Source organism: Melospiza georgiana, chromosome 21 (genome assembly GCF_028018845.1).
Source record: "Melospiza georgiana isolate bMelGeo1 chromosome 21, bMelGeo1.pri, whole genome shotgun sequence".
Lineage (NCBI taxonomy): Eukaryota > Metazoa > Chordata > Aves > Passeriformes > Passerellidae > Melospiza > Melospiza georgiana.
This window is the reverse complement of record NC_080450.1, coordinates 7,913,645-8,202,002: the sequence shown is the minus strand read 5'-3', so window position 1 is coordinate 8,202,002 and position 288,358 is coordinate 7,913,645. Positions and strand designations below refer to the sequence as shown.

The 288,358-nt window shown below is 48.0% G+C and overlaps 1 protein-coding gene and 1 long non-coding RNA gene across 4 annotated transcripts; one reads left to right on the top strand and one right to left on the bottom strand.

Annotated features, from left to right (window-relative positions):
* The first annotated feature begins 83,631 nt into the window (after positions 1-83,631).
* LOC131092361 (uncharacterized) lies at positions 83,632-85,400 on the top strand. The gene is made up of 3 exons (XR_009115486.1): positions 83,632-83,893; positions 84,228-84,339; positions 85,176-85,400. It is a non-coding gene; the product is annotated as an uncharacterized LOC131092361 (long non-coding RNA).
* Positions 85,401-99,268: 13,868 nt separating this feature from the next.
* Positions 99,269-211,783, bottom strand: SEPTIN9 (septin 9). Of its 3 annotated transcripts, none has more exons than XM_058038966.1 (11): positions 211,694-211,783; positions 159,141-159,800; positions 118,282-118,473; positions 114,334-114,462; positions 113,853-113,934; positions 113,105-113,242; positions 107,152-107,269; positions 104,833-104,928; positions 103,562-103,658; positions 102,080-102,131; positions 99,269-101,304 (listed from the first exon to the last, which is right to left on the bottom strand). In XM_058038966.1, exons 1-11 carry the CDS (start codon positions 211,713-211,715, stop codon positions 101,169-101,171), a joined length of 1,722 nt encoding a protein of 573 aa, XP_057894949.1. In that variant the 5' UTR covers positions 211,716-211,783; the 3' UTR covers positions 99,269-101,168. The 3 variants fall into 3 exon arrangements, with proteins under 3 accessions (XP_057894949.1, XP_057894948.1, XP_057894947.1); XM_058038965.1 differs by lacking the exon at positions 211,694-211,783 and adding an exon at positions 211,233-211,311; XM_058038964.1 differs by lacking the exon at positions 211,694-211,783 and adding an exon at positions 177,132-177,193.
* Positions 211,784-288,358: the final 76,575 nt, after the last annotated feature.

The following is a 288,358-nucleotide window of genomic DNA, read 5'->3' as shown; positions in this document are numbered from 1 at the left end:
TACATTATATTATATTATATTATATTATATTATATTATATTATATTATATTATATTATATTATATTATATTATATTATATTATATTATATTATATTATATTATATTATATTATATTATATTATGCTACACTAAAACTATACTAAAGAAATAGAGAAAGGATAAAGACAGAAGGCTTAACAAGAATGAATAATAAAAATCTCCTTCCAGGGTCCTGACACAGCTGGACTGTGATTGGTCATTAAGTAAAAACAATTCACATGAAACCAATCAAACATTCACCTGGTGGTAAACAATCTCCAGACCACATTCCAAAGCAGCAAAAACAGGGCGAAGCAATCAGATAATTATTATTTTCATTTTTCTCTGAGGCTTCTCATCTTCCCAGGAAAAGAAATCCTCGGGAAGGGATTTTTCAGAAAATATCATGGTGACACCCCACGTTGGTGAACACGGGGTGTTATCAACCACCAGGCTGCTTGGGGTTTTTGTGACATGCTCAGACTCAAACCTTCTTAGCAATAAGATCACAGAGAAGCCTTTCTATTATCAGGTTATGAACAGGCCCAGGAGCTGATAGGAACAGGCAGCAATTCATTCCCAGCTTCTTCCTGCGTTTCTCATTGATCTGACTTCCAGCCTTCCTTGTTAAATGAAAAGCTGTGGCTCAGAAATAAACACTTCATAGCCCTCAAAGGGGAGAGGCAGTGGTGTGGAGCAGAGCCACCACCAGAGCCTGGTGTGTTTGGCTTAGACAAGTCAGGTTTTTGTGAGTGTTGCTGCTGTAGCTGACCCCCAAACCAGCCCCTGGCCAGCACCTGCTCTGCCTGAGCCACCTCTTGTCACTGACATCTTTTATGAAAAATCCTTTCCTTAGGATTTTTCCTCCTGAGAAGCTGGGAGGCCTCAGGAACAAAATGTAAACAATGATTATCTGCTGCTGTGGAATGCAACAGGTGCATCTGTGATTGGCTCATGTGGTTGTTTCTAATTAATGGCCAATCACAGTCATCTGGCTTGGACTCTCTGTCTGAACCACAAGCCTTTGTTATCATTCTTTCTTTTTCTATTCTTAGCTAGCCTTCTGATGAAATCCTTTCTTCTATTCTTTTAGTATAGTTTTAATGTAATATATATCACAAAATAATAAATCAAGCCTTCTGAAACATGGAGTCAGATCCTCATCTCTTCCCTCATCCTAAGACCCCTGTGAACACTGTCACAACCTCTGAGCCCTTTCCTGCCACAGAGCTCCATGAGGAGAGACACCAAGAGCCTCAAATAGCAAATTTTTATGGTGCTTCGTTGAAATGTAAATCATTTTGCAAAATAACAAATCTGGGAGCTGCTCTGTTCCAGGAGAGGTTTGGAACAGAGCATCCTCTCCCACAGGGAGCTTTACCCATTTATTTGGAAGGCAAAGCACACAGAGGGACAGGAAGTGCCAAAGGGAAATGCAAAGAGTGCAAAGCAAATCCAGACAGACACCAAACCTGGGCTGGGCTGTGACATCTGACACGGGTGTTACATCCTGGCTGCTCTCCTGGAAAAAAACACACCTGAAAGGAGCCTTCCAGGGGCTGCCTCGGTTTCTCAGTGCCCTCTGCACCTGCAGGTCCATGCAGAGAGGGGCACAAACACTCACCCACTCTCTCACAGCTGTTGGGATATTGGGACACAAGACACATGATGGACTGAGGACCTGGTTAGCATAAGAGATTTGATAACAGGATGCCTTGGCAAGAGCAAACAGAACTTTGAGAATTGAATCAAGATTGCAAGGAGATCAAATCAGAGGGGTTTACTGGGAAAAATAAAATTACATCAGACTTCTGCAAGCAAGAGATGTTAAAAATGTATAAATTTGTTTATGTGATGATTAACCCAATGACTGTAGTAAAACATTACTAGTCTTCCTAGAATAAGTATAGAAGCAGCTGTACTGCAGAATAAATTTGTATTCTTTGACCACCTCAAAGTCTTCCCCATTTCTCTTCATCACCAATACACAGCATTTCAGGGCAAGGGGAGAATGAAGCAGAGAATTCCTGGGTGCAGGACCAGCCCAGAGGAAAGGAAGGTGCCCTCCCTGCCCACAGCAGGCTGCCCAGATGTTGCATCTATTTATTATAGTTAATAATAAATAGATAATAATCTATTTATTATTAACTATAACAAATAGTTTATTTAGTGTCTTATTAGTCGCTGTTTGCACTGGGTGATTTGAAATTAGCTGGGGTGGACTCAAACAGCCCGAGAGACACGGTTCTTACACCCAGACACTCAAGACTGTCCCAGCTGCTCTCAGCTCTGCTGGGAAAGGTCCCTGTGTGTCCAGAGGGCTCCCAGCTCTCCAGGACAGGAGCCACCTTCATTCTGATTATTCCTACCAATGCAATCCTAATTCTAGGCTACTGGAGAAATCAGAATTAACATGAAGTGAGAGGCAGACATGGCTCAACCACTTTTTCCATGCAGAATTCGACCTCCCCACACAAACACCAGTGCACACAGAGCCACCAACACAAACCCTGCTCCCTCCGAAGGACCCAGAACCAGCACAGCACACACATCATTTGCTCAGCTGCTGGCATGTGGCACTGCAGCCTGTTAGGAGCCCTGCACATGCTCTACCACTTGGAGCTTATCATTTAATTAAAAACAACACAGAGGTTTGGGGGACCAAGGCAGTGATGCTCACTGAGCTCTCTCCCGTCTCCCTCCATCTCTGTGTGCCTGCCAAGTGCAGGTGTATAACACTGTAACCTTGCTTCCCAGCACACAAGTGCCATAAACCATCAATAAATTTTACTGACTTTCCCCTGACCTTCACGAGGGCTGGACGAGGCCCATCTCACAGCAGAGATGGAGCTGTAAATATTTTATCTGTGCAGTAAACACAGCAGCAGCTCACTCATGTCCCGGGGACGGCTCCGCCGGCGCTCCCGCTGCGCCGAGATGGAGATTTAGATTTATCTGCTGCTTCAGGAAGAACCTGGCCACAAAGGCAGAGCAGCTCACAGAAAGCAGCTCATCCTTATTCCCAGCAGTTTCATGTCACCAGCAGCCTCATTACAGAGCCATTCCCAGCTCCCTGGGAAAGGCAGGGAACGGGAGCCAGGCTGGCAGCGAGGCTCAAGTGCTAAATGCTCCTTCAGCAAGGAAAAACCCTGAGCCAGGAAAACCCTAAACCATGCTGGAGTTTGACAACATGAGATGCTGTGGGGTTTATTCCTTTGCAAACTGTGAAAAATGTGTATTTTATGATTGGCTTTTCGCAAATATTAAAATGAATTTTATATGTGTTGTGCTAGAAAGTAATGCTGTATTAATTCTCTTAAGTAGTGTGGTAAATATAGTTTTAGGTTATAACAAAATGTTAAAATAGAAACTATGCTATGTAATATATTTTTTTCTAAAGAAAGGACTCGCACTGAGATAGCAGCCACAGAACACCTCAGTCTTTCAGAGAAAGAGAATTTACTGCTCCATTATCAGGAGAAATGAACTTCTTCCTGCCTCACTCACCCTGAAGATGCCATCAGGATTAAGTGGAAGAAGTTGACACTGCCCAGACAGAATCCTGTATTTGAATGGAATTTATGCATCATGTATGAGGTGTATGAATAAACAACAGACTATTATTTTTAAGGGTTAATCCTCTGTTAACGTGTGTCCTTTTTTGGGCTTAGTTTGCCCAGAAAAAGGTCCCTGGACTGTCCATAACTCTTTGTTTCTATTGTCTCATATTGTCCTAATTCTAATTGTCCAAATTATTATTACTCTAATTGTATTACTATTTTTACAACCATTTCATTACTATTAAACTTTTAAAATTTTAAAATTAAGTGATTGGCGTTTTTGACACAAACCACGGTGTTAACGTTTGATGGGAGAGTTCTGAGAGGAGTGGCAGATTTGTCTTTACAAACAAGCTGTGGGTCTGCTGGTAGATAAAACCAGCACTGGGAGATCAAAGAAATAATGGGAAGGATTCCACCGATTGATTAATGAAAAAAGATATTTGCTTTTACAAATAAACTTTAGGTTTGCTGATAAATGAAATTTGGCATTGAAAGAGGAAAGAAACAATGGGGGGAACCCCTAAATTCTGTAAGAATTAAAAATTAAAAGGTGGTGTTGTAAATTAGAGGGACATCTTTGGGATCAGGAATTTCAGGAAGTCTGAACCTCTCAAGTATCTCAGCGTTTGGGGAAAGAGAGAAGGGAAACGTGCCAAATTGGGATAAAAAGGAGGCTGTGTCCTCTAAAAATTTGAGAGACTGCAGGGGAATGTCCCATAGCCTCTCCCTTTATTCAAATAAAGTAAAAGGACTCCTCTGCCTCCTTTTTGGACATAAACCTCTGGTGTGTGTGGATTAATTTTCCTACCAGTTCAGAGGTGAAAACCAATTCACACTTCCCCCAGCCATGGAGATTTCTCCCAAGCCCAAGAGTACTCACCCCCAGCCAGGTTTCTCAGTGCTGCAGGCCAGCACAGGCTGACCCATCACCAGCAGGAGGATGGGCTGTTCTAACCCTGCTTTGGGGATAACTGCAGGTGCAGCAGCTGCAGCCTGCACTGCTGCCATGCACAGCTGCTCCCGTGCTGCTGGCAATCACAGTGATGCTGCAGGACACAACCTCGGCCCCCAAACTGTCCCCAGGACAGCTCCTGGGCTCTGGGATGCTGTTGGATGGGGATCCCCAGCACCTGTAACAGCAAAATGGGGTGCTGTGGTCCCACAGTGCACTCTGAGCTCCTGCAGTGGCCAAGCCCTGCTTAGCCCTGAGGATCCCAGCAGCTAGAGTCACCCACCTGCAGTGAGCAGCCCTAGAGGAAACCCTGACTTCCAAGGGATTTTTGTTAAGGAAACAAAAAAGAAAAACCTCCTTTCTGCCAAGCCCAAGGGGTGTGGAGGGCGAGGAAGAGGAGGGCAGTGAGCCTGATACCAACCAACTCCCCTGAAAGGGTGAAAAGCAGCTCACATGGACACAATCCATCTCCTTGCACCTCACTCAGGGTTTAAATCTGTTTCATTTTAAACCCTCCCAAAGACAGGCTCCTTTGAGGTATCCCCACTTTTCTGGGTCCCCAGTTGAGCAACATGGTGCCCAGACTGCTGAGTGACCCCTCAAAAAGCCCAAACCTCCTCAACATCTTTGTTCTCCCTCATCACCAGTGCACAGACTGCTGAGTAATCCCTCAAAAAGCCCAAAGCTCCTCAAGATCTTTGTTCTCCCTCCTCACCCTGTGCCCCCTGAGCCTCTGGCACACCACCCACCCTCAGCACTCTCACCCCAGCCCGGCTGCTCTGTTACCCTGCAATATTTCTTAAGGCAAAACCACATCCACAAGGCAATCCCCAAGGATGCCTCCCTTTGTTTTGCAGCACGAGCTGCCAGGAGACAAGCACTGAAATGCCTGCTGCTATAATTGAGCCAGGAACAAGCCAGCCTCTGAGGCTTTCACTGACAGCCTCCTCCTCTCTGGCTTCCCCAGCTCCATCCTCCTGCTGCTGGCAGGGATGGCACTGCTGGGATGGCAGGGTAGGATGGGCTCCCATCTCTCCTGTCTGTCCTCAGATGTCCCTCCTGATCCTGCTGGCTGCATCTGGTCCTAAATCTTCAGCTTTCTCCCCAAGTGAAAGAGCCCAGCTTGCCCGGGCATGGCCTGCTGCTTTGGATCATCCTCATCCTCTCCCTGTGGAAAGGAGGAAGCAGAAACTCTCCTGCTGATAGAATCTCCCTGCAGCACCTTCAGAGGTCAGGGACAGCCCAACCTGTCCTGCAGCAGCTTGGTTTGGGTGGTTTGCCCCACTGAGACCCCTCTGTGAGCACACACACAAAGGCACAGGCTGCTTAGTTTATAATTAAAGGATATTGAATTAAGAGCATTAAGATACCACCTGCCTTACCTCCATAAATACTTTTTTTTTCCTCCCTACTTGCTGGGAAGGCTTTAAAAACATCTGCTGCTCAGTTTGCAAAGGGTTACCTCCAGAGAGTAAAGGGTTCGTTTTGTCTGGCAAAGGCTCCCAAGCAGCACCACCACCCCCCTCCCGATTTATTTCTGCAATTGTAATTAAGGCCCTGACAAAGTGGTTTAGCTGCCTGAGTCTTTTGTTCAATTTATTGATTAGCTATTTCTCAGAAGTTCATTACCATCCAGAGGCTGGGAATTGGGAATTGGGTCTATGTGGTTTTTCAAGGCTTCATCTCTGCTTCAGATGATTAAATGCAGCCACAACACATCCATCCTGCATTGAACAGCTCTGCCCAAGGTCAAACATTCATGCAAAACAGGAGTGCATATCTGCATGTCTAAATATCATCTGCATGAATTTCCAAGTGGATGTTTTTAAAGCCTTCCCAGCAAGGAGGGAAAAAAAAAGTATTTATGGAGGTAAGGCAGGTCGTATCTTAATGCTCTTAATACAATATCCTTTAATTATAAACTAATGTATTAAAAAAATATCTCAAGATCCACTCCCTCAAAGGAGTGAATGGGGGAGGAGGGAAATTGCTGTTGGCACAAATTGGCAGCTCCTGCTCAAGAGCAGAGCTGACAGGGTGGACAATCCTGTGAGGCAAAAACACTGAGGAAATTCTGCATCCCACCATCATCCATCTCATACTGGGGGAAACAAAAGGCTCCAGTACACAATGCTGTCCATCAGCAATCTTCATTAAGTTCACTATTTATCACAAGCACAACATTCCACACCCCCCCACCCAACCTGCTGTCTTTTCCCTGAAAGATTTTCTAGGCAAATGAGATGCAGCAGGTTTCATCCAGATTTCCATAGAGCATTTGTCATTAGCTAAGCTTGAGAAGACAGGATTTAGTAGAATCTGTGACATGGGTGAAAGTCTCTGAAGCAACTGAAGGGCAAAGCACAAGGAGGAAGGAAATTATTGATGGAGAAACCAAATAACTCTTCTTATTCAATGTTTTTTAGTGTTTTGACCACAAAATTAAAATAAAGGAAAAGTGCAGAGGGGCCCAGAGCAGCAGAGAGCTGGAAGGGACACAGGTCAGAGCTGGATAAATGCCCAGGTGGTCAAGCAGGCCAATGGCACCTTGTGCCAGATCTCAGGTGGTCTCACAAGACCAGGGCAGGGGCTGTCCCACTGTGCTGGTGCTGGTGAGGCCACACCTCAGATTTTGGCTTGTTTTGGGTCCCAGCAAGAAGGACACTGAGAGATTGGAGTGTTGAGTTTGTGAGGTCCCCAGGATGAGGTGAGAGAGGAGGAATCTGACTCCATGTTGTCAGAAGACTGGTATATTATATTATATTATATTATATTATATTATATTATATTATATTATATTATATTATATTATATTATATTATATTATATTATATTATATTATATTATATTATATTATATTATATTATATTATATTATATTATATTATATTATATTATATTATATTATATTATTATATGGTATTGTGTTATACTAAAACTATACTAAAGAAAGAGAAAGGATACAGACAGAAGGCTTAACAAGAATGAATAATAAAAAACTCGTGACTGACTCCTCAGAGTCCAACACAGCTGGCTGTGATTGGTCATTAAGTAAAAACAATTCACATGGAACCAATCAAACAATCTCCAGCCACATTCCAAAGCAGCAAAACAGGGAGAAGCAAATGAGATAATATTGTTTTTTTCCCCAAAGCTTCTCGTCTTCCCAAGAGAAGCAATCCTGGTGAAGGGATTTTTCAGAAAATATGGCAGTGACACTGGAGTGTGTCCAGAGAAGAGAATGGAGCTGGAGAAGGGGCTGGAGCACAAGTTTCAAGACTGTGCTGCCTTTCCTGAGCCTCCTGTCCCCATGGAACACAATCTCCCTCCTCCTCCTCCTCCTCCAGGACTTGCTCTCCCATCTCCCAGGGTCAAAACCAGACACAGAGAGGATGCACTGGGGATAAACAGGAATTTCTGCTTCTAACTAGGGATTTCGCCAGTTGGAAAACCAATGTGGTGCCTGGAGGCATCATTTAGCATTTCCAGGAGAGAAAGGTACATCTGGCAACTCTCATCCCTTCTGTCCACGGAAGTCACGCTAGGAGAGCAACAGTCTGTGAAGGAGGGAGGGAGGGAGATTAAAGCAGTTTAAATGACAGAAGAAACTGCTAATGAATGTACTGAGGGTGTAAATCTTTGGGTGACGAGCTAAGGAGCAGTGCTGAGTGCCATGAGATGGACATGGAGATAATACAGCTCCAGCGCAGAAAATAAATACACAGCTGGACCCTGCACATCTCTGCTCTGCAGTGAGAGGGAAGCACAGCAGCCTCTGCCATTTGGATACATTAATGAGATATTTTTCTGGAACATTCAGAAGTTTGAGCCTGGCACACATCTGGGACAAAGTTTTAAACCATTTTGGGTGTGCAGCACCATCCAGCTCTTTAGCACCTGATACAGGCTCCATTTTCTGTGTGTTAACAGGCGAGGTTCCTGCTGTGGAGTTCCCTCAATATCTGCTCTGCCTTTCACAGATCTGTGATAAGGTGAGAGGCACTGAAAATAAAACTAAACAAGCCAGCTCAATCACTTCACCAGGAGAGAAGGGGAAATAGTAAAAACTCTTTAAAAAGTTGATAAAGAAACAACTCATCTCAACACTCTGCTCTTTGAAACTGTGCTCTCCCTTTTCCAAGCCTGTCCCAGTGCAAGAAACCTTTAAGAAAAATAATTTTCAGCTCAAGGACAGGAGATAAGTAGTTTGCTCAGTTCCTTAAAAAAAAAAAAAACTTTGTTTTTTTTCCCTGACAATTGAATTTCTCTAAAATAAACACCATTTATATTCAGACAAGACCATTTCCTGCTCCACTTTTGAGTCAGCACCTGTGTGTGTGGCACTGCAGTTATTTCCTCAGTGACACACTTGTCACCAGGGCTGCCCTGTCTTGGGTGCCAGCTGGAGCACCAAGCAAGGCTTTATGCAGGGACAGGGTGCTGGTTATGGGTAATGAGTAAGGATAAAACAGGGGAGGGCAGGATTCTCCCCTCTACCTCCTGCATCCTCCTTTCTGAAGATTTTTGTCTCCAATTTTCTCCCCTTGCCTTGGGGTCCCTTTCAAGGGATGTAATTGATATAGTCACTGAAAATAATGGAATTTATAGCCCAGGCTCAACACTATAAATTCAGCTATTACATTCCTGATGGGAAAATGAAGAACAAAATGAATTGAGACAGAATATTTGTCTTAATAATTGTCTCTTTTCTGTGCCGTATGTGTTTAATATGTCTGTGCCGATATATGTGTGAATATATACATGCACACACAGAGAAATGTACTTATAAAAGAGGTTTTTAATTTGATTTTTGAGGCGTTTGTGTTTTTTTTAAATTATTAAATGACCACATCAGCACATCCCATGGTCAGGCAAGCACAGTAAGAAGCTGTAACAGAGCAACAAGGCGAATGTCCGTCCTGGAGCTGTTTGATGGGGGAAGAGCTGAACTTTGCATTATCCAGACACCCCAGAACCAGCCCATTTCTCTGCACTGCAAATCCTACACGGCCTCTTCTTGGGGTTTTTGGCTGTTTTTCAGATTTATTTCATTTTTAGCCGGGAAATTCAGAGCTGAGCCAGCACTTCTCTGCCCAAAGCCATTGCCCTGAGCCTCTGATAAGGAACCTTCCCTCTTCTCCACTCCTCCCTTCCATCCTGCTCCAACTTAGGAAGTTTTGGGTTGGGTTATCCCAAACTTATCCCATCCCACTGCAAATTCACCACCACCACCACAAAAAAGTGCATGTCCAGGCGGTGATCATTTGTCATTTAGATAGAGTCTATGATATGAACCATGGCAAACACTGTAATGACTAATTTCAAACATTTATTACAACACTTGAGAGACTTGAAAGCTCTCCCTCCTCTTGATTTTAATAAATGCAGTCTTGAAGCAGCCGCTTATCAAAGTGACACAAATTGTGTGGTAAATAGATTATGGCACAGCTGAAATACTGGAAAATGAGATCAGAAATGCTCCTATCTCCCATTTAAGGCTTTGTAAGATGCTCCGATCGAGCGGATTCCAGAAAAGTGGCACGGGCAGAGCTGGTGGAAGTGGGAAGGAGCCAAAATGCCAGGGGATCAATGCAGGGCCAGCAGGCTGCTTATCACCCCCTGATTTGCATATGTACAATTTCTTGCACATTAAGGAGTTTGTACACCAAAGGCAAGAGATACCAACAGGCCTTGAAGTCAACGTTTCAGTGCCAAAGCAAGATAGAAGAGCTGCTTCATGTGGGAAGGAGTTATCACAGCAGCAGCCAGACTTCCTCACGCTGTTCCCTGCTCATTGTCTTCATGGAATAAACAGAACTCTCATCAGGACTTGCCACGGTACTGAAAAGGGAAATATTTTGACTTGTTGTTGTCAAATTGCTGCAGATTTCTGCGTGCAGATAAATGAAAAGCTGAGTTGGTATTTGTTTTCATAAAGTTCTGAGAAACCGAGATGAGAGATTTGCTTTTGGAATATGCTTTGACCAAGAAAATTGGTGAAAGTCTGGAAAAGGGTTGTTTTGTTTTAAAAAAAAGCATTCCCAAAGGGCACAGAGAAGGGAAGTGTAACTAGACACATTCTTCAACCAGCCACACAGCGACTCTGCAAAGACAGCTGGTAAAGGAACATAAACACAAGAGACAGGAAAATTACCTCAGAAATGTAAGAACTTTCTCACCAAAATAGGATTCATTTATAGAATCAGCTGCTGCCAATTGTTTTTAGGGTTCAAAGAGGAAAAAAAAAAAGCCATTGGGCACCTGGTATTATGAGATTTCTCATTCAAAAGCAAACACTGTGGGTCAGATTATTTTTATATTTAGAGCTCTCTTCTACTGAAGCCACCAGGACAGATTGAGGGGAAATGGAGGGAAATGGGAAAGAGGGAATGAGGGAAATTGAGAGGGAAATGGACCCAGTTTGAGTGAAATGGGAAATGCCAGAATTTAGGGGCTCAGCTCAATTCAAGGTGAGTGGCAGAGTTACCCTTGAGGTTACAGACCCTTCATCCCAACCCAAGGCTGTTTGAAGCTAAATTCTGAAGATCCCTCTGGTCACTGGCCACCAGCAGTGGCACCTGGGCTCCTAATCCAGTATCTAACCTGGACATTTTAAATCTGATGGAGAGAACACCCCCCCACACACACTGTGCTAATTTTGGAGGCTCTTTTCCTAAATCCCTTGGGCAATGCATCTTTGCCTCTTTATGGCTCGTTCCTTTGAAAAGATGCTGCCTAAGAATAAGGCTGCAAGTTTTGAATATGAAAAGCAGGAATATTCCCCATCAGATATTCTTTTGCTTTATTCATATGATTGAAACTCCTGCTATGGTTCTTGCAAATCCAAGGAAATGTGTTTACAGTCTCATCAAGTGAAAAGAATTGGATTCCCACGTTGCGGTTCAGGGGATTTTCTGGGGTTTCCATCAAACACAGCAACTCTGGCAGCACAAGGGGACTTTAATAAGTGCTGTATTGCAGTTTCTCATTAGAATACACAATTAAAACCAGAAGAGGAAGAAAACACACATCCTTTCTACCTCCCTTCTGGATTTCAGGAGAAACTCCAGAAATCTGGGGAGTGGAGAGAAACAGATTTATCCTAACTAGCCAAAGTGCTCACATGTATTTATTTTGTCCTTGATGCTGGGGAACTTCCATCCCCAGCCCTGAAACACTGGGGATGTGTTTGAGGGCTGGGGATGGAAGCTTGTTGTGCACACCAAGGTGGAGGAGATGCTGGCAGAGGAGATGGGAGCTCTGCAGCAGCACCACTGCACCGCCACTGTCATGACTGTGTCCTCACTGCCATCCCTGCTCTGTCATTGCCATTGCCACCCTGTCACTGCCATCCCTGCACCCTCACTGCCATCCCTGCACCCTCACTGCTATCCCTGCACTGTCACTGCCATCACTGTACCCTCACTGCTGTCACTGCTCTGTCACTGCCATCCCTGCTCTGTCACTGCCATCCCTGCTCTGTCACCGCCATCCCTGCTCTGTCACTGCTGTCACTGCTCTGTCACTGCCATCCCTGCACCCTCACTGCCATCCCTGCTGTCATTGCCATTGCCACCCTGTCACTGCCATCCCTGCACCCTCACTGCCATCCCTGCACTGTCACTGCTGTCACTGCCCTGTCACTGCCATCCCTGCTCTGTCATTGCCATTGCCACCCTATCACTGCCATCCCTGCACCCTCACTGCTGTTCCTGCCCTGTCACTGCCATCCCTGCACCCTCACTGCCGTCCCTGCACCCTCACTGCCGTCCCTGCACCCTCACTGCCATCCCTGCACCCTCACTGCCATCCCTGCTCTGTCACTGCCATCCCTGCACTGTCACTGCCATCCCTGTTCTGTCACTGCCATCCCTGCACCCTCACTGCCATCCCTGCACTGTCACTGCCGTTCCTGCTCTGTCACTGCCATCCCCACAGGACAGGGCAGTTTAAAATGCAGCTAGTAGGGTTTAACCAGAGGCAGCCTGATTTTTCCTCTGTGCCCAATTCCTCTGGCCAGCAAATGTAAATTTCTCATTTCTAAAGAGTGCCCCAAATGAGATAGCACACATGTTCAGTGGGATGGCTTGGAAAAATACAAAACCCTAGAACCAAACAGGGACCAGCCTGGCACTATAAACATCCCATGAAGATGCTGACATCTCTATGCAGGGACAGGGTGCTGGTTATGGGTAATGAGTAAGGATAAAACAGGGGAGGGCAGGATTCTCCCCTCTACCTCCTGCATCCTCCCTTCTGAAGATTTTTGTCTCCAGTTTTCTCCCCTTGCCTTGGGGTCCCTTTGAAGGCTTTTGCCTCCAGTTGTCTTAAGCAGAGCAGTGGGAATCTCTTATTCTCCTCCCAGTACAGCACTGGGGGCTCTTGTTCTCCCCAGCCAGGAGCCACCCTGGGCTTTCCAGCCCTGACATCCATGCTTGGGGTCCCACAGTCTTAGAGGAAGTTTCCATGCTCAGACAAGGGGAGCTCAGCCCCCCCATCAGTGACATCCCCCAAACACACCCCATTACTCTGGCAGTGTCCCTCTCTCTCTGCTTTACAGCCTGTGAGCACATCCAGGGGTGTTTTTGTGACAGACACCCACAGCCATTGTTGTGTGACAGAGCAGCAGCTCTCAGACAAGTGTAACAGCCCCAAATGTGCTTTCAGTGGCTTTCATCTCCAAACCTCCAGCTGCCTTTAGGTGGCAGGAAGCTGTCACCCCTTTGGTGCAGGGAGAGGAGCACCAGGAAGGGCAGAGCAGAGCTCCCCATGCAGCTCCCTCCCTCCTGCTTTCCACTTTCACCCTCCTCAAGTCATAAACAGCAGCAGCATTTTTGACAGGTGTTTCAAGCCCTTGCTGTGCTGATTTTTACCCATTTAAGGAGCTGCTGGCAACAATTCCCCCAGAGCAGATTCACACATGGGGGGAGTTTGTGACCCACTCCCCAGTGCTGTTGTTGTGCCCAGCCCATGGCAGGGTGGGCTCTGAGCGCAGGCAGCAGCCCTGGCAGAAGAAAAGACGCTGGGATAAGGAGAGAAATGCTCACACTGAGATGTAGCCATGGCAACATAGTTCTGCAGAGCAGGAGGCATATCTGCCAAGGCTCAGAGATTTGCCATTTGATCGCATGGATTTCCATGCTCTGGATGCGATCACATCACACAAAATCCAGGTCAGGCTTGATGCCTTGAATAATTCTTTACCCTCAGGGGCACAGAACTGATGTAGGAAGCTGCGTCTCATGGAGGATAGGGTAGGATTAAATAGATTATCTTTTTGGCCCAAAAAAAAAAAGAAAAAAAAAAGAAAAAAGAAAAAAAAAAGGTGAGCTGTGCAAATGAAGAGATGCCCAGTTCTGCTTTTATTGCCCAGGAGGGAGTGGGGAAGAGGCAGAACCTCAGAGCTGGGCATGGAATCTGTGCTTCCTGGGGAGGAGACAAAGCAAAACGCTCTAGAAGCAGGGTAGAATCCTTCTGGCTAAAACTCCCATCCCCTCCTCCTCTTCCGAAGAAAGGAGTAACCGCATTTCCAAACTCACAGCAGCCCCAGCACCAGCTTTCAGCTTTTCAGGGCTGCTTCTGAACCATTTGTCATACCAGGGGTTCAGAGCTTCCCCTGGCCCCACGGATGTGATAAGCAGTGCCCACCCAGCAGCAATCCTGCTCTGGGGAGCCAGCTCCTCTCCCTGTACCCCTCTGCAAGCACAGGGACCAGCAGGGAGCAGAGCCATGAGCTGCCAGAGGAACCGCCTGCACCTGCACGTGTTGGGGGCAAGAAGAATGTGGAACCCTGAGGGGCAAAGGCAAAGAGAAAGAGAGAAACCACAGACCCTTCAGGGCTTCAGGGGATTTGAGGCACAGCCTGGATTGCAAATATTTTCCCTGGGGTTCTGCCACTGAAGCAGAGCTGCAAGACTGGCAAGGGCTGTGTTTGCTCTGATCTGTGCCTGTGTAAATCAGGAAAGCCAGGGCTGAAGCCCAGGGAGAAGAGGCAGCTTGAGAGCAAACAGCACAGAGGAAGATGTGCCAAGTGTCCTGATCTGAGTAGGAACTGCTGCAAATTCCACATTCCTCTCTGGGTCAGTGGGGAGGGGACATGGGGAAGGAAGAGGCAGAGTTCCATGTCTGCTCACCCTCCTTTATTTCAAGTCCCATTGCTCTCCCTCCTTTAGTCCATGTCCCACTGCTCACCTTCCTTTAGTCCATGTCCCACTGCTCTCCTGCTTTAGTCCATGTCCCACTGCTCACCTTCCTTTAGTCCATGTCCCACTGCTCTCCTGCTTTAGTGGATGTCCCACTGGTCACCTTCCTTTAATCCATGTCCCACTGCTCATCTGCTTTAGTTCCTATCCCACTGCTCTCCCTGCTTTAGTCCATGTCCTACTGCTCTACCTCCTTTAATTCCTGTCCCACTGCTCTCCCTGCTTTGCTCTGATGCAGTCTCCATCACCTGACCTGGGACAGCACAAGCCAAGGCTCCCTGGAGCTGTTTCACCCCAGCCTAACCATGTGTGCATTCAGATCTTCACATCTGGGAGGGAGGCAGGAGTCTCAATGGAGTCAGAACTCAGCTGTGTTTAAAAAATAAAGAAAAAAAGAAAAAGAAAGGAAGGGGAAAAATAGATTCACATTTGGAGTCTATTTTTCCCTTTTGTACTAGCAAACCTGAAGCCCCTAGAAATCTAGAGTTCTTCACCTGGCATCTTTTTAAAGAGTGTTCCTTTCCCTCAGTAGCTGCAGGGCTTTAACCTTTTGAAAACAACAGGTTCTGAGACCTTGAAAAGGAAAGCCAGCAAGGCAGAACTCATCCTCCATTAGAGCAGAAGCAGGGAGGGAGGGGGGATTTATGCCAATGATCCAGTCTTTTGGAGAAGTTTAATTCACTCCCTTGTCAGGTCCTTTCTGCCTTGCCCTCCCAGCTCCCTCTGAAGCAGCCTTCCTGTCCCTTGCTTTTCACCTCTGCAGGCCTGAGCATGAGATAAACATGCCCTAATTATTTTCCTCTTGCACAGCTGAGCCCTGCAGCCCTTCATTTCCTTACCTGAATGCTCTCACTTTGAGTGGGTTTTACACCACAAAGCCTCTCAGGTGCATTTGTTGTGCAGCACAACTCGGGTGTCACACAAGCAACACAAACCCCTCTTTTAAAGGACATGAATTATTGGGGCCTTCTTACAGTCTGGGAGCCAAAAAGGCTGTGGGAAGGGAGAAATAAGGTCACAGAGCCTCTTGCCTTCAGACAAACAGCACAGGCACTGCTCTGGCTGATAGAGATTAAAAATTGCCTTCGTTTTTGTGCTCGGTTCTGCAGAGGGTCACCAAGAGCTTGGTGACATTGCAGCTGCCAGAAGATAAACAGAATGTGCTCCATTCCAGCAAGGATCTCATGGTGGGGTTCTGCAGAGGCCAGGGAGCAGTGGGAAGGGGCAGTGTCCCTCCTGTCCCCAGGGGTGGCACCGGGAGAGGTTCTGAGCACAGGCTGGCGGGGGTGTTGGTGCTTTTGCTGCACTCACTGCACCTTTCCCAGAACACTTTTACACCTGCGGGGCTCCAAAGCCACCCAGGACAAGTGCTGCCTCCTTGCACCCAAAACCAGGTGTGGAAGGGGCTAGGAAGGGCCAGGGAGGTTCAGCAGCCATCCAAACCTTGCTTCATTAAGCTGAAGTGTGGGAGCAAAAACCATCACCATATCCACTTGGATACAGGTCTTTGAAATGCTTCTAATGTCATGTGTTGGGGAAGATGAAACAGAAAAGCCTTACAAATATGATTGCCTGGCAAAAGACTTGGAGAATAGAGAAACTATAAGCAAGATTGAAATAAAAGCAAGCTTTGAGATCCCTCAGTTACTGAACCACTGGAAAACAATGGTGTGGCTGGCTGAAGGTGATCCCCTTTTGATGGAACAACACCCTCTGCTCGCAGACAGCTCCAAGAGCAGACCCTGCCAGCTTGGCAGAAGGGGCCCAAAGAGGAGTTTTTAGGGTTTAAAATGTAGCACAGTATGGTACTGTAGTGATTCTTATAGGCTGTATGTAAATGCTGTAGGATTTGTATCTTGTACTAGATTGGTTAGTGAGAATCAGAATATTCAACACAGAGGATTTATGGTGTTGCAAAGGGAACTTCACTCTCTTACCCCTCTTACCCCTTTTACCCTCTCATCCTCTCTCCCCCTCTCTTCTCTTAGCCTGCTCTGAGCTGTGTTTTGCAGCTCCCAGCAGGGCCCTGCACCCAGGCCCTTTGCAATAAACCCCAAATTCCACAACCAGAAGAAGATTTATTGTATTGTAACAGGAACCTTGCCCTCTGATCCTCTCTTTTACTCTCTCATTCTCTCTTTACCATGCTCTTGCCTTCTCTCTCTTCCTCTTTGGGCCTGCTCTGAGCTGTGGCTGGCAGCTCCCAGCAGGGCCCTGCACCCAGGCCCTTTGCAATGAACCCCAAGTTCCAGTCCTGGCTGCAGAGATCTCTCATCTCCATCCATCCCCACCATCCCACCCCTGACACTCTCCTACAGTCATGGAATCATGGAATGGTTTGTGTGGGAAGGGACTGTAAATATCTCATTCCACGTGGGCAGGGACACCTTCCACTATCCCAGGATGCTCCAACCCAGCCTTGGACACTTCCAGGGATGGGGCTGCACACCTGCATCAGCACCAGGTACAGAGCACAAAAGGACAGGAGACACTAATGAGCACAAAGTAACCATTTTCCAAATTTTCCTGACCCCCATGAGCCCCCTGTGTGGCAGGGAACTGCCTTACTTGTTTTCCACCACACAGGAACATGGAAACCTCTCCCATTGATGCCCCAAGTCCCCCCTGTGACAAGGTGGCTCCTCCATCAGGCCAAGGAAGAGCCCCCAAAACTCATGGAAGCTGCCAAATTCCTGCATTAGTGATGCCAACAAAAGCAATCTCACTCCAGAGATGCTGCCAACAGATGAAGTCTGTGACACAGACCAAGCGACAGAGGCCACCAGGATTTGTGGCCACCAGGTACCACAGCCATGTCCTCCAGCAGGGAGGTGTAGAGCTGTGCTGGCAGGATGCTTGGGGTGCCAGGAGCTCCCCACTGCTGGAGGAGCTGCTCAGAGCACTCTGTAGGAATTTACTGCCCCACAGCCCAGCCTGGCTTTTCCCACTCCCCATCCCATAACACAGCAGTGTGGGAAGCTGGCAGCCCCCAGTTCTGCTTCCAGAGCTCACTTTCCACAGCCTGTTCCTCCCAATTCCATGTGGATTTTGCAGTGTGGCTTGTAAGATCAAAAAGGTTGGCTGGGCTTTGCCCCAGCCCCCCTCTCTGCTTTGAACTTCTAATTATTTTGCTAATTCTGAGCCTAGTGCTAAGATGCTCTGAGCACACCTAAAACCTTCCCCACAAAAATCAAGCTGCAAAACGTCTCCCAGGATCCAATCCCCAGTGAGAAATACTCTAACCTTTCCCAATAACCACGAGCAGAGCTTGTCTAGTCATTTGCAATTAAGCTCCTGAGCTAATGAAGCTGCTTTGAAAAAAAAAATAGAAAAAGGAAAAGAAAAAAAAATCCCCAACAACCTCAGGTCAGTCTAATTAAGAAATGTTGTACCTTGCAGTCCCAGTGTATCTTGTGGCTCACAGCTGTGCATGCTTTCAGCTTTGACAGCAGAAAAGGTGTGATTATTTATTTATTACATGAATGCAGGGAAGCTTCAGGAGCAGGAGACGCCTGTGCTGTGAGGCAGCTGAAGTAGAGAGAAAAGAAATGACATTCAGCTGGAACCTGTAATTATAAGAGGGGATGTTGACCATAGAAAAATGCAATTGTGTAATGAATACTTATGCATTAGCTTTTCTTTGAGATTAAAAGTACACAATCGAATCAAGGCCAAAGTGGAGCTTGCCCTCAAGGAAAGGCAGTTTGGAAGACAAATGTAATTATGCCACTGTCATTTGCAATGCTGCAGAAAGTGGCTGAGGAAACTTCATGGAAAAAAGTCTTAAGGGAAAAAAAAACAAACCTATTTAGAAAGAATTCTGCTCCTGATTTGAGTCTCTCTCTTGCCTCAACAAGAGAATGGATCTTTCCTGCACATACACAGGATGCCCCCAGCCAGCATCTGCTCCCAGCACACGTTGCTGATCTTGGATCTGCAAACAACCATCTTCCCTCTGCTTTCCCTGTGACGGAGTAACATTTGCACAGCAAGAACCAGATCTGATCTGTAAGAGCAAAATTTTAATTAAGTGCCTCGCCAGAAAAAAGAATAAAAAAACAAACCTAATTTTAGGAACTGGTCCAGCATGCTATTATTTGCTCTCATTCTCCTTTCCCTCTGCACTGCATTGGCCCAGAGTCCTGCCTGCACTGCATGACAGGGTCCCCAAAATTCCCAAGCATCCATCAAGGCAGTGCTGTGTGTCACTGGTGCCTGAAACACTGATTCTCTGAGCCTGGTTGCTCTCTGCTCCACAAGAAGGAATGACAAGGTGTTAAGCAGCAGAAGTTGCAGTTAAGCCCATCTTTCTTTTTTAGCCAATTAGATAATTTTTACTATCTGCAGAAGACTCCAGGGTTAGAGGGGAGCTGCCAGCACTGCTCAGGCACAGCTCATCTTGATTGGTTTTTAAAATCCTGCTTGATTGGTTTTTAAAATTCTGCTTGTCAGCTGGTGAGAAGAGACACCATCCAAAGTGACCCCACACTGCTGAGAAACCCAGTGAATAATCCCCATGGCTGAATGGAGCCTGTGCACAGAGCCTGCCCACCCAAACAGCACCAAAAGAACCCCAAAAACCCCCAAAACCAAACCACACATCCAAAATCAAAACCCTTCAGTCTTTTCTGGATGGTATCACAGATTATCCGTGGCCATAGGGAACAGATGGGGTCACAGCTGCAGCTTTCAGGTAAAGCCCAGATCCTCACCCAAGGCTGAATTTGATGAGCCCCCACTGCCTGGCTGAGCAAGGGATCCAGCACAGCTGGGGCAGTGTCCAGTTCCAGTGATCCTGCCCCAAAAAGGTGCCCTGGAACAACACAGCCCTGGAATAACAGAGCCTGGATCAACAGCCCCAGAGCAAACTGTGCTGTGGACTGACCATCGAGATGCACTCAGTCCAACCGGGAGGAAAAACCTCTTCTGATAATCACAGCCTTCATCCCTGAGCCATCCTGCAGCCCAAGAGCTCAGCAAAACCCCAAAATCAGTGGAGGTGCACAAAGGGACTCGAGGGGGAGGGAGGGAGGGGAGAAATGACAGGGAGAAGACAGACTCCTCAAACCAGCACACAGGGATTGAGGGATGGAAGGGAAAGTGGAATTTAGACAGAAGAGATGCAGCCAAGTGTGGGAAAAAGGAGGGAAGAGTGGGGGAAATAAAAGATCTCAAGAGCATCCACTTAAGCTTTGAATTGCCTGGCTTTGTCTCTGCCTCACACAATGGAAACGTACAGTAGCAACAGACAGATTCTGAGAGCTGGTTTGCTTCTCATCTGCAATTCCAAACACCCTGTCAGGAACAAATATTTGAAAAGACATCTATCCAACCATTAATGTATCTAGTGGGGCAATTTTTTTTTTTTTCTGAAAGAAAAATAATTCTGCATTCATCACAAAGATGATCACGCAGAGAGATGCCAACAGAAGCACTGGAGGGATAAGCAAAGTTTCAGGTCTTTCTTTAGGGCTGAAGACAGCTCACTATTGAGCTGAGAAGGTGCAGCTGGTTAAGTATTTGCAGTACAGGGAAAGGGAAAAAAAATAATCAGACAGCTGTATTTTTAACTGATCATGTGCTTGCTTCTGTTTCATAAGATTTATTCCCTCATTAATCACTGCTCTCCCTTCATTCATGTTAAATATAAAAATGATTAGGAAAGATCCTCATCATGGTTAAAAAAATAATTAGCTGCTACATCATGTTGCACACATTCAGACAGAAAGGAGTGATTAAATTAGGAATATTAAAACCCCATTAATCTGTGTTCAACTTAAGCTCTGCTTGTTCATCTCACTGTGGCACTTATTATTTCTGACACTGAAAGATATTTGAATTACTAGCTGAAACAAGGTCACTATCAGAAAGATGTCAGGTCAGCAATTAGTCAAAGGTGGGAGAAGCTACCAGAACTGAGCTGTGCTTGACATGCCACAGACGTGTGGAGAGCCTCCCCTTGCCAGGGTCCCCCGGATGAGCAGGTCAGCACCAGGACCCCAAGGGCTCCCAGGTGTGGATCAGCCCTGACAAATCCTCCCTGCAGCTCCTGAGGCTGCCCCAAATCACTGTCCAGGACTTTGGGAGGAGTTGGGCAAAGGGCACAGCCTGGAACCCCCTCCCAGAGCTGAGCAGCTGCCCAGGGCTGGCCAGGTGTCCTGGGCTGTGAGATAAGTGTGTGTTCTATTTGTTATCTGTTAGATAACAGTTCTCTGCTGTTCATTGGGCAGTTTTCTTTATATCTTCCACAACCAACCCTCCCTCCAGGAGATCTCTGCTGCTCATGGGTCATTAATTATTAATTATCTTCTGTCCATGGCCACTGAGTGTCCCTGCAGGGCTGATCCAATCCCAGCATCCCATGGGGAGATGCTCCGCCCAGGGGAGGAGCCAAGCATTCCTGCCTGGATCCAATCTGAGCCTGGCACAGCACAGCAGCCTTTGCCCCCTGCATTGCCAGAGGAGCAGCTTTCTGCTGCCCTGCATGGCCAGAGGGAGCCCAGGCCCATCTGCAGCAGCCCTGGAGCTGCAGAGGAAAACTCCCCCCTTGTGCAGGATCCCTGCTGCAGCAGAGCCACAGCTGGCACTGCAGGAGGGCTGAGCCCCCATGGGATGGGGCTGGGACACCTCCCTGGCACACAGGGGGCAGGGCATGGTCTGACTCTGGCAGTGGTTTGTTTTCCTTTTTGTACTATTACATTTGTATTTTAAAATTTTCCTATTAAAAAACTGTTATTTCTATTCCCACATCTTTGCCTGAGAGCCCCTTAATTTAAAAACTATAATAATTCAGAAAGAAATAATTTACATTTTCCATTTCAAGGGAAGCTCCTGCCCTCCTTACAGAGACCTCTCTTTTCAAACCAAGACACCAGAGCTCCCCAGAGGCAAATGCCAACCTCAGCACAGGGCTCAAGGACAGAGTCAGGGCAAGAGGCGATGCCAGAATAGAGCTTTGACCTAACCCAGAGCAGCACCACAAGCAGCCTCATTCCCACCCATGGGCAGCAGCATCTCTTGGTCACCCAGCACACTCTGAGGTGTTTTCTCCCTTTCAAGAATCTAAAACCTCACTTCTGTTTTGGCCCACAAAGCAAAGCAGCAAGTCCAGCATGAGAAAGATCATGACAGGTGCAACAGAATATCATTGTCACTGCTAGAAATTAAGGGAGGGAGTATTTTTAAGCTAAGAATGATTTATTGCTCAGATTAACATCAGTCTCAGAGGCTGTGAGGTTTTAGAGGAGGAAGCAGTTGGCCATAGCTCAAGAGTCACAAGTTTACTCATTACAAGGCAATATAGAACTTTCTAAACCAACAGACAGCTGTCACAGGGTTTATTTTACTTTATTAATCCGCCACCTTTACTTAGTTCTACTGCACCATGGATACTTTTATCCAATGGGCTTCTAACTCACAGGCACACATTGGCTTCTGTTATAACTTCTAAACTCTTGGTTTATTCCATCCAACCACACCCTTACATTATAAACCCTTCACCATCAAATCAATGCAATTTCTCATTTATTTAAGGCATATTCTTACTTACAACTACAGCAATATAAGTTTATTGTTTTTCTACTTAATATCTGTGTATTACATTTTTACATCAATCTAAGCTTCTTGTAACACTGCACATCAAATCCTTCAGTGTCTGTGGAAGTTTCTGTTTTTCCAATTCCCACAACAGAAAAATCCAGAAAAAAAATCTTTTCTCTGGGGGAACGTGTGCAATCACAGGAGCATTTGGTGGCAATGAGAGAAGATAGGCAAGGATCCATGTGTTTCATGGACTTGGATAGTGGTCTGGAGGGAAGGGAGTAGCACAGAGCTGCATTCTCCACATTGTGATCACCATTTGCCTGTGGCTGCGTGTGACAGTGTTCACAGGGGTCTGAGGATTAGGCAAGAGACAAGGATCTGACTCCATGTTCCAGAAGGCTTGATTTATTATTTTATTATATGCATTATATTAAAACGATACTAAAAGAATAGAAGAAAGGATTTCATCAGAAGGCTGGCTAAGAATAGAAAAAGAAGGAATGAATAACAAAGGCTTGTGAGTGACTGAGACAGTCTGGACATCTGGACTGTGATTGGCCATTAATTAGAAACAAGCACATGAGACCAATCCCAGATGCACCTGTTGCATTCCACAGCAGCAGATAATCATTGTTTACATTTTGTTCCTGAGGCCTCTGAGCTTCTCAGGAGGAAAAATCCAGAGTGAGGGGCTCCAGTGCTTCCAGTTTCCCATTCCAAGAGCAAAGAACCATGTTCTAACCAAGACAGGGCAGCCCACATCTACCCCATTACTATAATTCCCAATTTATCTTCAAACTCAAGAATAATTTATTTATATTTTTAATAGAACTGCCAGCTAAACTTTCTGGAGAGCCCCGGAATTGTTGTGTAGGAACCTTTAGGCTACAACAGGAGGTCTTTGTTCCTGCTGCAGGCCCTGTTCACCATTTCCAGCATGCTGGGCAGAACCCTTTGAGATTTGTCCCTGGGAGCCAGGCATTAGCTGCCACCACGCAGATTAGGGAGGATGCAAGCATAGGAGGACAAAAAGAAAGCTGACAAGGCAGTCACATCTTACAGATGAGTTCCTGGGCTGTTTTTTTCCAGTCACAGGTGGACTCAGTGCTTGGTGGATGATACCTTTGATATGTTTGCTATGCTTGCCCTCATTAAGGGGAAAATAAAAAAAAAGCAGCAGCACATGAGACATTTTCATCCCCAGATCTCCCAAAGCCTTTCCTAAGCACAGTGCTGCAGTATACAAACTATTTACTCTGTACTTCATTCAGCACTGACAAAACCACCTCTGAGCCTCTTTAGAAAGGAAACAGATAATAAATCAGCTAACAAGCCTGCACTCTAATTGACAACACAGGAAGGAGGGAAAGATGCAGCATCTCCCCGTAACCGCAGGAGGAACTTGAGGGAAGCAGGAGATAATTAATCGAGTTGGGATTTCACCAAGATCCCCTGGTCTTATGAAAAATGCCATAAGCCATTTAATGACCACAGGTGAGGGGAATCTTTGGTTTACATCTCATTTGGAGCTGAGCACACGGAATATAAAGAGAGTCAATGCCACCCCCAAGCCCCGCACGAATTATGCTCTCCACTTTTCCATTTGCCTTTGGATGTCCCACAGAGCTCCCTCCACGGGCTGTGGGACCTCTTTTTGAATGAGGTGAACAGGACTGCTCCTTGTGACCACTCCAGGAACTGCTCAGGGGGAAAATTACCTGAATGTGGATCTCTCTGCCATTTTGCTGCTACTTCATTTCAGAAGAATGCAGCTGTGATGGAGGGGGGGAAAGGAGTTAAGGCAGCAAAAACGCCTTTGCTAAAATATTATTTTATTTTTTTATTTTGCTAAAATATTTATTATCAATTTATTGATAATAAATTATTTATTATCAATAATTTTTAAATTATTGATAATAAAAATATTATTTATTATCAGTAGTTCAGGAGGTGCTTTGTTTAGGCAGCAGCCAGGACACAGCAGCAAGACACCCTGACTTGAACCACAAGGGGTGGACTTTCAGCTGGACAAAACAGCAGAACATTGTTAGCCCTGAGGGTGAGCAGAGCTTTGACTTCTCCAAGGGAAGAACTGAGCCAGCAAAACACTTCCAAACCCCTCCTACAAATAATAGCACTGCACCTTGGGGCAGCCAAGGGTTCAACAGGCAAGAGCTGCTCATTTTAACTTCGTTTGAAATTACTTTGAGGCTCATCTACATGAAAAAAAATATATATGGCTCTTACACACCCACAGCAATTCTTAATCACCAGCATCAGGGAGTTTTATTTAAGAATTGAGGAAAACCATGGGAAAGTCTGGGAACTCCCATGAAATCAGTGCCTGGTGGGCTGGGTGGCCAGCAGAAGTGACTTGGTGACTGAATTTATTGTGCCAGCCTGTCCCCTCCCTTTGACCAATGAAATCTTGCTGACAGAGTCACAGCTATGCTTAGAAATTGAAATTATACTGGTATTTTATCCTCAATGCTGTTTGGAGGTGAGAGAATGGGACAGAGTGACTTTGCAGGGCTCTTCATTCTTGTGGGACCTCTGTATTTGGCAATTTGGGTGCAGTGTTGTGTGCACAATGTTGCTTCTTTTGCATGATTAATTTAAAAAAAAAATATCCTGAAGACTAACAATTGAAAAAACTAAGAACACATCCAAAACCAGAAGTCATTTTGGCCACCAAGAAGCAGGCAAGCACTCCCCTGCCTCAGGTACTGTGGAATTAAGACGCTCATAAATCCTTGCCCAGCAAGCCCTGGAGAAATAAAAGAGGCTTTAAATATAATCTATCCTAGCACTTCATAGAGCAAGGGGAGCAGCAGAACAGAGGGTAAGCTGAGAGGAAAGGACAAACATAATTGCTGGTGTCAAACAGAGGAAATTGCAGGTAAATACCAGCTGGATAAAACTCCAGAAACTGCCCCAAAACCCGAGGTGGCTCCACGTGGGGTGAAGGAGGCCCAGGGGTCAACCAGAGCTGTAAAAGGCTCTGCTAAATGCATGATAGCTTGTTAATCAGGGCTGTGCCATGGAGACTGCAGTGCTGGGTGGGTTTTTATACAAATTTGACACTTAAAAATGGTGTGAGGAAATGCAGAGGTGGCCAGCTCAGCACCATGAGTAGCATCTGCAGGAGCTCTTCCATGGTGCCACATGTTTGGCACTTGTGTCCCATGGCAGGGACCTGGAGGAGGATGGGATCAAAATGACAGGTCAGGCAGGGAGGAACTGGACTTACAAAAGGAAAAATAACTATTTGTCTTGGTTTGGAAAGACAGGAGTCTGCTAAGGAAGGCAGGAGCCTCCCCTGAAATGGAGAATGTAAACCCTCCCCACCCCTCTGAATTGCTATAAATTTTAAATTAAGGAGCTCTCAGGCAAAAATATGGGAGCAGGAATAACAGTTCTTTAATAAGGAAGAAAATTTTAAAATAATAAAATAAACAATGCAGTAAACTAAAGCAACACTGCCAGAGTCAGAACCCAACCTGACACCCTGTGGGTCAGGGTGTTGGCAGCAGTCCCATTGGAATTGTGGCTCAGCCCTCCTGCAGTGTCAGGGGTGGTTCTGCTGGAGCAGGGATCCTGTAGAGAAGGATGGATTCTTCCTCTGAAGATCCAGGGGAAGAGGCAGCTGCTGTTCCTCTGGGGAATCCAGTGGAGAAGCTGTGCTGGTGTTCCAGAATCTCCAGATTCTATCCAGGTAGGAATGCTTGGCTCCTCCCTCTGGGCTCCCATCTCCCAATGGGATGCTGTAGTTCTTATCAGCCATGCAGGGACATTCAATAGCTGTTTTCAGCAGATGTCCCCTCCTGAGGGAGGAGTGATTGTGGTCACTCAGAGAGATAAGGCAAACTGCCCACTTGACAAAGGTAATCTGCCATACAGATGTTGACAGAATACATCTTGCATTGCAATCTGGAACACTATTCTATTGAATGAAGTGATGCATAGATTCTAATATTTTCAGAAGGTAAATGGTGAGTTTATTAAAAATGACACATTCTTTTTAATAGACAGGTACGATAGAAGGGAACTTGATTGGTCTCCAACTAACATTCCTCACACCATTGGTTAATTAGGAATAACATCTTTCTTGTAAACATCTTAAAATTAACAAGTTTAAAACACTAGCTGCAGGGTTGTTTTAATTCTTTTTCTGAGCTTTCTCAAAACTTCCCAGAAGAAATATCTGGGAAAGTTTATCTGACTTTCTTCTGTGACCAGTTCTCAATATCCTCAACTAAGGATACAGAGAACTGGTCAGAGAAAATGGTCTAAAAATGGTCTAAAAAAACCTAAAAACTGGTCTAAAAAATCTAAAATTTTTTTTAAAAAATCCACAAAGAGGTCATCCTTTTGCTTCCCAGGTCTGTACCAGCAGTGGTGTTTCTCGTGGCCTCTGGGCAGCATCACCCTCTCAGCAGCCCAGAAAGGGCATTTCAGGGTAGGGAAGGGCAATCCAAGAGCAGCCACCTCCAGGAACTTTGTGTTTCCAGGGAAACAGTTGGCTTGGTAATGGGAGCATCATTCTGGGGTTATTTTCTGCTCCTCCCTGGCTTTGTGTCTCCACAGCCTCAGGTAACTGAATCAAGCCCCAGGTCACAAACCATGGGATAGAAAACAAAATGCAGCAGAGCCAACACAGAGCAAGCAGAAGGTGAGGGTGCCCAGCAGTGCCAAGGCACCAGGGAAAGGTTTTGTCTTTAACACCTGGAGAATTGCCCAACATTGCTCTTGAATGAACCCTCATTAATCAATAAATAAAACCAGGCTGTGAACGACCAAGCCACCAAGTCAGATTCATGCTTTTCTTCTCTTGCTTTGATAATTGAAACAAAATAAAATATACTGATAATATTAACTATAGAAACAACAATAATAGTAATGAAAAGGAAGGGGAGAGGAATAAGACCCAAGAGAAACAAGTGATGCACAATACAGTTGCTCAGCACCCCTGAATAATGTCCAGCCTATCCCTGAGCAGCAACTGGGGGCTCCCAGCCAACTCCCCCAGTTTGTGCACTGGGCTTCGTGGGCTTTCCACGGCCTGGAATTTCCCTTTGGCCACTTTGGGTCAGTTGTCCTGGCCATGTCCCTCCCAGCTTTTTGTGCAACTCCTGATAAGTTCTTGAATTGGGGTAAGCACTACTGGGCAAGAACTAAAACATCAGTATGTTATCAACACTATTCTCATGCTAAATTCAAAACACAGCACTGCACCAGCTAAGAAGAAAATCAACTTTATCCCTGTTGAAACCAGGACAAACATGATCAAGAAGTAACCCCAAACAATATAAAATAAAAATCAAACCAAATTATCTGAGAAGGCAAGAAAATCAATGGTTTCTGATGCATTCCCTGGTGGAGAGCATCTCCCAGTTACCATGACACACCCAGAGGGAAGCTAATCCTCCAGGGGATCCCTTCCAAAGCAACCTCCATGCTCTGTGCTGCTGGCCTCACTCCCAGCACAGGGACTGAGTGGGGAGAGCAATGCAGTCAGAAACTTTCAATTTTAGTGATTCTGAAAGTGCCAGTCTGGGTGTTGTTTAACCTGTAGTGGCTTTTCATGTCACTCAAGGTCTGGGGGATTTCCAGACCATTTCAGTTGAGGCTTCTCTAAGCAAAGAAGAGATGGAAAGTTTTACAAATTCATCTTGTCACTCCTACACGTGTGGGTGAAGGAGCCCAGAGGGATTTTTTGGTCCATTTTAGACCCAAACCACCCCAACCAGCCCCTGCAGGGAGGAGCTGGCTGTGACCCCACACAGCAGCAGGGTTGAGTCATCCACTGTCCCCAGCTGTTTCCAGGTCACCAAATAGCTCCAGTTTCCTTAGAAGGGAGGAGCAGAAGACAGGCAGGGATGTAGGAGGAAATTTGCGGTTTTGTTATTACCTTTCAGTTATGTAAAATGATTTTTCATGGGTTATTCCAGAGCCATCAGTGAAGTGGCTCTGACCACAAGGAGCTGCACCAGAGGGGTTATCACAGCCATCCTTTCCATTTTGGGGGCATCTCAGGGTTACCAAAGCAGCAAAGCTTTGGTGTTTCCATGCCCCAGGCCCAGCCCAGAGAGCTCAGCTCTCTGGAGGGGAGTGACCACATCCTGGCCTGCAGAGCCTGGGTGCCACCAGAGCTGTGACAACAGGAAAGGAACCTGGGCACGAGGCCAGGTCACCCCAGCACCACGGGGTGGGATGGGGCAGGGAAAGTTAGAACCACAGAATGGGGCTGGAAGGGACCTTTAGAGCTCCTCCAGTCCCGCCCCCTGCCATGGGCAGGGACACCTTCTGTCAGAACCCAGGACATTGCTCTGGCTGCCCTGGAGGGCTCCAGACCTTGGCAGGGGGCTCAGAGACCTTGGCACAGAGTAAAAAACACCTGTGCCTTTGATTTTAACCCATGGAAACAATCCCCAACTTTGTGGGAAGAGTTACAAGTGTCAAGGGTTTGAGTAGAATGACAGTGAATTTGTCACAGGGTGAAAAAGTAGAATTTTGTGGATTTAGAATGGGGGTTCAAGAGGCAAGATGGAGGAATCTGGGCATGTCCTGTCCTTCTTCTCCTCCTTCTTCTCCTTCTTCTCCTTCTTCTCCTTCTCCTTCTCCTTCTCCTTCTCCTTCTCCTTCTCCTTCTCCTTCTCCTTCTCCTTCTCCTTCTCCTTCTCCTTCTCCTTCTCCTTCTCCTTCTCTCCTTCTACTTCTACTTCTACTTCTACTTCTACTTCTACTTCTACTTCTACTTCTACTTCTACTTCTATTTCTTGTCCTCCATCTTCTGCTGTGATGGTGGCACTTCTGGATTGGTTTAGGGTAGAGACAGACTGTCTAACATAGGTGATAGGTATTGGAAAATTACTGTAAATAAAGTACACATAGTTCTTGGTATAAAAAGCCAACACCACCCCAAGGGCAGGGACTGTGCCACAACCTGACCTGCTGGACAGATCTCAGCAAGTCAGAGAAAGAATGGAACGGATAACAGAAAATAAACAACCTTGAAAAGCAGAACTGAGGAATCCTGACTTCTTCTTCGAGTGCAGGGCTGGGAAAAAAGAGACTTATTAATACCTTGGGAGCCATTCCAACCACAGAAACCCGAGAGGAACCTTCCACCTTCAAGAGCCCTGTCCAACCTGGCCCTGAATGTTTCCAGGGATGGGGCATCCACAGCTCCTCTGGGCACCCTGTGCCAATGGTTTGAAGGGACCTTTCTGGCTCCTTTCAGCCCCAGCAGGGACAGGCTCAGGGCTCTGCTCACCAGCCCTGGCTCTTTGTGCCATCACACAGGAACTTTGTGCTGCTGACATGGCTCAGGTCCCTCCCTGGTCTCCCACTGGGGTCCCAGCAAAGCCCAAACTGTGCTAATCTGCCCTACCATGACAGCAAAGGCATTCCTCCTTCCTGATGCTTTTTATTACCCAACAGGTGGAAACCCATTTTTTTGGAAATTGAATTACAGTTTCTTGAATATTACGAGAAGGAGTTATTCCCTTGGCTGAGCTGCACTAATAACACCCCTGGCAGGGAGGGAACAGACTGAATTTTGTCGTGGTGGCTTTCAGCCCTGGAGTTGGGACCCAGAGGGCTGATCTGCTCCTCCAGCTGTTCCAGGAGCACCCAGAGAGGAGGCACCTGGCCCTGGGAAAGTGTCTGGTTTTTGGAGGCAAGAAAGAAACTGGAGGACAATTTTGAACCAGTGGCATCATCTCACTGTCACCCAAAGACTGACTGCAAAAGCAACTTTTAAAGAAGCAAGCAAACAAAAAGAAAACCCCACTTTATGGTCTCAATATAATTTTGATTTCTGCCAAGGGAAACTGATCTGCCTTTACTTGTTTACAGAAACTTTTATCACTCAAATGGGTGGTGTAAAAAGATATTCCTTGCAACAAGGACCAAAAATCCCCAAACATACAGATATTTGTCCTAACCCAAATCACCTCCCAGAATTTCAACTTGATCTCCAGGATCTGTCATCTGACAGAGGGGGACACTCTGTCTTGGCAATTTGGCCATTTGGACAGAGGTATTTATCCTTCCTTTTTTTTAGCTTTTTTTTTTTTTTTTCCCCAAGGCCCAAATTTTTTAAATCATGACTTTTATTAAACTCCAGCATGGTGCAGATCACAGCCATAATTCTTTTTCCCCCACCTTCCCACCACAAATCCATTCAAAGTGAGTGACATTTGCAAAGTGTATTTTCACGGCCCTCCGTAATCCCTTCAGAATATTAAGACTGCATTACTTTGTCTTTGGTTACATTAACTTCAATTTTCCTTATGAGTAAGTATTTGGCTAAAAATTAATATAGTGAAGTTGAAAAGAATCTTATGATAGGAAAAAGACTAATTTCATCTCTGGCTGCTCAGATACCAGAGTACACTGGGGTTAATGTAATTAACTTACAATTTTAGCCTAGGTTGTGTACATACACTGAATCTCCCTGCTGGAAACAAGATTAGATTTTATTACACTATATATCCTGGTTATCTTCACCATGCCTCCAATATTACTTCCCTCAATGACTTCAAGGCTCTCTGCTGCAATGAAAATGCAGAACCATCTGGTATTGAGCCCATGCAGTTTATTTAAGGATTTAATTAAATGCTCTAAATGGAGAGCTTCTTTGAATTAACATTTTAAATGTGACTTATTGCAGGTTTAATATTGTCTTAATGCCAACCTGGGAAACTCCATAGCCAAGTTGTTGACGTTTAAATTGAATTCATTTGGGTGGCTCCAGGGGGACTCATTAATTAATCTAAACAACTAATGGGGATTGGTTCTGACTTTTGATGAAGATTATTTACAGAGACAATTTGCAGTGAATAAAGAGTCACAGTAGGCAAATGTTTAATTGAATTTGAAAAAAAAAAAAAAAAGGACATTTCATTGTGTTCAATATCAAGGATGCATCTTGTGAGTAAGCTTTGAAATACCAAGAAAGGGACGATTGCTTGAAGCTTCCAACTGCACACTAATAACAAAGAGAATGGGTAATTACATTTGCCTCTGTAATTTGCAGCTTGTAAGAGGACAACAGGTCTGTCTGGCTTACAGTACACAGAGAAAGACCCTAACAGGAAATATTCTGTTTTATGAAGACCAAGTTGCCCCACTCACTTTTACTCACATACCAGAAAATGGCATTTTCCAACCAATCACTGCTGGAAAAACAGAGTCAACTCCTCTCACTTACATTCGCAATAACCCAGAACAACTGCAATGAGCTCAGCGGAGCTGCTTTAATTTACAACAGCTTAACCTATAACACCCAATCTTCTTTTATTCTCTGATTATATCAACTTTGGAATCAGTTATTTGCACCTCTGAGCACCAACAGCTCCTCATGTGGTTCTTCAGTCAGCCACAGGACCAAAGCAGTACCTGCTTCCCTGGGTAGCTGCTCTCATTAAAGCAAATTTCCCTCAGCATTTTTCCACTGTTGTCATCGTTATCCCATCTCATCTGGAAGTTTCCAGTACTGCCAGAGGTTTCCAGCAAAGCAGAAAACCCACAGTGGACTGAATGCTGTCCTGGGGAAACACAGCTCCTGCCCCACCACCCCAGCTCCTGGGGGCGACAACACCAATAAAACTTGTGATATAAATATACATTACAATACTGGCTTTTCACAGATATTAAAATGGATTTTATATGTGTGGTGTTGAAGTAACTTTGTTATAAAGATACAGTTTTTATTTCTGTTGCTAAATAAGCTTAGACATAGTAGAGAAATAGCGGATATAAGTGTGCTGGTGTTAAAATGCCTCCTTGGATGGGATAACATCCAATGAACACAGGATGAGGACACCTGTACAGATCTGCCAACCATCAGCACTCACTGTCTGAAGACACTGTGGGCTGGGGCCAAAAACTGAGGGTGATAATAAAAAAGGACTAAAACCCCAGCCAAGGAATACACATGGTCTAAAAAGGCAGACCCAAGGAGGAACCATGCTAAGCAGTTCCTGGAACGTGTAAACTAGTTTGGGGGAAAGTTTACTATTTTATTTATTTATATTTATAATTTTTAAAATATTTACTATTATATTTATATTGTTTATGAATATGTAACAGGATGATGCAATAGAAATGGTCTATAAAGGGTGTTTCCAAAATAGCTGGTGTGCTCTTGGCTGAGTGTCAAGACACACTGGCTGTAACATCTTTGCTTTATGGTCTTCATCTCCTATTGTCTTTATTAAACTTTTAAATTTTTACAGGAGAATGAACCATGCTTTTTCACACCTGTGATTGCAGGCATTTGGAATTTTGTAGCTGAGTGTTTAACACAAAGCTGGTGTGTTACTGGTGAGCATCACAGGTGAGCAGAGCAGAGCAAGGAGTGAGACCAGGGCAGATCATGAGGGAAGGTGTCAGCAGTAGGTTGGGGCTCTCCTGCCCAGCACAGCCTCTCCTGTGTGATTTCTGCTCTTGCATCTCATGGATTGTCCTTAACCTAAAGCCACATTGATTTAAGACTTAAAAGCACAGCACTGAAAGGCAGGAAAGGTGAAGGACAGGAGAAGAAGGGATTGAGAAGAAAATGCAGCATCAAACACCACAAGTGCTACAATTTTATATGTGGTCCGTAACCACACAGAGAAGTTTGATGGAGAAATTACCCAGCCCCTGGAAAGAATTATCTGAGCTTCAAATCACAGAGTTGGGTGTTGGATCCCTGGTCACTGAGAATTTCAGACTTTCTGTGCTGCCAGGCACTGACCCCCAAGAGAACACTGCATTGACCTGAGGCTGTGGAGAAGCTTCCAAAATGGAATGACAGAACTGGGATTGTGGGTGTGGAGTTTGAATAGAAGTGTGTGATATCACAGGGTGGGAAACTTAGAGTCTAAGGGTTTAGAATATAGTAAATATATATAAAACAAGATGGAGGTTTTAGGGTGGAGGCTGGTCCTTCTTCTTCACCTTCTCCTCCATGGGTTTGGGTGGTTTTGTGTAATTGGATAAAAAAGTTCTCATTGCGGGCCATGAGTGGTTGATTATTGGGTTAAAAGTAAAAATAATTGAAGTGTCATTTCTTAATTTATCCTTAAAAGGCCTTGTAGACAGAGAGATAGGGCTCAATTTTTAGTTTGTTAGAGTGAAGTGCTGTAGAACTCAGGGTTTGCAAGATTGTAGCATAGATAAGAGCTAAACATCTGAGTCCAAACAAGAAATTCCATCTTGAGCATTTAATCCCAACCTTAGCTGAAAAGAAGCAAAAGAACCAAAACTGGGGGACACACAGCCACCAAAGCTGTGGAGCAGGGCTTGGGGCAGCACTGACTCTGCCTCTCCCACAAAGTGTAGCAGTAACTCGGGAGACTCACGTACCTTGGTCTGCTTAATCCATGAAGGATTAAAGGACATGAAGCCATGAGGGACCTCAGCAGTGGCCAGGACTCTCAGGGAGCCTCATTCATACCCAACAGGCCTCGTCTCACAGCAGGCAACTGGAGGCTTTTAGCAGGTTGTGGGCACTGAACTCTACTGACTTTATCACCCCCAAGAGTCAATCCAATGTTTTGAGCTCCACTGTCCAGTGTCTAGCTGCAACAACCAACTGAAAAATAGAATCACCTTGGTTGGGAAGGACCTCTGAGGCCTTCAAGTCCAACTGTTGGCCCAAAGCTGCTCAGTCCATCGCTGAACTGTTTCCCCAAGCGCTCCTGCCCCACACCAGCACTGCCCAGTGGGTTAAGCCACTCCTGAAGGCTCTTCATGGGGCTCAAACCACATAAAACCATCGTGGACATGCTTCAGCTCAGGAGAGGCAGAGCCCAGTGCCAAGAAGGGTTTTCCAAGGCAAAACCATCATTTCCCCCTCTGTGCTGCCTGATCCCGGGGCTGCCCATTCCCTGTCAGAATCACATTTTATTCCCAATAATACCCCAACCCTATCTTGCCTGAATCCAGGAGGTTCCAAACTTCTTTTCTTCCCGAGGCTGGACACGTTTTGCATGCTAATTTGGGAGGCAATTGAGGGGGAGGGCACATTAAGGAACTGCACGTAGCCATTAAGGCAGGGAGACTAAAGCATCCTGCCTGGCTCAGCACGGCTGGAGACTGTCTAGAGCATTGCCAGCTGCTCTCAGATACCTACAGAGGAGCTCTTTTATGCAAACACCTCCACTAACAGCTTTTGTGGATCTGACAGACAGAGTGGTTAAAAATTAGGCATTCGGTGGGTATCCAGTGGAGAGACATTGTACAGCACATCTGAAGAGGGGAGTCGCACTCAGAAAGGGAAATTCTGAATTGTCTGAAGGGGAAAGGCTGCTCAGGCAGGCGGGATGGATCCCCGTGGCAAATCAAGCTGTGCTGTGAGTATCACCCATGTCAGCCCTCCCCATCCTCCCAGGGATCCAGCTCCATAGATGTGCATTCACAGACAGAAGGCAGTCACATCTTCCCCAAAAAAAGGAACCAAGGCAGATATTCACTGCAATGGAGGGATATGATATTTTCCCCATCAACTCTCAGAATTTCCTACAGAACCTCTCCTGTATTTTTATTTTTTTTTAATCACAGACTCGCTCAGGGCTCTCTCAAGCATGGAGGGATATGGTACTTCCCCCATCAACCCTCAAAATTTCCTACAGAACCTCTTCTGTATTTTTATTTTTTTTTAATCACAGACAGGCTCAGAGCTCTCTCAAGGTGGTGTAGCTGTTTAATGTATTTTATTTTCCCCAGGATTGCTTGCTCTCTCGGTGTGAAGAGTGTCATTTATTTTGGGAAACCTGATATCAAGTGGGCGAGCGGTGGAATTATTCATGAGGACACCATGAGGAGGGAGGTTACCTCCTTCACCCCCACGGGAGGCCAAGAGCTCAGCCATTGTTCCAGGCTCAGAATGAAAAGGCAAAAGTTTGTGCCCCCTTGAACCTGGGCAAGGCATTAGGAGCTGAAATTATAGGGAAAGGCACAGCTGGTCCATCACTGGAGGAGGGAGGGGAGCTCTGGCAATGCTTGAGGCTCCTTCCAGCCCTGTGCAGCTGAGGCTGGGGTAAAAATCAGGCACACACTGCAATATCCTTTGGGTTTGAGCATCCACGAGGGGTTTGCTTGGTCTGCAGGGCCGTGTCCTGCTTTCAATGTCTGCCCTTCCTTCCCAAAGCAACCATTTTACCCCTGGGCATTGAGGTTTTTCCTCATGCTGGTGTGACTTGAAGTAATGCCTGCCTTTTAAAGCTTCTCTTAGATGTGATGCTATTTCTCCATTTCTTCTACTTTCCTATTTTTCTACTTCCTCCAGGTCTGCACCTGCCTGTGCAAAAGACACACCACACTTGTACCAATAAACCACGTTTGACACACACAGGACAGGGGCCAAAGCCTCAATGAACAAATTCTCTCTCCAAGGTTTTTAGGGGAACAGTCCTTCAGCAGCACTGACTCACCTCAAATCTTCCAAATTTAATTTGGGAGCCTTTAACCCCCCATTTCTGCCCTGAAACAGAAGGACCATGAAGGCAGAACCACCTGCCCAGTGCAGACTGCAAGGGGGTCACTGCAGCAAAGGAAAAATTCTCTGAGCAAGAATGGTGGGGATGAGAACGTATTTTTCTGTTTTGATGTTTGTTCTGTTTTGTTTTTAAACCAAAATCCTGCAGCTGCCCCTTATTTGAGTAATGATTTCTGATATTCACTGCATTTTCTTTTGAACCATCTTGTTGCTGTAGGGAACACCAGATGCTCTGGCTGTGCTGCTGTTGCCTAGGGACAGCCTTCAGATATCTTGTTTGATTTTTCTGCCTCATTTATCATCAAATCAAAATCTCTTATCCAAACTTCCACGGGCTCCTGTGGGCTTTGGTACCAACAATTAACAGCATTTGCTGAGGGGTAACCACACTGTTCCTGTCCAGGCTGGGAATGAAATAGATGGGATGGAGAACTGAGAGATTAGGGACTGACATTTAGATCATAAAATATGCATTGAAATAATATACATCTGTATTTTGTATTTTAGATGTATAAACCCATCAAGCATATATATGCACATAAAAACTCCTTAAAACCCCTGAAACCTCCCCAAGTGACACTGTGAGATGCCTTGGGAGTGCAGTTTATTTTAATTGGAGGCTGCTCAGACACAAATGCATGGGTAGAGACAAACTTTGACAGAAGAGGTAAAGGGCCTGCTAAGGAAAAGGGACTGATTTAAAGCAGCAAACTAAATTTGGAAGTGAGGTGATAGAAACTGGCACATGAAAATTCATTTTCTTTCTTACTCCCATTTACACTCCTCTGTTATAAGTAAGGTTATTTTCAGAAAAAGAAAAGTTCAAGTTGTCATGTTTGAAATGTTAGATGGCAAAGCCATCCCCTTTGTCCCTGTTTGGATTAAAATGTGTCTTTCCACATCCCACATGGAATAGAAACAGTAAAACCAGAACATTTAAACAAATATTTGAGAGGAGGGTTTATTTGTTTTTAAATATTTCTCCTTCTCCAGACAGGACCCATAGACCACACAGAATGTCATAAAACACCATTTCTTTTCTCCTTCTTCAAAAAATTGAGCAGCGTGTTACCAAAGGGGATTTGGGTGACTTGAGGAGAACAGGAAAGATTTCCACTCCCAAAAACTAGACCATATATCTATTTCCATATATTGAACCAGAGCTGTAGAAAGAGCCTGTCACAAGGTATGATCTTAAATCCAAGTTTCAAACAAAACTGAAACCTGTTTTGGACACATGACAAAAACACCACTTGCTCTGGCTGCCTCCAGATCATCCCAATAATGGTAAAGGTTTGTTTTTCTCAACCAGGGCAAGCTTTGAAAGCAGAAGGCATCAATGAAATCATTAGGATGCACAATTTTGGAATAAACAGAGCTAAAATTCTGGCCTTCTGTCTCTCACCAAGACTTTGGTATTAAATCCATAGGCAGAGTCTTCCATATCATGGAAAAATATATTTAAAGAGCCTGGATTTGTGTTATTCCTAAATTTGATATCTGCTTGTGTGCCTGTGTAGTGTAAATATTGTTGGAACAAAGAGGGTTTCAGCTTTGTGCTCAGAGTTTCTGGTAACTCAAGTGAGGGTGAGAGCAGGAATGATGAAATAAAAGTTTCCAGTTTCTCAACACTGATTTGGGTGTACAACAAAAGACATTCAGCCTGTTCTTGGGGGACTGAGTGGTTGGAAACTCACAGAAAAAGCTTTAAAAAATAGAATAAAATTAAAAGAGTTTCCTGTCTTAATTTCCTCTTTAAAAAGAAGACTGAAAAATGTGAGATATCTGCCACTTCCTGCAACAAGAAGTGGGACAATTTTTCCAAAAACTTTTCAAGTCTGACATTTTATCAAAATTGGAGCAGCTGTTAACAGCTGAGGACTGAACTCTTCCTTCTCACCCCTATTGTGCCAATATCTCTGTTTCAGAGCTGCAGACACAAAGAGCTGTTTTCTCCAAAAAAACCCACAACTGACAACCCTGTCTAGTGAGTCAGTGGACTCAAAAAAAGAAAAAAACTGAATGGTCTCAAAAAATGAGTAAATGAACAATTACAGAAAGGTCACATCAAGCCCACAAATGGCCCTTGGAATTCGCCAGTGTTTGTCATTCACAAGAAAACTTCTGATTCCTGGAGATGCCTCCAAAACTTGAGAAAGATCAACGAAATGAATGAAGATGTGAGAAATGGGTTTGTTAAGGATTCCCAAAACCTAACAGAAAGCTCACACAGCCTTGTACATCTGCATGCAAACTCTGAGATAAGGTGTGCTGGCTTAGGAAGGCCATGGAATAGAGATGACATTGATGACATTGTGGAGAGAGAGATTGAACTGAACAAACTTCAAAATATGGCTTTGCAAAAAGAGCAGATATTTTAGAGAATTAGAACTGTGAGAGACGCATTGTAGCAGGACCATGTGGGGAAAAAAATAGAGGTGATTGGTGTTAGAAGTAATAACAGCATTGTGGGGCAAAAGCTCATAGGCTGAAAAATATTTTTAATGTGTTGTAACCAGGAAATAGGTTGGCTTCTGATGGAATGGCATTAAGTTTTACATCTCTTAAGTCTCGTTCTTCATCAAGACTGATAATGGAATAAAATCTTTTAAAATGCCTCTCAGTTGCCCCATCTCTGTAAAAAAATCTGGGAAAAATACAGCTTTAAAATAATAATAATTAATAAAATTTATTAATAATATTATTTTAAATTATTATTTAATATTATTTTAAAGCTGGGAATAATCCAGCTTTAAAATAATAATAAAATAATAATAAGAAATAATTTACCTGAGCTCCTGAATTATTGAGGTGCTTTAGAGTGATCCCACTTGGCAGAAATAATTCCTCAAGATATTGGTAGCCCCCCTGGTCCTCGTGGACTCAGTGGTGACAGAATAAACACCCTAAAAAAGCATCAGCTGGTGAATTGTTGTGTGATTGCTGGTGCTTGAGGATAACTCAGGACTTTGGCCATTTGATTCTTCATTTTGTCTTGGAAAATATCAACGAACCGCTACAGAGTGAGTCCAGCTCCCTCAGAAATTGTGTGATGATTATTGTTAGTTGTTATTGTTTGACATGTTCCTCAGGCAGAGCAAGGGGAGCTGCTGAGAGAACATGAGGTAGGTTTTAAAAAATAATTTTAAAAATGCATCACAAATATTGTTTCTACAGTGTGCACTAATTTTTGTTCACTGTGGCTCTGTTTGGACATCCTTCCCTAGGCACCTCTAGATGTTGGGTTTGCTCAGGGGTTTTCCCCTTGATCTCCTGGCAAATAAAGTTTAATAGGATGGAAGACATCTGCTGGCTTTGTGCATTCAGGATACCCAACAGTGAGAGAATTCCTGTGTGCCAAGTGTGAGAAACGCCAATCACTTGCTTTTAAAATTTTAAAATTTTAATAGTATTAAAATGGTTATAAAAATAGCAATGTAATTAGAGTAATAATAATTTGAACAATTGAGATTAGGACAATATGAGACAATAAGAAATAAGAGTTACAGATGGTCCAGGTACCTTTTTCTGGGCAAAATAAGCCCAAAAAAGGACACATATTAACAGAGGATTAACCATTAAAAACAATAACTTGTTGCATATTCACACATGTCATATATGATGCATAAATTCCATTAAAACACAGGATTTTGTCTGGTCAGTGTCAACTTCTTCCTCTGAATCCTGGCGGCGGCGTCCTGCCCCAGTGAGGTGGGAAGAAGTTCAGAAGTTCATTTCTCCTGAAAATGGGTTGGTTCATTACTATGGCAGCACCTGAGCTCCAAAAAAGATGTGAAGAAGTGACTCTCCACCACTGGGCAGTGAAGAAGGAGTGGATGGACAGAACTTTGGGGGAGGCTAAAGGGTTAAAAGGTGAAACTTCAATTGTGTGGATGAGCACATGGTGGGAAAGATACTTTGCTCCTGGTGGCGTGTTTATTTTCTCTATTCAGTCTTCTGTTGTATTTTTGATAAGGTTTTAATAAACCTTTCTAAATTTTTGGAAGTGAGTAGCATCTCTCACAATGGGACAGGGACCACAAATTCTCTTTCCATGTCCTTCAGCAGCACTGACTCACCTCAACTCTTCCAAATTTAATTCAAGGGCCATCAACCTCCCATTTCTGGAAAACTCTGAGTCAGATGCGGGGAGTGTAAAAGATGGGGCTGGCTCTGCTGTCCCTGGGCCTAAAATTCAGAATTGAATTCACATAAGAGCTGCTCAGACCAGGTCTGTGGTATTTTCTTGAGTAACCCAATTATCACCCACTCCCTTTTCATCCTTCTCTGCTGAACCAGCCAGGGTGGATTAAGGGAAAAAGGAGATGCAGAGCAAAAAGTCATCAGCGTTTGTTTCTGGAGAAGACAGCTGAAAGCTGGGAAGGCAGAATGAGAAAGAGACACAAAGCATTCCAAGACAAATGCCCATTACCCAGCACAATGTGCTGCTGCTTTCTTAGCAACCCGCGTCACTTGAATTAATTTTCCGAAAGAAAACAGACTGTCTCAACAGCAGCCTGATGGTCTCAGCAATTCGCTTTACAATTACTCACTAAACTACCTTGATTTAATTATTCAAGAAGAATCTCACTGCCACTGATAACTACTTAATTAAAAACACAACTTTAGAGCAATAAGAGAGTCACATTATATTGCGTTTGAAATAGATTTCTTGCTGTAAACATGCGCAGTTCATTTTAACCGCCTTAATGCGCCGATATATTCGGAGTCCCAAGGATTTTAAGAATGGCTCGAGCGCCAGTCATCATCCAGGGGGCTGCAAACAACACTCATGAGCTTGTTCTTGCTTGGAGCAATTCCACTCAGATCAAATTAAGAAAAGCAGCGCTGCGACAGAGATGGTGTAGAGCATAAAACTTGATGCTCGGAAAAGTCAGGAGCTGAGAAATGAGAACAAATTCTTATCTTGCTCTGCTGTTCCTGTTGGAAATTATACATATTCTAATTTTTATTTTTTTAAACTAATTTTAGGTAGGGGTTTTGTTCATTGGCCAGGGGGAAGGGAGTGGAAGTCCCTTTTTAAAAGATTCTTTTCCCTGGAGGAGGCTTGATGAGTTTTACATCTACAGATTGGGGTGGCAGAGAAGATCCACAGGACATAAGGGACCATTAACGAATATCAACCCCAAGATCCCCCCTGGTGGGTCAGAAACACCTGGTCTGGGGGAAGATCGATAAGAGAACCACAAATGAGAACCTAATTAGCATCTGAGGACCTAATTAGCATCGGAGGCGAAGGGATCAATAACCAATAGGCAACCAAATACTGAGAATTGTGTAACTTGGGACCAACGAATATTGAACCAATGAATTTCTCTGGGTTTTGTCTGTATGAGTATCTGGGAAATCTAGTAAAGAACCGGGCATGATGGAATTATTTTCTCTGCAGAACCCAGGCTATGTGTGGATAAAATGATTTCCGTTGCATGTCCTGGGCAGAACAACATCCTGCGCAGAATAAAAGTAATGCCTTAATTCTCTGACACTAAAAAATGTTGCTGGAGAGTTTTTGTTTTCCCACGACAACTCAGTGACATTCCCAAGCACTCCCACTGTGCTCTCCTGCCCTCTTAGGGCTGTGAGATCTCCACAGGTGAAGGTGCAAAACCAAAAACCAACAGAAAACCTTGACTGGCATCACCCTCTCCATTCCCACCAGCAGAAAAGGACCTGCCATGGTCCTTGATGGGGCAAATGAGGGTGATTTGACCCTGTCCCCACTCTGTGACCTGACCCTGAGAGTCCCCAGGATTGTCTCCAATAGCTTGGGTGCACAGAGGGGACATCCAGCCCTTCCCATGTCAGCTGGTGGGAGCAGCTCACATCCTCCAGATGGGAGGTCTCTGCCTGAGAGCAATTCCCATCTTTTTTTATGAATTTAGCATTTTAATGGGTATCAAGTATGGCTATCATTAGGTACTTGCAAGAGTCAAGAGCAGCCTTTGAAAATTTGGTGCTTTTTAACCTGTGACAGAAGGGGTTGTGAATTAATTGGCTCCATTTCCATTGGGACAGAGATGGAAAACACTTTGGGGAAAGGAGCTGCCTGTGTCCAGAGGGACCAGGGGCAAGCAGGGATGGCTGCAGACACCAGCCTGACTCATGAGGAATTTCCTGAGACCACCAGCTGGATTTAGGCTCTGCCAGGTGATGTAGGAAAGGCACCGAAATCACCAGCATTCCATCTCCTATTTAATTATTTAAAACCCTCTCTCCTTCTCCCTAACCAAGAGGCAGAAACTCCTTTGGTTTTAATGCATTTTCAGTACAGCTGAAACTATAGATGTATTTATATATGAAAAAAAAAATTAAATGACTGCCTTCTTGAATATTATCTCCCCGTTTATTGTGTGCCCTCTCTCCCCTTCTCTTCCCAGAGAGACCAACCATCACATGAAAATGCTTTTCATCATCTGCAAAATTTGATGCCCAAAATAGCCCCATGGTTGCCCTAGCAACAAGCATTTATTCCCCCTCCCCCCTGCATCCCCCCCTTTGCATATTGCTGCATATTTCTATCATCTCTTTCCAGGCACAGTTCATAAACACGGCTGCATAATAAAGAATGTTATCACCAATGACTTACAGCCCAGCTGCTGCAAATAAGATATGAAGTGGCAAGGAAATACAATTTCATGCAGCTAGGACAACAGATTGATTGGGTGCCCTTCAAATTTGATGCCACTTCTTTAAGTCTGTCCAAATTCAAAAAAAAAAGAAGAAAAAAAAGAGAGGAAAAAAAAGTTAGTTTCCCCACCTCCCCATCTTTCCATGGTAGCAACAGACAATAAAAGTGGGAGATAATTCACTAGGACACTCATTATGTCTGCAGCAACCTTGCCCTGAGAGATTGACAATTTAAAGAGACGTGCTTCTTTTCCCTGCCACCTCCTCTACTTTTCCCCCAGCTGCCCTTCTTCATCAAAAGTCTCATTCCTCCAGTTTGGTTGCCTGTTTAATTCAATTAGCTCCCCTTTCAAATTATTATTTCTGTTCAGATTACGAGCCAGAAGGTTGTTACTGATAGAGACAAGCAGCCCCCTTAATTTCATTACCATCATCTCCAAAATTTTGTCCTTGTTTTTATTTAGTTTTGGTAGCACAAGAGGAAAACCCTCTGTCCCACAGCAATCCCATCAAAGAGCACCCCATCAAGGACAAAAAGAGGTGGGCTTATAAATTCTTCCTCACTGCTGTTGGTTCTGATGGGTTCACTTTCAAGGCTGTGGAATTCTGCTTTGGAGGCTGATGTGGATGTGCAGGGAACACTTTTTGATCTGCAGTGAGAGGAATGGTGCTGATGGAGCTGGGTGCTGCTGCTCCCAGGAGAGAGAACATCTCTGGGTGCAGACAACTCCCCATGCAGGGTTTGTGTCCCACATTCACCTCTCCTTTCTGTCCCCTGCCTCCCCTCTCCTTCACTGACAGCGTTTTATGGAATTCTTCTTCACCCCTGGGTGTGAAGACTGTGGTGCCTGTCCTTCCTTTCCTTCCTTTCCTTCCTTTCCTTCCTTTCCTTCCTTTCCTTCCTTTCCTTCCTTTCCTTCCTTTCCTTCCTTTCCTTCCTTTCCTTCCTTCCTTCCTTCCTTCCTTCCTTCCTTCCTTCCTTCCTTCCTTCCTTCCTTCCTTCCTTCCTTCCTTCCTTCCTTCCTTCCTTCCTTCCTTCCTTCCTTCCTTCCTTCCTTCCTTCCTTCCTTCCTTCCTTCCTTCCTTCCTTCCTTCCTTCCTCTCTCTTTTACACTGGTCCCAGACCCTGCAATTCTAGGGTGAAAACCAAGACTCAAGGTGTGGCACAGAGACCTCTCTGCTTGGAAATGTGCAGCCAAAGAAAATCTGGTTTGTTCCCACCTAGCAAAGAGAAGAGAGAGCCCCATCATATGTGCTGTGCAGCCTCTGGCTCCAAATTATCTCTAGGATTAGTTAACGCTAATCAATCTCCATCAATCAAATAAACCACAGAGGAGGAAATTGCTCCTTGCAGAAGCTGCTCTCTTGGTGCTCAACAGCAGCACCAACTGCTCCCAAATGCTCCCAGAGAGCCTTGGAGTCCCTCACGTGTATTTGGGGACAGCACAGGGGCTGAAGGGAGCATTTCTTACAGTCAGGCTGACCTGCAAGCAGCTCTGAGCACAGAGATATGGAGATGCTCCTTCATCTTTTCATGGATTTTTATTTTCTTTTTCCACAGAAAGGGTGGTGGGCAGGGAAGTGATGGAGTCACCTTCCTTGGAAGTTTTCAAAACCCACATGGATGTGGCACTTGAGGCCACGGCTTAGTGGTGAATGTGGTGGTGGCACAGGGTTGGCAGCTGGACTTGATGATTTTAATTCATTAAATTAAATGTCCAGCTTTAATGATTCTGTGACTGTCACAGACATCTTTTATGAAAAATCCTTCCTTAGGATTTTTCCTCCTGAGAAGCTGAGAAGCCTCAGGAACAAAATGTAAACATTGATTATCTGCTGCTGTGGAATGCAACAGGTGCATCTGGGATTGGTCTCATGTGGTTGTTTCTAATTAATGGCCAATCACACTCAGCTGGCTCGGACTCTCTGTCTGAGACCAAAGGCTTTGTTATCATTCTTCAATTTTCTATTATTAGCCAGCCTTCTGATGAAATCCTTTCTTGTACTCTTTTAGCATAGTTTTAATATAATATATATCATAAAATAATAAATCAGCCTTCTGAAACATGGAGTCACATCCTCATCTCTTCCCTCATCCTCAGACCCCTGTGAACACCATCACATGTGACTCTCTGCCCGTATCCAGTGCAGGATCCCATTGCCTCTCAGTTCCCCCACTCCCATCAGGACATGGCAATGATGAGTCTAGAACAAGGTTTCAAACACAACCAGCTCTGATTTGTGCAGTGAACTGGATCTGACTCCTGGCAGCTTGCACTCACTGGCCCTCAGGATGTTGTGATGCTTAAATGGGTAGGACATTTGCCAACTCTTCAGATGGAAAGCAGCTCAGAACGGGATTATTACTATTATTAAAATGAGAGATGAGGTTTTAAACCCAAAACTGCAGATCAGGAAAGTTAAAACTGTTTTCCATCCTGAAAAATATTCATTGATGGAAGAGTGGAGTCAGCACCAAAGCAGCACTCATGGGGGAGGGTGCTCAGACATGCCACTGGAGGAGAGCACAGCAAAGCTGGTGGATTTTTGTATCTCTCAAAGCAGAGATGAAGAAGAGCAGAAAATGTGTAATATGGGAAGGAAAGATTTTTACAGACTAATTTCTACCACCTCCTTTGAGGCGTGAGCAGTCCTTTAATCTGAGAAGGGTCATTTCTGTGTCATTTCTCTGCCCTAAGTGGAGGCCAAGTTCAAGAGAACTGTGTTTCTTTTAATTTCCTTTGGATACAAGTACTCGGATCCAGACACCCATTTATCTTTCCCGACTCAAGTAAATAAATTGAAAAAAACCCAACTTAGCGTGTCCTATAAAAACCCCATAATACAGCGAGATCCAACATCACTTTTTTTTTTACACCTAAAACCTTAAACCCTTCTGACACCATAAAACACCGGCGTCCCCCATCCCATGATTGTTTCCCATAATCTAGGGGAACATTAAAGAGAGAAAAATCGCGCTGGAAAAATGACATCTTATCTATTTCCTCCCTTCCTGCCGCCACTCCGTGCTTTTGTCGCTCAGGTCAGACACCTGCTCCCCACATTACGGTCTGAGGAGGTGATAAATGCTCCTCGGGTGATTACAGCGGCAGAATTCACCGGGTGTCAATCTGGAACAGGCATCTCGGCTCGGTTGCCATTCTTTGTCCTGCCAACAAGCCCTAAAAGCAGAGGAGAAAGGCAAAAAAAGAAGGGGATTGACAGTTTTTCTCTCCCTGGAGGGGAGAGCCACTGCAGGGATGTTACAGGGGTCAGAGGGGGATGCTGCAACCAGCACCACTCCTAAAACTTCTTTGAGAATGGGGGATAAGGAGAATAATTTCCATAAGTTTGCCAAATCACAACCTAACCTGGCACAGCCCAGTTTAATCATCCATGCACCTGCAACAGGCAGGCAGGATTGTTGAGATTGTTGAGATTTCCCACCTCGGGACTGCATCACATCCTCATTTAGGGAGACCCCAGCAGGGTTGGACAGGTCAAGGAAGAAGAACTTGGTTTGGTTTTTCCCTGTCCATCTGTTCCAGATCTGTTCCAGACTGCAAAGCAAGATGTATTATTAGGAGGCTTTAATAGATCTACTTTGGGTAGTAAAAGAGCCCAGCCAGGGTTATACTTCAGGTGAACCCAAAATGGTCCCAAAATGCACAACTGGTCATTGGGTCTCTCACTTTTATAAGTTCTGCTGCATTTGCATATTGGAGTTAATTAGCTTTAGCCCATCAAGTCCCATCCTTCTTGTTTTTCCTGTTTGTGCTCTTGGGCCTGAGATTTGGATCATTTGTCCTTGGTGCCCAGCTGGAGCAAGAATTGTTTTGTCTCCCTGCTCTGTGCACAGAGCTCACATCCCCTCATGTGAACCCAGACCCACACACTGAAGCAGCACAGAACCTGAAAAATATAATAGCCAAACCCTGAGGCATCAACCTGAGAAGTGGCTCTGCCCCAGATGTCACCGTCACTGTCACCAGGTGCTGCCAACACACAGATGGGACCAAATTCCCTTTCCTGCATGGAGGAGGTCACCTCTGGATGATTGGCAAGGCACAAGGTGTGGGAGAAGCTCCCATTTACCCCTTCTATGCCCTCTGATCATCCCCTGGCCATCACCCAGAGGGGCAGGACAGCCCTTCCCCAGTACCACGGGCGCCTGAAAACCACATTCAAAGCTTACAGGCAGAGAGGGAATGGCAAATTTTCATAACCATTTTGATTCCTGCTAACTGAAGCCAGTGTAAATCTCTGTTTTTTATGAATCTCACTTACATTTCGTGCCTGACTTGTGCATAAAACTTCCCCAGATTTATACAAGCCAACTCCATAAGTCATCCCCTTCCCAATCGGGCCCTATATCTTGATGACCTTTTAGAAACCAATGACTGCTTTCCTGTTGTTATCCATAATTGGAAAAGCACTAGAGATAAGAAAATTTATGGCAATGAGTGATCTACCTGCAAGAGACAATAAAGAACACTGGGTGGTGAAAGAAGGGGAAGGAAAAATCCCACACACGCAGGCGTGGGGAGCGCGCAGATGCACACACAGCTCTGCCTGAACTTCCCCTGCTTTCACTGAAAATCCCTCTCCTTGAGCCCTCAATGCCTCTGACCCTGCAGCCTCCACCCTACAGGACAGGTGCACCCTGGAATTTTTTGGAATTTACTTGCAAATCTTTTGCTTTAAGGTGAATGAAGCATCACATAGGAGTGGGTTCACTCCCTGAGTGGATAATCTTGTCCACACAATCATTTCTAAATTACACTTAAATTATTTTTATTTTTAAATTAATAACATTTACCTGTGATCCTCAATACAGATATTTTTTGTCTAATTACACAATACTAGTTAAACTCATGGGGAAGAAGGTGAAGAAGAATGTGAAGGACCAGCTTCCGCCCTAAAACCTCCATCTTGCTTTATATATTTTAAAACCTTAAACTCTAAGTTTTCCACCCTGTGATATTACACACTTCTATTCAAACTACACACCTATAATACCAGTTCTTTAATTTAATTTTGGAAACTTTCTCCACAGCCTCAGGTCAATGCAGTGTTCTCCTGGGGGTCAGTGCCTGTCAGCACAGAAAGTCTGAAATTCTCAGGAACCACCATCCCTCTAGGAAAGCAGCCCAGGAGTGCAGTGCTCACACTGCTGTGGGTGTAACACACAGGGGGGTGAGCAGGGCAGCTTACTTTGGGGTTGATCACAGAGACATTAATCCCCTCACCACCATCCCCAGCAATGCCTGCCAGCAGGAATCATTCCACACCAGCACCCCTGAACTGCTCCTGGGCACCACAAACCAAACCCCATTCCCAGAGTGAATTTTGGTTTGTTTTGAAGCAAAGGCTGAAGTTCACCTGCTGCCACATCCCTTCTATGGCCCTGCACAAACAGATTGGGGTGTAGCACTGCTGGGTGTAGGAAATGGGAGTTCTCTGTGAGGCACAGGTCCTAATCTTGGTTGCTCCCAAGAAATCCAGGACACTCAAGAAAGAAAACACTTCCAGTCACATCCCCTTTCCAGTCAGAGTGACCCAGGTGACCTTCTTGTCTCTAGGAACCAGAGGGTCTGAAATGAAAAGGAGATTTTCATTGCCAAGGGTGAGAGAGCAGCCACCAGCAGTACTGAGGGGGCTGAGCGTGGAGGGGAACTCCAAGGTTTACAAGGCAGAAGGATGAAAATCTGCAAATAGGCAAATAATTCATCCAGCCTTACTCTAAAAGTTGCCTTCAATTCTCCTGCAAGAGCAGGAGACTCCTATGAGAGGCAGCCAGGGGCACTGCAGGGAAAAAAAATCCCCAAATTATCCCTGGATCAGCTGTAGTACCCATCCAGGCAGCCTTCAGGAAATCATTGTTGAAGATGGCAATGCAAGATGTTTTCCATTACCATCTGTATGGCAGATTACCTTTGTCAAGTGGGCAGTTTGCCTTATCTCTCTCTTTGAGTGACCACAATCACTCCTCCCTCGGGAGGGGACATCTGCTGATAACAGCTATTGAATGTCCCTGCATGGCTGGTAAGAACTACAGCATCCCATTGGGAGATGTGAGCCCAGAGGGAAGAGCCAAGCATTCCTACCTGGATAGAATCTGGAGATTCTGGAACACCAGCACAGCTTCTCCACTGTATTCCCCAGAGGAGCAGCAGCTGCCTCTTCCCCTGGATCTTCAGAGGAAGAATACATCCTTCTCTACAGGATCCCTGCTCCAGCAGAACCACCCCTGACACTGCAGGAGGGCTGAGCCACAATTCCAATGGGACTGCTGCCAACACCCTGACCCACAGGGTGTCAGGCTGGGTTCTGACTCTGTCAGGGTTGGTTTGGTTTACTACTTTGTCATTTTATCCTTTTATTTTTAATTCCCTATTAAAGAGCTGTTATTTCCTGCTCCCATATCTTTGCGTGAGAGCCCCTTAATTTAAAATGTATAGCAATTTGGAGGGGTGGGGAGGGTTTACATTTTCCATTTCAGGGGAGTCTCCTGCCTTCCTTAGCAGACTCCTCTCTTTCCAAACCAAGACAATCATCCAGCCCTTTCTGTTCTCCCCATCTTCTACTGAAAAGTGGTGGTGCAGGGGCAATGCTCAGTCCGTGTCAGGACAGCATTTTCAGCTGCCATAAAGCAGTTTAAAATGTGGCTTTGCAAAGCTCTGCTGTCACTTGAGACACACAGATGCAATGACCTGCACCCACTCTGATTGCCATACAAGTGTTTGTGCTGCCCCAGCCTAAAATGGATTCTGGCCACAGCTCAGCTTTCTTATTTGCAGTCAGGAGGATTACACAGAACTATCTGTAATAATTAACTCCCGAGAGAGAAGTTAAAGTGAAAACAGTAAGAGCAAGCAGCTCAGAACCAGAAAAAAAAAACCCCAACAAAACAACAGATGACAAATTCCTGGCAGGGGCTGGGATGAGAAGAGGCAAAGAGAAAGGAGGAGAAGTCATTGAGGAAATCCTGGCAGGTTTCCCCTACCAGCCCTTGCAAATAAAGATCTCTGCAGCTCCACTGAAGGTCGACAGGTCTGTGCAGTCCAAGGCTTCTCCAATTTGCAGTTTTGAACTGGCTCCCAGTGAGCTCTGCCCTTTTTTGAGGTTTTTTTTGGGGGGGGATGAGGTGGTGGCAGCTTGGGGCTGAACATCCCTCCCTTTCTGGGGTCTCCTCCAGCTGCTCTCCTCTAGCCCTGCAGAATTCAGTCTGTGCCGAGGACATCTGTATTTTTGGATTATTCATTATGAATTGATTAGTTCATCCCACAGTCACCCTGATCATATTCTGCCTATGTACTAACATCTCAATGAATGAGCAGTCAAGTAGAAAATGAATGCATTAGTGCCTGATTGTATTACTAAGCTCTTGTATATGCTAACGAATGCAGCAGGGCTTAATTCAGCCCAATAACAAACAGGTAGTTGCAGAGTTAAGCAGCACAAGTGTCCAAATAAGAGTAAAACATAAAAAAACCCCACCCCTCTTAATATCTTTTTTTGTTTAACATTCAAATTAGCTTTGGACACGAGTGCTTGTTTGTGGAGAATTCTTTTGTCTGGGTATAGAGACATTTTCCTGCTAGGATTTTCACAATCATGACACTGAATCAGCCACTTTCGTCTCTGGCAGGGTAGAATTGATTACAAACCACATAGTTAATTAAAAAAACAGCTTGCATTCAGACCTGCTTTTTAGCAGAAACTAAGCTCAGAAAATTATTTTTTGTAAGCCCACTGGAATTGCTATTTGCAGTAAAATATGCCAGATGAAGTTCTCTGCTGGGAACAGTGAAATGAAACTGGTTTTTTCCCTTCCTTTTATTTTTATTTTATATCATACTCTGTATGAGATAATTTCCTATTTCTACCCACAGCAGCTACAATTGTACATAGAGAAAATAGAGAAAAGAAAAGCTCAGAGAAAGCACAAAAGCAACCAGGTACATTTTTCTGAGCAGGTTGGCCAGGCAGGAACTTTGTCCTTGCCCATTGACTTACTGCATGGTGCAGAGAATAGCAGCTCCCTGGATCACAATCTGTTCATCAAAACTTTATGAGTAATAGACGAAAAAGTCTGGAAAATTTCCACACAGGCTCAGGTTTGGCTGCCTGGCTCAGAGCAAGCAGCACAGCTGCAGACATGCAGAGCCCTGCAGTCCGAGCACACCCAGTGCTGTGGCTTTTGTGGGGGCACAGAGCACACAGATCTACTCATGCTCCCCAAATTTACAAGGATATTTACTTTCCATAAGGATTTCTATACAGGCTTAGATGCTGCAAACAACCAGCATCCTAACAGGTCCACATTATCCCTTCTACCAGCTGGTTACCATTATAATGTAATAGGGATAGTAGTAAAAAAAAAAATTAAAAAAAATTCTTCCTTCTCAGCAAGAAAAGAATCACCTAAACCACAAAAGACTCTATAGCAGCTGTCAGAACAAGGCCTGGACAGCATCTCCCTCCACAAAAGGGTGGGCACTGACCCCTCCAGAGCCCACGGAGGTGAAATTCAGAAGAGCAGCAGCTGTGGCCAACATGACCTGAATGCAGCAGGGTGACTCAGCTGTGAGACTGCATTTCTTAGGGAGCCCTGCTGGCTTAGGGGCTGGCACAAAAAGCCCTAAAAATATCCCTCCTGGACTGTGGTCCTCTTGACTTTGTTCCTAGAAGGGACAGTGTGATGGTGTTCACAGGGGTCTTAGGATGAGGGAACAGATGAGGATCTGACTCCATGTTTCAGAAGGCTTGATTTATTATTTTATTATATATATTATATTAAAACTATACTAAAAGAATAGAATAAAGGATTTCATCAGAAGGCTAGCTAAGGATAGAAAAATAATGGAATGATAACAAAAGCTTGGGTCAGACAGAGAGTCCAATCCAGCTGAGTGTGATTGGCCATTAATTGGAAACAACCACATGAGACCAATCCCAGATGCACCTGTTGCATTCCACAGCAGCAGATAATCATTGTTTACATTTTGTTTTTGAGGCTTCTCTGCTTCTCAGGAGAAAAGAATCTTAAGGAAAGGATTTTTCATAAAATGTGTCTGTGACAGGACAGCAGAAGGCATCAGGGTTGCAGAGAGAGACAGGCCCTGGGCAGGGCTGGCTGCCCCATCAGGAGGTTTTTGGACCTGACACAAACCAAAGCTGTCAGTGGTGCTGGGCAGCCCTGGGACAGCAGCACTGACCCTGGGCATCCCTATCCCCTGCTCCTTGCCCCAGAACCAGGCATGGCAGGAGCCACACGAACATGGCATGTCCCTGATCTGACCCACATCCCTCCTGAGGGACTCCCCCAGCAGGGAATTTGGCTGCTCCTTTTGATGCCTTGTGAAGGCTGAACTAGAGCAGAGGCTAGACAAAGCTAAAGAATAAAGCAGGGATTTATTTAAAGGATCTCCTCCATGGATCCACCTTGGGCAGCACAAGAGCCCAGCCAGGGCTGCACCCAAGATGAACCAAAATGATCCCAGAATGCACAACCGGGCACGGGGTCTCTCACTGGGATCAGTTCTGCTCCATTTGCATCTTGCAGTTCATTGTCCCATTCCAGCTTTAGCCCATCCAGTCCCATCCTTGTTTTTCTCTCTCCAGCCCACGGTGTTTGTGCTCCTGGGCTGAGATTTGGATCATTTGTCCTTGGTGCCCAGCTGGAGCAGGAATTGTTTTGTCTCCCTGCTCTGTGCACAGAGCTCACCATCCCCTAATGTGAAGCTCAGAATTACACAACTAAAGCAGCACAGAATCTGAAAAATACGAAAGACAAAACCTGAGGCATCACTTTGACTCAGCAATGGGCAGCTCCTCCCAATGTCAGCCGAGGGAGATTTTCACTTCCCCTCTCTGATGAGCCTTGGCTGTGTGAAGGTGGCCAGACCCTGTGGCAGAGACCTGTCCTCCCACGGGCAGTGGGAGATTGTGGAACTGAGCACTCAAATTCACTGAGCAGAGCCTAAATTAGAGCCTGCCAGAAGTGCCTGTAACAACCTGAGTGCAGAAAACTGACTCATCCCTGTGTTTTCCCCAAGCACAGACTGTGGCTGTTTGGCAATAGACCAAATAAAATGACAGTATAAACTGCCAGATCCCAGCAAATCTCTTCTTTTGCTGCCTCTCTTTTTTCACTTCCAAGAGGCAGAGTTGGGTTTGTTGCTATCCCATAGAGAAGCCTCATTCTCAGGTCTAAATTTGGCTCTCCCATCTTCTCAGTAGGCAAAGTGACAGAGGGATTGGTCTCATAGATTGAAAAGAATTTCTCCAAGAATCAGTCAATCGCAGAGATGCATTTGGGGTCTCTTCAGCCAGCAGGGAGACAAATGGGCTTTGAATCCTGGCTGTGGGGAGCATGGTTAAGGACTGCTGAGGTTTTGGTGGGAGGTCCCATCACCACCCTGTGAAAAATGCACATTTTATGATTGGCTTTTTGCAAATATTAAAATGAATATTATGTATGTTATGTTAGAAAGTGATGCTGTATTAATTTTCTTAAGTAGTGTGTTAAATATAGTTTTAGGTTATAACAAAATGTTAAAATAGAAACTATGCTATGTAGGATACTTTTTTTTCTAAAGGAAGGACTCACACTGAGATAGCAGCCACAGAACAGCTAAATCTTTCAGAGAACGAGAATTTATTGCTCCTTTATCAGAAGAAATGAACTTCTTCCCACCTCGCTCAGCCATGAAGATGCTGTCAGGATTTGGAGGAAGAAGTTGACACTGACCAGACAGAATCCTGTGTGTGAATGGAATTTATGCATCATGTATGAAGTGTATGAATGTGCAACAGATTATCAGTTTTAAGGGTTAATCCTCTGTTAACGTGGGTCCTTTTCCAGGCTTATGCTGCCCAGAAAAAGGTTACCCAGACTGTTGGTAACTCTTTGTTTCTATTGTCTCATATTGTCCTAATCAAAATCATCCAAATTTGTATTACTCTAATTATATTGCTATTTTTACAACCATTTTATTACTATTCAACTTTTAAAATTTTAAAAACAAGTGATTGGTGTTTTTCACAACCCCATGGGCTGCACCCAGCTTGAAGGGAAGCTTTAGCCATTGATGCACTCCACAGGTGAGAGCCCTCACACAGGCACAAGGGAGCAAAGGCTGCCAGAAATGCTGCATTCACCAGCCTTTCTCTGTGTGGGGAAGAGATGTGCAGGCTTAAAAAATACATGGTAACAGTCTGATGTGAGTGCAGATGGAAGCTGCTGGGAGAGCTCTGTGGGAGCAGCAGGAGTGGCCACGTTCAGACTTCCCTGAGGATTCCCAGAAATAAAATGGAAAGGGTTAACCCCAGAGAAGCACTCTAGAGGGGCTGCCTTCTCAGGGCCTGGGGCAGAACTGGTCCTGGAACAGGGGGTTAGCTCAGGCCAGCAGGAGAGTCAGGCACACCCCTGCTCCCTGCAGCATCTGTTAGTCCAGCAGAGATCCTGGGTTTGTAGTTCAGGCGTGTTTCCACTAAGAACCACAGTGAGACCATTCACTGCTCTCATACAGCCCACCAAAGAGCCATTTGTGATAATGACCAGCCTTGGTTTCATCTTGGAAATCTTTAATAGACTTCTGTATATTATTGAAGTTTTAATAGAGCTAGGAGGAAACCGGAAAAAATACCACAGACTATATCAAGATGCTGGTTTTGTTTTCTGTATTCTGAATAAACCACAATTTAATTTTTTTGACAATATTTTTTATATTCCCCTCAGAGAAATTTGTATTTATTATTTCAGATTTTCCACCTCATCTTTTCTTTTATTCCTTCACTTTCCCCCCCACCCCGCCTCGTTCTACAGCCACAGAAGGAAAAGAATAAAATAAATAGGAAAAAGAAGCAGTGATGGCCCCATTGCCAACCTTCCAGGAGTATCTGCTCTTCAGAAATCAGACCTTTTGCTCTCTCCCAAGGGCAGGGAGCTGGAGGAGGCAGCATGCACCAGCCCTGGGCAGGGAGCAGGATGCAGCTCATGAGGTGTGTGACAGGGAAGGTGTTGGGAGACCCAGGACATTGCTCTGGCTGCCCTGGGTGATTCAAAACCCAGGCAAGGGGCTCAGAGACCTTGGCAGGGAGTAAAAAACAACTGTGCCTTCAATTTTAACCCATGGAAACAATTACCGACGTTGCGTGAAGGGTTACAACCCACAAGAGTTTGAGTAGAATAACTGTTAATTTGTCACAGGCTGAAAATGTAGAATTTAGGGGTTTAGAATGGGGGTCCAAGAGGCAAGATGGAGGAATCTGGGTGTGTTCTCTTGTTCTTGTTCTTGTTCTTGTTCTTGTTCTTCTTCTTCTTCTTCTTGTTCTTCTTCTTCTTCTTCTCCTTCTCCTTCTTCTTCTGCTGTGATGGTGACACTTCTGGATTGGTTTAGGATAGAGACAGACTGTCTAACATAGGTGATAGGTATTGGAAAATTATTGTAAATAAAGCACACGTAGTTGTTAGTATAAAAAGCCAACACCACCCCAAGGGCAGGGACTGTGCCACAACCCGACCTGCTGGACAGATCTCAGCAGGTCAGAGAAAGAATGGAATGGATAAGAGATAATAAATAGCCTTGAAAACCGGAACAGACGACTCTCGACTTCTTTAATCATGGGGCTGGGAAAAAAAAGACTTTTTAATACCTTGGGGTCATCTCAACCACAGAAACCCAAGAGAAAGTGACAACTTTTGAAGGGACACGACTGGGACAATCATCTGGTCTTTCCAAAGTTGGACACATGCTGGAAGAGGGTCCCCAAACTGTTCATTTGCCTTCCCTGGAGAGAGGCCATTCTCTCTTCCTTGTTAAATGGGAATCTCCAGGCCCCTGTGAAGGAAAGAGACAAGGAAAGGAAGATGGGACCCTCCTCGACATAATCAGACAAGGGGAGTAATGGTTTACCCATCTCAGAAACATTTTGCTCACCCAGAGACAAACAGAACCTGCCTGGTAACTCTATAGTCCCAAGACTTGTCCTGGACAAACAGGATAAGCTTCTCCATAGAAATTATCTCCTTGACATTAGCTGGGTGTTCCTGAGCCAGAGGAACAAACTCCCTGGAGAGCAGGGATAAAACCTCTCCAACTGCCAGGTTATCAAATGTTTATGGTAATCAAAGGGAGATGGTGATTATATTTGACCCCAGTGGGTGAGCACAAGTATCAGGCAACCTGGGCACAAGTACTCATGATTATGAGCTCCTGGACTAATAAAGGCAATTAGATATAAACAGAGGCATCAGTAGCAAATGAAAGTAGGACCTCTGTTCCCAAACACAACTCTGGCACTGGAGTGTTTTGATCTATCCAAGCAAAACTGCTTCAGATAAACAAATTTGATGAGCACATGCTTTACTCAACATGTGCAACTGAGGAGCTCTCCAGTTTTACCTCATGTCTCCCAGAGAGAGGAGGAGTTTTGAGGTTTTACTCTTGGAAGTGTAACTGCCTTGGAGGAGAACCTCACAGAGATTAGAACTTTTATATTACACTATAATATAAATATAAATAACACTTATAAATATAAAATAGCAGTTTATAATGTAAGGAAAGTCCTGCCTTGCTTCACCAGGAAATGAAGTACACAAGCAAACTGTCCTGCAAAATCTGCAGGAATTGTCCAAGCAGTTCAGAAAAGGGACACAGGGCTGAGCAAAGTCAGACAAACAGACCTGCAGACACATGCTTTGTATTAACAGACAAAAAAAGAAAAGAAAAGGAAAAAAACCCACCCAAGACATCATGGCCTAAGAAACAAAACAATCCCCAACACTATTTCAATCAGGAAAAAACATCTCTGCAAGTGTCCACACACATCCAGCCCTGGGGGTGTTATTAATTGGAACAATAGACCCCACTGTAGAGATCTTTAGCTCATTTTCTAATATTTCCAATCCCTACATATTCAGTTATATCCAGAAGTGGATCTAAAAAATCCCCTGCCTTACCTCAGCATTGCTCAGAGTAGGAAGGCCACGTGTGTTACTCCAGGGCTTACCTAAATACCGTTCAAAAACAGGAAAACAGGTCTAAATTATTTAATTTTTTTGTTATCAGTCATGTTTAGTCTTCAGAGTTACTTTTTATTTCCTCAGTAGGAGCTCATGTCTTTGGAAGAGCTTTCACAGAGCTGGAAGGAGCACAGGGTGGGAAATGCCTGCTCTGGATTTTGTACCAACACTTGGAGCAAATCACTTTGCTGAGGCAAGAGCTGGAAAGCAGGAGAGAGGCAAAGTGAGAGGATAATCTGATTTGCCCAACAAGATCAACTCACTTCAGCCAAAAGAAAGAATTGAGACCTATTATTCTGGGCAGCAAGGAGGGTTAAACCCAAAATGGCCACAGACGGGTGTCCAACACATGGACCTGCCTCACACACCTCCCAGGGGTGCTCCTGATGCTGCCACCACACAGGACCATGTACCCCACAAAGCACACAGCCAGCCCACTGCTGAGGGAGCCAAAGGAGCCCTTGCTCCAGGTCTCACATCCCCTGGAGGCAGCACAGAGGCCACACAGGCCTGGCCAGACAACAGGAGCCCAGAAAGTGATGGATGCACCATATTGGACTGTTGCTGCTGTTACCTGTGCCCAAAGCAGGGTCTGAGGCAGCTCAGCTGCCCTCAAACTCCTTTCCCCATGGTGCTCCCAACACTCACAGCCAAACCACTGGGGTGGCCAGGGAATAGGCAGGGAGGAACTCGTCCAGAATTTGACCCCATGTCCCGGGGTGACTTTGTGATGCTGAATTAGATCCCCATTAATCTGTTTAGCCCAGAAATAAGTTTTGCACCTGTAAGATTGGTTCTGAGAATGAAGAGGGGAAGAAGAAGCAGCAGTTTGTTTTCAGAAGCTGCACTTGCTTCTCCACATTCCTGCTGCTGGACTGTTGTCTGCAGATAGACGGACAGCAGGACAGAGCTCTCCTTTGCTTTTAGTTAGTTTTTGGCTAGCTGAGGCAGATAAGTTCCCTGGACTGTGGGTTTTATTTTCCTTGGAACTGTTTAAACCTGCTCTGGACTGAACACCCAGAAAAACACAGGGAGCTCACACCTGTGGCCCACTGGGCCAGGCCTGGAGGGCCTGATAAGAGACTGAGTGAGCCAAGCTGCAGCCCACAAAGGGGACCTTCTGAGCTTGTCATCTCTTCAGATTGGCAAGAGGTTTTATTGTTTAATATTGGTGAATGCTCTGCCTGTTAAATTAACAGGTTTTTTGCTTTTCTCCAAGGAAATATTTTCCCAAACCACTTGGGCGAGGGGCCGCTTAAATCTGCTCTCTAAAGGAACCCCTGTGGAGGCTTTCTCCCAAATTTGCCCTAAACCAGGACACTTCAGCTTGCACAGCAGCCACTTCCCAGGCCTCCAGCATCTTGCTGAGCAGACTGAAATCCTTCAAAATGCTTTCTGCCTCTCCTTGGACAAAACCAAAACCAACAGAGGCTGGGAGCCAGGAAGAAGAAGCCAAAGCATGAACTGTGGAGAAGAGGACACGGGTTGTTGGTGTTCTTCTGGCTTGTTGTTTTTATGGTTTTTTCTTCTTTTTGAGGAGCTGTAGTGTCATCTTGTTTTATTTGCTGGCACTGCAGGCTGCTGGCAGGATGACTTGGTTGCCAGGGAAACCACTGGGGAAGTGCAGAGGGGCTGCTGCCCGCATCTGGGCACCAGAGCCAGGCTGCCAGCGAGGGCCCCACTGCCTGCAGCCCTGCCAGGCTGCTGGGGAAGATGAAACAGGAAGGCCTTATCAATATGATTGTCTGGCAAAAGATTTTGAGAATATAGAAACTATAAGCGAGATTGAAATGAAAGCAAGCTTTGAGATACCTCAGTTACTGAACAACTGGAAAACAATGGTGTGGCCAGCTGAAGGTGATCCCCTTTCGATGGAACAACACCCTCTGCTTGCAGACAGGCCCAAGGGTCAGAGCAGACCCTACAGCTTGGCAGAAGGGGCCCAAAGAGGAGTTTTTAGGGTTTAAAATGTAACACAGTATGGTGATGTAGTGATTCTTATAGGTTGTATGTAAATGCTATAGGGTTTGTATCTTGTACTAGATTGGTCAGTGAGAATTAGAATATTCAACACAGAAGATTTATTGTATTGTAACGGGAACCTTGCTCACTTATTTTCTATGCTCTTACCTCTTGCCTCTTGTCTCTTAGCTCTTGCCTTTTACTCTCTTACCCTTTTACTCCCTTAGCCTTTTATCCTCTCTCCCCCTCTCTTCTCTGGAGCCTGCTCTGAGCTGTGTTTGGCAGCTCCCAGCAGGGCCCTGCACCCAGGCCCTTTGCAATAAACCCCAAGTTCCAGATCTGGCTGCAGAGATCTCTCATCTCCATCAATCCTGACCATCCTACCCCCCATCAATCCTACACCAGGCCAGCTTGCAAGGACAGAAACAGCAGCCAGCCCAGCACTGCTCCCACAGTGCCCAGATCAGGGGCTGGTCTCAGCCCCCAGAGCCAGGGAGTGAGCCCTGCATGAGGGTCAGGATGTACAGCAAGCCCTCACCCACCAGCAAGGACAGGGTTAGCCCAGTGCCTCAGGCAGGCTCTATTTTTATTATTTTTTATTTTTAAATCGCTGCCATTAGGAGGATTGTTATGGTTGGCAATTTGCAATAATCAATTTGAAACCACAGTTTGATTAGTTAATGCACTTTCTGCTGCTCTCTGCTCTTAATTTGATTGGGAGGAGAGAGGGGGGAGGATTTTGTTTCCTGGTTTGTGCATGCGGTGACACATCCCTGCTCCTGTGGGTCTGTAGCATGTCCCAGACAGGGGCAGGACAAGCTGAGAGTCCCCTGCCTTCTCCAGGATCCTTCTCCACATCCCCTCAGGCTCAGCCTCTCCTTTCTGCCTCCCCAGCTCCACACAAAGGGCTGCGGGCACGTGGGAGGGCAAGGCAGCTCTGGAGCAAAAGGAAAGCTGAGCATCAGCTCCAGAAATATCTGTAATACATGAGAATATCCAAAATAAACTCCAGGCAGGCACTGCTCTTCACACTTGCCTGTAATGTATGATTATCCTGAAGGTTCTCACTTCAGTGCCCACACATTATTCCCACCAACAGCAGAGAGAGTAACAACACTGGAGGAGCATTTACAGGAAGGAAGAGAAGGAAATGCATTTTCCTCTTCCTTTCATGATCTATCCAGACTCCAAACATCTTGTAAAATCCACATTTTTCTATGGAACTTGCCCAGCTTGTTAAAGCAACGCAGGAATCATCAACCAGCTCTTTTAGAAGCTGACACAGGTGTGTCCATGCTAATACACATCTCCTCTCCAGGGCATCCCATGGCTTTGCTGGTATTCCACACCAAGGCTGGCTCCACCACAAGCCCCAAACTCCAGCAGGATGATGCTAATGCTGAATATCCAGCAGCCAACACCCAGCCTCCCAGTCTGGAGGACTGGGAGAAAATCCCAATCTGGATTGGGAAAATTGGAGAAATTGGAAAAATCCCAATCTGGAGGTGAAAAGCACCCAACACCTTGACTCCAAGGCTCACCTGGGCAGCCCCAACCCTCCCAGCTTCAGGAAGAGCTCTGACAGCCACTTTGGAAAGGCTTTTCCACCTTAAAAATGACAGCGTTGTGACACAACAGATCTTTACCAACCCCTCCAAACCTCCAAAGTCACTTCTGAAAAAAGAGTGATTCCTGTTTTAGAAGAAAAATGAAGTACAGACCAAACTCCTTTGGACCTGCATGTCCCAAATTGTAGAGGGGATGACCACAGAACGAGCAGGGGAAACTCCAGTGCTGTGAGGGTGTCACAGAGGCTGAGCCTGTGTTCAGCAGTCACAAACCCCAGACCAGCCTTGGTGAACAGAGTGGTTAGCAGAGAACCAGGGGGAATATTTCCATCCATTGCCTTATATTACATCCCCACCAAGGTGACTCAGGCATTGCCAGAGCCCAGAGAATCCCAAATTGCTCCTCTCTGTAACTTCCACGGAGTCAGCTGGGGCCACCCAGCTCAGAGCTATTTTCTGCCTCTGTCACTCATTCTGTCTGTCAGAGCTCTTCACTGCTGCTCCTTCCTTTCCCTTCCTGCTCACACTATTCCCAAACTAGGCAGCTTCCTCCACCCACTTCTCCCCATCCCCAAATCTGTGTTTGATGATCTGTTCCCATCTCCTCAGCTATTCTCAGCACCATGTACCAAAGATACACCAAGCAGAGAGGCTGTGACGCTCCACTCTGCTGCCCTAAGTGAGAAAGTTTATCTCTGTGCCATTAAAGGGAGAGGAAAAACCCAACAAATCCATTTTGTAAAAGCCTTTCTACAACCCACCTGCTCACTGTAGCATTCACATTCTCTGAAAAATCCCTTCACCCAGGATTTTCTCCTGGGAAGCTGAGAAGCCTCAGAGAAAAAGGAAAGCAATTCTCATCTCATTTGCTTCTCCTGTATTGTGCTCATGTGGAATGTGTTTAGAGATTGTTTACCCACAGGTGATTGTTTCATTGGATTCTGGTGTGAGTTGTTTTGATTCTTTGCCCAGTCAGTGCCAAGCTGTGTCAGGACTCTAGACAGAGTCACCAGTTTTCATTATTATCTTTATAGCATTCAGTAAGTATCCTTTCTGTATTCTTTAGTATAGTTTAGTATAGTATTCTTCAATATAATATAGTATTATAAAATAATAAATTAGCATTCTGAGAACATGGAGTCAGATTCATCATTCCTTCCTGCCAAGGGAGTCCCTGTGAATACAAAAGCTCACAGAGCATCCTTGGGAGAAATCTGGATTGTTGTGACTGACATTACCTGGTGCAGTAATTAGAAGCTGTATTTACAGCCTTGCTACCATTTTAATGCTGTTTTGCATCTGTTGTGCTCTCACTTAGAGAGGAAATGTAGTGGGGAACATCTGTTTCCTTCTGCTGGCTCCGGCGGCGTCCCTGGCCAGCGATTTCCCCTCTGTCATTATTTCAATTACCACGGCAGGGACGTCTCCCTGCAGCAACAGGTGCCAGTCCCTGGCCAGATCTGCCAGCAGAGTGGAGGTCTGAGGTGATCCTGTGGCATTCCCATTCTCTGAACAGAGAGAGACATCATTTTCTCTCCCTGGATTTTTTCTGGAGAAGCACAGAGAGAAGAAGAGAAAACAATTCTTATCTCTACACTCTACTCCTGTTGTTTTTGCACATGTGCAATGTGTTAGGAAGATTGTTTACCTGAAGTGATTTGTCAGTTGGATTCTGCTGAGGATTGTTTTGTTTCCTTGGCCAATGGGGTCAAAGCTGTGTCCTGGCTGTCTCAGACAGTCACGAGTTTTTGTTTAGTGTCCTTTTAGAATCTTTTGTAGAGTATAGTATCTCTTTAGTTATAGTTATAATATTATAGTTATAATATATTGTTATATATTATTATATAATATAGTATTAATGTAATATAGTATAGTTTTAATAAAGCAGTTTTTTGTATAATATAGTATGGTATCTCTTTAGTATAGTTATCATAGTAATAATGTTTAGTATAATAGTATTTATGTAATATAGTATAATAATATTTAGTGCAGTATAATAGTATTGATGTACTATAGTATCATTTTAATAAAGCAATTTTTTGTGTAGTACAGTATCTCTTTAGAATAGTTATAGTATTAATGTAATACAGTATAGTTTTGATAAAGCAATTTTTTGTATAGTATCTCTTTAGTACAGTTATAATAGTATTAATGTACAGTATAATAGTATTTAGTATAGTATAATAGTATTAATGTAATAGTATAGTTCTAATAAAGCAATTTTTGTATAGTATAGTATCTCTTTAGTATAGTTATAGTATTAATGTATAGTATAATAGTATTTAGTATCATAATATTAATGTAATATAGTAGACTAATAGTATAGTATAATAGTATTAATGTAATATAGTATAGTTTTAATAAAGCAATTTTTTGTATAGTCTAGTATCTCTTTAGTAAAGTTATAATATAGTATGAATGTAATATAGTATAGTTTAATAAAGCAATTGTTCAACCTTCTGAGCCAATGGAGTCAGATGCCAATCATTCCCAGATGTTGGGGTCCCCCTGGATTTGACAGTGACCCCACTGTCAGTTTGGCTCAAGGCACCCCCAGGACCCCTCTCAGCCCAGGGTCAGTGCTCCCTTTCCCTCCAAACCCCAACCATTAGTGTTTGGTCACCTCACAAAAAGGGATGAAGATAAAGCAGAGACATTTAACTCCTTCACCTTTCTCTTTATCCCCCCCCAGGATGCCTGGAGCCCCAGGCTGGAGGATCCTGACTCAGGGAGTGATAAGATAAAAGTTAGCTTTGAAATTGTACAGGATTTGCTGCATTTGAGACAATGGGGCTGATAAAATCCATCCCAGGGGACAGAAGGAGCCCTCTCATAGTTATCAATCCATGGTCCTGGGAACCCAGAGCAGTCCCAGTCAACTGGAAGCTGGCAAATGTCTTTCCAATTTTCAAAAAGGGCAAGAATGAAAACCCTGGTAATTATAGGCCTGTCAGTCTCACATCAGTGCCTGGTGAAATTATGGAGAAGATCATTCCAGGAGTTATTGAAAAACACTTGAAAGACAATTCAGTCAGTGGACAAAACCAAGGTTGATGAAGGGGCAGTCAGGCCTGACACTCCCTGAATATCCTTTTATTACAAAATTACCCTCCCAGGGGGCAGAGGGAGCCTGTGGGTGTGGGTTTTGGGGATTTTAGCAGAGCTCCCGGTGCTGTTTCTTACAGTATCTTTCTGGACAAGGTGTCCAGCAGGCAGCTAGACCTGTACCAAACAGCTGGTGAAGGGTCAGGCTCCACCAGCAAATGGGACAACATCTGGCCGGGGCCAGTGAGGACTGTTCTCAATTTTGGAGCCCTTCTCTTGTGTTTTATCAGTTACCTGGACAGAGGAGTTCAACACAAACTAAGCAAATTTTCCAACAGAGTTATATCAGGAGGTCCAGTTAATTCCCTTGAAGGCAGAGGAGAGACTTTATGGCTTTATGGAGAGATCTTGCTATAGCAGAGCTCTGGGCAATCAGGAATTGAATTAAATTTAACAGTTTCCCCATTCTGCACCTGGGATGTGCAAACCCAGCTGTAGGTATGGGATGAGGGACAGAGGCTGGAAAAGCTGCTTAAAGCTGCATCAGAGGAAGGTCATATTGGCTATGCTGAAAGAACTTTTCACTGAGAGGGTGATCAGGCACTGGAATTGCTCCCCAGGGAGGTGGCCATGGCCCCAGCCTGCCAGAGCTCAAACACAGCCTGTACAACACTCCTGGATACATGGTTCAGCTTCAAGGTTGTCCTGTTTGGACTCTGATCCTCACAAGGCCCTTTCCAAGTCAGGATATTCCAGAATCCTCTGCTCCCACCCAGTTTAGAAGCGCATTGGCAATTCCTCCATGACACCCTGGATGAGCAGTGCCAGCAGTGTCATTGCATGGCACTGAAGGAGGGGCTTTCAGACAGCAAATCACTGCTGAATTGGTTATTCCTGGACACATTTATCTCTGTTTTCAAATCACTCAATCCCTCCGGACCCTCACCCAAGCCAATGCGACCACCAACAGCTTGAGCACAGCCAGCCTGTGCCACAGAGATCCTCCAGCAGCACCACAGGCCTCCAGCTGCCCCTTGCACCCCCAGAGCCTGCAAACACCCAAGGAGGCTCTGCTGGAAAGCACAGCCCTGAAAAACCACACCCAGCCATGTCTGTACTGTGGCTCTCAATCCATAATCCCATTTTCCTGTCTCATTCCCAGTGTTCCACCTGAGGAATGTGTGAAGCTCAGTCACAGAGCTGCCAGAGCTGTCACAAAGGAGCCAGGCTGTTGTCTGACCTGCCTTCCAAGGGGAAAACTGCAGACCAGGGAAGGGAAATGGCTGATTCCTGTCTTGACCAAGCTCACCCAGCAGGTTTCCAGCAGCCTCAGAGGTGAAAACCAAGGTCTCCCAACCCTGGCCAAGCCCAGAGCTCAGCTCCATAGTGCTCCAGGTAGCTGAGCTGGAGGCTAATGCTGTGCCCTTTATCTTCCCATCCTCATCTCTGCACTCCCCTAGCCTAGTGCAGGAATTTGTCTGGATTAGAAAAATGATGTAAATGCAGCCAAAAAAAAGCATTTTGGATCCCTGCACTGACCCAGGTGTGGACACAGTCCTCCTCCTCCTGGCTTCAGCTATTCCAGGCAGCACTGAACCAAGCTAAAGCAGCACCAGAGCTCCTGCTTGCTCAGGCTGGAGCTGTGTGCTCTCACTGGGACTGGTTTTACCAAAGCTGGGCTCAGACAGGCTGGGGAGGGCACAGGAGGAGGCAGCTTGGGCTTGCAGGCCCAGCAGGGAGGAGGTACCAGATCATAAAAGGTTACCTGGGTCTCAAGGATGAGCCTTAGATCCTGTTTGGAAAACCAGGTGATTTCCAGCAATGGCTCTGCTCCTCCCTCACTCCTGACAGCGTTGCAGCAACAATGGGGTGAGGAAATCTGCCTGCACAGGACTCTGTGGGCAGGTCAGGTATGGAAGCAGATGTGAGGAGACCATCCTGCAGCTGTAGGATCTGCTTCCCACCAGCACTATGTAGCCAGACTGTCTTGGTTTGGAAAGACAGGAGTCTGCTAAGGAAGGCAGGAGCCTCCCTTGAAATGGAAAATGTAAACCCTCTCCACCCTTCCCAATTGCTATAAATTTTAAATTAAGGAGCTCTCAGGCAAAAATATGGGAGCAGGAAATAACAGTTCCTTAATAGGGAAAAGGAAAAAAATAAAAGGATAAAATAAACAATGCAGTAACTAAAACAACACTGACAGAGTCAGAACACAACCTGACACCCTGTGGGTCAGGGTGTTGGCAGCAGTCCCATTGGAATTGTGGCTCAGCCCTCCTGCAGTGTCAGGGCTGGTTCTGCTGGAGCAGGGATCCTGTAGAGAAGGATGAATTCTTCCTCTGAAGATCCAGGGGAAGAAGAGGCAGCTGCTGTTCCTCTGGGGAATCCAGTGGAGAAGCTGTGCTGGTGTTCCAGAATCTCCAGATTCTATCCAGGTAGGAATGCTTGGCTCCTCCCTCTGGGCTCACATCTCCCAATGGGATGCTGCAGTTCTTATCAGCCATGCAGGGACATTCAATAGCTGTTATCAGCAGATGTCCCCTCCCGAGGGAGGAGTGATTGTGGTCACTCAGAGAGAGAGATAAGGCAAACTGCCCACTTGACAAAGGTAATCTGCCATACAGATGGTAATGGAAAACATCTTGCATTGCAATCTTCAACACCAGACCCTCTCCTGGTTTAGACTCCTTGCCCTGATCTGTCCTGCCCAGTCAAACCGAGCTGTTCCAGGCTGGTGCTGCCTCCCCATCTCTTCACATCAGCACTGAGCACCACAGCCTCCCCAGGGCAGGGCAGGGCTCTCCAGGCAATTCCATACCACAAACCCCTGTTAGCAAACAGCAGCAGCTGGAAAATGCGTCAGGAAAACCACTGGTTTAAGGAGAGCCAGGGTTATGCAGGTTTTTTGTGCATTAAAGCCAGCAGAAGGTTCTTAGCTTATTTAGGTCAATTAACTACAGCTTTCAAATTAAGTTCTCATCTCGTTTTACAGACAGGCTGTAAGCAAAGCGTAAAAAAAGGGTCAGCTGAGGAGAGCAGAGCCCAGGCTTTCCACACAAGTAATTTAAACCCAAAGGGCAGAAACAGAATTGAGATCAAGGGAGAGCACAGAGACCACCTAAACAACGTCTGCTGCTTCCCCCACTTGTTCCTCCTGTGCTCTGTGCCCCAAACCCGAGCCAGAAGAAGGTGGAAGGAGAGGCTGCACCAAGAGCTGAGCAGGGGAGCCATTTGTGGCACACACCAGCACATTTCAGTGTTCTCCCAGAGCCAGCAATGACGGCCCATATTCTGGAGTGCCATCTACTGGCATTTTTATCTCCTTGCTGTAAATTAAAGCCAACCCTGGTGCTAGAAGGGCGCTCAGGCTGCAGTCAAGCACTTGAAAAATGCCAGAATCCAGATAACCCCAGGCCAGTCCCCTTGTACAGGTGCATCACAACACACAGTGGGATAATAAGATCATGGAGCACTTTGTATCCTGCAGGAAAAAGCCCCTTTCGTACACCAGATGGATGGTGCTCTCTTAATGAGCAGCTATTCAATATTTTTCTTTATCCTCATCCTTCAATATGTAGTCCTGTGTCCTGGGCATGGCATGCTATTGAAGGCCTGGGCTAAATAATGAGCTATTAATTTTCTCCTGTGCTTTCACAGCATTTATTATCACAGTATCTGAGTGGTTTGCAAACATTAATTTGCCTGAGAGCAGCCCTGCAAGAGAGTGGAATTATTCTTGTGCAGATGGAGAACTGAGGCACAGCCAGTTGAAAACCAGAAGGGTACCCTGGGCTTGGGTGATCCAGCTGAGATAGAGAAAGGACCCATTTCTCAGAGCTGTACAAGTCAAAGCTTTTCTGGGCACCACATCCACAACCTCTGTTGTGGGAAATCCATGACTCCTGTACACCTGACCAATATGATCAAGCAGAAGTAATTTATTTTTTACATTACACAAATATTTATGGATTCTACAAACTGCTAAGTACACATTTCTTGACTGGTGCTTTTGTCTTGTTCATTCATTTTCTGCTTGTATTTCTATGATTGGTTACAATTCAGGTGTTTCACAGTCCTCTTATTTACTTCTTGCAGTCTTGGTATTCGATTTTTCAGCCTCTTCTTTCTTAATTTAGCACAATTTATGTTCTAATAGTCTTGATGAATTCCTGATGCTTTGATAACAAATTTAGAAGCAGGTTGGCTGGTGCACACTATGGCTCAGCCCTTGCAAATATACATTGCAACAAAGCTCCACCTTTGGCTGTGAGCCCCCAGCTTTCCCCACACCACCTGGCACCTGACCTGGGAGCCCAGCAGCTCTGGGGTTCATCTGAGATGAAACTTCTCCACATTTTGTGTGACACTGCTGCAGCCCAGAAGCTCCAGAGAGACCCAGTCCCCAGAACCTTTGTTGAAGATTGCAATGCAAGAGGTTTTCCATTACCATCTGCATGGCAGATTACCTTTGTCAAGTGGGCAGTTTGCCTTATCTCTCTCTCTTTGAGTGACCACAATCACTCCTCCCTCAGGAGGGGACACTGCTGATAACAGCTATTGAATGTCCCTGCATGGCTGATAAGAACTACAGCATCCCATTGGGAGATGGGAGCCCAGAGGGAGGAGCCAAGCATTCCTACCTGGATAGAATCTGGAGATTCTGGAACACCAGCACAGCTTCTCCACTGGATTCCCCAGAGGAGCAGCAGCTGCCTCTTCTTCCCCTGGATCTTCAGAGGAAGAATACATCCTTCTCTACAGGATCCCTGCTCCAGCAGAACCACCCCTGACACTGCAGGAGGGCTGAGCCACAATTCCAATGGGACTGCTGCCAACATCCTGACCCACAGGGTGTCAGGCTGGGTTCTGACTCTGTCAGTGTTGTTCTGGTGTACTGCATTGTTTATTTTATCCTTTTTTTTTCCTTTTCCCTATTAAAGAACTGTTATTTCCTGCTCCCATATCTTTGCCTGAGAGCCCCTTAATTTAAAATTTATAGCAATTGGGAGGGGTGGGGAGGGTTTACATTTTCCATTTCAGGGGAGTCTCCTGCCTTCCTTAGCAGACTCCTGTCTTTCCAAACCAACACAACCTTCTACAAAAAACCTGCATAACCCTGCCTTTTCTTAAACCTGCTGTGGAGCAGAGTGGTTTTCCAGGAGCAGCACATCCCTCTGGGATGGACATCTCTGAGCACAGCCTAAATAATCCCTTCAGCCTGGGGCAGCCAAATTTTACACTGTGGATCCCCCCCAGAGACCATCTCTTCTCCATAACACAGCCCACCACAAAACATTCCCTCACACACCTCTGGCAAGCTGAAAATTTGGGTAAGAAGACCAGAAATCACTGCAAAAATGTGCCAAAGGAAGAGAGGGCAGGAGAAACACAGAGTGGAGCCCTGACACCAAACAATAATGGTCTCTGTTGATAATATCCCATAAATACAGCACTAGAGGAGACAGCAAAAACCTCAGCCATATTTCCTGTCCAGCAGGAAAAATGGGTTATCCCACCCCTAAATGCAGTGAGCAGCATGACCCAGCCCACGTGAGCACTTATAGCAACCTCACACTGAGAGAATGGTGCCAGGGCACGTGGCCAGGCTGTCACAGCAGCTCTCCAGGCTTCAGAAGGTGTAAAAGAGATCCAGAACATCACAGGAGAGAGGATGAGTCCCTTCTTTGACACACCAGCCAGGCTGCAGCCACCACAGCCAGCAGGAGAGGAAGAGCTCAGGCTGTGGCTGAGTGTGGAGCTCAGACCCTGCTGCTTCACATCCCCACGTTTTGGTGGAGACAGAGCTTCAATTCCCCTGCTCCAGGGCTGGTGAATCTCATCATGGCAGAACCAGCCTTTCACCCTGTGCTGACAGGTTTTCCAGCCCCTGGTCACTAATTTCATTTCACCCAGAAGAATCCCAAGACCATTTTGGTGACCAGAAGTCAGTGTTTTATACTGTATTTCGAGAAGAAAGAACTAATCACATCATGACTATTTTCTTTTTACTTTTCATCCTTTCCAGTTCCTTAGCCCTCCTAAGATCTTATTTGCATTTTTGATCAGACCCATACACCAAGAGAAAGGCCTCAGGGAGGTGGTTGTAACAGTGCCCAGGTCCTTTTCCTGGGCTGAATCAATTAATTTACACCCCTGGGAATAAAATGGATTTTTCCTGCCAACGTATACACTTACTCCCTGCTTTCATTGGTAAGAGAAGGGGAGACTGAGGCTTTGAAATGCAAAGTTGATTGTGCAAATCATAATTTCCAGCAGCAAAAGCTTCCCCCTGGTGCTGTGATCCCAGGTGAGGCAGCATCTCACCTGTGAGGGAAGGAGCTCCAGGAGTCACCCAGGCTCCTTGTTTCTTTGATTTGGGTTTTTTTGGGGTTTGGTTTTTTTGTGGTTTTTTTCTTGGGGTTTTTTTGAGTGCACAATCTGTCCTTAGGAATGGGTTTTGTGATGGCTCATTGAGTGATCTCAGAGTGCGAAAAATCCCAACATTTTCAGCTTGCCAGAGGTGTGTGAGGGAATGTTTTGTGGTGGGCTGTGTTCTCGGGAAGAGATGGTCTCTGCGAGGATCCACAGTGTAAATTTGGCTGCCCCAGGCTGAAGGGATTGACACATCAAACTGCAGGAAAGAGCTGCCAAAGGCAAAGGCCAGCAAGAACAATTCCCCAAAACCTCACCAGGCTGGAGCCAGCAGAGTCCCACCATGGTCAGCTTTGTCTCTGGTAACCATAATTAGCTTTGTCTCTAGTAACCATGGTTAGCTTTATTTCTGGTTGCAGGATGTTTCAGGATTTCTGTGATTCACCACCAAGGTGTTGGAACCCAAGACATTCCTCTGACTGCCATGGAGGCTCAGAGACCTTGGCACAGAGTCAAAAACACCCGTGCCTTTGATTTTAACCCATGGAAACTTTGTGTGAAGAGTTACAGCCCACAAGAGTATGAATAGAATGACAGTGAATTTGTCACAGGGTGAAAATGTAGAATTTTGGGGATTTAGAATGGGAGTTCAAGAGGTAAGATGGAGGAATCTGGGCGTGTCCTGTCCTTCTCATCCTCCTCCTCCTCCTTGTCCTCCTCCTTGTCCTCCTCGTTGTCCTCGTCGTCCTCGTCCTTCTTCTTCTTCTTCTTCTTCTTCTTGTCCCCCATCTTCTGCTGTGATGGTGGCACTGCTGGATTGGTTTAGAGTCTGTCTAACATAGGTGATAGGTATTGGAAAATTATTGCAAATAAAGCACATGTAGTTCTTTGTATAAAAGGCCAACACCACCCCAAGGGCAGGGACTGTGCCACAACCTGACCTGCTGGACAGATCTCAGCAGGTCAGAAAGAGAATGTGATAGATAAAAAAGAATAAACAACCTTGAGAATGAGAAACCAAGGAATTCTGTATTCTTCTTCAGTCTCAGGGCTGAGAAAAAGAAACTTTCTAGCACCTCAGGGTCATCTTGACACCAGATACCTCATCACCAAGGCAGAAGAATTTTCTGTGTTAAGGGATGGGAGAGCCACAGGCTGCGGCCCTGTGTGTGTGCCTCAGTTTCCCACTCCAGACCGAGGAATGATCCCTGTCACAGACACATTTTCTGAAAAATCCTTTCCTTGGGATTTTTCCTCCTGAGAAGCTGAGAGGCCTCAGGAACAAAATGTAAACAATGATTATCTGCTGCTGTGGAATGCAACAGGTGCATCTGTGATTGGTCTCATGTGCTTGTTTCTAATTAATGGCCAATCACAGTCCAGATGTCCAGACTGTCTCAGTCACTCACAAGCCTTTGTTATTCATTTATTTTTCTATCCTTAGCCAGCCTTCTGATGAAATCCTTTCTTGTATTCTTTTAGTATAGTTTTAATATAATATATATCATAAAATAATAAATCAGCCTTCTGAAACATGGAGTCAGATCCTCGTCTATTCCCTCATCCTGGGACCCCTGTGAGCACCACCACAGATCCCAACCACCCTTTAAGGGCCTGTGATGCCTCTGGGCACAGAGAATCCTTCTCCACAGCCAGCTCAGGCCTCAAGTGGAACAACTTCAAAAATCAAGTTCTTCTCCTCAGAACAACTCCGTGCACAACCCCTAGGTTGAACTCTGTAGAAAATACTTAATTAATCTCTCTTGCTGCTGCCTAATTCTCTCTTCAACATGTGGCTGTCACTTCCCTGTCATCACAGCTGATTTACAATGGGGTTTAATTAAATCCTCCGTACATTATTCAGCATTCTCTGAAGACAACACCAAAGCAGCCAAGGGTATTTAAAATGTCACCTGCTGAGACGTATCATCTCCTCCTAAATAAATATGACAGTGATCAAACTTTGGCTAATTACAGTGACTTCGTTATTTGTTTGTATGTTTTAATATTTAATTGCTTTCGTGTTCATCCAATTACAAAGCAACAGCAAATAGAAATTAACTTTTTATCAGCGTGTTCCCAGCCCAGCTAATCAGCACTTCAAAGGCCAGACACAATAGGAGGCCATCCAACCTGAGAGTGCTTTACAATATATTCTCTGCTGAATGGACCGTTCTATTAAATTAAGGGAGAATTGTGTTTGTCAGGGCACTCCCAGCTCCCACCCGGGTTCCCTTTATGTGCCCATTTACGGCCTCCTTGCAGCATCCTTGCAGCAGGACTGTAAATTTTTTGTATCGCTGCTGGGGCTGTTAGCACTGGAGGTGACAGTGGGTGGCTCCATGTCAGCAGAAAATCCTGGGAAATCGCTTCCCTTGGGAAGAACATGCACATCTTGCTCTCTGGCATGTGGGGAGCAGAGGCAGCATCACACAAAGTGTCCTGAGTGAAGGTACAGAGGAGCTGAACCTCACCTTTTCCCCCAAAGTCTAAATTTCCCCCCCAAAATCTGAATTTTTTCCCCAAAAAAATCTGAATTTTCCCTCCAAAATCTAAATTTCCCCCCAAAATCTGAATTTTCCCGCCAAACTCTGAATTTTCCCCAAATCTAAATTTTCCACCAAAATCTGATTTTCCCCCCAAAATCTGAATTTTCCCCCAAATCTGAAATTTTCCTCGCAAAATCTGTATTTTTTCCACCCAAAGTTCTGAATTTTCTCCCCAAAATCTTAATTTTTCTCCCCAAAATCTAAATTTCCCCCTAAAAATCTAATTTTTTCCCCAAAATCTGAATTTTTCCACCCAAAATCTGAATTCACCCCCAAAATCTGAATTTTCCCCCCTTAAATCTGAATTTCCCTCCAAAAATCTAAATTTCCCCCCAAAATCTCAACTTCCCCCCAAATATGAAATTTTACCCCCAAAATCTGAATTTTCCCCCCAAAATCTGAACTTTTCCCTCCGAAATCTGAATTTTTCCCCAAAATCTGAATTTTTCCCCTCAAAATCTGATTTTCCCCCCAAAATCTCAACTTTCCCCAATATCTGAGTTTTTCCCCCAAAAAAAATCTGTATTTCCCTCACCAAAATCTGAATTTTCCCACCAAAATCTGAATTTTCCCTGAAAATATGAATTTTCCCCCCAAATACTGAATTTTCCCCCTAAAATCTGAACTTCCCCCCCAAAATCTGACGTTTTCCCCAAAAATCTCAATTTTCCCCCCAAAATCTCAATTTTCCAGTGCAGCCACCACAGACGCCAGAGCTCTCCCAAGCCAGGGGGCTGCAATAATTTTAATTTCGCCCCCATTCCATTGTTCCTGTTGAAATTAAGCTCAGCTCAGCAATGAGAAGAGCTCCATGAACTCCCATCATTGCTGGGTCTGGGACTCCCCCACCCATTGTAGGAAGAGCCTGGGGATCCAGAGCTGATAGAAACCAAATAATTCCTGCCAGTGGCAAGCAGCAAACCATTTATATTGTCAGAAACCCGATGAAGAAAACAAAAGGTTAAGTGTAGCTGCTGTCCCCCTACAAATCTCCCAGCAGAAGAGGGAGCTGAGTGCAGACAGAGTGATTTAAGGGCACAGAAAACAGATAAATAGCTCAGATGCCAAACAGCAGAGGAGAAACAGCACCAGACAAGCACAGGCATAAATGAGATGCATTAAAGGATTGCTCTGCATTGCCCTAGTCCTGATTTTTTTTTGCTTTGCCCCATTTTTACTGCTCCAAAAAAAACCAGATTTTTGGCCACCACAGTGAAATTTAGACTAAGAATTGGTCCATCAATTAACGTGATTTTTGATGTTTGAATATTTAAAATGAGGTTGTGCTTTACTGTAATGATAATAAAGCACAACCTCATTTTAAGTATTCAAATATCAAATACTTAAGGAAAAAAAGTTAACTCTAACCTTATGCATCCATAAATCTGGGCCAGGCAGAGGTGTCTCACTTTGAAGCACACACAGATTTTGGTGTTACAGCCCAAACATGCCTTGCTGGGTTTTGGGGTTTATCAGAAGCCTTTTTTCCTTTGTGCACACAAAGAAAATAAAGAAAAACACTTGCACAGTTGAAAATGGGACAAACTGGGAGGTTTCTTGCCCCACACGGTGCTGTTTCTGAGAGGGTTGTACCCAACAAATTTTAATTTTAAATTTATTTCTTTTTGTGATCAATAATAATAAAAAATCAATTTAAAAAAAAATTAACTTTAATTCTTATTGCTTTTTTAATTACTATTAATAAAAATTTTTTATACTCTTTTAAAATTCTAAACCTACCTTCCTCCTAATCCTGTCTTCCTACCTCACAATAAAAAAAAATAAATAAATAACCAACACTAAAACTCACCACACTCATCAACACATTAATTTAAAAAATCTCAACATTAAAAAAATCTTAAATTAAGAAACCAAAACCTTAACAAAATTAACAAACTACACCCTCCAAACAGCAAATGGAAACCTTCAAGAGCCCAGAGCAGCCACAGATTTTGGGAGATGCCACAGCCCCTCTCACACCTTAATTCTTGCTGTTTATCCAAACCTATTGCAGCAGGACCTCACATGTAAAAAAATAATTCTTAGAAAATCTATTTTTTTCCAAATTCCACTGCAGCAGCAGCAAAACTCTGCTGCTGCAGTGGAATTTGTTCCTCCAAACCTCTGTCCCTGGAGCACCAGGAGATCTGGCAACCACAGAAGCTCCAACTTTCTGCAAAGAATGCGGTGACAACCTCACATTGTTAATAAAAAATAAAAAGTATTCTGAGGGAAAAAATAAAGTACTTTTACTAGATGGATATATTTTTTCTTTAAAGCATACAAAAACAACCTCTGTTTTTTCCCCAGAGAAACAACTCTGTGTTTAATTTTAGGCTTCTCTCATAAAATATTAAACGGACAAAGAAATCTGTTTGAAATACTTTGATTTTATTGAAATTAAATATTTAATTTGACTCAAAATATTGTCTCAGATTTTTTTTTTTTTTTAACCTTTGAGAGTGGTTTCATTTGAGAAATCAAGACTTGCGGAGGTTTTTTCATGCAAACAGGAGATCTGCTTTCTGCTATCTCCAATAAGGACTCATTGATTTAATTTCTCTCCACCACACTTACATGGCTCATTTAAAAATACAGAAATATTGCTCCCACCCCAAGGATGAAGCTGAAATAAATTTTATGGGATCCTTTGAAACAGCTGAGCCATGGTGAGGGAGAAATTTGAGGTGGGGAGGAAGAAAACTGAGAAGAAATGGAGAAATATGCATGTGAAAAAAACCAGGTATTTCCCACTTTGATGAAAAATTTGAGCACTCTGATTTCTATGCACAAAGACTTCAGCAAAGCTGACTGGCATGAGACAGGGAAGGAAATAAAACCCCACCAAACTCCCAGGCAGGAAGAGCAGAAAAGTAACTTTTAAAGTTACTTTTAAGTTTAGAATGGGAGGAACTGCTCTAAGGGATTAAAAATATTTAATTCCAGAGATATAGACCTTTCAATGAGGAAATTAGAAGAAAATATCCTGATTTTCCTGGTCCAAAGCATTGCTCTCATCCTGCAAATGGGGTAGAGGCTTCAAATTCTACTGGTACCAGTGTGGGGATTTATATTGAAAAAATCCATCAGCAGAGCCCTGGTTTGAATCATTTCAATATCCTTTGCCCCGAGGGGGAAAAAAAACGTTGGAGAAAGTCCTGAAATCATGTTTATATCGCTTCCAACATGCAATTTATTTTCCTCCCTCAGCTTGGAGGGAATTTGTATCCTGCAGCTCAAGCTGACTGCATCTGTCCAAAATCTGAATTTTCCCTCCAAAATCTGCAGCCAAAGCACAAAGCCCAGGCTCAGCTCCCAAACCCAGCCTGGACCAAATCAAAGGGTTCAGATGGCACAGCCTGTTCACCCTGGGACTTGCTGATGTTTGGAATTATGATTTACCGGCCGTGTCTGGGCCAAAAATGCTGCTGCTGCTGCTGCTGCTGCTGCTACTACTACTACTACTACTACTACTACTACTACTACTACTACTACTACTACTACTACTACTACTACTACTACTACTACTACTACTATTATTATTATTATTATTATTATTATTATTATTATTATTTCTTCTTCTTCTGTATTGACATCTTTAATGCAGGTTGGCAAACACATCTTCTGCTAAGTTTTCCTGCTTAGTTTATGCTTTTTCCAGCTGGGCCAAAAATGCATTTTTGTCTAGGCCGAAAATGCTGCTGCTGCTATTATTATTATTATTATTATTATTATTATTATTATTATTATTATTATTATTATTATTATTATTATTATTAACGTTAACGTTAACGTTAACGTTAACGTTAACGTTAACGTTAACATTAACATTATTTATGTATCGACATCTTTAATGTTTTCCAAGATGGCAAACGCATCTCCTGCTCACTTTTCCTGCTTAGTTTCTGCATTTTTTAGCTCTGTGATGAATGGGGTGGCTGGGTGCTGGGCATGCCTCCAGATTTCTGAAGCTGTCACATCCTTAGGACTCAAGCAATAACTCTGTGCTGGGGACAGCACAAAGAATCCACTCTCCCCACAGCTCCCCATTTCTCTGCTCCCAGCTTCTCATTACACTGCTCTTAAATTTTAGTTTGGTCATTTCATAGAAAAAAGTAAATCCCAGAGTCAGAAAATTACAGGAGAATTTGAACTTTCCTTCCCTAAAGCCAGGCTGGACAGGGCTTGGAGCAGCCTGGTTTATTGGAAGGAGCCCTGCCCACTGCAGAAGTTTGGAACTAAATGACCTCCAAGGTTCCTCCCAGCCCAAACCTTTCTCTGATCCATGGAGAATCAAGTTTCTAACCATGACTGCTCAGGACTTTTTCCAAAAAGCAACACTGCGAGCTGAAAATTGAGGAGAAAATAAAGAAAAATAGAATTATGATAGTGGAGGGGGGTGGGGGAAACCCCAAAAGGACACTCCACAAATTAAATGGCAGGAGTTGTTTTGGTCAGCACCACTGAAATTCTTGGCATGGGTGTGCCTGAGGGATTATCCAGGACATTTCAGGTGGGCACTAGGGTTTGATAACTGTTGGAAATGCAGTGGGAAGGAACAACCCAAGGCAGGATGGAACTGACACACTGAAAATGGGGCTGTGGAGAAAAGCCCCAGTAGTGTCCATCTCACACATGAAATGTAGAAACTCATTTTTAGTTGCTCCTGCTGTGTTTCCATCCCCCTTTTCAGCCTCTTCAGGTTAAAAAGGTGTGAAAAGCATCAAAAGCCCAGTGAAATTCCTGTCTTAGGTTGGAAATGGGGGTGTGTGTTCTCTCACCATCTGTCAGAGCTGGGGCAGTTTTCTGCTGTTCCTGGGGCAGTTTTTCCTTTATCTCTCCCACAGCCAACCCTCCCTCCAGGAGATCTCTGCTGTCCATGGCCACTGAGTCTCCCTGCAGGGCTGATCCAATCCCAGCATCCCATGGGGAGATGCTCCGCCCAGGGGAGGAGCCAAGCATTCCTGCCTGGATCCAATCTGAGCCTGGCACAGCACAGCAGCCTTTGCCCCCTGCATTGCCAGAGGAGCAGCTTTCTGCTGCCCTGCATGGCCAGAGGGAGCCCAGGCCCATCTGCAGCAGCCCTGGAGCTGCAGAGGAAAACTCCCCCCTTGTGCAGGATCCCTGCTGCAGCAGAGCCACAGCTGGCACTGCAGGAGGGCTGAGCCCCCATGGGATGGGGCTGGGACACCTCCCTGACACACAGGGGGCAGGGCATGTTCTCACTCTGTTTGTTTTCCTTTTTGTACTATTGCATTTTTATTTTTAATTTTCCTGGTACAGAACTGTTATTTCTATTCCCATTTCTTTGCCTGAGAGCCCCTTAATTTCAAAATTATAATAACTCAGAGGGAGGGGGTTTACATTTACCATTTCAAGGAAGCCTCCTGCCTTCCTTAGCAGACACCTGTCTGTAAAACCAAGACAATTCCTCAGGATCTTTCTGCCTTCCACGTGTGGGGATCCTCCTGCTGCACACAGCTCCAGAAATCGCTGCCCCAGCCCATCCCTCACCTGCCCCCTGCTTCAGAAAAGGGAATCTCTGAATCTCTGATCCCTTCAGCTCCTGGCAGGCTCAGAGCTGCCCCAGTGTCTCCATGGGAGATCCATCAGGTGTTCTGCGATGAGCCAAGCTTCTGGATAAAGACACAGATGTGATGGATCACTGGAAGAAACTGAGACACAAGTTGTGGGTGAGACCTGGCACATCCTGGGAGATGTGAATGACCCCTGGGGATATTCCAGAACCATCTGGACACCATCCTGTGCCTGGGATGCCCCTGCTGGACCAGGGAGGTGGGACCAGATGATTCCAACTGGAGTCTCTTCCAACCTGACCCATTGTGGATTTGGATCTCAGCACCAACTGCACACAAGGAAAAGCTCAAAGGGGGAACCAAGATTGTTGGGCAGCACCCAGCCCCTCCAGCATCAGGCTCCGATGGTGCCCTGTGACATTCCAAAGCTTTTGCAGAAGGAAATGCTCCCAGAAAACCCCAGACAGGAACAGATTGACTTCCAACACACACAAAATTATATTTAAAAAAGGAAAAAAAAAAATCAAAGCCAGCAGCTTGCACACAAGCCCTGCATTTGCAATTCTGATTCTCTAATACGAACCAGCTCCCAGCTGGGGGAGGGGTAGACAGGAAATATTACAGCAACATTATTTTGTTACACTAATTACCAATAATGGCACATACTAGACTACCAACCACAGCCAATTCATTTTGAAAGCTATATAATAATGTTTAGGATAAGGAATTAATTTTTATAGCCACTGAAGCAGATTTACTTGTACTGTAATGCTGATTTATTACAAATTAAATTTCTTAACTCCAGAAGTTTCCTTGGAGAGTCTCAGCAGGACCTGGGGAGGGACATACCAGGCAAGGGGGGAATTTTGGCAGCATTAAGGTTCAGGTCAAGGTGCCCAGACCATTATTAACCCTTCAGCACACCAGCCCATTTGGATGTACCCACCTCCATGGGCTGATTCAGCCCCACAGTGTGCATACAACAACCCCCTGGATGATTTTTCTCAAGTCAACTGATTGTGAAAGGGTGGGGTTTAAGTAATTTTTTTTTTTATTGCATCATTTACAAAGGTAAAATTTCAGTACTACAAGGATCTGTTGTTTTCTTTTTTTTTTTTTTTCCTCAGCGTAGAGAATTCCATAAAAGATTCATAAAGTGAAAACTTTGAAGTACAGTCAAGAAGATCTACTCATTAATTTACAAAAACATCCCTGGCGTCAATTATTGACTGTGAAGAGGTTCAGATTGTCTCCTCCACTTCCATGCAGGAGCTGCTGGCTCAGACTTTGTACAGAGCTGAGGGCAAGGCTGGGCCTGGGCACAAAACCAAAGAGGGAGAGTCCTCAGCAGGGCTTCAGACAGGGACTGAATTGATCATTTCTTGTGGTATTTGCAGGGGTCCCCAGGACGAGGTGAGAGATGAGTGAATCTGATTCCATGCTCTTGGAAGGCTAATTTATTATACTATGCTATATTATATTATATTATATTATATTATATTATATTATATTATATTATATTATATTATATTATATTATATTATATTATATTATATTATATTATATTATATTATATTATATTATATTATACTATATTATATTATATTATATTATATTATATTATATTATATTATATTATACTATATTATATTATATTATATTATATTATATTATATTATATTATATTATATTATATTATATTATGCTATATTAAAACTATACTAAAGAATAGAGAAAGGATACATCAGAAGGCTTAACAAGAATTATTATGAAAACTCGTGACTGACTACTCAGAGTCTGACACAGCGGATGTTGATTGGTCATTAAGTAAAAACAATTTCCAGCCACATTCCAAAGCAGCAAAACAGGGAGAAGCAAATGAGATAATATTGTTTTTTCTCTAAGGCTTCTCATCTTCCCAAGGGAAGAAATCCAGGCGAAGGGATTTTTCAGAAAATATGAGAGTGACAATTTCTGACTGAAATAATTTATGAAATGATTGGGATAGCTTCTGTTTTTTCACTCCTGCTCATCAGCACCCATTAATAGAGCCATGACTGTCTGGATAGGAGGTCTCCAGGGCCTTCTCCTGCAGGTACATTAGCTGGGCTGGTCTTGGAAGAGTTTCCCTCCAGCTCTGGAGATGGGTGGGTGGATGAGGACAGGAACCCAGGGGATGGCTGGGCTGAGCTCTGCATCCCCAGACAGAGGTGATGCATCCGTTCTGCCTCCAGGGAAGGAGCCACCACTGTTCCCTGAGTGCGTGGGATGCTCAAAGCAAACACAGGGAGCAGATGGTGGAACAGAGGCTTGGGGTTTGGGATTCATCTCTTTTGGGTTTGCAGGGAATTTTGGGGTGTCAGGGGACATATATGGCCAGAGAAGGAGCTACACATCTGCATGGACCTCACCAGGGGACTTCTGATGGCACCCAGCCCTGGGACCTTCATCACTGAGAAAACCCAATGGAAAATGTTCCTGCTATCCAGCCAGCCCTGAAAAATACTCAAAACACCCAGAGATGGGCACCCACCAGGGAGCCTCTCAGGGCACTGGTCAAGGACTAAACTGTGGGCAGCTCCTCCTCTTCTGCACCTCGGAAAAGGGCCCCAGCCTGCCAATCCAGCTCTTGGCATTGCTGCTCCTTTAAAAGGAGCCACTTGTTCGGCCTAAGCCTCCCAAAGGCTCCAGTGACAACTGGCAAGGCAGTTGGCTCCAAGGGGGGCTTGCAGTGGTTTCTAAACATCCTCTGTGCACCATCTGATGTGTGCAGGCACCAAACAAAACCCACTCGAATTCCTTAGCAGGGGGAACAAGGCAGCTGGAGCTGCTCCAATTCCATCCTGGAATGGAACTGGAAGCAGCTCCTGGCGCGCAGACGCGAAATCCCTGAAAGGATTTGTCTGATGCCGTTGCCACCTTTGGTATTGCAGGGTTGTTTTAGGTTTGTTTTGTTTTTTAATGATGCTTCTGGAGATCCCACCGCTCTGAGTTTCATCCTGGGAGAGAGATGCAGAGGGAGGAGAGTCATTAGCTCATCCCTAATGACAAGGAGAGAGGAGGGTTTTCCTATGCTAATCCTGCCCAGGCTGATCCCCCACCGATGATGCTTCCCTGTGCTCCAGGATAAATGAGACTTGCCTAATTCTTTCCCCGCTGCAAATAAACAGCCGGGGAGCCTGCACCATGCGGCTGGCACTGCCTTATCCATCACCCGTCCCGACTGTAGGTAGCGGTGATTACAGCTCATTATGGGCAATTACCTCCGCGGAGCTCGTAGGTGTTTTCCCCCTAGAACTTTCAGCAGCTCCAGAGCTCTTTGAAGGTTTCTCTGTGAAGAACTGTAGGAAATCCCTCCCTCTCTGCCCAGTAGTCAGATCTCCCTTCCAAAAGCCCGAGCCATCAGACATCACAGTGCAATCATGAAAAAAAACTGGGAAAAAATCACCAGCCCCGTGTGCCCAAAGGATGGGTGATGCACCAGGTCTGTCCTCTGGGCACAGCTGGTCAGTGGGGACACATACACTCAAAAGGACTTTTCTTTTTCTCTTTTGCTCCTCAGAAAGCTTCTCCCATGAGCAAGCTTCCCCTCTCCCCTCCTCCAAACCCACAATGTAATTCCCACAAAAAAACCCCACGCACAACAGCAAAGCACATGTACAGTGGGTGCCCTTCCTGCATACAAAGTACCACGGCAGCGGGCCGAGGGATGGACCCTTTGAGAAATTCATATGCCAGCCTTCCCACTATAGCAATTTCATTCTGTCTTTGTAATTGTCTGATATTACATTGTTCCCTGCCAGAAGATTAATTAGCTAGTCTTACCCTCCAACATACCATCCCTCTGCAACCCTCAAGGAAGCTGGAGCGGTGCCAAGACGCAGGGATTTGCTATTCTGGCTGGCAGCTGCTACTGTCGCTGCAGGAAAAAAAAAAAAAAAAAAAAAAAAAAAAAAAAAAAAGAAAAAAAAGAAAAGCCTCCTTTTGTCCCCAAGCAGCAATTGCTGTGCCAACTGACCCCGTCCCTCCCAATGCCACCACCAACGAGGCGGCCAAGGCTCAATGCCATGGGGCGGCAGTGCAATAAAATGAAAGAGTGGCAGGAAGCGGAAATTAAAGATTAAATAAAAATCAAGCACAAACCCCCCACCCCCCCACAGCCAACGCCCCACAGCCCAAGCCCCTGCCTGGTGTTAATGCTCACATTGGCTGAGCATGGCTGCGCTGTGGCCATGAGGTATGAGGGACACACTGTGGGAATGTCCCCAAAACCACTGAGACAAACCAAACCTGGCAGCTTTCCCTCATCCAGCTCTGCGGTCCTCACACACACACACTCTGGATCTCTCCATCTCACCCTAAATATGGTGCCCAGGCAGGTGGGAGCTGTGTGGGTGTGAGCACAGCACACCTTGGTCACCATCCCCATGAGCTGTGGGGGCACAAGGTTTTCCCTCTTTGTGGAGGGGAGGAGAGCTCAAAGTCTGGGAGGTAAAAACCTGAAAAATATAGTCACCCATCTAAACTGATGCACACCAAAACCAACTGACAAACCCATCATCTTTCCTTCCAGGCAGTCCTCAAAAAGTTCTGTTCTGCTAAGGTCACCCCAGCTGTTGATATTTGCTGGCTGATTTCCTGGTTTTCCCCATCAGCCCACAGGGCTCTCCAGCCGTATCCCACCAGGGCTGCAGCACAGTGTAGCAAGGTGTTTTCAGCAGAGGAGGCACCACAAACACCAACAAGTTGTGTTTAAGGTAAAAAATGAAGAAAAGGAGAGGAGGACCCCTGCAACACCAACTGACACAACTATGAGCAGTGAGAGACGTGAACCCTGTACAACCCAACGGGATTTGGTCCCCAAAACCACCGATACAGACAAAACCCAGCAGCTTTTCCTCATCCAGCTCAAAAGGAGGCCAATTTGTGATTAAATTTGTTTTTAAATTTGGGCATCTGTTGCAGGAGATCACGCTTCCTCCTCAGCCCAGCTGCCTGGCAACTGGCACAGGGACAGGGAGCTGCATTTGCTGGGCACCATTGGCAGCCACCCATTCCCATTCCCATTCCCATTCCCATTCCCATTCCCATTCCCATTCCCATTTCCATTCCCATTCCCATTCCCATTCCCGTTTCCATTCCCATTCCCATTCCCATTCCCATTCCCATTCCCATTCCCGTTTCCATTCCCATTCCTGTTCCTATTCCCATTCAATTCCCATTCCTGTTCCCATTCCCATTCCCATTCCCATTCCCATTCCCATTCCCATTCCCATTCCCGTTCCCGTTCCCATTCCCATTCCCATTCCCATTCCCATTCCCGTTTCCATTCCCATTCCCATTCCTGTTTCCATTCCCATTCTGTTCCCATTCCCGTTCAATTCCCATTCCTGTTCCCGTTCCCATTCCCATTCCCATTCCCATTCCCGTTTCCATTCCCATTCCTGTTCCCATTCCCATTCAATTCCCATTCCTGTTCCCGTTCCCGTTCCCATTCCCATTCCTGTTCCTGTTCCTGTTCCCGTTCCCATTCCCATTCCCATTCCCATTCCCATCCCTGTTCCCATTCCCGTTCAATTCCCATTCCTGTTCCCGTTCCCATTCCCATTCCATGCCAAACGAGCCCATGTTGTCACAGGGGCTAATTAAGCTCCTGCACTAAGACAGCAGCTCCAGCCTGTCTCAGCACCCGCCCTGAGCTGGCAGCCCCCCTCGCCGGGTGCTACGGAAACGGGAATTAAGCGCTGATGAATGCAGTATTAATTAATTAAGAGAAGATGCACACGAAGGGGGCGGGAGGCAGGGGGTCTTTGCGCTGCGGAAGCACCCAAGGAGGGGCCGCTGTAAATTTGGTTTTTATTGTTTTGGCTTGGGAGAAGGCACCAGTGGGGACCTGCACGCCCAGGCAGTGGGAGTGTGACCCGCTGGCACCAGACCTGCCCGTCCTCCATCGCCAAGGAAAGGAGGAAATCCCAAAAAAATGACAGGGGAGGGAAGAGGCACCCGCGGCTCCACGCCGCCATCTTCTCCCACTGCGGACGCCGAATGCAAAATCAATTTTGCACACTCTGAAATGGCTGTTCAGGAAAGGTTTTTTTGCTCTGGAGAGGTTAATGGGGAAGCTCAAGCCAGCTGATGCTGGGGGGATGGATGCTACCTTTCAGTTTGCATATTGAGATTGTTTACACACGATTAGCTAATATATTAAGCTTCTTAAAGGAAAAAAAAAGGTAAAGCTCAGGGTTTAGTTTTGATTTGCATTCTTCATCCACTCTCTCCTTCACAATACACCACCTGGAGAACAGCAAGGACTTGGCCATCCCTGCCAACAGCTGGCTTTTGGAGAAGGGTAACAAATGGTTAAAATTCCACCAAAGGTTGCAGTGTCCAGGTGATTCAGCACATCCTCAGGTAAGTGCTGGTCCCCATCCCATGAACTGGGGCAGCTCAGCCTGCTCAGAGGTGAGTTTTGGGTGTGTGCTCAGCAGCCTGGGGTGGTCAAACCCTGATCCCCATGGCAAGGACAAGATCCCTGTGGGAAGCCAGCTCTGCCAGTGGCAGTGGGGTGCCAGGACAGGGGAGTGAGGGCTGCGGAGCCCACATGCCATTGGAGGTGCTCAGCACTGCAGCTTTTCCTCTGCACGGCTGCTCCTGGGGGCTGTGTGTGGTTTCAAGTCTCTTTTCTGTGTCAAGGCTGGAGAAAAACACCCTGGAGATAACCAGGGCTTTGTTTCATCACCAGCAGGGCAGAGAAACTCAGCTGCAGACCCAGCTGGCACTTCCCTGGGCTAACAGGACAGAGACCATCATTCCCTGATCCAGAGACCTTCTGGGCATCTCCAGGACACCCCTGCCAGGTATTCAAATACAGACTTGGCTGTTTTCTCACTCTCCTGGCAGCACAAACCACAGGTGTGGCTCTGCTTCCAGCAGCCCCATGGATCCACCCCTGCCTCCAAGGTCATGCCAGTGTTTAACTGGTTTCACTCACAATTTCTCCATGAAAAACTTCTTCCTGAACCATCTCAGCAGGGTGACTGGTTGGGAAATATTTTAGGAGTATTTAAAAAAATTATTTTAATTTACTAATTTAAAACGTAGTATTTTAAACATCAGGCTGCCTGCTCAGAACCTTGTGCTGCTCCTCCAACCCCGAGCCTGTGCTGCAGACTCTATTCCTGCATCCCTGCTTTTTGGGATCCTCAAATAAAACACCCTGGTGCAGTTCCAAAGCTCTCCCAACTCACCATCCTTCTCCTCTGATGTGGTTTTGAAACCACACTTCTCCTTTGCACCATTTTTTCCTGCTGCAGGTGTAATCCCTCCTTCCACAGCAGCCACCACAGGCAGAGCTCAGCTGCTCTTCTCTCCCCTCACGTTCCTCCCCAGCTCTCACCACCCAGGGTGTGTTATTTATACAACATCTCTAAGCGTTGGCTTCTTCAACACAATTTTTCCTTTAATTACTTGCATTAAAAATAAAAATGCCAAGCTATGTGAACAACTGCTCTCATTACAGTATCAGTCCTCCAGCTAATTAATATCTGTTAGCTTTGGCTTATGCACCAGGATGCCTAAATCCAAAATACACAAGGCTGCCAAGTTACTTTGCAAACAGGAGCACTTGCCTTGAAGAAAGGTTCACGTGATCCAACTTCTCCTGTGCAACATCCCCATAACCTTTACTTTCAAGGTCTTACAGAAGGAAAGCTCTTCCAGCTCAAAAAGAGATTGCAGTGAAACCAAAGGGGAGACCCGGAGGAAAGCAAAGAGATGAGAAACAGATCTCCAGAAGAAAGAGAAACACCATCTTTGTTCCTGAGAGGAATGATTTGTCTTTACAAACAAGCTGTGGGTCTGCTGGTAGATAAAACCAGCACTGAGAGGTGAAAGAAACAATGGGAAGGATTCCACTGATTGATGAATGGAAAAAAGATGTTTGCCTTTACAAATAAACTGCAGGTTTGCTGATAAATGAGATTGGGTATTGAAAGATGAAAGAAACAATGGGAAAAACCCCTAAATGCCATAAGAATTAAAAATGAAAAGGGAGGGTTATACATTAGAGGGGAATCTCTGGTATCAGGAATTTCAGGAAGTCTGAACCTCTCAAGCAGTTCAGCCAATGGGGAAAGAGAAAAGGGAAATTGGGGTAAAAAGGAGGCTGTGTCCTCCAAAATTTAGAGAGATCCCAGGGGAATGCCCCATGGCCTCTCCCTTTATTCAAATGAAGGAAAAGAATTCTTCTGCCTCCCTTTTGGACATAAGCCTCTGGTGTTTGTGGATTAATTTCCCTGCCATCCCCACTCTGTTGTACTCACCCAGGCCACATGGGAAGGACTGAGTCTGAGGCAAAACCTCCCAGCAGCTCCCAAGCCTCTCCCAGAGCACACAAACACATCTGCAGCCCAGGGAGAAGGAAAAGGAGCTGAGTACAACCGAGCTCAATCACAGCAGCAACTTTCTAACCTAAAAATAGGTTCGAATAGAAACTGTTGTAAAATAGTTAATGATTGTTAAGCATGTATTGTTAGTACTGTTAGCCACAAGGGTTTGAAGAGAATGATAGTAAATTTATCCCAGGGTGAAAATGTGGAATTTTGGGGGTTTAGAATGGGGGTTCAAGAGGCAAGATGGAGGAATCTGAGCATGTCCTGTCCTTCTCCTTCTTTCTTCTTCTTCTTCTTGTCCTCCATCTTCTGCTGTGTGTACATTATTTACAATAACTTCCCAATACCTATCACCTATGTTAGACAGCGAACTTCTACTCTAAACCAATCTAAAAGTGCCAACATCACCCAGAACATGGAGGCCAGGAAGAAGAAAGAAGGACAGGGCACACCCAAATTCCTCCATCTTGGGACCCCGAGCCCCCATTCTAAATACCCCAAAAATCTATTTTTCACCCTGTGACAAAATTATTCTACTTAAACATTCTCGACTTGTAATTCTTCATGTAAAGGCTGGTAATTTTTCATATAAAGGTTGATTTTTTTCCAAGGGCTAAACCAAAGGCACAGGGGTCTTGGGCTCTGTGCCAAGGTCTCTGAGCCCCCCGGGCAGGGGCTGGAGCCCTTCAGGGCAGCCAGAGGAATTTCCTGGGTTCCAACACCCCATGTCAACGCATCCAGCACAGCCCAAGGCAACAGGGATGGAGCTGATTAAAAACGGAAAAGCCTTGTGTAAACTTAATGCATAATTAACCTGAGCAACGCACAGGAGACATTATTGAGGTCAGGCAAGCATTAGAGCCACAAAAACAACTCTGCCAGCAGAGGAGGGATGAGAACATCCTCTGTTAAATTATTTGAACACTCCTCTAATGCAAAAGATAAAACCTGCTGCATCCTAACAGGGACAAGCCTCTCCTGCAGGCAGATTATAGCAGGTTTCCTAGCTCCTACTCCAAAACATTGGGTGGGAGAGGCCAGGAAGGAGAGCCTGAGGTGGACAAGCCCTTCTGGGATTTTCTGTCCATGTCAGGTCTCCAGCAGAAATACCATCTCAAGCGCTTTCAATCCCAACCCTGACCAAGGAAGAGAAAAGGAGATAAAACTCCAGATTCCACGGTTAAACCCTTAGCCCATGAGGGGGACAGGCACACCAACAAGGAGATGGGCCACACATGGGAAGGCAGCTCAAAGGGGGAAATTGGTGACAGCCCAGGGAGCCCAGAGAGCTGCAGTGGTTGTGGCAGTCAGGGCAGGTCCTTGGCAGCCCCCACAAAATCCAGATTTCCATTTGTTCTCTCTAATGTTTGGAGTCTGCACTTCCACTGCAGGGAATAAAGGCCTGGAGCAACCTGGTCCTTCAAACTGGCAAAAGTCCTGCAAAAGCAGGACATATTTCATCCTTGTTTCCTTCATCCTCTTGCACAGGGGCTCCCATTACACTTAAAGAGGGTTTGTGGCACGGCTGTCATCCAGACATGCATTGTAAATTCCATGGGTGAGCCTTCATAAGCACAGCACCCATGAATCTGTTGTATTGAAAGGGAAAACTGACTACAGGACTTTTGGGATGCAGCTCCCTCACCTGTCAAGGAACAAGATGAAACAGAGGTGCTATAATTCACTCCTGACACTTGCAACCCCTGGAAAAGCCATTCCCACCTAAGGGGAGGTGAGGCCACACTCTGCCCCCTCTCTGTGTCCCCATGCAGCAGGGACTGCCACCAGCCTGCCCAGCATGTGGGGCTGAAAATTGTCATAGACATCTTTTATGAAAAAGCCTTTCCTCGGGATTTTTCCTCCTGAGAAGCTGAGAGGCCTCAGGAACAAAATGTAAACAATGATTATCTGCTGCTGTGGAATGCAACAGGTGCATCTGGGATTGGCTCATGTGGTTGTTTCTAATTAATGGCCAATCACAATCAGCTGTCTGGACTGTCTCGGTCAGTCACAAGCCTTTGTTATCATTCTTTCTTTTTCTATTCTTAGCCAGCCTTCTGATGAAATCCTTTCTTCTATTCTTTTAGTATAGTTTTAATATAATATATATCATAAAATAATAAATCAAGCCTTCTTGAAACATGGAGTCAGATCCTCATCTCTTCCCTCATCCTCAGACCCCTGTGAACACTGTCACAGAAAATGAAACAACTCTCATTTGCTTTCTGCTGCTTTCCAAATGACATCTTGCACACTTGCTGGAGGTGCCACTGTCACCAGGTCACCGTGAACATCTGATTGCCTGGAGGGAGACAGACTCACTTTTTAAAGGAGGGCTAACAGTGCAAAGACACTTGATGACACTTTCCCTTGTTCACATGGAGGAAAAAACCTTGCAATCTCAGGTCTATTGCATGGCACAGAAATGTCATGAATCTGAGAATCTGGAAGCAAGCAAAGGCAAAGAGAAAGAGCAGTATTTTATATTTTGAGTGTGGCTCAAGGTGGCCTCATCCAGGAGGATTCATTTCCCAGAGCTCAGCTTTACTAACTCCCCATGGGGTGGTGCCACCCAGCCCTGCCAGGCCCTCACCAGCTTGCTCCAGGATGGTTTCAGCCCATTTAACACATATTTAAGAGCTGAAATCCTCTTTCAGTCTCCAGTTATTTTCTTGGTTCCAGCTCTGCTGGGGGATCCTTTGGACAAAACTTTAGGAGGGGCTAAATGGTTAAAAGGCATAATATCCATTGTGTGGATGAGCATATGATGGGGAAAATCATCTGCTCCCATCATATTTTCTCTATTCAATCTTCTGTTGCATTTTTGATATGGTTTTAATAAACATTTTACATTTTTTGGAAGTGAGCATCATTTCTCACACCCCCAAACACAACACTTGCTCTCCTTAGAACCCACAGCCTCTGCAAATGAAGGGCCAGGTTCCTCCAGCTCCCAGCCATGCTGCTGCTCCTCTTCCAGAGGATTTTACCCCCAAATCTTCGGCAAAACCTCGAGCTTGGCCCATCCAGCCTGTCAGCTACCACACAGGGGGAGCTGGGCCAGGATCTCTCCTTTCTGTGAAACAGAATCACTGCTCAAGCAAACTCCCATCAAAAGGGAACCTGCCAATCCACTGGGTTCCCTCCTCGCAGGGTCTTAAACTCACCAAGATCAAGGGCTCTTGCTTTGCTCACCCCTGAAAAGCAGGAGGAAGCTGCAGATATACTACGAGCACTTAGGAGGAAAAACATTACAGCATCTAAAGGTACTTTAAATGATTTAGATACAAACTTGCCTGTAATAAGACATCTATTTTGGTTAATCTCTTAGTTGCAAATCTTGAAACTCTTGAACCTGCCTCAGGCTACTGTCAGCAGCACTTCATTTAACACTGCTTATTGGGAATAACTGCTATTTCCCACTGTAACCTCCAAACCTCTTAAAGTCTCTCTTATTGCTCTGCCCAAATATACTTGCCTTCAGGATACAGAGGGTTTTTTCTTGCTAAGAACTGTTAAGATGATTTGAACAAGCTGAATCAGAGGAGACTGTTTCTCAGGCAAAGCAGCCAAAACTCAAAACGCCAGCCCTGCGATGTTTTGGGAGTGATTCTTCTTTTTTATTATTTTTGAGCGTTTACTCGGGTTATGAAATCCAACAGCTGCACTTTGATCACTCTTCACAAGCAAAGGAGAGAAGGGATGGAGGGGTGTGTGTTCATCCTACAGGAACATCACCTGGGGGAGGGATCTCCATCCCAGCTCAGCAGGTTTGATTTTCAACACAACCTTGGACACATCCAGCACTGACCAGACGGGAGCCACAGCTCCAGCCCCAACAAATCTGGGTGTCTTGGTTTGGAAAGCCAGGAGTCTGCTAAGGAAGGCAGGAGCCTCCGCTGAAATGGAGAATGTAAACCTTCTCCCTCTGAATTGCTATAAATTTTAAATTAAGGGGCTCTCAGGCAAAAATATGGGAACAGGAAATAACAGCTCTTTTATAGGGAAAGGAAAAAAAAATAAAAGGACAAAATAAACAATGCAGTACACTAGAACAACACTGACAGAGTCAGAGCCCAACCTGACACCCTGTGGGTCAGGGTGTTGGCAGCAGTCCCATTGGAATTGTGGCTCAGCCCTCCTGCAGTGTCAGGGCTGGTTCTGCTGGAGCAGGGATCCTGTAGAGAAGGATGTATTCTGCCTCTGAAGATCCAGTGGAAGGAGAGGCAGCTGCTGCTCCTCTGGGGAATCCAGTGGAGAAGCTGTGCTGGTGTTCCAGAATCTCCAGATTCTATCCAGGTAGGAATGCTTGGCTCCTCCCTCTGGGCTCACATCTCCCAATGGGATGCTGTAGTTCTTATCAGCCATGCAGGGACATTCAATAGCTGTTATCAGCTGATGTCCCCTCAAAGAGAGTGATAAGGCAAACTGCCCACTTGACAAAGGTAATCTGCCATACAGATGGTAATGGAAAACATCTTGCATTGCAATCTTCAACACTGGGAATTACAGCAGTCCTAGGGCAGGGGTGAGGCTCCTCCCTGTCCTGCAGGCACACCGAGGGGTGGTGACTCCACCACTGCCCTGAGCAGGCCATTCCAGAGCTTTTTCTTAATTTTGGCCTCTGCAGCTTTCCAGGGTGCCAAAGTTGAGTGTGGTGCCAGTTTGGCCCTGCAATCAGCAGGCTGGTTCTGGTTTGGCAGAGCTGGATTAACTGGTGGCCTCATCCCTGCTAAACCAGGGTGAATGTATAGAGCAGACAGGCTGTTATTTATCACAGCTTATATACACATATTTCACACTGGTTTGGGGTTTTATTTCTGTCAAGGCTTTTGTGTGAAACCTGGTGCAGATGGATGTGAGAGTGAATCTCTAAACCCCCAGAGCTGTGATCCCTTAATGCTGGGCACTTTCTCAAGCATATTGCTGGGAATAGAAACTGATCCCAAGTCAGGCCTATGTCAGGGATGAGCTCTGTCCCTTTTCTCATTTGCTTCTCCTGTGTTTTGTTGCTTTGAAATGTGGTTGGTGATTGTTTATCCAACATGTGAATTATTTTAACTTAATGACCAATCACTGTCTAGCTGTGTTGGGACTCTAGAAGCAGTCACGAGTTTTTTAATATTATCTTGTTAAGCCTTCTGTCTACATCCTTTCTCTGTTCTTTAGTATAGTTTTAGTATAGCATTCTTTTATATAATATAGAATCATAAAATAATAAATCATTAATTATTATATATATAATATGTTATATAAATTATATATTATATATAATTTATACGTACATATATAAATTATAAATATATATAATATAATATATAATATATAATATATAATATATAATATATAATATATAATATATAATATATAATATATAATATATAATATATAATATATAATATATAATATATAATATATAATATATAATATATAATATATAATATATAATATATAAAAATATATAATTTCTATAAATATATAATTATAAATTATATCTATATATTCATAGATCATCAAATAATAAATTAGCCTTCTAATAACATGGAGTCAGGCTCATCATCTCCTCCCTTTGTTGGGGGACCACCCCAAAAATACCAGAGCTGACAGCAGCAAAAAGCCCCATTTTAAGCAGATTTCTCCTGTAGATGAAGCATTGAGAGTGTGGTGTGCTCTGATAAACATCAGAGCTACCAGACTGAGGTAGGAGAGGTCCAAGCCCAGAGCTTCCAAACTGTAACATTTGTATTGTTTTAATTTTTAAATGGCATTGAAAATGGAATAAAAGGGTTTAAAATGTTTTTTAGTTCACAGAATCACAGAATAGTGAGGTTGGAAGAGACCTCTAAGATCACTGAGTCCAACCTCTGCCCTAACACAACAATTAGACTATAGCACCAAGTGCCATATCCAGTCTTTTTTTTTATTTATTTTTGGGTTAGAAAAGGGCTTAAATTGATAAACTGGTGTTTTGTGTGAGGAAAAAAAGGGCTTTTTGGAGCACAGTGATGTGCTTGTCTTTTTTGAAGGGTTGTGGTTTTCTTTTATTGATGGCTGGAATTGAAAAGGTGAATTGAGGAGCATCTTCTGGATGCAGTGGAATGTTGAAAAACCAATCTTTGAAGTTGATGATAACAAGATGTTAATTTCTTGGAATTATTGGAAGAGAAGGAAGGACTGATTTAGGTTGATGTTGCTGATCTCTGGGTCAGGAAAGGGCTTTATCTGAAAAAAAACAGGTACAGCCACCAGCACAACCCCAAATCTGCCCCTTCTTCCTCCATGAAGTGCTCAGAAAAGGAAACATCCAACACCCATGGCCTCTCTTTTCCTCCACAGGGCTCAATTTGGGATTGGTGTCAGTGGAAAAAAAAAAATAAAATGAAGCCATTGCTGCCAGCCCAGAGGGTGCCAGCAGCGCAGGGGGCATTTTTAGGGCACCTCCAAAGTGTCATCCCTGTCCCTCAGAGCATCCCTAAATCCTTTTAGTGGGACAGGTGGTCATTAGAGATGCTCCTTCCAAATCCTTTGTGTCTTCATCCATCAGGCAGCTCTCCCCTTCCATCCTGGAGAGTTTCAGAAGTAATTTGCAGATATCTCAGCTTGCCCCGTAATTTTGTTCCTTATTAAATATTGCTAATGACAGGGTTTTAGACTCTCAGCCATATATTCACTTTCTGTTCCAGTATAAATTTTAATCTGTCTTCCCTCTTCCTTCTAGACGAGTCTTTAAAAAAAAATTACTGGAATAAAAAGGAAAGCACCAAGTAATTGAAAAGAGCTGCTAAAAGCAGAAAGGAAGGAAAGCTAAGGAAAGTTATAATGATTGAAAAGTTCAATAAAATCAGAGGAAAGCAGGAAAAATTCAGATTTTTAATGAAATGGATGGCAAGGTGTCACTGGTTCGTGGCAGCAGGTCCTGGAAGTTGAGCTCTGTTTTCCCAGCCCAGGTCAGGCTCCCACCTCCATGGGCCATTTCAAAACCATCACTACAAAACCATCACTACAAAACCATCACTCCCCTTCCCTTGTTTAAACCTGAACTGCATTTTCTCCATTCTCCATTCACCCTCAAGCTAAACCTTTTCATCTGGTGCTTTCAAAGCCTAACCAATAAAATGTTGAAACCAATAAAACTCTTTGTGGGGGAAAGTTTCCTGAAGAAAGCAAGCAAAGAAAGTGTTTTACCAAAAGCTACAGGCAGAAAACGGGAGGCTGGAGTTGAAAAGCTCATGCAGATGAATCTTGAACGGTCTATTCTCACCCTCATAATGAGCACATACATGATTAATGAAAATATTTATCCTCATAACCCACTGCAGCGAGTTAATATTTAATCCAAAATCCACGTGCAAGCCCAAGCTCTCCTGGTTCCTCACCCACCTTCTTGTTTCCTTGGAAATCTCTGAACTCTGCCAACTGCCCTGGGATTTGGCTCCTTGGGGCTGGCTTTCCCTGGCTTTCTGCATAAGTCCCACACCTTTTGATCCCCAAAAGCTCTGCCACCTGGGACCTACAAGGTTTCTCAGATAATCCCGTGGAGCTGCTGCTTTGTAACGCGCCTCACTTTGATATTCAAGGCAAAGCTGGACAGCCCACACATGAAAAGACATCCTTCCCTTTCTTCCCAGCCTTAATTCCATCTGCAAATTAAACATTTCGAGGCAGATATTTATAGAGGAGTGCCCTGATCCTCCCGGGAGGGCCCTGGAGTCTCCAATGTGTAATTTTGCTTTAGGAATATGATTTTAATTTTGACTTTTTTACTGAGGCTGGTGGTAAGGGGGGTGCTGGAGGTGGGGCTGCCCCACATGGGTGATGCAGTGTGGGGTGCCTGGATGTATCCAGATGCTCCAGGCTCTTTCTGCTTCCCCATCCTTGTCCTCTGCAAAGCTCTTTCAGGACATTAAAATGTTTCAGGACATTCCAGGGCCTTCAAAGGTGACAGTTTTTACTTTTGAAAGAATGGGATCTGTAAACTTTGCCAGCAAGAGCTTTCAGCTCTGACCTACAAAAAAAAAACCCAAACCAAAGAAACCTCCTTTAAAAACGGTGCACAGATTGAAAGAAACCTCCTTTAAAAATGGTGCACAGATTGGAAGAAACCTCCTTTAAAAACGGTGCACAGATTGGAAGAGCTGCCCAGCCCTGGGTCCTGCTGGCCCTTTGGAGCTCTCACAGAATCATCCATCCCCCTTGTATCCCAGTCGTCCATCCCATATTTTCACTGTGGGCAACCCCCAACCCCTAAAAAAACCACAAAAAGGGAATATTTTGATTTATGTCATTTATATAGATATGTCCTAGAGCAGAGGATGAAGGACTTTTATTTTGTTTCCCAGTTAAATATTTTCATTTTATCTTCTTGTTAAGAGTAACTCAGTGCTATTCTTTTGCCCAGCATCACTCACTTAAACATCATCCTGATGGGAAGAGGGAAACTTGCAGGAAAGATGGTTTCAGTTGTAATAAGAAGGGGAGACTTTAGCACATTTCTGCTCTGCTATTTCTCATGATATTTTATATTCCAGTCACCCAGGTTTCCCTAACAATGATTTCTATTATTAATTGTGGAAAAGCACTTTTTACCTATACTTCCAGGAAGTTATTACATGTAAGGAGTATTTAACCAGTCTCTAGTGGTAGAATTCATTGCAAGAAATGACCTATACAAATGGTTTTCTTATTGGAAATGTCTTTAAGCTCCAGTAAACTTTTGGAGTCCCTGGGAAGCTGGTAATGTGACTTTGAAGGAAGTATGACTTATGAAATTGCAGTTTTTAGCTTAGCTGGGTAATGTTAATGAGAAAATATCATGGGCTGCAGGTGGAAGTCTCCTGAATCCCATAAGTTAGGAGTAAATGATTCTGTTTTCCTAAATGAAGCAGCTCTGTGCAGTGCTGCTGCTAAATCAGGCTGATGGTGAGAATTATTTATTAATTTGTGAAGGTCCAGAGAGAAGCTCAGGCAAATAAATACAAACTAACCTGCGTGAAAGAGGTACAAAATTGAGTTTGCTGTGGGCATGGAAGAAAAGGGTTTGTGAGAAAAGGGTTGGGACCTTGTGTGAGGGAGGATCTGGGGGTGCAGGGACAAATCCTCACTGTGGCAGGGACAAGCCACAATGAGGATGATCAAACCCCCCCAAGCTTTCAGCTGCAGTGCAGCAGCTTCTCTGTAATTAAAGCTGGAGCTCTGCAGCCCTGCCTGTGCCTGCTGCAGCCCAGCAAGAGCATCAAAGGCAGATGTGTCCCAGGGGACAGATCCCACACCAGGGAATTCAGGGTTTGCTGCACACCCCAGGGTGTGAGGGATGGCCCAGCAGAGCAGAAGCTCACACTGAGCAGGTGTTGGGGGAGATGAAACAGGGATGCCTTATCAATATGATTGCCTGGCAAAAGATTTTGAGAATATGGAAACTATAAGTGAGATTGAAATGAAAGCAAGCTTTGAGATACCTCAGTTACTGAACAACTGGAAAACAATGGTGTGGCCAGCTGAAAGTGATCCCCTTTTGATGGAACAACACCCTCTGCTTGCAGACAGCTCCAAGGGTCAGAGCAGACCCTACAGCTTGGCAGGAGGGGCCCAAAGAGGAGTTTGTAGGGTTTAAAATGTAACACAGTATGGTAATGTAGTGATTCTTATAGGCTGTATGTAAATGCTATAGGATTTGTATGTTGTGCTAGATTGGTTAGTGAGAATCAGAATATTCAACACAGGGGAAGATTTATTGTATTGTAATGGAAACTTCGTTGTCTTACCTCTTACCTCTTGTCTCTTAGCTCTTGCCTTTTACTCTCTTACCTTTTTACTCTCTCACCCTCTCATCCTCTCTCCCCCTCTCTTCTCTCATTCCTGCCCTGAGCTGTGGCTGGCAGCTCCCAGCAGGGCCCTGCACCCAGGCCCTTTGCAATGAACCCCAAGTTCCAGACCTGGCTGCAGAGATCTCTCATCTCTGTCCATCCCGACCGAGCTACCCCATCAATCCTACAAGCAGGGGATGCCCCATCCCCCTGGGGCTCCTTGTGCCCACTGGTGCCCTGGTTGTGGCAGCACAAATTCACCTTTTGGCGCTCCTCTGGGCTCTGCAGGTACCTCACAGCTCACCTTCCCCTCCTGCCAGCACCTGGCCTCCCACCCTGAGAGGATTTATTCCTCCCTGAGCAGGTCTCCAGTGCTTCAATTAATCAGGGAGATGGACGAGTACAAGCCCATTTACTGTGCACTGTGGGTGAGTGATAAGTCTGTGCCAGAGCCTGGGAAAGCAATCAGGAGAAGGGAGAGAAAGGAAAAGGAGGGAAGAGCAGCATTGTGGGTAAATATGTGCACTTCTGGTGGTGATTACCCTCCAAGTAATTAGTTTTTAAATCAGGCAGACGTTTCGGGAACTGCTCGCTATGAGCTGCTTTAATTATTTATACTCCCTTTTATTCTTATTATTTATAGTCCTCCTCTTTGGATGGAGATGCTCTTTGGAACCTGACCCATCTCCAGCCCTGCAGCCCCCTCCTGCAGGGCTGCCAGGCACCCCCAGAGCCCAGCTGTGCTGGGGGACCCCTCTCCCTGCCAGGGCCAGCAAGGCAAGCAGGGCCCATGCTTGCTGCGGAAAGCTGCTCAGCTCGGTAATTAAACTCTCACTCATCTTCATTTCCCTCATTTGCTCAAGTGAGGCCACTCAGTAAGCCATTAGTGCAAGGTCCTTGCTGCCATCCTGAGGCACATTTCCCTTGGAGGGTGTGGGCAGGGGGGCAGCTCCTTGCCTTGCTCTGCTCTGCCCAAACCATCCCCACCCAGCCCCTCCCAGGTCACTCCTGGGACACTCTGGGGATTTGGGGGGAATTTTGCAATGGCCAGCCCTTCCCCCAGCTGGGATTTTTCCCACAGCACCACACAAGCCCCTGTTCCATCAGAGCATCTGGTGTTGTTGCTCTCCCTTGGCCAAGCCCACCTCTCTGGAGCTTCCCAACATCTGGAAGCCATTCCCTGCACCATTCCCATGAAGGGACCTCTGACCCCTTGAGCTCCTCCTCTGGCCTAAACAAAAGCTGCCCTTACTGCTGAGCTGGGGGATTTTGCCTGATTTCCCCTTTCTCCATCCACAAACCATTTCTCAACCTGTCACCAGGACAGCATCTTCCTGGAGAGCCCTGGAGCATCCTCTGTCCCCATCCATGGACACACTCAGATTCCAGAATCTGCCTGGGAAGCCCTGTGTCACAGACATCTTTTATGAAAAATCCTTTCCTTAGGATTTTTCCTCCTGAGAAGCTGGGAGGCCTCAGGAACAAAGTGTAAACATTGATTATCTGCTGCTGTGGAATGCAACAGGTGCATCTGGGATTGGTATCATGGGTTGTTTGTAATTAATGGCCAATCACAGTCAGCTGTATCAGACTCTGTCCGAGACACAAGCCTTCGTTATCATTCTTTCCTTTTCTATTCTTAGCCAGCCTTCTGATGGAATCCTTTCTTTTATTCTTTTAGTGTAGTTTTAATATAATATAAATCATAAAATAATAAATCACCCTTATGAAACATGGAGTCAGATCCTCATCTCTTCCCTCATCCTCGGATCCCTGTGAACACCATCACAGCCCTGGAGCATTCTCTGTCCCTCCATGGACACACTCGGATTCCAGCATCTGAGCATCCTCTGTCCCATCTCCCTCACATGCTCACACACCAACAATGAGGAAAACAGCAAAAAAAACCCCAAATCCCAGCACAAGAAAAACCACAATATAGGGAAAAACTGCTGTAGGTTCCTCCAGGAGCAAAGCCCAAGGCCTGTGTTTATAGTTACTACAACGTTGATTTTCCCTCCTCCATCCCTAGGAGCTTTTGTTCTGGGTCTTGCTCTGCTTACAGCAGTGAGAACATTTTGATTTTGCTGCTTCTCACCCTGGAATCCTTTGTGAGCTGTGGGGGTGAGGATTTGGGGTGAGGCAAGCACAGAACAGCTCAGGAAATGGGAGGGTATTGATGGGGATGGGTTTGGCGCTGGGGCAAAGGGGTCCCATCACTGATGCCACGTGAGATGAGACAATTCACTGCACCAAAACCCAGATAACAGCAGAAAAGCAGAGTTAAAATGTACATAAGGCTGTCCTGTGCTCTAGAGCCCCTCAGGAACATGACCTGAGTGCTGCCCTGCTGGGTTTGTGTTCATCCTCCCACAGCCACACGATCCCAGAGGGGCTGAGGCTGGAAAGGAGCTCTGAAGTCACTTGCTCCAGCCTAAACAGGGTCACTTAAAGCTCCAGGTGACCTCTGAGTTCAGCTACTCAGGGGGAAAAATACAATAAACACATGAGACAGAGATTAAACCAGAGGGGACAGTGTCCCATCTGTGACATCAGGGACAAATGTGGTTTTCAGGATGGCAAATCTTCACTTCCAAGGGCATCCCAAGGCCAAGCCTGCAGCCATGAAGGGTTTGACGACCACCTGCCTGTGGAGCCAAAGCCACATTGGTGTGAAATTTGAGCTTCTGCCTGCCCCTGAACTAGGGGAAACACACTTCTCCATAAAAATACCAAGAAACACAGTGGGAGCAGCTCCACCATGGAAGCACAGGGATGGGATCCACCTGCCTCTCTCAGGATTGGGCTGGCTCCATCCCAAAGCTCCATCCATCAGCTCCAGCAGTTTGGAGAGTACCTGGGGCAGGAATCTGAAGTGGGATGAGTCAAGGAGGTCAGGAATGTGGGAATCCACAAAATTAGAGGGAAAATCAGAGGGTTTTGGGAAAGCTGCAAAAGGCAGGCCTCAGATACAGCAGAACTGTAAGTAGAACTAAAGCAGCAGCCATGAGATAGGTCAGCAGAAAAATTATTTAAACTGTAGAAAAAGCAAGGGCAAATAGAACAATGGCCTGTGTATTAACACTTGTCTGAGTAGCTCTCTAAGCTGCAGAAAGTTTATCTAGCAAAATATTAGGAAGGTTAAAGCTTAATAATGAAGCTCTGTGTGTCATGTTTTAAGGCTTACAAGCAGGTATTGTATTTGAAATAAGCAAGCATTGTTTAACCAAAGGTACCTGTGCTTATGGTGACTGGATAGAACTACTGTCAATGTGCTTTTGCTTTGTGTGATTGGTCAAAAAACTTATAAAGTGAGTTGTAGCATTGAGTTCTTGGTCTGCTGCCTGGGATGTGAGCTGGTGGCATCTTCCCATTGTCATAACCATGGAATGAGACTGATGCTGGAAAACAAACCAGCTCAAGGCACGTTCCACAGCAGCCCCGTCTGTAAATAACCCCCCTGCTGGTGTCAAGGAATTCTCTTCCACCCTAAACAGGGCAGTTTTGGGGCTGGACTCTCCCATCACCCTCAACCCTATAGCAATGATTACACCAAGGCTGGGAACAGACATTTCCAAACAAGCCTCCTTCTATTTGCATTCGAAACATTTATTTTGGGAAATACATAATAAACACTATTATTTATACAAAAATGGACTAAATTTTCATAATGCTTATAACCCCCAAAAGGCCATTTTTAATAGATCTGGATGAAGGGTTTTTTTATTGTATTATTTTCTTTTTTTTTTTTCCTTCAAAAAAAAAAAAAAAAAAGTCAGGTTACAAAGGAGAAAGCGGCGTGTCTTGCTTGGCCCAGTTTGAGATACCAACTAGAGGAAAAAAAAGTTTAAGATGGCATTTGCAGAAGTGCCTCACACAAGAGGTTTTTTCCTCCCCTTTCAGTCTTTTTCTAACACTTGAAATATATTTTTTTTTTTCAGTTAATACATTTGTTGTTGTTTTTTTGCTAAAATATAGCAAGTCAGCAAGTAGAGAGTTGCTGTTCCCCAACAGCTCCGTGGGGCTGGGATGTGAGTGAAGGGGAGAAGGGATTCTCACAATTCACCCCCCTTTGGCTGCTGGGGGGGTGTGTGGGGAGCCCCAGCAAGGGGAGAGCAACCTCCTCCCTCCTCCTGTGCTGAGCCAGGCTCTGTCCCCCGTGGGCTCTGCAGGTGCCAACAGTGCTAGAGCATGGGACACGCTGCCACTTCAGTGTGTGCCCCCAAAATGGGTGATTTGCAGCAAGTTTTTTTTTCCCTTAGAGACTGGTGGACACCAGAAAGGCAAAGGGGAGCTGGGGAGAGGGGCAGGACTGCAGAGCTTTGCTCCAGGAAACCCTGCTCCTGTGTCACAGTGCTACCTAATGCTTGCAGGGTCTGATTTACACAGAAGGAGAAGGGTCTGGGGGCAGAGCAGGGGGAGCAGCACCCACAAACACCCCCCAGCTCCCCCCACACCTGCAGGGCTCGGTCAGCACATGCACAGACCCCCCTGCACAAGGACCAGCACAACAGGAGCATCTTCCCTGGACACACAGGGGACCCAGGAAATGAAAAGGAATTTACAGCTACCCAAGAGCCTCCTCTGATGTAGGGAAAAGCCCAAGAATCACAAGGGTCACACAGGACAACCCTCTGTCTCCCAGCACTGCTTTGCAGAGACAAAGTTCCACGCTCAGCCCCCTCAGGACAAACACACTCGCAGCCTTCAGAGGACAAGGACCCACCCAACTGAGTGACAAATAAATACACAAGTGTTCCCAGGACATCAGCCACAGCTCTGGCCCGAGGGAGAGGGAATGAGAGTCTCTGTGGAGGTTCACAGCCTTGTGCAGGCTGCAGAGACAGACAAGGCAGAGCCTCCCTCCCCTCTCCCACGCTATTGCAAGGTCACAGTCTAAAAGGCACTTCTCCCAAAGCAGGGCACTCTGCCTGGCCGGGGGTTGGTGACAGGCGAGGTGACACCTCAACACTCCCAGTTTATTGCATGTAGACAGGGTACAGGGGCTGGTTTGGGGGCTGGTGGCTCCCAGAGGGCTGCAGGAGGCAAGGATGGCACTGGCTTGCTCTCTTCATACCACCGTACCTCGCTTCCGAAGGCTCCATCCACCTGGAGGAGCCCTCGCCTTCCATGGACGGAGAGGAGGGGCTGCAAAGGCTCCCAGGGCACCCCAGCCCTGCTGGCCCCACAGATCTGCTCCCCTGGCGTGGCTGTGGGGCCACAGCTGGGGGCAAGTGAGAGCCCAGCCTGCACAGAGGGACGGACCCCGGGCCAGGGACGCCGCTCCGGGGGCTGAGCACAAAACTCATGGCACAAAGCAGGGGGAGAGCGGCCACCCCACTCCACGTCTGGTTATTTGGTCAGTTTACATGGCAGGGGGTCAGGGAGCAGGGCAAGAGGGACAGTGGCAGAGGATTTATATAAAAATAAAGGGGGGAGAGGGGAGAAAGAGCGAGCGTGAGCGAGCGAGGTCCTGGCTGCGGCGAGGGACGGTTACATTTCATTGGCCACCAGCTCCTTGTCAGCCACGCCGTTGGACAGAGAGCTCTGGCCCTCGTTCAGCCTCTTCACCCTGTAGGCTTCAAAGTGGATGTTGCTGGTAATATCCTTGATGTTCTGCATGTGTGTCCTGCAGGGAAGGGAGATGGAGCAATCACACCAGCCCATGTCACCCCAAACACCCCCCGGCCCGATGTCCCCTCCTGCCTTGCTGGTTAATGCAGGTTAATTCCCTCCTTTAGGGCACAGGAGGGAAGTAAAGGCAGTCATTGGCAGCATTATTGGGCAGCAGGAGCTAAAGCTTTCATTTGTGCCTGGGGACACAGACCTGTGGCTGCACAACACCCACCCAGGGAGATCCCCACCCTGCCAGTCCTGGGCTGAGGTTTTGTAGCCCCACACAACTCTGCCAGCAGCAGATCACCTGTGCAGAGTTGGCTTTGCAGCCACACTGGGGAGGAGCCCAATGTCCCCTCTCTAGCAAGCCCAGGGGGCTCAGCCTCCCTCTCCCCCACAGCAGGGACACTTCTTTCAGGAGGGACCAGCCTCACCCAGACCCCACAGTGACACCCCAGTGAAGGGTGATGCCTCTGAACTGGGGGTGAGATCTGGCACTGGTGAGGGACCACTAAGGCCAGAAGCTGCTTGCAGGCAAGCTGGAGCCACACTGCCAGCAATCCTGGAGTGTGTCCTGACCCCTCCACTGCCCCTCTCCCCCTGCACTCAGCCCCCAGGGAGTGGGGCCACCCCTTGCAGTGGGCCGGGAGGGAAGGCAGGGATGGAGGGTGAATGGGTGGAGGGAGGGAGCAGCAGAGCAAAGCAGCAGCTGCCTCAAGCTGTGCTGGGCTGTCCCCTTTCCCTGGAGGCCACCTGGTGACCAAAGGCTCTGGGGACAGGGCACTGACCTGATGAGGAGGTCCCGCAGGTAGGCGAACTCACAGTGTGTTGTGTTCTCCACTGGCAAGAGAGACAGAAACCATCAGTGAGCCCCCATGGCAGCACCTGGGGCAGCAGCAGCACCTGGGGGCTTCCCCAGGGTGTGGGGGGCTCAGGTGGGCTCTGAAAGCCCAGGGTACAAGTGCAGGACTCAGGAGTCCTCTTTGCTGCTGGAAAGCTCAGCCCTGGTGAGGTCTGACAGCACCCACAGCCCTTCCCAGGGTCCCACCAACAAGGAGCTCCCAGCAGCACCCCCAGCACAGCCCCAAAACCCCAAAAAAGACAGGGAGGGGGCTGTGGTGAGCTCTCCACTGAAGTTTCATCTGTAGCTCAGCCATGAGCATCCTGCAGAACCCCAGGCACAGTGTGAGGGCTGTGCAAGGACAGGAACTCCTGCTGCCAAGGGCCTCTGATGGCAGGAGGAGGAGTGCTTGCAATAGGGAAAAACCAAGGGGTGCTGCTCCACCACAATCAGTCTCACAGCTGCTATTTTACCTCTAATTTTATTCAATTTAGAGGAAGAATGCCTTTTTAATTGGTTTTTTTTTATCCCAAAAATCCTGTACATAAAATAGCAGAATCCTTTATGCTGGAGAAGACCTCTAAGATCATTGAGTCTAACTATTAAACATCAGGCAGAAATGGCAAAACACAACCACAACTACTCTGCAAAGGCTGCCTGTGGCCATGGCTGTGTCCTGGGGGTCTCCCTGTGCAGAAGGCAGATGCCTTCACAAGGGGAAGGTGAGGGTTTAATGAATCCCATTGAACTCAGAATGTTCAGGGATACAGCACAAGAGGGCAGCAGAGCTTCAAAATACACCGATTTTCCTGGCAGCTCTGTTAAACCATCCCTCAACACAGGATTCCTATTAAAAAGACTTGTAAATGAGAGGAACCTGTGAAGTGAAGGGGAGGAAGATGAGAGGGGTGGCACTGGAGATGAGCCAGCTGGCTGCCAGAAACCAGCAACAGGGAAATGTGTGAATGTGCTGGAGCCAGGAGCTTTCATCTAGCCTTTAAACCATGATTGTAAAATGGGGGAGGAAAAAAGGGAGATGGAGATGGGAGATAGAAGAGGGAAGAGATCCCACAAGGGCACCAACCAAAGGCATGGTGGAAGGTACAGATGCCAGGGGAAGGTTCTAGCAGGGGCTTGAGACATGGGGATGTCACTGGTGTGCCCTCAAATCCTGCCATCAGGCAATTAGCTGTGCAAGAAGCACAAGGCAGGCCATGAGACCCCCAGGAATGTCCCCTCCAGCACTCAGCAGCCCCCCAAGGCACACAAAGGCCCAGGAATCCAGCACAGGAGCAATGGCCAAGGTGTTTCCAGTCCTCAAAAATGAGGAAAATTATCCTTTTTTGGAGGGACAGGGAAGCAGCACATCCATTTCAATTTCTACTGCTGGTTTTGGACTTTATTAGGGCAGGGAGGTGAGCTCAGGTACCTTCAATGGTGCCCCACTTGGTCTTCCTCCCAAGGATTCTTCTTCCATTCACCTGGTACTCCTGGTCACTGCCCACCACTGCAAATGGGATCATTTCCTGTGCAAAGAGAAAAACAAGGCAGTGATTTCTTCTGAGAACTGCTCAGGAAACCAAACCAGTGAGCAAAGTCCTACATCCTCCTGCTTCCAGGGGGGTTTCATGGGATGAGCTGGTTTGCCCCTGATGTTCCTGAGCAGTGCTGTCTGCCAGGGCCCACAGGCAGCCCAGGACTGGGTACCAGCATCTCCTGCACATGTGCCCAGCCTAAAACCAGCCCAAAGCCAGCCTAGTCCAGTCCCCCATTGGCAGGCACCAGGTACAGCTGAGCAAAGGTATCCCAAAACCTCCCTGGGAATTGCCCCCAGCAACCTGTGGCCAACTCATTTCCTGATCCAAGTTGGTGTCTTTGAACTTCAGAGTCCCTAAAAGCTATTTTTCTTCCACACATTTGTCTAATCCACTTTAATGTGCCAAAAAATTGCTGGCTGATTCCTGCAGTGTGGAATTGCTATCAGCAGGCAGCCTAGAGGTGAAATTCCATCCCAGTGCTGGGAAGGCTGCTGCCCTAGCCAGGGATGGGCAGGCACCCCTGCTCCCTGAGCCTGGGGCAGGGGAAGGGGCCATGGACCCTCTGTGAGGGCACCTGGTGTGGCAGTGTTCACAGGGGTCTGAGGTTGAGGGAAGAGATGAGGATCTGACTCCATGTTCCAGAAGGATTGATTGATTATTTTATGATATATATTATACTAAAACTATACTGAAAGGATTTCATCAGAAGGCTGGCTAAGAACAGCATAGGAAGGAATGATAACAAAGGCAGCTGTCTCAGACTCTCTGTCTGAGCCAGCTGACTGTGATTGGCCATTAATTAGAAACATCCAACATGGGCCAATCAAAAATCTACCTGTTGCATTCCACAGAAGCAGATAATAATTGTTTGTATTTTGTTCCTGAGGCCTCTCAGCTTCTCAGGAGGAAAAATCCTAAGGAAAGGATTTTTCCATAAAAGATGTCTACGACACACCTGGCAGGGTGGAGATGGGGATGGAGCATGGACAGGACACCTTCCCCACCCTCCTTCCACCCCTGCCCTGAGCTCTGGCAGGATCCCTGCTGCAGGGCAGACCCCATGGACAGGGCACAGCAGCTTTGGGAACACAACAGAGCCTTTGGGAAGGGAAGCCCAGGTCATGGCCAGCCCTGGAGCTGCAGGTCTGTCCCAGGCACTGACCCGGAATTTCTCGTTCACCAGCCGATCTTCAGAGTCCTCATCAAACTCCTTCTGGGGGTACACATCGATGCCATTGGCCAGGAGATCAGCCATTATCTAGGAGGGAAGAGCACAGGCATGGGTGAAGGACAGGCAGGCACAGGAGATGCTCCCAAAAGGGTCTCTGAGTGATCCCCACCAGTCCCAGCAGCAGCATCTCCCTCTCCATCCTAAACACAGCCCCCTTTGGGGACAGAGATTTGTGCCACACACCCACCAAGAGCCTGCCCTGCAACCTCTGCAAGAACCTGGTGCCAAAGACACGGCTCAGGCAGAGAGGGAGATGAAGTTACATGAGCTGGATGTTGTTTGGGGATTGGAAAAGACAAACAAGACAAGCCAAGCTGCCTAAGCAAAAGGGAACAGCTGCCAGGCTTGTAACACAAAGGTGAAAAGCTGCTCTCTGCTGTTTGTTTACACTCCTTGGAAATGGAACTTGATCTGGAGGGACAAGGACACAGCTTGGAAGGGCAGACTCCAAGGACTTTGCCTCTGTGCAAGGCCAAGAGATGCTGGAATCTGATTCCTGGGTGGAGGCTCAGCTCACAGGGAGTTTGAAGGATCAACCTTCTCCTACAATGCTGCAAACCCCAACCCAGGCTGGCAGCAGCTCCCAGCACTTCCTATGGCAATAGCTCCACCCCAGTCCTTCAGTGCAGGCTGGCAGAGGAGAGGATCCAGCCCAGGGGATGCCCCCAGCCAAGCCTCTCACCCTCAGCAAACCCCCACACTGAGTTTAGGGCAACAACCCAACAAAGCCAACTCCAGGGAGCACATTCCACTCCCTCAGCACAGCACTGGCACCAACCTGCAGCCAGGCTGGGGCTTCACGTCTCCAAACCCAAAATCTACCACCTCACTGAACCAGGCTACACCCCAGAAGCACACAGGGCTCTGCTTTTGGAAGCACACTGGAATGAATGAGTGGAAAAGGTCCCAGCCTGTGCCCAGCTGGCCTGATTTCCTGTCCTCTCATCTGCTGTGAGCAAACACACCATGTGGTGACATGCTCTCCCTCCATCTGAAAGGATTTGGGAGGTCTGGTTATAATCAGGAAGCAATCAGAGAGAGGGTGAGCTCGTCCTGTGCTGAGCCAGTGCAGAGCAGCAGAGCCAGGCACTGTCCCCATGGTATCAGCAGCCAAGGGTGCCCAGGTGACATCTGAGGCCCCAGACTGACTTTGTAGTGCCAGAGCCAGCCAGTCACCTAGAGACACAGGGATGTGTGCACTGGTGACCTCTGAATGGAGCCAGCAGCCTGCAGAAGCCACCCCAGAGAGCAGATGTGGCACCATGGACTCACCCCTCTGTGTCCCCTCACCTGCCCCTTGCAGAGCTCTGTGCAAACAGCCTGACAAGCCAAGGGAGCCCAGCCTGGGCCACCCCTCAGCTCCATTCCCTGGCAGCCTCTAACCAAGGAAATTGCTTGGAGAGTTTGGAACTGCCCCCAAAACCAGACTGGGTATTTCAGTGTCTGATGCTGCTCATTAAGAACTGGGAAGGAGAGGCTCCCACTGGTGTGGGAAGGTGCAGATCACCCTCTCCTGCAAGGGGGCATGGACCACCCCTGGCTAAGCTGTCCATAACCAGAGGAGTGGCCCCTAAACCCACCCTTTTGGCAAGATTCTCTTTCCCTTTACTTCTCCCAGGTCAGACTCATGGATCAAGGAGCTTGGTGGTTTTTACTTGTGCAGGGAATGCTGAGGCCCTCACACCTGCAGCCACATCCACCACCCACAGAAACGGATTTACAGTCTCTTACCAAACCCCCAAATGGACCACCTCCACCTCTGAGAGCACAGCCCATGCCTTGCTGTGGATTCAGAGAGCCAACCACGGGAATTTCATACTTTGCTTCCCTCCTCACCTCACCCAGCTGAGCTCAGCAAACCCACACGTTTTTACTGGTCCCTGTATCAGTGCACGACGCTGCACAGGGAGGCTTTTCCAGCCCCTACGTGCATCAACCTCCCAAAATAACAGAAACCAGCCCGAAAATAACAACAACAACAACAACAAAGGAGGCAGGAGAAGCAAGCCTACAGCTCCAAACTTATCCTGCACTGACAAAGATCCAAGAGAAACACAAGGAAGTGCTTGGAGAGCAGGCCTACCCTGCGGCCACGCGGGATCGCTCCGAGCTGCAGCCGGAGGAATGCGCTGGGCTCGGGGCCAGGCCCTGCCTGCACAGCCCTGCCAGGAGAGCCACGAGGGGGGCAAGGGGCACCAGGGGATGGGCCAGCCCAGAGGGGAGCCCAGGGAAGGGGCAGCAGCCCCTTACCCGCTGTTTGAAGTAGTCCCTCTCCTCCAGCGTCAGCGTGTCGGCTTTGGCGATCACCGGCACGATGTTGACCACTTTGCTCAGGCGCTTCATGAACTCGATGTCCAACGGCCGCAGCCTGGAAAACAGCAGGAAAAAGGGGATTTGCACTTCTGGAGAACGGCAGGAAAAAGGGGATTTGCTGCTGCAATCCCCTGGCAGGGAGAGGCATTCAAAGAGCAGACAGAGAGGGAATCGTTTCCTTTCAGATAGGACGAGTAAAGAGGGTTTGAAAGCACTTTAAACATTTCCCTTTCAAAGCTGCCGCTATCGGCTGTGAGCCCTCACAAAGCCCCGTGAAGTGGCAGAGGGCTTTTATCTCTGCAGGGCCACAGAGGACTGCAGGAACTTGCCCAGAGCTCCTGGTGTCCTTGGTGGGGCTGGGATGAGAGCAGGGCACTGCAAATCAAATCCTAACCTGCTCCAGCTCTGTCCAAGCTGTCACCAACCGTCCAGGGACAGCACAATGTGCAAATGGCCACAGATGAGACCATCCCTGCTCACATTCCCCCTGTGCTGAGCACCAGTTGCTTGGGACAACTTACTGAGAGTATTTCTACATATCTCAATTAATATCTGCTTCATCATTTGCTCCCAGAGTATTTGGAAGCACCTGTTACACTGGTGGTACAAAAGCAATAAAATGTAAATTAATATTTTGCAAAATATTTATGTTGTTCAAAGTGATATATCCAGATATATATTTTTTTTATCCAGAAAACGATGCTGAAGTTTTATCATATGCCTGCACAGGATTTTGATGTAAGGAGCCTTTAAGTTCTCCATCAATGTCACACAACAATCTGTGATTCATATTGGTCTCTAGATTTCTTTCAAAGGGTCATACAGAAAGGTTGTAAGAAAGGGTTTACATAAAGCAAACCCTAAAGTCTGTGGTTATGCACAAGCTGGGAGTGCCTCTCACATTCATCAGCTGGGATTAAAAAAAGCTCTGGACATTCTCCAGGGGCTCACAGAAGAGATGCTGTTTGTTCCAGAGGGCAAAAATGTCAGAAAATCTCTACAACAAAAGTCTCAGCAGAGGAAAGCTGCAGGGATTGCATAACCCCAGTGATCAGTGCCTTGGGAAATCCCTCCCTGCTGACAGCTCCACTTCCACATCAAGGCTGCAGACAGCAATGAGGGCACCTGGCCATCATCCCCTGCTGCTCCTCAGTCCTCTCTGAAGGTGTTTGAACTGCTGGGGGTCCCAAACCAGGAGAAAACTCTCCTTGGGACACCTCCAGGTGCTGCAGGTCTCCCTTGGTGGCTCTGAAGGAGATGGGGACATGCAGCACAGTTGAGTAGGTGCTGCCTTGAAAAGGAAACCTGGAGGCCCCAGGGTCAAGGATCACCTTTGAAATGAGCCCTCACTGAAGGGCCAAGAGAGCACCCACTGCCAAACCCCTCCATGGTCTCCCTGTGGCCCACAAAGGGCTCAGAGACCCCTGCAGAGCCAGCCACAGGAGTGCAGAGGGGAAGGGACTGATCCTGCCCCTCAGCAGCCACCAGGCAGGGTCCCCATCCCACAGGGACACCTCTGCCTGGCTCCATTCAGCCCCTGAGAGCCACTCAGCTCCAGCTGACTGAAAACAGCAGCTCAGGGGTGCCCCAGAGCAGCCAGCAGTGGTGACCCAGCTGAACCCTGCCCTGGTCATCCCCTCTCCCAGGGATGGAGCCAGGTGGATCCTGTCCTCACACACCAACACACACAGCCCTGAGCACATCATTAGCACAGGGACAAACGAGGTCCTAACACAAACACAGGGTCACAGATCACCCTGGGCCCCAGCAAAGAGAGATTTTGGCTATTAAAGGGAAAAAGGAATAGAAAAAACCCACAAGGAACCCCCCATGGACACATCTAAGCTGACTTGCTGCTGGCAAACATTGTTTGGAGCTCTGCATAATGTATTTCCCAGACCTCCAAGGAAGTAATGCAGCAATGCTCCTTTCCCAGCAGAATTCTTTCCCCTCCTCTCTCTTTGCTATTTTCCAAACAATTTTTCTCCTCTAAAAGCTTCTTCCCCACTGAGCCTGTGTTCCTGCCTCTTTCATCAGCTTTTCCTTTAAAGACCAGGATGCATACAGAGCATGAATCCACAATCAGGCAGACATTAGAGTTTTCAGCAAAATCTACATGTTAAAGGCTCAGTTCCATCCCTCAGATCCCTCACACATCTGGAGGATGCTGAGGATGCCACAGTGCCTGCCCACACCCCTGCTGTGTCCAGCAGCATCCCCCAGGCACAGTGACCTTGTCCATCTGCACCCAGGCACCTCTGACAAAACTTTCTGCTCCCAAAACTCTGTTTTTAGGGTTTTCTGCAAGTTTCTAGATATCCTATCAACTCCTGCTAGGTAGGTAGCTCCCCCAAAATTTTAATTATGTAAAAGGAAGCAAAGCTTTTCACCAAGAACAATGCCTGCCTGCAGCTACACATCACATTCATGTGAAGACACCATGGATTAAGGTGGTGACAAGTGCTGTTTGCTCCAAGCACATCACAGAAGAGAATAGAAGGCTCAAAAAAAAACCCCCAAATCTATTTTCTTCCCCTTCTCCAAATGGTCTCTGATATTATTAACTTACAACAAACACATTTTGGGCTTTGCTGGGAGGGGTGGAGGAGCTCAAAGGGGAGTGGGTGGGCTGGAGCAGGAGGTGCAGTGTTGGGGAAGATGAAACAGGAAAGCCTTATCAATATGATTGCCTGGCAAAAGATTTTGAGAACATAGAAACTGTAAGTGAGATTGAAATGAAAGCAAGCTCTGAGATCCCTCAGTTACTGAACAACTGGAAAACAATGGTGTGGCCAGCTGAAGGTAATCCCCTTTTGATGGAACAACACCCTCTGCTTGCAGGCAGCTCCAAGGGTCAGAGCAGACCCTACAGCTTGGCAGAAGAGGCCCAAAGAGGAGTTTTTAGGGTTTAAAATGTAACACAGTATGGTAATGTAATGATTCTTATAGGCTGTATGGAAATGCTGTAGGATTTGTATCTTGTACTAGATTGGTTAGTGAGAATCAGAATATTCAACACAGAAGAAGATTTATTGTATTGGAATGGGAACCTCACTCTCTTGCCTTTTACTCTCTTACCCTTTTACTCTCTCTCTCTCTCTCATCCTCTCTCCCCCTCTCTTCTCTCATTCCTGCCCTGAGCTGTGGCTGGCAGCTCCCAGCAGGGCCCTGCACCCAGGCCCTTTGCAATGAACGCCAAGTTCCAGTCCTGGCTGCAGAGATCTCTGGTCTCTGTCCATCCCCACCATCCCACCCCCTGATGCTCTGACAGTGCAGCATGGGCTCAAACCACTCCAGGTGCTGCTGGTTGTTCCTTCATCCCCTCCTGCTGTGGGCTTGGAGGAGGCTGTGAGCTGGGCACACCTTGGCAGGGCTGGGCACACACTGTCGTGCCCAGGACACACATTTTGATTTCTGCCACTGTGCACAGACAGGATCTAAGCACAGGCTCATTCCTGCTGCTTCCCCTGAAATGCTGTTACAGGAATCAAAATCCACAGTGAGCTGTGAAGTTATTTCCTTTTGGTTGTGCCCCAGACCAAACTAACAGCAGGAATTTGAGCTGTGTGTTAAGCAAACACCAGTGAGGACCCAGCAGCTGCCCAGCCCAATCACCTGCTCCAGGGAGCTGCTGGGCACCTGAGAGGGGCAGCCAGAGGGGAAAGAGGGAGTGGGTGGCAGTTCCTGAGCCACCAGCCCTGACAGAAGTGCTGATGGGGCCAGGCAGAGTTCCAGAGCCACTCCTGAGCTGAACTGAGCTTTGCAGGGGTCACAGCAGGGATATTTATTGGCTGGCAGGGCCCAGCCTGTGCAGCTGCAGCTGGAAGCCCCAGGCAGCACCAACCTCAGCCTTCATGGGTACATGGGAGTGTTACAGGCTGTGTGTGAACTGCCTGGGCTGCAAAGCCTGTCCTGAGCTCCCTTGTGAGCTCCCTCACGCAGCAGAAACTTCTCTGCTGATTAACCCTGGAGCTGCCTGGATGGGAGGGCCAGACTGAAACTGAGCCAAGCAATCCTCTGCTCCTGCCTCCAGATCTCTGCACCAACTTTGTTGGGTTTTTTTTATCTCTCACTCCTTTTTATCTAGCAAAAAGCTAGCTCTCACCCAGTGCCCTGGCAGGCTTCACCCAGCTGCACAGGGAGTTCTGTGCCATTCCCAGCCATGCCAAGGACCTCAATGCCCTTCCCATACCCTGCTGCAAGGGACCACGGACCTGCTGCCTCAGCCAGGGCACAAACCTGCACCCAGCTGTGTGTGACAACCCCAGGACAAGGCTCCCCCACAGGATCCTCTGCTACAGCACTGTCACAGCAGCTCCACCCTGCAGGAGAGGAGGCCACATCACCCTTTGCTGGGGAAAGCCTGTCCACAATGATGAAAAACATAATTTGGACTTCACAAGAGAGCAGAGAGGAACCCCAATTCCTGCATGAGCTCTCAGAGAAGCAAAATTTCCCATCCCAGTGGGGTTTGTCCCTCAGGTGGCAGGAGGGGACGGGTGAGCCAGTGACAGTGGGGACAGCCCCAGCCAGGCTCTCAGCCTGCAGGGAAAGAGGATCAGCACAGGGCTCAGCAACAACAGCCCCCAACTGCTGGGCTCACTCAGATATTGGAAACACATGTTCACTGGAGAGAAGGAAAAAAAGCAGCTGAAAATCCACACAATTGCTGTTGGCCGGCGGGTGAGAGAAACCAGAGCGCGGCTGGAGAGGCTCCACCAGGGGACACAGAGTGGGGCTCCACATCCCTGCCTGCACTGCCAGGCACCCAGCACACCCCCCCTCTGAGCATCAGACCTGCTCTTTAAGAGTTAAACAGCCAGAGGGGTGAGGAAAAGATGGAGCACAGCTAAAGCTGCAAGTCAGACCTGCCGAGGCAGGGGCTGCAGATCTGGGCTGAGATTAGTGGGACCAACATGTTAGACTGGCCTAAAAATGTCTTTTCCCTTTGGAAGCTTCTCTGTTTTATTGTATTCAACCATAAATGTTTCATCAGCCCCTCTGCTCCTGATCAGTTACACAAGAGGGGCATTTCTGGCCCATGCAGGCATTTTATTCCAGTGAAGGATGCATTTTTGGTCTACCCACTGACAGAAGCAAAACAAAGTCTTTTCTATTGGAATAAATCTCCACATGGGGAAGTGGAAAAGGCTGACATTAATGCAGTGCTGGAGGCTTAAGTTTACTTTTGAAAACAGACCCAAAAACATCCCCAATGCAGACAGAGCCAGAAGTGGAAGGAATTGACACAAATCAAAAAGAAACTTAGTTCTCGTTTTCTGTTGTGATACTTTAAGTCACATTTTTCAAGACATTTTAAGTGCCCCAGATTTTCAGGGTGGGCTGTGTGCCTAGGAGGGGGAAAAAAAGAAAATAGAAAAGGAAAAAAAAATAGAGCAAGATCTGAGCCTTTTGATGTTGTCACTTGAGAAGTGCCAGAGCCAGGAGAACTCTGGGCTGAATAAACAGCATCCCTCTTGCAGACTAGTCAAACAACCTAGAAAATACCCTTATAGGGTGAGGGTGTTCACTGCCTTGGAAGCACAAGGAAAACTGGCTTCTCCCTTTACAAAGAAAAAAAAAAATTAATGTTCTGCTTGCAAAAGTAGCCTCTCCATCCAATTTGAGACCTGGTTCCATCCTTGGTTGAGCAAGCAAAGTGACCAGAGCAAAGGCAGCAGCTCCCAGGAGCTCAGAGAGGATTTCATGGGCCTTCAGAAGAGGAAACACCTCATTTCTCTGGGGTACAGCAGCTCTGCTGTGTTATTGCAAGGCCTCCTGAGGATGGCTTCAAGCTGTCCTGGAGCTCCTCAAGCCCCAAAACCCATGGGAGGATCCTGGGCAGAAGTGCCCTGAGGGCTGAGGGGAGCAGGGACAGCAGGGTACGTACGAGTGGCCCGTGGCTGGGATGAAATAAATACAGCAGTGCACCCTCGTGTCAGGGATCTGCTTCTTCCTGTTGATGTTGATCTCCTCCTGCAGGTACTTCTCATACTGGTCATTGATGAACTTCATGATGGGCTGCCAGCTGCAGAGAGAGGGCAACACAGGGTGGTGTGAGGGACCTGGACCGCTCACTCTGGGATGTTCAGCACCTCCTAAATCACAAACCTCAGGTGTTCACTGCTTAGCAGCTCCACACACTGCTGCAGGAGGGGATTTACTGGCTGCTTTAGACAAGCAAGTGCCTAAAAATTGCTCCCTTCTCTCCTCCTAGACCTGGCTGTGGAGCAGCACAGCCCTGGCTCCTTGCAGGGGGCCACACCACAGGAGCAAGAGCAGAATCAAAGCCCACAAGCCCAGCCCAGCTGGTGGTGGGGACAAGGTCAGAGCCAGACACTGTGCCAGGGATGCCAGGCGGAGTTCAGCCTCCAGAGCCACATGAGCAGAGTCTGGGGACTGGCCCTGCTGGCACACAGCTGCTCCCAGGCACAAACAAAGGTTGTCTCATGCCTGGAACAGCAGGATGTTTGTGGCTCTCACAGGGAGCATGGCACTGCTCTGCCACCACAACAACCTCCCTCCTGCTGCCCACGGAGCAGGGGGGCACAGCACCAGGCTCCAGCCCTGGGCACGGGCTCAGGGGGTGCTGGGGGTGCCCTGGCCTCCCCCTGACCCAGGGCAGAGGGGCAGCTCACCAGTTCTCGTTGTTGATGTGGTCCCCAAAGCCCGGCGTGTCGATGACCGTCAGCTTCATGCGCACTCCCTTCTCCTCAATCTCTGCAAGAGAGCAAAGCTGCTGTGTGAGGGCAGTGCTGAGGGATGCTCTGGCCAAACCCACCCTCCCAAAATCAGTGCAGGGCTGGAGCTTGCTCCCAGGGGAGAAATGCACCTTCACAGCTCCTCAGAGGCACAAATCAGCCATCCAAAGGGATCCAGCCCCATATCCACCCTGAAATGCCACTCCCACAGCCCCTTCCAACACAATTAACTCAGTGCTGATGAATAAATAAAAACCAGATGTTTTCTCAGCCCTGCAAGCATCTATGGATGGCAAAAGCCCATTTAGAAAGATAAGAGTGGAGGTTTATGGAGGTTCAAAACTCTGTGAATCCCCAGAGACACAAGGCAGAGCAGGACCTAAAGCCAAAGCAGCAGGTGGGACCTGCAGGGCCTCACCATGAGTGATGGATTTGATTTCAATGGTCTTGGGGATCCTCTCCTCAGCAGTTGGCTGTACAGATTTCCGGCTGATCTTGGATTTGAAGAGAGTGTTGATTAACGTGGACTTCCCCAAGCCACTCTGACCTGGAAGAGAGCAGGATAACCCAGAGTCAGCACTCCCTGCTCTGGCAGGGGCCAGGGGATGGGGCTGCTGACAGACCCAGCCTGCACCAGATGGGATGGAGGGAAGGAGGGAGGGATGAGGAGCAGCTGCTCCCCTGCAGCTCCCCCAGGCCAAGGAGCTCCAGGCCAGCCCAGCCAGGAGGATGCTGCAGGTAGCAAAGCCCCTCCCTGGCTCCAAAGCAGCAAACCAAGAGCTCGTTCCCTGCATCCAGGCAAAACCCCAGCAACCCCAAGGACAGGCAGACAGTGCTGGGGATGTTTGAAAGGCTGTGGTGATGCTGAGCAGGGCATGGGGACCAGAGAACCCCAGGAAAACCATCCCAAGTGTGCCTTTACTCTCCTGCAGTCTGCTCTGCCCAGTTCCACAGGGAGGGCAGTGGAGCAGCTTGGCAAGCCTTTATCTGGACAGGACTAACAGCAGCAACGATCCTGCAAACCTCAGGCCTGCTGCATCTGCTGCTGCTTCCCTGACAGACTGTGCTGCAATCACCCAGCTGGCTGCACAGACACAGGTCCATGCCAGGAGCTTCTCTGAATCCCACAAACAACAGCCCAAGAAGCACATGAGATTCCACAACTTTAGAAAAACAGCTTTTAGAAAAGCATTTTCATGCTTGATATCCCAGAGCTGACGCTGACCTGTGTGGAAAGGACAGCAGCAGCTCCTGACTCTCCAGGAAAAGCTGTCCCATGAGCTTGGAGAACAATTTTTCCAGAGTGCAGAAAACAGAATTAACTCTTCAAAACCCAGGGAGCAGAAAAAAATTAACTCCTCAAAAGCCAGGGCCCCCTGCAAACACTGCAGAGATCTTGCACACACCACAGGGACCCAATGGCCCCATTCTGCCAAGATGTTACAGCCAACTATCATGGCATTGTCACCAGCATGTTCCTTGTCCCACAGAGTGTCCCTGAGCAGAGTCAGCAAGGGTTTCACCCACATCCTTCAGGGTCTTGGACCATCCAGGCTGCCGAAGTCCATGGCAGGACCAACCAGCATCACCTCCTGGCATCACCTCACTCCCTGATCAAACAGCAATTTTACAGCTGAGTTTGCAACATCACCAATGGCTGCAATCCAGCACATAAAAACTCCCCTTGACTGTCACTGTCACTGCTGGGCAGTAAGAAACACATGGCCCAGGCTGGGGGAACTGCTCCCAGTCCTCTGCTGCCTAAAACCACAGGGCAAAGCACTACCAGGCCTGGAGCTGGGCATGCAGAGCCAAAACAGAGCTCTCACTGCACCACTGCTCACCATTAAATGGGAGAGGGAAAGAGGGGAAGTGACACACTGGGGACAGGTGAAATCAGGGTGACACACTGGGGACAGGTGAAATCAGGGTGACACACTGCCAGAGTGGGTCTCTTTGTGTCTGCCCAAGCTGCTGCAGCTGCACTGCTGGAAAGGGACCAGAGGTGAGAGCCACCAGCAGCCAGGATGTGATGCCCCATTGGCACCACAGGCACAGGGTGACCTCACTGAGCCACACTGGGGTGCAGCTGGGGACCCTAAGGCTGTGACACAGGCAGCTGAGCACAGGGCAGAGCTCCCTTCCACCAGCCCTGGTGTGCAGCCCACTGCCTTTCCCACAGCTGGAATCCAGTGGGAAAATCACAGCTGAGCCTGGCCACCTCTGCTCTCCTTCCAGCTGCTCTGCACAGAAAACTGAATGCAAAATTTGTGCTTTGGGGTTGGGATTTTTAAAAGTTCAGACATTCCTCTTCATCTCTGCAACTTCAGAGGACAAGGGACTAAGCTGACCACAGCCTGCAGCCCCCTCTCAGCTCTGGCTGGGATTGAGAAACCCTTTTGAATGGGGACCTTGCTACAGTGGGGTTTTCACAAAGCCCCACCACAGGGACATAGTGAGGAGTGACCACAATGGCAGTGATGCTCAGTCCCCAACTCCCTCCTGTAAGGCAGAGATTGGATCAATTCCAGCTCAAGGACTCACAGTTTAGGCTGGATGGGTGTGATGGAGCTAAATCCATCCCTAGGAGGCACAGCAGGATGAGGGCTGGCTGCTGCCCCGGCCCCGAGGTGCTGCTCCTCCTGCATCTTCTGGGAGGGCCAGAGCTCCACTTGTTTATGCTGCCCTGAATTCCCAGCCTGTAAACAGCCAGCCCAGCTCCTGCCAAGGGCAGAACAATGTTTTCCAGGCACGCTGCAGCACAGGCCTCCATACCACACACAGTGCTGCCAAGGCAGAGCTGCTCCTGAACATCCCTCCCCATCTGCACAGCACACTGCTGAGATGCTGAGGCAGCACAGCCTGCTCCTGGAGGGATGGGAGCCTCCTCCAGCAGGAAAATGGGAGCTCAGCACAGGTAATCTCTCTTTCAGGCTCCCAGGACCAGTGCAGTGATTCCTCTGTTTGCAGCAGAGGTGTTTCTTAACACACCTCCCAAGAACTGGTTCTAGTTTTTTGGAAGCTTTCTCCACGGCCTCAGGTCAATTGTAGTGCTCTTTTGAGGGTCTGGGCCTTTTAACACAGAAAGTCTAAAATTCCCAGCATGCAGGGTTCTGACAGTCATGCACTGACCAGCCTTGCTGTGATCACCCAGCCCAGGGAACCTTCCCTGCAGAGGGAATGAAAGTATCACAAGGGAAAGGCTGAGCACCCACAGAGCTTGCTGAAATCTTTAACAGAAATAGCAAAAACTCTGGATCAGACCCCTCCACAACCCCAGGCAGACCTCCAGGATGTCCATCACACCTGCAGCCTTACACAGCTCCTCCCAAGAGGACAAGGGATGGTGAGGCCCCATCACCACACCATGGTCACTGCCTGGGATTTACTCCCCTCATGCCCCTGCAGCTCCCCTGGCAGACACAGGCAGGGAGAGCTGCCACCTAACCAGCCCAGCCCCAGGGAGCACAAGCTCACACAAGGGCTCCATAGCACCAGGTCAGATATTAAAAGCTGGAAAAGAGCAGAAAAGCCTCATTTCTTTTCCCTTTTCCCCTTGGCTGGTGTCCCACAGTGCCTGCCCAGATCTCCAGCATTTTGCAGGTCAGTGGCTGTGCCATCCCTGGTTTTGGGGGCTTGGGAGCTGCAGGAGCACAGACCCTGAAGCTGCAGCCAGAGCAGCAGTGATGCAGCCAGTGTCATTAGCCCAGGAGAGCTAACAAGCAGGAGCTTGTGGGCAGCAAGATTTGGGCACACAAGCCTCCAGCCCTCCCTCCTTGCATGTGGACACTCCCTGGGACACCATGCAGGTCCCCAAAGAAGCCAAATGACAGAGCTATGCAAACCCCTCCTGCTGCTCTTTATTTCCATCATAAATCACTGCTTTTGGCATTTCTTCCCTGGTACTTGTAGCAGGGCTGCCTGAATACAAAAAAAAAAAAAAAAAAAAATCCCAAACAGGAATTTTACCCAAATTGCTGGAGGTACCAGCAGGGATGAGAGTTCTGGAATAGCAGCAGCAGTGGAGCCCCTTGAGCCCTTAAATCTGCCTCTGACAGCTCAAACCAGGGCAGGACTTCCAGGAGAGCTGTCCAGGGAGCTCTTGTGAGCCCTGACGAGGCTCCTTCCTCCGAAAGCCCCTCGAGGTGCTTTCCTCTGGGATGTGCTATGGACAATGCACCCCAAGATGCAGGAGGATGAGGACCACGTCACATAGACAGCTTTAACCCCAGCTGACCCCAGGCTAGCTCCTTGAGAGCAGGGTTTGCTGACTGCCAAGGCAGAGCCCCCAGCGCTGCTCCTGAGGAGGCTCCAAAGGGGACAAACATTGTGGCGGCACAACGACAGCACGGGGGGAACAACTCACCCACAACCATGATGTTGAACTCGAAGCCCTGTTTCATGGCTTTCCTCCTCAGCTGCTCCAGGATGGCATCGATGCCCACGTAGCCGAAGTCGGCAGCCGGCTTGTCCGGCCGCGCCGGCGCCGCCTGCCTGGGGCCGGCATCGCGCGCAGCGTCCGTCATGGCGGGAGCGGGGCTGGGAACGGCCTCTGCACCTGGGGGGACACACAGCCTGCTCACACATGCTGCTCCTGCTCACACATGCTGCTCCTGCTGCCTCAGCTTCTACATTTTAGAGCTTTTGTATTTTTCAGATTCTCTGTTGATTTAGTGTGTGGGTCTGGGCTTCATATGAGGGGATGGTGAGCTCTGTGCACAGAGCAGAGAGACAAAACAATTCCTGCTCCAGCTGGGGACCAAGGACAAATGATCCAGATCTCAGCCCAAGAGCACAAACAACATGGGTTGAAGAGAGAAAACCAAGAAGGATGGGACTTCATCAGCTAAAGCTGTAATTGGACAATTAACTCCAATATGCAAATGGACCAGAATGTATAACCCCAACCCTAACGCTAACCCCATGGCCAGTCATCTGTCGCAGACATCTTTCATGAAAATCCTTTCCTTAGGATTTTTCCTCCTGAGAAGCTGAGAGGCCTCAGGAACAAAATGTAAACGTTGATTATCTGCTGCTGTGGAATGCAACAGGTGCATCTGTGATTGGCCAATGTTAGATGTTTCTAATTAATGGCAAATCACAGCCCAGCTGGCTCAGACACAGATTCCAAGCCACAAACCTTTGTTATCATTCTTTGCTATTCTATTCTTAGCCAGCCTTCTGATCAAATCCTTTCTTTTATTCTTTTAGTGTAGTTTCAATGTAATATATATGACAAAATAATAAATCAAGCCTTCTGAGACATGGAGGCTGACTCTTTGTCTCTTCCCTGATCCAAGAACCCCTGTGAACACTGTCACAGTCATCCATTTTGGGTTCATCTGGGGTGTAGCCCTGGCTGGGTCTTGTACTGCCCAAAGTGGATCCATTAAAACCTTCCAATAAATCCCTACTTTATTCTTTAGCTCTGTCTAGCCTCTGTCCTAGGTCAGCCTTCACAAGGAATCACAGGAGCTGCATCCAAAGCAGGAGTAAAGCACGTGCAGAGACTCACGGTACCAGCAGGCTGGGTGGGAGGAGGAGTGTGGGATTTTCCTCCACAATAATTACATTAAATTTGGGAATTTTTCTCTCTGTTTACTGTTTTCACTTGATCCCTGCCCACTCCACCAAAGCTGGCACAGCAAAGGGATGCTGCTGTGGGGGTGTGAGCAGGACCCAGCACCCAGAAAATCCTCACTCCATGTCTGGGAGTGACAAATGCTTTTTACCCTGTGCCCAGGCAATGCTGTTAAAGTCTGGCAGACCTACACATCCCACTCCTCCACAGCCCTGTGCACACTGCTGGTGTGACCAGCTCAGCCACGTTCTGGGGGGAGCTGGCTGGCTCTGCAGACACAGGCAGACCTTGGCATGCACTGCCACGTGCCCTCCTCGAGCTGCAGCTGACGCAGATCAGAGCCTGCCGGCCCTGGCTTGTGGAAAACCCAACACATTTGCATCAAGACAAGCTGTGCCAGACAACACCCACACAGCCACGGAGCTCCTGTGCTCTCGCTCTCATTCTGTCCATATCTGCTCAGAAAGCCAAAGCCTTCAGCTTCCCTCTGAGACAGGCTGCCTGTCTCCTCTACAAGATGCTCCAGCCTAACAAAGTCCTTCAGGAGAAGCAAATTTAACACTACTGCCTCAGCCAACAGCTTTTTAAGAAAAACCAGGGGATTATCTATTCCTTGGCAGGAGCGTTGGCTGCTGGGAAGGACAAAGCGCCCCATTTCCCCCGGGGGATGTGGCCTTGTCCCCTGCCAGCCCCAGCTGCTCTGCATCACTCACGGCAAATATCCCAAAGGCAGAGTGAGCACAAGATCAGCCCAGTCCCCTGCAAGCTCCTGGAGGCATCAGCCCCATGCAGGCACAGAGAGGGAGGTTTTTAGGAAAACACACTTCTAAGAGCCCTCCCCACCCCAGGCTGCTGCTGCTCACTGCCTGGGTCCTGCAGCCACCAGCCTAAATGAATATTATGTTGTTGCTCAATGTTTTGCAATGATTATTTATTATTCTTTAATCATTTATTATTATGAATGAAAACATTATTATTTGCAAAGTCCTCACCCCTCCAGACAGCAATAGAGCTCTCAGCTCATCTCACACCATGTATTCCTGGCCTTTGATGATGTGCTGCCTGCTTTTCTCTCCCTCCCTCTCTCTGTAGGAGAGTGGCTGGGCCAAAGGGGCTCCTCCAAACACAAGCCCATCATCCCTTTTCCTCTGGCCATCTCAGACTGGACCCTGCTGGGGTCTGTGAGGTGGAACCACACTCTTCCTGCAAGCACAGCACACTTCCACATGCTTAATATAGGCCAAGCAAAAAAAAAAAAAAAAAAAAAAAAAAAAAAAAAAAAAGAAAGAAAAAACAAACCTAGAAATAATCCCAAAGACTGTTGGGTCACTTTGAACACTTTTTTCCAACCCTCAGTCCCAGCTGAGCATTACTCACAGAGCTTCTAGACAGCAAAAATGCTGTCCCTGAGAGGCATGGGAGCATCCCAATCCTCCTGGGAACCCTGCACAGCTGGAACTGCACTGCCATGGGAGCAGGAACCCTGCACAGCTGGAACTGCACTACCATGGGAGCAGGAACCCTGCACAGCTGGAACTGCACTGCCATGGGAGCAGGAACCTGCACAGCTGGAACTGCACTGCCATGGGAGCAGGAACCCTGCACAGCTGGAACTGCACTGCCATGGGAGCAGGAATCCTGCACAGCTGGAACTGCACTGCCATGGGAGCAGGAACCCAGCACAGCTGGAACTGCACTGCCATGGGAGCAGGAACCCTGCACAGCTGGAGCTGCACTGCCATGGGAGCAGGAATCCTGCACAGCTGGAACTGCACTGCCACACTGCCCCTCACAAAGTCACCCAGCCCAGTGTGCCCAAGGCCTCACTACAAATCCCAAATTAGCCCCATTCCAAAATGGCAAGGCCAAAAGTAGCAAAAAAAAAAAAAAAAAAATCCCTGCAAAACATTAAAAATAACCCCAGCAAAATGACAAGTTAATCATGTGGAAAATATGCTGCCACCAGCAGCAACACTGGGTTATGCAATGGGTTCAACTCCTCCAGGCACCACTTGTGTGCACAGGACAGCCCCAAGGATGGGACAGCAAACTGGGACATTGGGCAGGTAAGGTGCAGAGAAACGAAGAAATTAAATAGAGCAGAAAGCCACCCTCCACTTGATAAAAGCCAGGAGCATCTCCAGCACCTCAAGGAGCTGTTGGTAGCATGCAGAGGGGGCAGAGGGGCTGACCTGTCCCTGGCAGGGGCATGTGCAGGAAAAGTGTCCCCAGATCAGGGAGCAGACACTCCTCACCAAACTGCCCTCAGGGGGAAGAGAAGGGCTCAGGGCTCACCAGGCTCCAGCCACACCAAAGGCCCAGGAAAAGCAGCACCCCTGGCAGGACAGCCCATGTGCTCCAGCTGATCTGTGGGGAACTGTGATTTAAAGCACCTGGGTCCTGATTAGGATAAAAAACAATATAATCAGTATATTGCAGCTAGGAGTGTCTGCAGGACAGCAGGGATGCAAAGCCACCAACGCCCCAGCAGCGCCAGCAAACTCCCAAGGGAAATGCCACAACTCAAATGTGCAATTTTTTCTTTTTTTCAGCTTCCCAGAACTGAGATGATCTTTTCTTAGCAAGAACTCCAGTGTCACACTCAGCTCCAAGGGGTTGTGCCAGCAGAAGGAGGGTGCAGCCACAGCACAGGGCCAGTCAGTGGCACACAGGGATCAGTCAATGGCACACAGGGATGCTGTGCTGGGTGGCAAGGAGCATTCCCAGGAGACTTGTCTAAAAAATAAAGGTCTTAAAAATAAATTGGACCTGAGCAGTGGATGCCTGGGATGCATCGTGGGCACATCCTGGATTTGTGTGACCTGCTGTGCTCTGAGGGGAGAATGTCAAATCTTTGGTGCTGTCAGAGCCAGCGTCACCAGACTGACCCTTCTGGAGCACTGCAAGGAGGGATGGGTTAACAAACACCCCATTACTTCTGGAGTCCCTAGCAAGAGCAGGACCTGACCTCACATGATTCCCCACTGTCACCTTAACCCAACTGTTGTCCCTCACACAAGGGGCCATCACTTCTCTGATGGGGCAGAGAGCTCAGAGCCTGCAGCTCTCTCCCACTAAAGTGTTCCTGGACAAACATCAAGCACATGGCAACAAGTGCTTGCGCCCTATTGAGACCTTCCCTGCCAGGGAAACCCTGTCCAGGTGGGCTCAGGAGATGTGGAGATGGCCAGGGCAGCGCTGCACCAAGCAGAGACAGAGCCAGAGCTCCAGCTCGGGCACGGCTGACTCAGGACAGCTGCTCCAAAGTTGATTTTGCCAAAGGCTCGGGGCTGTTGCTCTGTAATTGATGCGTGTCAGACACGAGCCAAAGGCAACATCTGTGAAGCAGCAGATGAAAGCCACCCCGCGGGGAGGGAAGCCCCTGGGAGCCCCCCAGGGACCCTCCTGCTCCTCCAGCCAGCTGGATGCTGTGTGCTGTGGGATGGGCTTGGCCAGGGGCTGCTGGAGCTGCTGTGCTGGTGCCACGAGGCTGCCACAGCCCAGGACACTGCGGGCAGGGCAGGCAAGGACAGCCATGGGCTGCCCCAAAACCCCAGAGCCAGGGGCTGCTAATCCTCCCTGAGGGTCTGGACAGGGATCTGCAGGAGACTGGGCTGCACTGCAGACACACAAGGGTTAAAGCACCCTCAAAGAGGCTGAACTGGGAATGCCTCACCCACCCCAGGTCCTGGCTGAAGCCAGCAGCTCCATGCTGTGCTGGTGAGCTGGGAGAGCAGAGCTGGTCACAGACCTGGTGCTCAGTGGCTGCACAGAGGAGCCAGAGAGAAGCCAGGAGGCTGCACCTCTGCCATGGCCTCCCATCAACACATCCAAACCACCTCACACTCTAGGGATGCACACACAATCAATGGCTAAATGGCAACGTGTGTGTGAGGAGCAAATCCAGGACACACCCTTTGGATGCTGGAACACCAAGCACTGGCCACCTTTCAATGATGCTGCAACCAGTTCTGCACAGCTACAAGCACCCAGAAGAGCAGGACACTGTGGATAACTTCCCTTCATCCAAGAGAAGCTGGAAATACCATGGGCTTCCAGACTTGTGGGATGAGTTTGTGCAAACACAGAGAGCAGTGAACAGTGGTGTAACAAGGTGTGAAAGCACAGCCTACCAAGCTGAGTATCCACAGTGTTTTCCAGGAGAAGTGTGAATCACCCTAATCTTTCTTGGAGAGAAAGATTAAGGTGATTCACGCCAGTAGGGTGTCACAGAGACATCTGGAGCTCCAAAGAGAGAATCTCCAGCTCCTGGTTAAGAACAGCTGGCTGTGGGGACTGCAGCACGTGCGGCCTCCAGGGCCTCTCCCCCTGGCACACTGAGCCAGTGACCACAGGCTGTGGAAACGGATCCAGCCTGCGGAGGAGGTGGCAGAGACACAGCTCTCCCTTCCTGGGGGATGGAGGAGTCTCAGCAAAGCCAGGACTGGATGTAATCCCAGCATGGCCCAGGCACTGCTGGTGTTTTTCAGCTGCCACAGGATCCCCTGGTGCTGAAGGTCCCTGCTGGATGTGTGGGTGCCAGGGAATGTGAGGCACAGCTCCCTCCAAAGCAGAGGTGGCTCAGCCTGGCACAAAGAGCCAGTGCCACAGACCCCTGCAGCACCAAACTGTACCTAATTAATAATAATTCCTATTATTCAGCTGCAATCACCAGCACCTGGCTGGCATTGCCAGACCCAAGCTGAGTCTGTCCCTTGCATCCCTGAGAATTGGGCTGCAGTTTCAGGCTGCCACCAGCCCAGGCCCACCTACCAACGAGTTTGTTTCTTTCTCAGCTTGCATTTTCACCTGGGTGCCTACAAACACCACTCAGAAACAGCACAGTGTGCTTAACTCCTCCTCATTAACCAAACCTACCCAAGAGCTGTCAGAGAGGTGGCCAGGTGCCTCCTGAGCACGCAGAATGCTCCAGGCTTGAAGACTTTTATTCATGTGGGGAATAAACCTGTTTCAGAGTTTTTAAAAGTTTTTAAAAGGAGGCAGTGGTTCTTGCTGTGGTGTGAGGGCTTCCACAGGCGACCAGCCCTGAGCCACAAGTCAGGGGCACACACATCACACGCGGGTCGAGCTGTGCCCTCCAGCCACGTGTGCTTCCGTCCTCGCTCACTGTGTGCTTCCCCTCCTGCTCCGGAAACTCAGCAGTCCCCTGCCCTCTGCAGCTCAACCCTCCTGGCTCTTTTATTTACAAGAGATGGGTGCTCCCCATCACTGCTTCCCTTCCTATCTCAAACCCCCCGGCTGCTGCAGGCTCTGCTCAGCGTTTCTGGGCTGGGATGCAGGAGCCCATTCCAGGGGTTGAAGCTCCACAAGTTCAAACTGCTGCCCCTGGCTCCTGGATGTGGGGTGAGGCTGACCACCAGGCTGACCACCACCCTGCCCTGCTTGGACACGTGTGCTCCCCATCACTGCTTCCCTTCCCATCTCAAACCCCCCGGCTGCTGCAGGTTTCTGGGGTTTCTGAGCTGGGATGCAGGAGCCCATCCCAGGGGTCGAAGCTCCACAAGCTCGAACTGCTGCCCCTGGCTCCTGGATGTGGGGTGAGGCTGACCACCAGGCTGACCGCCGCCCTGCCCGGGTTGGACACGTGTGCAGCACAACCCACAGTCTGACATTCTCATTCCTCCAACCACGTGAGACAGCAGCTCTAAACCACTTTAAAAACATGTAAAGAGTTGTTAGGTTGTTTTCCTCCACGTTTAAAAAGGAGGAGATTATCATGAACAACCCCAAGTCTCAACTTGGGCGTGCAGAGATCTCTGGCCATGCTGCCCCACAGATCACCCTCTGTAAGGAGCTTCTTCTGGAGCTGGAGCAAGGCTGACCCCAGAGCAGCCCTCCCTCACTGGGAGCACCCCATTGAGAGGAACCTTCCTGCACTCAGATCTCAGCAGAAGCTGCTCCATCAACAGGCCCCATGTAGCCCACTCAAGTGGCCAGCACAGCCCTTGCTCCCTGAAGACAGGCTCAGGGTGCCTGTGCCCAGAAGGGTCCAAAAACACCCACAAAACTGATTCCATGAGGATGGGATCCACTCACTCCCACCCCTGTCCACCCAGCCTGGACAATGGTACTGAGCCCAGGAGGGACACAGGGACCCTCCCCAGCCCGCAGCCAAGGGACAGCACCCTTCACTCCTATCACCAGTGCTCTACAGAGCTCTGTGCTGTGTAAACAAAGAGCCAGGCAGCGATCCCCAAACTCAGCTTGTCCAGACAGCGCTGTAGAAGGAATGAGCGGGGCCAAGCCCCAGGAATGGGCACCGGGCATGGCCGAGTGTGCCCAGTGTGCCCCGAGCCCCCGGGCTGCACTCGGGACTGATGCCCCCGGCCCACGAGGCACCGACCGCAGCCACGGCAGAAAAAGGAGCAAACCAGAGGGATCCACATCTCGGGGCTGCAGCTCAGCTTTTTTTATTCCCCTTTTTAATTTTTTTCCCGCTCGGTTTTGTTCTTTGACGGGCAGGGTAGAATGGATTTTTATTTAATTTCTTTGTTTGTTTCTGTTGTTGTCTTTCTTTACCAAAGGCAGCTGCGCCCCAGACGCCCCGCGAGCCCTTCAGCGGGGGCAGCAGCCGGAGCAGGGCAGGGGACCAGGGGGTGCCCTCAGGGACAGGGCAGGGGACCAGGGGGTGCCCTCCAGGCAGGGCAGGGTTTGATCTATTGATCTGCAGGGCTCCCGGACAATGCCGGCAGCGCGGCCAGGCGGTGCCGAGCCGCGGCCTCTCCTGAGGGGCACGGCGGCGCCTGAAGGGGCCGAGGCCCGAGCCCCCCGCAGCACCCGCTGCCCTCACCCCGGGCATGCCCTGCCCCGGCCGGGAACCCCCACACTGCCCGCCGAGAGAACCGCGGCACTCACCCCCTGCTCTCTCAAGCCCTTTCCCCGGGATAATTTACCCTCCAAACAAACGTTTCCCCACCACCATAATTCCCCCTGCGCTGCCCCACGGAGCCCCCGCCCCCGGGCAGCGGAGACTCACCCGCGGCGGCGGCGGCGGCTCCGGCAGCCGGTGGCTCCCGCTTCCTCCCGCGCTGTCCTCCGCCTCCTCCCCCATCGCCCTTCCTCCTCCTCCTCCTCCTCCCCCATCACCCTGCCTCCTCCCCCTGCAGCCCGGCCCGGGGGGATGGAGCCTCTCTTCCCGGGAAGTTGCTTCGCCCCCAGGCGGTTTCCATCCCCCCGCCGCTCCGGGCCCGGCCGGGCCCAGAGGGGCCCGCAAGGGGTGAGAGCAACGAGACTTCGGGGGCTCGTCCCACCCCGGCTCCACGCAGGAGATGCGGGGAAACTTCCACGGCAAAGAAACTTCCATGGCAAAGAGAAACTTCCACGGCAAAGAGAGAGGCTGGGGCAAGCGGGACAGCGCCATTCCAAGAGGAGCCCACTTCGACCAGGGTCTCATCCACATCCCCATCCCAGGGAAGCCTTTTGCTGCCCAGCATCCCGAAATTCTCCAGCAGAGCCCCAGGGCAGCCGCGGGTGGGTGTGAGTGCTGCGAGCGTGGGCTCACTTTGCTCTGCAGCTGCATCTCACATCTGGCAGGACAAGATGCCAACCCACCCCCACGGGCATGGCTGCTCTCTAAAATGATGTCAGTGAAGCTGAATGAAGAAATGAGCTGCCTCCACAACTCCTTCCTGCCTTATACCTTGATCAGAGAATGTCCCAGCCCTCTCCCAGCAGCAGGAGGAAGCTGGGCTGCACCACTTGTCCCTGCTTCCTCCAACGCACACCCTGGTGCGGGGTGACGTCCCCTCTCTGATGTCCAGCAGTGCTGTTGGGACTCTCTCCTGTCACAGCCAAGGTGAAGCCAACCTCCCTCTTTTGGGTCTGACACCTTACTTTGCCCTACCCCATGACCTCCGGACTTTCTCCCTGCACTTCCCAGATTCGCATTCCCAAAGAAAGGCCTGCAGGTGATGAAAGGGTTAAGACAGATGTGCACATCTGCACTCTTCAACACCCAAAGGACTCCCGTTCCCACGAACAGCCCCTGCACAGCCTGCAAGCCCAGGGCCAGTACTTGCACTTCCTTTTGGGCCAGCTACCAGCATCACCAGCCTCTGCCACACTCCTGCACTTGATGCCAGCCCTGCCACCTGTGCCAGTGGCACCACAGCCACCCCTGCTCTGTCTCTTGCCCAGGACTAGTACTTGTACTCCCTTTTGGACCTGTCACCGGCCTCTGCCACACTCCTGCACTTAATGCCAGCCCTGCCACCTGTATCAGTGGCACCACATCCACTGCTCTGTCTCCTGCCTGTGCTAGTGTGGCTGTCACCTTCCCTCTCTGTTTCTGCACCACCAGCAGTGGCAAATCTTCCTCCACCCAGCACAGGCCCCTCTACCAGGCTGGCAGCAGCCCTCCCCACCACACTGGGCTGGCAGCACCCCTCCTGTGATGCCCAGCAAGGCTGGCACAGCCTGCTCTGCAAATTATGAGTGCTGAGGAGGGGACAAGACCCACATCCCTCACTTCAGCAAGCACCAAAAATAGCAATTTCTGAGAAACCTTCACCCAGCACCCAGGCAGGAAACCCAGCCTCAATCTGCTTATGCTGCAGCTGCATGCAGATTTCTGCCAGATTACACCACTTTTTATGACTTATTAAAGTTCTAACCCCTATCAATGGGCATTAGTGTTTTAATCTCTCTAATCTCCAGGGAAATCCAATGCTAGATGCCAAACCAGACTTGCCCCAGTAGCAGCTGGGTCTTTTTGCAAGTCACTCCAGCCTTGTTTTAGCTGGTGAAAGGCAGGAAAAGGCTGTGCTGAGCTCACTTAGGTGCTGAGCTTGCACAAAGAGTCAAGGGAGGATCTCAGGTGTGATGGTTTCCTGTCACTGTCATTAAGCTGGCCACATCTGTGGCTGTGCAGAGTTAAGCATCAGCACAGGGGTTCACGTGCCCAAAGTGAGAGCAGCAAAGGGGTGAACACAGCGGGCTCAGCCACGTGAACCAACTCCTCACTCCTCTGAGTTAATTTTTAATTTTTGTCAGATTGAAATCATGGGCATACTTTAGTCTTGCTTGTGAGGGAATAAAAATAAAAAAAGAGCTAGAAATAGGAAAGCTCTCCCCATGGTCACTGAAGCTCTGCAAAGGCATTTCACAGAAACACAAACTGGTTTTCTTGAAAGGGACCTTAAAGAGCACCTCATTCCAATCATGGGCAGGGACACCTTCCCCTGGTCCAACCCAGCCTTGGACACTTCCAGAGATGTGGCAGCCACAGCTTCTCTGCACAACCCCTGCCAGGACCTCACCACCCCCAGGGAAAAAAAAATTAGGGCACATGGGAACTCAACACTGTGTACAAGTTGTTTCCCAGATGAATTAACAAAAAAACATTTTGTTTCAGCTCCTATCTCCTCCTCCCCAGGAGCAGCAGGTGGTGAGCCAGCAGCTCAGAAGGACAACAAAGTGTCATCCTTGGCCTCACAGCGAGTGCAGCAGGGCTTTGGGAGCACTGCTGGTCCCCAGGATGGCTTTGGGGACTTTGGGGTGTGTGCACATAGGAGGCACTCGCAGAGTGACAAACAAACTCCTATAAGAACAAATCCCAGAGTTTGTCTGAGATTTGCTCAGAAGGACAACAGTGTCATCCTTGGCCTCACAGCAAGTGCAGCAGGGCTTTGGGAGCACTGCTGGTCTTGATTCCTGGATGGCTCTTGGGGACTTGGGGGTGTTTGCACACAGGAGGCACTCGCAGTGACAAACTCCTGTAAGAACAAATCCCAGACAAACTCTGGGATTTGTTCTTAGAGGAGCATCTCCATTCCTGAGAAGAGATCAGGGCCCTGCCTGTGCCTCTCCCCCTGCTCATTCCTGGCTCTGAGCACAGGCAGGACCGACAGGCAGAGGAAGGAAGCAGCTCCCAGTGCAGATCAGCTGGAGAGGGATTAAGTGACTCGCCCAGGGTCACACACAAATCTCACAGCAGAGCCAAGAACTGGATCCAAATCCCCTAATTAGGGGCTTTAAAAATCACAAACTCATTGTTCTTCTCTTAGAAAAACCTCATAATCAGAGTTAGGAGCAATTCTAACAAGGCCTATTGCTGTTGTAAGTTGTATCAAGGGATTTGAACTAACTACAGATCCAGCTTTTAGTCTTGCAACTAATCTGAAATGTTGAGGAAGATTCCTGTCTGGCTAACACAATCCAATCTGTCCTGCTTTGTGGGACATCCCTGACAGTGAAAGCAGGTCCCCATGTCACAGCCACACTGTGCAGGGCTGGTAGGACTCACTGGAGAACACTCAGGGGTACACCAACGAGGGTTTCAACAGTCCCTGAGTTTTGGGGACAATCCCAACCCCAGTCCTTTGCAGCAGTGCCCAGCAGTGGGGCTGTCCCCAGCAGCCCTCCTCTGTGCCAGGCAATGCTCTGTCTTCATCCAACCACAAATCCCCAGCTGCGAGGAATAACCAAGATGTGCAAATGAAGGCAGCTTCACCAGCACTACCCAGCCTGTGGGCAGAGCTGCTAACAAATCCCCCTTCATCCCAAGCTGCCCAGCTCCTGAGAAAACATCAAATCCCTTGGGCACAGGCAGAACAAGCAGGACATGTTCTCTCCAGGAATGCTGAATTTCCAATTTTATTGCACCTCAGCAAGTCCCAGTTAAAAGTGCACTGTTAGGGCTTAGGAAATAATTTTAATTCTTTCAATATTGCTGCAATGCTGATTACCTGCCAGTCCCCAGTGACTGTGACAGACAGATGGAAATTCTGCCAGCTATATTTATAATCTCAGATCAATAGCAGAATGAAAATCACATCCAGAGACCTTGGTAGAGCACCATCAACTCAGTGGAAAGCAGCATGACCGAGAAAAGGACACAAGCTTGCAGATCACAAGACCAAAAGTTAATTCTTTTTAGCACTGAAAGAGACACCATCACCTCTAACAGGAACAGAAAGGATCCCTCAGTGCCAGGAATAGCTAAAAATGACCCCAAAGGTTTTGTAAGAGCCTGAGTGCAGATCTGCAATATTGCCACTCAGGGAGGGCTCTGGCAGGTAGCCATCACGGTCCCTTCAGCATGGGCAGGGTAACTCCCACAACATCTCTGAGACCCACAGATCAATTTCCCCCTTCTGGCTGTAGTGAACTCCCAAGTCCATGGATCTTGCAGGTTTTTTTCTTTTGGTGGCTGAGCAGCCCATATCAGACACACCTCTGCAGGTATCCCACCAGCTCCTTCATGAAAGCAGCTCTTTGGTGGCTTAAATCTCCCTGGAGAGAGACAGAGGGGAGTGGAGCAGCAGAACAAGGGGTGCAGGCACTGCCAGGAGCACCCAGAGCCCGCCAGAGCTCAGGGAATCCTGAGGCAGCACAGGGAGCAGCCACCCCTCCATGCCTGGCCCCATCACTGCCCCATGGCTGTTCTGCTGAACCCAGGAGTGCCCCAGCTTCCACCACACCAAAACCCAGAGTCTGCTCCATCTGGACATCTCCAGGCCTGTCCCACTGTCCAGGAAGGAAGGAAGGAATTGTTTCACACGCTGTCACCAACCATCACATGCAGCTGGCACTGTCCTTGGTGTGAGTCACCCTGTCCCTGGGGAGAGGCTGTGCCTCGGTTCCTGGTGTCACATCCCAGCAGTGTCCCTGCAGCAGCCTCCCTCCCTCTGGCACATTCCTCCTGCAGAGGATCTGCAGGCAGGAGATCCTCACTGTGCTTCAGCAATCCAGCATTTTCCAAAAGGGAGCAGGCTCTGCTAGGAAGGCACTCCACAGTCACAAACACTGGAAAAAGAAAGAGCCCCAGGAAGGAAAGAACCCCAAGAAAGAACCCCATTCCTCCCAGATTCCTTTTCCCTCTCAGGGAGCACTGGTTGGAGCACTGCCCTGCTGGTTTGGACAGACCCAGAGCACACTCAGCATCTCTGCCACGGCCTCAGCTCTGAGCACAGGTTTTGCTCAGCAGGGTCAGGTCTGCCTTGGCACCAAAACGCTGCTGCTCAAATCCCTGGGCCAGCTCTGCAGATGGCACAGCCCAACCATGCCCAAGGAAACACACTTGGCTGCTTAGGAGCAATCCTCACCCCTCCTCCTCCTCATCAAGTGCATGATCTGTTCCCCCAGACCCCCCCACAGATTATCACAAAGGACAAATGATCCCCAAAAGGGGTAAAGCAAACTCTGCACCTCACTCCACCAAAGCCCTGTATCCTGCCCTGTGGAGAGAGGGGAGCAGATGGAGCCTACACAGAGCTCACACACCAAGGAGCCCCTCAGACAGCCCCACCACCACCTCTGCTCCTCTCACCACCAGCAGCATGGGCAAAGCAGACCCAGCAGCAGGGGCAAAGGATGAGTTTGGTGAAAATAAATCACCTTTGCAAAGGAAAACAGCAGAGAGTGAAAAAATTGACTGCCTGAGTCACCCCAAACTTGTTCAACTAGTTTAAATCGTTTCACCCCAAAGTGGCATCTCCTCTCTAGATGGGGACATGCCCAGGCAGTGACATCCTTGGGGGTCACAGCAACCCCCTGGCACAAACCAAGCTGCAAAGAAGCTGCTGGGGTGCCCTAACAATCCCTGCAGCCCATGTGCAGGGATACACGTCCCTGCAAGCTGCACATAATGGGCCCTTCTCCATCCTTTGTCTGCTGCCCCTTTAGAAGCCTATAAACGTTCAGAGGTAAAGAAAAAAGAATTTAGGGCATCCTAAGCCTGAAAAGAAGGAAAACTCCATTCAAGCTGCCTGGCTGTCTCCTGCAGCTTAATTAATAACAACCCATCCCCAGCAAGCTGCTGCAGTGCCAGCTGTCTCCTCGCATGGAGGTGCCTTGCCTGGAAGAATAGTGCTTTGTGTTTTGATGGGAAAAGGTCAGGAGGATGGGGGGGAGGAGGAGCAGGGCTGGGAGGGAAATGTGTTGCCTCCTTGCAGTTCCCAACGCTGGGAGTGAGCCCTGCTCGGTGCCCATCTGCTGCTGGCTCAGCTCTGGAAGAGGGTGGCACCCCTCCATCACCTGGGGGTGATCATGTCCTAAAACTCAGCAGGGACAGGGGGGACACAGGGAGAATTCTGTGGGCTGCACTCCCCCCACTGCTGGGAGGCCTGGGCAGCTCCTGGTGCCACTTTGACACCATCCAGGACCCCCTCTGGGGAAATCCCTGCTCTGCTCTTATCAGGAGGCTCCCTGATAACAGCACAGATCAGGCTGCAGGGAGCCAGCACTGTGTCCCCCTGGCAGCGTTTCCAGGCCACCAGAAAGGGACATTTCCTGCTACCATTTGGCTTTTGAATAAACAAACAAACCAAGCCAGGCTCACAGCAGCAGTGGATGGATCCAAGGTGATGCAACAATGCAGCACAGTGAGCGTGACAGTGGTCACAAGGGTTGCAGGATGAAGAGAGAGGCGAGAATGTTGACCTCATGTTCAGAAGGCTTGATTTATTAGTTTTTGATATATATATATATTACATTATGACTATACTAAAAGAAATAGAAGGAAAGTTCTCAGAAGCTAACTAAGCTAAGAATAGAAAAGAATGAATAACAAAGGTCTGTGTCTCAGCAGAGAGCGAGAACAGCTCTGCCGTGAGTGGTCAGTAAATCCAAACATCCACAGGAGACCAATCAAAGATTCACCTGTTGCATTCCACAGCAGCAGATAACCATTGTTTACACTTTTTTGCTGAAACTTCTCAGCTTCAGCAGGAAAAATCCTAACAAAAGGATTTTCATGAAAAGATGTCTGTGACACAGTGAGGAAAAAAGTAAAATACACCCAGGTTTGGTGTGTGAGATGCCCACAGCCACCAGACTGAAATCACCTTCATTTCTTCTTGGCCACAGAGCCTAGCACTGAGTACCAAACCAAGGCACCTCCTCGGATCGTGAGCACCACAGCCAAGGGCTCCTGGGATACCTATGGATGCTCTCTGCCTGGTTATCCAGCCTTCCAGCTCTCCTGGAACAGTGCTGCTCCTGCCCCAGCCCAGTGCCACACTAAGCTGGGCACTGGTGCCCAGGGAGCAGCCCTGATATGGTCTGTGCCCTCCAAGGAGCACACAGGCAGCTCTGTGCTCTGCCAGCTGGCCCGGCCTCTGCTCTCACTGTCCCTTTGGCCCCCTCCTTCTGTCACCCATGTCCCTCTGTGCCATCCAGGCAGCCTGGGGCTGCCCAGCATGGAGACACCTCTGGTGCCAGTGCAGGACTGGGGTGCAAAGTCCCATCCATTTATCTTGGTGAGTAAAGAGAGACTAAAAATGGCAAAGAAAGGCAGTGGGAAACAGCATTTGGGAAGGTCCCTGTCCCACAGACACGTCCCCTAGCCCGGCACCAAGGCTTTGCACTTTATCCCCAGCTGGGCAGGGGAAGGACACAGCCCACAGGGCCCCCACAGTGCTTCCACCCCAGGAAAAGGTCCCTGTTGCTTAGCAAAGGGCCATTCATCACCAGGACTGGGTGGGATGACAAAGGGTTAACCCACTGCAGCTGGGCCAGAAATACCATCCAGGACAAAGAGAGACTTCATGTCACCCACACTGCAGGGAGAAAAAGGGGCCTTAATCCGATTCCCAAAGAAAATGTGGCTTTTACAGCCCCGCCTGAGCAGGGCCCTCCAGCAAGTTCTGCATCTACAGCAAGAGTTAACCCAGTCTGAGCTTGAGAAGGGGCCAGAAAATAGGAAAGGAAATCACTTTTCCACAAGTTTGTGAGAAGGGAGAGCTGGGTGGAGGCGGCTGGAGCCAGGCAGCGTCCCTGCAGCAGGACCACGGGGACATGGATGTGTCAGCCTGGAAAATCTGATGGCCCCAAAGCAACCCCAGGACAGCCAGACCTGGACAGTGGTTTCAGGGCATTCATCAGGGCCTGGAGAAAGCAACACTGCTGATTTCCCACCAGCTGCTAGAGATCACAGTGAGGAACCTGTGAGCACCCCAGCACTGCCTGGCATTTTGGGGATGATAAGGATGAGCCAGCAGAGATTTTCAGAGCATTTTTTCAGAACTCTGCCTTGTCCCCATGAGGACAGGGACCTCAGGGAACAAAGCTGGGAGGCAGACAGCGCTCACACCCTCTAGATGTGCACAAACTCTCTCTGCCTTTGCCTGGGCACACATCCCACAGTGCCACGTCCCTGCCCCAGTCACAGCTGAGTCCCTGTGCCAAGTGGGGTTTGCCAGCCTGGCCCCTCTACCCTGTTACCTTGGAATGCTACATGCCCACTCCCCTCCTGATTTTTGGACAGACACTTCCAGGATGCCACTGAGCTGTACTTGCAAGATTAACTCGTTCATTCCCATTTTGGTGATCATTTCTTAACGAACAAGTTCGCTTTACTGTACCCTACTCCCCAAAGCCTGACAAATTTTGGGGATAAACGAAATAAAGTCCAGTTGAATTCAGCCATGAGATCACAGCACCCAGCAGGCTCAGACCCAGGAGATCCAGCCTTCCCTTTCCCCTGTGCTGGATCAAAGCTCAGACATGTTACCCAAGGAGCAGCAGCTCTGACAGGGCCATAAGGAAATCACAGCATTTAAAACCACAGGCTATAAAAATTCCACCGTGCTCAGAGAAGGGAAATCTGGATTCCCCATGGAGAGGCGTCCAGGAACCGCTGCTGCCGGGTCATTGGCCACCAGGCCATCAGAGCCTGCCACATGTGCATACCTCAGGCTATGGCCAGAGGGGATGTGCTGAGGGGCTCTGGGGTCAAACACATTCAAACCCCACCACAGAGCCACCCATGAGCCCCACAGGCATTTTGATCTCAACATGGGAAGTCATGGATGGCAACAGCATGGGAGAGGTCAGAGCTCCCAGGGATAGCACAGCCCTCCGTGTGCTCCAAACTTCTTTTATTTATCTGTTGTGACAGGTCCTGATCTGCACTCTGGATGCCCTTACAGCAGGGCACACAGCCTGGACAGCTGTGCTCCTCCTGGATGCTGTATCCTGCAGTCTGGAATCACACCTGGACAAGGCAGCAGAGCTTAGGGGTTCACACATAATCACAATTCTTGCTTTTTTGCATTTTTACCTTGTCTCCAAACAAAAGCTCAGCCCAGTGTTGTGTGCACACACAAATGCCCCACTGCCTGGCTCACCTATCTCCCAGGGGAATTTAGTCCACCAACCAACAGTCATTAATTAGCACCAGGAAAGTTGTGGGCAAGGCAGCAGCACTTAGGGGATCACACATAATCACAATTCTTGCTTTTTTTCCCATTTCTACCTTGTCTGAAAACCAAAGCTCAGTGTTGCATGCACACACAAATGCCCCATTGCCTGGCTCACCTATCTCCCAGGGAAATTTAGTCCACCAACCAAGAGTCATTAATCAGCACCAGGAAACTCTCAGCCAGCACACGTCCAAGAGCAGCACAAAATCCCCTCCCACCCCAGAGCTGCAGCACCAGTCTGCTCCCTCCGCCGCACCCACCATCCACAGCAGCAGGGATTCAACAAAATTCAGCAACTTTAACCCAAAACTTGCCTGGTGCTATGGGAGGCTGCTCCTGCACTCCTCTGCTCCGTGTGTTGCTGTGAGCTGACCCTGGGAAGCAGCAGCAGCAAGCCCAGGGTGCTGTGCAGAGCACAAAGCTGCTCAGCTCGTGGATGGCTGGATAGCCGTGGCTCCAAAGCAGGGTTTGGGGGAGAGATGGAATGACCTGCTATTTACAGAAGGGTGGACACAACACCCATGAAATCACCAAGAAATCCAGGATAAACAGCTCAGTGTGAGCTGGGAGTCACAGCACAGGGCAGCAGCACCGGCCCCATTGGAGCCCAGCTGCTGCCCTGGCCCAGATCTGCTCTGGCAGAGCTGAGATCGTCTCAGCCCTGAATACGTCAGCCCAGATCCATCCCGGATGCTCCTTCCCTAAATGAAGTGTGGTCACACTGGGATGGATATAAAAAGCCTTGCCTGAAATCCTCTGGCATAAAGCCTTTCCTGCAGCCCTGGCTGCTTCCAAGGGCTGTTTGACAGGGAGATATTGGGATACAGAGGGGAGAAATTGGGATACAGAGGGAAAGAGCAGTTCCTGGGGGTTCACACTGACACAGCCCTGGCTGCCATGCCCAGCACCCCCATCCTCTGCCAGACTAAGACAAGAGGGAAAAACTCTGTGCTTGGCAAGTCCAGGTGATCCCACTGCATCATCTAAATATCCATGTCACAGCCACTGGGCAAACAGTCAGGCTGCAGAAGACATTCAAGGCTGCAGAAGGGCCATTCAAATTATTAAAAAAAAATAAAGAAAAAGGAAAACAAAAAGTGAGGCTTGGAGCTAGGCTGGTTTGCAGAGCTCCAGGACTGTGACACAGCACAGAAAAACTGTGGGGACACAGTGGCACTGGAGCATGGCATGACCCGGCTGCCACCCCCAGGCCCCAGGGAGCACCGAGCCTCTGTGTCCCCCCTGTCCCAAACCCCACTGCAGGGACCCCCAGCTCTGTTCCCTGAACCCCACTGGGGACCCCCAGCCCCATTCCCCAAACCTCACTGGGGACTCCCAGCCCCATTCCCTGAACCCCACTGTGAACCCCCATCTCTGTTTTCTCAACCCCACTGTGGGGACCCCCAGCCCCATTCCCTGAACCCCACTGGGGACTCCCAGCCCCACTCCCTGAACACTGGGGACCCCCAGCCCCATTCCCCAAACCCCACTGGGGACCCCCAGTCCTATTCCCCGAACCCCACTGGGGACCCCAGCCCCATTCCCTGAACATTGGGGACCCCCAGTCCTATTCCCCAAACCCCACTGGGGACCCCAGCCCCATTCCCTGAACCCCACTGCGGGGACCCCCAGCCCCATTCCCCAAACCCCACTGGGGACCCCCAGCCCCATTCCCTGAACCCCACTGGGGACCCCCAGCCCCTTTCCCCAAACCCCACTGGGGACCCCCAGCCCCATTCCCCAAACCCCACTGGGGACCCCAGCCCCATTCCCTGAACCCCACTGGGGACCCCCAGCCCCATTCCCCAAACCCCACTATTTGGGTTGGGGCAGGATGGGCAAGAGAAAGGGGGAGCAGGAGCTGTTTTTGGGGAGCGTTTCCCACACAGGCACTGAGAGGCACAGAAAAGGGCAGGCACAGGAGCCCTGCACCCACCAGGGCACACAGGGATGCTCAGGAGCTGGGTGTTCATCAGGACCATCAAATACCAGGAAGTTCCTTTTACACATCAGTTCACAGCCAATTTCCAGAGCAGAAACCAAGGAGTGAGGCTGCCCTGGGCTGCCAGGCCTCCCTTACATCACCAGATGTCACAGGAATGCATTTGCCAAAAGCAACCTGAGAGCAGCTCCAGCAGCCCCACATGTGCCAGCCTGGGGAGGCTGAGCAGCCCTTCCCACCTGCTAAAGGCAGAGGCTCTGCTCTGTGACACTCACTGCAGCTCAAAGGTCACAGCCCCAAAGGGGTTTGAGGTTTTCAGTTCTGCAGGATGCAGCTCTCATGTCTGACACCCTCCTGAAGCTGAGAGCAGAGAGTGCTGCTGACTACAGCCTGTTCTTGGGGGCCCAGGTCCCCCCACACCCCACAAGAACTTTGGGAATCTCTCAACCATCAGTGACATTTTTGAACCTGAAGAGAAAGCGTTGAGGGCTTTAGGACCCCACATCCAGAGTTTGGGACCATTCAAGCAAAAGCTGTGATGGAAACTTATTTTCTAGAAACTTATTTTCTAGAAACTTATTTTCTATTACCTGCACAGATGCAAACCACACCTGACCCCTCCAGCTGGGGCAGGGCCCCCAAACTCAGCAGGGACCCCAGCACAGGCAGCACCCTCCCCTTCCCAGGGCTGCTTCTCACCTCAGGGCTGCAGGAGCTGGCTGAGCATGGCCCATCTGCATCAGGGGCCCATTCTGCTGCCCCAGGGAACCCCCACCTCTGGTGCCACCCCGAGTCACCCCCAGGACCTGATGCCACCCCCCTGTCCCACTCTCTGCCTGCTCAGGTGGTGCAGAGGCTCAGCCCAGCACATCCCATCCCACAGGGAGCCTGAGCAGTGGCAGAGCCACCTCCCTCAGCACAGGCCCTGACAAATCATTCCCCTGTGACAACGCCTGCATCACAGCCCTGGGATTTCCCCCCTGCTAAACCACTGCTCTGTTCTTCCCCTCCTTACCCTTCAAACCCCCACACACCATTGCACAGCCACACTCAGCTTCCCCACCCCACAGATCCCCACTGGCACAGCTGTGGAGACCCCAGCACAGCTCTTGCCACAGATTTTTACTCCCTGAGGCTGGGCAGGGCTCAAGCAGAGACTTACTCAGCCAAGGATGATGATGAGGAGGATGATGCACACTGCCCAGCGCCCACGAGAGCCAAGGATGCTTCAGCACCTATTTCAGCTGCTGCCCCACAGAGCCTCCCCCCAACTTCTGAAATTCCCTTCTCAATTCCCTTGGAAAAGGTCTCACAAAGCAGATCCCTCCTGGCTCTCTGCCTCCCTCCCCAGCAGACATGAAAAGCACTCGAGTTTCTCCCCGGGTAAAAGCCTCCAACATCAAAGGCACCACACAAGAGTTGTCTCCCCCCCATTCCTCCCAGGCACCAGTGCTGGGGCTGCCTCCCTTGAAAGCACAGCAACCTCAGTGGTTGAGGCACCAACTGTGCTGAAAACACAGTTTGGATTTTTTTTTTTTGAGTTTTTTTTTTTCTTTCTGTCTTTTTTTTTTTTTTTTTCAGTTTTTAAGTCAGCCACAAACTGGAGAACTTGGGGGGCAAATCTGGGCCAAGCTCTCCTTTGGGGGCAACACAGCCAGCGTGGTCTGGTGGGGTTTTACCCACTGTCTGCTGTGTGGTCACTCCAGAAAAAGGGAGCAAAAATATCCCTCGTGCCAGCCCTGCCTGCTCATTGCCCAACACTAAAGGAAGTGTCCTGAAGCAAAACCACAAACACCCTCCAAGTGAGCAGATTCCCATGGATTTCTCAGCAGCCTCTGCAGCTCCTGTCCCCCCTCTGCAAAACTGAAACAACCTTGGTAGATGGGTATCTACATCTTCACCCTGCTTGGTGAAGCACTTTGATATCACACAGCAAAGCAGGGCAAGGCAGGGGTGTTTACCTTCCTGGAAACAGGGAGCAGCTTTTACACCCAAACCAACAAAATTCCAGGGCAGAGGGAGCAGTTGCAGATGTAGCAGGAACAGACACAGATCCAAAAAAAGAGGAGGACTTAGAAAATAACTTCAAACACCACTGGGATTTCAAAAACTCCTAGGAGCACATGGTTTCTTGGCCTGTTTCAGAGAGTTCCTCATCCCTCCATCCCACACAGCAGTTGTTCCTGCCAGATCACTGCCTGCCCGGGAATGCTGGGTTCATTTTATTGCTGGAGCATGGAAACAAGCCTGGTTTGCAGGGGGGAGGTGGGAGGGCTCTGCTGTTTAACACTTGGCTGTGTTCATGCTGTGATTAATATCACCCAACACACAGATACCAGATGTGCTCGGGGCAGGCTGCAGCGTATCCTAAATTGCACCAAGATGGAATTTTTGGGCAATTTTCAGGGAGTGCTGAGGGCAGGCACTGATGGGAGAGCAGAGATTTACACAGATAGGCAAGAAAAGAGAATTCTGTGGGGTTATGGCACTGGTCATAACCCCTGGGCCAGCTACAGTGCCATGGGCTGTGCTTATTATCAGCACCTTGTCATTTGGGGGGCAATTACTCCAATCCCCATCCATCTGTGGGTCTGATTTCCACATGCTCACAGCAAAAACCACTTCAGTTTTACCCCTGCTTCTGCTGATCTCATGGAACTTTAGCTCCAGGAAGGAATTGCTGGTTCAGGAGCAGCAAACACTGATAAGGTTGGACCTCTCCATGCTGCTTCCCACTGCAAACCCACTCCTAAGCAAATCCATCAGCAGCTTCTCCCCACCCCGATGGGGAGGAGTGCCCTGGGGTCACCTATGTGGGTGTCCCTTTAATTAGAACCAAATCCTGGAGCAGCACTGGAGATTCATTCCAGCTTTGTGGAGGCCACACACTGCCCTGATGGAAGCTGACCTGGAGCAGGGCTGGGTGCAGGGTGATGTGGGGCTCTGCCCCATGGCCTGTCCCTGTCCAGTGTGACACAACCCAACACTTCTCCAGGATGGGGAGCCCCTGGCTGTGCCAAGCAGCCACAGAGCAGCAAAATCCCTCAGGAGCTCCACTGAGGGACCCAACCAGCAAACATGATTTGCTGACCCCTCCAAGTAAGGAGGGGATCTGCTGGAATACCTTCAGCATGTCAGAACTGTGTGATGCCCCAAACCCTCACCATGGAACTTCAGAAACCTCTCTTCTCTGGGCAGGGCTCCCTCCTGCTGATCCCACCCATGGTGAGCTCCAAAAATGAGTTCAGGCCGTGCCTGGACCTGCTGGTTTTCACTTTTCCTCTTTGCCCAGGTTTGGGAGCTGAGCTTTGGGTCATTCTCACCTCCCCCAGACCAGGTCAGCCCCACCCAGAGGTGCCCAGCTGTGCTCCACACCCCATTTCAGTAGCTCTGGGTGCTACTGATGACGTGGCAGCACCAGTGTCACCAGGGCTGTCCCACAGGACACAAACCCGAGAACAAAGAGAGGGTCCAGGGCAGAGAAAACAGTGCTAGTTTGGCTGTGTCTTCTGAAAAGAAGCAACAAACCAGAGCATTTCTACTCCCTGAAACTCCATGGACCTGCTTGCTGCCAGCAGGGAAAATGTGGGAGCCTGTCTGTCTGTCTGTCCTGGCAGGACCTGCAGCCACTCTGGGCGTGAGAAATCCCAAATTCTGCTTCCCACAGGGCAGCCTTTGTGCTTCTGCTGAAATGGTGAGGTCTGCTTGGCACCTAAAGCCTGGTTTGGGGGTTCAGCAGGGCAGGAGGGAGGGACAAGTCTCTGCAGGCTCCCAGCTATGGCTACAGAGGGTTTCACCAAGTGAAGCATCTCTCTGTTCCTCCTCCGTTTTTTCCCACCACGGGCCCGTGCTGTGCATGCAAAACCAGCCCTGAGCTGTGAATTTACACGCAGAAACCAAAAGTAAAAGATCTCCATTATTCACTTCTGTGAGCAAAGGTTAAATCCTACCAAATACATCAGCTTTTGTGGACAGGACGAGCGTTTGGCAGGCAGCAGGAAGGAACAGGAACGTGGGAATTCCTCCTACGACTTGGCAACAGCCTCTTCCCCCAGCACGGGAGCTCTCTGGGGTCTGCTCAGCCTCTGCCAAGCTAAGAAAGCCCCTCATTCAGGCACTCAGCAATCTCACAGGACATCCTGTAGCTCAAGGAGTTGTTTAAATGAGGGCCTGGATGGATTCAAGCTGCCTAATTGTTGGAGAGAGCAATAGGAAATACTCCTTAGAAGATTGCAGAAAATAGATAGATAGATAGATAGATAGATAGATAGATAGATAGATAGATAGATAGATAGATAGATAGATAGATATAGATGATTGATAGATGATTGATAGATAGATAGAAGGATGGATGGATGGATAGATAGATTAGGATTGGATTGATAGAGATAGATAGATAGATAGATAGATAGATAGATAGATAGATAGATAGATAGATGATTGATAGATAGATAGAAGGATGGATGGATGGATAGATAGATTAGGATTGGATTGATAGAGATAGATAGATAGATAGATAGATAGATAGATAGATAGATAGATAGATAGATAGATAGATAGATAATTGATAGATGATTGATAGATAGATAGATAGAAGGATGGATGGATGGATAGATAGATTAGGATTGGATTGATAGAGATAGATAGATAGATAGATAGATAGATAGATAGATAGATAGATAGATAGATAGATAGATAGATTACTCAGTAATCTCACAGGACATCCTGTAGCTCAAGGAGTTGTTTAAATGAGAGGGCCTGGATGGATTCAAGCTGCCTAATTGTTGGAGAGAGCAATAGGAAAGGTGGGGAGGCAGAGCTGGAGCTGTGCTGTCCTGACCTGCTCTTTGGAGAAACACCTCAACACTGAATACAGAGGGTGTCTGCAGCAAATCAGCTGTGCTGAGCTGTCCCACAACCTCTGCCTGCCATGGGCTCCAAGGTGAAAGAAGCCCTGTCAGCATTTCCTGGGGGTCTAAGAGGGGACCCTGCCTCATCCTGCCTCACCCCAGCTGCTGCCATCCTCCCAAGGGCATATCTTGGGGTCTGATGCCCTTCCAGCAACAGGGTGAGGGGGCTGTGCTGGGATCACAGGCACAAGGAGAGCCAAGACATCCATCCTAAAAGGTATTTAGGCACCTAATTCCAGTGAGGCTGTAATACTCCTTAGGAGATTGCAGAAAATAGATAGATAGATAGATAGATAGATAGATAGATAGATAGATAGATAGATAGATAGATAGATAGATAGATGTAAGAACCAATATTTGAGAGATGTTTTGGGGCAGATCTGCACCACAATCACACCAAGTGGGGAAGGAAGCACTCAGCACCCAGGTCTCCAGCACCATCCACCCTGCAGGGCATTACAGGGACTGGGACCAGCACTCAGACCAAGGGCAGTGTCCACACACACATGACAGAAGCATTTGCTGGGGAAGTGGAGAGACCTGAATTAGAAGCTGCTGCAGCAGCTCTCAAAGGAATATCAGGAACCATCACAGGAGTTGCTGGGGCAGCCACCTCCAGGAAATCTGCCTCCCAAACACATCCCAGAGGAACCTGGACAGCCCCACTGCCCCCCAAACACATCCCAGAGGAACCAGGACAGCCCCACTGCCCCCCAAACACATCCCAGAGGAACCAGGACAGCCCCACTGCCTCCCAAACACATCCCAGAGGAACCAGGACAGCCCCACTGCCTCCCAAACACATCCCAGAGGAACCTGGACAGCCCCACTGCCTCCCAAACACATCCCAGAGGAACCTGGACAGCCCCACTGCCCCCTAAACACATCCCAGAGGAACCAGGACAGCCCCACTGCCCCCCAAACACATCCCAGAGGAACCTGGACAGCCCCACTGCCCCCCAGCTCTGCTCAGAGCCTCCTCCCCAGCCCAAGGATCTGAGATAAAGGCAGAGGCTCTGCTCTGTGACACTCACTGCAGCTCAAAGGTCACAGCCCCAAAGAGGTTTGAGGTTTCCAGCTCTGCAGGATGCAGCTCTCATGTCTGACACCCTCCTGAAGCTGAGAGCAGAGAGTGCTGCTGACTACAGCCTGTTCTTGGGGGCCCAGGTCCCCCCACACCCCACGAGAACTCTGGGAATCTCTCAACCATCAGTGACATTTTTGAACCTGAAGAGAAAGCGTTGAGGCCTTTAGGACCCCACATCCAGAGTTTGGGACCATTCAAGCAAAAGCTGTGGTGGAAACTTATTTTCTAGATGAAAAGCAACAGGGAAAAGACTGGATTTATAACATCACTTTACCAAATGCAATTAATTTCTTAATTAGTCAAACTGAACACTCCTAGTTTAGAAGCACCCAGTTAATGCCAGCCCTATTTGCTTTTATTTAGTGTCTTTTATCTGTACTTTTGCTTTGGCTAGGTAAACTCCAAAGGCTGGAGAGTGGAGATTTAGGGAAGTTTATTCAGAATGTTGTAGGTTGGGTATAAAAATAATCTCCCAAACCTCCACATGCAGCAAAGCAGAGTTTGGAGAAGCTTTCCACAGCAGGGCAGTGATTTCTCAGGGAGATGAAGAGGTGACAGCCACCAGACTGACACATCCCCTGTCCGTCTGTCCTGGAGGACACACAGCAGCTGCTATTCCCTGCCTGGCCAGGTAGATGGTGCTCAGCCGGCACCAAGCGCGAATTCCTCCGTGCTGGAAGGGCTCCCATGCTCTAGAGTGGATAATTCAGTGATTTTCACTGAGGAAGGTCCCCAACAAACGGGACCAGCTCAGACCCAGCTCTCTCAGATCTTCACCTTTCACTCTGTGAAAAATGTGTTTGTGATTGGTGTCAATGGAATCAGCAAATCTGCTATGTTGAAAATAGACATAAAGAACAATTTCTGACTGAATAACCAAATAAAGCATCAAAATAAAAGAAGTACAACGTTTTTGTGATTGGTGTCAATTGGCAATGGAATCAGCAAATTCTTGTATCTGCTATGGTGAAAATAGACATAAAGAACAATTTCTGAGTGAATAACCAAATAAAGCATCAAAATAAAAGAAGTGTAGTAAAGTAAAAGAGATGAGGTAGCAAGATGAGTGATGCTTAGAATAAAATAGAAGATGTTTTGGTAAAGCTAAGAGATATTACAACAAAGCACCTAAGTGTTTAAGGATAATAAAAAGCTTAATGACAAAATCATGTAGCAGACACCATTGTAAAACCTCCCTTCAGACAAGGACAGGAAGCCAACGACCACCTAGAAAGATGATGAAATTGCTGATCCCAGCTTATTGATATTTGCTGATTCAAACTAACCAAGCCCTTTAAAATATGCTTTGTAAGCTTAAGAACAGTATATATATTTTGTTGAACTTGTGTGCCATGAGTGGAGCAGTGACTCCCCGGCCAGCCAGCACTGCTTGCTTGCTTTAAAATAAAATTAAATATAAAAATGAAATTCAGTTTAGTTATCGAAATTTTATATCAATTTCAGCCTTGGAGATGGTGGATAAACTGCTACAAACATTTCAGCAGAACCACTGCTTCTCCAACTCCCATCCTCTGCTGCAAACTCACTCTGAAGACATTTCACCCCACAAAACCCAAACACAGCAGAGCCCCGAGGAGCAGGAAGCAATTTCCCGTTTTTTCCCCCATAAATTCAGGGGGATGGGGGTCAGGGGGACCTTTGGGGCCCCTGGTCCTGCAGGAAGCAGCAGGGGGAGGGGGTGGCCAGGCTTTCCATCCCTCACCCCAGGGTCACCCTCCCCAGCCAGGCCGGATGTAGGATGTCTAATATTTCTCCAGTTCTGTTTTAACACTCACACCATCTTGGGAGCAGGAAGCTTAAGCCATTTCCTGCAAGGCATTGCTCTGCCCCTTCAAATATTTCCAGCCTCGGTGCAAACTGTTTTAAAACTGAGCCTGGCAGCTGGGAGTGTGAAACCAGAGGAGGGGCTTGTCCAGGGAAAATTCAGTTTGTGAAACCTATCCAGTCCCTGCTGCTGCAGAGCAGCAAAATAAATATTGCTGTGGACAATAAAAGAGAGCAATTCATCTTGCATGTCTGAAAAATGAGAAGGAAAAGCAGAAACTCCAAACAATGTTCTCTGTGCCTCTCCCAAGGGACACAACACTGGTCCCCAGCAGAAAGCCACAGCCACATCCCCCCCTGTCCCTGCAGCCACGATTTGAAGCTTTCCCAGCTTTGCTCTTTCAGTGCAGCCCAAATCATGGCTTTGGTTTGCTTGCCCCATAAATAATCTGTCCCACACATGGGCTGAAATAGCCCCAAAGAGACCCTTCCCACTCCTCCAAGTGGAGGAGGAGAATAAATGTTCATTCCCTGAAGCGCTGCAGAAGAATTTTGGGCAGTGCCAGGGCAGAGCTGGAAACCCCCCAGAGCCCACAGGGCAGCAGGGCTCAGCCCCACGTCCCCCTCAGCCCTGTTACCTGCTCTCAGTTCTCCAGGTGACACTCAGGGACACAGGGCCCCCTCAGCCCTGCTATCTGCTCTCAGCTCCTCTCCAGGTGACACAAAGGGCCCCCTCAGCCCTGTCCCCACAGCACCCCAAGGCAAAGATGGGGACAGAAGGGTGGCAGCTCACCTCCTGCTGCCGTCCCTGTGCTCCAGCTCACCTGTGAGCTCTGTTATCTCCTCTCAGCTCCTCTCCAGGTGACACTCAGGGACACAGGGCCAGCAAACAAAGCCATGCCCCAAGGGCTCTGCTTCCCTGAGCTCCCACTCCCAGGGCTGCTCCTTCCCAAGACTTTTCTGTCCAGGAACTGAAGGCACGAAGCAGAAAGGAAACCCCAGAGCTCCTCCAGGGCCCTGCAGGAACCCTTCACCTCCCAACCTCAGGGCGTGCACTCCTGGGCTGTAAATAAACTTTTATTTACTACACAAAGTAGGGCAAAGAGGATTGTTTCCCTGAGGAATGGTGGGAGGAACATCAGTGTTACGGCAGGATCTCAGATTTCACAAAGCAGTTCCTGGAGACCTCAGCAGGAGCCACAACACCTCTGCAGTGGCCACATCCCCCCCAGATCCTGACTGCCCTACAAATCCTGACCCTGCCAGCTCAAACAGGGACCTCTCAGGGCACAGATCTGCCCAGCCACCCTGCACCCAGCACTGCCAGGCTTGGAGAGAACAGGGCTGGAGCAAATTCACCTCCTGCATCCCACAGAGCAGCACAGAGGCGAGGCCCAGCCCCTGCAGCTGGACCATGATGGATTCACTGCAGCCTCTGACCATGATGGATTCACTGCTGCCCCCAGGACCACCCACACCCCTCATGTGCTGCCTTATCAAGGTTCCCATCACATCTCAGAGCACTGAACTGCCCAACGCCAGGGCATCATCCTCAGCACTCAACTGCATCCTCTCATCTTCTGCAAGGCCACCAAAAGGGCTGGACAGGGGGTCTCGAGGCCACAGTGACCCCAGGGAGGGCCCCAGCAGGCTGTGAACTTGGCCTCCCACTTCCACCCCATTTATCTGCATGCTGGGATGCAGGAGGAAGCAAGTTCAGCCAGAGTTTGTCTAAACAATTGTGTTTTATCAGAAAAGCTGCTCAGATCTACTCCTCTTTCCCAGGATATATCTGGACAATTCCAAGGTACTCTCCATTCTCCATCCAGCCTGCAGCAGATGGAAGCAGGGGAAGAGGACATGAGGCAAGGAGCATCCAAACCCCCCTGCTCCTCCCTCAGTGCCAGCAGCCTCCAACACCCATCAACCAGAGGCACAAACCATGCCACATCTGCTCCCCACACTCCAAAGGCTGCCTTCCAAATCCTTATTTCCTCTTCAAACTATGGGTTTCTCAAATTTAGGAGTGAGCAAGGTAGACTGGCAGGGTTGCGATAGAGAAAACAGCTGATACAGAAAACACCTGATGCATCCCTTTCCTCCTGGACAGCTCAGGACCCCCCTTAGCAGGGCCACCCCAGTGACCTGGGCAGGGGCTGCTCCCACCCTGCACAATCCCACAGCACCTCTGGAAGCAGGACCAGCTAATTCCTAATCACCAGCTGAACCTGGAAGTGATGCCTCAGGTTTTGGCTTTTATATTTTTCACATTCTGTGCTGCTTCAGTGTGTGGGTCTGGGTTCACATGAGGGGATGGTGAGCTCTGTGCACAGAGCAGGGAGACAAAACAATTCCTGCTCCAGCTGGGGACCAAGGACAAATGACCCAAATCTCAGCCCAGGAGCACAAACACCGTGGGCTGGAGAGAGAAAAACAAGGATGGGACTGGATGGGCTAAAGCTGGAATGGGACAATGAACTGCAAGATGCAAATGGAGCAGAACTGATCACAGTGACAGACCCCATGCCCAGCCGTGCATTTTGGGACCATTTTGGTTCATTTTGAGTGCAGCCCTGGCTGGGCTCTGGTGCTGCCCAAGGTGGATCCATTGAGGAGATCCTTTTCATAAATCCCTGCTTTATTCTGTAACTCTGTCCAGCCTCTGCTCTGGGTAACCCTTCTCAAGGCATCAGAAGAAGAAAGAGCCCAATGCAAGGACTGAAGCTCGGGCATCTTGCCACGTTCACCAGCTCCCTGGTACAAAAGGAGAAGTTGGAAGAGGGATTCCTCCAAGGCAATGAAGGATTGGACAGCAAAGGCAGGGTCTGACAAGGCTCTCCCCCTATACAAACTTTTGCCATCTCCTCAGTGTTTTTCGGGCTCTTGGTCCATGAACTGATTTCCACTACAGACGTGGGGAGTGCCCTGAGTGCATCTCACATGAGATAAGAGCATGAGCCTGCACATTTGTAGCTTCAGAGGCTGAAACCAGGGACTCATCCTGTGCCTCCACGTGCCAGAGCTTCAGACAAGGGTCCAGAGCACACCAACTCCTCAGGGCATCAGCAGAGAACAGCACAAGCTCCCAGACCAGAGCAAATGCCCAGCAGAGTGAGCAGAATTCCCCATCCAGAGCCATAACACACAGGGGAAGCAAACACAGGCAGCCCCAGCTGGGCAGGGCAGCTCCTGTGATGTCCCTCCAGATGTGCCCAGCCCACGTGAGACACACCCAGGTGCATTTGAGCTGGAGTTGAAAGCAGGGCCCTACAATTCAAGACTTGTGAGTTACCACACACAGCTGGGGCTGAGAAAGCTCCTTTCAGGAATGTGGCTGCATTTCTCTTGACAGAGAAAAGCAAAGCACAACTTCCCAAGGATTTTCTGGGATTTACATTCTCTGAACCTCAGAGAAAGAAAAAACCAATTTTTATTTAATTTACTGTAGAAGTAGAATGTATTCACAAGTAGAATACATTGTGGAAAATTGTTTACCTGAAGGAAATTAGTTATTGGATTCTGGTGTGAGTGTTTTGATTCCCTGACCAATTGGATCCATGTGTGTGTGTCAAGGCTTGGCTGACAGTCACGAGATTCTGGGCAGCTGAGTTGAGTGCTTGTGCAGTTTCAGTTTAGATGTAATGTAATATTCTATAGAATAATATAGTATAATAAAGTAATTAATTAGCCTTTTGATATCCATAGAGTCCTCCTTGTCATTTCTCCCTGCCACAGAGGTCACCTGATTTCCTATACAGGAGCTGACACATCATTAACTTTTATCACTGCCCTCCCCTCCTAGGCACCACATCCTTTTGGATTCCCATCTAATCTTATTCTGGGATTTGCTGAGCTTTGCTTTGAAAGGGGGAACCAATGTCTGTCCCACTCCAGGGGCAGCAGGAGAGGAGGAAAGGGGGGAAGGCAGAGCCACCATTAAAAGTTCAAGTTTTATGGATAAGCATCAAAGAAAACTTGACACACACATTTCAGCAACAGAACAATCTGAGCCAAGGTTGGCTGGGGGGCTGTCAGGCACCCATAATAACAAGGGGTTAATGCCCTACCCAGTTCTGTGCTGCTGCAAATCCCTTTTCACTCCATTCCTCTAGGAATAACACAGGAGAACACCTGGTAAGGCCACTTGACTCAGACAAACCCTGGGCATCTTCTCAAGGCTTGAAAAGATAAACACAAATCCAAGGTAATGTTCATATCTGCCAGAGCATCATCAACCTCTGGATTTCAAGGTGCTGAAAAATGCTTCATTTCAGCAATCCTAAATTCCTGTTGGACAAATGGCCTTTGCCATGCAAGAACCAACCTGCAGCTTCCAAACTGCAAACCAAATTGCAATTGGTACAAGTCCACAGAACAAACTGCAATTGGTACAAGCCCAGCAACCCCAAATGCCCACCCTGTCACTCCTGGGCTGGCACAGCAACCTGAGATGGTTTGTTAAAATGATTTGCTTTTCATAAATGCATGAACATCTGCAAAGTTTTGTTGTTTGCAAAATATTTTGGACCAGAGCCTTGGGTCCAGCTTTGTCTCCCAGCATGCCTGGATAAACCAAAATGATTCAAGAGGGTGAAGCACTCATGCATGTGACCCTACAGAAACCCTGGGAACTTCTATGCAGAGACCAGTTCAGAAGATCAATGAGATGAGTGACCCAAATTTAACCAACACACAGCAAAGCAGCTCTCTCCCCACATCCCTCCTTTAAAACCTCTAACAGATGTAAGAAAAACTGGGCTCAAAGAAGTCTGAGCACAGGCTGCAGTCCAAGACCAGCTGCTTTTTCCATTTATAGCCACATTCACTTCAGCTCCACCAAGCATTTTGGACAATGTAGAAGGGTCTCTGTGTCTGCTTGTTTGCTGGAGGAGTGTAAAGAACACAAATGGTTTGCTGTCATCTTATCTTTTCCTGCTCTCAACAGATCGTTTGATCTTCTCAAAACAAAGTTATCTCCCTATAATCTCAATTGAGTCCTCTGACAGAGTTTATGGAGCTGGCACAGCACCCAGCCTATGGTGTCCCTTCAACCACTGGCCAACAGAAACATCTCAGGCAGGGACAGCAGTTTAGAAATAGGTTAAAAGAGAAAGATTTCTTAATTACAGAAGGTTCATCACCACTGCCATCGTTTCCCTCCCCCAGCAGGCAGCAGAGAAGTCACAAAACCAGGGGCCAGGCCTTACTGCAGGAGATCAAAGCAAACTCTTTGTTTTATCTTGGCCAAGATAACGGATTTTATTTGCCTTATCAGCCTGCAGGATGATTAACCTAAATGTGAGAAAGCTGGAGGATCCAAAGGAGCTGATGGGTGGGGAGCACACCACTGCCATGGGCTCCAGACATGCAAATACCACAGGATCAACAGAGAAACTCCTGGTTCCTACAGAGAAACTCTGGTTCCTCAGGCAGGGCTGTGTCTCCTTTTGCCTTTCAGCACCACTTGGATGAACACAGATCCCACAGCAGGCAGGAGCACTCGCCCCTTTCTCAGCCAGCACAGGCACCTCTGTCCTGGGGCTGCCCCAGTTTTCATCACAGAGGGGAGTCACAGAATTCACAGAATTCACAGAATCACTGGGTTGGAAGAAACCTTCAAGAATTCACAGAATTCATAGAATGACAGGGTTGGACGAGACCTTCAAGACCATCAAGTCCAACCCAGACCTGATACAGCCCAAAACACCACCCAAAACCACAGCCCAAAACATAGCCCAAAAACAAGCACAGCCAAAAAACAAACACAGCTCAAGAACACAGCCCCAAACACAATCCAAAAACAAACGCAGCCCAAAACCACACACAGCCTAAAAACATAGCCCAAACACAGCCAAAAACACAGCCCAAAAACACAGCCCAAAAACACAGCTCAAAAACAAACACAGCCCAAAACAAACACAGCCCAAAACAAACACAGCCCAAAACAAACACAGCAAAAAACAAGCACAGCTCAAAAACACATCCCAAAACACAGCCTAAAACACAACCAAAATCACAGCCCAAAACAGCCAAAAACAAACTCTGCCCAAAGCACAGCCCAAAAAACACAGCCCACAACAAACACAGCTCAAAAACACAGCCCAAAAACAGCCCAAAACAGAGCCAAAACCAAACACAGCCCAAAAGACAGCCCAAAAACACACACAGACCAAAACACAGCCCAAAACCAACCAAAAACACAGCCCAAAACCAAAGACGGCCCAAAATGAACTCAGCCCCAAAACACAGCCCAAAAACACAGCCTAAAACACAGCCCAAAATAGCCAAAAACAAACCTTGCCCAAAGCACAGCCCAAGCACAGCCCAAAAACACATCCCAAAACCAGCCAAAACCAAACACAGCCCAAAACACACCCAGCCCAAAACACAGCCCAAAAATGCACACAGACAAAACGCAACAAAAAACATACACAGCCCAAAAACACAGCCCAAAAACAAGCACAGCTCAAAACCACAGCCAAAACACAGCCTAAGACACAGCCCAAAACCACAGCCAGGGTCAGGGCACACACAGGGAGAGGAGGCAGGCAGTGCCCTCCCGTGCACATGGTGTCCTGGATCAGGCAGTGTCCCCATGATAGGACACATTTCTCTCTCCCACACATGCTCCCACTCTTTCCATGTCACTGGGCCTGCAGGTTTAGATTTTTCCAGATGATCTCATTTTTGGCACCTGAGCTCACAAACCGAGACTCAGCGTTTCCCACTCAGCCCCTCCATTTGGAATCCTGGGCTGGAGGAATTTTCCCATTAAAAATAAAAATAATAACAATCAAAAGACTGCTCATAACCTAGCCTGAATCTGTCAGCTGGTTTAAGAGGAAACATTTCCATACAGCTTTAATCTCTTTGTACAGTTAAAAGAGCTGGAAATGGTGACTCACTGCATGTCCACTCAGCCCTGGGCTCTCCATCCCAGGGAGCCTGTCCAAATCCCTAAAACCCCTGCAGCCCCACACTTGGTGTCACCCCAGCAGCACAGGACAGCAGAAAAGTCACCCCAAGGCCTGTGTGGCTTCACTTCTCCATCCCTGGGTGTCCATGGCAGGATGGGGGCTTGAAACTGCAGCTCCCAGCACACAGCAACAGGTGCTTGCTTTCCACAAGGATTTCAGTAGAAGTCAAAGTTTGCTTCTTTCTCTTTTTAAGTATTTTTAAATTGTTTACATTTTAACCCAACTCTGTGGGAATTCCGAAGTCTTTCCATAGTGAAAAGTCTTTCCATGAAGGTTCTAGCTGGGAAAAAAAGAGTAAAAACTGTTGAGTTGCTTCACTCTCCTGATGTTGCCCTGCTTGTTGTGCAGCAAAATAAATGGGGGGACCAAGAGGCACCTGGCACCCTGTGTGGCTGTCCCAAAGACTCCAACAAAGCCAAAAGCAAAGAGATGGTTCAGACTGTTTTGCATTGACTCATGTTGGGACACAGAGGAAGGTCACATCCCTGTTTTAGGCGTTTTTAATTCCCTTGTTATCTACACAAGCTCCAGAGCATCCTTGCCATGAAGGCCCAAGGGGCAGGAGCAGGGGTGGCACAGAGCCTGCCTTGATGGCTGAGTGCTGTCCCAGGGTGCAGAGCAGCTTGTGAGGAGACAGACAGGAGCATCACATCAAACCAGCTTCACCTCTCATGTGGGAGTGCTTCCAATCCACCCCCTGAGATCCCAGAGCTGAGCCACCAACACAAACAGCCCTACACTGGGGCCAGTGTAAAGGAAAGGTAAAGGTAAAGGTAAAGGTAAAGGTAAAGGTAAAGGTAAAGGTAAAGGTAAAGGCCAGCAAAATGGCCTTTCCCACTCTCCAAGCCTGACCACCACAAGTTATAAGGAACAAGAGAAGGCCAAGATGTTCAACCACACAAGCACAATGGCAGAGATGGGAGGCACAGTGCAAGGGGATGCTGTGGCAGGTCACCCATGGCAGATTTGATGTGGCTTTTCCTGAGGATTCACCTGCCCCTCAACCAGCTGAGGATCCCAGGAGATGTCTCCATTGCACAAAAACAAACACAGCCCAAAAAATACAGCCCAAAAGCATAGCCCACAACACAGCCCAAAAACACAGCCAAGACACAACCAAAAACACAGCCCAAAACAGTCCAAGACACAACCAAAACCACAACCAAAAACACAGCCCAAAAACACACACAGCCCAAAACACAGCCCAAAAACATAGCCAAGACACAACCAAAAACACAGCCAAAAACACAGCCCAAAAACATAGCCAAGACACAACAAAAAACACAGCCAAAAACAAACAAAGCTCAAAAACACAGCCCAAAATCAACCAAAAACACACACAGCCCAAAACCAGGTGGATGTCTCTGGATGCAGCCCTGCTGCTCCCACAGTGATTCCCTGCTCCTCTCCTCACAGGGATGAACCAGCAGCTCCTGCCACACTGGCACCACAGCACTGCCCAGACCTGCTCTGCCAGCACAGGGCAGCAACATCCTCCTGTGCCAGCCCCAGCCCAGTGCCCTGGGACTGGGAGGGAGCTGCTGCCCACAGCAGGGGCCTGGGAGAGGTCACCCCCACCCACAGGAGCTCAGATTTGGGTATTCACAGCAAGGACAGCTTCCTACAGTGCCCAAGGCTGTGGATTCAGGAACAGCCCTTCCCCTCACCCTGTTTTCATGGCTATTTTTAATTGTTTGTGCCTCTTTCTGCCCTCTGCATGTCCACCCCTTGCCTGCCCCTGTGCACAGCCCAGCTCACATTGCTCTGGCAGATTCCAACTATAGCAATCCACATCACCTGCTCATCCCATCCCATCCCATCCCATCCCATCCCATCCCATCCCATCCCATCCCATCCCATCCCATCCCATCCCATCCCATCCCATCTCCTTGTCCCAGCTGGGGAGCCCAGCCACACAAAACCTCCATTGACATCTCCACTGGAGATTTTGGGGACACAAAGCCCACCTTTGAGTGACACACCCCACAGGGATGGGTGCTTCTGTCCCATCTCCCTGTCACTCATGGCCCAATTCAATGCCATACCAGCACAAACAAAGCTCCCCAGGGAGTGCAGGAGAGCACAAGGACTCAGAGAGGGAGAACACGGATGGGAAGGAACATTTCTTGCCCCATAAACACCTCCTGCTTTTCTCCCACCTGGAGCAGGCTCAGCCCTCACCACCAGCCCTGCTGCCCTAATGAGGCTCGGCACTGAAATTGCTCCTTTCCTCTGTGGTTTACTGTGATCTGCCAAACTCCCTGGGACTGTTTTTCTCCTCTGACTGGCCTCTTCCTGCACAGCACGCTCTCCCTGCATACCTTCAGCAGCAGGGCAGGCAGCTGAGCCTGACAGCTGGGGAAGGCAGCTCCAGAACAGGAGAGGTCACCCCCACCCAGCGAGGGCAGCTGGAGGCAGCTGCATCCCCTCTCAGCTGTTTGGGCTGTTTTGGCTGGGCACCACAGGTTCCAAGGGTGCCCAGAGCCCCAGGAGCACCTCCTGGTGACCCAAACCCTGGAGCACCTCCCGGTGACCCAAACCTGGAGCAGAAGCTGCCACACGTTGTCCCTGCTGCAGACATCAGAGGGGCAGGGTCATTGCTGAGGTGGTCACAACACAAAGCAGAGACTGCAAGGAGTCTCAGATGGTAAATCTATGATGGAAAATGGTTGAATTTTATATACTTTCTAATTGTTTATTTTTTTATTCTAACTATTGGTTACCATAAATTAGCATAACACTATTTGTGAAAAGTAACTAACTTCATCTCACTTTAAAAATATTTCACCTAGTTGTAAAGTTCTTTATCTTTTTTTAATTCTTCTTTCCTCTCAGTCTCTTCAGTACCAGCCTTAGAGAGAGCTCTTAATTAGCCTCTTCTTACTTCTCAACTTCTTCTCACTCTTTTCACTGACAAGCTCACTATTGGTCTCTTCTGCAGGGCAGGGTTTGCATTTGGGGGAGTCACCCCCACCCAGTGAGGGCAGCTGGAGGCAGCTGCATCCCCTCTCAGCTGTTTGTGCCGGACCAGCCACGGGGTCCAGGGCTGCCCAGAGCCCCAGGAGCACCTCCTGGTGACCCAAACCCTGGAGCACCTCCTGGTGACCCAAACCTGGAGCAGAAGCTGCCACACGTTGTCCCTGCTGCAGACATCAGAGGGGCAGGGTCATTGCTGAGGTGGTCACAACACAAAGCAGAGACTGCAAGTAGTCTCAGATGGTAACTCTTTATGATGGAAAATGGCTGAGTTTTTATATACTTTCTAATTGTTTATAATTTTTTACTCTATTGGTTTCAATAACACTATTAGTGAAAAGTCACAGTAACTTCAGCTAATTTTCTAAAAATATTTCACCTAGTTGTAAAGTTCTTTATCTTTTTTTTAATTCTTCTTTTCTCTCAGTCTCTTTAGTACCAGCCTTAGAGAGAGCTCTTCATTAGCTTCTTTTTACTTCTTTTCACTCTTTTAAGTCTTAGCTCTTCACGCAAAGTTGGTAATTGCTTCCATGGGTTAAAATCAAAGGCTCGGGTGTTTTTGACTCTGTGCCAGGGTCTCTGAGCCCCCTGCCAGGGTCTGGAGCCCTCCAGGGCAGCCAGAGCAATGTCCTGGGTCCCGACACCTTCCAAGGCAAACCATTCTGTGCTGATCCTTGGAGACATTTGGACTGAAAGCCCCTTTTGTCCCAGAGCCAGGGCTGTGCTGCCAGGCAGACTGCAGACAGCTGGGCCCAGGGGTGACACTGTCCCAGCAGCTGTCCCCCCTCTGTCCCTGCCCTGGGCAGCTGGAGCACTCAGCAGCTCAGCTGAATTCTGATTTAAAGCACCAGCCACCCACGGGGCTCAGGGCTGGGGCACTCAGAGCAGCCCAGACCCAGCAGGGTGAGGCTGAGCACCCTCCCATGGGGCAGGATGGACACCACACACAGCAGCTGGGGACAGAGGGGGGCTCACAAAATCCCCATCTTGGGCAGGGGCTCAGAGCTCAGCTGTGCCCAGCTGGAGATGGCCCAACCTGTGAAAAACCCAGCTCAGAAAAGCCATGCCTACATCACACACAGGGTAAGAAAAACCCACTTGAGTGCTGCAGGTTCCACATCAGCTCCCTGCTGACTCCGGGCTTGGTTTTACACCAGCACACACCACAGCCTGATCTCTGCACATCACTGTGACCACAGGAGAGGGGATGGGACCCCTGGTCCAGCTCAGGACCTCCCAGGCCCTGGCTCAGCCACCCCAGCCCATCCCACAGCCCCAGGGTGGGGAGGGAGGGGGTGCCCTCCCCCTGACCACGGGACCCCTCTCATGGGCGAGGGAGAATGGAAAAGTCATTAACAGGTCTGAAAGGAAAATCTCCAAAACATTCTGGGGAATAAATGACAGCTGGGAAGGGAGGGGAGCTGGCTTTAACATGGAATTAATTGAAAACAAGATAGAGCTAATATAAGCCAGGTCTCCAGTTTCATAGTGGCTCTGGTCCATGATGTTATTAGACTTTGTCTCCAAGGTCAAAAACCCTGACTTCTGCTAATGAAGAGGCAGTTCCTGCCCACAGCCACAAACAACAGCACCAAACAATGATATCCCAGCACCACTTCCAGAGCCAGCAGCTCTCCCACACCTCAGAGCCTCTCCAGAGCCCTGTGGGGCTGCACACAGAGCCTGAGCTGGCAGGGCTGGCATTGCCAGCACCCAGGGAGGCACAGTGCAAAGGAGGATGTGGCAGGAGGATGTGCTAGGATCACCCATGGCACATTTGATGTGGCTTTTCCTGAGGATTTGCCTGCCCCTCATCCAGCTGAGGATCCCAGGAGATGTCTCCATGGCACAGGGCAGGTGGGTGTCTCTGGATGAAGCCCCACAGTGACTCCCTGTTCCTCTCCTCACAGGGATGAACCACACTGGCACCACAGCACTGCTCAGACCTGCTCTGCCAGCACTGCCACTTCCTTTTCTCTTTCCTTCTAGAATTTCTTATTGAACTTGACAGCTCTTTCATGCAGGATGAACCCAAGGGGAACAGCTCTGCCTGCGGACACATCTGAGCACAGATCCCTGAGCAGCCTTGAGAGGTGGCACCACAGGAGCTGAAAGAGCAGCACGCAGCTCCTGCCACCTCCTGTGTGACACCTGGGACAGCCACCACCCCAGCCAGGGCTGTACAGGGTAATGACACGTCCTCTGAACAGACAGAGACAGGGTATTGTAAATGCAGGGTCAACCACGAGGGGAGAGAATGGTGCATCTGCCTCCATCTTATCAGAAGGCTAATTTATTACTTTATTATACTATATTATAATAATTATATAGTATAATAAAGTATAATATATTATATATTTATATAATATTATACTATATTATTATATTAAAGAATACTATACTATAATAAAGAATACAGAAAGGATATTTACTAAATGTTAAAAAGATAATAATAAAAACTTGTGACTCTTTCCAGAGCCCCGACACAGCTTGGCCCTGATTGGCCAAAGAGTGAAAACAACTCACACCTGTGGGTAAACAATCTCCAAACACATTCCACATGAGCACAACACAGGAGAAGCAAATGAGATCAGAATTGTTTTCCTTTGCTCTGAGGTCTCTTGCTGCCTTTCAGCTTCCCAGGAGAAAAACCCTGGTTGAAGGAATCATGTTCAGGGAATGTGAATGCCACAACACAGTCCTCCCAGGATTTTCCTGGGAAGCTGTGAGAAACTGTGGGAAACTTAGAGAAAAGCATTAAAACAATTATTATCTCTCTTTCTGTAACCCTTGTTTATAGATATAGCTTTCCAAAGTGTGCTAGTCATAGCTCACCAATAGTGTCAGAGATTTTCACTTTGAGACCAATCAAATCTCACCTTAGCGCGTCTCATTATACAATTTCATCATAAAACAATATTACAACAATAAAAAAACAGAATAACACTATAAAAGCATTAAAACAATTATTATCTCTCTTTCTGTAACCCTTGTTTATAGATATGGTTCTCCAGAGTGTGCTAATCATCGCTCACCAATAGTGTCAGAGGTTTTTACTTTGAGACCAATCAAAGAGACTTGGAGACTCACTTTAGCGAGTCACATTATAAAATTTCATTACAAAATGACATTTGAACAATAAAAGAATGAAATAGCTATATAACATAATAACTACTATTAATTATTATTAATAATCAATAATCAATACAATAATTATTACATTTTAATGTGTGAATAGCAAAATATAATTAATGTGAATAATGTTAATATTAATGTTCTATAATACTAATAATTAATTATTCAACATTAATGGTCTATATCAATGAACTATAATAATTACAATAAATAATATTAAATATTACAAAATCATAATTTAACATTAATATTTTAGTTAGTGTAATAATTATTAATAAATATTAGTTGTTAATATTAAATTATATTATCAGCATAATAACTATTTATTAAAATTAATAATATAATAACAATAAGATTAATAAATATATTAATTTATAAATATATATTTATTAATAAGTATTTAAACATTCAATATATATACATATAAATATTTATATATAAAATATATATGAATTTAAAAGATTTATTAATTTAAAATTTATGGATCTAATAATTATAAAATTTATAAATATAATAATTATTAATTTATAAATATGATAGTGATAGAATTTATAAAGATAATAATTATGACATTTATAAATACAATCATTATAAAATTATAAATTCCCTTCTGATCCACCTCACGAAGCCTTCCGCTCCATCCCTGACCCGTCAGCCCCTGGCACTCACCTTCCTCTCTCTTCGGCGGGCTCTCGGCGGGCAGCCCGTGTGCCTTTGTCTCTGCCAGCTGTGGCAGGGCGGGCATGGCGGGCTCTGAGCCCTCGGCCGCCCTCACGGCCGGGCTCTCGGTGCCCTTTCCGCCCTGGCTGTCCGGGCGGCGCGGCGCGGTGTCCGGCACGGGGCCCGGCTCGGCGCGGCGCTGCGGCGGCTCGGGGATCTTGGAGGGCGGCTCGGGGATCTTGGAGGCCGGCGCCTCCGCCCGCCGCAGCTCCTGGGGCTTGCCCAGGGTGATCTCAGTCCTCCTGGCCGGGCCCTCGGGCGGTTTGTGGCCCACATCGGCTCGTTTGAGGCCGAACCGCGACAGGCCCGAGGTGGAGTTCTCCACCTGCTTGGAGGAGATGTCGATGGAGATTTCTGTTCTTCTGGACACCGGCTCGGGCAGTTTGGGTCCAGAGAGCTCCACTCTCCTCAGAGGGGGCTTGGGGGATCTTTGCACTGTGGGCTCCGCATGGCGGGTGGAGGGCTCCGAGTTCCTGGCGCCGAGTTCCTGAAACTTCTGCGTGGAGCTGGACACGGTGGACCTGAGGAGGGTGTTGGGGGCCCGTCTTTGTGGCGTGGAGGAATTTGAAGACTGATCTACCTCCTCGACCTCAAAGGATCTTTTCAGAGCTGAAAAACATGAAAAGTAGTTGAGGATTTAGTTACCGTCCACCTGAGTGTGTCCAGAGGTGCTTACAGACATTGCACAAGGGTCAAAACTCCATTTCTGCTCCTTCATCCCAGGACTCACAATCCACTTAAGCAGCTGGGGATTAAAGGCCCTGCCTCTTCAGACAAGTTAAAAACCCAGTAATAAAACAAACCAAGGCCAGGAAACTCAGCCCCAGAGCAGAAATTATCCCCACACTCAGAGGGGAGCAGAAGGTCCCACCATGGTATGGCAGAGCAGAGCAGGGTTTGGGTGAAGACAGAGATCCAGCTTCCTTTTCTCTTTCTTTCTTTTAACCTATGCCACAAAAAAAAGCAATGCCAAATTTCCTAAGAACTGATGGTTATACTGTATTTGAACTATAGCTGAATGGCAATCCTCATAACACAATGATTCTATTTAGCATGACATTTGCTGCCAATGCAGCAGTTTATGACCTGCTTCTGCTGTCACTCATGTCTGCTGACCACTCACTTGCAGAAAATTTTAGTTTTAAAATGTTGTAAGGTGAAATCAGTGAAACCAATCATTAAGCAGTAGTTAAAATTTAAGTAACCTTTTCTATCCCACTGAGCTAATGAAGTGCATTTTCTTGCTAACATTTTGCAAAGACTTTAATTTCTTTCTTGCTAGCAGTTAAAACTACTAAAACTCCTTTACACAGAAAAAACTATGAGTTTAAATTAGTGACACACAAAGTGGTCAGCAACAACACCTCGCTTTCCCTCTCACATCCAAAGGATGCACAGATAAACACAGGCTTTCCTGTGAGCACTGCCAGCAAAATGCAAGTTGAGAACAGGAAAACAATCCCAGGAGAGCACCAAATCCAATACAAATGAAGCAAGAAAACCAAAGGTGGCAGCCCTAGAAGCTCATATCCTTAAAAACAAACCTAGAGATCACAAGAACCCAAAGACTGAAATGTTTTGAGCACATGAACTTGAGACCCTGATACAAGGGAAGGGACAACTGATCCCTGCTCCTTTCAGGACCCAGCCAGGTGGAAAGAAAAGGCTGAACTCCACAGAAAGGGAACCACTGCTGGATCCCACTAAGAAGCCACAGGCTGGAAATACTCTCTGATCCCCCTAAGAATCATAGCAGCAGTGAGATTTAACCTTTAAAATCCTGGGCTTGAGACCCCACAGGACATCAGGCTGGAGAGGGGCTGGGAACACAAACCCTGTGAGGAAGCCCTGAGGGAGCTGGGGGTGCTCAGCCTGGAGAAAAGGAGACTCAGGGGTGCCCCCATCACTCTCACAGCTCCTGAAAGGTGCCTGTGCTCAGCTGGGGCTGGGCTCTGTCTGCAGCAGCACTGACACAACCAGAGCACACAGCCTCAAGCTGCAACAAGGGAAATTTAGGTTGGATAGCAGGAAAAAAAATTTCATGGAAAGAGTGATAAAGTTCTGGAATGGCTGCCAAGGGAGGTGGTGGATTCCCCATCCCTGGGTCTTTTTAACAAAGCCTGGACGTGGCACTGGGTGCCAGGGTTTGGGTGAGGGGTTGAGGCTGGACTTGATGATCTTGAATGTCTCTCCCAATCTGGTCATTCTGTGGATTCTGTGAATTCTGTGAATCAGGAATCCAGGGAGAGAACTGGAGCAGAGCCTTGCCTCATCCCAGGAAGTCCTCCCACCCCTGGGGTGGAGCTGGAGAGGATCCACCATGCAGGAAGCATCCATGTCCCAGGGCTGCTCTGCCCCAGGACCCTCCATCCCTCAGACACATCTGTTGGCTGGACAGGAGCCATTGGTCACTGCTGGGTCCAGCTGGTGGCACAGGGAGAGGGGATCATCCCCATGGCAGCCACCCAGCTCTGCTCCAACACCCAGCAGCTGCCACCTCCTCTGTCCTGGCACCAGGGGTTGGCACAGCCATGGGCACCTCCCGTGGCACAGGGAAATCAGAGATGGTGAAGAAAGCAGGGCCCTCAGAGCTGGGGCTCAGCAAGGGGAGACTGCAGGGGTTAAAATGTGAGGATACAGACTTTGGACTGCTTTCCTTTTGGGGGGAATACCCCAATATGAACTCAAATATGAACCCCAGGCTCTTGTAGACATCTTTTATGGAAAATCCTTTCCTTAAGATTTTTCCTCCTGCAAATCTGAGAGGCCTCAGGAAAAGAATGTAAATAATTATTATCTGCTGCTGTAAAATGCAACAGGTGCATCTGTGATTGGTCCATGTTGGTTGTTGCTAATTAATGGCCAATCACAGTCAGCTGGCTTGGACTCTCTGGTCAGTCACAAGATTTTATTATCATTCCATTCTTTCTCCTTTGCTTGCTAGCCTTCTGATGAAATCCTTTCTTCTATTCTTTTAGTATAGTTTTAATATAATAAATCTCATAAAATAATAAATCAGCCTTCTGAAACATGGAGTCAGATCCTCATCCTGGGACCCCTGTGAACACCATCACAGGGTACAGCTGGAGGGATGCACAGAGAGATCCAAGCCCAAGGTCACCCTGATGGGAACAGCACCACAGGAAAGCACCAAAACACAACATTCACCCCACCCTGTAAACCCAGGAACCCAAAGGGCACCTGGTGACAAATGCTCTGTCTTGCATCTCAGAAATATTAAGACATCGGTAGAAGAAAGGATGGAGGCAATAAAGAAAATTAAAAATGCTTTTGCTCAGATTTATCTGGTTTCTGATTTCCGTGGAGCTCTCCCAGGCATGCCATCACCTGCTCACAGGGGTGACAGCTCCTGCAGCACTCCCCACCCTGCAGTCTGCACTTGGCACAGCTCAGGCACTGCAGGTCTGTGTCCAAGGCACAGCTCTCAGCATCCCAGAGTAATTAATTCCAAAAAAGCCCCACACTGAAAAGCTCTTTCCACGTGTTCAAACTCTCAGGTCTCCAACCCTCAGCTGGAGCTCTGACCCTCCAGCACAGATTTTCCACAGTTTCCCCTCTCCATCACACACTTTATCCACAAACAAACATTTTAGCTGTATTTTTTTCCAAACCCCCCACGTTTAAAACAATGCAGCAGCCAAGCCCAGCCTGCATTTTGCTGGAAACAAAGAAAGAGGAAGGGACAACCCGACGGGGAGCCCTTGAGCAAAGCTGGGTGGGCAGGAGCAGCAGAGGACACTGAGGGGTGGAACCACACTTGTGTCCACATCAGGCCCTTCAAACCTGCCTGTCCCTCCTCCAGCCAGCTCAGTCTCCACCTCTTCCCTTCAACAAGCAGCTCTCTGACCTCCTGAGAGCCACAACAGGGTAAATGCTCTCAAGGAACTCAGCAGCAAAGGAAATGCTGAGCAGTGTCTTTCCTGAATGAACATTGCCCTGAGATCCCTCAGTACCAAGAGGTTTGGGGATTTCTTTCTGATCTGCTAATGAGCTTTGGGTACAAACAGCCCTGCTGACCTCCAAGGGCTCCTCACATGAGCCACATCCATCATCCCCACTCCTCTGAGCCCTGCTGCCCCTTCCCAAGGAAATACTGAGTAACCCCATTGCAAGGCTGCCCTACATGGCCCCTTTCCTTTGATTTTAAACCCCACAAAGTGCCCCAAACTCAGGGTAAACCTGCCCAAAGAAATGGTGAGTGTCCCAATAGCAATGCTGACCTCATGGCCCCTTTCCTTTGACTTTAAACCCCACAAGGTGCCCCCAAACCCGGGATAAACCTGCTCAATGAAATGGTGAGTAACCCCATTGCAATGCTGACCTCATGGCCCTTTCCTTTGACTTTAAACCCCACAAAGTGCCCCCAAACTCAGGGTAAACCTGCCCAAAGAAATGGTGAGTATCCCAATAGCAATGCCGACCTACATGGCCCCTTTCCTTTGACTTTAAACCCTACAAAGTGCCCCAAGGCCAGGGTAAACCCCTCCAATGCCACCCATGTGGTCTTTCTGGAGCACAGCCAGCCCCTGTTCTTATCAAAGGGCTGGACTGAATTACAACACCCAAAAATGGCTTTTTTCCAGGTCCTTCTGTTGCAGAAAAGAGAAAAAGGTCAAAGCCCAGACACAAAGGGGTTCAGAAAGCCCCAGGCAGAGCTGCAGCACCACGATTACAGCCTCAGGACAAGCAAGCCCTGCAGATAAATCCTCCCTTGTGCTGCTGTGCTAGGGGCAGGAAGGGGCTGAGGGGCTGGCCAAGAACCTCCACCCCAAAGAGGGGCAGAAATGGCTCAGCACAGGTTCTGACAGCAAAATCATGAGGAGCCCCAGGTCCCAGTGGCATTTCTGAGGACAACTCAGGAGCTTTTCTCACCCCTCTCTCAGGAGCTTTTCTCACCCCTCTCATCTCATGGTTTCACAGGGATTTCAGTGCCCAGCTTGTCCTGCTGGCACATTCCATGAATTCAGCATGGCCTGGAGAAGGTCAGACATCCCAGGCATGAGAAAGGAGGAGTGTGACCATGAGGGTTGGTGTTTCCACCGCTGAGACAGAGCCCACTGCCATGAGCACGATGGCATTGGGAATGTCACCTCCTCATGAGGGACTGAGCGTGGCTGGAGCTCCCCGCTCAGCTCTGCCTCTCTCCTCCTTGCATGACAAGAGAGAAGGACCTCAGGAAGCACAATAGCTTCAAAAAAAAAAAAAAAAAAAAAAAAAAAGAGAGAAAAAACTTATAAATAGTGTGTCCTGCCCCAGAGCCAGGAAAGGAAAGTAAACAGCCTCTGCTCCTCCTCCCAGCTTCCTGCAGGGAAGTGTGTGTATTCCTCACAAAAACAGCAGCTGAGGGTAAGGCAGAGAAAGTTTTGAATTCTCAGCATCCAGGATTCCAAGGTTTAGGGATGCAGCCAGAGGTCTGGTTCAAATCCCAGCAGCTCATGCAACAGCAGAGATGTCACAAGGGTGCTCAGATGCCATGGAGGGATCTGGCTCCTGCACAGGGACTCCACAATGTGGGAAACAGTAAAGGTAAGAAGATTTTTAGAAAGATGGAAAGGTAGGCCTTAGAAACAGTAGAGAAACTTAGGGTTAGCTGTAGTTGTAAAGTCTGAAGGTAGAAAAAGTTACAACAGTATAGTAAGGACATGAAAGAATAGTTTAAGTCTTAGGTTTGGTTAAGATAGAACTCAAGATTAGAGAAAAATATTTTTAGCAAGACAGTAGAAGGTTAAGATAGACCTTAAGATTGGAGAAAAATATGTTTAGCAAGGTATTAAGGTTTTAAGCCTAATAATGAGGTATTGTGTATTGTTAATAGAAAGCATACAAGTAAACATTTTAAGTAAGTAAAGTAAACATTTAAGTAAGTGTATGTGTACTTCTAGTAATTGGTTAGAACAACTGTCTGTAAGCTTTAGCAACATGTTATTGGCTCAAAAGTTTTTAAGATGCTCTGTAACAAAGAAATCTTTGGCTGCTGCTGGCTGCACATGAGCTTTGCCATCCTCCTATTGTCTCAGCCATGTAATGAGGCTGATGCTGCAAATAAAGCTCAAGGAACGTTCCCCAGCAGTCCTGTCCTGTTTGTGAAAGGGAAAAACACACACAAGCAGCACACACACCCCCCAAACACACACAAACCAGCACACACACACACCAAACACACACAAACCAACACACACACCCCCCAAACACACACAAACCAGCACACACACACCAAACACACACACACCAAACACACACAAACACCAAACACACACAACCAGCACACACACACCAAACACACACACACCAAACACACACAAACCAGCACACACAGCCCCAAACACACACAAACCAGCACACACAAACACCAAACACACACAACCAGCACACACACACACACCAAGCACACACAAACCAGCACACACACAAACCAGCACACACACACACACCAAACACACACAAACCAGCACACACACCCCAAACACACACAAACCAGCACACACACACACCAAACACACACAAACCAGCACACACACACACACACACACACACCAAACACACAGCCCAGCACACACAAACCAGCACACACACACACACACCCCAACACAGACAAACCAGCACACACACACCAAACACACACAAACCAGCACACACACACACACACCAAGCACACACACCCCAAGCACACACAAACCAGCACACACACAAACCAGCACACACACACACCAAACACACACAAACCAACACACACAAACACCAAACACACACAAACCAGCACACACACACCAAACACACACACACCAAACACACACACACACACCAACACACACAACCAGCACACACAGCCCCAAACACACACAAACCAGCACACACACACACAAACCAGCACACACACACCCAAACACACACACCAAACACACACAAACCAGCACACACACACCCCCAAACACACACAAACCAGCACACACACACCAAACACACACAAACCAGCACACACACACAAACACACACAATCCAGCACACACACGTCCCAGCTGGAAGCTCTGGAGCACACAGCTAGCTCACTGCCACCACAGCTCACTGCCACCCCAGCCTGGCCCTGGGCACCCCAGGAGCGTCAGCCAGGGAACATTTGCAACATCTGCTCCTCCTCTGCTCCCTTTCTAAACAGAGTATCCCACCAACAGGCCAGGGAGAGGCTTTATACAAGGCAGCATCTATGCACAGAGCTCAGGAGGAGACCAAAATAAACAGCAAGGGATGCTGGCTCCTCTGGGAGCTGCTTCCAGCTCTGTCACAGCCACGGCCCCCAACTGCTTCCCATTAAACATCCTGTGCCCCTCTCGTGGTGCCTGTAACCCAGGGGTTGCATTTGCTTGCTTTGTTAAGCACAGAGAGCTTTCCCTGGGTTTTTGGACACATCAGAGCCCTGTGGGGCCGGGGCAGCGGGCGCCCCGTTATTCCCCAGCACACAATGGCAGCGTTTGAGAGCTCTAAACTGCTACCAGATGGTCACCTCCTGTTCCCAGGCAGGAAAGGGGGGAGGCTGCAGTTCTCATCTTTCAAGGAACCCTTGGAAACCCAACCCAGCATTCACTGCTCACGGCCCCAAAGCTTTCCAGAGGCCTGTCACAGGCAGCAGGGTGCTCGCAGGGCTTTTCTGGCCCAGGCTGAGAGCAAAGAGTGTTTGCCTGAGGAAACCCAGGGAATATTTCTGTGTCTGCTCTGGGGTGCCCTGACCCCCAGGGCAGCACTGACTTTGACCCTCATCCATGGGGAAAGTTTCCTAGACTGCAAGATAGACTGGAATCCACAAAAGTGTGAAATAGATTATAGAGAGCAGTGTAGGTGGATCACTTGGTGAGAAATTGAGGTTTTGGGATTTTTAGTGTGTTGTGGATGGAAGCAAGATGGAGGGCACAGGGTGTCACCCTGGGTTTCTTCTTCATGCTTCTTCTTCCTCCTTCTTCATGGGTTTGGGTGGCATTCTGTAATTGGGTGGGAAAATCCGCATTGTGGGCTCTTTGGGATCAGTTATTGGGTTAAAAGGGAAAATAACCCAGCTGTCAGTTCTTAATTGGATAGTTTGGTCTTAGAAGACCTTGTAACAAGAGATTGTTGGCCATTTTTGTGGTGCTTTTCCAGTGCGCTGAGCCTGGTGTGGACAGGGTGCAAAACTTTAGATAAGATAACAATAAACAAGAACCTGAAGAGCTGCCACCACCCAGAGCAGAGCTGGGTGCATTGGAGTGAGCTAAAGGCTCAGCTATGGGGGCAAGGAGGGTGTTCTGCATGTTCCTATCAGGTATTTCTATTGTGCAGTAAACCTAAAGGTCCCAGAGCAGAAAGGGAAGGGAGCCACAGCAGGACATCTGTACCCCACCCTTAACAAAAAGGGGCTCCCAGCTCCCCTGAGCCCCTCAGTGGGGTCAAAACCATGGGGCTGAGGTGGAAAATCCCTGGCAGCAAAGGTTGCACAAGCTGGCAGGATTTTGTGAGCACGCACAGCTTCAAAACAGCCTGAGAAACTCAGATCCCCTCGTACACCTACAGAAACCAAGGCAGGACACTTTAAAAGCACCTTTCCCAAAGCTTCTGTGATCTAACAAAAGAATGAAGAAAAGAAGTAAGGGTTGCTGGGGCCCCTCCCTGTGCTTGTGCCAGAAGGCTTCACACCTTTCCTTCACCAATAAACCAACCTTGCTGCACTACATATATAAAATAAATAAATTATCTATCTATCTATCTATCTATCTATCTATCTATCTATCTATCTATCTATCTATCTATCCATCCATCCATCCATCCATCCATCCATCCATCTCTCTCTCTCTCTCTCTCTCTCTTTATATATATATATATATTTAGTGACATTCTGCTGTTGTACCCTGACTCTCACGCCATCCTGGGTCAGGTTATGAACAGTTTATGCTCACATAAATCCCTTCTCTGATTTCACAGCCAGCCTTCAAAGGAAGTTGCAGCAGACTGCCTGCTCTGACAGGAATCACATGCACAAGGAAAGGCTGGCAATGTGCTGTCATTATGCAGGGCCTTCCTGAATGGTGTAAACAGTACCAAGAGGTGGAAATTTGGGGATAAATGCAAGTTCAGGGCTCTGACATCAATCAAAGCAGCGTTTCTCTCACTCACAGCAAGGTATAAAACAGCCTGAGGCTGATGCAGCAGACTGCTCCTTTCCCAGAAATGAACATGCAAAAGCAAAGTCACGACTAAGAATAGAAAAAAACAATAAAATCCACACTGAGATTAATACAAAATCCCAGCTTTCCAGTCCCCATAATGCAGTTCTCAAAAGATTTTAGCTTGATTCTCTATTACACTTGGGTCTATATAACCATTAACTCGCAGCAAAATGCTTCCAGCTCAGAGCAGTGTATTTTACATCCCTTATATTCATTTCATACTTGTACAGAAAATTACATAAAACACAGAGTATCCAGCCCAGCAGATTGCATTACTGCCTCTGCCAGAGGCTCACTCCAGCTCCTGTCTCCCGTCTGAGCTCCAGTTTCCTTTCACAGGGGGAGGAGGAAGGAGAGAAATAAATCTTTGCTGTGCCTCCCATGGGGGCTGCAGATTTGGTTTGGTTCACTAATATTTCTAAAATGCCTTGAAATGATTATCCAGAGACAAAAGTATGATGCAGATGGTCGTGCAGAGCCCAGCCTGCCCCGTGCTGGTGCCACAGATGCCAGCCCCAGGTGGCTGAATCCCAGTGCCCAGCAAGGGACATGGAGAGGGGGTGACCAGGGACTGGGTGGTTGAATCAGTCAAGTCTCCATTGGAGAAGATGCTCTGATGGTGGTGCTGTGATATGCTGGTTAAAAAGCTCCAGAAAAGGGGGAAATTGGGGTAAAGGAGGGATCCAGGAGCCATTTAGCCCTGCAGTGCTGCCCTGCTTCTGCTGTCCCTGCTCTCCTGGAGGGGACACCCAGCACTGCAGTGTGAGCTGCTGCCCAAACCTCCTGAGGGCTTTGAAAAATCAAATCCAATCCATCCCATGCAATCCTCCCTGCAGTTCTACTTCCACTGGCCAACATGACACAAAGATTCAGTCCCAACCCCAGTGCTCACCACACTCCTTGTGCCCCAAACCAGTGCAGTGACCAGTGCCATGCCCTCACCACCACCCCAGGGCTGGCAGAGCACCCACCTCACCCTAGCAAGGGTTTTTGTGCTGCTTCTGTCCCAAAACGCCACCTCTCCTGCCAGGCACAGACTGATGTCACAATGTCCCCTGCCCTGCAATCCACAGGAGGATGGCTGTCACTATGATATTTTCTGAAAAATCCCTCTGCCAGGATTTTTTCTCTTGAGAAGCCGAGAAGTCTCAGAAAAGAAAGGTAAAGAATAATTATCTGATTGTTTTGGAATGTAGCTTGGAGATAATTTACTAACTGGTGTATCTTTGATTGGTTTTATGTGAATTGTGTTGACTTAATGACCAATTTTAGTTTAGTTGTGCTGAGACTCTGGTCAGTCACAGGTTTTTATTATCATTCTTTTCTAGCCTTCTGTCTGTATCCTTTCTCTATAGTTTAGTATAGTTTTAGTACATAATTTCTTATAACACATAATAAATATATAATATATAATATATAATATATAATATATAATATATAATATATAATATATAATATATAATATATAATATATAATACATAATATATAATATATAATACATAATACATAATATATAATATATAATATATAATATATAATATATAATATATAATATATAATATAAATAATATATAATATAAATAATATATCTAAAAGAATATAAGTAATATTGCTATGAATCATATAATATAATTTAATGTGATGTAATGTAATGTAATATAATGTAATGTAATGTAATGTAATATAATATAATGTAATATAATATGATATGATATGATATAACGTAATGTAATATGATATGATATGATTGATATAATATAATATAATATAATATAATATAATATAATATAATATAATATAATATAATATAATATAATATAATATAATATAATATTATATAATATAATATTATATTATATTATATTATATTATATTATATTATATTATATTATATTATATTATATTATATTATATTATAATATAATAATATTGTGGTGGTGTTCGCAGGGGTTTCAGGACAAGGGAAGAGATGAGAATTTTGACTTTATGTTTCAGAAGGTTGATTTATTATTTTATGATATATATCATATTAAAAGAAAATTATATATTAAAACTACACTAAAGAATAGAGAACGGATTTTATCAGAAGGTTAGCTAGGAATAGAAAGGAATGGAATGATAATAAAATCTTGTGACTGACCAGAGTCTGAGATAGCTGGACTGTGATTGGCCATTAATTAAGAACAACCACATAAGACCAATCACAGATGCACCTGTTGCATTCCACAGTAGCAGATAATCATTGTTTACATTTCATTTCTGAGGCTTTTCAGCTTCTCAGGAGAAAAGATCTTAGCAAAAGAATTTTTCATAAAGTATGTCCGTGACCATAATATCATATCATATCATAAAATAATAAGTCCGCCTTCTGAAAACATGAAGTCAAATTCTCATCTCTTCCCCCATCCTGAAGGCCTCACAACAGCACAGCTGGCTGGCACTGACTGCGCCCACCCACCCCAAAGTGCCCTGGCCTGGTGCCAGCAGCCCTGGGAGGCTGCAGGGTCACACAGCACCCTTGGCATGTCCCCTCTGGGCACACGAACCAGCCAAGGGCCAGCTTGGGTGGGCACTGTCCCTGTGTGTCCCCAGGAGAGCCAAGGGCTGAGCTGCACCCAGCAGCCTCCCAAAACAATCAGGATAAAAGCCTGAGTCACAGCCATCAGATGAGATGAGAGCTGCTCAGAAGGAGCTGGAACAGCAACAAACCCCTTCCTGCCCAAGAAGAAAAACCCTCCGTGCCACTCTTTTGTTTGTCACCAGCAACAAACCCGTTCTTGCTGTGTGTGGCAGGGAGGGAAGTGAGGAGGGGGCTCCTGCACCCAGGAGGGCTCTGCCCACCTGGCACCAGCACAGCAGCTGGGTGCAGACTGCTGGTGCCACCAGAGGGGTGCCAGGACCAAACCCTGCAGGTGTGAAATGAGAGGTGGCCAGGACACCTCCCCATCCCTGGGAAGGGCATGACAGCCCACAGAGAGCTCCCCTGATGGAGCCTGACCCCCACCAACCAGGCACAGCCCCCCAGGAACTGAACTCAGCCCCACTGACTCATTTTACAGGCTCCAAACAGGCTTAGCCTGGATTTAGGGTCACTTGGCTTGTTGCTGAAGACCAAAGGGGTGCCAAAGTCCACTGCAGCAGGAGATCACAGGGAGGTTGGAGAGGGAAAGAGCCCACATGATATTCTTGCAGAAAGATGCTGCCTTAAATATCAAAGTCAGAAATGTGAATATCTGGAGTGGTTATGGACTCTGAAGTCTCCATTATTATTTTTGGATTTATGACACGTCCCCATACAGGTTTTTGTGGCTGTTGTCTCAGTCCTGGCTCCTGGAAAAAGGGCTGAGCAGTTCCCTGCAAGGAAGGGCAGCAAAGCAGAAATTAAACCAGCACCCAGTGAGGCCATGGGGCACCCGGAGGTGCCAGGTTCATGCCTGGCAGTAATTTAGCCCCAGGTTTGCTGGCTTGTATTGGCCATGGTCACTCAGAGCTCTCAGAGCTGACCCAACACGTCCCAGAGGTGCTCCCCACTCACTGCCCTGCCCCAGCCCACCAAGGGGCAATGAGCAAAGAGCACAGCACTTTAGGGGAATCCCTTACTGAGGGAAAGGTGCTGCCAGGACCTCGGGCACTGGGGAGAGCCAGCACAGAGCTCCAGCCCCCGATTCAGTTCCTCCAGGAACCAGCACTGTGCTTCCAAAACCAAAGCAGCTGCCCTGGCTGGTGCAGAGAGCCATCCCCTCCCTGTCCCTCCCAAGCCAGGCTCCTCTGCAGGGTCTGTGTATGGTCAGCACAGTCTGTGCTCACTCTGCCCAGGGCTGGAGCTCACCTGAGCCAGCCCTGGAGCCTGCCCTGCTGTGACACCCCAGGGACACTGCCCAGTGCCAGGGTGGGACACACAGCCCTGCTGTGACACTGCTCAGTGCCATGGTGGGACACACAGCCCTGCTGTGACACTGCCCAGTGCCACGGTGGGACACACAGCCCTGCTGTGACACCCCAGGGACACTGCTCAGTGCCAGGGTGGGACACACAGCCCTGCTGTGACACTGCCCAGTGCCACGGTGGGACACACAGCCCTGCTGTGACACTGCCCAGTGCCACACTGGGACACACAGCCCAGCCCACCCTGCACAACAGGACTGTAAACAACAACCTCTGGATGATCCTACAGCCAAACCAGGGCCAGAGGCCATCCCAGAGCCCACTTCACACGGACAGAGAGATCATCAATTCTTCCCTTTGCACTCCCTCACAATCTTTTTATTCCCAAAGAATTAGATTTACACAGGGAAAAACCCAGCCCACAGCAGCAGGTACCCAGGGCTGTGACCAGGCAGATGCAGATTTTTGACTCTGTGGCTCGAAGAGCAGTTCTGCAGGGGAAGACACAACTTCTGCTGGGGAAGACACAAAACTTCCCTTCCCACAGGCACCTTCCTCTGGCTCCTTCCTCTCCCACCACAGGAGGATTTGGCAGAAAACTCCCATCCAGCCCACCCTTTTGTCTCAGGTAGAGAAACACAGATGTGGAATGAGAGAGAGAACACTCTGAAGTGGCTGTAAAGCCCAGCTTTGAGGGTATCAGAGGTGATTTGCTGTCTTGCAGGAGCAGCTCTGGCTGTGCCCACACCGAGCTGGCCACAAAGAGCTCCACGAGAATGCAGTCACTGTTTGACTTTTTGTGGACAGCCCAGGAAATCCAACAATTGAGGAGCTTTGCTTCACTCCCAGGGCTGGGATGATCCAAGATGGAAATAGGAAAGATCTTTTTGCGTTTCCTTTTCCAGGCATTGAGCCCTGGCACACCAGGGACTGTTAGTCACACACTCAGCTCCCTGCCTGCAGCTCATCCTGCAAACCCTTGGGCTGGGCTTGGGGGACACACCTTGGACCTGAGAGAGACACACAAAAACAAAGCACATCCCATCTCCAGGCCTTTCCAGCCTGCTGGATTCAAGGCACATCACCCACACTGGCACGTTCCTGCTAATATTAGCCCGGGGTGAGTCCCAGCATGTGCAGCATGCAGCTGCAGCTGCTCCAGGGGCAGCAGGAACGGGGCCCTGCACAGCCCAGGGGTGCAGCACGGCCACGTGTCCCACAGACATCCCAGGCATCTGCTCAAGGAGGTTTTAAGGATGAGTCTGTGAGTTTTGTGCACGTAGAAAAGTCTATTTATAATGCAGAGCCCTCCTGAAAATGAGCGGGGTGATGATTTTTTGGTGGCACCGGGACATAACTTAGCATGAGTTTGTATCTCATTGGGACAAAGTCCGCTGGTGAGATGCTAAAAATACCCTGCACTGGGTGGTGAGAGAAGTGTCTGAAAAGTGTGTAATAATAAGGAAGAGTAAATAAATAAAATGGCCAGAGAAACCCTGTGATCAGCAGTGTCATGTCCTGGCAGGGCTGGAAAATCCCCACCCAGCTCCACAGCACTGCCAAGGCTCACCCACAGCCAGCACACATTCCCAAGGGAGCTGGGCTCTGAGCAATGGGAAAATCAGGGATTAGGAGCCATCCACAAATGCTGTCTCATGGTTTCTGCCAGAGCAAAGCTGCCCCCACACAGAACCCCTGGGAACCCTCCTGCCTCTCCACACACTCACAGCCCCACTCAGCACTTCCAGCAGGCACAGTTTACACCCACTGTGACAATTTGTGTTTCAACATTACAGGGAAACTAATCTGGTGCTGACTGACAGCACTGGCAAAGGCAAGGAGTGCTTGGCATTGGTGCTCTGCACCAGAAACTGCCAGCAAAAACACACCCCAGTCACCCTGGCATGAGGGACTGGAGCAGATCTCCCCTGTCTCACTACCAGGCAGCAGAAACTGAGTGCACAAAGCTCTGGCAGGATGAGGAGTTCCACACTGTGGGGTTATCTTTGTGCAGCATCACAACCAACCAAAGCTGTGAGCAGGAGCATCACCCCTGCACAGTGGGGCACCATTTATGGACACCAGCACTCCCACATCAGCCAGCCTGGCTGGGTCAGGGAGCTCTGGGCTGCAGGGACTGGCACCTCACCAGGTGGGTTCAGCACTGCAGCCTCCCCTTCCTGCAGCTCAGGGTCTGTGCTGAGACCCCGGGGAGCTGAGGGACCCAGAGCCCCCTCAGAGCACAGGTGAGCCTGGGAAGCACTGCTGGAACCACAGCTGAACCAGCCATGCTCCTGAAAACCTGCCAGGATCTATAAACCCAGGGGCAGAGATGTTATTGTCTGTAAATGTTGGCAAACCACAGACCGAGTGGTCTGTGTCCCATTAGAGACAGGGAAGCTTCTGTCAGTCAGACAAGGGGGATTGGAATCACAGAATGGCTTTGGTTGGGAGGGACCTCACAAATCATCTATTCCCAACCCCTCTGCAATGGGCAGAGAACACCTTCCACTAAACAAAGCTGCTCATGGTCCCATCCAGCCTGGCCTTGAACACTTCCAGGGATGGGACAGCCACAGCTCCTCTGGGAACAGTTCCTGGACTTTTCTAGAGCCCTCCTCCTGCAGGACCTGCTGGTCAGTGCAAGATGGGCACTGTGAGCATCCCCATCACAGAACAAGTGCAAGATGGGCACTGTGAGCATCCCCATCTCAGCCCTGGGCATGAGGAAAACACACCCTGCTGCGCTCTGTTTTCTTCTCAAACGCTTCTTTAATCTGGAAATTGAACTGGAATCAAGTACCTGGCGCTGCTTCCCCCTCCCCAGGGGCCCCTGCAGCCTCCCCAGGCTGGCAGCTCCCCAGCCAAGGCTGCAGCTCCCTGCCTGCTGCAACACAGCAGGGACAAGGAGCCAGGCAGGGATCTGGGAGGAAAACAGGCAGGAACAGCCAGGGTGGCTGGGGAGGGCAGGCAGAGTGTGACTGCAGGGAACAAAGAGAGCTGGGGATGCTCTGCTCTTGCTGCTCCGTGGTGTTTTCTTGGCAGATCTCTCCTGCTTGGCCAGGGGCTGCGTGAGGCTGAGGTACCCACCCAGCAGTCGGGAACACTGCATCTCCTGCCCTCCGGGCTGCAGATTAATTGCTGCCTTTTGGGAAGCTGCTGCGCCAGGCTGAGAGCTAATTAAATTGTGAAACAGTAGCCCGGATCCCTGCTCAAGGGCAAGGCCAGACCTTTTGGCTTCAGACACACGGAGCTTTCCCCAGCCTCTCCCTCTGCACTGGCAGGAACTGTTAAGTGCTCCACAGACTGAAAATAAAGGCAGGACGGAGCTGCTGGGTGCCACGGAGGAACACACACAGCCCAAACAGGGCCCACAGCAGAGCCTTTACCGTATCCGAGTGGCGAATTACTCATTCTTCGGAGATTTAAATGCAATTGGGGCAGCAGAGGGAAGCGGTAATTACATCAGCTCGCAGCCCTGCGTGGGGAAGCTCAAGCACAGTCACAAAGGCGCCCTTGAACCCAAAGGGGCGGCGGATTCGGGTCACTCTGTGTCCCAACACTTGTTAGCCCCAATCTGCCCGAGGAACGTGACTTCCCTCAGCCTCCTGCGCTGGGGAGAGCCCAGGGCATGGAAACGGGGAGGTGACCGTGGCTAAACCCTACAGCAGGGACCGCAGGGACCCCAGCTTTGCCACCGGTTTCCTGCCTGACCGGGAAGAGGAACCCCGGCTCTCGGAGCCCCCTCGGCTCCCCAGCAGGAAAACCAGCAGAGCTCTGCTTGCCCAAGGTCAGCCCGGCTTCTCCAGGAGGCGGAGGAGCCTCAGCCTATAGCGCTGCACACGCAGCCCCTGGATAAGCTTTCACCGCGCGGCCCCAACATCTCCGCTATTTCGGATTATTTTTTTTTTTTTTCCTTTTTCTTTTTTTTTTTTTTTTTCCAGAAACCGCTGCACAAAGCTCCGCTTGGGTCGCTGCCAGGACGCGCAGGGATGGATGGAGCCGCTCTTCCAAAACTCTGCTCGGGAGGAAGATGAGCTCCCTTCGAGCCGATCTCTCAACGCCTGCTCCAGGCACGGCCCCCCAGCCCTCCTCTGCCTGTCTCTCACTCCCAGACCCATCTGGCAGCAGCACGCTCCCCGCTGGCTTATCTCGCTTGGAAAAAGCAGAATACCAGGCGAGAGGAGCGGGGGAGAAGCCGTCCCGGTCCGCACGGGCAGATCCTCCAAGGGCGCTGGAGCTCTGCCACGGGACAACAACTGCAGAGCTGCCGCTGCGGGGATTCGGGAAAGTGGGATCGTTATCCACATCCCAGGGCTGGGTTTGCACCCCAAAAGTGGGAATCAACAGAAAGGGCTTTCTTTTCAGACTTCCAGTCTGGTCTGGTGTTTCCAGCTGAAAAAACTACATAAATGAACACGGGAAGGGCAGGAAAGGAGAAACATCCCGTAAGACCCTGCCTTGGCAGATACACCAGCGGCCGCAGCCGCTCCGGACAAAAGGCACCGACAGCCCTGGGGATGCCTCCGTGGGGCATCCCGCTCCTTCCAGCCCTCCCTACCCGCGGGGCGCCACCCCAGCCTGGCCCAGGACCCCACCGGGGCTCCAGCGGGGCGGGGAGGCTGCGGCAGCCGAGCCTGGGGACGCGGAGCCCAGCTCAGCCCTCTCCGCTTTTGGCTCCAGACACACGGAGCTTTCCCCAGCCTCTCCCTCTGCAAACGCAGCAACTCTTAAGTGCTCCACAGACTGAAAATAAAAGCAGGACGGCGTCTCCTCCCGGCTGAACCCCAAAAAGCGGCTGCTCCCTCCGTGGGTCCCCATTTGCAACCCCCGCGCCCCACCCACCTTCGAAGTCGGAGATGATGCCCTCCAGGTGGGCGCTGACGGCCGGGTCGGCCATGGCGGGGCGCGGGGCGCTGCCCCCCGGCTCCGCGGTGCGCGCTGCGGCCGCGCGAATGGCGGAGGGCGAGCGGCTGCGGCCGCCCCCCGCCCCGCCGGGCAGCCAGCCATGCCCCCGGCCCGGCCCAGCCCGGCCCGGCCCGGCACGGCCCCTCGCCGCGCACTGGCTGCTCCCCACGCCCGTCACGCCGCCCCCTCCGCCGCGCCGGCCCCTCCGCGGGGCGGCGGCCGCGACCCCCGCCCCGCCCTGGTGTGCGCCCCGGGTTATACCGCGTCCCCCGGGTTATACCGCTGTGCCCTCCGCTCGGGGAACACGCTGGGCAACCAAGCAGAGCTGCCCCACGGAGGGTTGAGGCGGCCCCACACGGGTGGGTCGCTGCCCCGATGTTCTGGGCACCCCCGGGCTGTGCCCCATCCCCCGGGCCCGCTGCGCCCCTCGGCTCGGAGCCCCAGTGACGGGGAACAGGCTGGGGAACCAAGCAGCGCTGCCCCACGGAGGGAGGCTGGAAGCGGCCCCACACGGGTGGGTCGCTGCCCCGATGTTCTCCGGCGCTGATGGAGCCTTTTCGCTTCTCGGTTTAGCCTTGTTTGGAAAGGGACAAGTCGGCCACGCTCCGTTTTGTGGTTGCTCAAAATCAAACCGGCGCTGCGTTAACAAACCGCTGCCGAATCCAAGCAGCCCCGCTCTGGAAAATCAGCGCTGCAGGAAGGAGCGGAGGGGAGGCAAAACTTGCCCCGATGCTGAGCCCAGCGCTCGGTGCTGCCACGGCTCCCTCCGCTCCAGCCCCAGCCAGCGAGGAAAACGCTCTGGCACCGACACCAGCCCCGTCCGTGACACTGCTGCCCCTTCCCCACCTCTCACACCCTCCCAGGTTGAGCATCTCGCTATCTGATGCTTCTCCCTTTCCGGTGTTGATTCAAATCCTGCCCTCTTGACCCTCTTTTTTATCCTCCCCGCCCTGTGTTTTAATAGCATCATTTTAAAGTGATGATACCCCCTGAAATGTGTCCAGGCACATCAACAGGAAAGGAAAAATGAATGGGTTGGGCTTTCAGTCCACTTGGGGTGAGCCATAAAGGAAAATGATGTAAAACATTAGGACAGTTACTGCAGAAAGTATGAGCTTCACCACAGATGTCACCCTTTTATTTTCACACATTTAAAGTCTGCAAACACCACAGACTCCCCCAGAGTGTAAATGAACCAGAAAATGAAACCAACAGTACCAGTTTCCCAGACTCAACCAGCTCCAGGTTCTCCACACTGTCCAAGGAAAGGCATTACTTGAAACCATGAGAACTGTTTAAATAATCTTGAGAGCACCTTTACAGCAGAGGTATGATATTTTAGGGCAGGTACAGTGGGTTTCCTCTCCTCTGGCAGGCAGCAGTGCTCAGCTCTTTCATTTTTTGCTCTCCTTGTGGTGTCACAAACCACCAGAGCAGCGTGGGGAGGGACAGCTCTGCATCTCTCTGCATCACAAATGCAAACAAAAATGCCTTTCACAGAATCACAGAATCACAGAATTTCAAGGCTGGAAGAGACCTGTAAGATCATCAAGTCCAGCCCATGCAATACAGTGCCTGTAAAACTCCTTGGTGCCATCCTGGCTGAGCACCACCTGCTGTTCTCCATGGCTTGGAGGAGAACAGGAATGGCCATGGACCTGTGGCTCCTGTGGCACTGAGCTCAGCACCCGGGTGCCAGCTCCCTGCTGTCCCCACCGCAGAGGGCTGGCCCGTGTCACTGGCATTGATTTTGGAAAGAAAGTGTCTTTATTCTTCCCCTCCCAAGCAGTCTTATGCGGGTCACACCGGCAATCCATTTCCAGCAGGTAAAAATGTAGCTGTCAATAATTAACTTTGTTACTGAGAGAGAAAAAAGTCCCCCTTTGTTAAAAATCATGGATGACTCGCTGACTGGAAGAACAGAACCTGGATTATTAGCCTTTTACAAAATCTGTTAAACATCCTGACTGCAGCCTCATCACAAAGTTGTAGAATGGGTTTGAGCAGGAAAAAACAAAACAAAACAAAACAAAAACTAAGCAAGACAACCTAAAAATCCTCATTGTAAACAAGGCTTTAAAAGAGCAATACCAGCAATCTGAGGAAGAACCAAGCGCATTTTTTGATGTTCAGAACCTACCCCCTTGCAAATCCCATAAGATTCAACATGACAGCCCCTGCTTGGAGTTTGGTGGCACTCTCTGAGCTGTGGTCACACAGGGATTGGGGTGATGCTGTGATGGGAACTCTGTTTTTGAGGTCAACGGGAGGCAAGAAGAAATAAACCACTAGAAAAAACCTCAAAACCTTCTTGATGGACTGTGGTGGGAGCGTCACAATGACGTCTGGTGGAGCTGGTGAAGGAGCTCAAAGCACTTCAGCAGAAGAGGTTGGGGCAGTTTGGGTCAGTCCCAGCTCCCTGGGTCACTCTGTGTTTCCCAAGCAAAGGCAATTTGGGTTATGTTATCATCCTGGATCTAATAAAAGTTTAGCAAATGGAGCGGCCCAGAGGCGAGCCCCATGAAGTGTGAAATAAAATATCCAGGCTAGAAGTAGGAGTTCCTTTTCATTAAAACCAGCTGGGTCATATTGCACCCATGTGCACCTAAGGCACTAAGAAGGGGGGAAAAAGATGGAAAATTACAGCAACTGAAGAATAACAAGAATATCCAGAGCTCTAACAGTAAATATTTAAAGCAGCAAGGTATGTAAACAGCTCACCTCATAGCACATACCCCAAACTCCTGCTAGAAGAAGAGGAGCAAGCTTTCCTCCAGGGAGATAAGCCCATCCTTCTCTCTTTTGGAGACTCTCTTACCCTTTTATCTCATTGAGCCATATCAGAAGCACAGCTTTACAAGAGCATCAGCCCAGAAAAACCATCCCCAAGCTGCACATAACCAAGCTCCACTTCATCTGGTTTTCTACCTGCATCCTCAACCCAAAAGCTCATATTTAGCCAAATCCTTCTTCTACAAAGGCAGGCAACCCTGGGAAGCTTCTACAAAGGCAGGCAATCCTTCTCCAGAGGGATGGAGAACCTGCCTCCTCCTCTGGAACTGGGTTTTGGTCAGCACAGCACCAGTGTGTGCTGTACTGCTCAGCCAAACACAGTTTGACACAGCCCCTGCTTTGCCTTTTCCAGGTAGATCGAGGAGATTGAGGACCCTGAGACTTCTCCTGATGAAAGATCTCCCACAATGATCACATCACCTACACTGCCTCAGATAAACTAATCAGGGTCTGCTCCCTCTGTCCTTGTGGCAGGGATTTTCTTCAGTCACTTCTCCGCCCTTCCTGCTCCTTCCCCCAGACACATCACAGGTGTTTGTAATTACATTTTAATTTTTATCTGAAAAGAGAAAGAGCTCCCTTTTCAAAAGGAAGAGAGCAGATCACATCTCTTCTATCCCTTGCTGCTCCCCTTGCTCACACAACCAAGGGTCTCACTCACTGTTTTTACTGTACCAGGAGCCTCACCTCAAGCTCCTGCTTTGATAAGACCTTTGGGATCCTCTGCACAGCAACTGCTGCTCAAGATAAAATTCCTGCTCTCCAAAGCACTGGCTGCTGGAGAATTTTAGGTAAATATTTTCCTTGCTGTCTTACATTACAGTAGAAATATTTCTTGTTTCATTATTACACCAGGCCACCACTGACTGCCCAGCCCTTTCTCCTTCACCATCACCCTGCTCTTCAGATGAGCAAGAAACTTCCTGCAAAGTTGTTTTATTGGCCTAGAAGTGATTTCCTGCCCCCAGAAAGGCAGTCTGTAAAATCTGCTGAGCACTCAGTTACAGGTACCAAGCTAAAAATGGATGAAAAGAAGCTTTAACCCTTTTCTCTCTGGGTGCTTTACCCCTGGGCTCAGGGTAAAAGCAGGGATGTTCCTCAAGGGCTTCTCCAGATCTCAGCTCAAACTCCTCCAGAAGCAGCCAGGGCTGGTCAAAGCTTCTAACCTGGCATGGGTGTGGGGGATCACAAAGCAACCAGGCTTAGAAAGGAGATTTCAAGGATAAAAAAAAAAATCATAGGAGAGAAAAAAAAAAATCATAAGAGAAAAAACCACAACCAAACAAGGAGATGGCAGGTATCAGCTTCAGAAGATCCTTCAACAGGCCAAGGCAGAAAAGGGACTTTCCTATCCAAAGCCATTTCAAGCAGCACTCTGCACTTTCCTTGCAGGCTGCTAAGAATGCAGTTTTTCAGGCAGATTTTCCTCCTCCCACAAGTCAAGGTTTTTCTGAAGCTCTTATCAGTCTCACAATCTGCTGCAGTCATGAGCATCAGGCTGGGTTAGATGGGGCCGTGACTCATTGTGGCTACCTGAGCCTTAAAGTATCACCTACACAGAAGTGAGCAATTGTGAAGGCAGCTCTGAAGACCCACAGGATCTTCCCCTTCCTCCTCATATGTTAATTAGAAAACAAAACTCTTTATTGATTATGGCCTCTTCCACCCCATGCTTTGAGGCTTACAGACCAAAATGACCATGTAGGAGCAGCTAAATTTCATTATTATTAACCACTCAATGTTTCTTTGAGAGCACAAACACCTTTCCTTGCTGCTGATCTCAGGTGAAAGCTCCCCAGCCTTTCTGGGAAGGTGCAGGGGATGGGTGGAGGCATCTGCAGTGTGAGACACCAACCCCAGAGTGCTCAGGGCATCACTTCCAGCTCAGCACCAAGGCAGGTGGCAGAACCCAAAAAATTCCTCTGGCAGCCCTAGAAAACTCGAGCCCCTGCCCAAGGAGCTCAGAGACCCTGGCACAGAGCCCAAGAGCCTTTGATTTAACCTTTAGAAAAAACAACTACCAACATTATATGAAGAATTACAGGCCATGAAAGTTTAAATAAAATAATAGTGGGTTTATCACGAAATAAAAAAATAAATTTTTAAAATTTTTAGAATGAAAGTTCAAGAAACAAAATAGAAGAATCTGAGCATGTCCAGCCTTTCTCCTTCTTAGCCCCCACCTTCTGCTGTGATTGCTGGCAATTTTAGATTAGTTTAGAATAAAAGCTCACTGTCTAACATAAGTAATAAGTATTAGAAAGTAATTACAAATATTGTACACACAGTTTTTAGTATAAAAAAATAACATTGCCCCAGAAGCTAGCAAAGTGCCTCTGTCTTGCTGAGCAGACCTCAGCAAGTCAAGAGAAAGAATTTTATAGATAAGAAACAATAAACAACCTTGAGCCCAAAAAATGAAAAGCTCTGACTCCTTCTTCCACCACCGGGCTAAGAAAAGAAACTTTCTAACACATCTGGTCACTCTGAGCAGCAGAAGATCCTGAGCGGCAGAGTCACAGGGAGACACAGATTTACATCACCCCAAGGTGAAGGAATGGTGGAGCTCTTCTCACAAACCAAAAACAAAGGCTGTTACCATCACCTTCCCCTCTGCTCCTTGCAGTGCTGAGTTCCTGCCCCTGCCCCAAACCCACCTGCGAGAGCTGTAGCCATCTCCACGTGACAGCTGGGGAAACTGAGGCACGGGACAGATGTCACTCAGCAGCAGGGAGCTGGCAGGCCATCCCAGCAGGGCAGGGAGCAGTGCTGGGTGCCCCTAAACCTTGGGAATTGCCCCTAACCCTTGGGAAGTGCTGCTTTCCCTGCCTGGGGACAAGGGGACTCCGGAAGGAAAATCAGCCACGGCTCCCATCCCCTGTGCCTGTGGTTTCGTGGGGATGAGGGAACAGCCCAGCCCTGGTGACGCAGGAATTGTCACCAAAAGAGGCTCCAGAGGATCTTCCTGCTTCCCCAGGGTAGGAAACACGGGCAGGACGGACGCTGGTCACACTTCCCTTCCTCCGCACGGAAACCGAGAGCATGGGAAAAGCTAAAATAATTCTAAACAGGGTGGCTAATTTGAGATTTCTGGATAACAAACTCATTTATTTATTTATTTATTTGTTTGTTTGTTTGTTTGTTTATTTATTTATTTATTTATTTATTTATTTATTTATTTTAATGCTGTTGGATCTCATCTTTTAGTGCCACAGAGCGCGTCAGGTAACTTTGAAGAGTGGATAACAGGAAAAAGACAAAATATGGAAGAATGGCAGAAGGGCAGCACTTAAAGGGCTTTTAATAAAGAGTTTGCTCGTGAAAAGAGCCTCAGCACAAAGGACTTCACTGCCCCTGTAGGTCCCAGCATGGCCACAAGCCACCAATGTCACAAAACTAAAGTGAGTAACTCCTAAATTGTATTACATTTGAGACTTTTAGCAGCAAGGCAGAAACGATTAGAGCTCCCTCATGAGCCATCCTGGCTGCCCAGCATCACTCACACCCCACAGAGGGTGGAGAGGGGATGGGGCTTTAGAAACATCACCCACAGATGCACTGCAGGGAAGAGCTGCTCTGGACAAAGATCCCTGTTGCCAAGGGAACAAAAATACCCCAATCCAACCCCAAATATGGTTATGGTATAAATGGATCAGTAAGAGTGGACCTGATAAGATTTTAAAGGGATAAGGTGTAAAGGGACTGATGTGAAATCAAGGGAGCAAAAGGCCAAAGAGGTTTCTGCTGGTAGGAAATTAAAGAAGGCACGAGGAAGGAGAAGGTCCCTGAAGCTTCTCAGATATTCAGTGTACAAACAGGGCACACAGCAAACTTGGTGTTCTGCAGCTGAGGCGCCCCATGGGAGCTGGATGGGTGAGGAACAAGCACAGACAACCACAGCCTCCTCTCCCCCACCAGCAGATGCTCAAGAAGATGAAGATCAAGGCTTGCCTTCCTGTCAGCTTTAACCCCATTAAATCAGCACACAGAGGAGGAACCAGCCTGCTCTTCTCACAACCAGGGATGCACCAGGTGTGGTTCCACAGAGCAGGGCAGGGGCAGCACCAACACCCTGGAAACAGAGCTGGGTCTGTCCTGCTCCCACTGTGCTCATCCCTGATGCTCCCAAACACCTCCCTGGGATTCATGGGGTCACCCAGGGCCAAGGTGGGATTCAAGGCAGGCACCTGATCCCAGGGAGTGCCTGCTGGAAGGATGCTGTGGGTCAGCACCCTCTGGGCTGGGCTGGGGGGCACAGCTCTGCCCCTCCAACCCCCTCCCATGGATCTGAGCCTCATCCCCTCCAAGGAGCAGCCACCCAGCCCCCTGACTGTTGGGATCTTTAGCTGGTCACAGTGACCCCGAGATGTGTTAGAAAGTCTCTTTTCCCAGCCTGGTGCTTGAGGAAGGAGTCAGAGCTCTTCAGTTCTCAGTCTCAAGGTTGTTTATTGCATCTTATCTATAAAAAATTTTCTCCTGCCCTGCTGAGGTCCATCCAGCAGGACAGTTCCAGGCACTCTGCCTGCCCCCAGGGCAGTGTTATGTCTTCATACTAAAAACTACATATACAATGTTTACAATAATTTCCCAATACCTATCACCTATGTTAGACAGTGAGCTTCTACTCTAAACCAATTTGTAAGTGCCAACATCACAGCAGAAGATGGAGGCCAAGAAGAAGAAGAAGGAGAAAGGCTGGACACACCCAGTTCCCTCCATCTTGCCTCCTGAACCCCCATACCAAAAACCCCAAAATCTACTTTTCCACCCTGTGATAAATTCACTATTATTCCACCTAAACTGTTGTAGCTTGCTGATCCTCATATAAGGTTGGTAATTTGCTCCATGGGTCATAATCAAACCCACAGGTGTTTTGGGCTCTGTGCCAGGGTCTCTGAGACTCCTGGCAGGGTCCTGGCCATCCTGGACAGCCAGAGGGATGTTCTGGGTTCCCACATCTGACCTGGTGTCACAGACAACTTTTATGAAAAATCCTTTCCTTAGGATTTTTCCTCCTGACAAGCTGAGAGGCCTCAGGAACAAAGTGTAAACAATGATTATCTGCTGCTGTGGAATGCAACAGGTGCATCTGGGATTGGCCCATGTTGGATGTTTGTAATTAATGGCCAATCACAGTCAGCTGGCTCAGACAGAGAGCCCAAGCCACAAACCTTTGTTATCATTCTTTTATATTCTATTCTTAGTTAGAAACCTTCTGATGAAACCTTTTCTTCTATTCTTTTAGGATAGTTTTAATGTAATATATATCATAAAACAATAAATCAAACCTTCTGAAACATGGAGTCAGATCCTCATCTCCTCCCCACTCCCAAAACCCCTGTGAACACGGTCACAACCTGGAGCTGTGCACACACACACAGCTGGAGTCACTGCAGTGCCAGCAGTTCCATGCCAAGGCAGTGATTGTGGCCACGGTGCTGCCCCCAGGGACATCATCCCAGCCCTCCTGGGTGTCCCCATGGCACTGCACCCCCGTGCCTGGGAGGGCAGTGCCAGGCAAGGGACGCTCAGCTCCCTGGTGTTGGTTAAACAGCAGGGCACGCTTGCAGAGGAAGGAAATGGAAAGAGGATCAGGAACTGCATCTGCCTGAACCCCAGGCAGTGAAAACAAACTCAGTCGCAAGCTCTCGTTCTTCTCAGTTTCAGGTCAGGCTTTTTTAAGCGCCTGGGAGGTGCAATTTAGTATCCAAGCAGAAAACTGACTTAATTACTTTAATTATATTTTTTTAAAAAATAATTATTAATTACTGCTTTTTAGCATTAAAGCCAAACAGGCACAGAACTCAGTGTCTCATGACAGCACAGATGTTTTAATAGAAACAAGAGGCTTCAGGAACTTCAGTGCTCATCCTTAATGAGTTTAACACACACAGGGCTCAGCATGTTTCCTTTGGGAAACCTTCCTGCGTGGTTGGCTCCAGGAGGAACGGCAGTGCCTGGGCCTTGGGGCAGGGAACACCTTTTCACGGGTGGTTACAGGGGGGAGGAGAAGGTGAGGGTCAGTCAGAACACTGAATCCCTGGGAAAGAGGCTGTTTCCAGCACTGTCAGCTTCCCAGCAGCCCCTAACTGGGGAGAATTTGCAGGAATAAATAAACTGGCAGCACTACAAGCACAGTGCACTCCACCTCCAGATGTGAATGTCTCATTTCCACGTGGTGGCCGAGGCAGGGCTGGAATCTCCATCCCAGGAGGCGGGCACAGGCCAGCCCCTCCACACATCCCACACATCCCAGCTGCCCTGGGCACTGTCCCTCACCCCTCCAGTGCTCCCCATCCCTGTCCCACCACCAGACCCCTGTGGACTCTCGGGTTGCTGTTGATGTTCTCTGCCCCAAGATGTGCAGGATGTCTCTGCTTCAGCCCACACAACTGAAGAACGAGTCTGGACTCTTCACTTTTCGGTCCTGAGGTTGTTTATTAATTCTTATCTATAAAATTTTCTTTCTGCCCAGCCGGGATCTGCTCAGCAGGGCAGCCACAGGCACTCTGTGTTGTCCTTTTATACTACAAACTACATATAACATATTTACACTTAATTCCCAATGCCTATCACCTCTGTTCGACAGTGCACTTCTACTCTAAACCAATCCCAAAGTGCCAGCATCACTGCAGAAAATGGAGAACAAGAAGAAGAAGAAAAAGAAAGGCTGGACACGCCCAAGTTCCTCCATCTTGTCCCCATGATCCCCATACCAAAAATCCTAAAATCTACATTTTCACCCTGTGATAATTTAATTATTAGACGATTCAAACCTGTGTGACTTTCAGGTGCTCACACAAAGCTGGTAACTTGCTCCAGGGGTCAAAATCAAATCCCCAGGTGCTCTGGGGACCCTGACAGGGTCCTCAGCAACTCTGGACACCCAGAAGGATGCACTGAGCTCTGTGGGACCAGGGATGAGCTGGGGAATCTTCTCTGGCAGCCCCTGCTGCTCCCTCAGCCACAGCTCGCACCCTTTTCAACCCAAAACTTTCCAGCCATAAATTTACCAGCCTCATGGCAGCAAACTTGCTTTGCTTAGGCTTCTCCCCTGCTTCTCAGAGAGCCATTTCCAGCAGCCCCCGGTTGTTCCTCCCCACTCCTCCGAGATATTCCAGGCACGCAGCAAAATCTGCTGCAGCGCAAAGACCCTAAAACTCTGGAAAGGTTCACAGGCTGCAGGTCAGGCCTCAGGAGCAGCTGGACATCCTGATCTCCTTGCTTACCATCAAATTATTATTATTATTATTATTATTATTATTATTATTATTATTATTATTATTCCTCCTTTCTGACATAAAGCAGTTTGATAAGAACAATTCTCACAGGCTGCAGGTCAGAACTCAGGAGCAGCTGGACCTCCTGATCTCCTTGCTTACCATCAAATTATTATTATTATTATTATTATTATTATTATTATTATTATTATTATTATTATTATTATTGTTCCTCCTTTCTGACATAAAGCAGTTTGATAAGAACAATTCTCACAGGCTGCAGGTCAGGCCTCAGGAGCAGCTGGACATCCTGATCTCCTTGCTTACCATCAAATTATTATTATTATTATTATTATTATTATTATTATTATTATTATTATTATTGTTATTGTTATTGTTATTGTTATTGTTATTGTTATTGTTATTATTATTCCTCCTTTCTGACATAAAGCAGTTTGATAAGAACAATTCTCACAGGCTGCAAGTCAGGCCTCAGGAGCAGCTGGACCTCCTGATCTCCCTGCTTACCATCAAAAGATCAATAAGAATAAGAATAAGAATAAGAATAAGAATAAGAATAAGAATAAGAATAAGAATAAGAATAAGAATAAGAATAAGAATAAGAATAAGAATAAGAATAAGAATAAGAATAAGAATACTTTCTGACATGAAGCAGTTTGATAAGAACAATTCCCAGATGGAGGCACAGCCCCACACCCACTCCTCTTCCTCTGGGCAGCATGGACACGGTGTGGGAGCTCACTGCACAGCAGGAGCAGGACACAAGGGCAGGGGGAGAGGAAGAATGAGCACAATTTTCCTTTCCTTTTACAGGTTTTGGCAGACAGCAGTGAAAGCACCAGAGGGCATGCTGAGGTGTGATCATCCACACAGCACCAGGCACCACTGGTGGCTTCTCTTTGCTCCAGCCCCAGCACACAGGGATGGGGAAGGTGCACAGGAGGACAGGAATTGCTGTCACAGTCCGTGGGGTGTCCCCATGCAGCTGGAAATGGATGCCCTGCAATGGTCTGGCCAGTTTTGGAGGAAACACCCTCAGCTCCACCTCAGCTGCCCGGGGGAGCCTGGCAAGTCTGACATGGGCACACAGAAGTCAGGCAGGATTGGTGCTGTTCAACTGCTCAAGGAGTGCAGATGGGGAAGGGATGCAGCACCCTGGGGAGCAGCTGCCCTCAGCACGAGCAGGCTCTGCCTTGGATGTTACAGCTCATTAAAACATTAAAAGTCTGTCACAGCCCTCTCAGACCTGCACAAAACACACCCAAGGTAACTCCCACTAACCAGAGCCCAGGATAACCCCAGGCATGTCCAAAGCAACTCTCACTAACCAGATCCCAGGATGATACCAGACATATCCAAGATTAATTCCCACTAATCAGATCCCAGAATAACCCCAGACACTTCCAAAGTAAATTTCACTGACCAAATTCCAGGATAATCCCAGACATATCCAAAGATCCTCCTACTAACCAGATCTCAGGATAATACCAGATATATGCAAGGTTAATTCTCACTAACCAGATCCCAGGATAACCCAAGACACATCCAGGGTAAATTTCACTGACCAGATTCCAGGATAATCCCAGACACGTCCAAAGCAACTCCAACTACCAGATCCCAGGAAAATTCCAGACACATTCAAGGTAACTTCCACTATCAGATCCCAGGATAATCCCACACACATCAAAGGTAAATTTTACTAACCAGATTCCAGGATACCCCCAGACATGTCCAAAGAAACTCCCACTAACCAGATCCCAGTACAATCCAAGGTAAATTTCACTAACCTGGTGCCAGGATAACCCCAGACACATCCAGGGTAAATCCCACTATCAGATCCCAGGATAATCCCAGACACATCCAATGCAAATTCCACTAGCCAGATCCCACAATAATACCAGACATATCCAAGGTTAATTCCCACTAACCAGATCCCAGGATAACCCAAGACACATCCAGGGTAAATTTCACTGACCAAATTCCAGGATAATCCCAGACACGTCCAGAGCAACTCCAACTACCAGATCCCAGGATAATTCCAGACATATCCATGGTTAATTCTCATTAGCCAGATCCAGGATAATCCCAGACACATCCAGGGTAAATTCCACTAACCAGATCCAGGATAACCCCAGACACATCCAAGGCAATTCCCATTATCAGATCCCAGGATAATTCCAGACATATCCAAGATTAATTCCCACTAACCAGATCTTGGGATAATCCCAGACACTTCCAAGGTAAATTTCACTGACCAATTTCCAGGATAACCCCAGCAGGATCCAGTGATGGATGTAGCCAAGCTCTGCTGGGCACCACCAAAGGAACCACCCTGAACTGTGGTTCAAGGGATTTACCCCAACACAGGAGGCAGCCCAGGAGCTCAGATCCAGCTGCTTTCCTGCAGGAAAAGCATGGCAAGGGGAATACAGAGCCCTCTCCAAGCAGGTCTCCACACCAGCTTCTGTTCCCCAGCCTTGCAGGCACCCAGCACTGCCTACTCAGCATCTTCTACAGATGCAGAACTTTCACAGCTGATTTAAAACCTGCAGTAAAAAATAAAAAGTAATGAGTCAAAGATTTTAGTTTTTTCAGTTTCCCCTCCCTTTCCCCTGCTCAGCCCTGCAGACCCTGCCTGAGGTTTCCCTGCTGCAGGGCACTCGTCCCTGCTGATTGAATCATTGCTGCAGGAGAGGATTGATGCTGTCACCAGCCCCTCAGGCTCACCCTGCCTGCTGGAACACACTGTCACACACCCTGAGCAGCACAACACCCCCAGCCTGCCCCAGTGCAGCTTCCCAAGAGCCACAGCTGGCACACACAGCTGGGCTCTGGGCATTTCAGCCTCCAGAGACAAAGGAGGATTGAAAAAAATAGGAAAAAAAAAATCAACTTGGAGATGTGCTGCAAGCAGGCCAAAAGCAGGGGCCATCCAGTGCTTCCCTAAATGGGAAAGAGGCCCTTGAGCAGTCTGGGGGCAGAGCAGCAGGCACGGAGAGAGGGCACCAAGCCAGCAGGGAGAGGGGGAGATTTCCAGCAAGAGAAACTCCCACTGGCAACCCCCCAAGCAGCAGAAAAACCCTGAGGATGGGCTGAGTTTAGGGGGCTGGAACAGGGCAAAGCTCAGCAGCTGAGGGACACAGCCCTCCCTGGGCACTCAGCACAGCCCTGGGCACTCAGCACATCCCTGGGCACACAGCCTTTTCTGGGCACAGAGCCTTCCCTGGGCACTCAGACCTTGCTGGGCACTCAGCACCTTCTTGGGCACTCAGCACCTCCCTGGGCACTCAGCATTTCTGTGGGCACACAGCACATCCCTGGGCACTCAGCACCTCCTCCCTGGGCACTCAGCCCTTCCTGGGCACATAGCCCCACTCTGGTCACTCAGCACCTTCCTGGTCACTCAGCACCTCTGGGCACTCAGCACCTCCTCCCTGGGCACTCAGCATCTCCCTGGGCCCTCCCTGGGCACTTCCTGGGCACTCAGCATCTCTTCCCTGGGCACTCAGCACCTCCATGGGCACTCAGCACCTCCTCCCTGGGCACTCAGCTTCTCCCTGGGCACTCCCTGGGCACTCAGCACCTCCATGGGCACTGTCTGGGTGCTCAGCACATCCATGGGGACTCAGCCCTCCCTGGGCACTCAGCACAGACATTCTTGGGCACTCAGCACCTCCCTGGGCACTCAGCCCTGCCTGGGCACTCAGCTCTGACTCTGGTGTTTGCACATGAGCACAGCAGAGTTCAGATGTGCTGAAGGAGCAGAGCTGGCCCTGCTTTTGGCCTGCTTGCAGCACATCTCCCAGTTGATTTTTTTTTTTCCCTATTTTTTTTCAATCCTCCTTTGTCTCTGGAGGCTGAAATGCCCAGAGCCCAGCTGTGTGTGCCAGCTGTGGCTCTTGGGAAGCTGCACTGGGGCAGGCTGGGGGTGTTGTGCTGCTCAGGGTGTGTGACAGTGTGTTCCAGCTGTCCAGCCAGGGCTGGGCTCTCTCTCTGCCCAATTTTCTGTGCCCACAAACCCCCGTGGCCCAGCCCAGCAGGGGAAGGGGAGCAGGGCAGATTCTCATTTCCATGTGCCACAGGGAGGTCGTGTTTATCTCTCCTGCCATCTCCAGACTGCAGGCACACTTGCCACCCCATCAGCCATTTCCCTTTTGATGAACTCAGCATTTTTGGGCTTTTTTTAATTACTTCATCTTCCCAAGTGCCCATAATAACCCCACCAGCTCAGGGAGCACTGGACTTGATGTTCCACCAAAAGAATTAAGCTGCCCTCTTTTACGAGAAGTTAAAATAAGGTAGAAACTCAATCTGAAATGTTTTTTCCTTATAAAGGAATGACAGGAGGAAAGGGCTGGATGCATTAAACATCAGCAGGGACTGGCAGTGTCTATAAACTCAGGGGATGTTGTTATTCCCACACAAGTAATCCCAGACAGACCAACACAGCCAGGTTTACCTTGACACCAGGGAATAAACTGCCAGCCCTGGGCTCTGTCCTGGAATAACTTCATCCTCCCCATACCTCCAGAAAAAAGCCCTGCACCACAGAATCCCTGGGCTGGTTGGTTCAATAACCAAATGAAATTCCTGAGGGACAAATAAAAGTGCCCTGCTGCCTCCCTGCAGCTCTGGGGGCCCTGGGGAGCATTCTCTGTGCCTGGCCTTGTCAGCAACACCCTCCTGCCTTAGCAGGGACACTGTGTGCACCAGCTCCAGCCACAGGTGTGCACATCCCTGCTGGTTCTTCTGCTCCTTTTTCTGCCATGGTTGGGATTAAATGCACGAGATGGACTCAGATGTTTGTTAGTTCTTATCTCTGTCACAGTCTCACAAATCCTGAATTCTACAGCACTTCACTCTAACAAGGTAAAAATGGAGCCCCATCTCTCTTTATAAGGCCTTTGAAGGATAAACTGTCCAATTAAGAAATGACACCTCAACTATTTTTACTTTTAACCCAATAATCAACCACCCATGCCCTGCAATGAGGAATTTTTAATCCAATTATGCAAAACCACCCAAACCCATGGAGAAGAAAGAGAAGGAGGAGAAGGAGAAGGAGAAGGAGGAGAAGGAGAAGGAGAAGGAGGAGAAGGAGAAGGAGAAGGAGAAGGAGAAGGAGAAGGAGAAGGAGAAGGAGAAGGAGAAGGAGAAGGAGAAGGAGAAGGAGAAGGAGAAGGAGAAGGAGAAGGAGAAGGAGAAGGAGAAGGAGAAGGAGGAGCAGCCTCCACCCTAAAACCTCCATCTTGCTTTATATATATTACTATATTCTAAAACCTTAAACTCTAAGTTTTCTCCCCTGTGATATCACACATTTCTATCCAAACTCCACACCCACAATCCCAGTTCTGTCATTCCATTTTGGAAGCCTCTCCACAACCTCAGGTCAATGCAGTGTTCTCTTGGGGGTCAGTGCCTGGCAGCACCGAAAGTCTGAAATTCTCAGTGACCAGGGTTCTAACAGCCCAGCCTCTCTGCCTGTGAGGCCACAGGGCACAGATGTGACCCCTGGATGGGCTGTACAGGTCTCTGAGCAGTGTTGGAGACCATCAAGTTGAAGAGCAGCCTGTTTGTTGTAGAGAGTTGGACTAGATGCCCTTCGAAGGTCCCTTCCATCCCCACCAGGCCAGGATTCCATGGCAGGGCACAGAAATGTGTCTTCTTGCCTAAGAGTCTGCTTGAGATGAGCCCCATCAAAGCTGCTCACACAGGAGGAGCTTCTCCCCACCTCTGAGCTGATATTACACATTTCTATTGAAACTACACATTATAATCCCAGTTCTATCATTCCATTTTGGAAGCCTTCTCCACAGCCTCAGGTGAAATGCAGGGTTCTCTTGGGGGCCAGAGTCTGTCAGCACAGAAAGTCTGAAATTCTCTGCATCAACCAGGGTTCCAACACATCCCAACCAAAGCCATCTCCTCTGCTCCACTTTAGGAGGTGCTTTCCAAACAAAACTTCTCCACAGGGCCTGCTTGGAGCTTGGGACAGCCCCTCCTGCAATCCCTGCAGTGCAGGGATGTGCTGACAGCCCAGAGCAGCCCTGGGCTCTCACCCAGAGCCTGGTGACCGGGGCAGGAGCAGGGCTGGTCTGTCCCCAATGTCACCATCCTCTGAACAGCCCAGGCACTCAGACAGCTCTGGAAAAGGATGCTCTCATGCAGCTCTGAGGCCAATTTGCACACAAACAGGCAATTAGCTGGAGAAGGAGATGCCCACTTGGTCCCTTGCCAGTCTGGAGACAGATTTAAGACACGCGGGAATTCAATCTCCGGTCCAGATATCACTGTGGCCAAACAGGCCACCTCCTCTGCTGGCCTCTGGGAGGGCCTCTGGCAGCACAATAAAAGGAGTATTTAGCTTGAAAAAACTGGAGGCCAAGGAGGCATTTTGCAGCCAAGCTCCATATAAACACATTGATGATGCTGCTAGCATGGGGCTGGGAGCAGCGAGGCTGCACAGCAACAGCAGGCCTCTGTGTGCCTCAAGAAAGCTCCTTTCTTGCCCTGCACATGTTTAATCCATGATGTGTGTCTGCTGCCAGCCCCAGTCATACCAAAACCTGCTCACCTCATCTGTCTTCTGCACATCCAGGGATGTGAGCGAGGCAGAACTGCAGGGCTCGCTCACAAACCCCTCTCTGCTCTGTGCTGTCCTGCACTGCGCTGAAACCTCCACTCCATCCTCACCAAAACCCTTCTGTATTTATTATTATCATCATCATCATCATTATCTGTGCTGTCCTGCTCCGCAGTGGAACACCCACCCCATCCTCTCCAAACACCTTCTGTGCTGTCTTGCTCTGAGGTGAAAACTCCACACTGTTCTCACCAAACACCTTCAGTTTTACTACTACTATTACTACTATTATTATTAGTAGTAGTAGTACTATTATTATTATCTGTACTGTCCCGCTCTGCAGTCAAATCTCCACCTCATCCTCACCAAACACCTTACTACTACTACTATTATTATTATTATTATTATTATTATTATTATTATTATTATTATTGTTGTTGTTGTTGTTGTTGTTGTTGTTGTTGTTGTTGTTGTTGTTGTTGTTGTTGTTGTTGTGTGTGTAATACCACAGGGTAGAAAACTTAGAGTTTAAGGGCTTAGAAAACAGTAATATATATAAAGCAAGATGGAGGTTTTAGGGCAGTGGCTGCTCCTTCTTCTTCACCTTCTCCTCCATGAGTTTGGGTGGTTTTGTGTAATTGGATTAAAAAGTCCCCATTGCGGGCCATGGGTGGCTGGTTATTGGGTTAAAAGTAAAAATAATTGAGGTGTCATTTCTTAATTGGACAGTTTATCCTTCAAAGGCCTTGTAGAGAGAGATGGGGTTCCATTTTTAGTTTGTTAGAGTGAAGTGCAGTAGAACTCCTGGCTTTTGAGACTGTAACACAGATAAGAGCTAACAAATATCTGTGCCCTAACAAGAAATACTATCTCACACATTTAATCCCAACCCTGGGAAAAAGAAGTTAAGACTTGACACTGGGGGACAATCTAGCACCAAATCTCAGTGTCATCTCTTGCTCACAGAAACATTCCTGCCCCCATGTCACCCCTGCACCTCTCAGAGAGGGGCTGTCCCAGCTCTGTGGGCAGGAAACAGGCTCAGCAGCCACAGGATCAGAGCATCACAGAATTCACAGAATGACCAGGTTGGAAGAGACCTTCAGGATCATCGAGTCCAACCCAGCCCCAACACCTCACCCAAACCCTGGCACCCAGTGCCACATCCAGGCTTTGTTAAACACACCCAGGGATGGGGACTGCACCATCTCCCCGGGCAGAACATTCCAGAACTTTATCACCCTTTCTGGAAGAAAAGGAAAAAACCTTTTCTTAATATCCAACCTGTATTTCCCTTGGTGCAGCTTGAGGCTGTGTGCTCTGGCTGTGTCAGTGCTGCTGCAGACAGAGCCCAGCCCCAGCTGAGCACAGGCACCTTTCAGGAGCTGTGAGAGTGATGGGGGCACCCCTGAGTCTCCTTTTCTCCAGGCTGAGCATCCCCAGCTCCCTCAGGGCTTCCTCACAGGGTTTGTGTTCCCAGCCCTCACCCACCATCCTCGCTCTGCTGAGGATTTGGACACTTGGATTCACCTTTGTCATGCTGGTGCAGTCCCAGAACAAATCCTGGGGGCCCATCCCTGGCAGATCTGCCTTGATGTGGCTGTCACTCTCATTTGTGTCTCCCAGCAGCTTTGCTGACTGCTTGAGAAAACGCAGGTTTGTGCAGCTCCTGTCCCTCCTGAGCTCAGCCAGCTGTGCTGTGCCTGCAGCCACCTCCAGCTGCAGGGACACAGACACAAAACTCCCCCTGGCACGGGGGAGACAATGGCAGCAAAGCCAAACCCCTGGAAATGCATTAGTGGAGACATTCTCAAAGAAACAGCTCCTGCTGCCACCCTGCATCCCTCACACCTGCTGGCCACCTGCCACCACCCCAGAGTCACCATAAACATTTAATTCAAACCATGGAGCAAGCACTTCAGGCACAATGAATATCCACGCTGCCTTGCACAGCAGCGAACTGGGGTCCCAGCCCAGCACAAGCTCTGCAGAGCCTTCCCTTCCCTCTCACAAGGCACTGAGGCGTGGGAGTGGAACAAGGATCAGCATTATCCACTAAACCACAGGATGAGCTCGGCAGGAACTGGAGGCTGGATTGCTTCCAGTTGCTAAAGAAGGCAAATAGTGCAGCCCAGTCCTCTCCCAGTGCCAGATGTGTGGAGCATTTGCAGAGTTGAGAATGTGAAGACACCCCATCCTCATCCTGAGAACCAGATCCCTCACACACCCCCAGCAGTGCCTGCTGCTCAGAGTGGCACTCTCAATTCTCTTTATTTTCTTATTTTTATTTTCTAATTTTCTTTTTATATATTTAATTTGATTTTAAAATTTTCTTTATATTTTCTTATTTTCTTTATATTTTTATATTTTCTTTTTTTTCTTATTTTCTTATTTTATTTTCTATTTTTAATATGTATTTAATTTATTTTCTTATTTTCTTTATATTTTCTTATTTTCTTTATTTTTCTTTATTATTTTCTTTAAATATTTTCTTTATTTTCTTCTTTTCTCTTCTCAATTCCCAAACAATTCTCTTTATTTTCCTGAATTAGGCATTAAAAAAAAAGCATTTTGAAGACAGTGGTTTCCTTCTAGGTCTTGCAGGCTGAATAGAGAGAAGAGCTGGAACCAGATCCCTCACACAGCCCCAGCAATGCCTGCTACTCAGAGGCAGAGTGGCACTCTCAATTATCTTATTTTTCTAATTTTATTCTTTTGATTTTCTTATTTTATTTATCTATACATTATTTCTTATTTTCTTTATATTTTCTTTATTTTCTTATTTTCTCTTCTCAATTCTCAAACAATTCTCTTTATTTTCCTGAAGTAGGCATTAAAAAAAAGCATTTTGAAGACGGTGGTTTCCTTTTAAGTCTTGTGGGCTGAATAGAGGGAAGAGCTGGCAAAACTCAAGGAAGGCTGTCAAAGGAATGAAGCAAAATAAACCCCTCACCTTAGAAGGAAACAACCACAGTCTCTGACAAAGGAATAAAGTAAAATAAACCCCTCATCTTATAAGGAATCAGCCACAGTGTGGCTTTGCCTGGGAAGGCCTGATGAGTTCACATTATACAACACAAGGATGGTTACTGGGGATGAACTGGGCATCTCCCAGGGAGGAACATCCCAAGCCAGACACAATTCCAGGTGTTCCACACAGTCTGGAGCTTCCAGAAAAGCTTCCCACCCTAACACAACGACCTCTTTGCATCTTATCACCACTCCTGATCTTCTACATGTGATAACTCTGTCTTTCAACCACATCCAAGGACAGACTGGGTGTCTGTATTTTTATCACAAGGGCTCCCCCAGCCCATACCAGTCACACAGGGATGAATTTCCAGACCCAGCAGATTTTCAGCATTTACAGGATCTCCTTGGCCTGCTTTTTGGTGTGTCTGCTGTGCAGATCTCCTGGAGCAGCTCTGGAACACCCACAGCCATCAAACTACCCAGACCTCATTTTGAGGACACCAAACTCTTCCAGCCTGGCACTGAAAGGGCCCCATTAAGTGTTAACTGTGCCTTTGCTTCCTTTGCCTCTGACCTGTGACAGTGTTCACAGGGGTCTTGGATGAGGGAAGAGATGAGGATCTGACTCCATGTTTCAGAAGGCTGATTTATTATTTTATGATATATATTATATTAAAACTATACTAAAAGAATAGAAGAAAGTATTTCATCAGAAGGCTAGCTAAGAATAGAATAAAAAAGAATAATAACAAATGTTTGTGGCTTGGACAGAGAGTCTGAGCCAGCTGAGCTGTGATCGGCCATTAATTACAGACATCGAACATGAGCCAATCACAGATGCACCTGTTGCATTCCACAGCAGCAGATAATCATTGTTTACATTTTGTTCTTGAAGCCTCTCAGCTTCTCAAGAGGAAAAATCCTAAGGAAAGGATTTTCCATAAAAGATGTCTGTGCTCTGACCCTCACACCCAGAGCTGGGAGCTCCTCACAGCCAAGCCCACTCACAGTGAGCACGGCCTCAGCTGCAGAGCCAAGGAAGCCCCTGTGGATTACAGCCATGAGCTGTCAGAAAGGCACAGAGTGTCAGAAATCACCCAGAGGGCCAGGCCCTGTCACAAATGGCCCAGATTTATTGCCACTCTCCTTCCCTGAGGGAGCTGGAAATCTCAGAGTGCCCTGGCCTCAGGGCAAGCCTATGAACTGCAGCTCCTCCAAGCCCTGCTGCTCCACTTCCCCACTCCACCCAGCCCCAGGAGCTCCCAGAGGTGTGGCATCCTCCTTTGCCTGCCAGCTGGGAGATAAACCTCCCCTCCTACGCCTTCCTCGGGAGAAAAACCTGATTGTGCTGGAGGGGGAGCGCAGCATCCCGAGCTGCTGGAGGCTCACATCTGCAGCAGGGCGCTGGCAAGGCACAGGGAGCTCAGAAACTCAGGGGGAGCCACACAAGCAAACCCAAACTGCTGAAGATTGTTGAAGATTGCAGTGCAAGTTGCTTTCCATTACCATCTGTATGGCAGATTACCTTTGTCAAGTGGGCAGTTTGCCTTATCTCTCTGAGTGATCACAATCACTCCTCCCTCGGGAGGGGACATTGCTGATAACAGCTATTGAATGTCCCTGCATGGCTGATAAGAACTACAGCATCCCATTGGGAGATGTGAGCCCAGAGGGAGGAGCCAAGCATTCCTACCTGGATAGAATCTGGAGATTCTGGAACACCAGCACAGCTTCTCCACTGGATTCCCCAGAGGAACAGCAGCTGCCTCTTCTTCCCCTGGATCTTCAGAGGAAGAATCCATCCTTCTCTACAGGATCCCTGCTCCAGCAGAACCAGCCCTGACACTGCAGGAGGGCTGAGCCACAATTCCAATGGGACTGCTGCCAGCACCCTGACCCACAGGGTGTCAGGCTGGGTTCTGACTCTGTCAGTGTTGTTCTAGTGTACCGCATTCTTTATATTATCCTTTTTTTTTCTTTTCCCTATTAAAGAACTGTTATTTCCTGCTCCCATATTTTTTGCCTGAGAGCCCCTTAATTTAAAATTTATAGCAATTGGGAGGAGTGGGGAGGGTTTACATCTTCCATTTCAGGGGAGGCTCCTGCCTTCCTTAGCAGACTCCTGTCTTTCCAAACCAAGACAAGATGACCCTGCTGGGCTCTCCCTGTGTGTGGGTCAGCTCCCAACACCTCCAGCAGCAGCGGGCATGGGATGGTTTGAAGCCATCCCACAGCAAGATCCCCATGGCTTCGTGGCTCCCATGCCTTCCCGACCTGCCAGAGCTTCCAAAGCTTCTGGGGCAGCTCTGCCTCTTGCAAGGCACTGTCTGCAGTTTGCATTTTGCATGTCCCAGCCCCGTGTAAGAAAAAGAAGGATGTTTATGTAACCCTGGAAAACGCCGAGCGCAGCAGGACTGCCCGGGAAAACGCGGGAGCTGGTGGAGCCCTGGCAGCCACGTCAGCCCAGATCTCTGCCCTGAACTCACAATAATGAAAGGGCAGCTTCCTATTTAATGGAAAATAGCAAAGTCCTTGCCATGCAAGATGTTCTTGTTCATGGCAGATGCAGCTGATGAGCAGAGTATTAAATTCAAGTGGCCACTTCCAGCGCTTCCTGAGAGAGAGCAGCTCCCCACAGAGCCAATTCTGCATCTCTGCTGGAAAACACCAGGTTTGTTCATTGTTGTTAGTTTCTCTTTATTTTTTTTAAAGGCAGTTTCTTTTCCAAGCTTGTAACAGGACTGAAAACCAGCCTGGCTTTATTTAGGCTAGCTAAGAATAGAAAAAGAAAGAATGAATAATAAAGGCTTGTGTCTCGGACAGAGAGTCTGAGCCAGCTGATTGTGATTTGCCATTAATTAGAAATAACTGCATGAGAGCAATCACAGATCTACTTTTTGCATTCCACAGCAGCAGATAATAATTGTTTACATTTTGTTCTTGAGGCCTCTCAGCTTCTCAGGTGAAAAAATCTTAAGTAAAAGGATTTTTCATAAAAGATGTCAGTGACACTGCACATCTGTGCCCACAGCAAGACAGCACCAGTGCCATGCCACAACCTTTATCTGTGCCATTTTGGAGCAAGGCCAGGAGCAGGATCCAAACCACAGAGCTCCATCAGTGCTCAGGGCACCACGTGAGACTCAGCAAAATCCACCAAGGCCTCAGAGCACAGTCAGCACAGTGCCCAGCACCACCAGTAACACCAGTCACTGCCACAACCTGGTGAGCAAAGGGGGGACACAACCTGCACCTCCACAGGCTCCCCCAGTGGGTGTCTCAAGGGCTGGAAAGGTACCAGAGCAGGGTCCAGAACAGCCCTTGTGGATGGAAACACCACCCCCAGCACTCAGAGGGGAGCAGGGAGGGTTTCCTGGTCCGTGGCCAGCTCTGCTGTTTATGGAGGATGTGCCTCCCCCAGGGTGTGTTTCAGCAAAGCACGAGACTCACAATTTCACAGCTCACTTTTCCTCTCCACCCACTGGGAACTTCTCATATATTCTGGAAAAAAACCTACCCCAAAACAACCAACAGCTCTCCAGCCTCAGTGGTTTCCAAGCAGGCTCCCCTCCCTGAGGAGCTGCTGTCAATGCAGAGCTCAGCCAGGGCTTTTCAGGCAGCCAAAGTCAGGTTTGACCAGTTCTCCACTTGAATGCATCAAAGAATGCAAGAAAGGGGAGAACTGGGAAATATTTTAGGTGCTGAAGCCCTCTCATGGTCCAACAGCTTATCTGACCTCAAGGCTGCCTGCTTTGCTTCTATCTTGATAAATCTGTGAACAATTAAACACAAACCCTCTTGGTGAGTGTTCCTGGAATGGCAACTCCAGCTCCAGACTCTACAGAGCCAAGAAAAGCCACAGGGGGAAGGAAAACAATTAAAAGTTTCAGGGTTGGGGAGGGAGAACTGGGGGAAATGGTAGGGCCCTACAGGATACAGTATGAAGGTGGTATAGAATGTAATCTTATCCCCCAAAGAGTTGGGGCTGAACCAATTACTAAAGATTAGGAGCAGGCCTAATATTAACAGGCCACACCTGTTAATAAGCCAATAAGAACAGTGGTATAAATGAGTGGATTGGTGGGAACTGGAGTCAGATGAATGCTGCAAGGACCAGGAGCAGTCAGTGCTTAGAGGAGCTGCCCACAGAAAACATGAGAAGGTACAAAACTCTGGTGCTATGGAATCCTTGCACTATAATGACAATAGAACTCTCGATATATAAGACAACACAGCATCATCCTCATTTCCAGGGAAAGAGAGGGGAAAGCTTAAATACCTCAGCAGGGGAGGGATGACCAGGTTTATGTGCTCTTCAGGGAGCAGAGGAGATCAGATGGCTCTGGCTGGTCAGAGGACACATCAGAGTGGTGCTGTAGCTGTGAACACAGCCCTGGCAGCACCAGCATCCCTCCAGGGGAAGCTCTGCCTGTGCCAGCCCAAGGAATGGACGTAAATGGACATAAATCCCTCTCTTTGGCCCCCAGCAGGGACAGATCCAGTGGGAACAACTCTGTCTCCAGCCTGCTGCCCACCTACAGCCCGGCCCCACACCCCAAATCAGCAGCAGCCACTGCCCAGAGCCTCACCCAGCCCTGCCTGGGGGTGCTGAAACACCCCAGGGTCAAATTCCCGGTTTTATCATCACAAATCCCTCGCAGCAGATCCTGAATTGCCGAGGAAAAACGGAAAGCACCCACCTCATTTTCCATCTAGGAAGTGAGAGCACACGTGTTAAATGATTTACCCAAGGGCACGGAGTGATTCAGAAGGGCAGGAAGAGGATCCACAGCCCTGCTTTAAAGTGCCACGAGATCTTTCCCTCTTCCTCCTGCTGCTCAAATCCTGACTCACTGGTAAATAAAAGCTGTGCTAAAAAGCAAATCTGGTCAGGAGAGGGGAACCCTGGTGCTTTTAGGATTGGGGCCCCCCTATGCTTTCAGCACTGTTGTGATAAACATTGAACATTTTACTGAATAAAACTCCTCCCTGTAAGGAGAAATAAATTGTCAATTTTACTGAATAAACCCCCTCCCTATTAGGACATAAATCAGAATTTGCTGTCCTCAGCTCTAAACCTCAGCAGTTATCTGCTTTTTTAAGCCAGACACAACCTTACGGAGGTGAAATTCAAGTTGACACCTGGAGGGTGAAGGGACATCCCTGGGACAGGGGAGACGTGGTGCAGACATGGGCAGGGGGAGGCTGGAAAGGGGCTGGAGCAGGGGTTGCTGGCAGCCCTTACAGCTCCTGGGGCTGGGCAGGGAGAGTGGCAGTGCCCCACTCAGGGGCACCCACAGCCCCCAGAGCCTCACAACACTGCTGCTTCCTGCAGCTGCTCATCCTCATCCCACACTCAGGACCCACACCCTGCTGGCTCTTCCCAGTGGAGAATGGAGTGCTCCCATTCCAGAGGTGGGAATTTGATCTTACTCTTCTTGTATTGCTAATGACTCATCCCTTGACCCAAACCCTGAACTCCATCCTCGTCATACCCTATAAAAACCCCACAATCCCACCTTTGTGGGTTTTTCGTCTTCGTCACACTCCTCCTCCCCAAGGGTAATAAATGGATTTCTGAGCTTTCTGAAACTAAGACTTGTCTCATTTTGTTGCCATGCCCAGCACCAGCAGCTGCACCCTCCCTGGACACGATGAACTCTGTTGCAATGTGTGGGAAATGTGGGCAGCCAGTGAGGACAGCACGACCAGCACCCCATAATTCCCCCCCTGAGCGCTTCACCTTGTGGGACCCCATCTGAAAAAGACTCAAGACCACCACGGCAAGAGGCCAGGTAGAGAGTGACCTTAAAATCATGGGGGTAAAACTTATGGGGAGGGGAATTCCCAGTAAGGGAACCAGCTGATGGGACTGACATTTACCATCACTCAGCGAGACATTTAAGAACAATTTTAAGTTTTTTTGTCTTTCATGTGCAACACAACATCCCGTGAGCTGGCACCCCCACTCTCAGCCCTGGCACATCCCCAGGGATGGGGATGAGTCAGTGGGAGTGACAGACTCTGAGTCAGAGGTGATGGACAAAGCCTCAGGGGATGCTGACACATCCTGCCAGGATTGTGGGATCCTGCAGGGCAGGGTGACCCTGATGCCCTGGAATGGCCACCTAGAGCAGAGGCGGGACAGAGCTGGGAGGATAAAATGGCTATTTATTAAATGGGTATTTAAAATGGGTATTTATTAATCCAACAGACTGGGCTGCCAAAAGCCTCCCAGAAGCTGCACCCAAGATGGACAATGGTCACGAGTTTTTCAGACAATTTTAAGTTTGCTCTATTTACATATCAGAAGTTAATTGCCCAATTACTGCTTCAGGTAATGAAGGCACATCCCCCCATTTTTCTCCTCTTCAATTCATTTTTGTTTATCTTTTTCAGACCTGAGGCTGTGATGGTGCCCTTGGAACAGCCTGACCACACTGTGAACAGAGCCCTACTATATAGAGCTCAGAGTTATACCCTAGTGCAGTACAGGAGCTGAAAAATATAAAAGCTAAAAACATAAGGCATCAGGGGGTCAGCCCAGGGATCTGCCACCTGAGATGGGACAAATTTCCTAGAGGCATCCTGGTGGGTAGTGGAGCCAACCAAGGTGTTTCTCATGCGGGGCTCCCCCATGTGTGTGTGCTAACAAAGCAGACAGAGTTTTCAGGGTGTTATTTACAAGGTATAGGTTTGGAAAGGTCAGCTGAAGCAGCAGGAGAAGCCTCTCTGCGCTGCTTTACACATGGTGTAGCCAAGGAAACAGGTCCCTGGAGTGGAAAATGGGAGATCTGAGGCTGATGCACAGCCCCAGGCAATCGACCCTTTGCAAGTCACCTTGTAAAGAGACATCACAACATTCCTGCCAAAGTCCTCAGGACCCTGCAGCCTCCAGTTCACTGACAGCAACCCAAACCCTCAGAGCAGAGCTGGGGTCCCTGCAGCAGTGTCACATCAGGGACACCCAAACCACCCCTGGGCAGCACAGCACAACCTGGGCGCTGGATGAGCCCCCCCAAGGTCAGGGCAGCACAAAGCCTGGCATTTCCAGCACCACCCAGGTGGGAAGCTCTGGAAAGTTCTTTGTTCACAGCCTGGGAAGAGCCAGGGATCAGCAGCTGGAGCAGAGACACAGACCCTCACACAGGACCCTGCTGCTCCCCTGCTCAAACCTAAAGCCCAAGCCAGAACCTCAGAATCACCCAAACATAGTTCATGATTTGAGCTCACCCAAAATCAGCAGCACAGGGACAAAACCCCATTCCTAGGCACCAAAAGCAGCCTTACCCACACCCAGATGTGTCTGCCCAACACAGCTGTTACCCACAGGGTCTTTTCCTTCCTTCTTTTCCCTCAGCTAAAGCAGAAACTGTCCCTGGACTCAAATCCTGGCTTCAAGTCCTGATCCTGCAGCTTCACAGCACTCAGCTCCATGGAGCTGCTTTTCAGCTTCATGGTGTCCTTTAAAACAACCCTTCCTGCCAGCTCAGGGTCTGAACTCTCCATCTGCCCCCTACAGCACCCAGACGGATTCAAACACACAACTGCCCCTGGCAGAGGCTCTGGATCCATCGGAGCTGCTTCAGCACATGTGGGTCACTCCATCCTGTGTGTGTGCTGGGCAGGTTTGGTGCTCTCCCTGGCACTGCCAGGAATCAGGCACCCAGAAAATACCCAGAAAACACCCAAAAACGCCCCAAAAAATGCCCAGAAAACACCCAGAAAAATTCCAAAAAACACCCAGAAAATACGCAGAAACCCCTCAAAAAACACTCAAAAGACACCCAGAAAACACCCCAAAACACTCAATCAGAAAACACTCAAAAATAGCCAAAAAACAGCCAAAACACCCAGAAAACACCCCCAAAATTCCAAAAAACACCCAGAAACCATTCAAAAAACACCCCAAAAACACTCAGAAAACACCCAGAAACTGCTCAAAAAACAACTAAAAAACACCCAAAAAACACCCTGAAAACACACATAAAACACCCAAAAACCACTCAAAAACACCCAGGAAACACCCCAAAAAACACCCCAAAGACCACCCAGCACACGCCCCTGCCCCCCAAACCCCCCATGTCAGCTTCTCTTATCAGCAAGGCCTGTGACACCAAGGCTCCTCCATCACCACGAGCAAGATGTGGAAGCACAAAACCCTGGAAAGACAAAAGCATCTGAAAGAAATAAAGAACCCACATCCTGCAGTCTTGGGGAGGAGAGGAGAAAGTGCTGCAGGCAGGCAGGCAGTGCCAGCTGGCAGGGCTGGGCTGTGGCATTGACAGATGCTGGCTCAGGCTGGGAGGCTGTGGAGAGAGAATCCAGCTTTGGGAAGAGTAATTTCAGAATATTTGGATCAATTCTTTCATTAGCCACACCAGAGCGTGCCTACACCTCTGTGTCTTGACCCAATAGGGTTCTGAAACAAATCAGGCAACAGAAGCACCAAATTATGAATATTTGTGTGCTCCAATGTGCCAGAGACCAAACTTGGGTTGTGTTGATAATATGGTTTAATTTTCCAGGCCGAGCAGGCAGCAGTGAAATGCAAACCCAGCATTATTTCCACAGCCTTGAGTTACATCATGGCCAAAGCTGCGACCTGGAGATGCTGCGGAGCTCAGGGCAGGCTCCCCCTCAAAAAACACCCAAAAAACACCCACTGCATCCATCACCCACACTGATCCCCTGCCAAACTGGCATCACTGGAAACCAGAATTTCCTTCAGTTTATAATGTACCTGATACTGATATAATAAAAAAATTAATGCAGATCTGTTTATGCAGCACTGACTTCACATGGGGGGGGGGGAAAAATCTTCATTTTGGTACAAGAAAGGCATTTTTTTACAGGGAGAACAATCAGCCACTGGAACAAGCTCCCCAGGGACATGGTACAGTCCCACTGTTAGAGGTTTTCAGGGTGTAATTGAGCGCTGTGCTAGATAATCTCATTTAGGCTCCCTTTCCCACAAAAGGCTGGGCCAGGTGATCTTTTGGCATCCTTTCCAACCTGGGCTGTCATTCCACGAGAAAAAAACCCCACACTCTCAGATTTATTGTGTGATTATTTGCTTGTAAAACTAATGCATTTTATTCACCTGTAAACCCCTGCCCATTCTCCCCTCCCTCAAGCCACAATCCAGAGCTGTTTATAAGTCTCTAACAACACTCTTGGCATCAGCAACCCAAAACTGAATTAAACCTCACACTGCAGGGATATTTCACTTCACCTGCAGCTCAGGCTCACAGGTGTCCCATGGCAGGGAAGCAGCACCTGGTTAATCAGGATAAATCAATTTAACCACAGAGCCATGTCCTGCTCAGCCATGAGGAAACTGAGTTTTCAGTGTTGGTGCTTAGGAAGGGAGAAGCTGCTCTTGCAAACAGACGCTGCTGGGAAGAAACAAGGCTAAAGCTCAAGAAATTTCTTTAAAATGGGTCAGGATGCACGGATATTGGTTGGGCACACACATAAAGGGTGCTGTCTCCATCAGCTGTCCAGAGAAGCCACCAAGCCCAGGTGGAACAGCCCCAGATCCCACCCACAGCCCTGTGTCAGGGATTCTCCTCACTGCAGTGCCAGAACAGCTCCCAGCTGCAATTCTGCAACCCCTTCACTGCCAGGGAGTTTGAGCAGAGACCCAAACAGCAGATCCTCACCCAAAATAAAGGGGAATGGCAGCACAAACCCCTTTTCCTGAAGGCTTACAGAACATCAGAGGCAGAGCAAGGAATTCTCCCTACCTCCTAACATGGGGATGCCACAGAGCCCTGAGCCCAGCACAGCACTTCCCTCTAACAAATCCCTCTGTCCACGAGTTCCAGCTGCAAGGAAAAGCCAACAGGACACAGATATTGTGCTTCTGAGATCATTAAGGCAACACAAGACATGTGTTGACCCAGACATACTTCCCTAGCTACGTACTCGCTCCTACTCAGCATTATGGTATGCTGGACCTTGGAAGAGCCCTGACTCGCATGAGAAATGTCCTCCCTCACCCCAGCAGCATGGGAATCGCCTTGCTGGGAGGCTCCAAGTCATCCAGCAAAGATAAAAATCTGCAGAGGAGCTCCAGGCCAAGCTGAGCAGAGCGGTGTCGAGCAGCGTTACCTGAGCTGTCAGGCCAGGGATGAGTTGTGCCCCACAGTGGGACCATATTTAATGGAGATGAGCAGAATTTCCAGCAGATTTAAGAGCAGACATCAGGAAATGGATCATGCTTCATACCTTGACGTGCCTCAGACAAGTGGGGGAATGCATCTGCTGGCCAGGCAGCCAAAGGGGCTGGGAGCAGCACAGAGCCTGGAGAGGCAGCTCCAGAGCCCCAAAAACCCCAAACCCTTCCCTGAGAGACCTTCTGCTCACTAAGACAGGACCTGCAGCCAGCACAGGGTGCTACAGAACATGTGGGGTGAGGCACAGGTGGTTTCTACAGGGCACTGCAGCAAGGGATGGGGTCAGCACCAGGCAGGGACGCACTGACAGCAAAGTGAGGGTTAAACACACCCAGGAAGGTGTCCCTGAGTGCCAGGGCTGGGTGAGTGCAGTGGGATCTCACAGGAGGTGGAACCATGTGTAAATGCACAGCCTGGGGTCCCACATGTTCTCAAAAGAGAAAGGAAAATGTCTGGCAAATAAGGTGTACGCTGTGAGAAGGCACTAAACAGAGACATGTCAGGCTTTTATCAGCCATTTCCTAGGGACACTGAGAAACCTGAGACAGGAAAAATAGCTGAAGCCATCAGAAGCAACCTCAGCCCCTCTGCCCTGACACACACCTTTAGAATATTAACTTTTATTTAAAAAACGAAGGAACAAGTACATCCCTCACATCTCCAGGAATGACAACCAGCACGCTGCTTTCCTTTCCTCTTTCTCAGTTCAGGCATGTGGTGCTTCCCAGGCAGCTCTGAGAATATCAAAGATGTTTTGTTGTGACCACCCAGCCCCTGCAAACCACAGCCTGCAATCAGGGGCTGTGTCCCTGCTGCTCAGGATGATGGATAATATAATATAATATAATATAATATAATATAATATAATATAATATAATATAATATAATATAATATAATATAATATAATATAATATAATATAATATAATATAATATAATATAATAATATAATATAATAATAATAATAAAAATTGCACATAATAAACATAGCTGCAGTGGATGTAAATGAAAGGTTCAGTGATCACCAATGGGTTAATTAACTCTTTCTTTTCTTTCTAGGCCACTCCAGCCCCCATGCCTGGCTCTGCCCAACACGTGCCACTCACTGAAGTCACATATTCAGATCACATATCCACCATCACCTGTTAACTCTTCAAATGAACTTTCCCAGTGCAATTTTAAAATGTATAATTTCACAGGGAGATCACACATCACTGCTGCACCCATCCTCACACAGCAGCAACCAAACCCTCTCTGCTCAAGGACATGCAGGCCTTTCCTTTTCTTCTAAGAAAAGGCAAAAAGCCCCGCGGCATTGACAATTAAAGCTTTGTAGAGAGATCCGAGCCAGCCAAAGGGGGAAAAGGCCGCTAGGGAAAGACAGGAGAGCCATCTCCAGGCCACTGCCACCAGCGCAGCCTGGCACGGAGGGACAGAGCCCAGAGCTCCCAGCCCCAAACCAGAAACAATCCCATCCAGAGCTGGTGCTGCTCATGCTCTCATCGCTCTCAGAAATGTGTGAGAAATGAGTTAACTGGGCTAGGAGACACAAACAGGTTCTGTGAGATTGTGTTCCTTCTGCCAGCAGCCACAGGTGTCACCTGAGACTGGCACCTTGTCACAGAGCAGGCAGCCCCACAGCTGGCACTGAAGCTGGCACAGCCCTGCAGCATCACCTCACACCCCCCTGAAGGTGTTTGCCATCCCCTGGGATGGGACATGGCGGTCTCTGGACACAGGACAGCCCAGGGGACAAGCCCAGCCCAGCAGCTGTGGGAAAACAGACCCCAAAGAAGAGTTTAGGAGCAGATCCCACCCGCCCTGGAGTGCCCTCATGCCACCCTGCAGCCCCATGCTGGGCTCAGGATCAGCTCTCCCCGCCCACAGCACTAATTGAAAGCATGTTCAGGGCCAGGGCAGTGACTGGGACCGGGCCCCCAGCGTGGCACGGATCTGTTTTAATCCAAACCATCACAGGCAGGGCCCAGCGTCCCTGCAGGCTGGGACTGAGCTCTGCTCCCCTCCTGCAGCAGGGCCAGGGCCCCTGGCACCCCCAGAGCACCCCAGCAGGAGCAGGGGGAGCTGGGCTCGGCCTGAGCACCTACTCTGGGCCATGGATCTGAGAGACAGCCTGGAGATATCAGCATAACAGAACCACCTGCGTTGGAAAAGACACCTAAAATCATCCATTCCAAACATTGTTTGCCATTTCTGTGCCCAGAATCTCTTCCAGAACACTTTTGCCACACATTTGGAAGGTTTGTCCTTCCCTGCAGCTGAGCAGCTCTGCCTGCCTGTGCTGACTCCTTCAAGCAGGGCCCTGTGAGCAGATCACAGACCAGACCTTCAGGCCATCCATTTCCCCATCCCACAGCTCATGCCAAAGTCACGGATCATAAACACCACCAGGATGCTCTGCACCTTTCCAAGGTCCCACACAGCTGCTGAGTGAGGGCAGAGCAGTTCTGTTCATCATCCTGGCAGCCTCCTCAGCTGAAGGAGGGCACACACCACATGTATGTACACCTGGCCTAGGCCACCAGGCCCAGCCACATGCCATCCCTGCTCACAGCAGGGAAAACCAGTGGAAAACCAGTGGAAAACCAGTTCCAGATACACTTGGACACAGTTTTGTTGTTTTTTTTTTTTTTTTTTGCAAATATTGCTGCAGGGCATTAGCAAGAGCTCCTGCACCTTTGCACAAAGATGCCCTGGGAGCAGTGACAGCCAGCCCAGGCACCAGGGCTCTGTGCCCCTTGCACAACCAACAGCCTGAGGGCTCAGAGATCCCCATCTTGGTGCTCCTTCCAAACAAAAAACCCTGGATCACACCACCAGGGAATCCCATTTCTCCCCAGTGCTGCCCAGCACCTCTGTGAGGAGGAACTGGCCCCAGCACTGCAGCAGGGATGGGATCACACCCCTGTCACCCCCTCCTGTCCCTGCCCAGTGGCACAGGCTCCCAGTCCAAAGCTGCTGAAGCTCAGGCAGCTCTCAGGAATGCTTTGAAGTGGCTCAGAGCAGAAAGCACAAGCAGCAGAGAGGGACAGAGGGCTGAGGAGGTGCCAGCAGCGCTCTGAGCGCAGGATGCTCCTGCAGGTAAATCCTCACCCAGGGGCTCTCAGCACATCCCTGCAAGGGGCCACCCGTGGGAACAGACTTCCCTGGCCACAGCCTGGCTCCACCCTGGCTCCAGAGCTTCCTCTGGTCGCTGTGGTTTCCCTCCCAGCAGCGATGGGCACACCCAGGATGAGTCCCTTGTGCCCTGGGGTGGCACGGAGGAGGGACACCCCAGATCTGCCAGCCTGGGCACTGCCACCCCTCCCTCAGCTGCCCTGCTCACAGGGGGACACCAGGCAGCCTGTGCCCTGTCCCTGCCACCAGGAACCAGCAGCCACAGCCACCCTGGGCAGCTGAGGGCAGCAATGCCACCACCCCCAGCAGCTGCCCGGACCTGGGAGCAGCTCTTGGAGGCGCTCAGACATGCACCACGGGGTGGGAATTGTGGGGAAAGCGGGGAATTAAATGGAGTTATTCATGTTGTTCATCGCTCTGCCTCTGCCCCCACACACAACCAGCAAGGTGAAGCCCAGCAGAGAGCAGGTCTGGAAGAAACAGGGAGCAGTCTTTGGGAGAAGCAGGGAGCAGCTCTGGAGTAAGCATGTAGCAGCTCTGGAATAAGCAGGGAGCAGCCCTGGAAAAGGCTCTGAAATATTCAGGGAGCAGGTCTGGAAGAAGCAGGGAGCAACCCTGGAATAAGCATGGAGCAGCTCTGGAAAAAACAGGGAGCAGCCCTGGGAGAAAGAGGGAACAGTCCTGGAACAAGCAGGGAGCAGCCCTGGAAGGAGCAGGGAACAATCCTGGAATGAGCAGGGAACAGCTCTGGAATGAGCAGGGAACAGCTCTGGAATGAGCAGGGAGCAACCCTGGAATAATTGGGGAGCAACTCCGGAAGAAGCAGAGAGCAGCTGTGGAAAAAGCAGGGAGAAGTCCTGGAAGAAGCAGGGAGTAGCTCTGGAATAATCAGGGAGCAAGCCCGGGAGAAGCAGGGAGCAGCCCTGGAACACTCAGGGAGCAGCCCTGGAACACTCAGGGAACAGTCCTGGAATAACCAAGGAGCAGCAATGGAACACGCCGGCAGCCCCTGCCCAGCCCGGCAGGACTGGGAGGGCAAAAACGCCGGGAGGATACTTTGGCAAGCAGCAAAATCTCCGCCACAGACACACAGACAGACACACAGACACACAGCCACGCAGCCAGGAGCCAACCTTCAGAGCAGAAGCGCGTCTCCATGCCAAGAGCTCGGTGATTTTCCTTCCTGCCCGTGCCCGGCTCTGAGCTCTGAGCTCACAGGCTCAGCATTCATCCCCCCGCGCACATGGGAGCCCAGGGGGGGAGAGAGAGGCACTCAAATGAAATCCAGACCTAGAAAGCAATCTCTGCTTCCCCCTCTTTGCTTTTCCCCCCTTAGCCCCCCTCCTGGCTTCTGCTGGAATCACCGTCTGTCTCCAGGGTTCAGGAGGATGGGAAAAAAAAAGGAAAAAAAAAAAAAAAAAAGAAAAAATGCAGAAGGGAAGCATTGCAGGGAAAAAAAAAAAAAAAAGGAAATAAATAAAGGAATCGGCTGAAATCCACCCGGAGCTGGGCTGCTCTTCTGAAAGTACAGAAGCTGCTGGAAAGGTAGGAGGGCAGGGGCAGAGTATAACATAGTAAAAGATCAATAGCCTACCTGAAATCCGGTCCCTCTCCATTACTACGGGATATATTTAGCATCCGCGTGTCACGGCCGTCCCTTTTTTCGGTGGCGTCCCCTTCTTTCCCCCACTCTCCCTCCCTCCTTGCCTTGCCTCCTCCTCCTCCTCTTCCAAAAAAAGCTCTTTGTCTGGTCTAATTTCTTCAATCTGTTGCAATCATGAATGCATCCAAATTACCACATTTCCATGTGCTGATCATATGTTTGTGCTCCAAACTGAAGTAGCTTTGTCTCTTTGAAATGAAACAGAAGAGTAAGGGAGAAAGAGAAAGGAGGAAGAAGAAAGGAAAAGAGGGTACATGACCCGAAAAATCCTGTAACTCCCTGGAATACTCCAGCAGGCGCAGGAAAACTGGAAATCCCGAGTCCTCTGTAAAACAGTCTTAAAGCTACAGCGTGCGAGTGTCCGGGGGAACGCTCCAGCCGCCACAGCTCCCTCTTAATATCCACCAGGAGATGCTTAAGGAACTTGGCTCCTCACAACAACACAGCCAACAACTCATCCAGCTTCTCAAATCTCTCCCCACTTCCCCAGCCTTATTTTCCTGCTATTTCCTCTATCCCCTCCTCCTTCCTTGGCTCCAGCGTTTTAAAAGCGCGCAGATCCCGCACGCTCCCCCCCTTTTTTTTTTTTCTTTTTTTTTGCCAGGTCTGAAGTTTCGATTCATGCATAAACTATTCGGCTGATGAGGGCTGACTTCATTCCAAGCTCAGCATCACGGGGCTGCTGCTGCTGCTGCTGCTACCAGGCAGGACCCGGCTCTGGCATTCCCTGTGCAACCCCTCGGGGGCTGCCCTGGCAGCGTTTCTGCCTCCTCCCCACGGCCTGGCAGCGAGCAGCAGGATTTCCCAGCCTGCCAGAAGCCATAGTGGAAGTCTCTAGCCCGGGCAGGAGCTCTCAGATCTCTCCCCGGAGGTTTGAGAGCGGGTTTGGCTGCTGGAGATGCCCGGGCAGGGGAGCAGCGCAGCCCGGTGCCCGCTGCTGCTGTGCCCGGAGGGATGGAGGGATGGAGGGATGCAGAGATGGGCTGGCCCACATGGAAATTTCCGAGCCTGCCAGAAGTGATAGTGGAAGTCTATGGCCCGGGCAGGAGCTCTCAGATCTCTCCCCGGAGGTTTGAGAGCGGGTTTGGCTGCTGGAGATGCCCGGGCAGGGGAGCAGAGCAGCCCGGTGCCCGCTGCTGCTGTGCCCACAGGGATGGAGGGATGGATGAGGGGATGCAGAGATGGGCAGACCCGCATGGAAATTTCCCCTTGGCTCAGGTGTGAGCATCTCCAGCAGGGGCTGCCCTCTGCCCAAACACCCTGAACAACCTTCCTGAGCCATCCCACACTGATTCCTGTTGATAATCACAGAATGACCAGGTTGGAAGAGATCTCAAAGACCATCGAGTCCAACCCAGCCCCAGCACCTCAACTCAACCCTGGCACCCAGTGCCACATCCAGGCTTTGTTAAACACACCCAGGGATGGGGACTCCACCACCTCCCTGAGCAGCCATTCCAGAACTTTATCACTCTTTCTGTGAAAAACTTTTTCCTGATATCCAACCTGTATTTCCCTTGGTGCAGCTTGATCACTCAGCTGTGCAAGGGCACAGCCTCCATCCCCAGAGCTGGCAAAGAAATCATTCAACCCCCATGCTGGAGCAATGCTGGGAGGGAAGGCACAGCTGTTCCACCAGGCCAGGTGTGCTGACAGGACCCTTGTGTGATCAGCATGGTCCAAGTGACAGTTTTTGCTCCAAAACCCTCACAAGTTCACATAGAAACACCCAAGCGTGACAGCTGTGACACAGCCTGGCACTGCTCTGATGCCATGGGCAGAAGGACAGGTTATTTATTGCCCAGCTGGATGAATAAACCTCCAAGAAAACACTCCAGGCACTACAGAACCTGCTGAAACCTTTGGGCAGCCTGGCCTTTCTGCCCAAAGTAAGGACAGTCAGGACATTCTATCACTGAGGATTTGTCCCATTCTGCAGTTTCAGCATCCCCAAACCAGAGGGAGGAACACAGCCAGCACCCAGCTGTGGGGTCAGCCCAGCTCCAAGCCCTGCACATCCCAGGGATGGGGATGGGAGGCAGCCCAAGGTAGCTCAGTCCTGGAAGGTTCTCTCCAATGTCTCTCTCTCCTCCAGCAGAGAACTCAGATTCCTCCCCAAATCCTGCTCATTTGCTAGCAGAGCTCTGCATGTTGCTGCTGCCAGAGCCCAAGGCACTGGAGGGGACAATGAGCAATGTTTTCCCACTGACAGGCTCATAGAACATTTCCTGCATCACATCTCAAAGGTGCAGAACACAAAGCAAGGACACAGGGGAGCTGCAGCACAAACCCCACTGCCCTGCCTGCACCAAGCAGCCCCATGGCTGAGGCTGGAGAGGAAGGGAAAAACCCTGGGGAAGGATGGAGAGAGGAAGGAGGTGAATGGAAAGGAAGAAAGGATGGGGGCAGTGCTCATTTTAACCTCCAGACTTTAACCCATCGAGACCCAGGTGGCTGGGAAGGATAAAAGCACCTTTATTTGCAGGAGGCACTCAGGGAAGTGAACCCAAACTGTGCTTAATGCAATTGAACTTGAAATGCACAAAACCTCCAGGTAGCTGCTCTCATTCAGACCCGGAGTGCTCATGCAAATTTTAATGGATTCACTTTAAAGGTGCAGTGCTCACAAAGCACTAAAAGGTAAATAATGGGGTGCCTGTGATTGAGAGAGGGGTACCCCGTGCTGGTGATGTCAACATGGGGTTTTGTTCCCCTCAGAGGTGTGTTTCCAGGGCTGTGAATTCCCCATTTTTCTTAGTTTTGGAGAAGCTTCTCAAATGTCTGTTCAAATGGGTGTTCAGTGGTCTGTGCACTGTACAAGTGTACACAGGGAAAGCAAATACACGTTCCATTTTCCAGCAGTAGGGTGCAGTGGGTTTTGTTCTACAAAAATTGTCAATTACAGTCTCCCACAGCTGCTAAAGGCTGAGGGGAAGTGAAGCACACCCAGATTTTAGGAAGAGCACAGAGAACTCTCTGCCCTGGCCAGCTCTGCCTTCTTGGGGTTCAAACCCACCTGGGGCTAATTTTGGAAAAGCCACAAGGAGAGGGAGGATGCAGGAGAAACTTTAGGGAAACCACTGCTGCCTGGTGCAAAAACAAGGCCAATTTCCATGTGCAAACAGTGCTGAGACACTCCTGGGGCAGAGCCCTGCTTGGGGGCTGCCACGGGCTGCACACGTTTTCCCTCCCAGCTTTGGACGTGGCAGCCTGCAGGAAGCACTGCCAGGTGCACAGAAAGCAAGGAAGGAAATCACAAAAAAAGAAAGTTGAGCAAGGCCTGTGCCAGGCTCAGCTGGAGCTCTCTCTGTCACACAGCTCTGCCAGGCCAGGGCAGAGATAAGCAGGGACAGAGCCCATGGCACAGAGCCCAGGGCAGCCAGGAGGGGCTGCAGGACAATTGTCACTGTCACCAGCCCCAGCAGGGACACAGACACCTGCAGGAGCTCAGGTAGATCCGATTTGCTGCTCCTTGTCTGCCTCTCCAGGTTTATGCTGGGATTATGTTCCTGGTGCATTTAATTTGAGCTGTTTTCTTTCTTGCCTTTCATGCAGTCCCTCAATCACAGCTGACCACTTCCACCTGTGGGAAATGGATTTGTAGAGAGTTTTAAAAGTTTAATGAAAGGTTATATATAGAACCTTTTAATATAACCTTTATACATGTGTGTGTGTGTATATATATATATATAATATATTATATATTATATATATAATTTTTATATAATTTATATATTCATATATAAAATGTATATATATAATTCACATAAAGATAAAAATATATTTATATACAAATTAAAATAAATATAAAATATATTTATATATTTATATAATATATAAGATATATAAATTAATATTTAAATAAATTCTATATAATTTATATATTATGTTATATATAAATTTCATATATAAATTATATATATAATGTACTGTATGTAATTTACTAATTTATCGCTATGTAAATTTTGAGATAAGAAATGTTGATTTAAAAATGTCACAAAAGAGGATAGATATTGTTGAGAGAGAAATGGAGTTAGAAAAAAGTTTTAAAGGATAGTTTAGTAAATAAGATGAGATATTTTAGAGAAATAGAATTATGAATTCTATTTCTCTAAATAGAGAAATAGAATTATGAAAAATAGAATGGGAATAGAAATAGAGAAATAGAATATAGAGAATAGAATAGGGGAATAGAAATATGTATTGTAAGATTTACAAAGAGTAGTTTTGGGTGATTAGTTTTAAGTTACTTTTATATATTGTGGTAAAAAGTTGATAGGTTAAGAAACATTTATAGTTTTTTGTAATTAGGAAAAAGGTGTTTTTTAAGAACTCTCTACAAATCCATTCCCACACCACCAGGGTTTCAGCACTGGAGAGGATGAATGCTGCAAGCCCAGTCAGGGATCAGAAATTCAGCACTGGGAAAACTGCAGGAAGCAGCCAGAGCAGCCAAAGGGCCTGGAGAGGCAGGAAAATGGGGATCCAGCTGGTTCTTTACAGGTTATCTCAGTAAATGGGGATCCAGCTGGTTCTTTACAGGTTATCTCAGAAAATGGGGGTTCAGCTGGTTCTTTACAGGTTATCTCAGAAAATGGGGATCCAGCTGGTTCTTTACAGGTTATCTCATAAAATGGGGATTCAGCTGGTTCTTTAGAGGTTATCTCAGAAAATGGGGATTCAGCTGGTTCTTTACAGGTTATCTCAGAAAATGGGGATCCAGCTGGTTCTTTACAGGTTATCTCATAAAATGGGGATTCAGCTGGTTCTTTACAGGTTATCTCAGAAAATGGGGATCCAGCTGGTTCTTTACAGGTTATCTCATAAAATGGGGATTCAGCTGGTTCTTTACAGGTTATCTCATAAAATGGGGATCCAGCTGGTTCTTTACAGGTTATCTCAGAAAATGGGGGTTCAGCTGGTTCTTTACAGGTTATCTCAGAAAATGGGGATTCAGCTGGTTCTTGTACAGGTTATCTCAGTAAATGGTGATCCAGCTGGTTCTTTACAGGTTATCTCAGAAGATGGGGATTCAGCTGGTTCTTTACAGGTTATCTCAGAAAATGGGGGTTCAGCTGGTTCTTTACAGGTTATCTCAGAAGATGGGGATTCAGCTGGTTCTTTACAGGTTATCTCAGAAAATGGGGATTCAGCTGGTTCTTTACAGGTTATCTCAGCTATCTCAGCTTGCTGGATATCTGGGAGGAGAGCACATAGGGAGGACAGTGTGGCAGAGCACAGCATTCCTAAATCAAATTATGTTTAGTGAAGCATTTTCACATGAGGAAATACAGGTCCAATCAAGTGCTCCAACTCAATCAAGTGTTACTCCATTATATTCACTCTGTGCTTTTACCCCCAGGCTGCACTGAGGCAGCAATGAGAGTATCTGAGCCTCCATGGACTGTTAGCTCTAAAAACCTTTCTTTTTACATTTTTATGAGCCTTGAGGATGAGGAAGAAAGAAAACATTGGCTAAAGCTGCCCTTTCCATTTGGGAAAAATTTAAAATCGAACCAAGGGGATGCTCCTCTTTCCAAGGGAGGCACTCACACTCTCAGTGCTGCTGCCCTGCTCTTTGCCAGGTGTTTCTTTGCCTCCTCACTCCATCCCCTCTCCCAGCTCTCAGCTGCTCCCCATGTTCTACCAAGCACTATTTTGTGCCTCCCTGGCTATTTTTCTTACAAAAACCTCTATTTGCTCAACACAGGGGCACACAATTCACTCAGATCCTCCTGAGTTACTGCTTTCCTGAGCTAGAGAGCCCACCCAGGGCACAAATCTCATCACCACACAGAGCTGGGGTGGCAGCAGGACCTGGCCCCTCCTGCCCCAGCCCCACACAGCCCCTGAGATGATGCCCACAGAGTTTCCCCTGGAGGGATTTAACTTTAAGGGATTTATCTTTAAGGACAGTCCCCCTCCTCTGTGCTGGCTCTCAACCTCTCTGCCTGGAAGCCTCCAGCTGCTGGAAATCCCTCCCTGCTCACTCTTTAACACTCCTGAGCTGAACAATTAACAGCAGCTGGCAGGGCAGAGCGAGAGGAGAGGCAGGGCTGGGCACTCCTCACCCTCCTGGGACAGCAGGAGGAGTTTCAGATAAATATTAACTCTTCCACAATCCTCAGCTGATGTTCTCCTTCCTGGACCTCTCTCTCCTATTAGTTTTGCCTCTTGATCCTCTTTGAGAGCCCCAAATGTGATGTTAAACATTTCTATTTAAACCACACATCTATAATCTTAGTTCCATCATTCCATTTTGGGTGTTTTCTCCAGGGCCTCAGGTCAAATGTGCAGGAAGGGGTTAGTGCCTGTCAGCACAGAAAGTGTAAAATTCTCAGAAACCAGTGTCAGATCTATTGTCAGGGCTCTCAGGGCTTCCTCCAGAGATGGCTGGTGCTGAGGTGAGAAATAACCTTGCTCAAGGACTTCTGCTCCTGCCCTGGAGGAGCCACACTGCACTTCCACATTTCCTTTCCTCAGGGGAACCCTGTGCACCTTGTCAGTATCATCAACAAATCTGTGTCACACTCCAGGGCAGAAAATGGTTGTCTTAAAACACAGCCAGCAGCTGAAGCCCCCAAACATCACAGAGCATTGAAAACTGGCCATTGCAGAACCACTAAATGGGAATTCTGGGGATTTTAAGAATTCAGGTTCTTGCTGAATGGCAAGTGAGTGCTGTGGCAATCATTGTTTTACAAATAGGCAGCTGGGGTGGCAGAGAAATTGAACAAGCTGATGATGGATTAATTAATTAAACAAGTTGATGAGCTACCAAACCTTTTGGGAATGTCCATCCCAAGACATCAGAACACTTGGGGGGATTCCAGGATACAGCATCCCACCTGAGGTGCTTTTATTGAGGTAAAAAGCCAGAAAGTGAGGCAAAAATTCATGGCTGTGTTTTAACTAAATGGGAATTCTGGGGATTTTAAGGAGAATTCAGGTTCTTGCTGAGTGAGGAGTGCTGTAGCAATCATTGTTTTACAAATAGCCAGCTGGCATGGCAGGGAAATTAAACAAGCTGATGATGGATTAATTAATTCATTAAAGAAGTTGATGATGATCTGGAGCTACCAGACCTTCTGGGAATGTCCATCCCAGGACACCAGAACCCTCAGGGGGATTCCAGGATACAGCATGCCCCCTTAAGGTGCTTCACTGCATTTATGGTGGCCACTTTTATTGAGATAAAAAACCACAAACTGAGGCACATTCCTGAGCCACTGATTTCTATTTTACTCTCTGTTTTCCTCCCAGCAGAGCTCACAGAGCCAGGTGCTGTGGGAACAGCAGGGAGATCTCCCTGCTCACCCTTTGGGGACAGACTGGGGATGGATCAGAGGAGTTCCAAGGGAACAGCACGAGCGGCCAGGGCTCAGCACATCCCCTCAGCAGCACAGCCCAGGGCTCTGAGCACCAGAATGTCCCAGCTGTGCACTCAGGCACTCCCTGTGAGTAACACACAACACGTGGGAGCCCCACAGGAGCCGGCTCAGAGCCCACGTGCAGAGTTACACAAGCCCTGTGTGTGTGTGTGTGTCCCTGCAGGAACCAGGCACCTGGGCTGGGAGCAGCCTCATGGCTTTAACTCCTTGCTGCCCAGAGCTGGGGGAACCCTGGTGTCCACTGAAAAGTGCAGCTGATCACAAACATCAGGCAGTGTGTTGTGTTCTGGATTGATTCTTCTACGAATCTTCTCAGCCTACATGAACGTTAGACTGCAGAATTGTTGGAAGACCTGAGCAGGTATGGGCAGGGAGAGTTGGCAAAGTGTGACTTCAGGACTTAAATAGGAAGATATTATGTCTAAATTACTTCTAATAGCTGTTTGAAAGTCAAATGTGTCCTCTCTCAAAGAGAATGTGAGAAAAGCACTGTGTAACTCTTTAGAATCAGAATTTTGGACTTTCTGTGCTGACAGGCACTGACCCCTTCCCTGTACCTTTGACCTGGAGAAGGCTTTCAAAATTGGAATGATGGAACTAAGATTATAGATGTGGAGTTTGAATAGTAATGTGGGATATCACAGGGTAAAAAAACTTAGAGTTTAAGGTTTTAGAATATAGTAATCTATATATTACTATATATATTATGTATTTGTTATCATATACTACAAAATAGAAGTTTTAGGGTGGAAACTAGTCCTTCTTCACCTTCAGAATTTTGGACTTTCTGTGCTGACAGGCACTGACCCCTTCCTGTATATTTGACCTGAGGCCGTGGAGAAGGCTTCCAAAATTGAATGATGGAACTAAGAGTATACATGTGGAGTTTGAATAGAAGTGTGTAATATGTGTAATATCCCATGGTGAAAAGCTTAGAGTTTAAGGTTTTAGAATAGAGTAATATATATATTACTATATTCTAATTCTACATATTACTATATATAACAAAAGAGAAGTTTTAGGGTGGAAGCTAGTCCTTCTTCTTCACCTTCTTCTTCATCAGTTTGGGTAGTATTGTGTACTTAGATAAAAAAGTCCACATTGCAATCCATGAGTAGTTAGTTATTAAGCTAAAAGTAAATAATTTAAGCACCATTTCTTAATTAAACAATTTATCATTAAAAAACCTTGTAGAAAGAGAGATAGGACTCCATTTTTTAGCTTATTAAAGTCCTGTAGAACTCACAGTTTGTAAGACTGTGATATAGATAAAAATTCATAAACATCTGAGTCCAAATAGAAAATACAATCTCAGACATTTGTCAACAAAAAAGAGAAAACCTCCCCAGCTGGTGACCAAGCTGCAGCCTCTGCTGCTCTGCCCTGTGAGGAGAAGGGCCATGCGTGATGGGGGGACACTGTCAGGGCAGGGTTTGTCCTCAGGGACGCTGTGCCAGGAGAGCTGCACAGCTGGCTGAGGGTTTGGTGCCTCACACAAAGGGGAATAGAGAGAGGCTGCCCGAAGAAATCCCTATGACCTCATCTAAGGACACATCCAGAGCCATGAGGCTGCAACCACAGGCTGCAGTTAACCCCTCAGCTGCTGCAGCACAGCAAAAGGCACCTCTGTGCTGCAAACACAGAACTGGGGCTAGAGAGGAGCTCCAAGGGTTCACTGAGCCCAAGCATTAACCCAGCAATGCTGTGCTCACCACCAAAGCATGTCCTGAGTGCCACAGCCACACCACTTCTGAGCATTTCCAGGGATGGTAATCCCAAACTCCCTTGGGCAGCCTGTTCCTGTGCCAGGCCACCCTCCCAGGGAGGAAATTTTCCCTGGTATCCAATCTAAACCATCCCTGGGGCAGCTTGGGGATGCTTGAGGTGTTTGGATGAGCTGTGAGTGGCAGTGCCCACCATCCACATGATGGTGAACAAGGGGTGCAAACATCTGGGTGGGAGTCCCTCCCCTTTCTACCCGGAGAAGCATTTAGACACTACAAAACAAGCAAAGGTCCCAGTGAGTGCCCCTTTCTAACAGCCCAGAGGGCTGGCCTGGACTTCCTGCCTCTCCAAATTATGCCTTGCACTTCCAGAAATTCTAAACTTCCTTGGGCAGCCTGTTCCAGTGCCAGACCACCCTGCCAGGGAGGAAATCTTTCCTGATATCTAATCTAAATATATACATATCCAATCTAAACCACCCCTGGTGCAGCTTGAGGATGTTTCACCACACACCAAGGAGCTGCTGACACCGCAGTGCCCACTGTGCATCCCCTGCAACTCCTGGACCAGGAGTGCTGTACTCCCACCTGGAGCCCAGATGCCAGCAGGAAGCTCCAGACAGATGCAGGACAAGCTGAAGGGCTGTGCCAAGGTTCCCAGGAGGTTGCCAAGCTCAGTTTGACACGTGCAGGGCTGCGCTGTGAGTGGCAGTGCCCACCATTCACAAGATGGGTGAACAAGGGGCTTGAGCTGGTGCAAACATCTGGGTGGGAGTCCCACCACTTTCTATCCAGGAGAAGCATTTATTCAGTACAAAACAAGCAAAGGTCCCAGTGAGTGCCCCTTTCCAACACAGCCCAGAGAGCTGGCCTGGACTTCCTGCCTCTGCAAATTATGCCCTGCACTTCCCAAAATCCCACACTTCCTTGGGCAGCCTGTTCCAGTGTCAGACCACTCCTCCAGGGAGGAAATCTTTCCTGATACCTAATCTAAACCACTCCTGGTGCAGCTTGAGGACATTTCACACACCAAAGAGCTGCTGTCATCATTCAGTGCCCACTGTGCATCCCCCCAGTTTACTGCTGGATCTGGAGTGCTGCACTCCCACCTGGAGCCCAGATGCCAGCAGGAAGCTCCAGACAGATGCAGGACAAGCTGAAGGGCTGCACCAAGGTTGCCAAGCTCAGTTTGCCACGTGCAGGGCTGTGCTGTGAGTGGCAGAGCTGCAGATGTGTGACAGTGGTGACAGCAGCACTCCCCTGAGGACAAACCCCCCACACACCTCATGGTTTTTATAGCACTCTGATTTGCTTATGTAACAGCCATCATGCACGCTCCAGTGGGGAGCCCCTGGCTCCTGACATTGCTTTTGTTGATCCCTCTGCTCTGGTTAACCCCCAGCCTCACAAAAACCAGTTTTAGGCTTGTCCTCTATCAGACTCCAGGCACAAAGAGAGAGGAGATGCTCCTCAGGGCAAGGTGCTAAGTCAAGGGATGGAAACAGCAAGATCTGTTGTCATATCTACCATGAATTTTGAGCCATCCAAATTAGTGAGCCCTGCTGAAATCCTGCTGTCCCTGTTAAAGCAAAGATGCCAATTTAAACTATGCCCATAGCTATGTGTGTTCAGTTCTTCCACCCATCTGGCCTCACATCTCTCAATTTCAGAGCCCATGGGGAAGGATCCCTGGACTCACAGGCACTGCTCAGGGCACAGCTTTCAGCTTCTCTGCTGCTCCATTTTCCCCAGCTACAAAATAGGAACACCAACAGCTATTAAAGGGGGAAAAAACCAAATAAAACAAGAATTATCAGTGCCCATCTTGTTGAAATTGACAGTAAGGTTATAAAATTTTTATTTTTGTTAATCCCAGGTACCAGAGACCGCTGGGGTGCTCTGGACAGTGTGACAGTGCAGTAACAGTGGGGTCAGTGGAGTCCAAGAGCTCATGCCCTGAGCAGAAGCTCACAGGCTCAAACCACAATCTGCACCTTTGAACCACCTCACTTCTCCTGCATCCCCAGCCCCACTGTGGCTTCTGGCCCAGCTCCCTGGGCTACCATCTGTTGGGAGGGATGAAAGTCTGACAAGAAAGTCTCACAGATATCTGTGCGTGGCAGAAAGATTTTTAAATGTAGAGTCTGAAGAAGGAATAGATATGGAAGCAAGTTTTGATATAGAAGAAAAGAATTGCTGAGCCAGTCTAACTGGATAACCAAGGAGGCAAAGGGTGTGTGAGTTAGAAGGGGTTTTTATGGCTTAGAGCAAAGGATAAACCCACCGCAAAGATGTTTTTACCAAGCAGAAAGAGAGCACAGGCAAACAAGGCAGCAAATGTTGCAAGTAGAAAAAAGGTCTCGGAATTTTCCACTGCAAGAAAACTGAAAAACAACTTCTAGCTTAAACTGCAATGTACTAACTTTCAGTGATTGGAGAACAGTAACATGAATATGGTAATTATAGCAGTTATGATAGGCTATAGATAAAAGTTAAGGTATAGATTGGTTCTACTGTATTAAGGTGCTCAGCAAAGAAAAGTCTATAATGCATTGTAACCAAAACCAAAGGGTCTCCAGGCCTGCCTGCAGCTGGAGCTGACAGCTGTAGGCACAGCTCTGTCACCCACGACCCTGGACTGCTGTGACATCCTGGATACAATAAACTGCATTTTGGAGAGCTGCCTGGAGTCGTGCATCCCTCATTTTGGCTCTTACAACCATCCACATGATGAGTGAACAAGGGGCTTGAGCTGGTGCAAACATCTGGGTGGGAGTCCCTCCCCTTTCTACCCAGGAGAAGCATTTATTCAGTACAAAACAAGCAAATGTCCCAGTAAGTGCCCCTTTCTAACACAGCCCAGAGAGCAGGCCTGGACTTCCTGCCTCTCTAAATTATGCCCTGCACTTCCCAAAAGCACAGGGACAAGTTGTGGCTGATCCTCAGCCAGCTGCTGACAAGGCAGCAATGGGGCTGTGCTCTCTGTTTTTGGGTCCTGCCCTGCCCTGGCAGGCTGCCCCTGCTGCAGGCAGCATCACAGCCACACAAAGGCTGTGAAACAGGAAAGCTCAGGCACCTGCTCCCCTCCCAGCCCTTGGGGAGCTTTCTGAACAAAGCACCTGAGGCACAAATAGCACTGGGCCAGGGCATTGCTGCTGAAACACAGCTGGAAGGCATGGTAGCCCCTGCCCTCACCTGTTGTGGAAGATGAAACAGGGAAGCCTTATCAATATGATTACCTGGCAAAAGATTTTGAGAATACAGAAACTATAAGTGAGATTGAAATGAAAGCAAGCTTTGAGATCCCTCAGTTACTGAACAACTGGAAAACAATGGTGTGGCCAGCTGAAGGTGATCCCCTTTTGATGGAACAACACCCTCTGCTTGCAGACAGGCCCAAGGGTCAGAGCAGACCCTACAGCTTGGCAGAAGGGGCCCAAAGAGGAGTTTTTAGGGTTTAAAATGTAACACAGTGTGGTAATGTAATGATTCTTATAGGCTGTATGGAAATGCTATAGGATTTGTATATTGTACTGGACTGGTTAGTGAGAATTAGAATATTCAACACAGAAGAAGATTTATGGTATTGGAACGGGAACTTCACTCACCCCTTTTACTCTCTTATGCTTTTGCTCTCTTACCCTTTTACTCTCTTGCCTCTTTTACTCTCTCACCCTCTCATCCTCTCTCCCCCTCTCTTCTCTCATTCCTGCTCTGAGCTGTGCCTGGCAGCTCCCAGCAGGGCCCTGCACCCAGGCCCTTTGCAATGAACCCCAAGTTCCAGACCTGGCTGCAGAGATCTCTCGTCTCCATCCATCCCCACCATTCTACCCCTGACGCTCCAACATTCACCTACATGGGGAAAATATGCTGGTTTAGCTAAATCACTAAACTCTGCCTTTCCAGGGACCCTCTCCTTGTGCTACCCTTGCCAGGGAAGTTCTTTCCTCTTTAGCAAAAACTGAGTTGTAGGCTGGAAACAAATCAAAGCAGAGCACAGCTGGCTGCCCGAGAGGAACATAAGCTCTGTTCCTTCCATTCCAGCTGCTCTGGGCTCTTTTCTGGCTCAGTTGTGAACACACCACTGCTCCACATGGCAAATGTCAGCAAATATTTCTCTGCTTCAAATTCATCAGGTACAGTTGTAGGAAAATGAAATGGAGTAACTTCCATGGCAGACCATTCCTAACTGGTGCACTCAACACCTGCAGGGGTGGGACAGCATCCAGAGGGACCTGGAGGGGCCCTTGTGACCCTCAGGACATTCAGCAGGGCCAAGGGCAGGGTCCTGAACCTGGATCGGGGCATTCCCAAGCACAGATGTCCTGGATTGCCAAGCAAATTGTATTCTATGTGTCATCTGTATGGCAGTTGCCTTCTGTTAAGGCAGTTTTTCTTATCTCTTCCACACCCACTCCTCTCTCAGGGCAGACATCTGCTGATAACAGCTATTGAATGTCACTGCATGGCTGATAAGAACTACAGCATCCCATTGGGAGATGGAAGCCCAGAGGGAGGAGCCAAGCATTCCTACCTGGATAGAATCTGGAGATTCTGGAACACCAGCACAGCTTCTCCACTGGATTCCCCAGAGGAGCAGCAGCTGCCTCTTCTTCCCCTGGATCTTCAGAGGAAGAATCCATCCTTCTCTACAGGATCCCTGCTCCAGCAGAACCAGCCCTGACACTGCAGGAGGGCTGAGCCACAATTCCAATGGGACTGCTGCCAGCACCCTGACCCACAGGGTGTCAGGTTGGGTTCTGACTCTGTCAGTGTTGGTTTGGTTACTGCATTCTTTATTTTATCTTTTTCTTCCCTATTAAAGAACTGTTATTTCCTGCTCCCATATTTTTTGCCTGAGAGCCCTTTAATTTAAAATTTATAGCAATTTGGAGGGAGGGGGTTTACAGGCTCCTGCCTTCATTAGCAGACTCCTGTCTTTCCAAAACAAGACAACAGGCTGGGCAGAGAAGGGACCAAGACTATTCCTTGGAGGGTTGGGGTGTTGGTTGATGAGTCCATAAACCCCAGCAAGGTGCTCTGCTGGCCCAGAAAGCCAAAGGTGTCCTGGGCTGCAGTGCAAGAATTGTGAGCAGCAGGTGAAGGGAGGGGATTCTACCCCTCTGTTCCACTCTCCTGAGCCCCCTTCCTGCAGAGCTATCTCCAGCTCTGGGCCCATCAGCACAAGCAGGGTGTGAAGCCCAGGAGAGAGTCCAGAGGAGACCATGGAGATGGTCCAAGGGCTGGAGCCCCTCAGCTCTGCAGAGAGCTGGGGGTGACCTGGAGAAGGCTCCAGGGAGATCTCAGAGCCCCTCCAGTGCCTGAAGGGGTTCCAGGACAGCTGGAGAAGGACTTGAATCCCACCCCAGGGGCTTACCTGGGACTGCACTGCAGGTTTGAACCAAAGCAGCCCCAAAGCCCTGGAGCTGGACACTGCTGGATGCCAGAGCCACACAACCACTTCCAGAGAGACCAGGGAATCTGAGTGGCAGAATGAACTCTCCAAAAGAGGTCAGCATCAGTTCTGCAGGTTCCTACCCTCCCTGCACACCTCAAGGCAGCCTGTGGAGCTCCCTGGATCCCAGGAGCTGGTGGCTGTGGAAATGTCACCCCTTTCTTTGTTTAGGGTGGCAAAGAGCCCAAAGCAACCGAGCCCCTTCTGCAACGCTTCACTTGCAACCACTGCTCAGTCATCCCAACCCCAATTTATCTTTTACAGGAATAAAAGCTTCTGGGTGCAAGGCCAGATGTGCAGAGGGGAAAATTTGGACCTGAAACAAGGGGAAATTGAGCTGCAGTTATATGGAGTCATAAATATTTACTGCAATGTAAACTGAAGGACTGAACTGCTCATTTGATTTTTCAACTTGAAAAAAAAAATTTAAATTTACAAGGTCTCTCACCAGAAAAGTGGAAAAGTATATAATTAGAGTCTAAGGAAAACAAGCTTGAACAAATGTGCTGTGTCTGTCAATGTGGATTCCCTACACCCCAGTTCCCTTTGGAGCTGCACCAATTCCCCCTTCTGTCCTGTCTGCACATGAGAGCAGGCGGTGCCAGGGCTGAGGCAGCAGCTTTGTTTGTGCATGTGCACAAGACAAACACACTCTGCACTCCAAACTGCCAGCTCTGTGCTGCTGGCCGAGTTTGGAAGCATCAGATCGAAAATTCAGTTCTAAAATTCAGCTCAGCCCTCCTGGCCTTGCTGTCATGAATACGACAGCTTGTGTCACACAACACACCAGAACTCCCCAATAATCATCACTCAATGAATTTTTGCTGCCACTTAACACCAGTTTGGGGTGCTCTGACCATAATTCCATCCTCCCACTGACGATGGTGATGCTCCAAGGCTGTGCAGCTCCAGATGCCAGCAGTGTCGCAGCCCCTGCCACCTTCTCCTGTGCCACAAATATCTGTCCCTGTGCTCAGGAGGGCCAGGCAGGAATGTCCCAGCTCCCAGGGTGTCCAAGTGCATGTTCAAGCAGCCATCCATGACTAATCTCCATCCCACACGTGCTGGTGGCCGCTTCCAGCAAAGCTCTGAAGTCAGTGCTGCAGGAAGGCATCCCCAGGGTGGCTTTGTGCTGCCACCCACGCCGAGGGAAGAGCTGGGAAGCTCTGTTTTGATAAGTCCATCTGGGAGCTGAGGCAGGATGTGAGGGCTGAGAAGATGGATTGAAACAGCAAATCCAGCCTGGAGGGAGCAACTGGGTGGCAGAGAGACCAAGGGGACAGGAGAGGATGGAAGCTGAAGGTGCTGAGGAGGTGAGTGGGGTTTGTAGGGCAGGGAGAAGAGAAAATGAGGCTGGAATTAGGTGGGCTTTAAGGTCCCTTGTCACATTCACATTCTCTGAAAAAAATCCCTTCGCCCAGGATTTTTCTGCTGGGAAGCTGAGAAGCCTCAGAGAAAAGGAAAACAATTCTTATCTCATTTGCTTCTCCTCTGTTTTGCTCATGTGGAATGTGTTTGGAGATTGTTTACTCACAGGTGATTGTTTCATTGGATTCTGCTGTGAGTTGTTTTCACTCTTTGGCCAATCAGGGCCAAGATGTGTCGGGACTCTGGGAAGTTAGGAGTTTTCATTATTATCTTTTTAGCATTCAGTAAGTATCTTTTGTGTATTCTTTAGTATAGTTTAGTATAGTATTCTTTAATATATTATAGTATAATAAAATAATAAATTAGGCTTCTGAGAACATGGAGTCAGATTAATCATTCCTCCCTGCAAATTCAATAGTCCCTTCCAACCCAAACTATTCCAGGATTGTCTCAGGCACTGCTCAGGGCACAGCTTTCAGCTCCTGCTCCATTTTCCCCAGCTATGAAATAGGAACAGCAATAACTATTCAAGGGAAAAATTAAATATGACAAGAATTATCTATGCCCATCTTGCTGAAATTTACAGGCAGGATTGTCATTACCACAGGATTGTGTGGTATCAGAGAAGGAAACATGAAAGAAGATTTCAGTGGCACAAAAAGCACCTGGTGATGAGGAATAATGTCTGGGATGTAGAAAGCACCTGGATATGGAGACACACTGCTCCCCACAGGGGTTTGAATCAGGGAGCAGCACAGGCTCATCAGAGGGCCTGATACAGACAGCAAAAGGGGCTACCAGCAGGAAAAGCCCAGATCTGGGCTGCTCCATCTTCCCTTGGAGTATTTTAGATGAGAACAGTGACTTTTCCATTTGCAGACAGCCCCTAGGGACAGCCCCAGCACGTGGCACACACAAACAAACAGAGCACACAGCCTCAGGTACTCCCAAGCACTGGGAATCCTGCTGCTGCTGCTTTCCTGAGGCTGGGAAACACCTTCTGCAAGAAAAACAAACCCTCCCACCTGCTTCCTCCTGAATCAGGAGCAGCTTCCAAAACATTAAGCTGCAATTAGGGCTGCAAATTTAGCCACAAGCACTTATAATCCATAAATCTGCACATCCAATGAAAAATAACAGCTAAGGAGAGTCCAAAAGAGCTACTAATGACTAAAGTGGATTTCAACCACAGGCCATTCCTGCTTCCTGTTGCAACTGTGTTGAGTTGGGTTGGAGCTTGGTAATTATTGTCTGTGGACCCATTATACAGTAGGGAATATTTTATATTCTCTCTATTTTCATGGTTTGTTGGGTCTTTAAAAAATGTATTTAGAAAAATATATATACCTCACATTTTTTACATGTACTGCTTTCTTTCTCCAGCATAGAGAGCTTTGCATTTATCACCCACAAGCTTTGCCTTTCAAACTATGGCAGAAAATAAGATTTCTGAGTGTCACCTCCTGCATTCCCTATTTTCCTTATTCCCTATTTTCCTTTTTTTTTTTTTTTTTATATTTTTTAATTGGATGAGCAGGTTTCAAAGGGAGAAATTCACAGACTTACTTGGGCTTGTCTGGTCACTGAGCCTCCGAAGTCTCCCGCTGGAGGTCCGGGTGATTCCTAAAGCACAAAGAAGGTTGGAGTGAGGAATCCATGTGAGTGTGGGGTGTGGAGTTACCCCCCTGCTATCCCTCTACGTCTGGCAAGGCACAGGAATCTGCTTTGTACTATCATCTCTCAGATCCAGGAAGAGTTACACATTATTTTAACCAAAAAAACACCTCAGGAGAGACCTCCACCTTTCCCTGAAGATGACAAACATTGTTATTGTCTTGGTTTGGAAAGCCAGGTGTCTGCTGAGGAAGGCAGGAGCCTCCCCTGAAATGGAAACCCCCTCCCTCCAAATTGCTATAAATTTTAAATTAAGGGACTCTCAGGCAAAAATATGGGAACAGGAAATAACAGTTCTTTAATAGGGAAGAAAATAAAAAGATCACGCAGAACAGCTCTAAACTGTGCTTTGTAATGGAATCACAACCTTACAAACCTTGTCAGCTAGAAGAGTGCACCATCCAAGGAAAAAATATATTAAAATTAAATAGATATATATATAGAAAAAAAGGCAGGAAATCTTTAATACAGTAAGGCCTGGGATAGAGGGAGGGAAGGGAAAAGAACTGAGCTGCCTGGCAGCTGGAGATGGAAAAAGCATTTCATGCTCAGAAGCCTGTGCTTGTGTATATAAATTTATACATACATATATATATATATATGCACATGTGTGTTTGCTCTGTCCCTTTCCTTTTCCAGCATAAAAAGCCTCTGTGCCTACAACGTGATGTGGTTGAACCACAGGGCTGCTCCTGGGAAAGGTGACACAGGAGAACCCACGGGCAGCCCCACCCAGAGCCATCCCCCTGCTCAGAAAGCTCAGAAAAGGCCCTTTTCTGCCCCAAAAGAGCCAAGAACAGAGCCAGGACTGTGCACCCCCACACAGGAACACCCAGCCTGTCTGCTCAGGAGCTTTACCTGCACTGCAGCTGGGCAGATGGGTGCTACACCCTTCAGCCAGCCCCACTTTCCATCACTGACAGCAGGAAAAGGGCTGAAGCTTCTGGGAACTTGTGCGTTTTAAATTTTAAACATGTTTTTGCTATTAAACCCAGTCCCCGAATCTTTTTTTCTTAATTCTTTTCTCCTCTCTAAATGCTTACTGCTTTTTTGGACTCTAGCAAGAATGAAAAGCCCTATTTCCTCTGCTGAACAGAGGAACATTTTTAAACAGCTGAACAGATTTTTAAACAGCTCCTCTTGAGCCAGGCTGCAAGAGCAGTCACATCTCAGCTCTGCTCTGTGCAGAGACATCACCTCTGACTTCCCTGTGTGCACCAAGTCCCAGTCTCTGAATATTTTTTTTAATTATTTTTTCCTCTCTAAATGCCTACTGGTTTTTAGGACTCTAGCAAAAATGAAAAACCCGATTTCATTAGCTGAAATAGATTTTTAAACAACTTTCCTTGAGCCAGGCTGTAAGAGCAGTCACATCTCAGCTCTGCTCTGTGCAAAGAGACAACACCTTTGAGTTCCCTGTGGGCACTAATTCCCAGTATCTTTTTTAAAATTATTTTTTCCTCTCTAAATGCCTACTGTTTTTTTGGACTCTAGAAAGAATGAAAAGCCCTATTTCCTCTGCTGAACAGATTTTTAAACAGCTCCTCTTGAGCCAGGCTGCAAGAGCAGTCCCATCCCAGCTCTGCTCCATGCAGAGAGACAACACCTCTGAGTTCCCTGTGTGCACTAAGTCCCAGTCTCTGAATATTTTTTTTTTAATTATTTTTTCCTGTCTAAATGCCTACTGGTTTTTTGGACTCTAGAAAGAATGAAAAACCCTATTTCATTTGATGAACAGATTTTTAAACAGCTCTTCTTGATTCAGGGTGCAAGAGCAGTCACATCTCAGCTCTGCTCTGTGCAGACATCACCTCTGGGTTCCCTGTGTGCACTATTTAAATTATTTTTTTTCCTCTCTAAATGCCTACTGGTTTTGTGGACTCTGGAAAGAATGAAAAGCCCTATTTCATTTGCTGAGCAGATTTTTATACAGCTTTTCTTGAGTCAGGCTTCCCATCCCAGCTCTGCTCTGCACAGACACATCACCTCTGAGTTCCCTGTGTGCAGGCAAGGTGCAGTGCTGAAATCCAGCTTTTAGAACGGCTCAAAAAGCAGAGCAAAGCAGCCCTGATGGGTGGCAGGCTGAGGAATGCAGATGTGCAGCCATGCTGAGCTGGTTAGAGCAGCCTTTCATGTTCAAAGGCTCATTCAGTCTGCGGCGGGGAGGACGGAAGCTGAACGAGGAGCTCACAAGCTTGGACAGGATCACATCGAGGAAATCAGCTTTATTCCCTTCAGCAACCACTTCAGCAGTGGAAAAACACACACAGGACTTGGAGCATCCATGCCCTGGCTGAGCCTGTGGCTTTTATCCTTTCTGAGGGTTTGTTTGTGTGCCCTGACTGCCAGGTTTGCTCTGGGGAGCTGGAATTACCATTCTCACCCTTTTGTCAACGAGCTGAGTTGATTTGTTTTGTGTTGGAGGCAGCATTAGAGGAGATTTTTCTGACAGCTGTTGCTTCACTGCCTGTTAACAACATTAATAATACATAATAATGCTGTTTATCCTCTCTCAGACAAAGGGAAAACGAGGAGTAAACACAAAATTCATCCAGGCAGCCCAGTACCTTAGCAGAAAATATAGATAGAGGAGGAAGAGCTGCAGAGTCTGAGCCAAGCTTGCTATCTGTGATGCCCCACTGCCCCTCCAGAGGGAGGATCCAGACACAGTCCTGGAAAGCAGATAAACAGCAGGGAAAACTGGCAGCTTGGCAAAAAAATAGAATAAATAAGGAGAAAGCAACAGCTAAAAATATGCTGCTGTGAACACACTGCCAAGAAGCCAGGGAGGGGGCAGGAGCAGAGAGCATCAGCTGCTGAGCCTGTTCTGGGGTTACCTCTATTTATAGCCTGGGAGCAGCACTTTGAGCCCCAGGTTGGAGCTGTAAATGAAAATGAAACATTTCCAGTGCAGACAGAGTGTGAGCCTCCCTCGGCGCCGTGCAAACGCCCCAAAGCCACGCTGGAAAGGCACTGGAGCACACTGGACTAAGAACCACAGTGCTATCTGCTTTATTTAGCTGAAACTGGGGATTCTCCTCCTTGTTCCCACCAGGAGGAACCCAGAATGGAAGAATCCAACAGTTAAAAATCAGTCAGGCCAAGCATGGCTTGTTCAGCGCTGCGGATGTGCCTCAGCAGGACAAAGCCCAGCTCAGCCCCACCTTGGCTCACTCTGAGCAAGTTTTTTTCCCATTTTATAATCAATGACTAATTCCCTCCAGATCCACGGGCTGGGGCCATATGGCCCAGCAGAAAGGCAGCGGCACCCAAAATGGGTGCCATTTGGGGTAGCTGGGCTACCTCAGGTGTGATGGGTTCTCTGACAGCTCATAGACCTGGCTCAGGGAGAAAACCCATCATAGATGTACCAGTGAACAGAGCCCATGTGAGATTCATTTTCTCCTCACTGTAAGCCATCCATGCTGATATAAAACCCCAAAGGACAAGCGAGCAGTTCCCATTATCAACAGAACCCATGCAGAGAGGACAAACAATGGGGGATGCAGCTCAGGAACTCGCTCTCTCTACACAGCCCAGTAAAAACCCAAACCAAACAAACAAAAGAACCCAAGCCAAGCAAAGGTGGGGATGGAAAGGGATGGGCCAAACCAGCAGGAGCCATCCCACACTGTGCTGGAGTCAGCAAAGAGGCACCAGCTCATGGGAGCAGGCAGTGTGACCCTTGCTTCTGTTGCATGTATTGACTGCAGGGCCTGGGGTCAGATAATTCAGCTTCCTTCTGCACCAGCACAGCACTGCAGGGTGTCCACACAGCACTGGAGATGTCTCCATCCAAGAACAGAGCTGCTCTGGACATATCCACGCTCTTCCTGGCTTCCTGGGGTGTACAGCTCCAGGAAAATCATGGATCCACCTGGGGATGGTTCTAGCTCTGGGGTGCTGAGGACTTCTCAGGAGTTTAGTTGTTAATGCAGCCCTGAGATTTGTGAAAAGTCTGTTTCAGCCCATGTGTCCGAAGAACAAGCCGGAGTTCTTCAGTTTTCATTCTTAAAGTTGTTTATTGTATCTTATCTATAAAATTTTTCTCCCTGCCCAGCTGAGGTCTGCTCAGCAGGGCAGCCACAGGCACTCTGACCACCCTCAGGGCAGTGTTGTCTTTTTATACTACAAACTATGTACAACATATTTACAATTACTTTCCAATACCTATCACCTATGTTAGACAGTGAACTTCTATTCCAAACCAGTCCCAAAGTGCCAACATCACAGCAGAAAATGGAGAACAAGAAGAAGAAGAAGAAGAAGGACTGGACACGCCCAGATCCCTCTATCTTGTCCCCAAAACCCCCATTCTAAAAATCCCAAAATCTACCTTTTCACCCTGTGATAATTTTATTGTTACATTATTTAAATTTCTGTGACTTTCAGGTCCTCATACAAAGCTGGTAATTTGCTCCACAGGTCATAATCAAACCCACAGGTGTTCTGGGCTGTTTTTCAGGGTCTCTGAGCCCCCCGGCAGGGGCCCAGCAACTCTGGACACCCAGAGGGATATTCTGGGTTCCAACAGGGGCTCCTCAGCAGAACAACCCTTCAGAGAGGTCACAACACCCACACACCAACAGCAGGTTTAGTGTGATGGTGTTCACAGGGGTCTTAGATTGAGAGAAGAGACAAAGATTTGACTCCATGTTCCAGAAAGCTTAATTTATTATTTTATGATATATATTACATTAAACTATACTAAAACAATAGAAAAAAAAGTTTCATCAAAAATCTAGCTAAGCTAAGAATAGGAAAAAAAAAAGAATGATAATAAAAGCAGCTGTCTCCAAATCTCTGTCCAAGCCAGCTGACTGTGATTGACCATTAATTACAAAAAAACACATGAGACCAATCCCAGATGCACCTGTTGCATTCCACAGCAGCAGATAACCATTGTTTACATTTTGTTCCTGAGGCCTCTCAGCTTCTCGGGAAGAAAAATCCTAAAAAAAAAGATTTTTCATAAAAAGATGTCTGCGACAGTTTAGAGCACAGGCTGGCAGGGCTGACTCCCCCCAGGGCAGGACCTGCACCCCTGTGCACTGCACACACCCAGCCCCACCTGCTCCAGCCCATCCTGTGTCACCCAGGAGCACATGGAGGACAGCAAGGGTGTCACTGCCCTGCCCAGGTACCAGTGCACACTGATGGGACAGGGTTCTCCACTCTTTGTCCATTGTGCAGGTCCATCTCAACACTCCCAGACCTCTCAGGGTGTGCAATCCCTCTCATTGTACCCACGGCAGGGTACCATCCAGAGAGTGGGCAGGGAATCACCTTCACTGACAGCTGCAGCTCACCCAGAAAGGCTCTAAAACCTCCAGGGATAAAAAAGAGTGACTGCAGAAGACCTGGAGCTGTTAACAGGAGGAAATCCCACCCATGGGTTGATCCTCCATGGCTCCTCCAATGGTGCAGAGCTGCAATGCTGACACAGGACATCTCTGGAGGCAGAGCCTGCACATGGAGGGGTCACTGCAGACAGCTGGGACACAGGGGGCTGCAAGGGAGGGACATCTGGGTGCAGATTAGCAAAGGAAGAAGAATCTCTATGGCTCTGAGTCGAGCGAAACACACAATTACAGCTTCTCTTCCATTAGCTTGAAATCCACTTGCAACATTAACCTCAAAAGGAATACAGTTTGAAAAAAAAATAAGGGGAAAAAATTCACGTTCATTTCCAATACTAATCAGAAACATGCACTGAAGAATAAAAGACACTTTTCCAGATTCTGTGTAACAGAAACTCTTTACAAAGGAGCTGAGCACAGCTAGAAAAATAAAAGAAAAAACCTTCAACCCTAGTGCATGGTTTCATTCTGGATCAAATATCTCTGGCAGCAAAGTGAGATTTCACCAGGATGGAGAGATGCTGGTGGGGTGGGGATGCTGGAGAGATGGAGGGAGGGATGGAGGAGAGATGGAGGGAGGGATGTGGGAGGGATGGAGGGAGAGATGGAGGAGAGATGGAGGGAGGGATGGAGGAGAGATGGAGGGAGGGATGCTGGAGGGATGGAGTGAGGGATGGAGGAGGGATGGAGGAGGGATGGAGGGAGGGATGTGGGAGGGATGGAGGGAGGGATGGAGGAGAGATGGAGGGAGGGATGTGTGAGGGATGGAGAGAGGGATGATGGAGAGATGGAGGGAGGGATGCTACTAGGATGGAGGGAAGGATTATGGAGGGAGGGATGCTGGAGGGATGGATGCTGTGGCCAAAGGGGATCGATTGCAGACTCAGAACTGCTCCACTACCTTCTCCAACACAGCCTAGATGCACCAACAAGCTGTGTCCAGGTCCAAGGCTGAGCACACACAGCCTAAAACACCACCCATGGGAGCTGGAGCCACACAACCCTGCTCACCAGCACACAGAGCCATGAGTTCACACTCAAAAAGAACCCAGCCTGAGTCAAAATCACCCTCAAGGAAACCACCCTCAAATGGAAACCACAGCAAAACTGGCATTAGCAAGATGCATCTATTCCTACCACAACACTTTAACAGGTGCCAAAAGAATTCTAACACGAAAAAAAAGGTTCCAAAAGCTTGTGCTGATGATAAGAGGCAGAAAGAACTCAGGCCTCAGTTTTTGCAGGGTTAGAAAGGCTCCCCAGGGCCAGCAGTGCTCTGGCCACAGCAAGGAGCTGTCAGGTGGAAGGACCAGGACAGGGGCCACAGCACTTGAACCTTGGCTCAAATGTAGGCTCTGATTCAAATTGCTAACTCAAATTAAACTGCAGTAATTCTCAGGAAATCAATTTTTGCATCCATAAAGCTTAAGGCCAGAAAATTGCCTTGGCTGACCCACAAACCCCAGAGCACACACTTCTGTCTGGTCAGAGTGGATTCAAGCTCGTGCTTGAAGTAAGTCTTGGCTTTTTGGAGAAATCCAATTTCAGTGTCAAGACTTAAACATTGGAGTGATTTCAAGTGCTTTGGCAAGTTGTTCAAGAGCTAAAATGGCCTTCAAACAATACAGAGACTCCCCCTTCTCCCCATGAGTTTATTCTGAGGTGAGTAAGCTCAGTCCTCAGATATTCACTTCATAGAAATAACAAGATCATTTCACCACCCCTCCTGATCATCTGTTCTTTACTGACCACAAATTCCTCACAGCTGATACTCATTCAGAGATAGGCTGGACAATCATGAAAGCACTAAAAAAAAATTAGCACAAGCAGTTTTTCATAGAAAATAAAGTGTGTTAGTCATCATCTGTGATCCTTCTGGTTGGAGAGTTCCAGTAATCCGGGCAGTGGTGAAGGTGCCACGTCACCACAGCAGATGACTTGTGCAGATGAATATTCACACCACCAATGTCCACACAAATTGGAAGGAGACTGCAAAAATGGGTCTTTTATATGTGCTGTCAGCTCTGCTGGCTTAGGGGATGCTTTTACTCAGCAGCAGGAGGAAAGAGAAAATGGTTTGTGTGGGAATAGAAATGGCTCTCCTGAAGCTCTGCTGGTTGGGGATGGAGCTGGTAACCACCATCAAGTCTAAAATCCCTCCGAGTTCACTGCCTGGAGTTCACTGCTGATGCTAACCAAGTTCCCTGCTGATGCTGACCAGATTTCCAGAGAGATCTTGTCCCTCTAAACTTTCTCTGTCTTAGCCACACTCCTCGGTTGCTCACAGTCCTTATCAGCCAAAACCCAAGAGAGAGAAGCAGGACCCAAGAACTGGAACTCAATTAACAGGTACCTCGTGGCATTTTCACTAAATGAGGGGGTTTTGAGCTTTTAAAGTCATGGCAAGAGCAGCTTGGACCTGGTCCCATTTGCAGAACCTGCAGCATCCCAGCAGAGGAAGGAAGGAGGGAAAGCATCTGAACCCATCCAAGCTGCAGCCTTGCTAAAGAAGGAAATAACTCTCACTTTAATCATCAAACTCTTACATTAACCAGCTGCCACAAGAGCTCCAGCGAGCTAGAAACATGTTGGTTAATTAACATTAATAACACAAGTGTCCCCCAGAGCCTGAGTGGACAAGGGATGAGGCTCAGCACTCAGAGCTCTATGGAAACAAGGGAAAAACAAATAATCAGTGCTCATCCTTCAACCTCCAAAACCCCCCAACATTCACAGCTTCCCTCACCTCACTCCCTCAGGTTCATCTGGCAGTGGCCATGGATGAGCTGGAGAAAACCACGGGCAGATTTGAAGGAGGGGAAAGGAATTTTAAAACTCCAGTGTGGTATTTCCATATGGATCAAATACTCCTGAGGCACCCCACTCCCCCAGGCCTGCAATGCTGCAAAGTCCTGCTGCAAACCCCCCCCAGCCCAGTGCCTGCCCCTCTGCTCTGCTCCTGCACCATGTGCAGTGCCAGCACACAAAGCAGCAACGTGGTACTTCAGGTTAAAAACAAAATAAAATTTAAAAGTCATCCTTAGATGACTTAAAAACAAGATAAAAACAAAATAAAATGTAAAAGTCATCCTTACTTAGAGTTTAAATCAATTTCTTGCCATCTTCTTATAACCCAATCGCATTTTTATTCTCAGCCCCAGTGACTGGTCACAGCTTCCCTGCTCGTTTCACACACACAAAACTCCCAAAATTGTGTTTCAGAGGGTCCCCCTGGCAACAAACACCGCTGGATTTATCAAGGGAGCCCTGCAAGCCTGGGGCTGCCATCGGGATGGAATACAGACCCCTTCTGTTGGCCTGGCTCTGCAAGGCAAATGTTGATTTTTGCCAGAGAGGGGTGGGGACGTGCAAAGGAGACAAGCCCAGAACAAAGAGGCAGCAGCTCAGGGGCTGAAGGGCAGCAGGCCACAAAGGGCAGGGGTTAAGGGCTCTGCTGAGCCTGGGTGACCCACGGAGCAGCCCCAGACACCTTGGAACACCCAGCCCCAGGGAGAGCTGCAGGAGAAGCAGGGCAGCCTTTGGGTGTGAGAGCAGGATCCGACTCAGCAGAGGGAAAAGCTCAGCCTGGGATTTTCCTCAGCTGCAAGTCCCAGTTTCACTCCAAAGTGTCCTTTTCCTTCCTGCCTCATGAGAGCTGCTCCACTGCAGCCAGGTGACACCTGGGTGGATGTGGGAACTCAGCACATCCCTCTGGGTGTCCAGAGGATCCCGTCGGGGTATGCTGCCCGGAACACCTGGTGGCTTGATTTTGATCATTGCAGAGAGTTGCCAGCTTTATATGGGGATGTGAAAGTCACACAGGTTTGAATAGTGTAATAATAAGATATTCATGGGGTGAAAATGTAGATTTTAGGATTTTTGGTATGGGGGTTATGGGGACAAGATGGAGGAATCAGGGCATGTCTAGTCCTTCTTCTTTCTTCTTCTTGTTCTCCATTTTCTGCAGTGATGTTGGCACTTTGGGATTGGTTTAGAGTAGAAGGGCACTGTCTAACATAGGTGATGGGTATTGGGAATGAAGTGTAAATATGTTATACATAGTTTGAAGTATAAAAGGACAACAGAGAGTGCCTGTGGCTGCCCTGCTGAGCAGATCTCGGCTGGGCAGAAAGAAAATTTTATAGATAAGAATTAATAAACAACCTCAAGGGCAAAAAGTGAAGAGTCCAGACTCGTTCTTCAGTTGTGCGGGCTGAAGCAGAGACATCCTGCACATCTCAGGGCAGCAATGAACAACCAAAACCCAAGAAGTGAAGGAACCAGCACCAGGGAAAGGAGCAGCCAAGAGCCCATGGTCACAAAATCCCTTCCTAGCCAGAAACTCAGATGAAAATTCAGGGTCAAGATCCACAAACAGCCTGGCCACTCCACTGAGAACAGGCTACCTTGATGGAGTACCAAATCAAGCAGACAATGGCCACTTTCCCCTCCACACAGATAAATACATTCTAAATATGCTCCAGGCTGCAAACACTGCCAGAGTCCTCCCACCTGAGCAGCCCCAGTGCAGCAGCAGCCTGAGCACACCCTGAGCACCACACAGCTCACACGGTGATGCCCCTGGGCTGCTCTGATGCTGCACAGAATTGCCTGAAAGTCAGAAAGCCCAAACTCCCAACTGAGGTTCAGCAGCTCTCTGCACAAAAAAACTGAGCTCAGAATGGCAGTTTTTCCTTTGGCACATCATAAATGTACGTTTATCTTTGTCCCCAAGCCCAGTCACATCTTGATTCTCTGCTCCTATGATCAGATGCTGAGGTGGCAGGACCAGCTCAGCCATGGGGCAAAGCCAGCTGCAAGCAGAGGAGTCAGAACTGCTCAGCCACCATCAGGACTCCAACATGACTCTCTGCACGTAATTTTCCTCCTCCACATACTCTCCCCTGCCCGTAAAATGAGGTGTCAAACACTTCCCCTGGTCAGAGGAGCTGCAGGGATATGTTATTTAATGTTTTTACGTTTTAGCTGTTCTTTAAAGAATGACTCAGACACTATCTATAGATTCCTGAGATAATGTCCGCTGTCCTTAAACTGGAGAGAAGGGAAATTACAATTTGAGACTACAGTGAAGCCCTGGCCTCATACAATTAAGGGTTTTCTCCTATTAATTCTACCTCAGAAGTAGCCAAGGCAACCCAGCCTCATAAACTAATAACATTCCTTGGTGTTTTTCCTTGTATCTTGCAATTATATTTAATAATGGCCCAGCAGGGAAGTTGGAAGAGAACTTCAGCCAAACTTGGGACATATTTGAGTGCCTAATGCTGCAGATCAGCTTTCACTGGAGTTTGCAGAAGTGCCTTTACAAACTGCAGTACAATTCCATCTGGATCTTACAGGATGACCCTCAAGCCACTCGTGTAGCTGCTTTTGGGACCATGGTTGGTCTTTCCGACTTGGAGATGGAAGAGAGAGCTCTGCCTCTGAGGGGCCAGTCAACTCCAAGATTAAATTTCTTGTGTGCTCCCCTTCTGCCCCCGAGACTCTCTCTATAAATTCCAAGGCATTTAATGAATGAAAGGTTCTCAGAAGTCCCCATGGCCCAGAATCCATCAGAGATCCCCAGCACAGAAGCAGTAATTTCATTTAAAAACAAGATGTGGAATCAATATCTAAGTGCCAATATGCTGTTGGTTTGTTCTTTAAAATCTTTAAGGGACAAGGGGCAAGCACTGATCTTTTATCTCTGGTGACCAATGAGACGACTCAAGAAAACAGCAAAAAACTGTGCCAGGGGAGGGATAGGTTGGGTATTTGAAAAAGATTTTTCATCCAGAGGGTGGTGGGGCACAACCAGGCTCCCCAGGGCATGGTCATGGCCTCAACCCAGCCAGAGCTCAAGAAGAGTTTGGACAATGCTCTCACAAGGCACAAGGGGGGATTTTGGGGCTGTCCTGTGCAGGGCCAGGAGTTCGACTTGATGAACGTTGTATGTCCCACCTCAGAATATTTTTTGATTCTAGGAATAAAATAATTCTAGATCCAGCACCTCCCTTTCTGCCAAGCCGCGCTCTAGAGCAGAGCAGCAGGAAAATTAGCAATGGGTTCATTTAAATAAAGCCCAGATATAAAAATCACTTTTTGTTGCTACTCCATGATGACACACACCTCTCTCCAGGTACCAAGAGGTCCCAAAGCAACTCCTTCTCCTCGTGGGCTTCTCCAGCTATGGAAGGGCAAAGCACCTGGCACCACCAACCAGCCCAGCCTGGCAAAAGGCAGTGTGAAATCACTCCTGGCACAGGTGAAAACCATCCCAAGTGATGGAGCAGTGCCTGCAGCCTCTGAGGAAGCCTTTCTGGAGAGAAAGAGGGCTCACACAGGAGGCACAAAGCCCATTCTGTGGGTCTGGTGAAAGGCAGCATTGTCCATGGGACGTGGCGCGCTCGGTGTAACGGAGCTGGCAGTGGAGCCCTGGGCCCCATCCAGAACCCCCCCCAGTCATTCACCCCAACAATCCAGATGTTCAGTCTCCACTATGCAAATCCTGGCCACAAAAAAGGCACTGGCTGCCACTCCTGAGTGACCCAAACCCCGGTGCACTGACCCTGGCACTGCCGAGCCCCCGCACTGCGCCAAGCAGGGATTGCAGAGGGTGTGATGTCCTGTGAAACCTGACCTAGAGCAGAGGCTGGACAGAGCTAAAGAATAAAGCAGGGACTTATTAAAAGGATCTCATCAATGGGCAGCACAAGAGCCCAGCCAGGGCTGCACCCAAGATGGTCCCAAAATGCACGAGCGCTCCTGGGGTCTGTCACTGTGATCAGTTCTGCTCCATTTGCATCTTGCAGTTCATTGTCCCATTCCAGCCTTAGCCCATCCAGTCCCATCCTTGTTTTTCTCTCTCCAGCCCACGGTGTTTGTGCTCTTGGGCTGAGATTTGGATCATTTGTCCTTGGTGCCCAGCTGGAGCAGGAATTGTTTTGTCTCCCTGCTCTGTGCACAGAGCTCACCATCCCCTCATGAGGCTCAGACCCACACACTGAAGCAGCACAGAATGTGAAAATTATTAAAGCTAAAACCTGAGGCATCAGGTGGAGCTCCTGAACAGGCACCTCGTGCCATAAGGAGTGAACCACACAATGCCCTGGGGCATGCACAGCCTGCTGCCAGCCACACCTGGGAGCTCCTTCCCTGTCTGGAGGCTCAGGTCACTTCTGGTGGCCCCAACACCATGGTCAGAGTTCATTACAGGAGCTGACCTTTCCCAAACAGCATCTCCTGCAGCCTGAGCACTCCAGCACCTCCTGTCCAGAGGGGATCCATGGCACTGCCACATCCCTCCAGCCCAAACCACCTTTTGTACCCCTGGCAGGAGCATCACCCAGGCAGGGACCTCCCTCCCCTCCCCAGCTGCAGCACTGACGTGGGGCCAAGGCAGGATGCTGTGGGGGGTGTTAGAATTCCAGCCTTATCTCCACAGGCTGAGATCATGAGCAGAAAATGTTTCTCTGTTGCCTCATCCAGCTTCCTGTTGGCAGCTCTCTTCCTCTCAACTGAAGCACCTCTCTGTGAGCAGTCTCAGAGCCAGAGAAGAGCATTTGCCATGTCTGAGACATCACACATGTGACAGTGCCTGTCCTTAGCATGGCCCAGCTGCTCCTCAACCAGCTGTGCCCTGAGCAGGCCAGGGCAGCAGCCCCAGCTGCAGGGGATGCTGCTGCCTCACCAAGGAACCACCACAGGTTTGATCCTTCCTTCAGCCTCCTGCTTTAGTGCCTGAAGGAAGGATGGGATCACAACCTGAGATATAGTGCCTGAAGGAAGGATGGGATCACAACCTGAGATCTCCAGAGGGTTTGGCTCCTCTGTCCAGCAGGACCTGGAAGTCACAGGCACCAGGAGCTGGGCTCCGCAGCACTGAGTCATCTCCAGCCCCAGGTGGAGGGGGAAGATGTGGAATCTTTGGTTCTATTTTTGCCATGGTCAGGATTAAATGCACAAGATAGAATTTCTTGTTTGGACTCAGGTGTTTGTTAGTTCTTATCTCTGTCACAGTCTCACAAACCATGAGTTCTACAGCACTTCACTCTAACAAACTAAAAATGGACCCCTCTCTCTCTACAAGGCCTTTTAAGGATAAACTGTCCAATTAAGAAATGACATCTCAATTATTTTTACGTTTAACCCAATAACCAACCACCCATGGCCCACAATGGGGACTTTTTTATCCAAATACACAAAACCACCCAAACCTATGGAGGAGAAGGAGAAGGAGAAGGAGAAGGAGAAGGAGAAGGAGAAGGAGAAGGAGAAGGAGAAGGAGAAGGAGAAGGAGAAGGAGAAGGAGAAGGAGAAGGAGAAGGAGAAGGAGAAGGAGAAGGAGAAGGAGAAGGAGAAGGAGAAGGAGAAGGACCAGCCTCTGCCCTAAAACCTCCATCTTGCTTTATGTATATTTCAATATATTCTAAACCCTTAAACTCTAAGTTTTCCACCCTGTGATATCACACATTTCTATCCAAACTCCACACCCACAATCCCAGTTTTGTCATTCCATTTTGGAAGCTTCTCCACAGCCTCAGGTCAATGCAGTGTTCTCTTGGGGGTCAGTGCCTGTCAGCACAGAAAGTCTGAAATTCCCAGTGACCAGGGTTCCAGCAGGAAGAATAGGGTGAATCATCTGCTGGAGAGAGGCTGCAGGGACCAGCTCTGATTCAGAGATGCATTGAGATGGCTCAACTCAGGCAAAATTAAATTCCACCTTGTTTTTTTCCTGGCCTCAGTCCTCAGTAATAGAGGAAATTATCTCCCCCAGCTCTGAGATCAATGTCTGAATGAGCTGCCAGAATAGGAAGCACTTGGGTTATCTGCATCACCTGGCAAGGAGCAGGGCCCAGGGCACCTGATGGAGCCCCAGGCTGACCACACAAACCAATTGAGAGAAAATGTTCCTCTGTTTCCCAGGCAAAAGCCACATTTATCCACTTCTATTTATCCATTTATATTTATATATGTATAAATATTTATCTATTTGTCCATTTATATTTATTTGATGGCCTGGAGGAACCCAGAGCCCCTCTGTAGGCTCTGCCCAGGTTTACAGGCACAGAGAATGTCACTGCCACACAAACCCATGCTCCACGAGAAGGTGGCATCTACATCCCTCTCCAGGGGCCACTGTCACCCTTCAGTCCCTAAATTCCCTGTGTCTAAACAAAGCACTGACCTCCAGGGCTCCTGGGCATCTGTCACCATCAGTTTATTCCATGAGAAAGTGAAATTAAAAATCCCCCGCAGCTGAAGCAGTGCTTGATCTTGCAGAGATTATGATGACATGATTTGAAAGGCAGAGGAGGCTGTAAAGCCCCCAAAGCAGAGGTTTCTGCTTGGTTTATAGTCTTATTTTGCACATAATCTATAGGTAACAGGGCTTGGATGCTTCCAAGGTGTTCTTAGGGGCTGTGTCAAGGCAGCTTTTAATCCAAAGTCTGACCTCCCAGCTGTGTTTTGACCTAAGGATCCACCATCCATTTCCCACCAGAAATGGGAAGGGAGGTCAGTAAAGATGATGACAATCCCAAGTGAGGATGAAATGTTGGAGATTATTAGAATTCAAATTAATGCAAATACTCTGGAAAAAGACAACAACCAAACAAAGAGAGGAGGCTGAGGGGAGACCTCACTGTGGTCATTAACGTCCTCATGAGGGGCATCACAGGGGCAGGTACTGATGCCTCAGGTTTTAGTCTTTCTATTTTTCAGGTTCTGTGCTGCTTTAGTGTGTGGATCTGGGTTCACATGAGGGGATGCGAGCTCTGTGCACAGAGCAGGGAGACAAAACAATTCCTGCTCCAGCTGGGGACCAAGGACAAATGATCCAAATCTCAGCCCAGGAGCACAAACACCGTGGGCTGGAGAGAGAAAAACCAGGATGGGACTGGATGGGCTAAAGCTGGAATGGGACAATGAACTGCAAGGTGCAAATGGAGCAGAACTGATCCCAGTGAGAGACCCCGTGCCCAGCCGTGCATTTTGTGACCATTTTGGTTCATTTTGGGTGCAGCCCTGGCTGGGCTCTTGTGCTGCCCAAGGTGGATCCAGTGAGGAGATCCTTTTCACAAATCCCTGCTTTATTCTTTAATTCTGTCTAGCCTCTGTTCTAGGTCAGCTTGCACAAGGCATCAGTGCCGATCTCTTCACTTGTGACAAGTGGCAGCACTCAAGGAAATGGCTGGAGCTGAGTTAGGGCAGGCTTATGTTGGATATGAGGAACAGTTTTTCACCCAGAGGGTGGCTGAGCACTGAACAGGCTCCTCAGGGAGAGCATAGCACCTTGTTCACAGCACTGAGGCTCTCTGAGCTCAAGGAGCATTTGGACAATGCTCTCACATGGTGGGATTCTTGGAGTGTCCTGTGCAGGGCCAGCAGTTGGACTCACTGATTTTGATGGGTTGTTTCCAACTCAGCATGTTCTATGATTCTGTGAAAAACTCAAACAGGACATAGTGGGACCAGGCAAGGACCAGCACAAAGGTCTGATTTCCACACCAGACTCAAGCCAGTGGTTGTGGGAGGTTCCTATTAGAGATCCTCATCCCCCGTGGGCAGAACTGCCAGGCTGTGCCATCATCAGCTGGAGGAAGAGCTGAGGGTGACAGGAACTCCAGGCAGGTGCCTGTAAACGTGGGAAGGACCTGACAGCAGGGTGAGGGGTGGGAGGCAGGCTGTCAGAGTGCTGTAAATGAGACCAGGAGATGCTTTCCATCAGGGCTGGTCCCTTTGCCAACCCTGCTGCTGTGACCTGTCCCCAGGGGGACACAGAGGCTCCAGGTGCCAGCAGAGGAGACCCAGCCCAAGGGTTTGTTTGCCCACTGTTGTTGGAAATAACCCATCAGGATCATCAAATCCAACTCCTGGCCCTGCACAGGACACCCATCATGTCCCTGAGAGCATTGTCCAAATGCTCCTTGAGCTCAGAGAGCCTCAGTGCTGTGACCTCCTCCCTGAGGAGCCTGTTCAGTGCTCAGCCACCCTCTGGGTGAAAAGCTGTTCCTCATATCCAAACTAAACCTGCCCTCATGTAGGAGTGACGGGGGTAGGACAGTCGGGACAGATGGAGACAAGAGATTTTTGAAGCCAGGTCTGGAACTTGGGGTTCATTGCAAAGGGCCTGGGTGCAGGGCCCTGCTGGGAGCTGCAAAACACAGCTCAGAGCAGGCTGAGAGAAGAGAGGGGGAGAGGGTGAGAGAGTAAAAGGGTAAGAGAGCAAAACATAAGAGAGTAAAAGGGGTAAGAGATCAAGGTTCCCATTACAATACAATAAATCTTCTTCTGTGTTGAATATTCTGATTCTCACTAACCAATCCAGTACAACATACAAATCCTACAGCATTTACATACAGCCTATAAGAATCATTACATTACCATACTGGGTTACATTTTAAACCCTAAAGACCACACTTTGGGCCCCTTCTGCTAAGCCTAATAACTACTCTTTGGAAACCCTAAAAACTACTCTTTGCAGCAGTTTTAAACCCTAAAAACTCCTCTTTGGGCCCCTTCTGCCAAGCTGTAGGGTCTGCTCTGACCCTTGGGCCTGTCTGCAAGCAGAGGGTGTTGTTCCATCAAAAGGGGATTACCTTCAGCTGGCCACACCATTGTTTGCCAGTTGTTCAGTAACTGAGGTATCTCAAAGCTTGCTTTCATTTCAATCTCACTTATAGTTTCCATATTCTCAAAATCTTTTGCCAGGCAATCATATTGATAAGGCTTTCCTGTTTCATCTTCCCCAACACCCTCCCTCAGCCCCAATGATTTCCTGGAGTGCTGCCACTTGTCCCCAGAGTGCAGAGAGCTGTACCTGCCCCTGTGATGCCCCTGATGAGGATGTCAATGAACACATCCTGCCCCAGAGGGCTGCAGCTCCTGCAGGCTGTGTGCACAAGGCTCTGCTGTGGATCCCTGAGCCCTCTGCAAGGGGACAAGGTGCCACCTGCCACCTGTGTGTGTGTTTGCTCAGAGAGAAGCACAAACAAACCCACCCTGGCACCCCCTGCTCGCCCAGGAATCCAAACAAGGGCAGCTCCAGGTGGGAAGCAGGAGAGGGTGAGCAGCCCTGGGGAGAGTAGGGCCTGTTTGGGCACCCCCAGGCAGCACAGAGAGGGGGTGAGGAGGGAGGAGAAAAGCCACAGCTCCAGCTGGACACCTGGGGACAGCTCTGCCAGCACAGACCTGGCCAGCTGAGAGCTCCCACCAGCCAGGCTGGGTGAGGTGGGTGACACTTGCCATTCTTCAGCCTTTCCTGCGGGAAAAACAGAACCTCCAGCCTCCTTAACTCCCTGCAATAACCTCCTGCCACCTCCCTGGGCTGTCCTGTGCAAGTCCTTTATCCTTTCCCACCCACTGACCCAGGCTCCTGTGCACACCTGAACTGTGGGAAGCATTTCTGAGCCCTGTGTGCCTGCCAGGAGCAGCCTGTGCATCACCTGGAGGGGCTCTGGACACAGAAACCCTGCCACAGGGCTAGGAATGAGGACACTGCTTATTTTAAGCCAGGATTAAGGTGAGGGTTTGCTCCTGGCTCAGCAGGAGTTGTGTGCCCTGTACCAACCTTCCAGATCTTTCTCCTGTGTTACAACTTCTGCCAAAACCATCCACCAAGGAAGAGGTGCAGCCTCTAAAAGGGTTTAATGCAAACCCTGCAGTAATCAGCACCCAGCACATTGCCATGGGAGCCTTTTCTGCCTCATCTCCATTCCCACATTTGTATTCAGGGCCCAAAAGAGATGAAAGGCTCAGTAAGATCTGAACATTAATCCACACGCATCATGAAACATCTTTTTACTATTCCCTCTCCGTCACAGCTCAAGCACAGGGCTCTAAAAACAAAACCAAACACACAAAACACAGCCACAGACACCTCCTCCCCTCCACATGCACTTTAAAAGAGGTATATTTAAATCATGGTGATGGTTTCCTGGACAGTGGCTGCTCCATGAAGGACCATGCACAGCAGAGGAAGCTCTGAAACCTCCCCAGATGGATCAAGCTCATCCTTGCCCAGATTAACTCATTGCTCGCAGCACTAACTGCAGGAATCAGCTGTCAGAGAATCTCCCATCACTGCTGGGAGGTTTATCTGACAAAAAACCAGCAGGGGAAATAACTCAGAGCCTCTTGCAGCAGCTGCCAAGCAGGATGAGGAGACCACCCAAGCCTCAGCACCAAGAGCCTTCCCCAGCCCTCAGATGTGGGGCTCCACAACTGGGGCATCTCACTTGTCAAACAGCAATTTGGGAAAGTGTTCACAGATGCAGATGGAGCCGAATGGAAATGAATGTCAGAGGGTAATTAGCTGCAGTAATGGCAGTCCTTCAGTGGATAACAGCTCTGAGAGTCACAGCTTACCTGCTAACAAAAATAAATCAATAAATTTAAAAAAACAAGCAAAAAACCCCGTGGTGTGGTGGTTCTGAGAGAGTTTGGGCACAAGTCAAACTCACATTTCTCAGCATTATCCCCAGTTTTATAAAACATGCTCTGAAACACGTGAAGGCAGAACACCAGAGGGGAAAAAGCCCTGCATGAGGCACAGTGGGCTGCAAGCACACATCAGAAAGGTCTGGATTTAAGGATTTCTAACATCTGACCTCAGATAAGGACACTGCAGCACATGTGACTTCTATCACCAGAGCACTGAAAATCAGTGAGCTTGAAAACCTTCCCCAAAGCAAAGAGGACGAGGAGAATTAGGCTTGGACTGGTGACATCATCAACTGCAATGCTTCAAATTAAATTCCATGCTGGCAAAAAATGTTCCATCCTCCTTCCTACTGATTAAAATGTACCTAGATTTTGCTTTTTAAGTTTGAAAGTTAATTGAAAGTCGTCTTGGGAGAATGATGGAAGGTGAAAATGCAGAGAGCAAAGGGTGACTTTTGCTCAAAGACCTTTCCAGGGCCCCCATCTCAACCTGGCCAGGCTGAGGGCTCCCACCAGCCAGGGTGGGTGACACTTGCAGCACATGTGACTTCTATCACTGGAAGAATGAAAATCAGGGAGCTTGAAAACCTTCCCCAAAGCAAAGAGGACAAGGAGAATTAGGCTTGGACTGGTGACATCATCAAATTAAATTCCATGCTGGCAAAAAATTATGTTCCATCCTTGTTCCTACTGATTAAAATATTCCTAGATTTTGCTTTTAGGTTTAAAGGTTGATTGAAAGTCATCTTGGGAGAATGATGGAAGTGAAAATGCAGAGAGCAAAGGGTGACTTGTTGACCTTTGCTGAAAGACCTTTCCAGGGTGCTGGTGGCCCCCATCTCAACCTGGCCAGGCTGAGGGCTCCCACCAGCCAGGGTGGGTGACACTTGCAGCACATGTGACTTCTATCACCAGAACACTGAAAATCAGTGAGCTTGAAAACCTTTCCCAAAGCAAAAAGGACGAGGAGAATTAGGCTTGGGCTGGTGACATCATCAACTGCAATGCTTCAAATAAATTCCATGCTTTCAGAGAACTATGTTCCATTCTTGTTCCTACTGATTAAAAGGTACCTGGATTTTGCTTTTTAAGTTTGAAAGTTAATTGAAAGTCAAAGCAAAGAGGATGAGGAGAATTAGGCTTGGACTGGTGACATCATCAACTGCAATGCTTCAAATTCAATTCCATGCTGGCAAAGAATGTTCTATCCTCGTTCTATCCTCGTTCCTACTGATTTTGCTTTTTAAATTTGAAAGTCATCTTGGGAGAATGATGGAAGTGAAAATGCAGAGAACAAAGGGTGACTTGGTGACCTTTGCTGAAGGTGCTGGTGGCCCCCATCTCAACCTGGCTGGGCTGAGGGCCCCCACCAGCCAGGGTGGGTGACTTTTGCTCTTTTTCAGCCTTTTCTGGAGGTAAAACTGAGCCTCCAGAGCCTGCACCAACCCCCTGCCCCTCTCCCTGGGCTGTCCTGTATGAGTTCCCTGTCCTGGCTTGTCCTGCTCCAAGGCCTGTTCTGCTCTCTGTACGTGCCCAGGCACTCACAGCCCAGCACTGAGTCACCCCACAGGGCTCAGGGATCTCATCCCGTTCCTTGTTCCTTTGTTTACTGTCCCCGTCACACAAAGCTGCAGGCAATCCCCATTTCCCGGGATAACATCAGGGCTGGAGCCAACGTGCCCCGGGGGCTGCTCCCGGAGTGTTCCCAGATTCGCTGGCAGGGCCACCAGGGACGTGACTCTGGATGAGCGGAGGGAACAGGCAGTGTCAGGGACCCTCTGTCCCCAGCAGCTGCTCTGGGCTCAGCCCCATGAGGCCAAGCCTGTCCCAAAGGGAGGCAGTTTGTCCCTCAGCACACCCAGAATAGCAGCACTCCCACTCCAGGAAATTATGGATTTTCTGGAGCATTACTGTGACCTTTTTTAATTTCCATTCTGCCTTTAGCTGTCTCCTCCCCTACACTCCTTCTCTAAACAAATCTTGAAGCTGTACAAAGTGTTTCCTGTAAATAATACTCATCTGGCATGGACAAAGGGAAGGGAAAAAAGCCCTTTTGCTGCTAGTTCCAACTTGCAATCATCCCTCCAGTTTAACTTCCATCTGTTTGACGAGGGAGCAATGAAGGCAGCACGGTGTTTGAGGGAAATGGAGGGGACAGTGACATGCTCTGGCCATCAGATTTGAAGCTGAAATGAGAAGTTCAGGCCATGGAAATGAGTGATATTGTGCTTCAGAGTGTGCAGTGCATCGATCAATGCTGAAACTCAGGCAAGAACTTCCCAAGTGTCGGAACTCAGTGCATCCCTCTGGGTGTCCAGGGTTGCTGGGACCCCACCAGGGGGCTCAGAGACCCTGGCACACAGCCCAGAGCACCTGGGGATTTGATTTTGACTCTTGGAGCAAGTTGCCAGCTTTGTATGAGCACCTGAAAGTCACAGGAGTTTGAATAGTGTAATAATTAAATTATCCTAGGGTGAAAACGTAGATTTTAGGATTTTGGTATGGGGGATAGGAGGACAAGATGGAGGAACTTGGGCGTGTCCAGCCTTTCTTCTTCTTCTTGTTCTCCGTTTTCCGCAGTGATGTTGGCACTTTGGGATTGGTTTAGAGTAGAAGCTCACTGTCTAACACAGGTGATAGGCATTGGGAAAGTAGTGTAAATATGTTATATGTAGTTTGTAGTATAAAAGGACAATAGAGAGTGCCTGTGGCTGCCCTGCTGAGCAGATCTCAGCTGGGCAGAGAGGAAATTTTATAGATAAGAATTAATAAACAACCTCAAGACCGAAAAGGGAAGAGTCCAGACTCGTTCTTCAGTTGCACGAGTGAAAGCAGAGACATCCTGCACATCTCGGGGCAGCAATTAACAACCAAATCCCAAGACCCCATGGCTCCCTTTCCTGCCCAGCACAGTCACTGCTCTCACAAGTGTCACAGCACTGGACAAAACCTTTCCTTTCCTAGGCTCTGGTGCCACTCCCCATGGATGAGAGGCTCACCTGTGTCGCAGACATCTTTTATGAAAAATCCTTTCTTTAGGATTTCTCCTCCTGAGAAGCTGTGAGGCCTCAGGAACAAAATGTAAACATTGATTATCTGCTGCTGTGGAATGCAACAGGTGCATCTGGGATTGGTCTCATGTGGTTGTTTGTAATTAATGGCCGATCACAGTCAGCTGGCTCAGACTCTCTGTCTGAGACAGAAGCTTTGTTATCATTCTTTGCTATTCTATTCTTAGCCAGCCTTCTGATGAAACCTCTTCTTGTATTCTTTTAGTATAGTTTTAATATAATATAAATCATAAAATAATAAATCAAGCCTTCTGAAATATAGAGTCAGATCCTCATCTCTTCCCTCATCCTCAGACCCATGTGAACACGGTCACAGACCTGAGCAGTGACAGCAGGAAGCAGCTTCCCAGGCTGTCCCCTCTGGAACACAGACCTTGAAGGCTTCCTTAGGCTGTCCTTGTCCCCAGGCAGCCGCTGTGGGAACAGGCTGAGTCACCAGGGCTGTGCTGCCCCTCCCAGTGCTGTGGTCCCACAGGGAGCCGGGGCTGCACAGGCTCAGCTGCTCTTCCTGAGGATGCCAGGGGAGCTCCCTGGTGTGGCCGTGGCACCCCAAGGGATAGGTGTCCCCTGCAGGTCACCTCTGCCTGCTTTTTGTGAGCTCCCTGGCCTCACACATGGGTTAAATCCTCACAAATCACTGCCATACAAAGCCCTCGTCTCTTCCACTGACATTTCTTGGATTTGGATCACAGCTTGTGCAGCAAACCAACCCCAAGACATCCCTGGTCCAAGAGGTGCAGGCAAAGCACCCCACTGGCTGTCAGAGCTGCTTTTTGGGATGTCCCTGCAGCATGTCCCCTTTCCCTGGGCCACCACTGTCACAGACATCTTTTCATGAAAAATCCTTTCCTTAGGATATTTCTTCCTGAGAAGCTGAGAGGCCTCAGGAACAAAATGTAAACAATGATTATCTGCTGCTGTGGAATGCAACAGGTGCATCTGGGATTGGTCTCATGTGGTTGTTTCTAATTAATGGCCAATCACAGTCAGCTGGCTTGGGGTCTCTCTCTGAGCCACAAACCTTTGTTATCATTCCTTCCTATTCTATTCTTAGCCAGCCTTCTGATGAAATCCTTTCTTCTATTCTTTTAGTATAGTTTTAATATAATACATATCATAAAATAATAAATCAAGCCTTCTGAAACATGGAGTCAGATCCTCATCTCTTCCCTCATTCTCACACCCCTGTGAACACGGTCACACACCACTTCGCCCTGCTCAGCCCAGGTGGTCACAGAACAGGATGGGTGTTTTGGGGAGCAGAAATCACCCCACTGGGCCCCACAGGAGCTTTCATTGTGTTGTGCAAATGTCTGCATGTTGTGGTTTGTTATTTGTCTTTCTCCCCAGGCTGGATTTCCTTGTTTCTCCAAACTGTTTTCTAACAGATGTTGGGATGTTTTTCCTACCTGGAGCAAAGCCCTACCCCTGCCCACACATGCCACCAATCCCAGAAACAGCAGAACACCCAACCAAACCCATCACAGCCCTGATCTGGCCACCCCAGCACAGCACAATGCTGCCACAGGAGAGTTTTTCATTAACAAGGCTCCATCAGTCATCACAAGCCATCAGAAACATGTGATGGCACATTGCATTTACATCTCTGGCAATATATTCTGTCAGCACAGGAATAAAATAAAACAATTGTGCCTTTTGATTGGACTTCTCACGGTCCCACCTCGGGTTTTGCAGCAAGGAAGGGCTGAGGAAAGTCTGCCAGGACTGATGCCAAGTGCCATCAACAGCTCCTGATATCTGCTAAGCCACAAAACCCCTCTGTGAGGCCCTGCAGAACACTCTGTCCAGAGATCAAGGTGCTTTCATCCAGCAGAGGCTACAACAATCTGTAACACTCAGGAAAATTACAGGCTTCACTACCACAGGAGAGGACAGGAGGATTAGAAATCTAATTCTCTGAAGAATACAACTTTTTCTTTTTAAAAGCAATCAGAAGAATGGTTCATTGTTAAGGTATTAACTGCACAGTGCAGACCTGAGCCTCTTAGTGTTGGTTTGGGAGCTCTCAGGACTTCTGCTGCTCGCAGTGACCCCAGGATGTGTTAAAAAGTCTCTTTTCCCAGCCTGGGGGTTGAAGAAGGAGTCAGAACTCTTCTATTCTTGTTCTCAAGGTTGTTTATTGTTCCTTATCCATAAAATTCTTTCTCCTGACTTGCTGACGTCCATTCAGCAAGACAGTCAGAGGCACTGTGCCTGCCCCTGGGGCAGTGTTATATATGTACACATGTATATAACACTGTATGTTATATATGTATACATAGTTTTTATACTAATTCTACATGTACAATATTTACAATAACTTCCCAATACCTGTCACCTATGTTAGACAGTGAGCTTCTACTCTAAACCAATCCAAAAGTGCCACCATGGAGGCCAAGAAGAAGAAGGAGAAAGGCTGGACACACCCAGATTCCTCCATCTTGCCCCCCGTGAACCCCCATTCTAAAAACTCTAAAAAATCTATTTTTCACTTTGTGATAAATTCACTATCATTCCACTTAATCTCTTGTGGCTTGTAATTCTTCATATAAGGTTGGTAATTGTTTTTTCCAAGGGCTAAACCAAAGGCACAGGTCTCTGTGCAAAGGTCTCTGAGCCCGCTGGGCAGGGGCTCGAGTTTTCTAGGGCAGCCAGAGGGATTTCTTGGCTTTTGACAGGGAGCAGCACTGCCCTGTTCTTATAGGAATATGAGGGGAAACTCAGGGATGTGGGGTGGGAAGGATTTTTCCTGCTTTTCCCTGGATGCCCCAGCACTCTGGACAAAGGTAGCTGCTCTCTCTGAGCACCTTTAAATGTTGTTACAGCTCAAACAACAATCCCAGGGCACCAGCCAGAACATCAGAATCACTGTCCTGCCTGTGTGCAGCAATGGGGAAGTGGCAGAGCAGGGAACAGTACACTGTGATGGATCAAGGGGTTAAAAAAAATAAATAAATTAAGGGAGTTGGGGGTGAAAACCCATCAGAGAAATGTGTGATTGTTGTGAATGTCAGCTCCTCACTGGTTCAAAAATGTGAGAGATGAGTATGGACAAGTTGGAGATGTGGTTGTCAAAAAAAGAGCAAGGATTTGCCATGCAGGAACAGCATTTTGTTTGTAGTGGGGCTGAAAGCAAGGATGGGGAGCTGTGGCTGTTGGTACCAAGCAGCTTTCACGTGGGTCTGAATGATGCAGATCATTCCTGGCAGCTGACCCAGCCAACCTGCAGAGCTTTTTCAGCATCCTGAAAATAATGCCAAGCCCTTTGTCTGTGCAGGAGCCTCCTGCTGTTCTGGGATTATCAAAAAACCAAGTTCATTTTGCAGTCCTGGGGATTTTCCTTCCTGCTGTTTCAAGGTAACAGCACCACAAACCCACACCGGGAACACCCCACAGGTGGGGAATCACTCCACCCTGGCATTGCCATGGGCTCCAAAACTCTCCTCACCCTTTTTTCTCCTTTCACATCCCCCTCACTCTCACTCAATGCAAGTTTTGGGGAGGAAGAGCTGGCTGAGAGTTTGAGCTGAACAACAATGGCTTTTTAATTTTTTTTTAATGTATTTCAAAACAAATTATTTTGAATTTCTGTTCCAAATGACAATCTAAAATTAAATCAATGTTTTTGTTGGATACAAGCAGTATTTTTGCCTTGCTATTGCAGCTTGGCCAGCCAACTAGAGGGAAAAAAAGTACAAAAAATCAGGTCTAACAAGTCTTTTCATTTTTCCCCAGCTCAGACACAGACAGTGCCAGCTCAGTGGCGGGAGAGGGGTCGGGTTCAGCAGCAAACAATGGGCTCTGCAGACACCAGGTCACCCCTGCCCCACCCAGCAGCTTTTGTGGCAGGGTGTTAAAAAGCCTTGGAGGGAACCACACCAGGTCTCTCTCTCTGTATCAGCCTGAAAAAGACCCAATTTCAGATTTCCCAGCCCATTTCAGACCAGCTACAGCCAGATATGGACCGAGGCCCCCCCCAGCACACAGAGCTTGGCCAGTGACAGCCCTTGAGGATCATTTTGGGTCTGTGCAGGGCTGTTTTGATGAACTCCCTCACTGTGCAGGATGAGGACTTGCTGTGACACTTGTCCCTGTGCTGCCACAGCTGCACCTGTGATATTTGCAGGGGTCCCCAGGACAGAGGAGGAATTGAGAATCTGACTCTGTTCTTAGAAGGCTAATTGATTATTATATTATAATTATTATATTATGTTTTATACTATATTATATTATATTATATTATATTATATTATATTATATTATATTATATTATATTATATTATATTATATTATATTATATTATATTACATTACATTACATTATATTACATTATATTACATCATATCATATCATATCATGCTACACCAAACTAAAGAATAAAGATACAGACAGAAGGCTTAACAAGAATGATCATGAAAACTCATGACTGCTTCCAGAGTCCCGACACAGCTGGCTGTGATTGGTCATTAAGTAAAAACAATTCACATGAAACCAATCAAACAAGCACCTGTTGGATAAACAACCTCCAACCACATTCCAAATCAGCAAACACAGGAGAAGCAATCAGAGAATTATTGTTTTCAATCTTCTCTGAGGCTTCTCAGCTTCCCAGGAGAAGAAATGCCAGCAAAGGGATTTTTCAGAAAATCTGACAGAGACAAGCTCTTGTGCTTCTCTTCCCTCTCTGGATGTCCTGGAGCGCAAACCTTTGGTGGGGCACAAACCAAACCACACCTTTACCTGCCCACAGGTGCAGGTGGCACCTCCAGGGACAGGATGGGGCTGGGCAGGAGGGGACCCTGCACGCTCCAAACCAACCATCAGAGGACAGAGCTGATCCCCAGAGCTTCTGAGATGGGATCACAGGGTGGTTTGGGGTGAAATGGACCTTACAGATGATCTCATTGCAGTCCCTGCCATGGGACGCCTTCCCCAAGGCCTGGTTGCTCAGAGCCCCATCCAGCCTGGCTGGAGCATTTCCAGGGATGAGACAGCCACAAATTCTCTAGACAGCAGCAGCAAATCCAATTTGATTTATATTCTATTTCCCATGTTTTATAGGGAATAATTTTACGAGTCACAATATGGGAAAATCCTCCTTCAGTGATGAAATCACAGCTCCTGCTGTTCTTCCTGTAATTTTTCCTATAGCTTTAGCTCATATATGAAGAGTTATTTCTCCCTAAGTGCCTAAACAATAAATTAGGAGTCTGCAGCTCAGGTGAGGGTGGGTGACACGTAACCAATGTGAATAATTCTGGTGGTGCTGTAATTCTGGTGATCCTTATTTTAGTGAGTGCCGGCATCTCACATAAACCTGAAACTGAAACCATCCTTGGCCAAAACCACTCACACCATCCTTGAGAATACCTAAAAATCATGTCATTTATCACAAATCCTGCCTATTGCTTCTTTGGCCTATGCAATTGGGCTTGAGTAATGGAAAGTGAGAATCAAAAAATCCTTAAAAAGTACAATTCCAGGGCAAGTTTGCCTTCAGCAACTGAAATAACAGACATCCCCAAGGCACACATGTAAGAGCTGGCTTCAGTAGAAGTTATTGCAGTGTAAAATCCCTGTTTCATGCTCTCCCCTCCTCCTGCTGCTGCTGCCAGAAGCTCCAGGAACAAAAGCAGTGCCAGGATGAGCCACACGTGCCATGGCCATGGCACAAAGGTCTCACTGAGCCTCTCTGCTCCCAAGAGCTGGGGCACACCAAAGTAAACTCTTCATACGTGGTGTGTGCTCAGAAGTCACAGCAGATGGGCTGGGATTGCCCTTGAAGTGCTTTAGGGAAGGTAAATCTTGCCTGGGGCAGGGCACAGCCCAACAGGAGAGCACTGCCCATGGAGGAGGATGGAGCTGGAGGCTCAAACAAGGTTCAGGGGGACGCAGACCACAAAAGAGATCCAAACTATGCCAGAGAGGGACAAATCAGGCCAGACATAACAAGTACCTAGCCTCAAAAGGTGTTTAGATGTTCATTTTTTTTCCTTTGCCATCATTTTCAGGAGTTTCTCAACCAGGCACTGCATTTCCAGCCTGCCAGAGGCTGTCAGCATCAGCTTTTGCAGCTGAGAAGTGACTTTGTCACATCCCCAGCTCCCCTGACAGACAGCAGAGAGCCCAGAGGCCCTGCAGCACCCTGCACATCCATGTCTTGGAGAAACAATCTGAATTCCCAGGGAAATTCCCCAAAACAAGTGACCATGGGTGTGACGGTGTTCACAGGGGTCTCAGGCTGAGGGAAGAGATGAGGATCTGGCTCCATGTTTCAGAAGGCTTGATTTATTATTTTATGATATATATTACATTAAAACTATACTAAAAGAGTAGAAGAAAAGGTTTCATCAGAAGGCTAGCTAAGAATAGAATAATATAGGAAAGAATGATAACAAAGGCAGCTGTCTCAGACTCTCTGTCCAAGCCAGCTGACTGTGATTGGCCATTAATTACAAACAACCACATGAGCCAATCCCAGATGCACCTGTTGCATTCCACAGCAGCAGATAATCATTGTTTACATTTTGCTCCTGAGGCCTCTCAGCTTCTCAGGAGGAAAAAATCCTAAGGAAAGGATTTTCATGAATCAATTGGGGCATTAGGAGGACGCTGGCCTGATGACACCACGTCCCCACATTGGCCAGGGTGAAACCAGGGCAGAACTTGGCTTGCAGAGCATAACCACAGGCTGGTGCCCGGAGCAGGGCAGAAATCAGCTGCAGAGCAAAGTCCAGCAGCTGGAGGAGCTGCCAGAGCCACCTGAGCTTTGTGGGGTGAGCAGGACACCTCTCACAGGAGACTTGTCCACTCCGAGGTGCACCAGGCTCCTCCTGGGACAGGATTTCATGGGGAATTCAGAGGAACAACACCAGGCAGGACTGCACACCCTGTGTGAGCGGGGAGGAAGGAGCAGAGGGCACAATGCCCTCACCACACAGGGCAAAGCCAGGAGGGGGAGAAGGGAGAATAGACAATAGAAGGGAGAATAGAGAAGAGTCCCCCAGCATGAGGGCATCCCAAAAATTGGACAATTGATGGTACTTCCAGCCTGTTTGGAAATGCCCAGTGTCACACACAGCCCTGTTCCCATGTCACTGTCATTCAGTGCTGGATGTCACCTGAGCTGGCACAGGTGCCTTCCGATAACAAAGTCTGTGTCCCCAGTGCCAGGCTCTGCCTTTGCTTTGCTTTTTAAGCCTTTTCCACTGGTTTATACACAGTGAAACAGCCAGGACAGATGGTGCACCTCACACCTGAGAAGGGTTTAATCTTTTCCTTTTCCCAGTACAGACACAAAGGGAGAGGCGAGACCACAATGCCCTCACCCCACAGGGCAAGCCTGGCAAAGCCAGGAAGGGGAGAATAGAGACTCTCAGCGTGAGGGGATCCCATAAATTGGACAATTGACAGGCTCTTCCAGCCCATTTGCAAACGCCTGGGCAGGCAGCGTAACACACAATTCCTGCTCTCAGGGCAGGCAGTGTCACACACAGCCCTGTTCCCATGTCACTGCCACTCAGCGCTGGATGTCACCCGTGCTGGCACGGTGCCTTCTGATAACAAAGTCCGTGTCCCCAGTGCCGGGCTCTGCCTGGAACAAGCCGCCCCGCTCCCTTTGCTTTGCTTTTTGAGCCTTTTCCGCTGGTTTATACACAGTAGAACAGCCAGGACAGATGGTGCACCTCATACCTGAGGGGAGTTTAACCTTTTCCTTTTCCCAGTACAGACACAAAGAGAGAGGTGAGAGCACAATGGCCTCACCCCACAGGGCAAGCCTGTCAAAGCTGGCAAAGGGGGAGAAGGGAGAATAGAGACTCCCAGCATGAGGGGATCCCATAAATTGGACAATTGATGGGTACTTCCAGCCGGTTTGGAAACTCCCAGGGCAGGCAGTGTCACACACAATGCAATTCCTGTTCCCATGTCACTGCCGCCCGGTGCTGGATGTCACCCCGTGCTGGCACAGGTGCCTTCCAATAACAAAGTCCGTGTCCCCAGTGCCGGGCTCTGCCTTTGCTTTGCTTTTTAAGCCTTTTCCACTGGTTTATACACAGTGAAACAGCCAGGACGGATGGTGCACCTCGTACCTGGGTTTTTTTAACCTTTTCCTTTCCCCAGTGCAGACACAAAGGGAGAGGCGAGAGCAGGGGGAGGCTCACCTGAATACGAGGATTTCTTCATGCCGTCGCTCCGGGCTGGGACATGGGAGCAGGGCCGGGCGCGGTGCGCGCTCCCGGGGGTGCCGCGATCCTTCGGCAGCGGCGGGGACGCGCACGGAGCCCCCGCATCCGAGCGTGGCTGCGGCCGAGGGGCTTTGCCAGCCTCACGCACACCTCTGGCAGCCTCTGGCACACCGCTGAGGGCTGTTCCAAGTGTGCAGGGGAAGAGCGGGGCTCAGCCTCCCCCGCGGCCGCACCTTTACCCCCGCGGCACGCAAAGCATCCCCGGGGCTCGGCCCTGCCAGCTCCCCGCCCCGCCAATCCCGGCTCTCCCAGCCGCAGCAGCAAAGGCACCAGATGGAATTTCACGCCCCCAGCCCGGCGCACCCCATGGATTTGATTCAGCCCTTGGCTGCTGGAGCAGCTCAGGTCAGCGCTGCTCTGCCGGCTCTAGTTCAAAGTGCATCAGTGACCCGTGAAAACGCCTCTTTCCTCTCCAAACCCGCTCGTCCGGGGCTCTTTCAAGGCTGCGAACCGAGCAAAAGGTTTGTGCAGGCTCACACCTCACTTATCGCTGCTGGCAGGGAGCTACGGACCCCAAAAACAGCCCCCAGCCATCGCCCCAGGTGTGGGGAAAAAAGATTTCACTGTCCTCGAGTGTCAGGATTTCACTGTTCTCGTGTATCAGGATTTTACTGTTTCTCGTGTGTCAGGATTTTACTGTCCTCGTGTGTCAGGACAATATTGTTCCTCGTGTGTCAGGATTTTACTGTCCTCGTGTGTCAGGACAATACTGTTCATGTGTCAGGATTTTACTTTTCCATTTGTGCAGGCTCACACCTCACTTATCGCTGCTGAACATCCCCCAGCCATTGCCCCAGGTGTGGCAAAAAGGATTTTACTGTTCCTCGTGTGCCAGGAGTTTACTGTCCTCGTGTATCAGGGTTTTACTGTTCCTCATGTGTCAGGATTTTACTCTCTTCTTGTGTCAGGATTTTTCTGTTCCTCGTGTGTCAGGATTTCACTGTTCCTCATGTGCCAGGAGGGAGAACGAGCTCCGGATCGCTCCCCTGCGAGACGCAGGTTGGGCAATTAATTACACAAATGCAATCAGCCGGGGGCATTGCAAACACAGACAGGAAGAAATCATAGCTGCTCTTAATTTGCTCTAAGGGAACAGGGAAGTGAGCACAGGGAGCCTGAGCTGCTGGAGGAAGGGCCAGGCTGATCCATGGAGAGATTTCCAGAGCCCCTCTGGTGGCTCTCCCAGGTGCAGAGCACAAGTCCTGTTCAGGTGAGGGAATTCCACCAGCTCTAAGGAAGGAATGGATTCCATAGGAAGGGTTTCTGCTTGGTTTCAGACTCTTCCAGAGTAGGGAAAAAAGTTTTCTGTCCCTGGCATTGCACAGGGACAGGGAAAGGCAGTGGATGAGCTGGATTAAGAGGATATGGTCCTATCAGGATTTCTTACCATTTCTCAGCCACAGATTATCTCCTGTGTAACAGATCTGAGAAAAAGGATTGTCTGAGTCTCTCTCTGGCTTTAGTGCAAAACTGGAAGAGCTGGCTGAAGTCACTGGGGGATTCAGTGCTAAGCAGGCAGACTTTGCACTGGAACAGCTCAGGAGCACTCCACATTCCCAGGATTGGAGCAACAACAGCAACCCAGGGCTGCAGGACAGAACTGCATCGCTCCAGTCCTGGGGTCTGCAGGGGGGAGGTGTTTGCAAAAACTGTCACCAACAAAACTTCCATCAAAATAAAACCTCTTGAAAACCACCGAAGGTTTGTTGCTTGACCAAGCACACCTCTAAGGCAATAGTAATGATCTATTACCCTTTCCACAGGTGCTTTTGAAATCATTAGTCACAAGTCATGGGGGAGAAACAATAGAGAAATGACTTGCCCCACCTTGTACACCAAAGTAAGGGCAAAGTCAGGAGCAGAACCCACTCCTGGTCATTGATCCCACTGTCCTGCACCTCTCTGATAGGGACAGCTGTTTGACACCCAGCAATCACAGGGATACACCTCCAGGAGTTCAAAAGGCACCTTTCCCTCCTTGATTATGGGGAAATGTGCACGTGTGCCTGCTTCAGTGTGCAATAACACGTGCTCATGTGAGCAATGGAACACAAACCCTGTGAGGATCCCCTGAGGGAGCTGGGGGTGCTCAGCCTGGAGAAAAGGAGACTCAGGGGTGCCCCCATCACTCTCACAGCTCCTGAAAGGTGCCTGTGCTCAGCTGGGGCTGGGCTCTGTCTGCAGCAGCACTGACACAACCAGAGCACACAGCCTCAAGCTGTGCCAAGGGAAATACAGGTTAAATATCAGGAAAAAGTTTTTTACAGAAAGAGTGATGAAGTTCTTCCCAGGGAGGTGGTGGAGTCCCAATCCTTGAGTGTGTTTAACAAAGCCTGGATGTGGCACTGGGTGCCAGGGTTTAGTTGAGGTATTGGGGCTGGGTTGGACTCGATCCTGAAGGTCTCTTCCAACCTGGTCATTCTGTGAATTCAATGTCCAGTCCTGTATTGGTGTCATTACAAGTGCAAAGGGTATCTGTGCCATCATCCCAAGGCTGCTGTGGTGGGAGCAGCTTGCTCAGAGCCTGTTTGATCAGCTCCACTGCACAAACATAAACAGCAAATTGTGGGGCAGGCGTCCCACTGCAGGGCCAAACAAACCATGAGACAAAAAATGGCTGAAGGGATAATTTTCTGAAATGCTCCCTGACAAAGAATCCTTTTCTTTGCCTGCCTGGCCTAAGAATTGCCCAGAGAATCAGTGGCTTGGCTCAGAAGGGCAGGTTAATGTTTAACACAATGCAGAACCCTCAGGCTTCAAATAGGTAAGTCATTTAGAGCTTTTTTTTTTTTTTTTCTCTTTGCTCTTTCGTAAGTCACTGAGGGAATTTACTGTTCCTGAAAGCTCCAAAGGGATTTGGAGTCTGGCTCAGCCTGGCCGCAGCCCTGGCAGGCACTGTGTGAGCTTCACACATCCTGGCACCCAGCCCTGAACACCCCCATGCCAAACACATCCCAGCCTGGCACTGGGGGCCAGCACAGCCCTGGCAGAGCCACAGAGCTGGCCACCTGTAAGAGTGTTGGGGGGCAGGATGGTGGGGATGGATGGAGATGAGAGATCTCTGCAGCCAGGGCTGGAACTTGGGGTTCATTGCAAAGGGCCTGGGTGCAGGGCCCTGCTGGGAGCTGCCAAACACAGCTCAGAGCAGGCCCAAAGAGGAACAGAGAGAAGGCAAGAACATGGTAAAGAGAGAATGAGAGAGTAAAAGAGAGTATCAGAGGGCAAGGTTCCTGTTACAATACAATAAATCTTATTCTGGTTCTGGAATTTGGGGTTTATTGCAAAGGGCCTGGGTGCAGGGCCCTGCTGGGAGCTGCCAGCCACAGCTCAGAGCAGGACTGAGAGAAGAGGGGGGAGAGAGGATGAGAGAGAGAGAGGATGATAAGGTAAGAGGGTAAGAGAGTGAGGTTCCCATTACAATACAATAAATCTTCTTCTGTATTGAATATTCTGATTCTCACTAACCAATCTAGTACAAGATACAAATCCTACAGCATTTCCATAGAGCCTATACGAATCACTACATCACCATACTGTGTTACATTTTAAACCCTAAAAACTCCTCTTTGGGCCCCTTCTGCCAAGCTGTAGGGTCTGCTCTGACCCTTGGGCCTGTCTGCAAGCAGAGGGTGTTGTTCCATCAAAAGGGGATTACCTTCAGCCAGCCACACCATTGTTTTCCAGTTGTTCAGTAACTGAGGTATCTCAAAGCTTGCTTTAATTTCAGTCTTGCTTATAATTTCTATATTCTCAGAATCTTTTCCCAGGCAATTTCATTTATAAGGCTTTCCTGTTTCATCTTCCCCAACAGGCACCCTTCAGGGAGGCTGTGCTAGCCTTGCTTGTCCCCTCCTCAGTGTCCCCAGCTGCACACAGCAGTGACCTGGGGAGGGACGAGCCTGGGCAGGCTGCTCTGAGCCCTGCAGCCACTGGGGCTGCAGATGTTGCACCTCTGCAGCAGCTGCTGAGCCTGGCCCAGCTGTGGTGCCCCCAGCAGCTGGTTCTTCCTGCCACACCTGTGTTAGAGTTGTTGCAGAACAGAGACTGGACAAGGTTAAGAGAAAAAAAATGGGTATTTTAATATTTATATTATATTTTAAGAGAAAAAAATGGGTACATAATGTGAGGCACTCAAAGGCCTCACAGAGGCTGCACACAAGGTGGACAACGGTCATGAGTTTTTCAGACAATTTTAAGTTTCCATTTATGTATCAGGGGTTAATCCTCCAATTACAGCTTCAGGTAACGAAGTCCCATTCTCTCAGTTTGCACCCCCCAAAATTCACTTTTGTTTGTACTTTTCAGGGCTGAAGCTGTCCTTAAGTTTCAGGCCCAGAGGAATTGCTTTCTCTGACCAAAATGTGAAGGCCTAGCTGACACTTTATATGGAGTTTAGAGTTATGCACTAATGCAGTGCAGGATCTGAAAAATATAAAGGCTGAAATCTTAAGGCAGCAGCTGCAAGGGGTCTGTGCAGTGTCTCCCCAGCATCCCCCTCCAGGGAGCCACGTTCCCCAGCACGTGGGGGTCCTGCTTGCAGAAACACAATCTCCCAAACTAAACACAGCAGGGATCAGAGGAGGGGGAGACAAGCACTGCCAGCTCCACACCGTGGGCTGAGGCTGGAGCCAGAGGCCCAGGAAAGGGTCAGAGGGAGAGAGAGAACAGCAGAGGCAGCAGCACCCAGAAATGCACATTGCAGGGAGGAGGAAAGGGTACAAGCAAGGAAAGGATGAGCCCCATGGTAAAAAAAGCTGATTACAAGGACTCACACACATGTCCTGAGACATTTGGGCATGCTGGGCTGTGTCACTGCCTCTCTGGCCGACTCATTCCATCTCTCTGACCAAGCTTCTCTCACACAAGAGGAGCAGGATGGAGCTTTCCCAGGGAGAGGCGTGCTGAGGCTCAGGGTTCCTGGGGTTCCAAGGCATTGGCTGTGGGCAGAAGTGGCTGTCATTGGAGAGAACAGAACTCCCTGGGTGTCCAGCAAGAAGGAGAAGCAGGAATTTACACTGCAAAGACCTGTCCATGTGCAGCAGGGCAGACCTGAGCTTGGGGAACAGCAGACCTTGGGGAACAGCATCTCTGATACAGGGGTAGAACCTCAGGTGTCAGGACTATAAATCCCCTCCATGTCCCTCTCCAGCTCTGTTTGTTTCACAAATGATCCTCCAAGCTCTTTTGTGACTCTTTTGTGGCTGTGATGCTGCAGAGGAGATGCAGAGGACTTTCCCACCCTGCTCTGCCCCAGCAGCCCAGGGCTGGCAGGCAGCTGCCAAGCTGAGCAGGAGGGGAATGGTGGCACTGCACTCTGGCCTGGGGATCCCTGCAAAACCCAGCATGGAAAATGCCTGGATTCAAGGGAAGGGAAGCAGGAGACCACCACACAGGAGCTGAGACCTTGTGGGATTTGGCTAAAAGCTTGGAGTTGAGAGCTTGTGGGGTTTGGCTAAGACCTTGGCAGGTACCAAGGAGGGTTTTGGGCACTGCTGCTTGTGCACTGGGACCTGCCCCACCCCAGAATCCAAAAGTTGGCATTCACTAAGCCAGCAGAAAGGGCCAGGAGTTCATTTATCCCCCTGGATCTGCTGACTGCCACTGGAGGAGCTCTGTGCCTGGCTGCTGGTGGCCCAGCTCAGCCCTGCTCTGTGCCCTTTGCAGGGCACAATTCCTGCTGCTGCTGCCCAGGACAGACAGATGTTTGTGACAAAGGACAAAAGCCTGGCAGAATCTGCCCTTCTCTCTGCCACCTTCTTGAGGAAATTAAACTCTTATGGCACCTCTGATGGCTCTCCCTGTCCCCTGCAGCCCCAGCAGAACATTCTCTCACACAATGCACCTCTTGTGCCAGTCAGTTAATCCATACAGTGCACTGCTTACTTACAGTCATTGCCCTCATTTAGTTATTTAAAAAAAAAAAAAAAAAAAGCAAACACATATTTTCATTTTTAACAGCTCTGAGAAAGGGTTATCCAAACTGGGATTAAAACTCTGGGCTGTCTAACTTGTTACTGCCTAAACTTTTCAGCTGCAGGAATGTTGGCTGCTCTGAGCTCAGTGGAGCCTTGTGAAAACATACCTGCCCAGATCTTGGAGAGGGAGATAGGAATCAGCCCCATGATCAAAGTCCCTGATAGCATTCCTGGATCATACAGGCTGCTCATGCAGAGCTCTGCAGGACTGATTGGCAGTGACCTGGAACTGCTTTCTGCAGCACTTGGGGATAATCCAGTGGAATTCACATCCAAAAACCCTCCAAGCCCTGACTTCATCTGTAGGCACACATGAATCATGTGGCTGCTGTGCTGCAGCAGCCTGACTCTCAAGCTTGCAATTAGGAACTCAGGGGTAGGTTTGTGGAGTGCATTTGGGGTGACCTGCTCTTCATGAGCACCAAACCCCCTGAACCAAGGAAATGGGGAGGTGGGGTGTGTGAGAGAACAGCTCAGGTCCATGTGGATGGGGAATTGTGACGGTGTGCACAGGGGTCTGAGGATGAGGGAAGAGATGAGGATCTGACTCCATGTTTCAGAAGGCTTGGTTTATTATTTTATGATATATATTACATTAAAACTATACTAAAAGAATAGAAGAAAAAGTTTAATCAGAAGGCTGGCTAAGAATAGAATAGGAAGGAATGATAAGAAAGGCTTGTGGCTGGATTCTGTCTGAGCTAGCTGGGCTGTGATTGGCCATTAATTAGAAATAACCAACATAGGCCAATCACAGACCCACCTGTTGCATTCCACAGCAGCAGATAACCATTGTTTACATTTTGTTCCTGAGGCCTCCAGCTTCTCAGGAGGAAAAATCCTAAGGAAAGGATTTTTCATGAAAAGATGTCTGTGACAGGGAATAATCTCCTTCTGGAAATCACAGCTGAGATCTCAGCTAAATCTGTGTAACTTAACCCATGAACAGGCCTATTTCCCTGTCCTCAATGTCACTGGGGACAGAGTGGCCACCTGTGACCCCTGTGTCCCCAAACCCAGCATGGCTAAACACAAACAGCAATGGCACAAGCCACCACCAGTGCTAAAACTTGCCATAGCCCAGCCTGCAGCCCTGAATCACATTTTCTTGCCACTGGCCAGGATTTCATGCAGCTCCCTCCCCTTCTTGCTCCACAGGAGGAAAACACAGATGTTCAGCCTGTCAGCATCAATCCACAATGCTCAGATGCAGGAGGCCAGGCAGCTGTGGTGACCTAAAGCCTCATCACTCTCCCTCTGCTTTCTCCAGAGGTTGATTCATTTGCTCAGGACACAGCCAGGCTCTCTGTGGTCTGAACTGCCTATGGTTGAGGTAAATGATTTAGCTGTGTGTTTCCTGTCTTTTTTCCATGTGACAACAAACTAACAAAAACCCACAGCACCAAAGGATCATCATGTATGGTCAGGCTGCTGTCATTGGGGTGATGGTTATGGTAAGGAAGAAAATAACTTAATGGAGCAATTACTCATATCAAATCAGCAGATTTTGTTCTTTTCTTCTGCCTTAATTATGAGGAACCAGGAAGAATGTCCAATTACTCAGGGCAGAATTTCATTACCAAAGAAGATAACATCTGCTCAACCACAAGGTACATCAGATGGCCATTTTCATAGAATGGCTAGGGAAGAGAATACTTCAGCCTGAAATTAAAGTTGAAGAGGGCATTAACAGACAAGAAAATAAGAATTAAAAGGCAGTAGTCAAAGCCCATTGAATGGAAGGAAAATCCCTGAATGTAAGGGAAGTCTGAATGAAAGGTCATAAGTGTTTTTTGTTTTCAATAGCTCCAGTTTCTGAAAACAAAACTCTTCAAGGTGGCTCATGAGCTGACCCACATGAATACATCCCCCACCCCCTCCAAGAGTCATTGTAAAATCCCTGATCTGCTTTCAGAACTGCCAGCCAAGCACTTCAGAACCTAACTGCAAGTTTGAAAAACAAAAGCAGGTCAAAGTCAAACTTTCAAACCTCTCACAGCTTAATCCATTTTTCACAAATAAAGAACCCTGTTTTATGGCTTTTATGGTCTGAATTTGAGTTGAAACTACAGGAATTAAGCAACAACCTCAGCTTTGTGTTAGTTATGTCCTTCCAAAGTGGTACAGAAGGGATATGGATCTTGATTGCCACTAAGTGAGAGGATCCCTAATTTTCATGCAGCATCACACCTAACCCAGGGCAGGGCCTTCCCCAGTGCCTGAATCCCCAGGTGCATTTTCACAATTGCAATTTACAGAAGTGAACATGCGCCCCTAGGGAAGGGGGAAAGGGGAGCAGAGGCACAGTGCTGGAGCCCAGAAAAGCCAGAAGAGGTGAAGTAGAGGCACCACACTGTATCACTGTTAAAAATGAAGGGATGGGACAATTTTGGGGCTAAGAACAATTTCTTGCTCAGATAAACATCAGTCTCAGAGGCTGTGAGATTTTAGAGGAGCAAGCAGTTGGCCATAGCTCAAAGTGGTCACAAGTTTCTACATTACAAGGCAATATAGAACGTTCTAGATTAATGAACAGTTGCCACAAGATGTATTTTGCTTTTCTAACCTGTCACCTTTATTTAATTTTGTTGCACTGTGGATACTTTTGCCCAATGGGCTTCTGTCTCACATGTACACATATGCTTCTATTAAAACTTCTAAACTCTCAGCTACTCTATACAACCACACCCTTACATTAGAAACCCTTCACCATCTTATAAAAACAAATTCTCATTTATTTAGGGCATAGTCTTACAACTATAGAAACATAAGTTTATGGTTTTTCTGCTTGATGGCTGTATGTTGTATTTTTACATCAATCTGAGCTTGCTCCAAGGCAGTAGATCAAATCCTCAAGTGTCTGTGGAAGTTTTTGTGATTCCCATAACACCCTCCTGAGCTCCTCAGCAGCACCAAGCAGTCTGGCTGCAGGCTGAGCACTTGCCCACAAGCCAGGCACCACTGCTGGGCTGCTCCTGTGCCCATGCAGAGACACCCCTGGTGTGGGATCTCAGCACCTCAGGACTGATGGGCCGAGTCACCGAGACCACCCTTGGGGGGCTTGGGAGTCCTGGAATGTTGCCAGAAGTGTCTGGTGGCTGGACTTTGATCCTACACGGGAGATGACACCTGTATGAGGATGGGAGGATTTCACTGGGGTGAATGGTGAAGGGATAAGTTAATTAGAATGTGAAACACAGGGTTTAGAATTTTGGTACAGGGGGGTCTAGAGAAGCAAGATGGAGGAATTGGGGCGTGTCCTGTCCTTCTTCTTCTTCTTCTTGGCCTCCATCTTCTGTGGTGGTGGTGGCACTTTGGGATTGGTTCTTACTAAAAGTGCACTTGTCAATAAGGGTGAAAGGTATTGGGGAAAATAGGTAAATATCTTATAAGTAGTTTTGGATATAAAGATAGGTGACTGCCCCGGGGGCTCTCAGTGTGCTCATGGCTGGCTGCTGTGCAGAGCTCTGTCGGGCCGAGAGAAAATCTTGTAGATAAGAAACTAATAAACACTGAAGACCGAGAAAAAACCTGAAGACTCTTTTCGTCCTTTGGAGCGTGGGCTGTCCAAGGCCACCCTGAGCCTTTCCAGGCCATAAAAACAGCCGAGAACGGGACACCCTGGCTGGGCAGGGAATGGCACAGCCATGCTGCAGGCTGTGCTCAGTGTGCCACGATTTCCAAATCCAGCCCTGAACGCAGCTCCCAGCCCTGTGAGAGTGATTCAGAGCCTATTCCTACCTGCATGACCTTACATGTTTGTCTGTCTGCAAGGCAGAGGCACGAGGTGCCCCTTCCCCTGGCAGCTCTTGATGGAAAAGCAGCCCCCAAATGCAGAGGGGGCTCTGCCTTGCCTCTCCCCGGGAAAACACTGGACTGCAGCCATGGGGCCTGCCAGAACTGGGAAAGGGGAGCAAGGAACTGGAAAATAAAATCAGCAATTAAAGAGCCCACTGAAAATGTGGATAAGGGAAAACCACTGAAGGATCAACCAGAGTCTGCCTATAATCACTAGCAAAGCAATTACAGAATTAGGGATGATTTGTAGCAGACTGAAGAACTGGATACTTGGCACGTGCTATGGAAAAGCTGCAAGGAGGGAATTCTGTGTGCTGGCACCAGGCTCAGAAGCCACAAGTGATGCAGCCTCAGCAGTTCTGTCCTTTACAGAGCAAACTGAGCAGCATTTGGATGTCTTTTCCTATAGCTCTCAGCTTCCAGCTATAATTTGGTCCAGCCATGGATTCCAAGTCTTAAAAATCAAAACAAACAAAATTTAGTTATGCAGAAGGTTGAAAAAATATGAGGCATGATTAATAATAGCCACTGTTTCCTCAGTGCTGTAACACAGAGCAGCTTCCAGCCAGCACTGGCAGCTCTTTTGGGAGGAAATTACCATTGTCCAACTTTACAGGTGGGGAAACTGAGACACAAAAGGGCTGCAGAAAGCAGCTGGTTTAGCCCAGCTTTAGAGTTGTAGTCCTAGGCTTTTATTCTACATAAAACTCTGAATATTCCTGGAAACTGGGGCAGGTTGATCTGTGATTCACTGTCACCCAGCATCAGCCTTCACTTGTGTCTCTGCCTTGCTTGCTAAGGACATGATTTCACTGTTATTTTCTCTTTTCTTGCACAGGCACAGCTTCATTTCTCATTGCTATTTATCTTCCATCTATGTCATTTACTCCAGAATTTCAAAGGATCATTTTGCCATCAGCCAGCAGCAGCTGAAATACCTGCCCAAGATTTAGGAGAGCAGAGAAACAAAACCCAAACTCATTTCCAATCCACTCACACATGAACAACAAACCCCAAACTGACAAGTCCAAGACTTCCAAATTAGCTGGGTACAAATTCCTTTGGAAAGCTCCAGAAAGCTCCTGGGGAATCTCCCACTGACAGTGGAAGGAGCAAATCTAAAAGACAGAGGAGTTGCAACAGGCAGTGGCTTTAAGGGTAAAAATCAGCTTCATTTGCAGCTCTGCTGTGCCAGTAAGGAAGCAGCCAGGGCTGCCTTCACACCCAGCTCAGGGTGATCAATCACCATGAATCATCCCTTGAGAGAGGAGCAGGGAGGTGATTTAAACACTGAAACATGCCTGCTGCTGTTCAGCAGGTACCTGCATGATTGGGCTGACAGACCCACCTCAGGGACTTCAAAGAGCCTGGGGAGGCACAGGGAGGCTGCAGGAGCTCATCTCCAATCCATGCTCCTGCCCAGAGCCCCACGGGGAGCAATCCCAGCCTTGCTGCTGGAGAAGCACCTTAGAGCCTGAATATGTATTTTCATCTTCTGTGTTTCTTTAAAATATCCTCAGCTTTACAAACTCTGTTTTGGGTGGGGTTTTGTTTTTTGTTTTTGTTTTGGGGGTTTTTGGTTTGTTTGTTTGGTTGGTTGGTTTGGGGTTTTTTTTTGTGCTGACACTTACATGGTTCAGACAGGCCCTGTAAGGCAGCACCAGAGAGGGAGAGAGAAAATATAGGACACAAAAAAGCAAAACTGCCTCTCCCCTCACTGAAGACACAGCAAACAGAGCTGGGGTTTGAGTCCAGCTCTGTACAAACATCTCCAACCCATGTTTCTGCTCAGAGCCCCCACAGGGGACAATCCCAGCCTTGCTGCTGGAGAAGCACCTTAGAGCCTGAATATGTATTTTCATCTTATGTGTTCTATTTAATATCCTCAGCTTTACAAACTGTGGGGGTTTTTGGTTTGGGGTTCTTTTTTTTTTTTGGGGGGGGGGGGTTGGGTTTTTGGGTTTTTTGGGGTTTTTTTTTGTGCTGACAGTCACGTGGTGCAGGCAGGCCCTGTAAGGCAGCAGCAGAGAGGAAGACAGAAAATACAGGACACAAAAAAGCAAAGCTGCCTCTTTCCTCACTGAGGGCACAGCATTAAAGACAACTGAGCAAACAGAGCTGAGGTTTGAGTCCAGTTCTGTACAAACTAGCAGGGACTGCAAAATGATGCAGGGAAATCACTGCCCAAAACAACAGAGGGCCGTGGTGTCAGCCCAGCCTCTCAGCCCTGCCAAGACAAGCCAAGCAGCATCAGAGGCTGCTGCCAGGGTTTTGGGGGGCTTTGAGGAGTCAGCTGGGGCTCAGGCTGGGGCATGAATGGTTTCCCAACAGAAATGATTCAGAGTCTGGAGCGGTTTCAGGAGGAGCTGGCTGGTGCCAGGAGCTTTGTGAATGTAGCAGCAAGGAATGCTTCCTCCCTCCTCATCCCCCTCTGCTCCCGGGACCAGGCAGAGCAGAACCACTCAGAAAAAGTGGTTTGTGATCCAGAAACCCCAGGGGGATCTGGCCTCCATTCCCACACGGGCTGTGGAGGGAAGCTCCATGGAGTAGCTGCAGACACAGTCACCTGCTGGGAGGGTCGAGGCTCCAAAAAACCCTCACCTCACCCGTGGCCAAAGGCAAACAGCTCTGCTCTGAGGAGAGGGGAAACAGGAACTGTAAAAGGGGTATTACAAGCCCCAGTGCAAAAGCCTTCCTGCTGTTGCTGTGTTTAACCACTCGTATTCCCAGGAGGAGCAGGGACTGAGAGCAGTCAGACCCCTGGAGGGTTCCATCCCCTGCCAGCCCCCAGCCTGGCACAGCTGCTGCCTCACCCCCCTGTGGCCCTGGCTGATGGATTAATTGTCACTCAGGTGGCTGTGGCCCTGGCTGATGGATTAATTGTCACTCAGGTGGCTGTTCCTGCCCTGTCCTCCCCTGGCTCAGGTGCTGTCCCACTGGCACAGCCCCTGCTCAGTGTTATAGTGATTTTCCAAGAGCTTTAACCCATTTCACTCTGCAGCCAGCATCACAGGCAGCTCCTTCTCCAGTGAGGTCCTTGTGTGTGCTGAAGTCAGCTACAAACATCCTCTTTTTGCCCTTCCTCCTTTTCCTTTCCTTTCCTTTCCTTTCCTTTCCTTTCCTTTCCTTTCCTTTCCTTTCCTTTCCTTTCCTTTCCTTTCCTTTCCTTTCCTTTCCTTTCCTTTCCTTTCCTTTCCTTTCCTTTCCTTTCCTTTCCTTTCCTTTCCTTTCCTCAGAAAGTAACTAGAGGTGCATCCACCTGGCCATGGTTTTTAGCCACCACCTCTGAACAGAGAACAGAAAATTCATAGTACTCAGAATTCAGAGGATAAAAGCACTGTTTTGGAGAGGAGAAAAGCAGTGGAAAGTAACAGTTCAACTAAACTGCTCCAGGATTCAGCTTCAGGATAGTTTTATGGCAAAAATACCTCACATTTCAATATTTGCTCACTGATCTGAGAGCTGGTGGATTCAGCTCTCCTACTTCCCCCTTCAGGCAGCTCACAGAAGAAAAAAAATGGATGTATTAGGTAAATAATTCTTCTTGAAGCAGATTCTGATCTCTCCAGGTCATCTCCACAGCCATCTGCAGAAACCAAACCCTTCATGTCTTTCTTGTACTTTTTGGTCTTCGTGGCAAAGGAGTTTTCCCAAGGAGTCAGACCTAAGGTTGTTGATTTTGACACAAAATACAGGCTTTTTGTGCAGGAATTTTAGCAGTCACAAGGTGGAGCTGTTCCCGATTGTATTTCCCTTTCTGTAGGGTTTTTTATCACGAAGAACGCTGGGGAAGGCAGCCAGCAGCGTGGTGCCTGTCTTTGGAGAGGTCGAGCATAAATCAGTCTGATCACTGTCTGAACAGAGCCATTCTCCAGCCAATGCTTCCAAGCCACGCACAGAGAGAGGAACACACAACTACAAACACATTTCTCCTTCCATTAAAGCCAAAACCATTTTTATAATAATTATGACTAGCAGCACACCACCAGTGCCTCACAGCCCACCATTCTGATTCTGGAATTAGAGGCTGTTGATACCCACAGCCCCTCAGCAGCATGGTTCCAACCTGGAGGAGAAAAATCTGTCTTGCTGCTGAGCCATGCCCATTTCATCGGCACTTCAACTTATCTAACCATAACAGCAGCTTGGCCAATGACAAATTACACTGTTTATACAATTAACAGTCCTGAGTGAGCATATCTCTTCCAAGAAACCACGAGCACTTACAAAGCTGTCTTTTTACAGCAAGGAAGCTAGCCAATGCAAAAGCTGAGCATGTGGCTGCCAGTTATAATTGAAATAATTTTAATAATTCATGCCTCATTACCTTGCCACATGGCAGTTCAAAGACCATCCCCTAATCCTTTAACCCTTCTCTCCTGCATCCTTTGGTTGGGTTTCTTGGTTTAATCAGTGAAGAAACAAAATGGGGAATGCTCATCAGCACTTGCCCATGGGGACAAAACCCAATGGGGGCTGGTGAGCCTAAGCTCTTAATCCCCTTCCTCCTGCCCTCCTTGCTTTCCTGATTTGATCTCTTACTGCCAGCTGAATCAGTAAAGAAATTAATAAACCATCTATTAGATATGCCAAGCTGTTGGCTGAAGCTGGAACTGCTTTATGCCATGTCTTGGTGCAGCACTAAGGACAAGGGCAGCTCTTGTTATTCAGCAGCTTTACATGGCCAGGTGAGAATTGATGGAAGCAATTGTGTCCTTTATCCTCTGATATCTCCCAGGGTTTTTCCAGCTTTGAGTTGTCCTCTGGGTAGTCAGTCCCACAGCCAGCCCTTTCTCCTTAGCAGAATTGCAATTTGAAGGTCAGGATACCACAACATTATTTTTTAGTGGTTTTGAAGCTTTCTTGTTGCCCTCTTGGCCATGGAGGGAGAGAACACCTGATATCTATTTACTCTTCCAGTACTACGTGGGCAGACTGCAAACAATAAAGTCAGATCTAATGTTATTTATGGCTGCAAGTATGGTCCTGTTCTCTCATGAAAAGGAAATAACCTTGTAAAAACACATTCATTTCAAACACAGTGTGTATTTACACACAGGAAGGGTCCCTCCTTCACCAGTTTAACTCAATGTGCATGAGGGAAACCAAACCACGCACACACAAACATGCACCAGCATGTGCAAAATAAGAGTGCTAGCAGGAGGTTTCAACAGCAGCAGACTATCATTCTATCATTTCTAATTATTACTCAATATGTTCCAGCAGGCAGGCACACAGAGCTGGAGATAAACCCAGCCTAGTGAAAGCTGCAGCACAGGAACAGCACCAGCTCTGTGCTGCTGTCACCTCTCCTCCTGCATGAGGTGGAGCCCTGAGCCCCCAGCATGGCCAAACCCCATTTCCTGATGAAAAGCTCTTCCATGCTCCAGCTCCCACCTGCATTCCACACATAATATTAAAATTCAATATTACTAATATTAATATTAAATAAAATAAATATTCAATTATACTCAATAATATTAATATTCAATAAGATTCACAAAATACAAAATATTATTTTAAGAATATTTTTGATGGTTTTGTTAATTGATTTTTGTAGGTACAGGAGTAGGTAAGGTATTGTTATAACTAGGATGATAATAAATATATATATAGATAATATATATATATAATATATATAATATATATAATATATATACCTTTATTTTTCATTATGGTGCAATGTTCAATTTATTGAGTAGATTATTTAATCATGTTTTATTATTAGTTGTGATTTCATTTATATATTTTAATTGTTTGTTTTTATTAATAGATTTTGAATTATTAGATAGGTTTATGTAATACACTTTATTAAAATCTTCATATTTATGTTTATGTATTAGTAAAAGAAAATGTATTGTTGTTTTGTTTTGTAGAATTGTTTTATATTTTTGATATTGCTTAATAAATTTTTATTATTATTTGCTTAATAAATTATTCTTATTGGTTAATAAATTATTATTTTATATTGGCTAACAAATTATTATTATTGGTTAATAAGTTATTATTATTTGATATTGGTTAGGAAGTTATTTAATGTTAGAGAAGTAGCTCAGAAGAGCTACTGGCAGGGGTGGAGAGAGCCCTCAGGCTGCAGCTGCAGGAAGTTTCTGTGCCCACTGCTTTTGAGTTGGTGCCTTGGAGAACAGCACAGGGTCACCTTGGGGAACCTTTCAAACACACACAGAAGTCAAGCCTGAGGGGATGGAAACCTGCCCAGCTCCAGTGGCATTAGAAAAGGAGGTTTATCCTGTTTTTTTATTCTGTCACAAAGGTTTATCTGTTGAACACAGAGCCTTTCCCACTCTCCCTGCATCACTCAGCTGCTCTCTGTATGAAGTGCTTATCAGAGGAGCTGCTGTGCCTGTGGATGCTCTGGATCAGAGGTGTGGGGAGTCCCCCGTGCCTTTTCCCAGGCTGGATCAACACCTAGCAAGAAAAGGGATCTTTGCAGGGAATTTATTAGGCAGCCTGAGCAGCACTCCAGAAGCTGCATGTTACCTTTGAAGGCCTGAAATAAAATCTATTGACAGATCAGTCTAGCTGCAGGGAGAGGACAGAGGTGATCAAACACAGGTTTCTTTCAGGGATAAGCTCTGAGGCAAAGCTCTCTCCACTTAACAGAGAAAAGAGCACAATGAGTGTGACTCATGGCAGAGCTTTGTGGGTGATATGCTGCCCACACTCAGCTGATGAGGCCACTTCAACTATCCTGCCCCATCCAACATGTCTTGCTGCTCTTAAATGTTGCAGAACCAAGGTGCCCATGTGGGTTTTTGCCCTCAGAATGACAATAAAATCCTTAATTCCCCTTTTCTATCACTACTTACATTAACAAGCACTGCCCAGTGACAAAAAATGTTAAGGTTTTCAAGTACCATCAAATTGGATTTTCCAGTTTGTAGGAGGGGAAAAGTAAAGGTCACAGTGATCATTACAGCTGTCTCCTTATTCAAAGCAGAGCACTTTAGAGAAGAGTTTGGCCTCACTTCTAATCAGTATTCAGTACTGAAGAGCTTGGGGCTCTTTGGTCTGGGCAAAGGGCCAGAGAGTGACTGAAAAGAAAAAGTAAGCAAAGTCTACTCTAATATCACTGAGCAAACCAGGTGAAATACAAAAAACTGAATCCATTAAAGCACAAAGCTCTAATTCAGTTTTCTGAATTTCAGTTTCTTTCCCTGTAACAAGATTAGGAATTACAGTAAAAGAGGCAAGACATTGATTTTGAGTTTGGTATTTAAGGAGGATAAAAATGGTGCCTTGGAGCAAACACTGCCAACATGCAGCAGAACTCAAATGATCAGAACAGAGCTGTGGATCACGGATGGAATCAGAGCAGAAGTCCAAGAATTTGCCACAGCCGTGTTCTGGACTGCTCTGAAACATTACCTACTCCCAAATTCATCCTCTCTGAGAGCTGGCTGCTGATCCCCTCTCAGTTCCCAGGCACACTGCACCCTTCAGTCTCCATCCAGCTTTTTCCAGCTGAATCTCCTCCAGCTCTTCCCTTCCAAACCCGTGTTAAAGTCTTTTAAGGGATCCCAAGCATTATTCAGTTGAACAGAAAAGAAGAAAGCTGACCATGTCTCTCCTCCCTCCCTGGCCATCCCTTCCAGCCACGCTGCCAACTTCCAGCACATCCTGACCATATATTTAGTCTGCAGTAATTTGCTTTGCATTGTCTTGTGCAGGCTCCAAGCACAGGAATTACATATCCAGTGAGGCATCCAGCACTCTGGGAAACCCTGGAGTTTTGGAGACTCGACTCCTCGTGCTGCTGCCAGAGGCTGAGAGATCTCGTGGTCCAGAGCACCACAGTGACTCAGAGGAGCTGAATGGCAGCTCAGGGAGACAATCCCAAATCCCTGTCTGTGTGTGTGTGTGGAGCAGGGTGAGAGTTGTCAATAATCAGATTCAGGGAAGGGATCAGTGCTGGGTATCGCTGGCTGGGGTCTCTGTACAAATCACAAATGGGATGGGGCTGCTGTGGAACGTGCTTTGAGCTGTTTTAGTTTTCAGCATCAGTCTCATTACATGGTTATGACAATGGGAAGATGTTACCAGCTCACATCTCAGGTAACAGACTAAGAACTTAATGTTACAACTTACTTTATAAGTTTTTTGACTAATCACACAAAGCAAAAGCATATTGATAGTATGCTGGCTGCTGCTTAGCTCTAATCACAGTTCTCTGAAGCGTTCCTTTTGCAGCTTTCCCAAAACCCTCTAATTTTGTAGATTCCCACACTGTGGGCACTGGCTCCTTGGCAGTCCTGCCTGCCAGGACACAGCCATGGGCACTTCATGGCAGAGAGGCTGAGGCACAGGAGCCACACACATGGCAAAAAAACCCCTCCAGCTGGCAAAAAAACCCATTTCCAACTCTTTATCCTTCACTTTCTTTGTAAGAAAAGATTGGGTAGGGGAACTTGGTTGATAGAAAACACTTGGAGGCCAATGGCTGTGAGATATCTCCTGAGGAATCCAAATCTTCTACCTTTAAAGGAGACAAAGCTCACCTGAAACAGAACAACTGGGCCAAGCAGTGTCACCAATCTAATCCTGGAGCTAAACCTGTCAGACCAAAGCCGAGCAAGAGCCTTGAGGAAGCACCTCAGTGACCCAGCAGAGCACAAGGCTGCACTGAGGCTTCAGGCCAGTCCAGGAGATGGGAGAGTGCTGGAATCCAAAATTCAGGGAATTCTCAGAATTTTGGGCCTCTAGGCCAAAGCTTAGAATTAAACACAGGATTTGATCTGCGACCTTGGAAAAGGCTTCCAAACTCAGCTGCTAGAAGCAAGAATGTGGATTTATAGTTTCAAGCAGAGACACATTAAGTTGAGAGGAAAAAAGTTTAGAGTTTAAGATGTAGAAAAAAGCAATTACAAAGGTAAACAAGGAGTTTAGAATGCAGTACTGTAGGTTTGTGTGCCATAACATAATTGGCTAAGAAAGCTCTCACTGTAACATGGGTCTCTAAGATGAAATATTGAAGGATTGGGTCAAAAAAATAAATATCCTTGATGGCAGTGTTTTATTGGTCAATAAATCCTTAAAATGTCATGTAACTGAGGGTCTTATCACCTTCTGAACCATGCAGTAAAGATGTGAGCTGACCTCATCCTTCTGCCTATGTAGAAGATAAAAAACCAATAAATCACATCATTTAAAAACTCATAGGTTGTGTCTCTAACTCATTCAAGATTCCTTAAAAATCCCCATAGGAGAGGCTGGCACAGCAGGGTGGTGGCATTCACCTCCTGGGTACCCCATACAGCAGGACAGATTTAACCAACACCTCCTGAGCTGAGCAGAAGTCACTTCCCAAAAAGTGGTGATTTAGGGGCTGTTTAGACTGACCCGTGTCCTCATTCCAAGCTGGAGGTTCAAATAGGGTGGAAGTGAGAAGCAAAGCCTGTTGAGTTTTAACTTTTACTTGTTAGGATCAGAATTAAATGTGTAAGATGGTATTTTTTGTTTGGACTCAGATGTTTATTATGTTTTATCTATATTACAGTTTCACAAACTGTGAGTTTTGTAGTATTTTAACAAACTAAAAAATAGAGTTGTATTTCTTTCTTTATAAGGTTTTTTAAGGATAAACTGTTTAATTAAAAAACTACACTTAAATGATTTTTATTTTTAACTCAATAACTAACTACTTGTGGGTTTTAATGTGAACGTTTTTATCTAATTATACAATATCACCCTAACCCATGAAGAAAAAGGTGAAGTAGAAGGACCAACTTCTGCCCTAAAACTTTTATCTTGTTTTATATATATATGACTATATTTTAAAACTTTAAACTGTAAGTTTTCTATTTGGTGATATTACACACTTCTATTCAAACTACACACCTCTAATCTTAGTTCCATTATTCAGTTTTGGAAGCCTTCTCCATGGCCTCAGGTCAATGCAGTGTTCTCTTGGGGGTGAGTGCCTGGCAGCACAGAAAATCTGAAATTCTCAATAACTAGGGTTCCAACAGAGCCATCACTGCCCCCAGCCCCAAGATTTACACCCTGAAGCAGCACCTTGCAGGTGAGCCCAGCTTGTACAGAGCAAGATCAGGATGTTCATCATGGACAAAGCTCCTTCTCTCAGCACTGCTCTCTGCACAATCCTAATCACTGTCTAGGGTAGAAACAGCTTCTTTTACTGTTTTCATTAATCCTTTAATGGTGGCACAATCAACAGCAGAGGTTTGTGCCCCACAGATGACCTGTAATTATTAGGAATAATGAGAACCCACCACAGATACAGCACCCGCTTGGATCCCTGAAGCAAAGGGGCCTTCACAAGGGTGTTGGGGATTTTGGAAAGTGCTTTAACAATTGCTGCTGGTCAGATGAAATGGTTTTTTGTCATGTCCTGGTGCCCACCCAGCTTTAGTACCAGGCAGTGATGCCAAGCAGGAGCAAGGATAACCTTGGCATGGAAGGGAAGACTAAACATGGTGATTTTCTCTCCAGAGAAAATCTCTGTTCACTCTTCAACACACAGAAATTCCTGAGGAAATATCACCCTCTTGTGTCCAAAGTGAAGCAAGCAAGAAATGCTCCAAAAGTGGAAAATAAATAAAAATAAAAGTAGAAAATAAAGGCATCCACATCAGCACAGCTGCATGGTGCCCATTGGGCTCCCAATTCTCCAGTTTAGAGAAGTGGTCTCCAGACTGAGGGCAAGGATGGGGGAGCTCCCCCGTGGGAAATGGATTTATAGAGAACTCTTAAAGCTTGACAGAAGGTTTACATAGTGTGTGCCTGTATGTAAACTCTGAGATAAGAAATATTGATTTAGAAATGCTATGGAATAAGACAGACATTGTGAAGAGAGAAATGGAACTAGAAACAAGTTTCAAAGCATGGCCTTGCAAAAAAGACTGGATACTTTGGAGAAATAGAGCTATGAAAAATGTATTGGAATAGGAATCATGAGGGGTAATTTTTGATGATTGGTTTTAAGGCATTTTCAGTATGGTGTGGCAAATCTGATAGGCCAAGAAATGCTTATAATGTATTGTAATTAAGAAATAGTTTCCTTCTGATTGTGATGGTATGAATGATAACATCTGTATTGTCTCATCCTTCACATGAGACTGAAAATGGAACAAAAGTTTTTAAAACACCTCTCAGTTGGCCCATCTCTGAGTCAGAAAAAGGCTTAATCCAACACTGCCCTCCAGAGCTCCTGCAGAAAGGACTGTGCTCTGCTGTTACTGGTTTAAAATCAATACTCAAGGGTCTTAATCCCACTTCACTTAGGATTCTACAAATTGTGAAAGGTGAAAAGCAGTGATTCCATGCACACACAAGTCAAATGACATGGATATTAATTAACCTTGCATACTTGCAAGGTTATTAGCGCTGAGAGACCTTCATGGCTCTCACTTGCTCCTGGCATCAGCCTGGCCAGCTGGAACCACAGATCAGGGGGGGACCAGTGTGCAGCAATTAAATATTCCCACATCTGCTGTTGCCAGTGCTCTGCTACAAGCAGTTAAATTTTTACCCAAATCAGCTTGGTGTGCCACCTAACTGGGACTTTTCTGGGTTTTGCCCACAAGAACCTGAGGCACTCTGCACCCCAGAGCTGTGGTATGGGGTGGGAGCTGCACCAGGGGCAGGTGAGGAGGGGGATTTGCCAAGGTGCACTCCTGTGTGCTAAACTGGGCTTTCCCTTTTCACTGAGATCTTCATCTGCCTCTCAGATCCCACTTCAGACATGCGCTGTCACTACCAACCACAATTTCATGGATTTTTCTCATTCTTACTTCATCCTTGGCAAAAAAAAAAAAAAAAAAATATAGAAAATTTAAAAGACTGCAAACATGACTTGAGTGAGGCAAACCTGTTTTCCATAGTGAAAGTTTTTTCTGTTCTCCTTTCTCCTGAGCAGGCCCAGGGCAGTTTGTCCTGGGCTTTGCAGAGGTGGCATCTCTCCAGCAATAACTGGACATACTGAGCTCACACCATCACCTCTGCATTAGGGTTTGATTTTGGGGGGATTTTTTGGGGTTTTTTGGGTCTTTGGTGGGTTTTTTGGGGAGTGGGGAGGTATTTTAATGTCCTTTTTTTGGTCTTTGTTGGCTTTTTTTTGGGGGGGGAGATTTTTTAAAATTTATTTTGGGATTTGGTTTTGGTTGATTTTTTGGGTTTTTTTGCTTTTGTCAATGGCTATTTTAGCATCTCTCACACAGCACTAATTAAGACAGCAAAGCTTCACAGAGGATTCCCATATCTTCCAAAGATTTTGGTTGCCTCATTTGGTTTGGTCTGCTCACTTGCGGCCAGGATAAAAATATTTCCCACTGTCCCATCCAGGTTCAGTTTCCTCATCTCAGAGTACACAATTCACTCCCCCTGAATATTTCTGTCCATCTCCTACAACCTCTTAAAAAGCCACAAGCACACAAGCAATTTAGCTTGGGGGAAAAAGTAAGTGATAAATAGCAATAAAATAGCCAACTGCAGACATGAGATCCACAATGTGTTTGTCATTTAGATTTAATCAAAATGTTAATAGGCATTCAATGTTATTTGAGAATTTCAGATGTATTTAATATATGAGAGGATTTGCATATCTACCACTGAGTTTTTAATCCTTGATAAATGTGTAGAATAATCAATTATTCAATGAACATACAAGAGCTGGCTGATTAAATCTCAATTATAAAGGCAAGTCTTACCCACTCTATTTATTATGACTGTTCTCTCAGCATTGCCTAATTAAGCCATATTTGATTATGGGGTGAAAAACATTTATTGCTGATATTGTGGCTCTGTAATTGATGCATATCTGTGGCCTGGCTGTTAAGCCCTAATAAATACATTTTAAACAGCTAATTATTTAATTAACAGCATTCTTCCAAGCTCAGTATAAACCATTCTGCAGCCCTGCCATGAAAGCCCTGACAGCAATGAAAGCTCTGAAGCTGCTGCAATGTTTTCACCCCTCTCTCCATGTGCCAGAGCTCCCAGCTCTGCCTCCAGTGCTTTGAAAAGAGGTTTCACCACAAGGGTTGGGATCCACCAGTGCAAACTGGGCTCTGCAGCATGGACATTGACACCTGAACTGGTGTTTATCTGTCACAGCCTAGGGGGAAAAATAGACACTAGTAGGGGATGCTGTGGTTTTGTTTGTAGGACACATCCAGCTTCTTTTATTTATCTTTTTTGTTTGTTTAATCTTGTGCTGCTAACATCCTGCTTTTCCAGCAGACTCACAGCACTCCCACCTTGAAGACTTATACTTTATAAAATAACTACAATTAGAATGTAATTTTGACCCCAAACCATTTTTAATCACACAGAACACTAAGCATCAACTTCCATCTAACAGCCACTGGCATTCCCTTTTCCTCCAGCTAAAATGAACCTCAAAATAACAACCCAGCTCTTCTCCCTCCTCAACCAGCCAGGCTGGTGAACTGAACCCAGAAGTTCCAGCCACAGCACCCCAAGTATTACCATCTCCTCAATAAATTTGGAACTATCTAACCCAGGTTTGATGGCAGCACACAGCACACTGGGCTTGCAGAGGATGCAAACACCCACAGTCTCTTTAAGCAGCCAGTCAGGTGCTTTAAAGTCTCTGGAAAACCAGGTAAATGTAACAAATCAAACCAGAACTGTGTGTGTAAAAACCAGTGCTGAATATTGATGGTTCAAAACTCAGTCCAAACCAGCTCAATAATTTGTTTTTTTACAGTATCTCAGAAAGAATCACTTTAAGGAGAATACTCCCCTATTTTTACCTTAGGGGAGGGTGTGGAAGCTATTTCACACTGAGGATAAATGCAGATCCTTTGGGGTAAGCCAGATATTGAATAGAAATACAGCTACCTGCATCCTCCGCCACAGCTGATGGGAAGATGGCAGGGATTTCTCTGGAGTGGGATCATCTGCTTGCAGCTCTGAGCTGCTTTTCCCTGGGAGGAAGAGTCAAAGCTGAAGATTTATCATTAGGACTTATCTTCAAAAGAATTTTAATGAAGCAGAAATCCTAAATGTAGAAAATTAAAGAGCCTCCTGTTTTATCCCTGGTATCTAAATCCTGTAGGCAACATGAAAGTTGCTGAAATATTTCTAAGCCTGAATAATACAAAATGTACAGATGAGAATCTTCCCCTGATGAATATTTGATAGGAATAGTCTCAGCATGGAATGTGGAGAGCACCTTCACTCCCACACACATCTGTGTGTACATGCAGAAAGCTCTAAAGGCTGAGAGTCTAAAATTAAGAGATTTTGCCATGCAAAAGCACAACCATCAGCTTCTGTGCTCCTTTGCCAGCCAGGGAGAACAAACTCTTCCTTACTGTGATGCTCATCAGCCTCCCCCATCACCCTGTTCCCTGTCAAGCCCTTCCCCATGCAGCATTTCCAGGTTCTAGCATAAAACACCATCCCTAAAGCATTCAGCACAAACTGACATCAAGAATATCCCTCTCACAACAACTCTTGTGTGTGGCTGTGTCAGCTCCACACCAGATTTACTGCCAGTCCCTCTCCTCAAGGTCCCTGAGCTGGGCCAAACCGCAGGGCTGAGATGAGCCAAGGAAAGGGAGCAGCTTTGCTTTCCTGGCATTCCTGGGGACAGGCTGAGGTGTGAGCACAGCTCAGTATCAGCTCAGACCAGTTACAAGGGAATTCAACTGGAGCACAGACTGGGAATGATGCCACCAGCAGGAGGCTTCAGGGACAGATCAGGCACATACTTCACTCCTGGGATGGGCTGGACTTAGACACAGAATTATTTTGTGAGCTGGAGTTGTGCAAATCCTTTCTAGACCTTGCTGGCCCTAGCCCATTGTTGGTTCTTTTGCTTCTTTTCTGCCAGGGTTGAGATTAAATGCACGAGATGGTGTTTCTTGTTTGGACTCAGATGTTGATTAGTTCCTATTTATGTTACAGTCTTACAAACTGAGTTAGCACTTCACAAACAAGGTAAGAAATGGAGCCCTCTTTACAAGGCCTTTTAAGGATAAACTGTCCAATTAAGAAATGACACCTCAATTATTTTTATGTTTAACCCAATAACCAAGCACCCATGGCCTGCAATGGGGACTTTTTTATCCAATTACACAAAACCACCCAAACCCATGGAGGAGAAGGAGAAGGAGAAGGAGAAGGAGAAGGAGAAGGAGAAGGAGAAGGAGAAGGAGAAGGAGAAGGAGAAGGAGAAGGAGAAGGAGAAGGAGAAGGAGAAGGAGAAGGAGAAGGAGAAGGAGAAGGAGAAGGAGAAGGAGAAGGAGAAGGAGAAGGAGAAGGAGAAGGAGAAGGAGAAGGGCCAGCCTCTACCCTAAAACCTCCATCTTGCTTTATATATATTACCATATTCTAAACCCTTAGACTTTAAGTTTCCCACCCTGTGATATCACACACTTCCATTCAAATTCCACACCCACAATCCCAGTTCTGTCATTCCATTTTGGAAGCCTCTCCACAGCCTCAGGTCAATGCAGTGTTCTCTTGGGGGTCAGTGCCTGTCAGCACAGAAAGTCTGAAATTCTCAGTGACCAGGGTTCCAGCAGCTCATGACTCTGCTATTACATCCTTCCTGGTGCTTCTTCTCACCCTTTAGGAACAGTCTGTGTCTTCCTCCATTCTCCATAAAAATGGCCCATTTTTAACAATCCAGGGAGTTCCCTCCCTCATTAATGGGTATGCCTGGAGGTGTGGCAGGTGGTGTCCAATCTAAGCATAGGAACAGATATTAATAAAAGCCTTCACACAATTACACCATTAAACACCACTCTGTGATCACATGTTTTCCTGTTCAGCATTGATGCCAACTTCTGCTGCAGTATTCGCCACGAAAAATCTTTTGTGTTTTCACTGATGGAAAAAAAGATATTTGAGGCCACAGACCATTAAGTACGCATTTCCTTCTTTTAGACTGGTATTTCCTCTTTCTTTAGCTGAAAAGAGTGCCAGACTCACAACCCTCCTCCTCCTTTCCCCTCAATTGGTCAGGCTGTATGACAGACATAAAGGCAGATTTAACCACAATCTGGTGTAGTAAATTGAAGCACCTCAGAGCTACCACTTGTTGTACTTGTGGTTTTGAAGACACATCCTGTCGTGATGCAAAGGAGACAAAAAAAGACACAAAAGCAGGGAGGAGCCCCAGAAATAAAAATGCAGCTGCCAATTCTTACAAACTAAATTTGCTCCTGAGGAAATACGCTGCCAGCACAAATATTAAGAAAAACTTCACAATGAAGAGTTGAGTTTTTAGGCATTGCATGTGCCTGCCTTTTTATTTAAAGTCTTTAAACGCAGATGAAAAGGCCACAGTTATCCTGCGGGCTTGATTTAGGCCCCTGTTAGGCAAAGGGCAGCCACAGAGACAGAAGGTGCTGCCTGGGAGTGAATGCCAGGTGATGTACAAGGTACACATAAACCCCAGCAGAGCTGCAAAAGGTTGTGACACCCTCTCCTTCACCTGCTGGCCTGGCTGAGAGCACTTCCATGATGTCTTGAGAAGGCTGAGCTGGAGCTGAGGCTGCTCAGAGATAAAGAATAAAATAGGGATTTACTAAAAGGCCTCAATGGATCCACCTTGGGCAGCACAAGAGCCCAGCCAGGGCTGAACCCAAGAGGAACCAAAATGCTCCCAAAATGCACAACTGAGCACGGGGTCTCTCACTTTGATCAGTTCTCCTCCATTTGCATCTTGCAGTTCATTGTCCAGTTCCAGCTTTACCCCACCCAGTCTCACCCTACTTGTTTTTCTCTCTTCACTCCATGTTGTTTGTGGTCTTGGGCTGAGATTTGGATCATCTGTCCTTGGTGTCCAGCTAGAGAAGGAATTGTTTTGTCTCCATGCTCTGTGAAGAGAGGTCACGATCCCCTGATGTGAAGCTCAGACCCACACACTGAAGCAGCACAGAACCTGAAAAATATAAAAGCCAAAACCTGAGGCATCATCCAGAGTGAGCACAAGGCCAGCTCAGGCCTGCTGGGTGCCCTGGGGACACTGGGAGCATCCAGCACCTCCTTCCCCAAAACCTCAGAGCAGGGTAACCCTGCACTCACTGCCTTTTGCAGGCAGGCTGAGGATATAGCTGTGAACATCTCCCACTCTTTCCAGGATGTCTGATCACTAATAGTAATTCATCTACACAGATTCACCTGCTCACAGAACTCATGTTTCTCACATTAACCACACAGAGCTGGGGTTGTTTTCCTGAGACCAGGCTTCTACTGGAGGACAGCAGTGGTGCTCCATGCACCCATATCAGCAGGGAGTGCTCAAAAACCCAGCTGTTTTCTCTAACCTAGAGAGTATTATATCTGTATTTCTGTTTATCAGTATTTCTAACCTAGAGCTGTAGAACCTGCAATTCTCAGAACACACAAAACCCAACCAATAATCAATTATTCAATTAACACACACGAGCTGGCTGATTAAATTTCAATTATAAAGGCAAGTCTTACTCACTCTATTTATTATGACTGTTCTCTCAGCATTGCCTAATTAACCCATATTTGATTATGGGGTGAAAAACATTTATTGCAGATATTGTGGCTCTGTAATTGATGCATATCTGTGGCCTGGCTGTTAAGCCCTAATAAATGAGGGCTGTTAAGCCCTAATAAATTCTAGTACAGAACTAGACAAGGACTTTGCACAGCTTTTCTAACACAGCTGTACCTTCAACAAGACTAAAACAGCACTTATCTAAAAATCCTGGCAAGTGGCTCAGCCAAAGCAACCTCCTCTCTTCCTGCTCCTGTTTTACATTGTGGCTCCCCAAGTGCCTTAGGAAATCTCAGCTGCACCTCACTACCTGGCTATCTAAACTGCAGGGAACCTGAATTGGGGAACTAATTTCCTGCCTCCTGCTGATGTGAAATGGCCTCTGTACCCAGCTGGATAATGTGAGAACATCAGAGTCACTTAAAGAGGATTATATGTACAGCTGAGCAGCCTTAAAATTTACCAGGGAAATCTTACTCCCAACAGCAAGGAATCTTTCAACCAGCAAAGGACATTGCAGAACTGATAATTCGTTGTCCAGATGCAAATACTCTGTGGCTTGGTTCATATGCAACTCAAAGTGAAGAGCATTTCAAGAATACATCAGCATTTTAGGAGGAACCTTGGTATGGACCAAGAGCTGACAGGGTTCATAGCAGCTCATGTCATGTCCCATTTCAGAGAGACTGGGGGCAGCAGATCAGTGCTGCAGAAAAGTAATTGCACAGCTCTTACATGAGCTGAGTAGTGGGTAACATTTTCTATCTCCAGTTACTGACCTTTTGAGCCTTAGGTTTATGGCTGAAATGCCTGGTCCTGCAAGGAATGTCCCTACTCTCCCTCTAACCCTTCAAGTGTAGCTGGTAAACACCTCTGAACCTAGCAGACAGACAGCTCTGTATGAGTGAGCAGGGCTTTTCCCAGCCAGCTAGCAGTCAATAGCTAAAAGAGCAAATAAATATCAAATAATAATTTAAGAAAACCAAAGAAACAACAACAACAAAAAAAAGCCAAACCCAAAACAAAACAAAACAAACACCTCCCCACAACAACAGAAAACCCAAAAATCAGAAACCAACCACCCTCCAACACATAACTTTTTGTTTACTCTGTCTCTTAGGCAGGTTCTTTGTTAATGCCACAGACTGGTGGTCCCCTCTCCCCGTTTTGTCCCTGCCAGACAGGAGCTCATGATTCCACAAGGTGCCAAGTACACCCACAGAGCAGCTGAGGCTCATGGCTGTACCCAGCAGGCTCAGGCACTGAGCACAGCTCTGAGCTGGAGCTCAGACCATCCCAGGTGCCACTGGATTGATTCAGGACCTATACAAAGGCCAAGTTTTGTGGCAGGCAGTGCTGCTGCATTGGGAGTTGAGCGTTGTTAACTGCATTTCTGCATGGTCTCCCCACACTGGGATACCTGAGATAGCCAGACAAGCTCTAGCAGAGGTATCAGCAGTGATCTAATTGTGGGCAGAGTTTCTGAGCCCAGAAGAAGTTGGGTTTGCAGGAGCCAGACTGCTGCTGCTGTCTGGGCTAGCAGTGCACAGAGAGGTGCACAGGCTGGTGGGGGGATGTCCAAATAAAGTGATGCAGTGCTGGA

Coding starts and splice junctions, on each gene's coding strand:
- SEPTIN9 (XM_058038964.1), bottom strand. CDS start 177,186: ATGGCCGACCCGGCCGTCAGCGCCCACCTGGAGGGCATCATCTCCGAC. Junction 114,463..118,281: donor GTTCAACATCATGGTTGTGG/GTGAGTTGTTCC, acceptor GCTCTCTTCCAG/GTCAGAGTGGCTTGGGGAAG. Junction 102,132..103,561: donor CAAGTGGGGCACCATTGAAG/GTACCTGAGCTC, acceptor CTCTCTTGCCAG/TGGAGAACACAACACACTGT.